This window comes from Coregonus clupeaformis, chromosome 23 (assembly GCF_020615455.1).
Source record: "Coregonus clupeaformis isolate EN_2021a chromosome 23, ASM2061545v1, whole genome shotgun sequence".
In the NCBI taxonomy this organism is placed as follows: Eukaryota; Metazoa; Chordata; class Actinopteri; order Salmoniformes; family Salmonidae; genus Coregonus; species Coregonus clupeaformis.
This window is the reverse complement of record NC_059214.1, coordinates 11,602,337-11,890,694: the sequence shown is the minus strand read 5'-3', so window position 1 is coordinate 11,890,694 and position 288,358 is coordinate 11,602,337.

Sequence of the window (288,358 nt, the reverse complement as noted above, 5' to 3'; positions counted from 1 at the left end):
AGTAATACATCTATTTATAACATAATAGTTACATGTACTTACTATGTAATTACACTGTAATAAGGGTTTAGCGGTATAGGTTATTACACAAGTGGAACAAGGACATGTAATTACAAATCAGCTTGTCTGAGGTTATTCCGCATGTGTAATTACTCATGATATATGTATATGTAATTACAAGATGTCTTGTTCCAAATGTAACTAACATGTTCTGTAATTACACTTTTGCAGTCTCCTGTGTAGCACCATGTTAACAATGCATCCTAATATGTAACCCTGTTACATGTAACTACATAAGTCACAACCACCCATTTGAAATTTGATATCCAGACTTTCTACAAGGGGCTCACGTTCCTTTGTGTCCAGGCTGCATTCCAACTCTGGACACTCAGGACTGCGATCATGTGTAGAGCAAGTGAAGAGCTTAGGAGACGCACACCCTTTGGGGCGACAGGTAGCCTAGTGGTTAAGAGCCTTGGGACAGCTGGGTCTCAATGGGTTGAGTCTGGGGCCTATCGTGGGTTTCATTTCTGAAAAAGATATTTGGGATTCTATTGTCATATACTATTGATCTGATGTGTTAATTTCTTTGTAGTAATATTGCAGATTTGCATAGGGGCTACACTTGAGGCAAGTTGATATGATAGAGGATGGCATTGCACGGAGCTCAAGGACCCTGACAAGAATGCCGAAAATTCTGAGAAAGGTGAGAGGTGCATCATTGTCATTGTTACAATTGTCGATCAACACAGAATTATGAGCAATTTTAACTCTGAAAAAGCCACCAGTACTGTTTACCTATATTCACTCTGAGGACATTTTAGCTCACTTACAAACTGTATGTAAAAGGGTGTTTTTAATAATCAGGCTTTTGGGATATTTCATGTATTATTTACTGGACAGCTTAAAGGGGCACTCCAAGATTTTCAACATTTAGCTTGCTTTAACAACCATCCCGACCAGTGTTTCACACAGGTATTTAGGTTACTTGTCATGGTGGCGGGCCGGGCAGCACGGCACCACTGGGGAGTCTTGCACCACTGCTGCTGCCCTAATATGTTATTCTTGTGAGCCTTTTCAGGCAAATGAAGTAAAAGCTGTTATAAATGTGTTTTGAGTACTGTTTTTAGAGCTGCAACTAACAACTATTTTGATAATCAATCTGTCAATTATTACTTTGATTACTCAATTTGTTTGAATTTAAAAAGCCTATTTTGCTGACTGAATATAGGATGAATGTTTGATCAAATATTTCTATTTTTACAGAACGTTACAGTGCAAATAGCAACAACAGACTCAAACTCAGTTATTTTGTGACAACTTCCATTAAAGTGTATTTCCACATGAAACAGGAGCAGTGTCAGTTTAAGACGATTTGGGACCCTAAGTGAGATTTGATTTCGGTGCCCCTCCTTTAGAAGATCAGTGTCATTCTTCCCTGGGACACTCAAGTCTTCTCATATCAATAACATTTGTCTTACCTCTCATTATTTAAGGTTTACAACAATGCCCTGAGGAGGTTGAAGAGGAGTAAGGGTTTCCAAATTGGGTCAAGTTCTCTACAGAGATTTGTGGTGATAGATGAATCCAAGTTCTCGCAAAAGAGAAAGGTATAGCATTATCCATTTTGATGTAGTAACATTCATTATCTGGGCTTGGGAACTGAGAGATCATTTGTTGATATATGTAACTTATGGTAATCAGTTGCCATTTTAAAGTACTCCTCAGTAGATATACTGATATGGATAAAGAAATAGTGGGCTTGCTCATTTCATATACTGAATTATTTCCAATCGCCTGAAGGTGCCACGTTCATCTGTACAAACAATATTAAGCAATAATAAACACCATGGGACCACGCAGCCGTCATACCGCTCAGTAAGGAGACGCGATCTGTCTCCTAGAGATGAACGTACTTTGGTGCGAACAGTGCAAATCAATCCCAGAACAACAGCAAAGGACCTTGTGAAGATGCTGGAGGAAAGTACAAAAGTATCTATATCCACAGTAAAACGAGTTCTATATCGACATAACCTGAAAGGCCGCTCAGCAAGGAAGAAGCCACTGCTCCAAAACCGCCATAAAAAAGCCAGACTACGGTTTGCAACTGCACATTGGGACAAAGATCGTACTTTTTGGAGAAATGTCCTCTGGACTGATGAAACAAAAATAGAACTGTTCGGCCATAATCACCATTGTTATGTTTGGAGGAAAAAGCTTGCAAGCCGAAGGGTGCTTGCAAGCCGAAGAACACCATCCCAAACGTGAAGCACGGGGGAGGCAGCATCATGCTGTGGGGGTGCTTTGCTGCAGGAGGGACTGGTGCACTTAAAAAAATAGATGGCATCATGAGGAAGGAAAATTATGTGGATATATTGAAGCAACATCTCAAGATATCAGTCAGGAAGTTAAAGCTTGGTCGCAAATGGGTCTTCCAAATGAACAATGACCCCAAGCATACTTCCAAAGTTGTGGCAAAATGACTCAAGGACAACAAAGTCAAGGTATTTGTCACGGCCTGGCTCTGGGGACTCTTAAATGTTGAGCCAGGGTGTGGATTTTCTATGTTTAGTTTTCTATGTTTTTTGTTCTAGATCGTTTAGTTCTATGTTGGCCAGGGTGGTTCCTAATCAGAGGCAGCTGTAGCTCGTTGTCTCTGATTGGGGTCCATACTTAGGCAGCCTGTTGGCACCAGTTAGTTTGTGGGATCTTGTTCCGTAAAGGTTTGTGTTGTTGTAACCTCAGGACTTCACGTATCGTTCGTTTTGTTGTTTTGTTCGTGTGTTGTGTACTAAATAAAATGTACGCTTATCACGCTGCGCCTTGGTTCCACGAGTCATCAGTCAATGTTCGTGACAGAAGATCCCACCAAAAAAGGACCAAGCAGCGTGTCCAGGAACAGACAGCCTGGACTTGGGAGGAGATCCTGGACGGGAAGGGATCCTGGACTTGGGAAGAGATTCAGGCTGGAATGGATCGCCGTCCTTGGGAGGAGACTGTGGAGGCGCGCTACAGAGAGGAGCAGCAGCATCGCAGAGGGTACCGGCCGAGGAGGAAGCCCGAGAGACAGCCCCAAGAAAACAATTTTGGGGGGCTAAAAGGGTGGTTGGCGGAGCCTAGAGTTAGAGCAGAGCCAACTCCCCGTACTCAGGCTAGGAAGCGTGAGACTGGGCAGGATCCGTGTTATGCGGAGCCACGTACTGTGCCGCGAGTGTTCCGGCACAGTCCTGTACGTCCGGTGCTAGCACCACGCACGTGTTGTGCTAAGATGGGCATGCAGCCACGACGGGGTGTGCCGGCTCAACGCTCATGGCCTCCAGTACGCCTCCTCGGTCCCGTATATCCTGCGCCAGTGCCATGTGCTGTAGCGCCAGTACGAGTGCACAGCCCTGTACATCCTGTGCTGATGCCTCACACAAATTGTTTGGAAATAGGCATTCAGCCAGGACGGGTTGTGTCAGCTCTCCGCTCCAGAACTCCAGTCCGCCTCCACAGTCCGGCCCGGCCTGTTCCTGCTCCCCGCACCAAGCCAGTGGTGCGTGTTCCCAGTCCAGCCCGGCCTGTTCCTTCTCCCCGCACCAAGCCAGTGGTGCGTGTTCCCAGTCCAGCCCGGCCTGTTCCTGTCCCTCGCACCAAGCCAGTGGTGCGCGTCACCAGCCCGGTCCGGCCTGTTCCTGTCCCTCGCACCAAGCGAGTGGTGTGCGTCGCCAGCCCGGTCCGGCCTGTTCCTGTCCCTCGCACCAAGCCAGTGGTGCGCGTCGTCAGCCCGGTACGGCCCGTTCCTGCTCCCTGCACCAAGCCAGTGGTGCGCGTCGTCAGCCCGGTCCCGCCCGTTCCTGCTCCCCGCACCAAGCCAGTGGTGCACGTCGTCAGCCCGGTCCGGCCCGTTCCTGCTCCCCGCACCAAGCCAGTGGTGCGTGTGTCCAGTCCGGCACGGCCTGTGCCTGTTCCACCGGTGCCTGGTCCGGTACCGGTCAGCTGCTCCACTCCGGAGTCAGAGCAATCCGCTCTACCGGGGTCCGGTCCAACTCCAGTCAGCGGATCCACTCCGGAGCCAGAGCAATCCGCTCCACCGGTGTCCAGTCCAGCTCCGGCCAGCGGCTCCAGTCCAGAGCCGGTTAGGTCTGGTCCACCGTCGTCGGGTCAAGCTCCAGTCAGCGGGACCAGACCAGGGGCGCAACGGGGATGTGGAGAAAAGGTGGTGGTCACGCCCGGAGCCGGATCCTCCTCCGAGGCGGAATGCCCACCCGGCCCCTACCCTCTTGTGTTTTTGTGGCGCGGTCGCAGTCCGCGCCTTTGGGGGGGGGGGTACTGTCACGCCCTGGCTCTGGGGACTCTTAAATGTTGAGCCAGGGTGTGGATTTTCTATGTTCAGATTTCTATGTTTTTTGTTCTAGATCGTTTAGTTCTATGTTGGCCAGGGTGGTTCCCAATCAGAGGCAGCTGTAGCTCGTTGTCTCTGATTGGGGACCATACTTAGGCAGCCTGTTGGCACCAGTTAGTTTGTGGGATCTTGTTCCGTAAAGGTTTGTGTTGTTGTAACCTCAGGACTTCACGTATCGTTCGTTTTGTTGTTTTGTTTATGTGTTGTGTACTAAATAAAATGTACGCTTATCACGCTGCGCCTTGGTTCCACGAGTCATCAGTCAACGTGCGTGACAGTATTGGAGTGGCCATCACAAAGCCTTGACCTCTATCTTATAGAAAATGTGTGGACAAAACTGAAAAAGCGTGTGCGAGCAAGGAGGCTTACAAACCTGACCTCAGTTACACCACCTCTGTCAGGAGGAATGGGCCAAAATTCACCCAACTTATTGGGGGAAGCTTGTGGAAGGCTACCCAAAACGTTTGACCCAAGTTAAACAATTTAAAGGCAATACTACCAAATACTAATTTAGTGTATGTAAACTTCTGACCCACTGGGAATGTGATGAAAGAAATAAAAGATGAAAATAAGTAATTCTCCCTACAATTATTCTGACATTTCACATTCTTAAAATAAAGTGGTGATCCTAACTGACCTAAGACAGCAAATTTTTACAAGGATTAAATGTCAGGAATTGTGAAAAACTGAGTTTAAATGTATTTGGCTAAGGTGTATGTAAACTTCCGACTTCAACTGTATCTTAAAGAGACAGTGTAGAATTTTCAAAATAATGTGTCTCGATAGGTAGTGCTTTTAGACAATGTAAAAACGGAATATTACACAAATGACTAACTTCAACGACAGGTTTATGTATCAACATTTTAGCTTTTAATAATAAACAAATGTCTTTACAGGGTGAAAATATTAGCTTCTAGGGCAGAAAAGTAGCTAGAAATGAATATAGGACCAATATAGGCTATATCTCAATCAATTTAAAGGCGCACAGACATTGCACCGAATGTGGATCTAGCGTTCGTCTTCTGATCGCTCAGCGTGCTGTGTTTTAGGGACAACCCGCTTTAGACATCCGACTGCCGCCAATTTCATACGATTCTACATCTTTAATTTTATGTTGTGCTCCTACCTTTTTTAAATTGCGAGCACCAGTGCTACAAAAAAAAATCCCATATTTAAGCAAGACCCTTAAGCTTCTTACCAAAGAGCATTCTCTCAAGCATTAATTTTGCTAGGACTGCCTGGGAGTTGTCTGAGTGGGGAGGGGAAAAACTGATATAATGGTTATCAATGTCTGGGCATGTTCACAATCCATAAAGTTTGAAAAGTGGTTTTGAGTTTATTTCATTAATCAAGTCTATGTGAACCCAGAATTTGAGGTTATCAACACTGGTACCATCAGACAATATCCACTTTAACATGTCACCCCCCTTTCTCCCCATTTACATCAATCACCCAGACTCACAACCAGGCTACAGCTACAAGTCCAGACATACCACCCCTTATTTACCAAGGGGTCTAGAGAGGGCCTGTCTTGTCTTAAGGTAACAGTGAATCAACAATGTTTCTGCAGATTTAACCCTTGCAAAAGGTTCTGGGGGTGATCTACTCTATGCCGTGAGTGAAAAGACCTTTCAAAAAAGTACCCCAACCTCCGCTAAACCAATACCTCTTCAACTTTGCCCCACCTCTGTCTGGATAAGTGATCTATTCTCTTGCTGGTTGACAGGGAACCATGTAGGATTAAGACCTGCAAATGGATCACTGGCAGAACAGTGTCCATATCATAAGCTTCACTGAATGCAATGTGACAGATTGTACATTGATGATTGATATATGTCTTTGAACATCAGACATTTTCCATCACCAATGTAACTTCTTGGAAACTGTTGTCTGCAGCATCAGTGGATATAATTATGTTCATATGTGCAATAGATGTTCAGTGATGTGCGTAATTGTGCCGGATCCCAATAGTCGCGTATCCATGGCTTGGACAGGAAAAAGAGAGGAGAGTGGGTATGACGTTATGTTCAGGGAGGAGGCGAGGGCCTGGTTGATGAAATTCCCTGCGTCACCAGAGTCCAATAGAGCTGTAGAGACAACACCTGAGGGACAGCCAGCCAGTGAAATGGGAACCAGAAAGGGTTTGGCGGAAAAGGATGATGATGGAATATTCACACCTACCCTGGGAGACGGAAGATCACAGGGCCGACCCTCTGCTCTAGTGGACCCCGGGTTGGGACGCACCGGACATCACTGAAGCTGGTGCCCCTCCTGGCAGCAATAGGGACAGAGCCCCAGCTGTCTCTGGCGATGCCGCTCTGCGTCGAGGAGTGTGGCCCCTACCTCCATGGGCTCAGGCTCTGCCTCAGGACAGCTAAAGGAGGGAGGCGAGTGGCGAGGTGGGCACCGGTGCTCCCGAAGAAGGTTATCCAGATGGATGTCCATCGCGATGAGTGCGTCCAAGGATAGGTTGTCATCCCAACACGTCAACTCCGTCTGGACCTCTTCGCGCAGTCCTTTCCGGAATAGAGTGCGGAGCACCGGCTCATTCCATCCGCTGGAGGCTGATTCAGTCCGAAAGGTGAGGGCGTACTCTGCAGTGGTCTGGGCACCCTGCTGGAGTTGGAAAAGTTGCTCACCTCCCTTTCTGCCCTCTGGAGGATGGTCGAAGACCGCCCTGAACAGAACCATAAACCTCTCATAGGAACCCAGCTCCTCCTCTCTCCCAGACGGCCGTAGCCCACTCCAACGCCTGCCCGGTCAGCAGGGAAATGACCGTGGCAACCTTGGACCTCTCGGTTGTGGGGGCTCCCGTCTGATAGGCGAAATAGAAGGAGAATTGGAGTAGCAAGCCATGGCATTTCGATGGAGTACCGTCATACTTCTCCGGAAGGTACAGTTGGGCATCGCTGACCTGGGTGGACGGCTGGGTTGGCTGGGGGACTGGCTTACTGTGACGACCCGTGGTAGAAGGCCCTCTATTAGGGGTATGGAGAGCCTCGCTGGTGGTGTCGAGGCGGTGGAGAACGCGTAGGACCTCCTTCATGGCCGTACCCAGTTACACCAGCTGGTCGTGGTCATGGTCGTGGTCGTGGTGTTGGTGGAGTAGGTGACCCTGTTCCTTGACCGTCTGAAAGATGGTGTTATCCTCTGATGCTTCCATTTTTCTGAGGTAGTATTCTGTAACGTAATATGCTGGGAGTCAGGAAGCAGGTGCAGAAGGTGAGTTTAATAATGAAATGATACAGATGAACAAACGTGAGACGCGTACAGAACGTGAGAGAAAACAATACTACCTAATGACTGATTACAACCAGGTGTACATAATGATGGGGAGCAGGTGTGAGTAATCATAGTTGCCAGGGCTGGTGGTTAGTAGACCGGTGACATCGAGCGCCGGTGGGAGGGAGCAGTAGGCGTGACATATACGAACATAATGTAAATGGCTCAGTAGAATAGGATAACATTTTACCATGTTACTATAATAAAGGAAGGCACAATTTATAGTCCAATATTTACACGTTTTTTGGGAAAGGGGGGATTGGGGGCAAGTGTTTAAATTGTACAGTATTTAGCATTCATAATAAGAGTCTGGTAGCAGCAGTTGTGATGTGTGTGTAGCATGAATGTATACAGATTTAGGATCTTAATTTGAGCCAGTTTGCTACAGCAGGAAAATTATCCTAAAGCATCAGGAAATGTGAATTATTCTATAAGCTCTCACAGTCTCATGTGAGAATTAGACGTTCATCCATATTTCTCAAATGTTAAATTTGTAAAGTTTAGGCAACTCTGAATTCTTAAGACATCGCGTTCCATTTCACGTCATCCTGTTGATATAAATAATTTATTTACTGGAACTATTAACACTGGAACTCTTTCAAGTAAAGGTAAGCTTTTGGTTTTACAAAAGTATTGCCACCGGGGCCCACTGGTGTAAACTGCTTACTGACTGTACACTGTACTCCATGATTGTAGCGGGTTTACTAACGCGTTAGTTCTATTAGCTATGTTGACTATGATGTTACATATAGCTAATATGGTGACAACTATGTAGGTTGTGTGTAGCGGTTATGATATGGTTTGGCTTGGAAAGGTTTTTTCACTTGGTCACATACAGCTGATGTATTGTGCATTAAAGTCCACAAGCGAACTGAAAAGTTGAGAGGAGGAAATGGTGAGAGGAGGAGAGTGCGTAGATGCGAGAAGGAATGCAATGTGGCTGTATGAAAGTGAACTGTGTTTAAGTGTGATCAGGGGTGTATTCATTAAGCCAATTCGGTTGAAGGGTAAATCACAGTATACCGAGTTTATTCCGTAATCCAGCGTAACCATTCCAGTGCGCAAAACAGGAGCACTGGAACAAACATGCACATGGGAAAAATACCCCGGCAATACAAAATTCTGAGCTCAACCGAGCTACTAATCCTCACAATGAACAATCACCCACAAGGACAAGGACAAGGGGGGCAGAGGGAACACTTAAATATAATAATATATAATAATATAATATGCCATTTAGCAGACGCTTTTATCCAAAGCGACTTACAGTCATGCGTGCATACATTTTTTTTGTGTATGGGTGGTCCCGAACAAGGAGGGGAGGCAGCTTCGGAGGAAGTCGTGACAAGGAGACCCACCTTGACGCGCAGCTCCAGGAGCGCGCCGACCCCAGCCTCGGGGACGGCCATGAGGACGCAGAGCAGGGCGAGCCGGATGGCGACGGTGGAAATCCTGCAACAGGGAGGGATCGAGGATAACCCTCACCGGGACCCAGCACCGTTCCTCAGGACCATACCCCTCCCACTCCACGAGGTACTGAAGGCCCCCCACCCGACGCCTCGAATCCAGGATGGAACGGACGGAGTACGCCGGGGCCCCCTCGATTTCCAGAGGAGGTGGAGGGACCTCCCCCACCTCAGACTCCTGGAGCGGACCAGCCACCACCGGCCTGAGGAGAGACACATGAAACGAGGGATTAATACGGTAATCATGGGGGAGTAATAACCTATAGTTAACCTTGTTGATTCCCCTCAGGACTTTGAATGGCCCCACAAACCGCGGGCTTAGCTTCCAACAGGGAAGGCGGAGGGGCAGATTCCGGGTCGAGAGCCAGACCCGATCACCCGGTACGAAGACCGGGGCCTCACTGCGGTGGCGGTCAGCTTTGGCCTTCTGACGACGCACGGCGCGTTGCAGATGGATGTGGACAGCATCCCTCGTCTCCTCCGCGTGCCGAAACCAGTCATCCACCGCAGGAACCTCGGTCTGGCTCTGGTGCCATGGCGCCAGAACCAGTTGGTAACCTAAAACACATTGGAATGGCGTTAGGTTAGTGGAGGAGTGACGGAGAGGGTTCTGGGCATATTCGGCCCATGGCAAGAACACCGACCACTCCCCCGGCCAGTCTTGGCAGTAGGACCACAGACACCTACCCACATCCAGATTTACCCGTTCCACCTGCCCATTAGATTCGGGTGGAAACCAGGGGTCAGGCGTTTTGGAAAACCTGTGCGCCAAATCAAGGTATTCGGGGGGAATGCGCACGGTGGAGGTACTGTCTGGACTTTCCACCGTGGTTGCACCAACAGAATCACAGAGACACCTACCCTGACACTCTCGCGATCACCCCGTGAAAACCCTCTGCGGCCATGAGAAAGTGGGGTTGTGGAGTGCTAACCAAGGGATACCTAGTACCACAGGGAAAGCAGGAGACTCAATGATATAAAACGTGACTTGCTCGCAATGAGTCTCTTGGGTAACCATGGTGATTGGTGCAGTAACTTCCCTAACAAACCCGGACCCTAATGGTCGACTGTCAACTGCTCTGATGGGGAGTGGAATGGATAGGGGAATCAATGAAATGCCTAGGCTGTGTGAGAATGCCCTGTCCATAAAGTTCCCAGCTGTGCCTGAATCGACTAGCGCCTTACACTGGGGAACTGCAATGTGATCAGGAAAGTGGAAGGGTAGGGTACTGTGCTCAGCAGAGTGCTCTGAACAAGCGTGGGTGTTCTATACTTGGGGTGATGCGAGAGTGCCCTGCCTGCCGCCTGCAGACCCAAAAGAACGCAGACGACATCGTGCAGTGTAATGTCCCTTCGTGCCACCAGAGTCACACTGGGGCTGTCGTCCTCCGTTCTCTCGGATCGCGGCTCCATCAGCTCATGATCCGAGTCGGCCGGGGTTGGAACGGGCAGACCCCCTCCAAGACGTCCTCTGGCCGCCAGCAGGTTGTCCAAACAGATGGCCATGTCCACCAGTTGCGTGAAGGACAACATGGTGTCCCGGCAGGCTAGCTCCCTTCGGACGTCCTCCCGCAGATGGCACCAGAAGTGGTCGATAAGGGCACACTCGTTCCACCCGGACCCAGCTTCTAGAGTCTGAAACTCCAAGGCGAAGTCCTGCGCAGTCCTCGTCCCCTGCCTCAGTTGGAACAGCCTCTCGCCCGCCTCTCGACCTTCGGGCGGGTGATCGAAGACAGCCCGAAAGAGGCGAGCGAACTCCCCGTAGTTGTCCAAAGTGGCTCCTCCTTTGTTCCAGACTGCGTTGGCCCACTCCAGGGCTTTCCCCGAGAGGCAGGAGACGAGAGCGGACACCTTCTCCTGCTCCGATGGGGCCGGCCTGATGCTGGAGAAGTAGAGCTCCAGTTGGAGGAGGAATCCCTGCCAGAGAGCAGCTGTCCCGTCGAACTCCCATGGTCGGGATATATGGAACCCTCTGGGTGCTGGGGTGTGGGTGGCTGGATCCGGTTGCCCAGCGGGTCTCGACAGATCAGGTCCTCTCCTCCAGGCGTTGGATGACCTGGAGAACCCTGTCCATCGCTTCTCCCAAGCTGGCTAGCATTGTTGAATGCTCCTGGACCCGTGCCACAACTCCAGGCATGCGCTCTTCTCCTGCTGACTCCATTGCGGGTGGGTGATTCTGTGCTGCGCGATTTGAAGGAGTCAGGCGCAGGAAGGTAAATCACAGTATACAGAGTTTATTCCGTAATCCAGCGTAACCACTCCAGTGCACAAAACAGGTGCACTGGAACAAACATGCACACGAGGAAAATACCCCAGCAATACAAAATACTGAGCTCAACCAAGCTGCTAATCCTCACAATGAACAATCACACACAAGGACAAGGGGGGCAAAGGGAACACTTAAACATGTACTAATGAGGGGAATATAAACCAGGTGTGTGTAATTGACAAGACAAGACAAATGGAATGATGAGATATGGAGCGGCAGTGGCTAGTAGGCCGGTGACGACGAACGCCAAAGCCTGCCCAAACAAGGAGGGGAGTCAGCTTCGGAGGAAGTCGTGATAAGGACACCCCCTTTCCTTCCTCTTCTTTGTCGCTGGCGTTGCCATCGGTCATCTTGGTCAGCAGCAACAGGTATGCCCGCTGATGTAGTATTCCAGATCTGGGAGGCTGAGAGATACAGTGGGGAAAAAAAGTATTTAGTCAGCCACCAATTGTGCAAGTTCTCCCACTTAAAAAGATGAGAGAGGCCTGTCATTTTCATCATAGGTACACGTCAACTATGACAGACAAATTGAGAAAAAAAAATCCAGAAAATCACATTGTAGGATTTTTAATGAATTTATTTGCAAATTATGGTGGAAAATAAGTATTTGGTCACCTACAAACAAGCAAGATTTCTGGCTCTCACAGACCTGTAACTTCTTCTTTAAGAGGCTCCTCTGTCCTCCACTCGTTACCTGTATTAATGGCACCTGTTTGAACTTGTTATCAGTATAAAAGACACCTGTCCACAACCTCAAACAGTCACACTCCAAACTCCACTATGGTCAAGACCAAAGAGCTGTCAAAGGACACCAGAAACAAAATTGTAGACCTGCACCAGGCTGGGAAGACTGCATCTGCAATAGGTAAGCAGCTTGGTTTGAAGAAATCAACTGTGGGAGCAATTATTAGGAAATGGAAGACATACAAGACCACTGATAATCTCCCTCGATCTGGGGCTCCACGCAAGATCTCACCCCGTGGGGTCAAAATGATCACAAGAATGGTGAGCAAAAATCCCAGAACCACACGGGGGGACCTAGTGAATGACCTGCAGAGAGCTGGGACCAAAGTAACAAAGCCTAACATCAGTAACACACTACTCCGCCAGGGACTCAAATCCTGCATTGCCAGACGTGTCCCCCTGCTTAAGCCAGTACATGTCCAGGCCCGTCTGAAATTTGCTAGAGTGCATTTGGATGATCCAGAAGAGGATTGGGAGAATGTCATATGGTCAGATGAAACCAAAATATAACTTTTTGGTAAAAACTCAACTCATCGTGTTTGGAGGACAAAGAATGCTGAGTTGCATCCAAAGAACACCATACCTACTGTGAAGCATGGGGGGTGGAAACTTCATGCTTTGGGGCTGTTTTTCTGCAAAGGGACCAGGACGACTGATCCGTGTAAAGGAAAGAATGAATGGGGCCATGTATCGTGAGATTTTGAGTGAAAACCTCCTTCCATCAGCAAGGGCATTGAAGATTAAACGTGGCTGGGTCTTTTAGCATGACAATGATCCCAAACACACACCCCGGGCAACGAAGGAGTGGCTTCGTAAGAAGCATTTCAAGGTCCTGGAGTGGCCTAGCCAGTCTCCAGATCTCAACCCCATAGAAAATCTTTGGAGGGAGTTGAAAGTCCGTGTTGCCCAGCGACAGCCCCAAAACATCACTGCTCTAGAGGAGATCTGCATGGAGGAATGGGCCAAAATACCAGCAACAGTGTGTGAAAACCTTGTGAAGACTTACAGAAAACGTTTGACCTGTGTCATTGCCAACAAGGGGTATATAACAAAGTATTGAGAAACTTTTGTTATTGACCAAATACTTATTTTCCACCATAATTTGCAAATAAATTCATAAAAAATCCTACAATGTGATTTTCTGGATTTTTTTTTCTCATTTTGTCTGTCATAGTTGACATGTACCTATGATGAAAATTACAGGCCTCTCTCATCCTTTTAAGTGGGAGAACTTGCACAATTGGTGGCTGACTAAATACTTTTTTGCCCCACTGTAAGTGTGTAGCTTCCGATTCATGATCCAGAAGTGTTTGCCGGTCATAGGAAAGTATTATCAGATCAGAAATAATTATTTGCAAGGACATGGTTTAAGAATAATTTGCCGAATTGATGGAAGTTGCTGACGTGATCAGATTTGTCAGTAAAGGAGTTTGCCACTTACAGTGACTTCAGAAAGTATTCATACCCCTTGATGTAGTCCACATTTGGTTGTGTTACAGCTTGAATTCAAAATGGATAAAATATATATTTTTAACACCCATATACACAAAATACCCATAATGACAAAGTAAAAAAAAAACGTGTTTAGACATTTTTACAAATTTATTGAAAATGAAATACAGAAAAATCTCATTTACATAAGTATTCACACCACTGACTCAAAAGATGTTAGAATCACACGTGGCAGCGGTTACAGCTGTAAATCTTTTTGGGTAAGTCTCTAAGACGTTTGCACACCTGGATTGTACAATTATTGCCCCATTATTCTTTAACAAATTCTTTAAGGTCTGTAAATTTGGTTCTTGATCATGGCTAGAAACTATTTTCAAGTCTTGCCATAGATTTCCAAGCCAATTTAAGTCAAAACTGTAAATCGGCCACTCATGAACATTCAATGTCGTCTTGGTAAGCAATTCCAGTGTAGGTTTTAGGTTATTGTCCTGCTGAAAGGTGAATTCATCTCCAGATGTCTGTTGGAAAGAAGACTGAACCAGGATTTAGCTGTAGTCCATTTCTATGTATCCCCCGAGAAAACTCCCTAGTCCTTGTCGATGACAAGCATACCCATAACATGATGCAGCCAGCACCATGCTTGAAAATATGAAGAGTGGTACTCAGTGATGTGTTGTGTTGGATTTGCCCCAAACATAACGCTTAGTATTCATTTATTTGCCACATTTTTTGCAGTATTACTTAACCTTTTTTACAAATGAGTTCCAAATATCTCTAACAGCATGAGTTTTTTTGTGCGCATGATGTCAGAATGCACTCAATGTTCCAAAATATGATTGTTACGCAACAGGACAGTTAACCCGCGCTGCCCTTAAACCAAGGCATACTGCATGCTAATTATCTATAGGCTTTGTTTCAACTTGTCAATTTCAAATTATTTTCTAACAAGTATGATTTTCTAACAAGTTTTAATTGAGGTGTGTTCCACCTCCTCATTAATTCACATAAGAAGAAGCCCATATCAGTGATGTGGACAATTTATGTTTAATGCTTTACTGAGCCGGACAAGCTTCTCTCTTCGATGAGAGCCCAAGCACTTCCCCGGTGTTTCCCCAGATCAAGTATGAAGACATTGCACATCTCTAGTCAGAACAGGCCTTGCACAAACTTTTCCCCCTGGCACATTTTCTGGCTGGCGCCCGCATTGCCTTCATTGTTGTTTTCCTTACAGATAATAACTTTGGACATGTGTGCATTCCTATCAAAGTAAGTGCCTTATTTTCTGCATATCGTGTTGTTGTTTCTACTGTAGCATGCCATATGTATGTATGAAGCATAATGTATTTAGTGTTTTATTCACATTTTCAAGTACTGGTGACAAATCATGCATTCCGATTCTTGCATAGATTGTAATGGACACATATGATGTGTGTAAAATACTTTTTAGAAGGTTGTACTGATTATGATAAGCTAATGCTAAGCTATTTGCCAGCTATGTGCGGCACCATGTTTGTTGATGTAATGATGTCATGTCATAGTATCATGGGGACCAGGTTAGAGTTACCAGATAAGTGGTTAAGGGCCACAGAGTCTACAATCCGTTATGTCAAAGGAGATTACTGATGTTTATGATAGCATGATGGATGGACAGGATATACTGACTTGGGGCAAAGGGTTATAACATCAGAGAAAGGGAGTGCCCATGGAGGGTTTCCAGATGTAGGTTAAGGAATGATAACGAAGGTTATATAAGGGAGAGTGGATCTTTGTTAGAGTCAGTTGGAAACAGCAAAAGGCAAAGCTCTGCCCGTACTGTACCTAACCCGGTACCGACTAATAAAACATTTGCATTAACTTTCTACAAAGTGTCTAAATATATTCTTACATCCTTGATTACTTGATAACTGAGAAACTCATCATAAAAAATTGCCGTCTTCACGAACAGAATACAGTCTTCAGCCAAACTAACAGTTAAGCAGACTTTCATTCTATTATTATGTTAAAATCTGCTTATCTGTGGTAAAGCTAAGCGTAAAGAACATTTAAAATTATATATTTTAAAGGGGGACGATGAGTGGTGTTGAGTTATGTAAGGGATGTAAGGAGAATATCAAATTGGACTATTACATGGTGCTATGATTCAAAAATATTTAGATAAATTAGTAGAAGAAGGATGTAGAATATGGTTTGAGGCCATAAATGACCAAGGACATGGTTTGAGGCCATAAATGATCAAGGACATAGTTTAAGGCCATGAATGTTTAAGAATTTGATCAAGGACATGGTTTGAGGCCATGAATGTTTAAGAATTTGATCAAGGATATTGTTTGAGGCCATGAACGTTTAATAGTTTGATCAAAGATATGGTTTGAGGCCATGAATGTTTAAGAATCTGATCAAGGATATGGTTTGAGGCCATGAATGTTTAAGAATACTGTGGGAGAACATCATAAAATGAAGAGATAATAAATATTTGGTGAAATACTCAAAACAGCCAGGAGAGGGAGCCAATGACATGTAACATTTGAATCATGACACCAAACACGAAATAAGGAAACATAATTTTGATAAGATCAAGGTAGAAATTTGATGCAAAACATTTAATTACTAATATTGTATAAACTAATATACACGAGGATGGGGAGTCAATTCAGTATACCGAATACGGGCAAGACAATGACAATAAAGAATAAATCAGAGCTAGATTTGCCTAGAAGGGAAAGAAAGGCTATGACGAAATTGTTACAGACAAATCCGCATCTCAAACAGCCACGTGACTGGATGTTAATTAAATTAGTTTTTTTTTTATGTGGAACCATATCTTAGTGATTTATCAGCATGGACAGATAATGACTATCCTCTTGATGGTAGTTTTAAAAGGGATAAATTACAAGTAGCACGGAAATATACAATTGATAATACAGCGATAAGCAACCTGAAATGGGATTTAGATTACATGAAAGAAGTATACACAGCATGGGATTTAATGAGTGCACAATGACCGGTAAATGTATTGATTTACTTTAAAAAATTCCAGATCAAATTAATAAGTGTCTCGGGGGAAAACATCTGTGAAAATATATAAATAGAGATCAAACAAAGTGCTGCAGCCTGATCGTCACACTGGCATTAATGAGGAAGGAGGAAAAATCTGTTAGGAAGTTATGTAATTTGGCAATGGAGCAACATAATTTAACTTATGAAAAGGCTCAGTCCATAGGGGCTATTAAAGGGTCTGAAAGTATTAAAGGAATTTATCCACAATTAGAAACCTCCAGTTTATAGTATTGTTGTAGAGGACGATAGTGAGATATATGAGTGGTTATTTATAGAATGTTATGGAAGTCAGTCTAAGAAAAAATGTATTCCTAAAATCAGGTCAATATACATGTTTCCCATAGTCAAAATAAAAAATAATTTTGAAATCAAACGGTGGAGAGAGGAATGCAGAGAGTTATGGTTAAAACGATTTGGTAAAGCTTGCGAAACAGCAGAAAGAAGGTTTAAGGGTCAAACAGGACGAATAAACATTGAAAAAATTAGATATACTAGAGAGTGTGTAGAAAGTGAATATAAAATTATATTTACAATACTCAAACAAAACCGTAAGGTTGATTTCAGCGATAGTTTAGCAAATAAAATTATGGAATTCTTTGTTGAAGCAATAGAACAGTACCAAATAGAGAAAAAGATTACACTTGACCCAAACTCAGCCATCAAACAAAATATATAAAAGGAGTTTTGTCTTGTATTTTAAAAAGAGAGATGGAAAATATTTGTCAAAGAGTTGAATTGATGGTGGATGATTTGGCAAGTAGAAATAGGATGAAGAGGATAATATTCAGGAAGAAATGATGGAACCACTTTTAGTAATGGAAGATAGGGTTTTGGATAAGCCACTTACGTTAGCTGAAATTTCTCAAATTATAAAAGATGCGTCGAAGCCATTAATCAACCCATTAGGAAGTATGAATTGGTGGTGCACAGCTTTAATGCATGGGTGGATGAGTGGTAAAGACGTCAGATACATTTTAAATACTCTAATGCCAAATGTTAACATGGAAACATTGATAACTTCATGTGAGACTTTATCATATAATAATGATGGACCAAGAGATGGCAGGACCCCAGAAAATAGGTTTCCATGGTTAAGTAGAGATCATAAGGAAACACACATTGAGGAACTTAACATATTCTTAAAACATGCTAATCAGGAAAGAGATGTTTACAATTGCTAAATTGTAAACGTAAACCAAATGAAACAATGTCTGAATACGCGACACGTTTTCAAAAAACATGGAGAGAGGACGCTAAATTGGAAATAAATGATGCGGAGGACACTTTTTTCGTAAGCATGTTTTTGAATGGCTTGGACCAAGTGTCTGCATATACTCTTAAATTGGCAACACCTGAAATATACACAGTAAGACCTTTACAGTTATTAAAAAAGATTAGGGAATTAGAGGCAGTACGAATATTCAATGAACATAAACCTACAATTCAGGCAATGCATTTTCCCCAATACAATCCACAGGATAAACAGGTACCATATCAGCAGCAGGCGAATGGACAATCCATGCCCTATAATACTCATCAAGGTAGAGGCAGGTCTAATGGTAATTCAAGAGGAGGAAGAAGGAAGTTTAACAGGGACATGAATACTTGCAATTATTGTCAACAATGGGGACATTGGGCTCGAGATTGTATGTGAGATTACAGGATGAGGAGAGACGGCGATATGGTGATAGAGAGAGGGGGAATTGGACTCGAGACAAACCGCAACCTAATTCCCAGAATAAACCTAGAGATGAGATGCCAGGGAATTTATTGTGGGGCCAATGACATATAGCACCGATGGACAGGAAGGAAGTTAAATACATGATAAATGCACCACAATTGCATATTTCGGACAACCCATTAGAAATACCACAGTTAAGTTTATGTGTATCTGGTAAAATAATCCCATTTCTAATTGATACAGGGGCCACTATGTCATGTTTACGACAACAAGATTTAAAAAGTGTCCTTTAAGTACTCAGAAGGTCCAGTCTATCGGCATTAGTGGAACTACGCAAATTGATCCTATATCGTTACCATTGCAATTTGGTTTGGATGATAATAATGTTCAACATTAATTTATAGTCAGCGCTACAACTCCGATGGCGTTAATGGGAAGAGACCTTCTTAGTAAACTTAATGCAACCATTTTTTGCTCACCAGAGGGCATGGAGGTACACATTCCGCCGAGTGCTGCATATCAATTATTTTCTAATAGCACTCAACGTACATACTTGGTGAAAACTACATTGATTAAGGCACAGTTTGTGTCAAAATTATTTACTATGGAAGGGATAAAAATATTAGCTTCTTGCCATGCAGCAGCAGCTGCAATGATATTTTCAATGAAGATTGTAAATATGCCTTTTTCGGATAAAGTAATTGAAGTGGATATAATGCAGGAAATTCCACAAAATCTTTTCATATCACCACACGGGCTGTTATTATTATGGAAAGATACTTCTAATAGTATTGTTACTTTTGTATGTGCAGTAAGAAATGATTTTAGTGACATTTTTTTGTGAAGAATTTACAGAAAGACGTTAAACCATTGATTAATATAGATCAGGAAAATGTCATAACTATATGTCCTCCATGTATGTTAAGTGGGGTACCATCTTCGTTATGGGCCTTACATGCTAATCATGTGGGGTTAATTGATGTTCCGCCTTATGAGGCACAGATTGATCCAAATAAGTATCTAGTCTTTTTATTAAACAATATCCTTTATCTAAGGAAAAAGAAGAGGGTATTAGTCCAATCATTGAACGTCTACTACAACAAGGGGTGGTTTACAAAGGCATGTCACCGAATAATACACCTATAAACCCGATTTTAAAACCAGGCAGTAAGAAATATCGATTTAATTCAATATTAACGGCATTGCCTGCTAATTCTAAATGGTATACTGTTGTTGATTGATGCTCTGCATACTTCTCCATTCCTGTACACGAAAACACACAGCCTTTGTTTGCTTTTACATTCAAAGGGGAACAATATATTTGGCGTCGTCTACCAATGGGATTTATTGATTTAGCAGCAGTCTATAGTTCAGCGGTAAATAGGCACTTGGCTCAATTGTCTCTCACATGCAATTTGACGCTTTTACACTATGTTGATGACATATTGATTGCTTCTTCATGCAAGGAAGAGTGTGTAAAGGATTCAATTGCACTACTGACGCATCTGGCTAATGGGGGCCACAGAGCGTCAATCGCCAAGCTACAGTTTTACATTTACGTCATTTAGCAGATGCTCTTATCCAGAGCGACTTACAAATTGGTGAATTTGAATGGTTTTGTAAGGAGGCTGTCAATTATCTGGGATACATACTACGCAATGGATGTAGATCAAAGACATTGAAAGGCCAAGGAATAAGACTGGAATGTTGTCTCTTTTGGGACTTGTGAATTATTGCAGACCTTGGTTGGCTGAAGACGCAGTGCATGATTCGATACTGCGCTTTGCAACGAAGAAGGATGCTCCTGAGGATATTGTGTGGACTGATGAAATGAAACACTATTTTTGTCACATCAAGTATCTTTTATGCAATTCTCCAGCACTGGGAATACCGGATTAAAATCTGACCTACCATCTATATGTGTCAGAGGATGGCTGTGTTGTGTCAGCTGTTTTAGCTCAAATGCATGGAGAGGGTATGCGACCTGTTGCTTATTATAGTAAGATGTTACCAATGATTGTTAAAGGTATGGCACCTTGTTTGAGGGCAGTGACTGCTGCTGCATTAATGGTAGAAAAATCCCAAACTATTGTGTTAGCACATCCATTGATACTGCACACTTCACACACAGTGAATATCATTTTGCTAAACATAACCACACAACACATGACGAGCCAGAGGTGTAGCAATTACGAACATATTTTGACGGGATCTCAAAATGACTATTTCTACTGCCACACATACGAACCCAGCTTTGAATCTAAAGGCATTATTACATGGAGTTGAAGGTAGTATACAGTGGGAGAACAAGTATTTGATACACTGCCGATTTTGCAGGTTTTCCTACTTACAAAGCATGTAGAAGTCTGTAATTCTTATCATAGGTATACTTCAACTGTGTGAGACGGAATCTAAAAAATCCAGAAAATCACATTGTATGATTTTTAAGTAAGTAATTTGCATTTTATTGCATGACATAAGTATTTGATACATCAGAAAAGCAGAACTTAATAATTGGTACAGAAACCTTTGTTTGCAATTACAGAGATCATACGTTTCCTGTAGGTCTTGACCAGGTATGCACACACTGCAGCAGGGATTTTGGCCCACTCCTCCATACAGACCTTCAGGTTTCGGGGCTGTCGCTGGGCAATACGGACTTTCAGCTCTATATGATGTTTCCACCTCCATGCTTCACGGTTGGGATGGTGTTCTTGGAGTTGTACTCATCCTTCTTTTTCCTCCAAACACGGCGAGTGGAGTTTAGACCAAAAAGCTCTATTTTTGTCTCATCAGACATTACATTTACGTCGTTTAGCAGACGCTCTTATCCAGAGCGACTTACATTATTATAATTTTTTTTCATACCCCCTGTGGGAATCGAACCCACAACCCTGGCGTTGCAAACGCCATGCTCTATCAACTGAGCTACATCCCTGCCGGCCATTCCCTCCCCTACCCTGGACGACGCTGGGCCAATTGCGCGCCGCCCCATGGGTCTCCCGGTCACGGCCGGCTATGACAGAGCCTGGATTCGAACCAGGATCTCTAGTGGCACAGCTAGCACTGCGATGCAGTGCCTTAGACCACTGAGCCACTCAGGAGACTCTGGATCATCCAGATGGTCATTGGCAAACTTCAGACGGGCCTGGACATGCGCTGGCTTGAGCAGGGGGACCTTGCGTGCGCTGCAGGATTTTAATCCATTACGGCGTAGTGTGTTACTCATGGTTTTCTTTGAGACTGTGGTCCCAGCTCTCTTCAGGTCATTGACCAGGTCCTGCCGTGTAGTTCTGGGCTGATTCCTCACCTTCCTCATCATCATTGATGCCCCACGAGGTGAGATCTTGCATGGAGCCCCAGACCGAGGGTGATTGACCGTCATCTTGAACTTCTTCCATTTTCTAATAATTGCGCCAACAGTTGTTGCCTTCTCACCAAGCTGCTTGCCTATTGTCCTGTAGCCCATCCCAGCCTTGTGCAGGTCTACAATTTTACCCCTGATGTCCTTACACAGCTCTCTGGTCTTGGCCATTGTGGAGAGGTTGGAGTCTGTTTGATTGAGTGTGTGGACAGGTGTCTTTTATACAGGTAACAAGTTCAAACAGGTGCAGTTATTACAGGTAATGAGTGGAGAACAGGAGGGCTTCTTAAAGAAAAACTAACAGGTCTGTGGGAGCCGGAATTCTTACTGGTTGGTAGGTGATCAAATACTGATGTCATGCAATACAATGCAAATTAATTACTTAAAAATCATACAATGTGATTTTCTGGATTTTTGTTTTAGATTCCATCTCTCACAGTTGAAGTGTACATATGATAAAAATTACAGACCTCTACATGTTTTGTAAGTAGGAAAATCTGCAAAATCGGCAGTGTTTCAAATACTTGTTCTCCCCACTGTAGATGAAGATTTCATACATGATTGTATGGAACTCATTAATTCCACATCTAGTGTAAGGGCTGATTTACAACAGACTGCATTAGATAATAATGATATTTTTTTTTTTTTATTGTGATGTTTCAGCAATGAGACGAGATGATAGAACTGTATTATCAGGATTTTCTGTTGTGGATAATGAAGGAAAGTGTATTGAAGCATATAAAATACCAGTTTCATCAGCTCAAGCTGCTGAATTAATTACGTTAACAAGAGCATGCATTTATGCTGCGGATAAAACTGTCACCATATACACTGATTCAAAATATGCTTTTTCAGTGGCACATGATTTTAGTAAAATAGGGGAAAATAGGGGTTTTGTGACTAATGCAGGGAAACATATTCAGCATGCCGATTTAGTTAAAAGATTAATTAAGGCTATGATGTTACCTGCTAACATTGCTTTTGTCAAATGTAAAGGTCATTCAAAGGAACATTCGGAGATAGCAAGAGGGAATATTTTAGCAGATAAATATGCTCATGATGCAGCTATGTTTGGATCTTTTCCACCATGGATGGAAAAGGAACTAATAGCCGTACAACTAATTAGTCAAGAGAATCCTCCGTTCACATGTGATAATTTAAGGTATTTTCAGAACCAAGCAATTGATTATGAATTAAGATTATGGGATATGAAGGGTTGTAAGAGGGAAGAAAATGGTTTGTGGAAATGTATCAATGATAGAATTGCGTTACCAAAGTTGTCTTATTATTCTGTTATTGCCTATGTTCATGGAGTAACACATGTAGGGTACAAGGGCGTGACATCTTATATAAATAAGGTGTTTTTTACGATAGGTTTGGAGAAACAAGTTAGACAATTTAAACAAAGATGTTTAATTTGTGCTAGATGTAATCCATGCATCAATCGACCTAAAAGGGAACATTTACCAAAACCTGAGGGTCCATTTCAGCAATTACAAATAGATTTTACGCATATGCCGAAATATAGGGGGTATTCATATCTTTTGGTAATTGTCGATAGATTTTCTAAATGGACAGAAGCTTTTGCGACATGATAAGAGAATGCTCAAACAGTGGTGAAGTGTTTGATGGAACATATTACTCCTAGGTTTGGAATACCGATTGGTATTGATTCCGATAATGGCACGCCCTTTATGTCCAGAATAACTAGACAGTTATCAGCAGTGTTAGGGATTAAGTGGACGTTTCATGTTCCTTATTGTCCGCAGAGTTCGGCTCGGGTTGAACGCACTAATAAAACGATTAAGGATAAACTCATGAAAGTACATCTAGCGAGGAGGATGAATTGGTTGGAAGCATTACCTTTAGTACTCTTATCAATAAGAGCAATGCCTAATGCTGTACTGGATTGTCTCCTCATGAAGTGTTGATGGCTAGACCTTTTCCTCTAGGTGCGCTGATGAAGGAGAATCCAGTGGGGGATATGACACAGCTACAGGAATTGCAACAAAATTATGTTAAACATTTGTTTTCTTTTGTTTCCAAATATTCTCAACAGGTAATCGATTCCCTTCCCTCACCAGGGGAGAAACCGATACACAATTTTCAACCAGGAGATTATGTTCTGGTACGAAGTTTAACACCTGTGGTTATTCAAGGAGAGCCACGTTATGGATGTCCAACACAGGTTCTTCTGGTGATACGTACAGCGGTTAAGGTCAAAGGTCAACCGCAGTGGATACATGCGTCCAGGCTTAAAGGGGCACCCAGGACACAGACACCAACTTCGGAGGAGTTGAGGAAGGAATGAACTATTCAGGGGACATTTGTATAGGATTCGATTATCATTATAGTGTTTTGTTATTCTTATATTCATTATCATTTCTTTATTTTTTTTTGTGTATTTGTTTTTCTTTTATCAGACCTGGAGAGAAAAGTGGGAGTTTCTAGAGAAATCATGGAGAAAACCATGACGAGATGCAAACTCCTTGGAAGGATGAATGGAGATATTGCATCAGTGACATTTATCATAGTCCTTATAACTCTGCCAGAAGTTATCTCTGGGGGGCTAGTGATTGACAATTCTAAGCTGAGGGAGAACATGGTTATTGACAATACCAACTTCAGCAAATCTGACAATGAGAATGGAAGGTTGAATCATGACTATAGGAACACTAATATAGGCATGAGACTTAGCGACAATGAACAGCACCATAAGCGTACACAGAGACAGGTTAGTCAGCCTGACGTCTACATAGAAATGGAGGTGATGGAACACGTTCCTGTATCTGAGAATGACATGCATTGTTTATATTATCCTCTCAGAGCTACAGGGAGTAAGCCTTTTTATATTAATAATGTTACTTTTCTGGTTTTAGGTGAGGAATTGACAAGGGTTAAGGTTGTGTAATACCTTGCTAAAACCAAGTATAGAGTTTATTTGTTATAATTAATTGGTATTAGATTTAAAAGGTGATCGAATAGCTCCTGATTTGTAATGTTGTTAATGCATTTCTTTTGAAGCAATGTTTAAAAAAAAAGTGAATAGGTTGGTTTACTTTTAAGTTTAAGTTTCCCACGTATCTTGTTAAAGTTTGACCAATGAGGTAACTTGTTAAATTGTGGCCAATGGGAGAGTGGACTGGTTGCTGGGAAAAAAAAGAGAGGGAAAGGTTGAAAGAAGGGAGAGGAGAGACGTTAGTGGTGTTGGTGAAGGAAAAAATGACCAAAGGAAACGATAAAGAGAGAACAAAACCATACCTACAGCGTTTTTAAGGGATATCCTGATTTTAGTTCTATAAGAGAGTGTTATTATTTTGTTAAGAAAGACCTAGTGGAGACTGAAGCTGCCGTCGCATTGTGGAGACATTGGACATCCTCGAGGTTAGTCTAGCATCGTGCGAGACTTGGAGAGAATTGCTTGTGACGATCAACGAGTTCGGGTTTCCAACAGATGTCTGTTGCTGCTACCGAGTACTGGCTGCATTGATAGCTGTGTTCGCTGTGGACCTTGTGAGGACACCTGCATAGAACTGCTATACTTTGCTGAGGCATTATCTACAAGTAGTGAGTAACTACAAATGTGGGGTGGACTTCGGGACTTTATGTATGTCGTAATTTTTTTGAGCTCCAACGCGCGCCCATGGTTTAAGCAAGCTTGCAAATAATTTGGACATGGGTTGTGAAAAATCATTGGGGTTTATTATTTTTATTTCTTTTGATGTGATACATTGAAAATGTGATAATATAGATCTTGAACCTTATGTCTGTTGTATTGGTGGAGTCATTTACTGTTTCAGTTTCATTTAATGCATGGGAAAGCATATCCTTATAATAATAACCAAGTCTATAATCATTTTATCTGAAGTTAATACCCTATTTATCATTCACCCTAGCGAGTTTACAATAGGGATTCTTATTGGAGATGTCCTTCTCACCTAATATCCCATGCTGTTCAGATATTCTAAGTAAGGTAATATCGTGAGAGTCAAATTTGAGCCTGGTGAGAGGGTTACAGTTGAATATGAATCTGTTGAAGGAGAGGAAGTCTTAATACTTATATTGTCATTAGCGGCAACAAGTTTTAGCACACCAACCGTAGAATACTGTAATGGGTTATGGAAAGGGTTCACATCAACATTTTTGGTTCAGAGAGATTTGCTAGCTTATGCAAGTATGCAACCAGTAGCAATCAGGACTAAGCAGAAAGTTGTACCTCTAACCTGCGTGACTTCTATAGCTAGTCATACAATTCTATATAAAATGGGGATTACACAGGGATGTCCAGATAAAAATATTTTTTGGGATACCAATTTACCCTGGCCAGCAACTGATTACATGGTATGGTATTGTGGTGATCACTTATATACCTACCTTCCACAATATTGGCAAGGTGTTTGTGCTCCTTATTGGATACCAAGGAAAGTGGTATTTGGGGTATAAACGCTCCAATCACATGGCCAGTGACTTTACCTGAGGATAAGACTGCTGAGTTGGTAGAGAATGAGGAAATTATTATTTATGAGAATATGGATTCACAAGTGAATTCTATTCACCCCATAGCGTCTAATTTGTGGTACAAAACACTTAAGCAGAAAGTTAGAAAATTGACTCAAAATTCATGTTATGTGTGTTCACTGATTCCCAAATCGACTGAGGATGTATTTCCTTATTGGGCGGTTCCTCTGCAGGGGTCAGAAGGATTGCCAACCCTATGCATTCTTGCTTATCAGTATGTATTGAACACTCATCCTGAGATGGGATCACAATCAGTCAGACCGATAATTTTGCCGAATAACATATACATTGGCAAAACCAATCACATTATCATCAAGAATGATGGGATTTTTCACAAGATGTCCCAATATGTTATTTATATTAATATATCGGTAGGACAGGAGAATGGTATGGATTTGCATTAGGTTCATTCAACCATTTTGGCGATTCCGGAACATTTGCCATCCGTTACTAGATGTCCGATCTTTTATGATAAACATATAATTCAAGTACCTAGTGATTTATCAATTATACCCACTAAAGTCTCAGCTATGGTGAATGTGTCTTCTGTATTTGATGTGTGCGTAAAGGGAAGACAGAGAGAAGAGTTATCAGTAATAGATATTGGATTTCGAAGAGCTTCTCAATGTCTCATGATGTTTAAGGATATGGGGGAAAAGTATCGCATTTCAAAAGTGGGAACATTACCGATTCCAGGTTTTTTTTGGTGTTGTGGAAATAATATACAGTGGGGAAAAAACGTATTTAGTCAGCCACCAATTGTGCAAGTTCTCCCACTTAAAAAGATGAGAGAGGCCTGTAATTTTCATCATAGGTACATGTCAACTATGACAGACAAAATGAGAGAAAAAAATCCAGAAAATCACATTGTAGGATTTTTTATGAATTTATTTGCAAATTATGGTGGAAAATAAGTATTTGGTCAATAACAAAAGTTTCTCAATACTTTGTTATATACCCTTTGTTGGCAATGACACAGGTCAAACGTTTTCTGTATGTCTTCACAAGGTTTTCACACACTGTTACTGGTATTTTGGCCCATTCCTCCATGCAGATCTCCTCTAGAGCAATGATGTTTTGGGGCTGTCACTGGGCAACACAGACTTTCAACTCCCTCCAAAGATTTTCTATGGGGTTGAGATCTGGAAACTGGCTAGGCCACTCCAGGACCTTGAAATGCTTCTTACGAAGCCACTCCTTCGTTGCCCGGGCGTTGTGTTTGGGATCATTGTCATGCTGAAAGACCCAGCCACGTTTCATCTTCAATGCCCTTGCTGATGGAAGGAGGTTTTCACTCAAAATCTCACGATACATGGCCCCATTCATTCTTTCCTTTACACGGATCAGTCGTCCTGGTCCCTTTGCAGAAAAAACAGCCCCAAAGCATGATGTTTCCACCCCATGCTTCACAGTAGGTATGGTGTTCTTTGGATGCAACTCAGCATTCTTTGTCCTCCAAACACGACGAGTTGAGTTTTTACCAAAAAGTTCTATTTTGGTTTCATCTGACCATATGACATTCTCCCAATCCTCTTCTGGATCATCCAAATGCACTCTAGCAAACTTCAGACGGGCCTGGACATGTACTGGCTTAAGCAGGGGGACACGTCTTGCACTGCAGGATTTGAGTCCCTGGCGGCGTAGTGTGTTACTGATGGTAGGCTTTGTTACTTTGGTCCCAGCTCTCTGCAGGTCATTCACTAGGTCCCCCCGTGTGGTTCTGGGATTTTTGCTCACCGTTCTTGTGATCATTTTGACCCCACGGGGTGAGATCTTGCGTGGAGCCCCAGATCGAGGGAGATTATCAGTGGTCTTGTATGTCTTCCATTTCCTAATAATTGCTCCCACAGTTGATTTCTTCAAACCAAGCTGCTTACCTATTGCAGATTCAGTCTTCCCAGCCTGGTGCAGGTCTACAATTTTGTTTCTGGTGTCCTTTGGCAGCTCTTTGGTCTTGGCCATAGTGGAGTTTGGAGTGTGACTGTTTGAGGTTGTGGACAGGTGTCTTTTATACTGATAACAAGTTCAAACAGGTGCCATTAACACAGGTAACGAGTGGAGGACAGAGGAGCCTCTTAAAGAAGAAGTTACAGGTCTGTGAGAGCTAGACATCTTGCTTGTTTGTAGGTGACCAAATACTTATTTTCCACCATAATTTGCAAATAAATTCATTAAAAATCCTACAATGTGATTTTCAGGATTTTTTTTCTCAATTTGTCTGTCATAGTTGACGTGTACCTATGATGAAAATTACAGGCCTCTCTCATCTTTTTAAGTGGGAGAACTTGCACAATTGGTGGCTGACTAAATACTTTTTTCCCCCACTGTATGGACTACTCTTCCTCCACTATTCAGGGGAATATGTGGAGTCTGTACTTTAAACGACCTTTTCTATGTTGTTCAGCCTGTTGAATATGTCAATACGAACATTACTGGACATTTTAGGAGGGATACTTCGGAACTTATGGGATATGTACATTTAAAGAATACAAATCCGATTGATTTGGCTACTAGATACAAAGCAATACCTCAAGATTTTAAGATATTTACACGTACTCAGTTAGTTTTTCAGACTATTTTCGGAAATATAGAATTGCAATATTCCAATCATTATCTCATAGCATTGACACGTCATGATGTTGCTAGAGTGGCTAATGCAACTGTCATGGGTTTTCAAGCTATTGGTTCAGAGTCTCATTAGACAATATGCTATTGATAATTGCATAGCTTTGGATGCTATTAAAGCTGCTCAAGGGGGTGTGTGTGCAATTGTTGGAGGAGATATTTGTTGTACATACCTACCATCAGAATCAGAGGGTCTTGGGAATTTAACTACAGCTATGGGTAATATTAGAGACATACAGGATGGCATTAAGCGTACTAATAGGGATGCAAAGATAGGGGGAGGATATGGTCATTTGAATGCTATGGAAGTATTGTCAAGGTTGTTTAGTGGTAATTCAATAGGAACATGAATGGCAACCGTTCTAGGTCCCCTAGTGGCCATTGTACTTATTGTAGCCATAGTTATGGGAGGTTGTTTTCCAAATTTTCGGGGATTGATTTTAAGATCTGTACAAACGATTACTAACATGCCTGTGATTACAGCTAGAGATGTATCAGTTAATGTTAATACAAGGAGGGAGAGGACTAATTCTTCTTCTATGTCGTCTTATTCAAGTTTAGAGTCCATTAATAATGTTGATTGAGGAATGGGAATGTTAAATTGGAAATGTATGCCATGGAATTGAAGGTCTACAGGATCAAAGATGTGGAAAGATGACTATCTCAGTAGATCAGATAGCGCCACAAGTGACCTGTGAAAAGCTTGGGGTTCCTCTGACTGCGCATGGATGACGAAGACGGACGTTTTTGTTATTTCTATAGTCATGTTTTCAGATTATAATATCCATGTAACTTAGTAATGGTTATGTATAATTGTTTTGTATGGATGATGTCATTATGTTAACAATTTATTTATATGTATGTTTTTCTTGGTTGCATGTATCAGAAAAAGGGGTCATTTTAAAATGGGGGATGTCTATGTGGGATTTTTCCTTATATATATAAGTAAGGTTTTGACCAGGTAGGTTATTAGCATGAATATAGTAGTTCATTATGTGTTTATCTTTTACTCAGACTGAGTTTATAGACATTTGAGAGGTTTGATATTGCATAAGATAGATGACTGAGAATGTATACATTTGTTGATTAAATATATTGAGAATCAGGTTGGATTCAGGTAGAAAAGGTAGAAAGGGGTGAATTCTCAGTTATCTAGCAAGGTTTAGGCTCTAGTCAGATATATAGAGTGAAGGAAAAAAGTATTTGATCCCCTGCTGATTTTGTACGTTTGCCCACGGACAAAGAAATTATCAGTCTATAATTTTAATGGTAGGTTTATTTGAACAGTGAGAGACAGAATAACAACAACAAATCCAGAAAAACGCATTACAAAAATGTAATAAATTGATTTGCACTTTAATGAGGGAAATAAGTATTTGACCCCCTCTCAATCAGAATGATTTCTGGCTCCCAGGTGTCTTTTATACAGGTAACGAGCTGAGATTAGGAGCACACAAATGGAGTGCTCCTAATCTCAATTTGTTACCTGTATAAAAGACACCTGTCCACAGAAGCAATCAATCAATCAGATTCCAAACTCTTCACCATGGCCAAGACCAAAGAGCTCTCCAAGGATGTCAGGGACAAGATTGTAGACCTACACAAGGCTGGAATGGGCTACAAGACCATCGCCAAGCAGCTTGGTGAGAAGGTGACAACAGTTGGTGTGATTATTCACAAATGGAAGAAACACAAAATAACTGTCAATCTCCCTCGGCCTGGGGCTCCATGCAAGATCTCACCTCGTGGAGTTGCAATGATCATGAGAATGGTGAGGAATCAGCCAAGAACTACACGGGAGGATCTTGTCAATGATTTCAAGGCAGCTGGGACCATAGTCACCAAGAAAACAATTGGTAACACACTATGCCGTGAAGGACTGAAATCCTGCAGCGCCCGCAAGGTCCCCCTGCTCAAGAAAGCACAAATACATGGCCGTCATGTACCGTCAAATCTTGGGTGAGAACCTCCTTCCCTTAGCCAGGGTATTGAAAGTGGGTCGTGGATGGGTATTCCAGCATGACAATGACCCAAAACACACGGCCAAGGCAACAAAGGAGTGGCTCAAGAAGAAGCACATTAAGGTCCTGGAGTAGCCTAGCCAGTCCCCAGACCTTAATCCCATAGAACATCTGTGGAGGGAGCTGAAGGTTCGAGTTGCCAAACATCAGGCTCGAAACCTTAATGACTTGGAGAAGATCTGCAAAGAGGAGTGGGACAAAATCCCTCCTGAGATGTGTGCAAACCTGGTGGCCAACTACAAGAATCGTCTGACATCTGTGATTACCAACAAGGGTTTTGCCACCAAGTACTAAGTCATGTTTTGCAGAGGGGTCAAATACTTATTAACATCATTAAAAAATTTTGACATGCGTTTTTCTGGATTTTTTTGTTGTTATTCTGTCTCTCACTGTTCAAATAAACCCACCATTTAAATTATAGACTGATCATGTCTTTGTCAGTGGGCAAACGTACAAAATCAGCAGGGGATCAAATACTTTTTTCCCTCACTGTATGTACTACTGATTGGAAATATTGTATTTTATATGAACTTTGAGGGGTTAAGTAATTTTACTTGCCACAAAAAATAAATAAATACAAAAGTGGATTGTAATGATGTCATGTCATAGTATCGTGGGGACCAGTTTAGAGTTACTAGATACGTGGTTAGGGGCCATGGAGTCTACATTCCGTTATGTCAAAGGAGATTACTGATGTTTATGATAGCATGATGGATGGACAGGATATACTGACTTGGGGCAAAGGGTAATAACATCAGACAAAGGGAGTGCCCATGGAGGGTTACCAGATGTAGGTTAAGGAATGATAACCATGGGTATATAAGGGAGAGTGGATCTTTGTTAGAGTCAGTTGGAAACAGCAAAAGGCAAAGCTCTGTCCTTGTTGTATCTAACCTGGTACCAACTAATAAAACATTTGCATGAACTTTCTACAAAGTGTCTAAGTATATTCTTACATCCTTGATTACTTGATAACCGAGAAACTCATCATAACAGTTGACATCATACAATGCATTCTGGTTGTCACGTAAGCATCTGTCAGACCAAAGATGATATAAAAAACGAGTTGAAGAGATAGTTCACTCGACTGACTTAGGGTGCTTTCAAGACAACTGGGAACTTGGAAAAATATGAGGTCAAATCATATCGTCAGTGATCTTCAGGTCGTAAAGTCAGAGCGCTAGAAAGAGGCCCAAGTTCCCGAGTTGGAATTCCGAGTTGGATGGCTGTCAAAAAGATTTTTCCCAGTCGGAGCTAGTTTTTTTCAAAGTTCCCAGTTGTCTTCAACGCACTTAAGTTGGAACTCTGAGATTTCTGAGTTCACAGTTCCCCTATGGTACCTCAGTGTTGCCAGCTCAGACCCCCCTTTTATTTAGCGTATAAACTTCTCCTGTGTTTTCCCCCCATTTATTGATAAAACCCCCATCATAGTAGTATTTCCTACATCATATCCCCCCACGATACCTTCCCTCAATTCTACCCCCCATGGATTTGAAATCCCCCACAAATGAAATTAACCCCCCTAAAATGGTTTCATCCCTGTTTAGCTTTCGCGCTACAGTTAGGCTAGGCAGTAGGCTTGTATTTGGGTTGATGATCTGTGAGGTGATAACATATTATTTGCTTTGTGATTTGTCACAAAAGGTAAACGACTTGTCAAGTCATGTGCTCCGGTTCTTGTATACACTGTAACAAGTAAATCGAAGATTTGTAATATGCTGAAAGTGGCCAAACTATGTTCATATTTTTCAGGCAATGTGCGCAGCCATCTTTGACTTTGTTTATTTGCGTTTTATAGTGAATAGCATTCTGGATTCGGGAGTTCTTGCTTGTCAAACATACACATAAATGTAGCTGCTGTCAGCTTAGCTGTCACGCTCGTTGATAGACGGATCGGACCAAGGTGCAGCGTGGTATGCGTACATATTCCTTTATTAACTGAATACAAATCAAACCAACAAAATACAAACGAACGTGTAGTTCAACAGGCTGCACAAGCCAAAACAGAAACAAGATCCCACAACTAAGGTAGGCAAAATGACTGCCTAAGTATGATCCCCAATCAGAAACAACGCTCGACAGTTGCCTCTGATTGGGAACCACACCCGGCCAACATAGAAATACAAATTTCTAGAATTCACACCCAAATCACACCCTGACCTAACCTACTAGAGAATAACAGGGATCTCCAAGGTCAGGGTGTGACATTAGCTGACACACATCTATTTTCTAAACAATTGTCACACCCTGGCTCTGGGACTCTATATGTTGAGCCAAGGTGTGTTCATTCTATGTGTTGTATTCCTATGTTGGGAGTTCTAGTTTGTTTATTTCTATGTTGGCCTGAGTGACTCCCAATCAGAGGCAACGAGTGTCAGCTGTGGCTGCTTGTCTCTGATTGGGAGCCATATTTAAACTGTCTGTTTTTCCCTTTGTGTTTGTGGGTTCTTGTTCCGTGTTGGTCTATGTTACCTAGGACGTTACGGAGTCGTTTGTTGTTTTGTTGTTTGTCCGTATTTATCACTAAAGATAAATAAACATGTTCGTTCATCACGCTGCGCCTTGGTCTAGTCCATACGACGATCGTGACAGAAGATCCCACCTTACAAGGACCAAGCAGCGTGTCCAGGAGCAGGCAGACTGGACATGGGAGGAAGCGCCGGGAAAGGAGATGGAGAGGTTGGTGATGGCCCAGGTGGGCAAAGTGTGGTCCTGGGAGGACATGCTCGGGGGAAAAGGGCCATGGGCTAGGATTAAGGCCCTGGCGAGAGAGGAGCAGCGGCGTCAGCAGTGTCATCGTCGGACGGACGAGAGGCAACCCCCCAAAAAAATTGGGTGGGGGCACACGGCATGGGCGACTGGGCAGCAGGAGGCTGCCACAGGACGATTTGGATAGGAGGCCACCGGGTTTGGGGGGAAGGAAGGCAGGTTGGCGGAGCCTGGATGGAGAGCGGAACCAACTTCCCGTACTCAGGCATGGCAGCATGGGACGGGGCAGGTTCCGCGGTATGCGGAGCGGCGTACTGTGCCACGAGTGGTCCGGCATAGTCCGGTACGTCCTGTGCGAGCACCCCGCACGTGTCGTGCGAAGGTGGGTATGCAGCCAGGACGGAGTGTGCCGGCTCAACGCTCGTGGTCTCCAATGCCTCTCCGCGGTCCCGGATATCCTGCTCCAGTGTCACGTGCTGTTATGCCAGTACGGGTACACAGCCCTGTATGTCCTGTGCGGATGCCTCACACGGAGTGTGTGAAGGTAGGCATTCAGCCAGGACGGGTTGTGGCCGCTCTTCACTCCAGGTCTCCTATCCGTCTTCACAGCCCGGCCCGGCCTGTTCCTGCCCCTCGCACCAAGCCTACAATGCGCGTTGCCAGCCCGGCCCGGCCTGTTCCTGCCCCTCGCACCAAGCCTACGGTGAGCGTCGCCAGCCCGGCCCGGCCTGTTCCTGCCACTCGCACCAAGCCTACGGTGCGCGTCGCCAGCCCGGCCCGGCCTGTTCCTGCTACTCGCACCAAGCCAGGGGTGCGAGTCGTCAGCCTGGTAAAGCCCGTTGCTGCTCCACGCACCAAGCCAGGAGTGCGAGTCGTCAGCCTGGTCCAGCCCGTTCCTGCTACTCGCACCAAGCCAGGGGTGCGAGTCGTCAGCCTGGTCCAGCCCGTTCCTGCTACTCGCACCAAGCCAGGGGTGCGAGTCTTCAGCCTGGTAAAGCCTGTTGCTGCTCCACGCACCAAGCCAGTGGTGCGAGTCGTCAGTCCGGTGAGGCCCGTTCCGGCTCCACGCACCAAGCCAGGGGTGCGCATCGTCAGCCCGGTCCGGCCCGTTGCTGCTCCACGCACCAAGCCAGGGGTGCGCATTGTCAGCCCGGTCCGGTCCGTTCCTGCCTCACGCACCAAGCCAGAGGTGCGCGTCGTCAGTCCGGCACAACCCGTGCCTGGGTCACCGGTGCCTAATCAGGTACCGGTCAACTGCTCCACAACGGAGCTGAAGCTAACCGCTCCTGCTACGTCCAGTTCAGCTCCAGCCAGCGGGCCAGACCGGACCAGGGGCGCTATGGGGGGTTTATTGGAGGGTGGTGGGCAAGCCCGGAGCCAGAACCGCCGCCGAGGAGGAATGCCCACCCAGCCCTCCCCTGTTTTGTTCAAGTTGAGGCGCGGTCGCAGTCCGCGCCTTTAGGGGGGGGTACTGTCACACCCTGGCTCTGGGACTCTATATGTTGAGCCAGGGTGTGTTCATTCTATGTGTTGTATTTCTATGTTGGGAGTTCTAGTTTGTTTATTTCTATGTTGGCCTGAGTGACTCCCAATCAGAGGCAACGAGTGTCAGCTGTGGCTGGTTGTCTCTGATTGGGAGCCATATTTAAACTGTCTGTTTTTCCCTTTGTGTTTGTGGGTTCTTGTTCCGTGTTGGTCTATGTTACCTAGGACGTTACGGAGTCGTTTGTTGTTTTGTTGTTTGTCCGTATTTATCACTAAAGATAAATAAACATGTTCGTTCATCACGCTGCGCCTTGGTCTATTCCATACGACAATCGTGACAACAATAATACATTTCTACCCTTGTGCTCACCAGAGATGTGGTACATTGTAAACAAGTCTAGCTGTTAGGTCGCTAACTTATGTTTTATTTTTTTGTCAGCACAACCTGTTATTTAGACTGGTTTATGGAATGAGTTTGGCTGTGGATGTGTTTCGTGTGATGTTTGGATGATGATGTTCGCATTTATCTTTTACAGTAAAAGGTGAAATTGAGGAATACAGTTGTGAAGACCTTTATTTCCCATCAGTACAAAAAATTGTTTAGATGTTTTTCAGACAACAATGCTGTTTAGATGCATTTGTTGCATCATATGTTCTGTTGCTACTGTTCCAATCACATATTTGCGATGGTACGCTGCAGGGACCACTCAAGAATGTGGAAAAAGTCAAGGGGTGAGAATACTTCTGAAGGCACTGTATAAAACTCTCACCAACAAACAGTAGTCAAGTCATGCACAAACTAAAATCAGAGTTGGTAACTACTGGTGGGTTTATCTGAGACTTAATCAAGTGCCTTACTCCTCCTCTCCAACCTTCAGTCTGATGGCTCTGGTCAAAGGTAGAAAGGTTGTCGTGTTCATTTTCAATAAGATGCCGATATCTCCATGTATCACTTGTCTTTACTCACCTATCTCATTGTTGATTGCAACCACCTTTCTTTTCTTTCCTTTCTTTCTGTGTCCTGGCACTAGGATCAGGATAAGTACTGCATTCAGCGAAATAAAATATGATAACAAGGCTTTCACTGGCGCAACAGCGTTGATCTCTTTGGTGAAAGGAACCTTTTGGTATTTTTTATTCTCAGCAAGATAGTTTTTAAAAAGTGCACCGGCTCCATGAGCAGCCATCTGTTCAACATAAAGGAAAAAAGAAAATGGTTTTCACTCAGTTAGGGGGTAAATGCCATTCAACATCAGTTATGATCAAAGAGCAGCAAGCCAGTGCTGAACCTCCCGAGGGGTGTATTACGAATGAAGCTAGATCTTCTCAGGCTTTTATAAAGCTAGACAGCTTCAGTTAGCTTTACATTCCAGCTCAGGCTTCACGACGGTGGATATTGTTCGTCCACTGCCGCCAACTCTAGCAGTCTTGTAACGGTGCGTGCATGTTGCACGTGGCTGGTTGAGCACCGAAGTCTTTATTGAGACAATGCTGAAACCATCAATCCATAGGAGAGTCAGTGACACATAATTTATTTTGCCAAAATCAAAATGTAAGATACGTTATCTTGCAAATTCAGCAGGCAATGATGTGAACTAAGCTAGAAGTGCCGTCTTTCTTTTATTACGTATTGTTAATGCCGTCTTTGATGTGCTATATATATTGGGGTCAATGGAGGGATAAGAACTGGGTGTATGGAAAGTTACTGACTGAGAAAGGGGAGTGCAGAAAGTTTACATTCTGTCAGAACATGTTATTGTTAAATCTCATGTATCCTATGGAGAGGGACAAAGGGCAACAGTCTGGTTTCAGTCACTGATAAGTTAGGACAGCCGTGGAGTAGGGAGGAGTGAGGAATTCAGCCCGAGGTCAGGTCAGATGAAGTGAGGAGGAACAGTTAGTCCTGTCACACATATATTTCCACACCCATGAAGTGTCTAGCAGGACGCTACACCAATGAGAGGAACCTGACTAGCAACATAGATGTATTGGCTCTCTAGATGTGCCAGGAGTTGACTCCGCCTAGTAGGAGGGTATAAATAATTTACATGAGAAATGTGTGTGTTTTCATGTGCTGGACCAACAATCACATCACAAGAGAATAACTGTGTTACTATGCATGGTGTTAGATCTACATATGGTTGAATGTGTGGTAGGCCCGTTGGTCTGTCAGTGGTAAACCATCTGATCAGTGCTTATAACCTCTCCCAGCATGTCTACCTTATCATGTTGTTCTGTCAGCTTTACAATGGTGATATCCTTGTTTGGATACATTCATGTAAAGACACCATACAGATCATATCTATATTCACTTTTTATGACAAAGAGTTGTTTAGGGGCAGGCAAATAATGTCTGAGCAAATTCAACACCGGTCAGATCCTTATTTTCACTCTGATCAATGACATGTAAGTACTTGGTACCATCAGGACCTACATGTTTGTCATCTCTCATGACTGACTGTTAACACGTTTCTCATATCATCAAAGTCAGTTGGCCAGACCATGCTCTTAACCTCTTGGGCAGTTAAAACCGTTCTCAATAACTGAACTGAGATGCTGTGATTGTCGGTCTTCTGTTTAGCTATGAAACCATTTCCTCGCTCAAATGGAAAGCACCAGAAACCATATACTGTACCATATACTGGACAATCAGGGTTGTGTCTCTCTCTGGCGGGAGGTAAGCTTGTCTTATATGGCTTATATGGTGTCGAGTAAAGTTTAAACCATGTATTTAGATTGTAGTTAGGTATTGTAGGTAGTTATCGTAGGTTATTGTAGTTATCGTAGGTTATTGTATGTAATTATTGTAGGTAAGTATTGTATTCGGCTGAGCCCGGTGAAGCACGAGGCTAGCTAACCCACTACCTGGACTAGCTAGCGGGTAGCTACTGGTAACTATTAGCAACTGTGGATAGTTGTTTCACGCTTGAGAGTACCTGTAATTACGCCAGCTAGCTGCCTACCATTCAGCTGTTTTTCTAACCTCATTGTCTGAAGCGTTAACGTTAGGTAGTTAGTAGCTACTGTGCTCGAAATGTAGCTAGCTTGTTGCTACCTGGATACTGAGTCTGGCTGAGTCGATTCAGTGGCTAGCTTTGCACTTGGCTAGCTAACAGTAGCTGCTAGGGGTAAGTTATAACCTACATTTGTGTTTTGTTTTTACATACTGGTAACCAGAGTCGTTCAAGGGAATTCGGGACATGGGAGACTAGTTAACGTTAGCTTGGCTCTCTCTGTGTGTTCTTGCCGTGGGAGGAGTTTTTTTTTTTTTGGCAGAAAGCAATGGCTAGCTAGTATGCTAACTATTCTAGCTAACTAACTGGCTGAATAAGTTGACGACGGACTCGCTCAAGCTGTCGGGACTAACCCACAACGTTAGACACGGACACGAATGATCTGCTTGGCGTGTTGACACACTGGTGGTTTGTTGTGGCCGAGTATTGGTGCTAAACCGTGTTGTTGGAGGCTGGCATGCTAGTTGGCTGTGGCGTCATAGGATTAAGTGCCCTGGACGGTTTTCACAGAAGAATAATGTACCAAGTTAGCTAGCTGAATAAACTAAGTTAGTCTATTCCTAGAAAACATTGAACCGCTGCTGTTTACAACAATTATAGTTTCTGAGGTGGAAGTTGGGAGAGTTATATTTGGGTGTTTCAGTGAAATGTAAGTGAGGGAGGCCCCGCTCACTCGCTTTCCCAGATGTTTAGTTCATTTCATTCCGATCTCCTTTGCATTATTGTAGCCATTTTCTGTAGCCTGTCAACTATGCGTCTGTCTATCCCTGTTCTCTCCTCTCCGCACAGGCTATACAAACGCCTCACACCGCGTGGCTGCTGCCACTCTAACCTGGTGGTCCCTGCGCGCACGACCCACGTGGAGTTCCAGGTCTCCGGCAGCCTCTGGAACTGCCGTTCTGCGGCCAACAAGGCAGAGTTCATCTCAGCCTATGCTACCCTCCAGTCCCTCGACTTCTTGGCACTGACGGAAACATGGAATACCACTGAAAACACTGCTACTCCTACTGCTCTCTCCTCGTCTGACCATGTGTTCTCGCATACCCCAAGAGCATCTGGTCAGCGGGGTGGTGGCACAGGAATCCACATCTCTCCCAAGTGGATATTCTCTCTTTTTCCCCTGACCCATCTGTCTATCTCCTCATTTGAATTCCATGCTGTCACAGTCACTAGCCCATTCAAGCTTAACATCCTTATCATTTATCGCCCTCCAGGTTCCCTTGGAGAGTTCATCAATGAGCTTGACACCTTGATAAGTTCCTTTCCTGAGGATGGCTCACCCCTCATAGTTCTGGGTGACTTTAACCTCCATACGTCTACCTTTGACTCATTTCTCTCTGCCTCCTTCTTTCCACTCCTTTCCTCTTTTGACCTCACCCTCTCACCGTCCCCCCCTATTCACAAGGCAGGCAATACGCTTGACCTCATCTTTACTAGATGCTGTTCTTCTACTAATCTCACTGCAACTCCCCTCCATGTCTCTGACCACTACTTTGTATCCTTTTCTCTCTCGCTCTCCTCCAACACTACCTACTCTGCCCCTACTCAGATGGTAATGTGCCGTCGCAACCTTCGCTCTCTCTCCCCCGCTACTCTCTCCTTTTCCATCCTATCATATTTTCCCTCTGCTAAATCCTTCTCCCTTCAATCTCCTGATTCTGCCTCCTCAACCCTCCTCTCCTCCCTTTCTGCATCCTTTGACTCTCTATGTCCCCTATCCTCCCGGCCGGCTCGGTCCTCCCCTCCTGCTCCGTTGCTTGACGACTCATTGCGAGCTCACAGAGCAGGGCAGCCGAGCGGAAATGAAGGAAAACTAGACTCCCTGCGGACCAGGATCTCTAGTGGCACAGCTAGCACTGCGATGCATTACCTTAGACCACTGCGCCACTCGGGAGACTTAGTTGGCCTATGTCTGTAGGTGTATTCAGTGCATCAACTTTAAGGTCAATATGTCTTAGTATTCCACCATCCAGCACACCAATATTGTTCCAGACGGTAAAAACTTTTTTTGCTGTCCCCAGTAAAAGATGATGCATAGGGTCCACTACAGCCATGGCTATGGGCATGAAATATGGCTATTCAAATAGCTCAGAGAATCTGGCCCAGTTTCAGTCTCTATTGTTTTCCTCTACTCGTCTTGGTCTTCGCCTGTGTCCACATACTCCCTTGCATTTTGTGAAACACCGGCACAAACTCATCATCCAACCAAATGCATGGGAATAGAAAGGAGGGCACAGTAATTGAAAGGTATATAATCCAATCAAACGAAAAAAGCCAGAAGTGAGGGCGTAACGGTTGAAAATGACCAATCAAATGAACGCGATTTGAGGTTGCCATACAAATTCAAGGTAGAACAATTCATTGGGGGGTGTTTTCTACTGGCGGTCATTTTAAAATATATATTATTGTAGCTAACAATGAACAACTCCCATAATTTCTACTTGTCGAATCAAGCCATGGAAATGGTTACGGATAACGTTTATAACGATACTCCAAGTCCGTAATACTCTACACCCCACGGCCACAACTTTCTGAATGCGACTCAGCAACAAGGTAAGTAGCAGTCCTATTATTTGTCAACAAAGCAATCTAGCTAGCTAGCTAGCTTGCACTTTAGTAGCTGTAATGTTAGTAATAGCAGAGGTAGCTAGCTAGCTAATTTAAATTACTACAGCCAATATAGTCAATAACTAATGTTACTAGCTAGCTGGATAACAAATGTTGTATTTCACATGATCATGTAACATGGATTTCAATTGTAGGAGTAAGAAATTGCACGTTGCTGTTTTGACTGAAACAAGCTAATGTTAGCTAACTACCAAAGCGTAGTTGGCTAACATTAGCTTTCCAACGTTGGTGGAAGAACAGATAGCTTAGTAGCTAGCGAACCAAGCCTAGTAAAATAGAGCAAAGGAGACAAGCTGCTATTGACAGTTTATTTTTTTCATTGATACAATTTGTTTATGGGACCCGCGGGTCTGCCAGTAGTCTCTTCATGCGAGGGAATGATGCATCACCAAATGAGGGCATGGCCTGGCCATGCAGTCATTAGTGAACAGGGAGTACAGGAGGGGACTGAGCACGCACCCCTGAGGGGCCCCCGTGTTGAGGATCAGCGTGACGGATGTGTTGTTACCTAACCTTACCACCTGGGGGCGGCCCGTCAGGAAGTCCAGGATCCAGTTGCAGAGGGAGGTGTTTAGTCCCAGGGTCCTTAGCTTAGTGATGAGCTTTGAGGGTACTATGGTGTTGAACGCTGAGCTGTAGTCAATGAATAGCATTCTCACATAGGTGTTCCTTTTGTCCAGGTGTGAAAGGGCAGTGTGGAGCACAATAGAGATTGCATTATCTGTGGATCTGTTGGGGCGGTATGCAAATTGGAGTGGGTCTAGGGTTTCTGGGATAATGGTGTTGATACGAGCCATGACCAGCCTTTCAAAGCACTTCATGGCTACTGATGTGAGTGCTACGGGTCGCTAGTCATTTAGGCAGGTTACCTTAGTGTTCTTGGGCACATGGACTATGGTGGTCTGCTTGAAACATGTTGGTATTACAGACTCAGACAGGGAGAGGTTGAACATTTCAGTAAAGACACTTGCCAGTTGGTCAGCGCATGCTCGGAGTACACGTCCTGGTAATCCGTCTGGCCCTGCGGCCTTGTGAATGTTGACCTGTTTAAAGGTCTTACTCACATCGGCTACGGAGAGCGTGATCACACAGTCGTCCGGAACAGCTGATGCTCTCATGTATGTTTAAGTGTTACTTGCCTCGAAGCATGCATAGAAGTAATTTAGCTCGTCTGGTAGGCTCGTGTCACTGGGCAGCTCGCGGCTGAGGTTCCCTTTGTAGTCTGTAATAGTTTGCAAGCCCTGCCACATCCGACGAGCGTCGGGGCCGGTGTAGTACGATTCAATCTTAGTCCTGTATTTACGCTTTGCCTGTTTCATGGTTTGTCGGAGGGCATAGCAGGATTTCTTATAAACTTCCGGGTTAGAGTCCCGCTCCTTGAAAGCGGCAACTCTACCCTTTAGCTCAGTGCAGCTGTTGCCTGTAATCCATGGCTTCTGGTTGGGGTATGTACGTACAGTCACTGTGGGGACGACGTCATCAATGCAATTATTGATGAATCCAGTGACTGATGTGGTGTACTCCTCAATTCCATCAGAGGAATCCCAGAACATATTCCAGTCTGTGCTAGCAAAACAGTCTTGTAGCTTAGCATCTGCTTCATCTGACCACTTTTTTATTGACCGAGTCACTGGCGCTTCCTGCTTTAGTTTTTGCTTGTAAGCAGGAATCAGGAGGATAGAATTATGGCCAGATTTGTCAAATGGATGGCGAGGGAGAGCTTTGTACGTTTCTCTGTGTGTGGAGTAAAGGTGGTCTAGAGTTGTTTTCCCTCTGGTTGCACATTTAGCATGCTGGTAGAAATGAGGTAAAACAGATTTAAGTTTTCCTGCATTAAAGTCCCCGGCCACTAGGAGCGCCGCCTCTGGATGAGCATTTTCCTGTTTGCTTATGGCCGTATACAGTTCATTGTGTGCGGTCTTAGTGCCAGCATCGGTTTGTGGTGGTAAATAGACAGCTACGACGAATATAGATAACTCTCTTGGTGGATAGTGTGGTCTACATCTTATCATGAGATACTCTGCTTCAGGCGAGCAAAACCTCGGTACTTCCTTAGATATCGTGCACCAGCTGTTGTTTACAAATGTACATAGACCGCCACCCCTTGTCTTACCAGAGGCTACCGTTCTATCCTGCCGATACAGTGTATAACCTGCCAGCTGTATGTTATTCATGTCTTTGTTCAGCCACGACTTGGTGACACATAAGATATTGCAGTTTATAATGTCCCGTTGGTAGGATATTCGTGCCTGTAGTTCGTCCACTATATTATCAAGCGATTGTAAATTGGCCAATAGTATCGATGGCAAAGGCAGATTAGCCACTTGTCGCTGGCTCCTTACCAAGCACCCCAATCTCCTTCCGCGATATCTCCTTTTCTTTCTACTGCGAATGACGGGGATGAGGGCCCTGTCGGGTGTCTGGAGCAAATCCCTCTCGTCCGACTCAAGGTGAGTAATCGCTGTTCTGATGTCCAGAAGCTATTTTCAGTCATAAAGACTGTCATTTAGCAGACGCTCTTATCCAGAGCAACTTACTGGAGAAATTAGGGTTAAGTGCCTTGCTCAAGGGCACATCAACAGATTTTTCACCTAGTCGGCGCGGGGATTAGAACCAGCGACCTTTCGGTTACTGGCACAACGCTCTTAACCACTAAGCTACCAGCCACCCCAAAATTATGTACAAAATAAGTTACAAACAATGCAAAAGACTCACAAAATAGCACGGTTGGTTAAGAGTCCATAAAACGGCAGCAATCCCCTTTGGCACCATTCTCAACAAAGAGTTGCAGTTAGTTTCAGAGTGGGTCACAAGGAATAAGTAAGTCCTAAGTATTTAAAAAACTAAAAGCATTGTTTTTGGGACAAATCATTCACTAAACCCTAAACATCAACTAAATCTTGTAATAAATAATGTGGAAATTGAGCAAGTTGAGGTGACAGTAGCTAAGATGGGGAGAAGTATGTCCGTAATAAAGCGCACTATCAACAAGGCAGGTCCTACAGGCCCTAGTTTTGTCGCACCTGGACTACTGTTTAGTCGTGTGGTCAGGTGCCACAAAAAATAACTTTTGCAATTGGCTCAGAACAGGGCAGCACGGCTGGCCTTTGGATGTACACAGAGAGCTAATATTATTAATATGCATGTCAATCTCTCCTGGCTCAAAGTGAGAGATTGACTTCATCACTACTTGTTTTTGTAAGAAGTATTGACATGTTGAATGTTCCGAGCTGTCTGTTTGAACTACTGGCACACAGCTCGGACACCCATGCATACCCCACAAAACATGCCACCAAAGGTCTCTTCATAGTCCCCAAGTCCAGAACAGACTATGGGAGGCGCACAGTACTACATAGAGCCATGACTACATGGAACTCTATTCCACATCAAGTAACTGATGCAAGCAGTAAAATTAGATTTAAAAAACAGATAAAAAACACCTTACGGAACAGCGGGGACTGTGAAGCAACACAAACATAGGCACAGGCACAGGCACATGCATACACACACACACACACACACACAATAACATACGCACTATACACACACGTACACATGGATGTTGTACAGTAGATATGTGGTAGTGGTGGAGTAGGGGCCTGAGGGCAGCATATTAAATACAAATACAAGTAACCATTGCTAATACACCACACTGACTCCTCAGATGCATCTGCAAAATTGGTATTGGACTGAAAAAGAGACATAAGTCGTCAGAAACCCCAGACAGAGAGACAAAAGGAAGGGGACATAAAAAAGAGACGTTAGCTTATAAATGTAAACCAATCCGTACATTTCAAATACTTTACTGAGTTTTGAAAAAACATATTTTTTGTGCTTTTTTTATCTTTGAGATTCCAGTATTGTTTATTGAGATTCCAGTGTTGTTTATTGGACAGAATAACTTATTGTCTCCTGTAATTTCACAGTCTCTGGCAAGTCGGTAAAAAGAGCTCTCTGCTGAAGAGAAGCAGCGATTTGCGGGAGCAACAAAAGACATGACGTTTGATGTGGAGACAGACCAAGAGGACCCGGATGAATTTTTAATAACCTCCCCACCCTGGCGCTTCCCTGAGTTTGAGGACCTGATTGAGTCAGCAGACCGGAACAGGTCCAAGTGCGCTTATGGGGAGAAGGGATGTAGCAACTGCTGATTGCCCCTTTAAGAGCATACTGAATAATATTACATGGGACGGGGGATGGGCACTCCTACCCTGAGATGCTTTATGAATACAGGTCCTGGTCCTGGTCCCCCCCCCCAACTTTGTTGTATTGTGGTATAATCAATATGGAGGGACTGAAATGTATCACAGAATAGTAATTAACCTCACATTACCATGCATAAATCGTCCAAGTAGATCATTGTAATCAGATGCTGTTCTACGCATTACTGTTTATTTATTGTGCCCTTATTGTACCCTTAACTTCTGTAATTAATTTATCATTGTGAAATTACCCCCGATATGGCCTATTTCACTTGCAAATAATTGTCTGGGTGTTGGATGGAGCCACGGCTTTCTCTTTCTCTTTCACAGTTTGTGACTCTCTGTCCTTTATTCTCGACACATCCTCACTTGATATCCATACCATTAATGGTGCTTCATTTGATTTGGGTTTTGGAAATTGTCCCCAACTTGATATGATGTAGGACTATATGGATTTACATGTTCGATAGGTCAGACAGATCGGTTCCGCATGAGACAAACAAACTTGACTGATTTAAATGCCATAAAAAAAATTACCTGTACCAAAACTCTTTCCTCTGAGCATTGTTATTCAGCTCCATGAATCCTCTGGGTTTTAATGAGAGACAAAGTCATTACCCTCGCTGCTCCCAGAATCATTTTAATAAGCGAGTCCAGGGGAACGTTTCCTCTTGCTCCCCTCTATGTCTGTTAGGTTGGGTGGGAGAGAAAAAGACGGTTACGGAAAAGTCACATAGTTTGTGGTCATTTTAATTGGCTGCAAAGAAAATTAATCTGGTGTCCCCTAAATGGGTTTTGTAATTTAAATTATTCCAAGGGTGCAGTGTCACCCGGGATAGGACATGTCCTGTCTGTCTTTAGGAGGATGTGCTATGGTAATAGATCCAGGCTGAATGAGAAAGGGCACTGAAGGGAGGGGACAAGGAGGGTCAAATTTTTATTTTAAATCAGGGATGGATAGCTAGCTAGCTAAAGCTTGGGCTTCAGGGGCATTTTGTAAAGATATTTTACTGTACATGTGCAATGCAGATACAGATACATGATGCTATTTACAAGACCTTCATAGAGGACGCTGTCAACATCTAACACTCAAGCTATTATGAACAACCACACTGCTTTTGAGATATACAGTGCATTCGGAAAGTAGTCAGACCCCTTTACATTTTCCACATTTTGTTACGTTACAGCCTTATTATAAAAGTTTTTCCTCATCAATCTACACACAATAACCCATAACGGCAAAGCAAAAACAGGTTTTTAGAATTTTGTGAACATTTATTTAAAATAAAAAACTGAAATACCTTATTTACATAAGTATTCAGACCCTTTGCTATGAGACTCGAAATTGAGCTCAGGTGCATCCTGTTTCCATTGATCATCCTTGAGATGTTTCTTAAACTTGATTGGAGCCCACCTGTGGTAAATTAAATTGATTGGACATGATTTGAAAGGCACACACCTGTCTATATAACGTCCCACAGTTGACAGTGCATGTCAGAGCAAGCCTTGAGGTCGAAGGAATTGTCCGTAGAGCGCCGAGACAGGATTGTGTCGAGGCACAGTCCATTCTTAAATGGACGAAGTTTGGAACCACCAAGACTCTTCCTAGAGCTGGCCGCCCGGCCAAAGTGAGCAATCAAGGGAGAAGGGCCTTGGTCAGGGAGGTGACCAAGAACCTGATGGTCACTCTGACTGAGCTCTAGAGTTCCTCTGTGGAGATGGGAGAACCTTCCAGAAGGACAACCATCTCTGCAGCACTCCACCAATCAGGCCTTTATGGTAGAGTGGCCAGACCGAAGCCACTCCTCAGTAAAAACGCAGGTGTGGCTTCGGGACAAGTCTCTGAATGTAGAGTGGCCAGAGCCCGGACTTGAACCCGATTGAACTCTGAAGAGACCTGAAAATAGCTGTGCAAATACAGGTGTGCCAAGCTTGTAGCGTCATACCCAAGAAGACTCGAGGCTGTAATCGCTGCCAAAGGTGCTTCAACAAAGTACTGAGTAAAGGGTCTGAATACTTATGTAAATGTAATATTTCATTTTTTTATTTGAAATAAATTATCAAAATTTTATAAAAACCTGTTTTTGCTTTGTCATTAAGGGGTATTGTGTGTAGATTGACAATTTAATCAATTTTAGAATAAGGCTGTAACGTAACAAAATGTGGAAAAAGTCAAGTGGTCTGAATACTTTCTGAATGCATATCTTAGGGACAAAGCAACTCGGTTTCATCTTATAATATAAAAAAGCACCTCACCCACCATTTCATTAATTTGCCAGTATCTTGTGCCTGAAGGACCATTTAGCAAATCCTCTTTTGATTATAAGTAGCTCCTTAATGCATTGGACCTTTTTGTTGCGGCCATTTTCAGTTAGTACCTTTGCATAATGCACGATTACATTAAACAACCCAATGAATTGATATGGAGTCCCTAGATTGGAGAGAACTATGTTAATGGATATAAAATGGAGTTACCACTCCTGGATGAATTTATTATTTCACTTAGTGTTCCTGAGGTAGACTGTGAAGCTGGTCTGGGTGCTATTTGAGAACAGCCATTGTTATTATTTCCTTAGTCACCTGACAGTGTTTCTAACACGTGTGTAACAGGGTGGAACTGTTGCTGTTTTGAACGCAGACTCTTTCTCAGTGCCATGTATAGGTCATTGTAATTAAGGGCGTAGCCTTCTGTATATAACACGGCTGTTTCTGTAGTTTAGGAGATTTCCCATTGTTGTGTGGAGGTTGGCATGTGCAGGGATGACGGGAGCAGTGATCAAGGTCACCTAGCCCAACTTGAGAGAAGTGGCTTTTTGATTGTGTGTATGGTGTTGGTGCCAGTGTGCCATTGACCCGCTATCCTTCTCCCTGGGCATGCCCTCCTGTTATGTGAGTGTTGCGCAATACTTTTTATCTGAGTTACATTTTATTGACGTGACTTAATTTTTTATCGATATGGAAACTGTTTCTAACATTTTAATCTGCCCTGTGATAGGGATGATGTACTAGAGCTGCTTGGGAACTAAGTACCTGGAGCTGAAGACAAACATTGTTGTAAATTGTAACTCTTTTGGAAAATAAATGACTTGATTGCTATACCTCTTTGCCTTTCATTCCCATGCTCCACCCCTGATTTTTAAAGAACCTGTGGGTTAGTTTTAGTCCCGAGGACCTCACCTAGTGTATAAATAAGATGATGTAGGACAGCTACGCGAATTAGATATTTATGTTAAACCCCACACGACTCACAATTATATGCATGCAGAGCTTTATGGTTAGCAGTGGTCCCTCTGATTTTTGTTAACCTTGATGAGTGTCATTATCCTCCATACTTGCTCATTCTGTGCATTCTTCTATGTAGTGCTGAGCGATTTTTGCTTTTTTGAGGTCTGTTTGGTTTTTGTTCGATTATTTAAAAAATCATGGTATTCGGTTAATTATTATAATTTTTTCATTAAATGCGCTATGCATTATTGGTTGAATACTGTAAAGCAGACTAAAACTAAAAGTTCCATGATGGTAGTGACTGCCCATTACTGCTAATAGCTTATTAACCATTTATTCACATGACTTTAAAATATTTAAGTTGTTATTACATTTGTTTTATTTGATGACTTTATTTCATTCCAAGTCATCTCCTCTATAGAGCTGCTGCCTAAGCTATCTGACAATCACTACTTTAGTAGTTCTTCAAAGTAAACGGGACCTACTTTTATGACCGCTGAATACCCACTATCAATCACTTAGATCATGTATTTTCAGGTAGAGATACCTTGCTAAGCAAATGCTCTCCACCCCCCTTGATTGCTCAATCTTCTCTCTTTTACATAGCAGGCATAAAATAAACACAGATGGACAAGTAGAATCTCAATTGATTATGGCCATTGTAGTTAATTACCACGTTTATTGCTGTCACGTCTCCTGCCGTTGCTCCCCTCCGGCGCTCTGATTCGCCGGTCTACTGAGCCACCGGTCTGAGCGCGCCACCTCGGCAACACCGGAATGGAAACCCAACGCACCCTAATCAACTCCAGCGCACCTGCACCTCATCATCTCATCACCCTATATAGCCCTGGACTGTTCAGTGTTGTGTTGTGTGTGTGTGATTGTTAGTGTCTTATCGTGTACTCGCTCTTTGTTGTTCTCTTGCTCAGTGTTAAGTAAACCTTTACATTGTTGATTACTGCGTCTGCGTCCTGCCTCTTCGTATCCTTAGTGCTCATCACAATTCCGCTAAACTATGTTGATGATTGGTCTGTTAGAAACTACAACTCCCTACCACATCGCACAGTTCTGGCTTGATCTGATTTATCTCTAGAGAAACTGTGCAATGTGCGCATTGAGCTCAGAGAAAAAAAGATTGGTCAATTAGTTGTTTAAAAAACTAAAAATAACCGACATTTCGTTTAATCGCTCAGCTCTACTTCTAAGCCAACATGAGTAAAATAATGAGTGTAACAATCACCACAATTTTTGTTTAATGTTGAGAGCTACAATTATCTGTGTTCAGCATTACACTACAGTGGGTATGATATGTACAGTTTTAGTATTGACTTCTCAATGACGTGACTGACCTCATGCTGGCCACTGTGGTGTCTGCTTCCTTGTCGTCTTGGTTACCGTGAGTGGCATCATTAGTATGTATCGGAATTCATCAGCCAATAGAAGACAGTGAAGAAGAGAGAGGGAGTTGAGGGATGCAGAATGAGAGTCTGCGGTGGCCTAGACCACCAAGTCTCTCCTCTAGACCATTAACGTGAGCTCTCTCTCTCCTCTCATTATTTTACCATCTCTCTGTTGACCACTGTCTTCCTCATCTCCTACAAAGGCTATAAGGGGCTATACCTGTCAAGGGACCTGTCACTAGTCTGTCGCACTCGACAGTATGCTAGGCTAACTTAAACACGCCAGTTACTGAATGCTACGGTGGCTCTAGCTCCGTTTGAACTACATTTAAACAATGGGGACTTGAACTAGATTAGCCAAAGGCAAAAATTATTTTAAGTGATTGTATTGATGAAATTGAAAAATGTAGTTTCAATTGTGGCTTGTGGTACTCACATTGTTAGAATGTGGTAAACTTTGATGAAGCCTTTAGTAGAGAGACTAAAACACTGGCGGGATTAGGGCTGTAGTGGTCATGAAATTTTGTCAGCCGGTTATTGTCATGCAAAATACTGCCGGTCTTAACATAAACACGTTAAGCATATCCAGGCCTCCACGCATGCAAGCCGCATACAGGCTTTTGATGCGCACCTTTGGAACATCTACATTTAAAGAAGTCTAATAAATATATTGAGTATACACCATCACAATAAATCCAGTATTTATTTTAGGCTGTAATCGCTGCCAAAGGTGCTTCAACAAAGTACTGAGTGAAGCGTCAGAATACTTATGTAAAAGTGATTTTTCCGTTTTTTATTTTTTTATACATTTGCAAACATTTCTAAAAACCTATTCATGCTTTGTCATTATGGGGTATTGTGTGTAGATTGATGAGGGGAAAAAATATTTTAATTCATTTTAGAATAAGGCTGTAATGTAACAAAATGTGGAAAAGTCTAGGGGTCTGAATATTTTCCAAATGCGCTGTGTGTCAGCTGTTATGGCATCGTATTATCAATCAATCAAATGTATTTATGAAGCCCTTTTCACATCAGCAGATGTCATAAAGTGCTATACAGAAACCCAGCCTAAATCCCCAAACAGCAAGCAATGCAGATGTAGATGCACGGTGGCCAGGAAAAACTCCCTAGAAAGGCAGAAACCTAGGAAGAAACCTAGAGAGGAACCAGGCTCTGAGGGGTGGCCAGTCCCCTTCTGGCTGTGCTGGGTGGAGATTTTAACAGTACATGGCGATTAAGGCCAGATTTTTCTCCAAGATGTTCAAACATTCATAGATGACCAGCTGGGTCAAATAATAATCACAGTGGTTGTAGAGGTTGCAACAGGTCAGTACATCAGGAGTAAATGTCACTTGGCTTTTCATAACCGGGCATTTAGAGGTTGAAATAGCAGGTGTGGTAGAGAGAGACAGTTGAAAACAGCAGGTCTGGGACAAGGTAGCACGTCCGGTAAACAGGTCAGGGTTCCATAGCCCCAGACAGAAGAGTTGGAACTGGAGCAGCAGCACGACCAGGAGGACTGGAGACAGCAAGGAGTCATCAGGCCAGGTAGTCCTGAGGCATGGTCCTAGTGCTCAGGTCCCACACGGGAGGGGAGGGAGAGAGGGAGCGAGAGAGAGAGAGAGAATTAGAGGGAGCATACTTAAATTCACACAGGACACCGGATAAGACAGGAGAATAACAGCAGATATAACAGACTGACCTTAGCCCCCCGGCACATAGACTATTGCAACATAGATACTGGAGGCTGAGACGGGGGGGTCGGGAGACACTGTTGCCCCGTCCGACGATACCCCTGGGCAGGGCCAACCGGGCAGGATATAACCCCACCCACTTTGCCAAAGCACAGCCCCCACACAACCAAAGGGATATCAACAGACCACCAACCTAATACCCTGAGACACTGTGGCCCCGTCCGACGATACCCCCTGGACAGGGCCAACCAGGCAGGATATAACCCCACCCATTTTGCCAAAGCACAGCCCCCACACAACCAGAGGGATATCAACAGACCACCAACCTACTACCCTGAGACAAGGCTGAGTACAGCCCACAAAGATTTCCTCCACTGCACGAGCCCGAGGGGGTGACAAACCGGACAGGAAGAACACGTCAGTGACTCAACACTCCTAGGGACGGCATGGAAAGCACCACTAAGCCAGTGACTCAGCCCCCGTAATAGGGTCAGAGGCAGAGAATCCCAATGGAGAGACGGGAACCGGCTAGGCAGAGACAGCAATAGCGGTTCGTCGCTCCAGTGCCTTTCCGTTCACCTTCGCACCCCTGGGCCAGACTACACTCAATCATAGGACCTACTGAAGAGATGAGTCTTCAGTAAAGACTTAAAGGTCGAGACTGTGTCTGCGTCTCTCACATGGATAGGCAGACCATTCCATAAAAATTGAGCTCTATAGGAGAAAGCCTTGCCTCCAGCTGATTGCTTAGAAATTCTAGGGACAATAAGGAGGCCTGCGTCTTGTGACCGTAGCGTACGTGTCGGTATGCACGGCAGGACCACATCGGAGAGATAGGAAGGAGCAAGTCCATTAATGTAATGCCTTGTAGGTTAGCAGTAAAACCTTGAAATAAGCCCTAGCCTTAACAGGATGCCAGTGTAGAGAGGCTAGCACTGGAGTAATGTGATCAAATTTTTTGGTTCTAGTCAAGATTCTAGCAGCCATGTTTAGCACTAACTGAAGTTTGTTTAGTCTTTATCCGGGTAGCTGGAGAGTAGAGCATTGTAGTCTAATCTAGAAGTGACAAAAGCATGGATTAGCTTTTCTGCATCATTTTTGGACAAAACGTTTTTGATTTGTGAAATGTTATAAAGATGGAAAAAAGTTGTCCTTGAAGTATTCTTGATATGATTGTCGAAAGAGAGATCTGGGTCCAGAGTAACGCTGTGTCATAAACGTGTCATAACGTGTTATGACACTGGGTGTGAAGTAAAGTGTTACCGCCTACGGTATGTTATCTGGCTATGCGCCATGCCATAGGCTGTAGACTTGTTCATTTAGCAAACAAGATATGTTTATAAGTCCCTCGCCAATATTTTATATTATATGATTTTATAGTAAGAAGAATATAATTTAACTTAGTTGAATAAAATAGAAAGGATATTTTTCCCAATTCCCGGAGCGAGAGTGTGCATATGAAGTGGCTTTGTTGAGCGTAAAAGTGATCATTTGAAACAGGTCCTATACACTAGATTGAGAGTTATTTGGCAACTTTAGTTGTGAAAGATACAAACGATACATTGCTTTTGAAATCAAAAGATATATGGGCTGCATGATGCAACTATAGGCTATTGATGCTTTGAGACAAGTCGCAAAAAAAAAGCTTGCGCTCTGTTCCTTGCCTCTGCTGCACACTAAGTTCTCTCATCAAGTGATCATATTTTCACACATCAGACTATTCTCAATTTTATCTTGTCTTTACTAATATGTAAAATATGCACACAAAAAGCGAATGGAGGCAACTTTCCTGTCGGTTCGTTTCACTCATGTCAGGTGGGCTACTCCGGTTATTTCGCCGATATCCCGGCAAAACTCTGAATGCCATAGGCTCTCCAAACCTGTTCCTGCAGCTACCCAGTGCTTAATTTGGGAAACCAAGTGAAATCTGTTTGGGAACATCTATAGTAACATGTTTTCACAGCTAAACATATTTCATTAAACTGTTGACAGAGGGGAGAAGATGGTAACACACGGTGGTGAGATATTCTGTAGCTAAAAGGTAATGTGTCAGCCTATTAATTATGAAAATATAAAAACTGCCCTATAAGTAGGCTAATCAAACTCAAATTCACTATACTTGTATGCTAACTCTGAATTTGTTTAATTTAGGCTAGACCAATTATGAACCAAAGATATCTTAAATCAGTAGTCAATTTTTTATTTATTTTGTTTTTGCCATGTGTAATACAGTGTGGGAAAAAGTATTTAGTCAGCCACCAATTGTGCAAGTTCTCCCACTTAAAAAGATGAGAGAGGCCTGTACTTTTCATCATAGGTACACGTCAACTATGACAGACAAATTGAGATTTTTTTTCCCAGAAAATCACATTGTAGGATTTTTAATGAATTTATTTGCAAATTATGGTGGAAAATAAGTATTTGGTCAACTACAAACAAGCAAGATTTCTGGCTCTCACAGACCTGTAACTTATTCTTTAAGAGGCTCCTCTGTCCACTCCAAACTCCACTATGGCCAAGACCAAAGAGCTGTCAAAGGACACCAGAAACAAAAATGTAGACCTTCACCTGCTGGGAAGACTGAATCTGCAATAGGTAAGCAGCTTGGTTTGAAGAAATCAACTGTGGGAGCAATTATTAGGAAATGGAAGACATACAAGACCACTGATAATCTCCCTCGATCTGGGGCTCCAAGCAAGATCTCACCCGTGGGGTCAAAATGATAACAAGAACGGTGAGCAAAAATCCCAGAACCACACGGGGGGACCTAGTGAATAACCTGCAGAGAGCTGGGACCAAAGTAACAAAGCCTACCATCAGTAACACATTACGCCGCCAGGGACTCAAATCCTGCAGTGCCAGACGTGTCCCCCTGCTTAAGCCAGTACATGTCCAGGCCCGTCTGAAGTTTGCTAGAGTGCATTTGGATGATCCAGAAGAGGATTGGGAGAATGTCATATGGTCAGATGAAACCAAAATAGAACTTTTTGGTAAAAACTCAACTCGTCGTGTTTGGAGGACAAAGAATGCTGAGTTGCATCCAAAGAACACCATACCTACTGTGAAGCATGGGGGTGGAAACATCATGCTTTGGGGCTGTTTTCTGCAAAGGGACCAGGACGACTGATCCATGTAAAGGAAAGAATGAATGGGGCCATGTATCGTGAGATTTTGAGTGAAAACCTCCTTCCTTCAGCAAGGGCATTGAAGACGAAACGTGGCTGGGTCTTTCAGCATGACATTGATCCCAAACACACCGCCCGGGCAACGAAGGAGTGGCTTCGTAAGAAGCATTTCAAGGTCCTGGAGTGGCCTAGCCAGTCTCCAGATCTCAACCCCATAGAAAATCTTTGGAGGGAGTTGAAAGTCCGTGTTGCCCAGCGACAGCCCCAGAACATCACTGCTCTAGAGGAGATCTGCATGGAGGAATGGGCCAAAATACCAGCAACAGTGTGTGAAAACCTTGTGAAGACTTACAGAAAACGTTTGACCTGTGTCATTGCCAAAAAAGGGTATATATATCAAAGTATTGAGAAACGTTTGTTATTGACCAAATACTTATTTTCCACCATAATTTGCAAATAAATTCATCAAAAATCCTACAATGTGATTTTCTGGATTATTTTTTCTCATTTTGTCTGTCATAGTTGACGTGTACCTATGATGAAAATTACAGGCCTCTCTCATCTTTTTAAGTGGGAGAACTTGCACAATTGGTGGCTGACTAAATACTTTTTTCCCCCACTGTATGTGGTAGGCTATGTATTGTATAACAGCAAAATATGCATAAACTCTAATATGCATATGGGATTTTTGAATTAATCATCACCTTAGAAAGCACTGTCCATTTTGTTGTGTTAGTCTTTGAAACAACATCCACAACAACCATGGTTTCCATTCAGTTTCAACCTGTTGTTGAACTTTCTTCAAATTGATCAATAACAGTATGGTGAGTTTTTAAAAGCACATACTGTTTTGATTATAAGTGTTTGTGATTTTTGATTGCATTTGTATTGATGTCAGAGTGGTTAGAGGGACAATAGAGCCCTGAGTTTGTGGCCATTAGCGACCTGATGATAATTACCGAGTTGGGTACTACTAACACATGTCCAGAGTGCATAAAAGGAGATTACCGTGACTCAACGTTCACGTAGAATTTTACTACATGACTCTTGACTGCCTGTGTGGCAGTCACTGCAAAAGCCCTAGGTGAGATTAGTTACTCTGCAGGGCCAAAGTGCCTTGATTTAGATAATTGAGAGTACTGTCTGGGAAAAGTCTTTAAAGAAAGTATCACTGCCTCCTTCTCACAAATGATCCAAAAAATATAAAAATTAAATAAAGTTGGTTCAACACAGTGGCGGGTCATTTTGACCCTAGGACAACGGGAGGGTTAAATCAACTCAATACAGTCAGTGCCCTTGCTAACAGGATATGAAGAGTGGGTGAGAAATACACACACACACACACACACACACACACACACACACTAAAGCCCTGAAGGCAAGGGTTATCAAACTGAATGGAAAATGGTTGATACAAAATGAAAGTTGAGCATAGCCAAGCTTTTTCAGATTTCAGGGACAGAAATACATGCACCACTGCTGTGGCTACAAACCAGGTTCAGAGACTGGTCAACCATGACCGGCAGTTTTTTAGGCCTGCTACAGGAGTTAATAGGAGTTATTAAAAAATCATATAAATTGCATCAGTGCACAGTACTGAACAATATTTTTTTTTTTTACTAGAGACAGCAGCAATGCAGAATAGCACTTTTTGACCTGACTGCAACATTACCTCCAATGCAAAAATGGGTCTCCATCTCCAAAGCTGTGAACTCACACTGAGGTAAAATAGTAGTTTAATTTGTTTGTCTATCTTTCCATCCAATCTCCCATCCATCCATCTATCGCTTCAATGACCTGACCGTTTAGGTTTCTTTATCCATCCATCTGCCCTGATACAAGATGAGTCACTTGTTTATAGGCTGATTGATGACATGGAATATGACTGAGTGTGTCCACATGACTGGATGACTGGCTGATGGAAATAATAGGGCAGCATGCTGGACGTGGCCGCCAAGTGTGTGTGTGTGTGTGTGAGAGAGAGAGAGAGAGAGAGCGAGAGTGAGTAAGTGAGTGTGTGATACATGTGAGTATGTGTGTGTTTCTGTGACTAAGAAAGCATTACGAGTGCTAAATGTGATTACAAACCAAATATAATTGTACTGTGTAATTGTCATGTACTGTTTAATGTCGTATATACACCATGTACATAAGGCATTTACTCCAGTCTGGAACAATCATTTAGCAATTGTGATAATCATGTACAGCATGGTGTCCAACTTCATTATCCTTTACATTTACTCTAATGTCTAGGACTTACTTCCTGTGTCCAATGTCTAGCATCAACTGCCAAAAACTCACAGTCAAGAAACTACTACTATCCCAACATCCATAACAGTGACGAAATAGCAACCGCCAAATGACCGGATTAACGATTGCATATTGTTCAGAGGCACACCTTCATGAGGGCCTTCTGCTAAGCTAAAACGTATTAATAATAATGATAACGTTAAAAATGGAAGTGAATTAAATGGGTCAGGGGGAGCCGGGATTTGATTGTCTGTAATGAACTCTGTGGCGTTAGCTATTGTTCTGGCTAATGAAAGGAGAGATGACAGTCGGGAGGCATAGGCACGGAATAGATGACTAGATCACACTGAATTTATATCAATTTTGGGAGTCTAAATGAGCTGTCAGGTTTACTGTTCCATACCAGCGTGAGTTTAACGTTTTGCATTCAGTCAGGAGGTTTGGAGGCAGCTCGGAGAAATGGGTTGGAGAAAAAATTACAAAAGACAGACGAGAAGTGAAGATAGTTTAAAGAGCGTTACAGATGCAGCGATTAAGATGGCAACCAGTCAAGAAGGTAATTTGTTGTAAGCAGTGTTTTTTTGGGTAACCTGTCAGCTAGGCTAGTCATTACTTTTGTACCTAGCTATACCTTTTACTACAGACAATTTGTAGGGACACCTAAAAAAATGTGGGCTTGATTCTGAGCCAATCATCTCGGTCGAATAAACCATATTGGTGGTCTGACCTTGAGTCTACCATTGTAAACTGCAGTCTGCTTCCAACTGGGTGATGTGTAAAATGAGAAGTCACCTTGGAGAAGGGCATCGGCTAAGAACATAATTTATGTAATGTAATTTATCCCCTTCGAGGGTAGCCGAGGCCTAATTAAACCAAGTAGTCTCTTTACCAGCGGGGTCAAGGTCTAGGATTGCCTCTTCTCATTCCAGAGATAACTGGGAAAATCTGCATGTCCTGTCACGCCCTGGCTCTGGGGACACTGTTATGTTGAGCCAGGGTGTGTAGATCTATGTATTCCATTTCTATGTTGGCCAGTGTGGTTCTCAATCAGAGGCAACGAGTGTCAGCTGTGGCTGGTTGTCTCTGATTAGGAACCACATTTAAACAGGCTGTTTGCCCACAGTGGTTGTGGGATCTTGTTCGTGTTGGTTTGTGTTTGACCATTGACTGTCACGTTATCGTTTTGTTGTTTTTTGATCGTGTATCATAAATAAAGAGTATGTTCGTCTGCAACGCTGCGCCTTGGTCCTCATCTCTTACCGACGATCGTGACAGAAGATCCCACCAAAACTGGACCAAGCAGCGTGTCCAGGAGCCATCGCCAGGGGAGTCGCTAGCAGATCTCCGTGGCAACCTCGACTGGGTCAAGCCTAGTGAGGAGCAGAGAGGGTGGACTTGGGAACAGTGGAGGAAGAGCTTCGACTGGGTCAAGCCAAATGAGGAGCTGAATGGCGGGAGTTGGAAGCAGAAGAGCGAGAGTTGGGCGAGAACTATAGAGGCCTGGCCCACGGGGAAGAGAGACCCCCAGAAAATTTTTAGGGGGGGGGCTCACGACGTCGGGGCAGCAGGAGTCCGCAATAGAGCGGCCCAGCGGGTTGGCAGAGGAGGCCGCCAGGTTACGGGGGCCACTGGTCGAGGAGGGGATGGAAAGTGTAGAGGCACGGCGAGAGGTACTGGGGTGTGTTACCAGTCCGGTCCGGCCCGTTCCAGATCCCGGTGTAGGGCCAGTGGTGTGTGTCCTCAGTACGGTCCGGTCTGTTCCTGCTCCCCGCACCAAGTGTACGGTGCGCGTCGCCAGCCCAGCCCGGCCTGTTCCTGCCCCTCGCACCAAGCCTACGGTGCGCGTCGCCAGCCCGGCCCGGCCTGCTCCTGCCCCTCGCACCAAGTCTACGGTGCGCGTCGCCAGCCCGGCCCGGCCTGCTCCTGCCCCTCGCACCAAGCCTACGGTGCGCGTCGCCAGCTCGGCCCGGCCTGTTCCTGCTCCTCGCACCAAGCCTATGGTGCGCTTCGCCAGCCCGGCCCGGCCTGTTCCTGCTCCCCGCACCAAGCCTATGTTGCGCGTCGCCAGCCCGGTCCGGCCTGTTCCTGCCACTCGCACCAAGCCAGGGGTGCGAGTCGTCAGCCCGGTCCAGCCCGTTCCTGCTCCACGCACCAAGCCAGGGGTGCGTATCGTCAGCCCGGTCCGGCCCGTTGCTGCTCCACGCACTAAGCCAGGGGTGCGCATCGTCAGCCCGGTTCGGCCCGCTCCTGCTCCTCACACCAAGCCAGTGGTGTGCGTCGTCAGTCCAGCACGGCCCGTGCCTGTTCTCCACACCAAGCCAGTGGTGGGCGTCGTCAGTTCGGCACGGCCCGTGCCTGTTCCACTGGTGCCTGGTCCGGCACCGGTCAGATGCGTTACGCCGGAGCTAGAGCAATCCGCTCCATCAGTGTGCAGTCCAGCTCCGGCCAGCGGGGCCAGACCGGACCAGGGGTACTTTGGGGGGTTGGAGAGGGAGTGGGGATCAGGCCTGGAGCCGGATCCGCCGCCAAGGCGGAGTGCCCACCCGGTCCCTCCCCTGTGGTATTTAGTTGGCGCGGTCGGAGTCCGCGCCTTTAGGGGGGGTACTGTCACGCCCTGGCTCTGGGGACACTTATGTTGAGCCAGGGTGTGTAGATCTATGTATTCCATTTCTATGTTGGCCAGTGTGGTTCTCAATCAGAGGCAATGAGTGTCAGCTGTGGCTGGTTGTCTCTGATTGGGAACCACATTTAAACAGGCTGTTTGCCCACAGTGGTTGTGGGATCTTGTTCGTGTTGGTTTGTGTTTTACCATTGACTGTCACGTTATCGTTTTGTTGTTTTTTGATCGTGTATCATAAATAAAGAGTATGTTCGTCTGCAACGCTGCGCCTTGGTCCTCATCTCTTACCGACGATCGTGACATGTCCAATGCACACCTCGCTCAAATACCTTGTCTTGCTAATATTTGGGAGTCCTCCTGTGCTATACCACCACCCTTGCTCATCACCAGGAATTCTATGTGAAGCCTACAAACCTCCTCCCATATGAAATGGTATTAAAATGTATTTATTAGCATTTGTAAAGGAAGAACATACAATTACATCACAATACAATTCCTTGACTGAGGGGAACACAAATAACTTGGTGTTAGTTGTCATTGTCATGATATCTCAACTCTGCCTGTCTCATTTCACTAAAATATCAGTCAAGCGGATGAGGTGTGGCCTGATCAGTGATGTATTCTCAGGCTCAAGTGGGAGAGGGTTTGTGGAGGTTGGTGGCAAATTTCACACATTACTAAGTAAAACTACTGCTGTAACAGTCACAGCCAACGAATGGGCCACATTGTACAACTTTCGCTTACGTAGCACTTAGTAGGAGCAATTAACCATCAGAACATTGTAGACAGTCTATGGTAGGCAATTTATGACATGTGTTACCTTCCGTTGCCCACAGAGCAAGACCTTTAAAGAGCGACTGAACACACAGATTCCACGTGTTTTTCTGTTGCTCATTAAGAAAAAGGAGATTTCAGTCTTGGGGGTGTGGTTCGATGTGTCAGTTACTGATGTTTGTCCCCCATGAGACACCATAGGAACGAAGCCACTATCACTTCCACAAAATAGTCAGAATGAATGAAACTCAGTTTTGGATGATACTGACTTTATGACCAAAATGTATCTACTTGCACTTTTTAGTCACATACTGTACAGTGCCTTCAGAAAGTATTAATTCCCCTTGACTTATTCCACATTTTGAGATGTTACAGCCTGAATTCAAAATGAATTAAAATAATACTAATTCTCACCCATCTACACATAATAACCCATAATGACAAAGTGAATACAGGTTTCTAGTATTCACACCCCTGAGTCAATACTTTGTAGAAGCACATTTAGTGGCGATTACAGCTTTGAGTCGTCTTGGGTATGTCTGTATCAGCTTTTTACATCTGAATTCGGGGATTTTCTCCCATTCTTCCTTGCAGATTTTCTCAATCTCTGTTAAGTTAGATGGGGAGCAGCGGTGAACAGCAATCTTCAAGTCTTTCCACAGATTTTCAGTGGGATTCAAGTCTGGGCTTTGGCTGGGCCACTCAAGGACTTTCCCATTCTTGTCCCTTTTTTGCCCTCAGAACAGTCTCAATTCGTCAGGGCATGGACTCTACAAGGTGTCGAAAGCGTTCCACAGGGATGCAGGCCCATGTTGACTCCAATGCTTCCCACAATTGTGTCAAGTTGGCTGGATGTCCTTTGGGTGGTGGACAATTCTTGACACACACGGGAAACTGTTGAGCGTGAAAAACTCAGCAGCATTGCAGTTGTGGACACAAACCAGTGCGCCTGGCACCTACTACCATACCCCATTCAAAGGCACTTAAATATTTTGTCTTGCCCATTCACCCTCTGAATGGCACACATACACAATCCATGTCTCAATTGTCTCAAAGGCTTAAAAATCCTTCTTTAACCTGTCTCCTCCCCTTCATCTATACTGATTGAAGTGGATTGTATTCGATGACATCAATAAGGCATCATAGCTTTCCCCTGGTCATGGAAAGAACATTCCTAATGTTTTGTACACTCATTGTATAGACAGGTGTGTTTCTTTCTAAATCATGTCCAAACAATTGAATTGGCCACAGGTGGATCCAAATCTGTAACAAAATGGACAATTAACACAGACTGAAGAGGAGATTAGAGTTCTTGGCCCAAGGGATTTCTTGAGCCGATAATTGTGATTTGGCAGAGGAGCTGGGTGGGGGACAAACTGTTTTTGTGAGTCTTTTGGATTATCCGCTCATGAAATGTTCTACATCCACAGCGGATGCCAGGACACAAATTAGGGCATCTCGTTTTCTCTACCCTGACATGGGTTTAACTTGAAGTTAGTTTTTTGTCACCGTAGCACCAGTAACTTGCCGACATTACCTTTCTCACTGTATTGCTCACTCCCCTAACAGTATTTGGTAACACTTAACCATGTCATGACACATTTATTTAGATGTTTTTTGACATATATTGCGTTATTTTATGGCTGGTTATGACACCTACATAAGAGTACAAAAACCCACAAAACCTACCACAGTAGTTTTTATATGGCTGCTTATGACACCTACATAAGAGTGTCAAAACCCGCAAAACTTACCACACAAGAGAAAACATTCCATTACACCATAGCCTACTTGTCAACAGTATGTTTATGTTATATATTTATATATATATATATATATATATATATATATATATATATATATATATATATATATAACATAAACATAATCTTTTTTAATTGACCATATTGAATTGTCATTGGAATTTGCGCAAATATTGATGTCAGACATGCACCTACCCCAACAATATGTTGCTGATGATTGGAATGAATGCAGGAGAAAATTTCGGAAGCAGGACAAGACACCCTCTTTTTGACTGACGACTGATATAAGGGCCTGTACGTGATATGCCTATCTGGCTTATATGATTATGATGGTCATAATGCTTCTTGACAGTGTCATAAAGTTTATTTTCTTAGTCCAAGTAAAGTGACACAGGATGGTCATAATGGTTCATGACAGTGTCATAAAGTGTATTTTCTACAAGTTATTCTACAACAAAGGATTTAAGAAACAAACTTTCAAACTAAAGGAAACTTCTTGGCAGGGAAAAAACTAATTTGAATAAATGTGAGTTTTGACACTTTTATGTAGGTGTTATAACCAGCCATAAAATAACGCAATATATGTCACAACAGGTGTAAATATATGGGTTATGACAGTGTTATGACCATATTATGACAGGTTATGACAAGTTAGGTCAGCTGTCATGACTAATTATGACATGGTTATGACCATAATGGCCTCTCGTACCACCTATCCAACAGTCCTAGACCAGCACCACATGGCTGAATTTCCCATCCTCAAACCATTATTCTGCCATAATAAATCATTTTAATGCCGAATTTGTATTGATGTTTCAATAGCTGAGTATTCTAATTAAAAGTGGAAACATACGTTCAACACAACTATCCCAGGAGATTGGTAGACAGGCGAAGCACCATGCAACTCACAAGCTCTTCTTAAATGCTTATTAACTGGTAATTAGCCAACAATTAACTGCCTAACAAGAGGTAATGAGCAAAAGAAGGTCTGCTAAAGATTAGTTATGAAGACGTTTGGTTAGGCACTTAACAGCCAATTGACTATTGAGTCATTGTGAAAGTGTGCAGGTGTCAGCCACAAATCATCAATGAATCTACCATATCTCTGTTGGCCAGTAGATTAGGGATCATCAACTATATTCAGCCGTGGGACGATTTTATTTTGAGCAGATGGACAGGGGGCCGGGACATAATTACAAAGAATTCGTTGACTGCAAATTGACCACAAGAAGCCCAAGCATATATATATACTGAACAAAAATATAAACACAACATGTAAAGTGTTGGTCCCATGTTTCATGTGCTGAAATAAAAGATCAGAGAAATGTGCCATGATCACTAAAAGCGTATCTCTCTAAAATGTTATGCACAAATTTGTTTATATCCCTGTTAGTGAGTATTTCTCCTTTGCCAAGATAATCCATCCACCTGACAGGTGTGGCATATCAAGAAGCTGATTAAACAGCATGATCATTACACAGGTACACCTTGTGCTTGGGACAAATGAAAGGCCACTCTAAAATGTAAAGTTTTGTCACACAACATAATGCCACAGATGTCTCAACTTTTGAGGGAGTGTGCAATTGGTATGCTGACTGCAGGAATGTCCACCAGAGCTGTTGCCAGAGAATGTAATGTTAATTTCTCTACCATAAGCTGCCTCCAACGTAGTTTTAGAGAATTTGGCAGTATGTCCAACTGGCCTCACAACCTCAGATCATGTGTAACCACGCCAGCCCAGGACCTCCACATCCGGCTTCTTTACCTGCGGGATCGTCTGACACAAGACACACAGACAGCTGATGAAATTGAGGAGTATTTCTTTCTGTAAGAAAGCCCTTTTGTGAGGAAAAACTCATTCTGATTGGCTGGGCCTGGCTCCGCAGTGGGTGGGCCTGGTTCCCAAGTGGGTGGGCCTATGTTCTCTCAGGCCCACCCATGGCTGCACCCCTGCCCAGACATGTGAAATCCATCGATTCAGGCCTAATTTATTTCAATTGACTGATTTCCTTATATGAACTGTAACTCAGTAAAATCATTGAAATTGATGCATGTTGCAATACTTTTTATTGTGAAACAAACAAGAAATAAAAAATAAAACTTCAGCGTGCATAACTATTCAACCCCCCAAAGTCAATACTTTGTAGCGCCACCTTTTGCAGCAATTACAGCTGCAAGTCTCTTGGGGTATGTCTCCATAAGCTTGGCACATCTAGCCAGTGGCATTTCTGCCCATACCTCAAGCCAAAACTGCTCCAGGTCCTTCAAGTTGGATGGGTTCTGCTGGTGTACAGCAATCTTTAAGACATACCATAGATTCTCAATTGGATCGAGGTCTGGGCTTTGAATAGGCCATTCCGAGACATTTAAATGTTTCCCCTTAAACCACTTGAGTGTTGCTTTAGCAGTATGCTTAGGGTCATTGTCTTGTTGGAAGGTGAACCTCCGTCTCAAATCTCTGGAAGTCTGAAACAGGTTTCCCTCATGAATTTCCCTGTATTTAGCGCCATCCATCTTTCCTTCTATTCTGACCATTATCCCAGTCCCTGCCGATGAAAAACATCCCCACAGCATGATGCTGCCACCACCATGCTTCACTGTGGGGATGGTGTTCTCGGGGTGATGAGAGGTGTTGGGTTTGCGCCAGACATAGCATTTTCCTTGATGGCCAAAAAGCTCAATTTTAGTCTCATCTGACCAGAGTACCTTGTTCCATATGTTTGGAGAGTCTCCCACCTGCCTTTTGGCGAACACCAAACGTGTTTGCTTATTTTTTTCTTTAAACAATGGCTTTTTTCTGGCCACTCTTCCGTAAATCCCAGCTCTGTGGAGTGTACGGCATAAAGTGGTCCTATGGACAGATACTCCAATCTCCTCTGTGGAGCTTTGCAGCTCCTTCAGGGTTATCTTTGGTCTCTTTGCTGCCTCTCTGATTAATGCCCTCCTTGCCTGGTCCGTGAGTTTTGGTGGGCGGCCCTCTCTTGGCAGGTTTGTTGTGGTGCCATACTCTTTCCATTTTTTAATAATGGATTTAATGATGCTCCGTGGGATGTTCAAAGTTTCTGATATTTGTTTATAACCCAACCCTGATCTGTACTTCTCCACAACTTTGTCCCTGACCTGTTTGGAGAGCTCCTTGGTCTTCATGGTGCTGCTTGCTTGGTGGTGCCCCTTGCTTAGTGGTGTTGCAGACTCTGGGGCCTTTCAGAACATGTGTATATATACTGAGCTCATGTGACACTTAGATTGCAAACAGGTGGACTTTATTTAACAAATTATGTGACTTCTGAAGGTAAATGTTTGCACCAGAAGTTATTTTTTTCATTTCACTTCACCAATTTGGACTATTTTGTGTATGTCCATTATATGAAATCCAAATAAAAATCCATTTAAATTACAGGCTGTAATGCAATAAAATAGGAAAAATGCCAAGGGGGATGATTACTTTTGCAAGGCACTGTATATCTCTCTATGATGTGTGGGAATACTCTGAAACAGATTTCCCAAATTAAAATTGTATGGTTGAGAGGGATGAGCCTAAAGGAATCGTAAATTTGTATGGCTGCACAACACATAGGCAAATGTACTGCAAATTGAAAAATCTTGTGACCAAACTAAATAAAAAGAAGAAGAAACTATACTATGAAACAAAGATAAATAACATAAAGAATGATAGTAAAAAGCTTTGGAGCACGTTCAATGAAATGATGGGAAAAAAGGCAAACTCAGCTCCATCATTAATTGAATCAGAAGGCTCGTTCATTACAAAACCGACTGATATTGCCAACTACTTTAATGATTTTTTCATTGGCAAGATTATCAAATTTAGGTATGACATGCCAGCAACAAACGCTGACACTACACATCCAAGTATATCAGACCAAATTATGAAAGACAGGAATTGTAATTTTGAATTCCGTAAAGTGAGTGTGGAAGACGTGAAAAAATAATTGTTGTCTATCAACAATGACAACCCACCGGTGTCTGACAGCTTGGATGGAAAATTACTGAGGATAATAGCGGACGATATTGCCACTCCCATTTTATAAATCTTCAATTTAAGCCTACTAGAAAGTGTGTGCCCTCAGAACTGGAGTGAAGCAAAAGTCACTCCGCTATCTAAGAGTAGTAAAGCCCCCTTTACTGGCTCAAATAGCTGACCAATCAGCCTGTTACCATCCCATCGTAAACTTTTGGCAAAAATAGTGTTTGACCAGATACAATGCTATTTTACAGTAAACAAATTGACAACAGACTTTCAGCACGCTTATGGGGAAGGACATTCAACAAGCACAGCACTTACACAAATGACTGATTAGCTGAGAGAAATTGATGAAAAAAAGTTTGTGGGGCTGTTTTGTTAGAATTCAGGGCGGCTTTTGACATTATCGATCACAGTGTACTGCTGGAAAAACTGATGTGTTATGGCTTCACACCCTCTGCTATATTTTGGATAAAGAGTTACCTGTCTAACAGAACATGGAGGGTGTTCTTTAATGGAAGCCTCTCCAACATAATCCAGGTAGAATCAGGAATTCTCCAGTGCAGCTGTCTAGGCCCCTTACTTTTTTCAATCTTTACTAACGACATGCCACTGGCTTTGAGCAAAGCCAGTGTGTCTATGTATGTGGATGACTCAACACTATATACGTCAGCTACTACAGCAACTGAAATGACTGCAACACTTAACAAAGAGCTGCAGTTAGTTTCAGAACGTGTGGCAAGGAATAAGTTAGTCCTAAATATTTCAAAAACTAAAAGCATTGCATTTGGGACAAATCATTCACTAAACCCTAAACCTCAACTAAATCTTGTAATAAATGTGGAAATTGAGCAAGTTGAGGTGACTAAACTGCTTGGAGTAACCCTGGATTGTAAATTGTCATGTTCAAAACATATTGATACAACAGTAGCTAAGATGGGGAGAAATCTGTCCATAAAAAAGCGTTGCTCTACCTTCTTAACAGTACTATCAACAAGGCAGGTCCTACATGCTCTAGTTTTGTCGCACCTGGACTACTGTTCAGTCGTGTGGTCAGGTGCCTTATGAAAATTGCATTTGGCTCAGAACAGGGCAGCACGGCTAAACCTTGGATGTACACAGAGAGCAAACATTCATAATATGCTTGTCAATCTCTCCTGGCTCAAAGTAGAGGAGAGATTGACTTCATCACTACTTGTATTTGTGAGAGGTACTGCTGATTTTGTATGTTTGCCCACTGACAAAAAAAAATATCAGTCTATAATTTTAATGGTAGGTTTATTTGAACAGTGAGAGACAGAATAACCAACTAAAAAATCCAGAAAAACGCATGTCAAAAATGTTATAATGCATTTTAATAAGTATTTGACCCCCTCTCAATCAGAAAGATTTCTGGCTCCCTGGTGTATTTTATACAGGTAACAAACTGAGATTAGGAGCACACTCTTAAATGGAGTGCTCCTAATCTCAGCTTGTTACCTGTATAAAATACACCTGTCCACAGAAGCAATCAATCAATCAGATTCCAAACTCTCCACCATGGCCAAGACCAAAGAGCTCTCCAAGGATGTCAGGGACAAGATTGTAGACCTACACAAGGCTGGAATGGGCTACAAGACCATCACCAAGCAGCTTGGTGTGAAGGTGACAACAGTTGGTGCGATTATTTGCAAATGGAAGAAACACAAAAGTACTGTCAATCTCCCTCGGCCTGGGGCTCCATGCAAAATCTCACCTCGTGGAGTTGCAATGATCATGAGAACGGTGAGGAATCAGCCCAGAACTACACAGGAGGATCTTGTCAATGATCTCAAGGCAGCTGGCACCATAGTCACCAAAAAATATATATTGGTAACACACTACGCCGTGAAGGACTGAAATCCTGCAGCGCACGCAAGGTCCCCCTGCTCAAGAAAGGACATATACAGGCCCGTCTGAAGTTAGTCAATGAACATCTGAATGATTCAGAGGAGAACTGGGTGAAAGTGTTGTGGTCAGATGAGACCAAATTCGAGCTCTTTGGCATCAACTCAACTCGCCATATTTGGAGGAGGAGGAATGCTGCCTATGACCCCAAGAACACCATCCCCATCGTCAAACATGGAGGTGGAAATATTATGCTTTGGGGGTGTTTTTTCTGCTAAGGGGACAGGACAACTTCACCACATCAAAGGGACGATGGACGGGGCCATGTACCGTCAAATCTTGGGTGAGAACCTCCTTCCCTCAACCAGGGCATTGAAAATGTGTCGTGGATGGGTATTCCAGCATGACAATGACCCAAAACACACAGCCAAGGCAACAAAGGAGTGGCTCAAGAAGAAGCACATTAAGGTCCTGGAGTGGCCTAGCCAGTCTCCAGACCTTAATCCTATAGAAAATATGTGGAGGAAGCTAAAGGTTTGAGTTGCCAAACGTCTGCCTCGAAACCTTAATTACTTGGAGAAGATCTGCAAAGAGGAGTGGAACAAAATCCCTCCTGAGATGTGTGCAAACCTGGTGGCCAACTACAAGAAACGTCTGACATCAGTGATTGCCAACAAGGGTTTTGCCACCAAGTACTAAGTCATGTTTTGCAGAGGGGTGAAATACTTATTTCCCTCATTAAAAGGCACATCAATTTATAACATTTTTGACATGCGTTTTTCTGGATTTTGTTGTTGTTATTCTGTATCTCACTGTTCAAATAAACCTACCATTAAAATTATAGACTGATCATTTCTTTGTCAGTGGGCACACGAACAAAATCAGCAGGGGATCAAATACTTTTTTCCCTCACTGTATTGACAGCACAGAGCTGTCTGTTTAAACGACTAGCACAAAGCTCAGACACCATGCATACCCCACAAGACATGCCACCAAAGGTCTCTTCACAGTCCCCAAGTCCAGAACAGACTATGGGAGGCGCACACCTGGTGCCCAAATTCCACGGACACACTTGGTGCCCAAATTCTACACACAATACCCCATAATGACAAAGTGAAAACAAATGTATTGAAAATTAAATACAGAAATATTGAATTTACATAAGTATTCACACCCCTGAGTCAGTCCTTTGTAGAAGCACCGTTGGCAGCGATTACAACTGCGAGTCTTTCTGGGTAAGTCTCTAAGAGCTTTCAACACCTGGATTCTGCAACATTTGCCCATTATCATTTTCAAAATTCTTTAACAATTCTTCAACAATTTTCAGGTCATGCCATAGAATTTCAAATAGCTTTAAATGAAAACTGTAACTCAGCCAATCATGGACATTCACTGTCTTCTTGGTAAGCAACTCCAGGGGGGGGGGGGTTTAACATATACTTGGTTTTACCTGCACAAATTATATATTGTATCAGTAAAACATAAAAGTCCTTTTAGAAGACAAGCTAAGTCTGTGGCTGTAGCAGACAAGCTAAGTCAGTGCCTCTAGTTCCAGTGCTGACATTTTACAACCACTAATTTCAGAGGACACAGGGGTTCGTACGAGTAGCACTTTAAGTGCAAGTGGGTAGAGCAGGATTTCAGAAGTGTCAGGAAAACTTTGCTCTCATTGGGGGTATTGCTGTTTGAATAAAATGAGTGCAAATATAGTTTCAAGTTGTAGCCCTTTCCTGCAGTCAAATTACCTGGTGGCCTCATGGCTGGAATGTTATTAATATTTTTCAGAATTTCATGAATGACGGAGCCAAGTTTGCCTTTTTGCCCAAAATGTCATTTAAGGTGCTCCAAAGCTTTTTACTATCATTCTTTATATCATTTATTTTTGTTTCATAGTATAGTTTCTTCTTCTTTTTATTTAGTTTGCTCACATGATTTTTCAATTTGCAGTACGTTTGCCAATCGGTTGTGCAGCCAGACTTATTTGCCATTCCTTTTGCCTCATCCCTCTCAACCATACCATTTTTCAATTCCTCATCAATCCAATGGGATTTAACAGTATTTACAATCATTTTCGTAATAGGTGCATGCTTATTACTAAATGGAATAAGCAATTTCATAAATGTGTCAAGTGCATCGTCTGGTTTCTCCTCATTACACACATCAGACCAGCAAATATGATTTACATCATCAACATAAGAATCACTACAAAACATATTGTATGCCCTCTTATACACAATATTAGGCCCATCCTTTGGAACTTTCGTTTTCCTAGAAATGGCTACTATATTGTGAGCACTACATCCTATGGATTTGGTTACTGCTTTAAAGCAAATTTCTGCAGCATTAGTAAAGCTGTGATCAATACATGATGATGATTGAATTCCTGTGCTGTTTGTAACTACCCGGGTAGGTTGACTGATAACCTGAACCACGTTACAGGCATTAGTTACAGTTTGAATATTTTTCTTGAGTGGGCAGCTTGATGAAAGCCAGTCAATATTATGGTCACCCAGAAAATATACCTCTCTGTTGATATCGCGTACATTATCAAGCATTTCACACATATTATCCAGATACTGACTGTTAGCACTTGGTGGTCTTTAGCAGCTTCCCACAAGAATGGGCTTTACGTAGCCATATTACTTCAACAGTATTTAACATGAGATCCTCTCTAAACTTTACAGGAATGTGGGTCTGAATATAGACCGCAACACCACCCCCATTGACATTTCTGTATTTTCGGTAGATGTTATAACCATGTATTGCTACCACTGTATCATCAAAGGAATTATCTAAGTGAGTTTCAGAGATAGTCAGAATATGAATGTAATCTGTTACAAGCAAGTTATTGACTTCATGAACCTTGTTTTGTAGGCTACATATGTTAATATGGGCAATTTTTTAGCACTTTTCTGGGTTGCTTGATTGTTTTTAATGCTTTACTGGGAAGCTTATCAGAAGTAGACTTGCTCATGTTATTTATATTGGAGCTGATATTACAGGGTGAGCTGCACACAGTGGGCTTCCTACTAGGGCACACCACCTCAGTGCTAACAGTATAACTATGGTTCATAAATTTTTTACATTTTACGTCATTTAGCAGACGCTCTTATCCAGAGCGACTTACAGTTAGTGAGCGCATACATTTTTATTTATTTTTCATACTGGAATCGAACCGACAACCCTGGCGTTGCAAATGCCATGCTCTACCAACTGAGCTACATCCCTGCCGGCCATTCCCTCCCCTACTCTGGACGACTGCGCCACTCGGGAGGACATAGGAGGTCATAGGCACATGATTACTGTATACAATAGCTGTAGGATCAACAAAGGTATACAGGTGTCACACCCTGGCTCTGGGGACTCTTAATTGTTGAGCCAGGGTGTGGATTTTCTATGTTTTGTTTGCTAGGGTTTTCGTTCTAGATCGGTTAGATCTATGTTGGCCAGGGTGGTTCCCAATCAGAGGCAGCTGTCGCTCGTTGTCTCTGATTGGGAGCCATACTTAGGCAGCCTGTTTTCACTAGTCATTGTGGGATCTTGTTCCGAAAGGGTTGTGTTAACCTAGGACTTCACGTTTCGTTTGTTGTTTTGTTCGTGTGGTGTACTTCAATAAAAGATGTACGTTTATCATGCTGCGCCTTGGTCCGCTTCATCATGTAACGATCGTGACAGAAGATCCCACCACGACTGGATCAACCAGCGTGAAGAGGAGAGAGGATGGACTTGGGAGGAGAGGAGAGAGAGTCTGGCGAGAGGCATGGAGGCCATGTTCACGGGGGAGAGACAAGCCCAAAACATTTTTAGGGGGGGGCTCACGCCGTGGACGACGAGGCAGCAGGAGGCCGCGATAGAGCGGTTCAGCCGGTTAGCAGAGGGGGCCGCCAGGTTACGGGGGCTATTGGTCACGAGGGAGAAGGAGAGTCTGGAGGCACGGCGAGAGGAACTGGTTAGGCAGCAGAGGGAGCGGAGGTTTATGAGGAAACCCAGTCCCGTTCCTCGCACCAAGCAAGTTGTGTGTATCACCAGTCCGGTCCGTTCCTGATTCCCGCACAAGGCCAGTGGTGTGTGTTCCCAGTACGGTCAGGCCCATGCCTGCTCCCCGCACCAAGCCAGTGGTGCGCGTCGTCAGCCCGGTCCGGCCCGTTCCTGCTCCCTGCACCAAGCCAGTGGTGCGCGTCGTCAGCCCGGTCCGGCCCGTTCCTGCTCCCCGCACCAAGCCAGTGGTGCGCGTCGCCAGCCCGGTCCGGCCCTTTCCTGCTCCCCGCACCAAGCCAATGGTGCGCGTCATCAGCCCGGTCCAGCCCGTTCCTGCTCCCCGCACCAAGCCAGTGGTGCGCGTCGTCAGCCCGGTCCGGCCCGTTCCTGCTCCCCGCACCAAGCCAGTGGTGCGCGTCGCCAGCCCGGTCCGGCCTGTTCCTGCTCCCCGCACCAAGCCAGTGGTGCGCGTCGCCAGCCCGGTCCGGCCCGTTCCTGCTCCCCGCACCAAGCCAATGGTGCGCGTCGTCAGCCCGGTCCGGCCCGTTCCTGCTCCCCTGCACCAAGCCAGTGGTGCGCGTCGTCAGCCCGGTCAGGCCCGTTCCTGCTCCCCGCACCAAGCCAGTGGTGCGCGTCGTCAGTCCGGCATGGTCTGTGCCTGGTCCGGCACCGGTCAGCTGCTCCACGCCGGAGCCAGAGCAATCCGCTCCACCGGTGTTCAGTCCAGCTCTGGCCAGCGGGGCCAGACCAGACCAGGGGCGCAACGGGAGGGGAGAGAGAGTGTGGTGGTCACGCCCGGAGCCGGATCCGCCCGGATGCCCACCCGGGCCCCTACCCTCTTGTGTTTGGTTGGCGCGGTCGCAGTCCGCGCCTTTGGGGGGGGGGGGGTACTGTCACGCCCTGGCTCTGGGGACTCTTAATTGTTGAGCCAGGGTGTGGATTTTCTATGTTTTGTTTGCTAGGGTTTTCGTTCTAGATCGGTTAGATCTATGTTGGCCAGGGTGGTTCCCAATCAGAGGCAGCTGTAGCTCGTTGTCTCTGATTGGGAGCCATACTTAGGCAGCCTGTTTTCACTAGTCATTGTGGGATCTTGTTCCGAAAGGGTTGTGTTAACCTAGGACTTCACGTTTCGTTTCTTGTTTTGTTCGTGTGGTGTACTTCAATAAAAGATGTACGTTTATCACGCTGCGCCTTGGTCCGCTTCATCATGTAACGATCGTGACAACAGGGCAATTAGGGGGACATAAATTATGTTACTTACATTGTGTATGCCAACGCCCCTGAGATAATGTACATTTAATGCAACATTATGAAAACTCAGCGACAAAATGGTAGGAATTAACTGAGCTGGTCTTCGGTCATTGATAAGTCATTGTCTCAATGCAGCCTTGAAATGCTGGTCTGTGTCAGGTCCGGGCTTAACATCTCCACGGAGGCCCCGGTTAACAGGGGACACGTTCTTCGACTTCCACGATGCATGACATATCTCCATGGCTGGTTGGTAGGGTCGTGAAAAGAACGTCCCTCAAGTCATCCTGGAGCATCCTACTAGCTCCGTTTGCCAGGGAAGGGGGAGACCCCTTCGGGGAGGGATCCCTGCAGTGTACCGGCCAGTTGGCTGTGGAGAGCCGACATGGCGGCGACACTTCCACTAGACCAGAGTGCCATCCGGCTACTGGGGTAGAAGAAAAATAAAAAGTAGGCTGGCGTGGATTCCCCAGTAGCTTGTGTAGGTTCGCTACTTGTTTGCTCAGAGTAGCCACTTCGCCCCTGTAGTCCTCTGCAAGCAAACAGTTGCTACATTGAATGTCCGGGCGGTCCACATTGTCCCGGAATAAAGCAAAATAAACACAGCTCATGCAGCATTGAAAACGTTCAATAACAACCTCCATTTGAGACTGCCGACCAGCTAGCCTAGCTGGGCTTCCGTGTCTCTCTCTTTACATGGAATTCTCAACTAAGTGAACAACAAGAGCTCACACAAATTGCAAAATCCAAAAAACATAAATATGTGTCCTCCTTAAAATCCTTTCACAGTGGTGAGCACGGAAGCAGTGTCTTTGCATATACTGTTGGTATCAGCATCGGCTAATGTTGGTAGCTATACAATGCAGTTCCAACCAGTTCAGGTTGCAGGGAAAAAAGCAGCAGGGAATACAGCCACAATCAGCGTGGGACACCTCAGCGGTCCCAGCTGCAAGGGCTATCCGCGTCGTGGGCTGCTCTCAAGCTGTTTGTGGAAAACCCTGCTAGTTTGATACTGATAGCTACCAGCTAAGCTAGTAGTAGCTAGCTTTTGTGAACAACTTCAGACTTTTTGGTCTGGCAGGATCCCGGGACAGATAGTAGCAGTCACAGCAACTGAGGCCAACCAAGCCGCGGGATCCAAAATCAAAAAGTGTGCAAGGAAACACTGTCACAACTTTACAAAAACAATCAACCGAGTTCTCTTGTTCTGCACTCTGATGATGAATAAGCCAACTTAGTCACCGGATTTATCAAAGAATGCATAGATGATGTGATACCGATGGTGTCTTTCAAAACTTACCAGAATCAAAAAACGTGGATTAATGGCAGCCTTGTCGGGAAACTGAAGGAGAGAGATGCTGCTTATAAATACGGCAAGGTTTGACCGGGGAAAATTGTATTTATTTATTTTATATTTCACCTTTATTTAACCAGGTAAGCCAGTTGAGAACAAGTTCTCATTTACAACTGCGACCTGGCCAAGATAAAGCAAAGCAGTGCGATAAAACAACAACACAGAGTTACATATGGGGCAAAACAAAACATAAAGTCAAAAATAGAACAGAAAATAGAAAATCTATATATAGTGTGTGCAAATGTAGCAAGTTATGGAGGTAAGGCAATAAATAGGCCATAGTGCAAAATAATTAGAATTAGTATTAACACTGGAATGATAGATGTGCAAGAGATGATGTGCAAATAGAGATACTGGGGTGCAAATGAGCAAAATAAATAACAATATGGGGATGAGGTAGTTGGGTGGGCTAAATTCAGATGGGCTGTGTACAGGTGCAGTGATCGGTAAGGTGCTCTGACAACTGATGCTTAAAGTTAGTGAGGGAGATAAGAGTCTCCAGCTTCAGAGATTTTTGCAGTTCGTTCCAGTCATTGGCAGCAGAGAACTGGAAGGAATGGCGGCCAAAGGAGGTGTTGGCTTTGGGGATGACCAGTGAGATATATCTGCTGAAGCGCATACTACGGGTGGGTGTTGCTATGGTGACCAATGAGCTAAAATAAGGCAGGGATTTGCCTAGCAGTGATTTATAGATGGCCTGGAGCCAGTGGGTTTGGCGACGAATATGTAGTGAGGACCAGCCAACAAGAGCGTACAGGTCACAGTGGTGGGTAGTATATGGGGCTTTGGTGACAAAACGGATGGCACTGTGATAGACTACATCCCATTTGCTGAGTAGAGTATTGGAGGCTATTTTGGAGGCTATTTTGTAAATGACATTGCCGAAGTCAAGGATCGGTAGCATAGTCAGTTTTACGAGGGCATGTTTGGCAGCATGAGTGAAGGAGGCTTTGTTGCGAAATAGGAAGCGGATTCTGGATTTAACTTTGGATTGGAGATGCTTAATGTGAGTCTGGAAGGAGAGTTTACAGTCTAACCAGACACCTAGGTATTTGTAGTTGTCCAGTATGGTTAAACTGTGCAAATATGACCTACGCAGATTGATCAAGATGGCAAGACACAAGTATAAGGACAAAGTGGAGGTGCAATTCAGTGGGTCGGATACGAGGTGTATGTGGCAGGGGCTTCTAACGATTACGGATTACAAAAAGAAAGGCTGTCATGTTGCGGACACCAAAGCCGCCCTACCGGATGAGCTAAACACATTTTTCTCACGCTTCAAGCAAAACGACTCTGATCTGCCGAGGAGAGCCCCTGAGGACAATGAGGGCTACGTGCTTACGGTCTCCACGGAGGACGTATGTAAGTCATTCCAGCGTTGTTAACCCTCGCAATGCTGCCGGCCCAGACGGCATCCCTAGCCGGGCCTTCAGACCATGTACAGACCAGCTAGCTTTGTGTTTTCAGACATTTCTGAATGACTACCGACCCGTAGCACTCACTTCCATCATCATGAAGTGCTTCAAGAGGCTAGTCAAAGACCACTTCACCTCCTCCCTCCCCTCCCCGACACACTCAACCCTCTCCAATTTGCCTACCGCCCCAACAGATCCACGGACGACGCAATTGCCATTGCACTGCACACTGCCCTCACCCACCTGGAGAAGAGGAATGCATACAGTTGAAGTCGGAAGTTTACATACACTTAGGTTGGAGTCATTAAAACTCGTTTTTCAACCACTCCACAACTTTCTTGTTAACAAACTATGCTTTTGGCAAGTCGGTTAGGACATCTACTTGACACAAGTAATGTTTCCAACAATTGTTTACAGACAGATTATTTCACTTATAATTCACTGTATCACAATTCCAGTGGGTCAGAAGTTTACATACACTAAGTTGACTGTGAATTAAAACAGCTTGGAAAATTCCAGAAAATGATGTCTTGGCTTTAGAAGCTTCTGATAGGCTAATTGACATCATTTGAGTCAATTGGAGGTGTACCTGTGGATGTATTTCAAGGCCTACCTTCAAAGTCAGTGCCTCTTTGCTTGACATCATTGGAAAATCAAAAGAAATAAGCCAAAAATATTGTAGACCTCCACAAGTCTGGTTCATCCTTGAGAGCAATTTCCAAACGCCTGAAGGTACCACGTTCATCTATACAAACAATAGTATGCAAGTATAAACACTATGGGACCACGCAGCCGTCATACCGCTCAGGAAGCAGACACGTTCTTTCTCCTAGAGATGAACGTACTTTGGTACAAAAAGTGCAAATCAATCCCAGAACAACAGCAAAGGACCTTGTGAAGATGCTGGAGGAAACTGGTACAAAAGTATCTATATCCACAGTAAAACGAGTCCTATATCGACTTAACCTGAAAGGCCGCTCAGCAAGGAAGAAGCCACTGCTCCAAAACCACCATTAAAAAGCCAGACTATGATTTGCAACTGCACATGGGGACAAAGTTCATACTTTTTGGGGAAATGTCCTCTGGTCTGATTAAACAAAAATAGAACTATTTGGCCATAATGACCATCGTTATGTTTGGAGGAAAAAGGGGGTAACTTGCAAGCCGAAGAACACCATCCCAACCGTGAAGCACTGGGGTGGCAGCATCATGCTGTGGGGGTGCTTTGCTGCAGGAGGGACTGGTGCACTTCACAAAATAATGGAATCATGAGGAAGGAAAATTATGTGGATATATTGAAGCAACATCTCAAGACATCAGTCAGGAAGTTAAAGCTTGGTCGCAAATGGGTCTTCCAAATGGACAATGACCCCAAGCATACTTCCAAAGTTGTGGCAAAATGGCTTAAGGACAACAATGTCAAGGTATTGGAGTGGCCATCGTAAAGCCCTGACCTCAATCAGAAAATGTGTGGGCAGAACTGAAAAAGCGTGTGCGAGCAAGGAGGCCTACAAACCTGACTCAGTTACACCAGCTCTGTCAGGAGGAATGGGCCAAAATTCACCCAACTTATTGACGGAATCTTGTGGAAGGCTACCCAAAACGTTTGACCCAAGTTAAACAATTGAAAGGCAATGCTACCAAATACTAATTGAGTGTATGTAAACTTCTGACCCACTGGAAATGTGATGAAAGAAAGAAAAGCTGAAAGAAATAATTATCTCTACTATTATTCTGATATTTCACTTTCTTAAAATAAATTGGTGATCCTAACTGACCTAAAACAGGGAATTTTTACTACGATTAAATGTGGGGAATTGTGAAAAACTGAGTTTAAATGTATTTGGCAAAGGTGTATGTAAACTTCCGACTTCAAATGTATGTGAGGATGCTCTTCATCGACTACAGCTCGTCCTTCAATACCATAGTGCTCACCACAAAGCTGACGGCCCTGGGACTGAACTCCTCACTATGCAACTGGGTCCTGGACTTCCGGACGGGCTGTCCCCAAGTGCTGAAGGTAGGCAACATTTCCTCCTCAACACTGATCCTCAACTTGTGGGCCCCACAAGGTTGCGTCATCAGTCCCCTCCTGTACTCCCTGTATACCCACGACTGCGTGGTCTCACACAGTTCCAACTCCATCATCAAGTTTGCTGACGTGACAGTAGTAGGCCTGATTATCAACAACGACGAGATGGCCTACAGGGGGGAGGTAGTCACTCTGACAGTGTGGTGCCAGGTAAACAACCTATCCTTCAACATCAGGAAAACAAAGGAGCTGATTGTGGACTTCAGGCTGGGCACGTCCCCATCCTCATCAACGGGAACACCGTGGAGAGGGTCAAAAACGTCAAGTTCCTCAGCATACACATCTCCAAGGAGCTGAAATGGTCAAACAACACGGACAGTGTGAAGAGGGCACCACAGCGACTCTTCAACCTCAGGAGGCTGAAGAAATTTGGCCTGTCCCCGAGGGCCCTCACAGTGTTCTACAGGAGCACCATTGAGAGCATACTGTCGGGATGCATCACAGCCTGGTACGGTAAAACCACTGCTGCTGATCACTACAGAGGGTGGTACGCTCAGCCGAATGCACCATTGGGTGCACATTGCCTGCCCTTCAGGACACCTACAACACCAGGTGTTGCAGGAAGGCCAAGAAGATCGTCAGAGACCTAAGTCACCCGAGCCATGGCCTGTTCTCCCTGCTTCCATCACACATTTCCTCATGCAATACATTTCCCCATCACCACCAAGCTTCCTAAAAACCAGTCCCTAACAGCACTATATTTTCTCTGGAGAAATGTCGACAACTACATCAATAATCAGGATGTAAAACAATATTTGCCTGCTCTCTGCAAAAAGTGTTTCACACTCAGAGTGAGTAATGAGCAAACGTCACGCAGTGACGATCTCACTTCTCTCGCTAGTGTGAAGACATGGAGAGATGTAGACTAGCTCACTGGAGCTCTACAGTGACTGCCCGAATCATAGTCTAAAGAGGATATGGTACATGCACTCCTTTCAAAAACCTGTTTAAAGGTTTTGGTAACAAGTTGTTTTGGAAGTCTCGCCTCTTCTTGATTTCATGACACACTGCTGTGACTGATCAGAACCTGCTGGGGCCATACTTGCCAAACATTAGAAAAAGTTTAAGTTCAAGGTTAAGTTTAAGCATCAGCCAATAAAAATTGTCAATGTAGTGTCAGGTGATAGAATATTACATTGTAGCTGGTCCCATCAGATAACCACACCTCAAGCGCAATTTAATGTATTTTTTTCAGGAGGGGTGTTAGGCTACATGCAGCTATCATGTTGTAGCCTACACAAAAGACATCGACAACATTTGTTGTCTGTTGTAACAGTATTGCAAACATAAGCACAACACAAAGGCAGTCTATTTCATGTTCTTAGATGCTGACTTACATGCAGCTATTTAGGCCAGCATATCAAACACAAGCAAGACACAGACAGGCAGTCAAAATTGTGATTATTTTCTCATCATCATTGCAAACATTGGTTAGTTCTTGTTTCAGCAATTCTCACTACGATATAGCAGCATAACTATGAAGATTATCATCACAAATAGTAGGCAGTCTGGGCATCCCGAGTGGCACAGCGGTCTAAGGCACTGTATCGCAGTGCTAGAGGCTTCACTACAGACCTGATTTAGATCCCAGGCTGAATCACAACTGGCCGAGATCGGGAGTCCCATAGGGCGGCGCACAATTGGCCCAGCATCATCCGGGTTAGGGGAGTTGTTGGCCGGGGGGGGCTTTACTTGACTCATCGCGCTATAGAGACCACATGTGGTGGGCCGGGCGCCTGCAGTCTGACCTTGGTCGTCAATTGAACAGCGTTTCCTCTGACACATTGGTGCGGCTGGCTTCTGGGTTAAGAAGCGCGGTTTGGCGGGTCAGGTTTTGGAGGACGCATGACTCGACCTTCGCCTCCCGAGTCCGTTGGGGAGTTGCAGCGATGAGACAAGATTGAAAAAGGGGGTAAAATATATATATATATATATATATATATATATATACACATACATATACACTACCAGTCAAAAGTTTGGACACACCTACTCAGTCAAGGGTTTTTCTTTATTTTTACTATGTTTTACATTGTAGAATAATAGTGAAGACATCAAAACTATGAAATAACACATATGGAATCATGTAGTAAACAAACAAGTGTTAAACAAATCAAAACATATTTTATATTTGAGATTCTTCAAATAGCCACCCTTTGCCTTGATGACAGCTTTGCACACGCTTGGCATTCTCTCAACCAGCTTCACCTGGAATGCTTTTCCAACAGTCTTGAAGGAGTTCCCACATATGCTGAGCACTTGTTGGCTGCTTTTCCTTCACTCTGCAGTCCGACTCATCCCAAACCATCTCAATTGGGTTGATGTCAGGGGATTGTGGAGGCCAGGTCATCTGATGCAACACTCCATCACTCTCCTTCTTGTTAAAATAGCCCTTACACAGCCTGGAGGTGTGTTGGGTCATTGTCCTGTTGAAAAACAAATGATAGTCCCACTAAGCCCAAACCAGTTGGGATGGTGTACCGCTGTGGAATGCTGTGGTAGCCATGCTGGTTAAGTGTGCCTTGAATTCTAAATAAATCACATACAGTGTCACCAGCATGCTTTACGGTGGGAAATACACATGCGGAGATCATCCGTTCACCTACAACGGGTCTCACAAAGACAAGGCGGTTGGAACCAACAATCTCCAATTTGGACCGGTATAATGTCCATTGCTCGTGTGTCTTGGCCCAAGCAGGTTTCTTCTTCTTATTGGTGTCCTTTAGTAGTGGTTTATTTGCAGAAATTCGACCAGGAAGGCCTGATTCACACAGTACCTTCTGAACAGTTGATGTTGAGATGTGTCTGTTACTTGAACTCTGTGAAGCATTTATTTGGGCTGTAATTTCTGAGGCTGGTATCTCTAATGAACTTATCCTCTGCAGCAGAGGTAACTCTGGGTCTTCCATTCCTATGGTGGTCCTCATGAGAGCCAGTTTCATCATAGCGCATGATGATTTTTGCAACTGTTCTTGAAGAAACTTTCAAAGTTCTTGAAATGTTAATGATTGACTGATCTTCATGTCCTTTGTAGCTCAATTGGTAGAGCATGGTGCTTGTAATGCCAGGGTAGTGGGTTCAATCCCCGGGACCACCCATACGTAAAAATGTATGCACACATGACTGTAAGTCGCTAAAAGCGTCTGCTAAATGGCATATTATTATTATTAAAGTAATGATGGACTGTCATTTCTGTTTGCTAATTTGAGCTTTTCTTCTGTGTACCCCCCCTCCCACCTTGTCACAACACAACTGATTGGCTCAAACGCATTAAGAAAGAAAGACATTCCGCAAAATGTACTTTCAACAAGGCACACCTGTTAATTGAAAAGCATTCCAGGTGACTACCTCATGAAGCTGGTTGAGAGAATGCCAAAGCGTGCAAAGCTGTCATCAAGGCAAAGGGTGGCAATTTGAAGAATCTCAAATATATTTTGATTTGTGTAACACTTTTTTGATTACTACATGATTCCATATGTGTTATTTCATAGTTTTGATGTCTTCACTATTATTCTACAATGTAGAAAATAGTAAACATTGAGAAAAACCCTGGAATGAGTAGGTGAGTCCAAACAGTGGATTGCGAAGGTATTCACCCCCCTGGAATTAAAATGGATTTTTGGGGGGTTTATATCATTTGATTTACACAACATGCCTACCATAACTATTCACCCCCCTCCAAGACATTTAAATGTTTCCACTTAAACCACTCAAGTGTTGCTTTAGCAGTATGCTTAGGGTCATTGTCCTGCTGGAAGGTGAACCTCCGTTCCAGTCTCAAATCTCTGGAAGACTAAAACAGGTTTCCCTCAATAATTTCGCTGTATTTAGCGCCTAAACATTCCAACAGCATGATGCTGCAACCACCATGCTTCACTGTGGGGATGGTGTTCTCAGGGTGATGAGAGGTGTTGGGTTTGCGTTAAACATAGCTTTTTCCTTGATGGCCAATAAGCTCAATTTTAGTCTCATCTGACCAGAGTACCTTTTTCCATATGTTTTGGGAGTCTCCCACATGCCTTTTGCTTATTTTTTTCTCGAAGCAATGGCTTTTTTTCTGGCCACTCTTCCGTAAAGCCCAGCTCTGTTGAGTGTACGGCTTAAAGTGGTCCTATGGACAGATACTCCAATCTCTGCTGTGGAGCTTTGCAGCTCCTTCATGGTTATCTTTGGTCTCTTTGTTGCCTCTCTGATTAATGCCCTCCTTGCCTGGTCCGTGAGTTTTAGTGGGCGGCCCTCTCTTGGCAGGTTTGTTGTGGTGCCATATTCTTTCAATTTTTTTAATAATTGATTTAATGCTGCTCTGTGGGATGTTCAAAGTTTCTGATATTTTTTAATAACCCAACCCTGATCTGTACTTCTCCACAACTTTGTCCCTGACCTGTTTGGAGAGCTCCTTGGTCTTCATGGTGCCGCTTGCTTGGTGGTGCCCCTTTCTTAGTGGTGTTGCAGACTCTGGGGCCTTTCAGAACAGGTGTATATATACTGAGATCATGTGACAGATCATGTGACACTTAGATTGCACACAGGTGGACTTTATTTAACTAATTATATGACTTCTGAAGGTAATTGGTTGCACCATATCTTATTTAGGGGCTTTATTGCAAAGGGGGTGAATACATATGGACGCACAACTTTAAGTTATTTATTTTTTTTGAATTTTTTGAAACAAGTAATTGTTTTCATTTCACTTCACCAATTTTGACTATTTTGTGTATGTCCATTACATGAAATCCAAATAAAAATCAATTTAAATTACAGGTTGTAATGCAACAAAATAGGAAGAACGCCAAGGGGGATGAATACTTTTGCAAGGCACTGTACGTAGTGTGCGTAAAATAACACATGCACAGAACATGATCCGAATCAATAGGTTTGAGAAAATGGTTTCCGGAGGGGCGAGAGGGGGGCGGGTGTGAAAACGTTGTATTCGCAGCCATGGTCTTTAAGAAATGCCATTGGTTTGTGGAGAAAAAGTTTACGATTGACACTATGTCAATTATTTTAATTGGCTTTAATTGGAACTTAAATTATTTCTAATGTTCGCAAGTATGGCCCTGCAGTGTCCAGTCTTGTTATGATCAAATCAGTGCCGTCTCAACTCTTACAAACATAGATAAAATATCACATATACAGTATAAGGCAATGAATAGGTTGATCCAACACAAGGGTCAACGTCTCTAAGTTGAGCCATCACCCACTTTCACAGACGTGCATTTCTCTCAAACTGTGTGCTGCCCACTCTCTCAGCTTCCATGCTATTATGACTCATAGGTGAAAAAATCTGTTGATGTGCCTTTGAGCAAGGCACTTAACCCTAATTGCTCCTGTAAGTCGCTCTGGATAAGAGCGTCTGCTAAATGACAAAAAAAAATATATATATATTAATTATACGTACACTAATAATTCGATATTAAACTGATTGTGGCAGTAGGCCGAGTATGGCAATAGTCATGTAAAAACTTTACTTTGCTTATCTGAAATCGCCATGAGGTCAAAATCACAGTAAGCATATGCAATTAAAATACCTGGTTTTCTGAGCAATCTTTTCTCATTCTTAGGAAATCTTAATCGGCATTCCAGCCGTGATTTTGATCTGCGCATGTGCCATCACCTGTAGCGCAAGTGAAGTGAGTTTGGAAAAACTGAAAGTATGCATCTAAGAAATAGTTTTCAAATATTTTTGCAAAAAACACGTTTATTTTGATGCCAATTATCTGCATTTTTTAAAGTCCCATCAGGTAGCCTGATTTCATATGTGTCCATGTAAACAGGATTATTAGGGACATATTCTTTCTTGCAAAGCATGTAAACATTTTAAACAAACTATTATATTAATCTGACTATCCACAATGTGCATGTAACTGTCACGATCGTCGATAGAAGTGGACCAATGCGCAGCGTGATGAGTGAACATACTTTTAATTTAGATTCACCACACGAAACAAAACAACAAAACGATACGTGAAGTCCTAAGTAACAGACACAACCATACATGGAACAAGATCCCACAAAACACTGTGGAAAACAGGCTGCCTAAGTATGGGTCCCAATCAGAGACAACAAGCAACAGCTGACACTCGTTGCCTCTGATTGAGAACCACCCCGGCCAACACAGAAACACATGAGCTAGATACAGAACCTAGAACACAAACACAATGAAACAACACACCCTGGCTCAACATAACAGAGTCCCAGAGCCAGGGCGTGACAGTAACCATACTCAGTGATTGACACCCACAAGCTCTTTGCCCCCCTCTAGTTTGCCTATACGCCCATATTATGGCTCAATAAGACATGGTTGAGGGTAATTCTCCTCAGTTTGAAACTGTTTGGATATTGCCCAATGCATCAAATGTCTGTTGTTTAACATATGTAGCATGATACAATGCTAGTACCATGAGTAGACAATAAAGCAGTGATGCATCAAAATATTAGGTCCCAAGAAAGATCATAAAATATTTAAATGAACTATGAAAGTAATTAAAGAACATTGTAAACACAATACATTAAATAAACAAAAAAATAACTAATGGGTCATTGCTGCATACTGGAGTTTCCTCATGTGAATGAAGATGGCTGCCTACAACTTTAACATTCAAGTACCTTCCCACTGGCCACACCACGTCATTTCAACGTGGAAATGTGGGTAATATTTGGTTGAGACGTTGATCAATGGGATTTCAACCTTTATTCACCCACTCAGAAAGACAGCCAGAAGTTTTTTGAATTCACAATGTGTTATCACTATGCTTTCAACCATCTAAAGCGCAACCAAATTCCAATGGAAAAACAATGTCTGATTTTTGGTTTAGTTGTCATCTAAATGTGTTATCTGCGCTTTCAACCATTTAAAATCACAATAAAGTTAAAATGGGAATACATTGTCAGATATTTTGTAATTATACAACAACTTAATGTGTTATCATTGTGTTTAATCTAATAGCACAACCAAATGACCTAGAGATTACATTAAAATTACATAGTGCAAGTAATTAATGCGGTTCAAGTTCTGTGCAGATTATTACAGCAATTGTGAAGATCTCCACAGACCTGTGACCTTTGTATGCTATCTTGAACATGCATGCTTTCTATGATTACATAAGAATATATTTATAGTTACAGTAGGCTAACCTCAAAATATGGCCATGGCCATTTTAATGTTGAATACATACTGGTACATTAGTTTGGAAGATAGCCTTAACTTTAGGCTATTTACTGTATTATAGTAAAAAAATATATTATTGAATTGTGTTTGGATAGTTTAATCTGAGCCACTGGCTTAATCCTATGGTTTAACTTTTATTTTTGATTTTCTTTGGAGGCGTGTATCCAACATATAATTTGTTAACTTGTCGACAAGTTAATAGGCTATTTACTGTACTGCAAAAATGATATTGAATTGTGTTTGGTTGTCAACAAATTCCAGTTTGAATACAAATTAAAAATGTATACAGTATGTTGGATTCATGTCTCTATCTCAGCCAATAATTAAAGTTCAAGTGCATTTAAAGTTTTATTTGATTTAGTCCTATTTTTTTGGTTTTGGTTTAGATGGAGATGTGAATCCAACATATCAATTATTAATTTGTAGACAAATGGGAATTAAAATGTAATGTAAATGTAAAGTCAGTGACACCGATGGAAATATCAAGCAGAAGTTACATCTCCTTCATTATCCAGTCTGCAAATTCATAATTGATTTGTAGGATACACATCTCCATCTCAACTAAAAATATAAGTTAAAGAATAGGACTAAATCAAATCTAATCTAATCAAACTTAAAATGCACTTTAAATAAAGTTTGATTTGATTTAGGTTGAGATGGAGACATCTTGAAACCCTAGGCCTTTATGTATTGTCTATTTTTTGTTGAACCCTGGGTTAAATTTAAACAACAGCTGTTGATGACAATGCAAATGCTATATAGGCCTAAATAGTATCACTGATGATATATGACTTATAAAGTATGGTTGCATTTCATTTGCTCTGTTAAACCTACCCTTTGGAATAACTTTGATAGCAACAGTGAATACATTTAGTTATTAAGAGGTCTCTCAATAAACATTGTCACGATAGCACATTGGTAATAGTCAGTGACAAATATAAAAGCTAAGCAGCACATTCATTTCCAATGGAACGCTGCGTTTGCCTTGCAGCATTGCATTGCAGAGACAGTGTTCTGTGTGGTATATCCAACGTATGCATCAAATTGTATGCGTAGACTTGACAGAAATAGTAGCAAAAGGTGAATGTTGAACTTTTGTTGCACAGATAGAGTAAAAAATGTGGATACATAATGAAAAAGTTTCACTGCAGAATGAATTAAGCAGCATTGATGCAATGACGTCAGTCTGATTGAGGCATGTAGTATTGTTTGGCGTACCTCTTGCGACGCATCCTATCCCATCCCTGTGCATTCATTTGGCTGTATTGTTAGTAGTATACCTTTCTTCGACATTGTTCCATATCAGTCATGTTATTTTGAGCTTACCATCCAAAAGGCAATGTTATGAAACTGTGCTTCTAGAAACTGCATCAATTTCCTTGATATGGTTGTTAACCACCTGACCTGTCAACTGATTTGTCTGCCATTTTGCTTAGGCACTTCATTCATGGTTGTACTGGCATTATATTGAGTAATTCAGAACAGTAAAACAATGCTAGATTTTGGGTAATAATAGGGTAATCTTTAGGCCTTTAATGCCCTAATTGACACAATAAAGAGGCATCCACCAATAATGAAATGGTGGCTAGCATTTGGGAGGTTCACACTGTGTATTTTTGGATATACCCTGCTGCCACTGTGTGGAACAGTCAGTTGTAAACAACCACCATCTTTAGTCTGATAATGATTTGCGCAGCTGTGTGAATGTGTCTGTATTTGGGTGGAGAACCTACGCTGTGCTGTGCCATGACTGATATTCGGCTCTCTCTGACTCCGTCATTACCACAACTCCTACATTATGCATTTCCCAAACACATACTTTACCCCCCCAATGCCCCTGTCCCATAAACTCCAGTAGCTCTTTAAATCTGCTGCTACACACACACACACACACCCCAACTCCCCAGGCCCCCTGTGCCTAATGTTCCCGCCAATGCCTTCACTTTTCAAGATACACGGCCTGAGGCCTGTGTGCATTTTAGAAATAAAACAGAAACTTGAGAGGAGATGCCATTAAGCGGAAGCGGCGTGCTGCGCTGTCACGCTCTCCCGAGGAGGTGGCTGGCGACGTGCAGAGTAGGGCGGGACAATGACTAAATGCGAGCATTGCTCTCTCGCCTGCCTGGTTTTTGGACAGGCATTCCCACGGGTTACTGCCATCTCAGTGACGACTGAGTTGGCCTAGTTCCATCTTGCAGTAGAGCTTGCCCTTAGGCCTGTATTGTCTCCACTTTAACGCTTGCAAATAGTACCTGCGAGAGCTGGAGAGGTGGTAGCAGTATCCTCTGATGAGGCTATGAGGCTTACTGCTAGATAGCAGGTGGGTGACAGTGTTTATGTGTGGGTAACAGAGTTAATGTGTCAGATCAAGTCTGATTGCAGAAGCATCTTTAAATGGCATCAGGCCGATCATTATATGCTGGGAGTCCTGCATGAGTCCTGCATCAGAAAAGTATATTTTATTTAATGGCAATATCATATCAAATCAAAAGTGATCACGTGACATGAACACATTTTTATTACAGGTGGTGCATAAAGTTTGCATGACATTGTTTTCTTCTTCCTAGCAACAGTCAGTCACTGCGTTCCTATCACATTAGAACACATCCCCCACCACCAATAAGTGTGAATCCCATGTTAGGTGTCGCAATTATTTAGAAGACTAAAGGCTCTAGTTTTATGTTAGGCTTTCATCTACATTTCCTGTGTCTCTGGGCTTCTATCAATGCATAAACATAGGCACTTTCAACCCCTCCTATGCAAAGTGGCAAAAGCTTACTGACATTTCTGTTGCTGTGGAGAGAGCTGTTCTGGGATCAGATTGAATCAATAACACAGTATGGCTCTTAGCCTGTTCTACAGTGACAAAGGTATGTACAGATCAGTGGAAATCAATAGTGCTGCAGCACAGCTGTCCTCTTGGCTATGGGAGAAAAACTCACTTTGCTCTAGAGGCATCATTTGGATGCAGGTTTGGAGAGGTACTGGTTTCAAGGTGATGTTTTTTGTTTGTTTCATATGGATATGTTTTTTACTGCACTGATGGATAGTGTTGTTAACTAGTTGTGGCCTAGTTTTCTGTCATAATGTCACAAGTAGTATAATTGATCGAGGTTCACCATGTGTCAACGTCCAATTGAGTTTAAGTCTTTGAGAACATGCATTTAATTGTTTGTCAAAGCAGCCGTTGAATAAACTGGCATCGTGTTAGCAAAATGGTCTGTGCAAGTGCATCCCTTCGATTGCTTTTGCCTTTCATTGTAATTCTGTTATGCCAATTTTTTTTGCCAACATTGTCTGAGAGTGGTTTCATCTAACATAACAATTCAACATTTATTTTGAACTCCATTGATATGCACCTCTGCTTATAGTCTACGCAATCAGACTCACACTCAGATTTCGATTGAAGTGGGCAGCTTTAGCTTACCACAGTTATTTTCAATCAGTGACTTGACTTTCTCGAGAACAATTTATTTCTTAAGCTATGTTCTATCACTGCAGGGAAATCTGGCAGGACCCTCTCTTGGACTTCGGCCAACAAGTGAGGCACCAGGAAATGTTATGATAATGCAAGTATTTAAAGTTCCACACTGAAACATTTAGCATTTTTCTTGGCGATCTGTTTTGTCTAGATTTCTTTGCAACTCTGAACCGAATATCCCGAGATGAGTATGTGTAATGTTGGTTTATTTTAGACTCCGATAGTGGTTGAAACTCAATTATTTGATGATTCTAACCAAGCATTGGATAATTATGTCTTGCTTTAACTCGCATTTCTTTGCTCAACTATAAAATTAAATGAAGCTTTATTTATACAGCACATTTCAGACATGGAATGTAACACAATGTGAATCACAGAGGGACATTTTTTATAAAATCAATGAAAATAAAAACTTAAATATTCACAAACATAAGAGGATAAAAAACAAAAGAATAACAATATAAAAACTGAAATACTAAAAAGCACCCTAAGGAAAAGCAATGCTAAAAGGTGTGTTTTAAGATCTCTTTTAAATATGTCCTCAGTTTCGGCCCCCATTAGGTTCTCTGGCAGGCTATTCCAGAGGCTGGGTGCATAGTAAATAAAGGCTGCCTCTCCATGCCTCTTGGCCCTAGGCTCTGCATAGGCATAGACCTCAGTGCACTATTTAATTTGTGAGTCACAGTCAGAGCTTTGTTTAGCTAAAGAGGGACTTAAGGCTATCATACCATCTAAATGAGCCACATTATACAACATCTGCATCAGTGGAGACTGGTGACTTGAGAAATTGAGGATGGGAGACCCACGGTATAGGCGCAGAACGCACAGAGACGACAGTGTGTTTAAAAAATCGTCAAAAACAAATTATTTTAACCTAAAGCATTTAATAAAGACATTTATAGTACAATATTATGGGGAACGGGAATGAGAGGGCTACTTACACCGTTTTGGGATGGGGATCACAGCAGTGATTGCATGAGGGTATGAGGCATGAGTTGAGGTGTTCAGAGGCTTGACCAGTGCAGGACAGGATTTGACTGGGAAGACAAAAAACAACAACACAACACACTACACAGTTAGACAAAATAGCTAAAAATGAGTTAGTCCAAGCAAGGAGTAAAGTCATTGATGTGTAATAATGTGATTGTGTTTGTGTATGTGATTGACTCTACATACAGTAATGAGAGAAAATGTATAGGGGGACTCAGTGCTTGAAGGGGAAACATTAAATGTGCCAGCGGATGTGCGGGCACATGAGACGTGGCTTCAGTTCATGTCAGGAGAAAGTTGACAATAGTAGTGGAGTGGAGTAGTCATCACCTCTTAATCAGGGAACAGGAGGGGACTTAGCTGTAAATACAAATAGCAGATACATTCCATTACAGCTGCACCATCGTAGGTTTGGACAACGAGTTTCTCTATGAAGTTAAACTCAGAAATCTCAAAATTCATAAAGTCAAACACAGACTGGGCATCTCGCCCACTTGGCACATCAAAGTAGCCCAAGAAACGTTCCTGAATAAAGCCCTGATCATCCACATACCTGACGATAACTGTCAACTGCAAGAAGACTGGTGGCACCAATTTTTACCCCCTGGGGCCTGGAGTTTTTCCTTATATGTTAACCTAACTAGGAAAAATCTGGACCCTATAAGGTATGACAGTGATTAGTCAGTTGTATAAAGGTTTTATATGGGTTATGATGGACCAGTTTTTCCTAATCAAGTCACATGGATCTCCTCTACCCAGACACATAGACAACAACTGATAAACAATAGAACTCACAGGGCTGAGCTTGCTTTATGCATGTTTCATCATGCAGGCCTATGCAACTGTAGGTCATCACTATTATGTTGATTGATTAATTCCAGTTAATAATTTTGGATTAAAAACGTATAGGCAGCCTAGCCAGCCCAATTTTCAATATAAACTAAACTTGATCACATTTTTATTTTCCCCTGACACAGAAACGGACTATAAATACATAACGTTACCAATTAGTTTACCCTGACCAGATGCACAGGCTGTATGCAGCTGCTATTATTAGTAGCCTACAGTTGATCAAACTGAAAAATAGTATTGTTATCATGCCATACAGCATGTCAGATCGCTATTGTGTAGATGTAGCTTAGGCTGCTGCAACATTTAAGTCATGAGTTTTTGCTTGTGTCTGTCCGAAGTGATTATGTGTTATCATCTTTGCTAAATAAATACCGGAGGAAGGTGGAAAGCCTACTTGAGAGCACACAAATAAATGCGCTGCGTCAACCGCTCTCTTAAATGTAACATTTAATGGATGATGCGATGGAAACGATCAAATCATTTGGAATTGTTTTTGACATCCCAGAAAAGACAGTTGAAAGTTCGATATGTTCAGCAAGTAAAGCATCGTAACGTGCAATTACCTTTGCAAGCTCCTTGTAGTTGCCCTTGTTGGTGGAACTTTCCCTCTAGTCGTGTCCTCTAAAAGCAAATTATTGCATGCCCAAAAACGCAGTGGTGTTGATAAGCCACTTGAGAACATCCCTGTTTCTTCTTACTTTCTCGTTGTGTTGCGCAGTTTGAATACTCAGACCTTCGTCATGATCGATGCGGCTTTTTCCCAGAAGCTTGAAACTGATATGGGCATTTATATGTTCCCTCCTTTTGTTTTTGCATTTAGCTGAACGATCAATGTTCTTCAGGTCACTGTACCCACCTTTCGACCAAGGTTCAGACCTTTCCAAAAAGCAGGCAAGGCCAGAAATACAGGCGGCTTGATGAAAGGCTCCCTGTTAACCAGCTATACTTTTGATACCAGTTGGTATTGAACGCCCTCACCTCTTCATCCTTCTTAATGAAACTGATCTCAGGCAGAGGTCGACCCTCGATTTTAATTTGCACCTTTTCCGTGTACCCCAGAGAATGAAAGGGATTCTTCAACAAAAACTCCACAACATTTTCGGCAGCGTTGGCCATTCTACCATTCTGGCGGAGAAAACTGCACACTCAAGCTGGTAGCTAGCTAGCTACTGAAGTTAGCAAGAAACATTTAAATAAATTGCACTAACTGCACACAAAAATAAAGTTCTAAATCCAAGAAAACAATTCATAATATACCTCCTCCGTCTCCTGTAATTAAAAAAAAACTGATTTGAATTTAATAATATCCAACAAATGCTCAAGTATCACTCTTCCCTCTTGATCTCTATCCAACAATGTCACCAAGCTTCTCAAAACATAGAACCCCCATAATGCTCTGTGGCACAATCCCAATACAACACACTAGGTTCATGCTCTGATCCTAATGATTGGATGGACAACATGTCCGTTCATACTGCAAAAGATTTGATTGGTTGGAGGACGTCCTCCGGAAGTGGTCATAATTACCATGTATGTCTATGGAATGGGGTGAAGCCTACGAGCCTCCTAGGTTTTGTCTTGAAGTCAATGTAGCCAGAGGAGGACGGAAGCTAGCTGTCCTCCGGCTACACCATGGTGCTACCCCAGACAGTGCTGTTGAAGTTACTGTAGACCTTCATTGCAAAACATAGTATTTTAATCAATTATTTGGTTACATATGAATATATTTAGTATAGTTTCATCTAAAAAGGATAACTTTTTTAATGTTTCACTATTTTTATTTTTATGAAATTTCACTGAGGAGGATGGTCCTCCCCTTCTTCCTCTGAGGAGCCTCCACTGATGTGCATATACAATGCCTTCAGAAGGTATTCATACCCCTTGTCTTATTCCAAATGTTGCTGTGTTAAAGCCTGAATTCAAAATGGATAAAAAATATATATTTTTGGGGCATTCATTTACACACAATACCGCATAATCATGTTTTGTGAAAAAAATAAAAATAAAAAATTGTTTTTATTGAAAATTAAATGCATAAATATTTAATTTAATCATTATTCATACACCTTAGCCAAATGCATTTAAACTCAGTTTTTCACAATTCCTGACATTTAATCCTAGTAAAAATGCCCTGTTTTGGGTCAGTTAGGATCACCACTTTATTTTAAGACTGTGAAATGTCAGAATAATGATATATTTCAGCTTTTATTTCTTTCATCACATTCCCAGTGAGTCAGAAGTTTACAGACACTCAATTAGTATTTGGTAGCATTGCCTTTAAATTGTTTAACTTGGGTCAAACATTTCGGGTGGCCTTCCACAAGCTTCCCACAATAAGTTGGGTGAATTTTGGCCCATTCTGGTGTAAATTAGTCAGTTTGTAGGCCTCCTTTGCTTGCACACACTTTTTCAGTTCTGCCCACACATTTTCTATAGGATTGAGGTCAGGGCTTTGTGATGGCCACTCCAATACCTTGACTTTGTTGTCCTTAAGACATTTTGCCACAACTTTGGAAGTATGCTTGGGGTCATTGTCCATTTAAAAGACCCATTTGCGACCAAGCTTTAACTTCCTGACTGATGTCTTGAGATGTTGCTTCAATATATCCACATAATTTTCCTTCCTCATGATGCCATCTATTTTGTGAAGTGTACCAGTCCCTCCTGCAGCAAAGCACCCCCACAGCATGATGCTGCCACCCCCGTGCTTCACGGTTGGGATGGTGATCTTCGGCTTGCAAGTCATCCCCTTTTTCCTCCAAACATAACGATGGTCATTATGGCCAAACAGTTCTATTTTTGTTTAATTAGACCAGAGGTCATTTCTCCAAAAAGTACGAACTTTTTCCCCATGTATAGCCCGTAGTCTGGCTTTTTTATGGTGGTTTTGGAGCAGTGGCTTCTTCCTTGCTGAGCGGCCTTTCAGGTTATGTCGATATAGGATTTGTTTTACTGTGGATATAGATACTTTTGTACATGTTTCCTCCAGCATCTTCACAAGGTCCTTTGCTGTTGTTCTGGGATTGATTTGCACTTTTCACACCAAAGTACGTTCATCTCTAGGAGACAGAACGCATCTCCTTCCTGAGCGGTATGACGGCTGTGTGGTCCCATGGTGTTTATACTTGCGTAATATTGTTTGTACAGATGAACGTGGTACCTTCAGGCGTTTGGAAATTGCTCCCAAGGATGAACAAGACTTGCGGAGGTCTACAATGTTGTTTCTGTGGTCTTGGCTGATTTCTTTTGATTTTCCCATGATGTCAAGCAATGAGGCATTGAGTTTGAAGGTAGACCTTGAAATACATCCACAGGTACACCTCCAATTGACTCAAATTATGTCAATTAGCTTGTCAGAAGCATTTTCTGGAATTTTCCAAACGGTTTAAAGGCACCGTCAACTTAGTGTATGTAAACTTCTGACCCACTGGAATTGTGATACAGTGAATTATAAGTGAAATAATATGTTAGTAAACAATTGTTGGAAAAATTACTTGTGTCATGCACAAAGTAGATGGCCTAACCGACTTGCCAAAACTATAGTTTGTTAACAAGAAATTTGTGCAGTGGTTGAAAAACAAGTTTTAATGACTCCAACCTAAGTGTATGTAAACCTCCGACTTTAATAAAAAACTGTAACTCGGCCACTCAGGAACATTCACTGTCTTCTTTTTAAGCAACTCCAGTGTATATTTGGCCTTTTAGGTTATTGTCCTGCTGAAAGGTGAATTAATCTCCCAGTTTCTGGTGGAAAGCAGACTGAACCAGGTTTTCCTCTAGGATTTTGCCTGTGCTCCCCAGTCCTTAACGATTACAAGCATAGCCATAACATGATGCAGCCACCACTATGCTTGAAAACATGGAGAGTGGTATTCAGTAATGTGTTGTATTGGATTTGCCCCAAACAATAAACATTGTATTTAGGTCAAAAAGTTAATTGCTTTGCCACATTATTTGCAGTATTACTTTAATGCCTTGTTGCAAATAGGAAACATGTTTTGGAATATTTGCGTTCTGTACAGGCTTCCTTCTTTTCACTCTGTCAATTAGGTTAGTATTGTGAAGAAACTACAATGTTGTTGATCCATCCTCAGTTTTCTCCTATCACAGCCATTAAACTCTGTAACTGTTTTAAAGTCACCATTGGCCTCATGGTGAAATCCCTGAGCGGTTTCCTTCCTCTCCGGCAACTGAGTTAGGAAGGACACCTGTATCTTTGTAGTGACTGGGTGTATTGATATACCAACCAAAGTGTATTTAAAATACTTCAACATGCTCAAAGGGATATTCAATGTCTGCTTTTTATTTTATCCATCTACCAATAGTTCCCCTTCTTTGCGAAGCATTGGAAAACCTCCGTGGTCTTTGTGGTTGAATCTGTAGTCATTAAAAATCATGTTAAACACTATTATTGCACTAAGAGTGAGTCCATGCAACTTATTATGTGACTTGTTAAGCAAATATGTACTCCTGAACTTATTTAGGCTTGCCATAACAAAGGGGTTGAATACTTATTTACTCAAGACATTTCAGCTTTTCATTTTCAATTAATTTGTACAAATTTTGAAAAACATAATTCCACTTTGACATTATGGGGTATTGTGTGTAGGCCAGTGACAAAAAATCTCAATTTAATCCATTTTAAATTCAGTCGGTAACACATCAAAATGTGGAAAAAGTCAAGGGGTGTGAACACTTTTTGAAGGCACTGTAAGTGTATATTGTATACAGTGGATTTTTTCACTTCTACACATTTTCACTTCATGACAATATTGGGCATAGTTTGTTGTTTGTAGTGTGTATCTGTTTGACGTGAGGTGTATATGATTACCTAAATCTTAGCTATAGACTAATAGATAACAATGCTGACATTATAATTGAGAAGCTCAAAAGGTAAGCATTTACAGTAAATGATATGAAGCTGTGTTTCTTATGTGTTGGCAGCTGTAGAAACTACAAGCCTGGAATATTTCATGAGGCTACAGTTCCGGAAAATTGTGTGAATTAATAGTTTCTTATCAAAGGCTCCCATCCTGCTGAGACTCACTGTAACACATGTGTATGATGATACCAGAAAGAGACAAGGAGAACAGGAGGGATAATAAATTGATACATAAATATCCAACCAAGATGGCGGCTTTAATAAAATATAGTGCACCTTGTTGTTGCTCATCATAACTCATAATATCAAAGGGGTAACTCATGGTACTAAATGCTTTAGTAACACTATTATGATTGCTTTACGAGTACATAAGGTGGTAATATACAGAACATCATAATGTTTGGGCATGCCAACAAATAAAATGCTTATATCAGACACCATGGACTTTTAAACCCACCAGCATTTTTGAGACTAAAGTGTTACCAACACTTCTACCCTCCAAGACACTCCCACAAGTCGCAAATAACGTTCAGTACTGGTGTCTTTTGAAGAGCATAAGAGCCAAATGAAGAAGAAAGGGGAGTGCACAGAGACTGGGGAGCAAGGGAAGCCATGACAAATTGATAATGGGATAATACGTAAATAGACCTTGAGTCTTGATTCTGCCATGGCTCCACTCCAGTAAGTAATTTGGACCAGACGAGAATCAATAAATATGACAGATGAATAAATTATGCTTAGTGATGCCCTCCCTACCTGTATTAAAAGTTATATAGGGCCAATCCATTTGTCTCCCTTCTTTTCAAAACTGTGATAAATGCCCGTGCTAGGCAGAGAGACGAGGGACACAATTTGATAGTTTGTCTCATCATATTCAACTATACAAACTCCAAACCGAGTCATCAGTTTGTCTGAGAAATGTGTGTTATAATTGTTTAAGAAAATCCTGTTTATCTAAACCTCTATTGATTGGGTTAGTGAGACAGCAAACTCGTATGTGCTGACATTCTGCCAACCATCATTACAAAACTGTGTCAGTGGTAAAAGTCTTTGATATCAAATAACTATACAGGCTTACAAGGAAATTATGATGCGGTTTTCATTTCCTTTGTGGAATGACCACCAGAAAACTGTCAATATTTTCTGTACTATCCTTCCTTTGGCATTTTGAATTACAATCTTCAAGTACAGTAACTGTAGCTTGATGGAATATGGAACAGCAATTGCCTGCAGCGTGTACCTCAGTTATTGTACATCGTTGATTCTACTGTACCAATTCCAATCAAGTTCGCATAGTAATGCTTCAGCAAACGTTCTGAAGACTAATGTATTTTAAGGATTCATGTGACCATTGCCAGAGTCTGCAAGGTAATTTGCCCTTGACCTGTTCCTTTTTCCAATTTGCTTTTTCTTTGACTTCAACTTGATTACTGTTACTGTAGCTTCTAGATCCATACTATTCACATTAAGGGCCACAGTGATGGCTGGTTATGTACCTCAACTTGAGTTTAAACTTGATTGATCAAGTGAAAAGTAGGCCTAACGCATGGTTTAATCAGTGTGATTTAATCATGTGGGCTCAATGCTGTAACCCAGCTGCCCGATGACAGATAAGAAAACATCAATCTAGAAACTGCAGCCCAATAGGACCAAAATGGCTCACCTCTATTGTGAACGAGCCACGAAAAGCAGTTAGTAATGCGCCCAACTCTAAGGGGGAATTGCCTGGTGGTTTTGCTGTTTAGCAGATTGAACTCTTGCCCGTCACTGCCTGTCGTTCTGCAGCTAACAGAAGCCAACAGCAGGGCTGGGAAGCTGGGACGTTGCCTGGGTCTGAACTCTCACACACTGGCAACACCGAGCGCTGCACCGTCAAGAGTCTCCCTTCAATTAACATCCAGCTGTTTCCTAAAGCAGTAATAGGGCTTCGGGGACAGAGGCAAAAGTTGTCCTCTCACACACACACACACACACACACACACACACACACACACACCCTCAGGCACTCTACCTATACTAACTAGCACTACTACACATTCACCAAAGTTGGGGTCAATTACAGTCCATACATGTCAGTTGACTGGTTGACTACACTCCAATACCACACTCAATTTAAACACACTCCAATTCAGAGCCACAACCATATATCAAAACGGCTGAATAAAAGGAAATTCTAACAACATGCTACTTTAGGGAAACTCAAGATAGAGTCTGAGGCAACATCTTAAAAATCTAATCAAATGCAATTTATAAGTGTTTTGGGAACTCAAAACGTCACAATCAGCAGAAACCAATGTTCTATTTATTTTCCTTTTCTCATGTATTTAAAATGAAGTAGAGAAAACTTTGGTGTAGTAGGACATTCCCTTCATACAGTTCTCTCAGAAAACACGCCCAACTATAATGATCATCCCAACGATGATTTAAGGGGTTTCAAAGGATTTTTTTCTTTCAGCACTACAAGCGACACTGGGCAATCCCACTAAGAATGCCTCCAGGGCATCAACGAGGACAGCCATAGCTGAAAAGAACAGGGCTTTTGAGCAGAAGCCTGTCTGAAATCAAATCACCAGAGTGAATTATTCTCCCTTTCTTCTCTACTTTCTCACTGAGCTCGATTTTCTTTTATTTCACCTCAACGGAGATCAATAAATACTATAACTATCTCCCGAGATACAATGACCAATGACTCGTGACTAATTTATGACACAGCATGAGGATAAATGGCCAATATGTCCCTCATCTGTGTCGTCTGTGCTCTGTTTGGGAAAAATGAATCAGTCTACGTGCTGCCTGGGGTACGTTTGATTGACAGCTGTCCCAACAGGACCAATCATGAGGGCTGGATCTTTAGTGTTTATCTAGGTCAGTTTTTATCTCTTGGTATTAAGCAGAGCAAAGGGAGACATTAATACAAATAATGATGAGAAGGAGAGGAGTGTAAGCAACAAGCAGCAAGTTTAAATCCCAGTTCGCACTCACCTCCCAAATTCTTTGAGGATTATAACTGAGAATTTGGTAATCAGGTTCTTCGTTTACAATCTTCAAAAAATTCTGTGTACGAAATGTGCAGTGAATATAAACTGGGATTTAAACGTAGATTGGAGTTGTCTTTATTCCATCTTGTTCTATGGGCAGCTCTAAGAAATTAGATTTTTTAGGGTTAGGAGTTGGGGTAGGATTTGAACCAGCATCCTTGTGTTTAGCAACCTGCGTGTGGCGATATGGTCTCAACATTAATGTGATGAGGTTATGCTATTTGGCCACCCCCAAAAGCTGAGACACACAGGAAAAATATATCCATAAAAGATTCTAAACATGTCAGCAGGTCTTACTACCGGGCAATCACTGAGGGAACATTTGAAAATGGAGGATCAATGCTGAAATACAGTCACTAAAAGATGAGATCAGAAGCCTTGTGACCGTGACTAAGTCAACAAGGTGCAAAGAGTGATTGTGATTACTGAAAGACACTGGAGTGGAGAGCAATCCGATATAGGTGAAGTTTCTATAAAATAAAGGAGATTATGCGTCTGAAGAGATTTAATCCTGCAAAATGTCAAATAAATAAATATGTTGTCTTACAACAGATTTGTTGGACACATGCCTTTTAAAAACCAAATCAAACTTTATTTGAAGACTATTAATTTCGAGAACAATCAAGAGGTTGCCCAATGTTACGTCCTTCCAAGGTCCATTCAAGTAGAGACACCGCTGTATCCAGTGGTGCAGCGCTAGAATAGACAGCATCTTTCTATAGCCATCATCCATCATCCCTTTTCTTCTACTTTGACCGTGATCATCGTCCTCCATGGTTCCTTTCCTTTAGTCAGTTACACCCCATGGGAGACTCCATTTCCTCTCTCCTACTCTGCTTCTGTTGTTTTCTCTGCCTCTCAGTCTCTTTTTTTGTGCCATTCTTTGTCCTTCCCTACCTCTTTGTCTACGCTTTTCTATTTGCATGTCTCATTTTTTCTCGTTTTACATCTGTCCAATGTTCTTGTTTTTGCATCTGTCCAAATGCTCTCGCTTACCACCTCTCTCCTTTGCTCACTGTCTCTTCTTCACCTTTCAGGTGTCTGTTATTTCCCCCTCTTTAATCTTCCTCTCCATCTCCCTTTTCCATTTTCCCCCCCTTGTTTATCCCCCTTTCCCACCTGCTTGGGGTGATGGAGATGGATTGGGCCTGCTGCCCTGTGGTGGTGCTCTGTGTATCGATGCATCCGTCTTTGCCTTCGGGGGCCGCCAACTGGTGAGGGGCCCGACATGTGCAGAGTCGTCCTCCTAAAAGAGAGAGAGAGAGAGATATCTAAGAAAAGTCGTCAGCAGCAGAAACAGAACGGAAAATGGCAGTAAGAAAACTACTAGTAATGACTAAGCAACTCTGATCGAATATGATTGATTGCATTTACCTTCCATATGGTTTACCTGTAGTTATTTTTTACTCTGAAAGAGAGAAAAGTTACAGTTTGGGTTGGCATAAATACACATGACTATAGGTAGGCCTACTCTGACATTTTCCATTGGTCCAACATGATATCATAGGAAAACGTCATCCTGTCACCTTTTTGCAAAAAGTTATGCTTCAACCAATTGATGGGAATAGATGAGTGTCAACCACATGATGCTTGTCAATATATCAGAGTCAACGGGAAAAGATGATTGTCAACCAATTGACAACGTATGTTAATACACTGAACAAAAATATAAACGCAACATGCAACAATTTCAACTATTTTACTGAGTTACAGTTCATATAAGGAAATCAGTCAATTGAAATACACTGCTCAAAAAAATACAGGGAACACTAAAATAACACATCCTAGATCTGAATGAATGAAATAATCTTATTAAATACTTTTTTCTTTACATAGTTGAATGTGCTGACAACAAAATCACACAAAAATTATCAATGGAAATCAAATTTATCAACCCATGGAGGTCTGGAATTGGAGTCACCCTCAAAATTAAAGTGGAAAACCACACTACAGGCTGATCCAACTTTAATGTAATGTCCTTAAAACAAGTCAAAATGAGGCTCAGTAGTGTGTGTGGCCTCCATGTGCCTGTATGACCTCCCTACAACGCCTGGGCATGCTCCTGATGAGGTGGCGGATGGTCTCCTGAGGGATCTCCTCCCAGACCTGGACTAAAGCATCCGCCAACTCCTGGACAGTCTGTGGTGCAACGTGGCGTTGGTGGATGGAGCGAGACATGATGTCCCAGATGTGCTCAATTGGATTCAGGTCTGGGGAACGGGCGGGCCAGTCCATAGCATCAATGCCTTCCTCTTGCAGGAACTGCTGACACACTCCAGCCACATGAGGTCTAGCATTGTCGTGCATTAGGAGGAACCCAGGGCCAACCGCACCAGCATATGGTCTCACAAGGGGTCTGAGGATCTCATCTCGGTACCTAATGGCAGTCAGGCTACCTCTGGCAAACACATGGAGGGCTGTGCGGCCCCCCAAAGAAATGTCACCCTGCACCATGACTGACCCACCGCCAAACCGGTCATGCTGGAGGATGTTTCAGGCAGCAGAACGTTCTCCACGGCGTCTCCAGACTCTGTCACGTCTGTCACATGTGCTCAGTGTGAACCTGCTTTTATCTGTGAAGAGCACAGGGCGCCAGTGGCGAATTTGCCAATCATGGTGTTCTCTGGCAAATCCCAAACGTCCTGCACTGTGTTGGGCTGTAAGCACAACCCCCACCTGTGGACGTCGGGCCCTCATACCACCCTCATGGAGTCTGTTTCTGACTGTTTGTGCAGACACATGCACATTTGTGGCCTGCTGGAGGTCATTTTGCAGGGCTCTGGCAGTGCTCCTCCTGCTCCTCCTTGCACAAAGGCGGAGGTAGCAGTCCTGCTGCTGGGTTGTTGCCCTCCTACGGCCTCCTCCATGTCTCCTGATGTACTGGCCTGTCTCCTGGTAGCGCCTCCATGCTCTGGACACTACGCTGACAGACACAGCAAACCTTCTTGCCACAGCTCGCATCCTGGATGAGCTGCACTACCTGAGCCACTTGTGTGGGTTGTAGACTCCGTCTCATGCTACCACTAGAGTGAAAGCACCGCCAGCATTGTGACCAAAACATCAGCCAGGAAGCATAGGAACTGAGAAGTGGTCTGTGGTCACCACCTGTAAAACCAGTCCTTTATTGGGGGTGTCTTGCTAATTGCCTATAATTTCCACCTGTTGTCTATTCCATTTGCACAACAGCATGTGAAATTTATTGTCAATCAGTGTTGCTTCCTAAGTGGACAGTTTGATTTCACAGAAGTGTGATTGACTTGGAGTTACATTGTGTTGTTTAAGTGTTCCCTTTATTTTTTTGAGCAGTGTACATTCATTAGGCCCTAATCTATGGATTTTACATGACTGGGAATACAGATATGCATTGGTTGGTCACAAAAAAATGGGGGCGTGGATCAGAAAACCAGTCAGTATCTGGTGTGACCACCATTTGCCTCATTCCAGCGCGACACATCTCACATCTCCTTCCAAATCTCACATTACCTTCAATAAGGTTGATCAGGCTGTTGATTGTGGCCTGTGGAATGTTGTCCCACTCCACTTCAATGGCTGTGCAAAGTTGCTGGATATTGGCGGGAACTGGAAAACGCTGTCATACACGTCGATCCAGAGCATCCCAAACAATCTCAATGGGTGACATGTCTGGTGAGTATGCAGGCCATGGAAGAAATGGGACATTTTCAGCTTCTAGGAATTATGTAAAGATCCTTGTGACATTGGGCTGTTTATTATCATGCTGAAACATGAGGTGATGGCGGCAGATGAATGGCACGACAATGGACCTCAGGATCTCATCACGGTATCTCTGTGCATTCAAACTGCCATCAATAAAATACTATTGTGTTCGTTGTCTGTAGCTTATGCCTGCACATACCATAACCCCACCGCCACCATGGGGCACTCTGTTCACAACAATGACATCAGCAAACCACTCAGCCATCTGCCATGTACAGTTGAAACCGGGATTCATCCGTGAAGAACACACTTCTCCAGTGTGCAAGTGGCCATCGACGGTGAGCATTTGCCCACTGAAGTCAGTTATGATGCCAAACTGCAGTCAGGTCAAGACCCTGTTGAGGAAGACAAGCACGCAGATGAGCTTCCCTGAGACGGTTTCTGACAGTTTGTGCAGAAATTCTTCGGTTGTGTAAACCCACAGTTTCATCAGCTGTCCGAGTGGCTGGTCTCAGATGATCCCGCAGGTGAAGAAGCCGGATGTGGAGGTCCTGGTCTGGCGTGGTTAAACGTGGTCTGCGGTTGTGAGGCCGGTTGGACGTATTGCCAAATTATCTAAAACGACGTTGGAGACGGTGTATGGTAGAGAAATTAGCATTAAATTATCTGGCAACAGCTCTGGTGGACATTCCTGCAGTCAGCATGACAATTGCACGCTCATTCAAAACTTGAGACATCTGTGGCATTGTGTTGTGTGACAAAAGAGGTGTCACAAGGTTGATACTTATGTCAATACATCGCAGTCAATGGGAAAAGATAAGTGTCAACCCATTGAAGCTTATGTCAATGCATTTCATTCAATGGGAAAAGATGAGTGTCAACCAATTGATGATTGTGTCAATGCGTTGCATCAAATGGGAAAAGATGATTGTCACAAGGTTGATGCTTATGGCAATACATTGCATTCAATGGGAAATGATGAGTGGGAACATTGACATGTCAATACATTGCATTCAATGGGAAAAGATGAGTGGCAACGTTGACACTTATGTCAATACAATTCCAGTCAATGTGGAAAAGATGAGTGTCAACCAATTCATGCTTATGTCAATACATTCCAGTCAATGGGAAAAGGGGAAAAGATGACTCACAGACAGAGAGACATGTTTTTCTCTCTATTCTCTAATCACCCCCCCTACCTCCCTCCTTCTCTTTGCCTCATCCCTCTTTCTCTCTACCTCCTCTTTATACCCCTCCTCTTCTCTTTCCTTCCCCTTCATTCACCCCCTCCACCTCACTCTCACTCCCCTCTCTTTCTTGCTCTCTTTCCCTCCTTCTCTTACCCCCTCCTCTCATCTCTTTCCCTCCCCCCTGTCTGTTGACTCGCTCTCTTTCCCCTCCCCGCTCCCCCTCCCTCCTTCACCCTCTCACTTTTTCTCTCACCCTCCCTCACTCTCCCCCTTCTTTCTCTCCCTATTACCCCTCCCTCCTTCTGGTCCTCCCTCCCCCTCTTCTCATCTCTGTCTCCCTCCTCTCTCTCCCACCTCCACAGACAGGATATTGACACACAAATATGCTTCAAGGGCATTGACATAAGTCAATACATTGCATTCAAGGCAAAACAGCTGCAATGGGTATTTAGTATTAAGGATCCCCATTAGCTGTTGCTGAAGCAGCAGCTACTCTTCATGGGGTCCACACAAAACATAAAACATGACAATACAGAACATCAATAGAGAAGAACAGCTTAAGGACTGAACTTCACAAATGTATGATAAGAACATTAGAACCAAAAAAGGTCCTACTGACAGTTACACACATTACTGACAGTTACTCACACATCAGTACATATACATATGCCTAAGAGTTATTTAGGTTGGATAGGGGAGAGGCGTCGTGCTGTGATTTTTGTATTATATAAAAAAAAAACTAATTTAGCTGTTTGCTTGAGTCATTTGAGATGGAAGGGAGTTCCATGTGATCATGACTATATATATATATATATATATATATATATATATATATATATATATATATATATATATATATATATATATATATATCAGTATTACTGTGAGTTGCCTTGAATTCGTTCTGGAATTGGAGACTGTGAAGAGACCCCTGGTGGCATGTCTGTTGGGGGTAAGTATGTCTGTCATAGCTATACAGTGGGGAAAAAAAGTATTTAGTCAGCCACCAATTGTGCAAGTTCTCCCACTTAAAAAGATGAGAGAGGCCTGTAATTTTCATCATAGGTACACGTCAACTATGACAGACAAATTAAGAAAAAAAAATCCAGAAAATCACACTGTAGGATTTTTAATGAATTTATTTGCAAATTATGGTGGAAAATAAGTATTTGGTCACCTACAAACAAGCAAGATTTCTGGCTCTCACAGACCTGTAACTTCTTCTTTAAGAGGCTCCTCTGTCCTCCACTCGTTACCTGTATTAATAGCACCTGTTTGAACTTGTTATCAGTATAAAAGACACCTGTCCACAACCTCAAACAGTCACACTCCAAACTCCACTATGGCCAAGACCAAAGAGCTGTCAAAGGACACCAGAAACAAAATTGTAGACCTGCACCAGGCTGGGAAGACTGAATCTGCAATAGGTGAGCAGCTTGGTTTGAAGAAAACAACTGTGGGAGCAATTATTAGGAAATGGAAGACATACAAGTCCACTGATAATCTCCCTCGATCTGGGGCTCCACGCAAGATCTCACCCTGTGGGGTCAAAATTATCACAAGTACGGTGAGCAAAAATCCCAGAACCACACAGGGGGACCTAGTGAATGACCTGCAGAGAGCTGTGACCAAAGTAACAAAGCCTACCATCAGGAACACACTACGCTGCCAGGGACTCAAATCCTGCAGTTCCAGACGTGTCCCCCTGCTTAAGCCAGTACATGTCCAGGCCCGTCTGAAGTTTGCTAGAGTGCATTTGGATGATCCAGAAGAGGATTGGGAGAATGTCATATGGTCAGATGAAACCAAAATAGAACTTTTTGGTAAAAACTCAACTCGTCGTGTTTGCAGGACAAAGAATGCTGAGTTGCATCCAAAGAACACCATACCTACTGTGAAGCATGGGGGTGGAAACATCATGCTTTGGGGCTGTTTTTCTGCAAAGGGACCAGGACGACTGATCCGTGTAAAGGAAAGAATGAATGGGGCCATGTATCGTGAGATTTTGAGTGAAAACCTCCTTCCATCAGCAAGGGCATTGAAGATGAAACGTGGCTGGGTCTTTCAGCATGACAATGATCCCAAACACACCGCCCGGGCAACGAATGAGTGGCTTCGTAAGAAGCATTTCAAGGTCCTGGAGTGGCCTAGCCAGTCTCCAGATCTCAACCCCATAGAAAATCTTTGGAGGGAGTTGAAAGTCCGAGTTGCCCAGCGACAGCCCCACAACATCACTGCTCTAGAGGAGATCTGCATGGAGGAATGGGCCAAAATACCAGCAACAGTGTGTGAAAACCTTGTGAAGACTTACAGAAAACGTTTGACCTGTGTCATTGCCAACAAAGGGTATATAACAAAGTATTGAGAAACGTTTGTTATTGACCAAATACTTATTTTCCACCATAATTTGCAAATAAATTCATTAAAAATCCTACAATGTGATTTTCTGGATTTTTCTTTCTCCATTTGTCTGGTCATAGTTGACGTGTACCTATGATGAAAATTAAAGGCCTCTCTCATCTTTTTAAGTGGGAGAACTTGCACAATCGATGGCTGACTAAATACTTTTTTTCCCCACTGTATGTAAGTTGATTATACAGACAAGGGTTGCTGGTATCAAATCCTAGAGGCCATTGCATGCCATTGTGCCCTTGAGCAAGGCACTTAACCCCCCACAACAACAGCTCCCCGGGCACACAGTGTGGCAGCCCCCCGCACCTCTTCAAAAACCTGTATATGTCGGTGTATGTATGTGTGTCTTTCGGAGGGGTTGGGTTAAAACCGGAAGTCAGATTTCAGTTGGATAATAAAGTGATCTTGATCTTTTCCATTCAATAACAACAAACAAGGGCGTAACGTTAGTGTAGTGACAGCAAGGTAAGCTAAGCTAGCTTTGCTATGGAGAGAAGTTTTGAAGTTGAGGACTTCTTCCCTCCTGACTGACTCACCATCTTAAGATGGTCTATGGCTAATAAAATTATATGTGTAGGCTAAAGTAGAGAGGAAGAATATAGGCAACTAGATCATCTTTGGCGCTGACCTTGCGTTTAGCCAAGCTGACATCAGCTAAATTGCATAGCTTGGGGGATAGCTGCAGCGGGCTAGCCTATCTAACGTTAGCTAGCTTATAATTCTATGTCAAATCACAATTATACAGAGATGGCAAGAACCAGTGTCTGGAATGTGTTTAATGAGACACTCATTCTACAACACCTTGCCACGAAAGTAGCTTGCAACTTAGTTTAAAAGATTCATCACGTCATGTAAAGACATGTTACCATGGAAACAATCTAAACTACTGTGAGTCTACAGTCAGCTCAGCTGTCCTGTAACACAGTATTCTATAACTGGCTAGTTTTGTCTCATCTCTCCTTATGTCCGCTGTTAGATATTTCCCGGGGGACAAATCCCAGAACTACTAATATCTCTACAGGTGTAGGCTACATGTGGACATTGCACAAACATCGCCCAGCTTGAGTGTAGGTACATCAACTAAAAATCGATGGGTTTGTCCGCGTTACAAAGACAACATTTTCTGCTATAAATACAGTGGGGGAAAAAACTATTTAGTCAGCCACCAATTGTGCAAGTTCTCCCACTTAAAAAGATGAGAGAGGCCTGTAATTTTCTTCATAGGTACACGTCAACTATGACAGACAAAATGAGATTTTTTTTCCCAGAAAATCACAATGTAGGATTTTTAATGAATTTATTTGCAAAATATGGTGGAAAATAAGTATTTGGTCACCTACAAACAAGCAAGATTTCTGGCTCTCATAGACCTGTGTCCTCCACTCGTTACCTGTATTAATGGCACCTGTTTGAACTTGTTATCAGTATAAAAGACACCTGTCCACAACCTCAAACAGTCACACTCCAAACTCCACTATGGCCAAGACCAAAGAGCTGTCAAAGGACACCAAAAACAAAATTGTAGACCTGCACCAGGCTGGGAAGACTGAATATGCAATAGGTAAGCAGCTTGGTTTGAAGAAATCAACTGTGGGAGCAATTATTAGGAAATGGAAGACATACAAGACCACTGATAATCTCCCTCGATCTGGGGCTCCACGCAAGATCTCACCTCGTGGGGTCAAAATGATCACAAGAACAGTGAGCAAAAATCCCAGAACCACACGGGGGGACCTAGTGAATGACCTGCAGAGAGCTGGGACCAAAGTAACAAAGCCTACCATCAGTAACACACTACGCTGCCAGGGACTCAAATCCTGCAGTGCCAGACGTGTCCCCCCTGATTTAGCCAGTACATGTCCAGGCCCGTCTGAAGTTTGCTAGAGTGCATTTGGATGATCCAGAAGAGGATTGGGAGAATGTCAGATGAAACCAAAATATAACTTTTGGTAAAAACTCAACTCGTCGTGTTTGCAGGACAAAGAATGCTGAGTTGCATCCAAAGAACACCATACCTACTGTGAAGCATGGGGGTGGAAACATCATGCTTTGGGGCTGTTTTTCTGCAAAGGGACCAGGACGACTGATCCGTGTAAAGGAAAGAATGAATGGGGCCATGTATCGTGAGATTTTGAGTGAAAACCTCCTTCCATCAGCAAGGGCATTGAAGATGAAACGTGGCTGGGTCTTTCAGCATGACAATGATCCCAAACACACCGCCCGGGCAACGAATGAGTGGCTTCGTAAGAAGCATTTCAAGGTCCTGGAGTGGCCTAGCCAGTCTCCAGATCTCAACCCCCTAGAAAATCTTTGGAGGGAGTTGAAAGTCCGAGTTGCCCAGCGACAGCCCCAAAACATCACTGCTCTAGAGGAGATCTGCATGGAGGAATGGGCCAAAATACCAGCAACAGTGTGTGAAAACCTTGTGAAGACTTACAGAAAACGTTTGACCTGTGTCATTGCCAACAAAGGGTATATAACAAAGTATTGAGAAACATTTGTTATTGACCAAATACTTATTTTCCACCATAATTTGCAAATAAATTCATTAAAAATCCTACAATGTGATTTTCTGGATTTTTCTTTCTCCATTTGTCTGGTCATAGTTGACGTGTACCTATGATGAAAATTACAGGCCTCTCTCATCTTTTTAAGTAGGAGAACTTGCACAATTGGTGGCTGACTAAATACTTTTTTTCCCCCACTGTATCATATTGATGTGCTATTCTAAAGACAGTGTGCCTACACTTTAACAAGCAAATCAATATCAGTTGTCTAGCCAGAACTACAATGGCATTTATTTCAATTTCTATGGTCTATTTGCCCAAATGTAAGGATTTGGCTGTCTAACACACTGACATGCAAAGCTCTCTGGGTCAGGTTCTGTCTTCAAGTATCCAGTTGATGATGAAGTCTCTTCCATCTATGTAATGTATTACAGGTTATTGACAGGTGCAGTCAGGTTGCAGGAGGGGTGGAGTGCATAACACTCCATCCTGGATATGAAAGAGTTTGCGTCATGGGTCCAGCTGGCATAGTAAAATAACTACAGGCAGATGTGAGATGCAGGATCACACTCTTCTCATACCAATTTGCTACTGAGTAGCCTGCAGAGTAATATGAAAATAATGTAATTGCGAACTTATGTACATATTCTAAACATGCAAATGTGGCCATGTGCTAAAGCAGTGAGGTAGTACTTAAAAAACAAAGAAAACATTTCAACAATAAAATACTTACAAATACCAATTTACATTATATATTAATACACTGAACCAAAATTTTTACGCAACATGCAACAATTTCAAAAATTTTACTGAATTACAGTTCATATAAGGACAATCAGTCAAATGAAATAAATTAATTATGCCCTAATCTATGGATTTCACATGACTGGGAATACAGATATGCATCGGTTGGTTAAAACATGAATTAATTAATGTCCTTTAGCTTGTTATTGCCTGCTGACTGCTACAGCTGTACTAAAATACTCTGTACACACTTAATCTGCTTCCAGCCCAACAATGGCAATGCAGACACAAGATAACTAGCAAGATTTAGCAAACATTTAGCTTCATAATTACCAGCTGGCTAGATGTAAATGGTATTCATCTAGCTAGCCAGCTAGTTTAACATGCAAAAAAAAGGATCTCTAAATATATAATCCAATAGCTAGCTAGCTATTTAGCTATCATGTGTCCCTATAACGTAACATGAGGTTTGATTCGCTTGCTAATCGATTAGAATTTGCACTTCAGTGGCTATTTTCGGGAGCTAGGTAGTTAAACATGGCAAACATGAAAACTGGCAAACATGAAAAATATTATTATCATGTCATGCATGCCTTATCACATCAGCAATCAACATTAACAGCAGAATGCAAATGTCCAGCTCACCTAGCAGGTTTACCATTGCTTCGTCCCGCAACAAACCATCTGTAAACAATGGCTTGTTGCGGAACGAAGCAAGCTAACATATAACGGTACCTGTATGCAACTGTCTAGGTAGCTATTTAGCTGACAGTAGCTAGCAATGAAAACATATTTTTTATACAGTTGAGACAATAACTTATGTACATGTAGCTATCTTGGCATTTTAACTGTAGACTCTCACCGCTGTATGGATTATGATGATTCCAGGCAGACTGAAACACTTTCAAATTAATCCTTCCTACTTGGCTTCAACCAGTCCAGACTGCTTTAGCCACAGAAGAAAGAGAGATGTGTCAATAGCAGCAGCTGTATTCAGGACAACACTGGCATTGAAATCTAAAGCTACACTTTGCATGATGAAAATATGAGTAAATCCAATGGATCTTTCAAATACCCGCGGTAGCAGAGAGCAGTATGTGCCATTTGACAGAGAAGCCTTGAGTGACAGAATGGACTCTCTTTCTCGTGAATGTCCCAGCCCCCTCATTATCTCAACCAATCATGGTCAACACTTTGTAGAGCCACCTTTTGCAGCAATTACAGCTGCAAGTCTCTTGGGGTATGTCTCTATGAGCTTGGCACATCGAGCAAAACTGATCCAGCTCCTTCAAGTTGGATGGATTACGCTGGTGTACAGCTATCTTTAGGTCACACCACAGATTTTCAATTGGATTGAGGTCTGGGCTTTGACTAGGCCATTCCAAGACTTTTAAATGTTTCCCCTTAAACAACTCAAGTGTTGCTTTAGCAGTATCCTTAGGGTCATTGTCCTGCTGGAAGGTGAACCTCCTTCCCAGTCTCAAATCTCTGGAAGACTGAAAGAGGTTTCCCTCAAGAATTTCCCTATATTTAGCACCATCCATCATTCCTTCAATTCCAGTTTCCCAGTCCCTGCCGATGAAAAACATCCCCACAGCATGATGCTGCCACCACCATGCTTCACTGTGGGGATGGTGTTCTCGGGGCGATGAGAGGTGTTGCATTTGCACCAGACATAGCGTTTTCCTTGATGGCCAATAAGCTAGATTCTTGTCACATCTGACCAGAATACCTTCTTCCATATGTTTGGGGAGTCTCCCACATGGCTTTCGGCGAGCACCAAACGTGTTTGCTTATTTTTTTCTTCAAGTAATGGCTTTTTTCTGGCCACTCTTCTGTAAAGCCCATCTCTGTGGAGTGTACAGCTTAATGTAGTCCTATGGACAGCTTTGCAGCTCCTTCAGGGTTATCTTTGGTCTAATGCCCTCCTTGCCCTCCTTGCCTGGTCCGTGAGTTTTGGTGGGCGGCCCTCTCTTGGCAGGTTTGTTGTGGTGTCATATTCTTTCCATTTTATAATAATGGATTTAATGGTGCTCCGTGGGATGTTCAATGTTTCTGATATTTTTTTATAACCCAACCCTGATCTGTACTTCTCCACAACCTTGTCCCTGACCTGTTTGGAGAGGTCCTTGGTCTTCATGTTGCCGCTTGCTTGGTGATGCCCCTTGCTTAGTGGTGTTACAGACTCTGGTGCCTTTCAGAACAGGTGTATATATACTGAGATCATGTGACACTTAGATTGCAAACAGGTGGACTTTATTTAACTAATTATTTGACTTCTGAAGATAATTGGTTGCACCAGATCTTATTTAGGGGATTCATAGCAAAGGGGGTGAATACATATGCATGCACCACTTTTCCGTTATTTATTTTCTAGAATTTTTTGAAACAAGTAATTTTTTTCATTTCACTTCACCAATTTGGACTATCTTGTGTATGTCCATTAAATGAAATCCAAATAAAAATCCATTTAAATTACAGGTTGTAATGCAATAAAATAGGAATAACGCCAAGGGGGATGAATACTTTTGCAAGGCACTGTAGGCAACATTCTGTATTTTCTCAGTGTCTGAACAGCTTAATGACTTCACATTTTATTTATATTTACAGATTACATAAGGCTTTGTTATTAAGGCACATGAAAGTTCACATGTTCAAGAAGTCATTTCTGCAAACAAAAGTTTTTTTTAAATGTTCAAATGCCCCTCCTGTGAAGTACTGACTTGTGTCATACACCCAGCTTTATGTAACGGGTCACATACTGTATGTGCGCCGGAAAATAGATAGAGTATAAAGAAGAAAAATACATGTTTAGAACTGATAATTGATCGCATGGTGCAAGAATGGCTGCATTTAATTGCTTATTGAATGTTATGATGACCCATTTTTGTATAACCAAAACATACACAGCCTCTGTTCAATAAACTCGAGCACGAATAGTTTGGGGGCTGACTGCACTTATCACCTTGCCTGGCTACCTAGAGTCCTTGCTCCGGCCAAATGCTATGCCATTCCCATGGACATTAGTTTCTTCTCCGCAATGACAAGTATGTAGCGAACGACAGAGCAGCAGAATAATTGAGTGTGAGTCATCGGGCTACTTACCACCCTCACGGCATTCAAGCAATGCATTCTGCGAAGAGTCGTTCACAATCAATCTAAAAAGAGCCAAACTTCCCATCACTAATTTGGCGAATGAAGGTGATTCTGATATTACTAAACACTTGTGATGTCCTGTGTTATTAGCAATCACCTTTTGTCCCTGCTGAGGTGTTTGCCAGTGCCTGGTGGGCATGGCAGCGTTGATCAGCTCCCCTCTCATCACAGATACTGGTCATGAAGGAGCCTGACTTACAGATCCGACCTAGCTCCTTTCACAAATAAATAGATGGAGGGAGAGAGAGGAACTTACCATACAGTCATGGAGGCCAGCCTTAAATACACGGTTGAACATAGCCAATCAGAGATTATGATTCACAGCTAATTCACAAGGGAAATGTGCCAGCATGGCATTGACACATTTGCATTACTCACCTAGACCCAGGAGTAGTCCCATGGCACTGTGGAAGGGAGTTTACCTCCTTACAACATAAAGACACATAATAACACACACAACACTGATTACATTATCAATAGTGGTTATGATAGCTGAATTCCAGGACAAACAAGTGATAGTATTTATGTAACCAACCTGATTCAAGTGTCCTCCATTACTCTGAAATAGGACTTACTCAGCCTTGTCTGGTGGAACGTCATCATTAATTTTGCCCTAGAAAATACATAACAATGCTGTTGTCATTATGTTTTCTAGCTGCCTAATTTGCAAACCCAACTTGTAATTATGTAGCTAGTTACCTAGCTAGCTAATGTTAGCTAGCAGGGATCTTACAACTAGTCAGTTTGGGTTGAAACATTGAAAGCAAGCTGGCTACATCTTATCAAACCTGAAATGCCAATGAATAGGCTACAGTTAGTAAGCATGACTGCCAATCAAGATCCCTCCATCTTGCAGTTGACAAAGCTCTTTTTAGCAAGGTAGCTAGCTTGCTAACTTTAGCAACGCAAACAGAAGCTTTTTATTTAGCTAACTGTTCTTTACATCATAGTATCATAGCTAGCCTGGCTCGCTAGCATTATCAAAATAATGTAGCTAGCTAACATTGCTAGCTAGCTAGTGTAACCAAATCACCACCAGTCACCAACAACACCAGGCAGTCTCGGGTTTGAGGGTTGACAGCCCACAGAAGTAGTAGCTATCATCGGATGTAACAGTTAATCCATATCCTGCCCTCTGCCTAAGATTGTTGAACAACTTTATGGAAGCCCATTTTCAATAGAGTATTTCCCTAGCAGTATGTGCATTGCACATCAAACTACTGTCAAAGATAATCTGTGGCAGACCACCCGTCTACACTGTGTTGTCTAAGGGAAACAGTGGGCACCACTGGTTGGCGGGGTTTGCTCATTTTCAACCATTCTATTGGTCAATTTTTGACCATTCCATTGGAGAAATCTCCACCTATCAAGGGCACCAGCACATGCAAAACAAACTCGCCCAGTCTTCTCCAAACAATACAGTGCCACCACGTGTTAATGGGCAAAAGGGGGCATGAATTATTGACATAATTGTAATTCAAGCCCAATGTTGTGACGAACTCTTGTCCACAAATTTCACAAAACAGAGTTTTGGACGACAGACTTTATGACCAAAATTATCTTATTTACACTTTATAGTAAATTTTGACCCTAGATTAAATGTTTCTGACTCATATCGATGCTACATAGTCCATTTTCAAAGGAAGAAGTAGTTTTTTCAGTTCAGTTCAGTTGCTCTTTAAACGGTAGAGCAATCATCCAATGGCATTTCTTAAATTTGGTCAACTTGGCCACCAGAGGGAGATTCGAAAACCTCAAACTTCAAGGTTTAGGTTGTGCAAATATTTGCATGATGCATCCTTGACTAGGCTACTGAATTTTAAAGGGATGTTTTCGCATATACTGTATGACCAACTTTCATGTTTTTGCTTATCTGTTTCACACACATCCATGTGCTTTTATGGAATAAATACATGTAAGAGGATAATATGGTTATATTCATAGCTACATCATAAAAAATAAGTTGAAGACAATGGGTGGTCTTGTCAACTATTTTATCCTTACAGCTATCATCGAGTGGTGGCGAAGTCCACTAATGCGGTAAGCTTTTTTTTTTTTTACGGGATGCAACGGCTGTGAATTTGAATCCCACCTGTGGCAAGTTTTTTGTTGTTGTAAATAACACTCCTCAAGTAAATAACGCATACTGTATGCCACAAAGTAGATCCAGGATCCGGTCCACCGTAAAAGGCGGCTGCCCTCCGACGAGGCGCAGAGGGGGAACAGGACGAGGAGCCAGGGGACAGGTGGCAATGGGCTAGAGGAGGGACACATAGAATGTGGGATGCACCTGCATGGTGGGGGGAAGTTGCAGGCGGTAGGTCACTGGGTTGACTCGCCAGACCACTCTGAATGGCCTGACGGGACCGCTGCATCCTTCTCTTGCTCGGGGAATAGGGGCGCTTGGGGATAGGCAGGGGTCGGAGCAGCCCTGCCTCGGGCTGACGTGAGCTCTTCGTGCATGTGCACACCAGGCAATCAGCCACAAAGGCGCGCGTATCCCCCTCAGCAGATGGCCACCAGAACCTCCTACGCAGGAACTCCAACGTCCTGGCACCCCCGGATGGCTGGTGAGGTCGGATGAGCCACCACGTGGACCAGTCTATTCGGGGGTTGTGGACGGCCAGCCAGGGGTGCCCGAGGATGAGGGGACACTCCGGAGAGTCCACAATGAAAAACTGGATATACTCCCAAAGCCCCCCCGCAACCCGGACACGCACGGGGACAGTGTGCCGGGTGATGCAGCCCGACCCCAATGGCCAGCCGTCCAGGCCCATGACCGGAACCAGCTCGGAGAGAGGGAGTAACGGAATGCTCCACCCTTGGGCCAGCCTCGCGTCCATCAGGTTTTCTGTGTCCCCCGAATCCACCAGTGCATGCGCTCGACGCGCAGCGCGGTCCCACTGAACCCTGATGGAGAGAAAAGTCTGGCCCTCTGGAGTTGGGGTTTCGGATCTGGCTCGATAGCACCCCTCCCGATACCAGTGAGCCCTCCCGTTTTCCCGGCTTCACCGGGCATTAGTCGCCGTGGTGACCTGCATGGCCGCAGTACCAGCAATGTCCCTGGGGCCTCTGCCTCTCCATCCGGGACAAGCGCGCTACACCCAGCTGTATAGTCTCCTCCTGAGGCGAGCCTTGCATCATGCCCCTCTCGTATGCCCTCTCACGACGCTGATTGTCCACCCGCACAGAGAGGCCGTCCAGTTGCTCAGGCAGCTCCCTGAAGGAGAGTTCGTCCTTCATCCCCTCCTATAGCCCCTGCGCGTACAGGACGACCAGCGTGGCCTCTTCCCATCCTGCCTCTCAAGCCCGAGTCTGAAACTACACTAGTAGTCCACCACCGAATGGTCACCCTGCCGACAAGCCGTGAGCCGCCTCCCAGCCTCGTGCCCTGACACCACCCGAGAGGTGTCGAACACCTTGCGTAATTCCTGGGTGAATTGGTAGGAGTCTGAGAACGCCGGAGTTTGGCTCTCCCACTCCGCGGTAGCCCAGGAAAGGGCCCGACCAGTCAACAGGGTGATAATGTAGGCCACCCAGCCATGCTCCGTAGGGAAGGAGGAGGGTTGCAGGCTGAACATCAGGGAACACTGGGTGAGGAATTCCCTGCAGCCCTCTGGACATCCGTCGTACCTCTCCGGAGGTGGTAGGCGGGGTTCCCGCGATGTCGCAGGCGAGACTGGATACGCCGCTGCCGCGGCTTCCGCTCCGGCGCCTGCCGGGGCTGGTCAGGTGTCCAGCGGGCTCCGCACGGCGATCGTCAGCTGGTGGAGATTCTCGATGATCTGCTGCAGGCTGTGGTCGTGTTGATCCAGCATGGCTCCCTGCGCTGCCAATGCGTTATGATACTGTGCTGCCGCCGCTGGGTCCATATTGGCTCAGTTTTCTGTAAGGGTTGGTGTGAGGTGTGACCCAGGTGCGGTGCAGGATAGACAGTAGGCAGTAGGCAAGGATGGTGAAACAAGGATCTTTACTGGTGGTCCAAAAGCCAGGATACAACGGACTATACACTAAAACAAATGAGGAGCACATAGGTCTCCAAAAAAACAGGCTGACAACAAACAATACGAAATACTAACTCTGACTGGAAAAACACAATAACAAAAGGAGAACACTTCTCGAGTACCTGTAACTCTGTCACGTGATCCGACACTGATACGTACTGCTTGACATCAAGGAACTAGTAGAGAAAACTGAGCAAGGGAACACAGGGAAGTGAGGGCATAAATACACAGGTGAATCAAATAGCCACAGATGACACCAATAGGCAGATAATTAGTCCCGACTGTGAGTGAGGAGGTGCCTATGGTTGTCGGAGGATGACACCTACAAGAGGTGTAGACCTTACCGTGAAATGCTTGTGTATGAGCCCTTAACCAACACTACACTTTAAAAAGTAAGTAAGAAAAATTAGCTAAATAAACTAAAGGAAAAATAGTAACACAATAAAATAACGATAACGAGGCTATGTATACTGAACAAAAACATAAACGCAACATGCAACAATTTGAACAATTTTACTGAGTTACAGTTCATTTAAGAAAATCAGTCAATTGAAATAAATTCCTTAGGCTCTAATCTATGGATTTCACATGACTGACAGTCATATAAGAAAATCTGTCAATTAAAATAAATTCAATAGGTACTAATCAATGGATTTCACGACTGGTCAGAGATACCTTAAAAAAAGAAAACAGGCCTCACAATGGGCCACAGGATCTCATCACGGTATCTCTGTGCATACAAAATGCCATTGATAAAATGCAAATGTATTTGTTGTCCGTAGCTTATGCCTGCCAATACCGTAACACCACCGCCACCATAGGGCACTCTGTTCACAACGTTGACATCAGAAAACCACTCGCCCACACGACACCATACACGTGGTCTGTGGTTGTGAGGCCAGCTGGACGTACTGCCAGATTCTCTAAAATGACATTGAAGGTGGCTTATGGTAGAGAAATGAACATGCAATTCTCTGGCAACAGCTCTTGTGGATATTCTTGCAGTCAGCATGCCAATTGTACGCTCCCTCAAAACTTGAGACATCTGTGGCATTGGGTTGTGTGACAAAACTGCACATTTTAGAGTGGCATTTTATTGTCCCCAGCACAAGGTGCACCTGTGTAATGATTATGCTGTTTAATCAGATTCTTGATTTGCCACACCTGTCAGGTGGATGGATTATCTTGGCAAAGAAGAAATGCTAACTAACAGGGATGTAAACAAATTTGTGCACAGAATTTGAGAGCTTTTTGTATGTCTGAAAAATATTTAATTTAATTTCAGCTCATGAAACATGGGACAAACACTTTACATATTTTTGGTCAGTGTACAAGGGGTACCGGTACCGAGTAAATGTGCAGGGTATTGGATAGTCAGTAATTGAGGTCAAATGTTCTGTACATGTACGTAGGGGTAAAGTGACTATGCATAGATAATAAATACAGAGTAGCAGCAGCGTGTGTGAAGAGTGTGAAGGAATGTGTGTGTGTGTGTGGCGTCAATTTGTACAGTGGGGAGAACAAGTGTTTGATACACTGCCGATTTTGCAGGTTTTCCTACTTACAAAGCATGTAGAGGTCTGTAATTTGTATCATAGGTACACATCAACTGTGATAGACGGAATCTAAAACAAAAATCCAGAAAATCACATTGTATGATTTTAAAGTAATTAATTTGCATTTTATTGCATGACATAAGTATTTGATCACCTACCAACCAGTAAGAATTCCGGCTCTCAATAGACCTGTTAGTTTTTCTTTAAGAAGCCCTCCTGTTCTACACTCATTACCTGTATTAACTGCACCTGTTTGAACTCGTTACCTGTATAAAAGACACCTGTCCACACACGCAATCAAACAGACTCCAACCTCTCAACAATGGCCAAGACCAGAGAGCTGTGTAAGGACATCAGGGATAAAATGGTAGACCTGCACAAGGCTGGGATGGGCTACAGGACTATAGTCAAGCAGCTTGGTGAGAAGGCAACAACTGTTGGCGCAATTATTAGAAAATGGAAGAAGTTCAAGATGACGGTCAATCACCCTCGGTCTGGGGCTCCATGCAAGATCTCACCTCGTGGGGCATCAATGATCATGAGGAAGGTGTGGGATCAGCCCAGAACTACACGGCAGGACCTGGTCAATGACCTGAAGAGATCTGGGACCACAGTCTCAAAGAAAACCATTAGTAACACACTACGCCATCATGGATTAAAATCCTGCAGCGCACGCAAGGTCTCCCTGCTCAAGCCAGCGCATGTCCAGGCCCGTCTGAAGTTTGCCAATGACCATCTGGATGATCCAGAGGAGGAATGGGAGAAGGTCATGTGGTCTGATGAGACAAAAATATAGCTTTTTGGTCTAAATTCCACTCGCCGTGTTTGAAGGAAGAAGAAGGATGAGTACAACCCCAAGAACACCATCCCAACCGTGAAGCATGGAGGTGGAAACATCATTATTTGGGGATGCTTTTCTGCAAAGGGGACAGGACGACTGCACCGTATTGAGGGGAGGATGGATGGGGCCATCTATCGCGAGATCTTGGCCAACAACCTCCTTCCCTCAGTAAGAGCATTGAAGATGGGTTGTGGCTGGATCTTCCAGCATGACAACAACCCGAAACACACAGCCAGGGCAACTAAGGAGTCGCTCCGTAAGAAGCATCTCAAGGTCCTGGAGTAGCCTAGCCAGTCTCCAGACCTGAACCCAATAGAAAATCTTTGGAGGGAGCTGAAAGTCCGTATTTCCCAGCGACAGCCCCGAAACCTGAAGGATTTGGAGAAGGTCTGTATGGAGGAGTGGGCCAAAATCCCTGCTGCAGTGTGTGCAAACCTGGTCAAGACCTACAGGAAACGTATGATCTCTGTAATTGCAAACAAAGGTTTCTGTACCAAATATTAAGTTCTGCTTTTCTGATGTATCAAATACTTATGTCATGCAATAAAATGCAAATGAATTACTTAAAAATCATACAATGTGATTTTCTGGATTTTTGTTTTAGATTCCGTCTCTCACAGTTGAAGTGTACCCATGATAGAAATTACAGACCTCTACATGCTTTGAAGTAGGAAAACCTGCAAAATCGGCAGTGTATCAAATACTTCTCCCCACTGTATGTGTGTGTGTGTGTGTGTGTGTGTGTGTGTGTGTGTGTGTGTGTGTGTGTGTGTGTGTGTGTGTGTGTGTGTTTTGTTTGTGTGCCCTTATGTGTGCGTGTGTTGGAGTGTCAGTGTAGTATGTGTGAGTGTGTGGTTAGAGGCCAGTAAGTGTACATCAAGCCTGTGCAAGAGTGTTAGTGCAAAACATAAGAATATATAAGATTAAAATAAGGGAGTCAATGCAAATAGTCTGGGTAGCCATTTGATTAACTGTTCAGCAGAAGGGGAGGAGACAAATTAAAGAAGGATTTGTAAGCCTTGAGACATGGATTGTTTATGTGTGGCATTCAGAGGGTGAATGGGCAAGACAAAATATTTACGTGCTTTTGAACGGGGTATGGTAGTAGATGCCAGGCGCACCGGTTTGTGTCAAGAACTGCAACGCTGCTGGGTTTTTCACACTCCACCACCCAAAGGACATCCAGCCAACTTGACACAACTATGGTAAGCATTGGAGTCAACATGGGCCAGCAGTGGAGTCAACATGGTGGGGTGGGGGTGGGGGTTGCAGCTCCATATTAAGAAGGTGTTCCTAATGTTTGGTATACTCAGTGTTATAAATACAGTTGAAATCGGAAGTTTACATACACTTAGGGTGGAGTCATTAAAACTAGTTTTTCAACCACTTCATAGATTTCTTGTTAACAAACTATAGTTTAGGCAAGTTGGTTAGGACATCTACTTTGTGCATGACACAAGTAATTTTTCCAGCAATTGTTTACAGGCAGATTATTTCACTTATAATTCACTGTATCACAATTTCAGTGGGTCAGAAGTTTACATACACTAAGTTGACTATGCTTTAAAAAGCTTGGAAAATTCCAGAAAATGATTTAGAAGCGTCTGATAGGCTAATTGACATCGTTTGAGTCAATTGGAGGAGTACATGTGGATGTATTTCAAGGCCTACCTTAAAACATAGTGCCTCTTAGGTTGACATCATGGGAAAATCAAAATAAATCAGCCAAGACCTCAGAAAAGAATTGTAGACCTCCACAAGTCTGGTTCATCCTTGGGAGCAATTTCCATACGCCTGAAGGTACCACGTTCATCTGTACAAACAATAGTACGGAAGTATAAACACCATGGGACCACGCAGCCGTCATAACGCTCATGAAGGAGACGCCTTCTGAATCCTAGAGATTAAAATACTTTGGTGCGAAAAGTGCAAATCAATCCCAGAACAACAGAAAAGGACCTTGTGAAGATGCTGGAGGAAACAGGTACAAAAGTATCTATATCCACAGTAAAACGAGTCCTATATCAACATAACCTGAAAGGCCGCTCAGCAAGGAAGAAGCCACTGCTCCAAAACCGCCATATAAAAGCCAGACTACAGTTTGCCACTGCACATGGGGACAAAGATCGTACTTTTTGGAGAAATGTCCTCTGGTCTGATGAAACAAAAATAGAACTGTTTGGCCATAATGACCATCATTATGTTTGGAGGAAAAAGCTGGATGCTTGCAAGCCGAAGAACACCATTCCAACCGTGAAACATGGGGGTGGCAGCATCATGCTGTGGGGGTGCTTTGTTGCAGGAGGGACTGCTGCACTTCACAAAATAGATGGCATAATGAGGAAGGAAAATTATGTGGATATATTGAAGCAACATCTCAAGACATCAGTCAGGAAGTTAAAGCTTGGTTGCAAATGGGTTTCCAAATGGACAATGACCCCAAGCATACTTCCAAAGTTGTGGGAAAATGGCTTAAGGACAACAATCCTATAGAACATTTGTGTGCAGAACTGAAAAAGCGTGCGCGAGAAAGGAGGCCAACAAACATGACTCAGTTACACCAGTTCTGTCAGGAGTAATGGGCCAAAATTAACCCAACTTATTGTCACGCCCTGGCTCTGGGACTCTGTTATGTTGAGCCAGGGTGTGTTGTTTATTTGTGTTTTGTGTGCTAGGGTGATATTCTAGTGCTTGTGTTTCTATGTTGGCCGGGTGGTTCTCAATCAGAGGCAACGTGAATCAGCTGTTGCTTGTGTCTCTGATTGGGAACATTTACATTTACATTTACATTTTAGTCATTTAGCAGACGCTCTTATCCAGAGCGACTTACAGTTAGTGAATGCATACATGTTTTTTTTTCTTCTTCATACTGGCCCCCCATGGGAAACGAACCCACATCCCATACTTAGGCAGCCGTTTGGGCATTGTCATGTGTGGGATCTTGTTCGTATGGTTTGTGTTGCAAACAAGGACTTCACGTTTCGTATCGTTTGTTGTTTTGTTCGTGTGGTGAATAATAAATAAAGTATGTTCACATTCCACGCTGCGCATTGGTCCACTTCCTAAGACGATCGTGACACTTATTGTAGGAAGCTTGTGGAAGGCTAACATTTGACCCAAGTTAAACATTTAAAGGCAATTATACCAAATACTAATTGAGTGTATGTAAACTTCTGACCAACTGGGAATGTGATGAGTGCCTTGCAAAAGCATTCATCTCCCTTAGTGTTTTTCCTATTATGTTGCATTACAACCTGTAATTTAAATGGATTTTTATTTGGATTTCATATAATGGACATACACAAAATAGTACAAATTGGTGAAGTGAAATTAAAGAAATAACTTTTTTCAAAAAATTCTAAAAAATAAATTACGGAAAAGTGGTGCATTCATACAGTGAGGGAAAAAAGTATTTGATCCCCTGCTGATTTTGTACATTTGCCCACTGACAAAGAAATTATCAGTCTATAATTTTAATGGTAGGTTTATTTGAACAGTGAGAGACAGAATAACAACAAAAAAATCCAGAAAAACGCATGTCAAAAATGTTATAAATTGATTTGCATTTTAATGAGGGAAATAAGAATTTGACCCTCTCTCAATCAGAAAGATTTCTGGCTCCCAGGTGTCTTTATACAGGTAACGAGCTGAGATTAGGAGCACACTCTTAAAGGGAGTGCTCCTAATCTCAGTTTGTTACCTTTATAAAAGACACCTGTCCACAGAAGCAATCAATCAATCAGATTCCAAACTCTCCACCATGGCCAAGACCAAAGAGCTCTCCAAGGATGTCAGGGACAGGATTGTAGACCTACACAAGGCTGGAATGGGCTACAAGACCATCGCCAAGCAGCTTGATGAGAAGGTGACAACAGTTGGTGCGATTATTCGCAAATGGAAGAAACACAAAATAACTGTCAATCTCCCTCGGCCTGGGGCTCCATGCAAGATCTCACCTCGTGGAGTTGCAATGATAATGAGAACGATGTGGAATCAGCCCAGAACTACACGAGAGGATCTTTTCAATGATCTCAAGGCAGCTGGGACCATAGTCACAAAGAAAACAATTGGTAACACACTACGCCGTGAAGGACTGAAATCCTGCAGCGCCCGCAAGGTCCCCCTGCTCAAGAAAGCACATATACAGGGCCGTCTGAAGTTTGCCAATGAACATCTGAATGATTCAGAGGAGAACTGGCTGAAAGTGTTGTGGTCAGATGAGACCAAAATCGAGCTCTTTGGCATCATCTCAACTCGCCGTGTTTGGAGAAGGAGGAATGCTGCCTATGACCCCAAGAACACCATCCCCACCGTCAAACATGGAGGTGGAAACATTATGCTTTGGGGGTGTTTTTCTGCTAAGGGGACAGGACAACTTCACCGCATCAAAGGGACGATGGACGGGGCCATGTACCGTCAAATCTTGGGTGAGAACCTCCTTCCCTCAGCCAGGGCATTGAAAATGGGTCGTGGATGGGTATTCCAGCATGACAATGACCCAAAACACACGGCCAAGGCAACAAAGGAGTGGCTTAAGAAGAAGCACATTAAGGTCCTGGAGTGGCCTAGCCAGTCTCCAGACCTTAATCCCATTGAAAATCTGTGGAGGGAGCTGAAGGTTTGAGTTGCCAAACGTCAGCCTCGAAACCTTCATGACTTGGAGAAGATCTGCAAAGAGGAGTGGAACAAAATCCCTCCTGAGATGTGTGCAAACCTGGTGGCCAACTACAAGAAACGTCTGACCTCTGTGATTGCCAACAAGGGTTTTGCCACCAAGTACTAAGTCATGTTTTGCAGAGGGGTCAAATACTTATTTCCCTCATTAAAATGCAAATCAATTTATAACATTTTTGACATGCGTTTTTCTGGATTTTTATGTTGTTATTCTGTCTCTCACTGTTCAAATAAACCTACCATTAAAATTATAGACTGATCATGTCTTTGTCAGTGGGCAAACATACAAAATCAGCAGGGGATCAAATACTTTTTTCCCTCACTGTATGTATTCACCCCCTTTGCTATGAACCCCTAAATAAGATTTGGTGCAACCAATTACCTTCAGAAGTCACAAAATTAGTTAAATAAAGTCCACCTGTGTACAATCTAAGTGTCACATGATCTGTCACAAGGAGGTATCCAAACAGGTCAGGGACAAAGTTGTGGAGAAGTACAGATCAGGGTTGGGTTATAAAACAATATCTGAAACTTTGAACATCCCACGGAGCACCATTAAATCCATTATTAAAAAAATGGAAAGAATATGGCACCAAAACAAACCTGCCAAGAGAGGGCCGCCCACCAAAACTCACGGACCAGGCAAGGAGGGCATTCATCAGAGGAAACAAAGAGACAAAAGATAACCCTGAAGGAGCTGCAAAGCTCCACAGCGGAGATTGGAGTATCTGTCCATAGGACCACTTTGAGCTGTACACTCCACAGAGCTGGGCTTTACGGAAGAGTGGCCAGAAAAAAAGCCATTGCTTAAAGAAAGAAATAAGCAAACACGTTTGGTGTTCGCCAAAAGGCATGTGGGAGACCCCACAAACATATGGAAGAAGGTACTCTGGTCAGATGAGTCTAAAATTTAGCTTTTTGGCCATCAAGGAAAACGCTATGTCTGGCACAACCACAACACCTCTCATCACCCCGAGAACACCATCAGTGAAGCATGGTGGTGGCAGCATCATGCTGTGGGGATGTTTTTCATCGGCAGGGACTGGGAAACTGGTCAGAATTGAAGGAATGATGGATGGCGCTAAATAGAGGGAAATTCTTGAGGGAATCCTGTTTCAGTCTACCAGAGATTTGAGACTGGGACAGAGGTTCACCTTCCAGCAGGACTATGACCCTGAGAATAATGCTAAAGCAACACTCAAGTGGTTTAAGGGGAAACATTTAAATGTCTTGGAATGACCTTCTCAAAGCCCAGATTGAGAATCTGTGGTATGACTTAAAGATTGCTGTTCACCAGCGGAACCCATCCAAATTGAAGAAGCTGGAGAATTTTACCTTGAAGAATGGGCAAAAATCCCAGTGGCTAGATGTGCCAAGCTTGTAGAGACATACCCCAAGAGACTTGCAGCTGTAATTGCTGCAAAAGGTGGCTCTACAAAGTATTGACTTTGGGGGGGGTGAATAGTTATGCACGCTCAAGTTCTTTTTTTTTTGTCTTATTTCTTGTTTGTTTCACAAAAAAAATATTTTGCATCATCAAAGCGGTAGGCATGTTGTGTAAATCAAATGATACAAACCCCCCAAAAAATCCATTTTAATTCCAGGTTGTAAGGCAACAAAATAGGAAAAATGCAAAGGGGGGTAAATACTTTCGCAAGCCACTGTAATATAGCGTACATCCTTGGCTGCTATTGCAATTTAGCTAGCCAACTGCTAACTACCAGCTAACGTCAGCTGTATGGACGGAGCATGCACCGGCACAACTCAATGTTGACAATATACTCTAGCTATCCCACAATCTTCCACAAACAAAGCACAGCTAGCTAGCTAGTTAAGTAAAGTTCATAGTCAACACCAATTTTTGGGAAACTGCCACGCTGCTAATGTATAATACATGCAATGGGCATTGCTCATCTAACGTTAACTAACGTTACTCCATGCACTAGTCAATCTGGCTTGCGTTGCAATGTCGCTAGATAGCGTTACAGTCTTTACCTTATGCATTGATTCAGTATGCTCCGTCCTCTGTCAATGCAATTATCTTGTCGTTATAATCCAAATTTGCGCTGACTGATTAACACAGTGTCAAGTTACTTTTCAATGTATTCCCGGAATCCTGAAGTCACCATCCAAGTAAAAAGTAGCCAGGGGGGTGCGGGTGCACCCAAGTTAAACAACACCAACATCATTGCTTGCTTGCGCGACCTTTGCTAACTTGGTTAGCTACAATAGATTTTAATAGAAAGTTAGCAAAAATAGATAAGATCTTGCTACCATGGAAAGATAAATACCTGTCTATTTGTGGAAGAATCACCCTGATTAACTCTTTAGTATTATCCCAGTATTAAAGCATTAGACCTGTCACTAAATTCTTCAGTCATACAAAAGTTATACTTAAGTAAGATTGTTTCACCCTATGTTTAAGTATGGCCTTTTTCCCTTTATTCAGATTACAACCTCTCACTTTCAGTTATTTGAAAAGGAAATAATCTCCCAAATATCACTATTTCTAAAACAAGCAATAGAAAGTTGGTTGCAATTTCAATTTAAGCCTCCAGAAACGACAGAACAAATAATGCAACAAATATTGTGGTTAAACTCAAATATACTAATTGATAAAAAGGTATAATCTTCGTAAAAGATATCATAGGTAGGACTGGTGGAGTTATGTCGCACATGCAGCTAACAAAAACATATGGAAATGTCTGCTGTACCCAAAATTACAACCATATAATTGCAGCATTACCGCAAAAATGGAAGAGGAAAGTGGAAGGGGGAAAAAGTAAGGAACTTGTCTGTCGGCCCTGTATTAAAGAGCATAATTGGTTAAAGAAAATTGTGATAAATAAAAAAGTATACCAGTTTCATTTAAGGACCAAAGGATTGACAGCCATCCCATATAGATTGCAAAATAGTTGGGAAGAGATTTTTGACGTACCAATACCATGGCACATGGTTTATGAACTGATACGCAAAACGACGCCGGATTCAAAACTTAGAATTGTTCAATTTAAATGATTATACAAAATTCTTGCGACCAATAGGATGTTATTTATATGGGGGATACAATCTTCCCAGCTCTGCAGATTTTGCTACGAAGAGACAGAATCATTAGATCATTTGTTTTGGTACTGTCCATTTGTAGCTTGTTTTTGGTCACAGGTCCAGGAATGGCTGAAGAATTGCACTATTTACCTGGAGATAACCCTGCAGATAGCACTACTGGGTGATCTAAAAAGTCATAGTCAATCGATCAATAATGTAATAATACTTTTAGCAAAAAAAAATATTTTCAGTTTACAATCTGTAGAAACAATGAGAATAGAAAGGTTCAGAAATTTTGTGAAACATCACAGTACAGATAGAAATCTAATATGGATGGTGTTAAGAAATAGATGGGAGGGGTTGAATGGAGCTGAAGGTTGGGGCTAATAACAACTAATAACAACAAGATAACTAATGTAAAACATACTGTGTCCATAATATGTACATAAAGGTTATAGGTTAAGGATTTTTGTGAAAGAGCACAGTTAAAAAGATATGGCATATAGAAGCAAACCGGATGGACATCATGAAAATGATCGGAGAGGTTGAGGGTAGAGGAAGTTCAGGAGTAAAAACAAACAAAATAGAACTATTGTAATGTTGACTGTATCCATAAAATGTATAGAGTATGTATAAGCTGGAAGTAGAGGCTTAAGCGTTGTTGTTCACTAGTTTACTCGTATTAGGGGAGGGGTGGTAGAAAGTAATAAAGGAAAATATATATTTTTTAAATTATATCTATATATATATATATGTATATGTATTTATATGTCTGTATGTATGTGTATATGTATGTATTTATATGTGTATTTATGTATATGTGTATGTATACAGTGGGGGATAAAAGTATTTAGTCAGCCACCAATTGTGCAAGTTCTCCAACTTAAAAAGATGAGAGAGGCCTGTAATTTTCATCATAGGTACACGTCAACTATGACAGACAAATTGAGAAAAAAAATCCAGAAAATCACAATGTAGGATTTTTAATGAATTTATTTGCAAATTATGGTGGGAAATAAGTATTTGGTCAATAACAAAAGTTTCTCAATACTTTGTTATATACCCTTTGTTGGCAATGACACAGATCAAACGTTTTCTGTAAGTCTTCACAAGGTTTTCACACACTGTTGCTGGTATTTTGGCCCATTCCTCCATACAGATCTCCTCTAGAGCAGTGATGTTTTGGGGCTGTCGCTGGGCAACACAGACTTTCAACTCCCTCCAAAGATTTTCTATGGGGTTGAGATCTGGAGACTGGCTAGGCCACTCCAGGACCTTGAAATGCTTCTTACGAAGCCACTCCTTCGTAGCCCGGGCGGTGTGTTTGGGATCATTGTCATGCTGAAAGACCCAGTCACGTTTAATCTTCAATGCCCTTGCTGATGGAAGGAGGTTTTCACTCAAAATCTCACGATACATTGCCCCAGTCATTCTTTCCTTTACACAGATCAGTCGTCCTGGTCCCTTTGCAGAAAAACAGCCCGAAAGCATGATGTTTCCATCCCCATGCTTCACAGTAGGTATGGTGTTCTTTGGATGCAACTCAGCATTCTTTGTCCTCCAAACACGACGAGTTGAGTTTTTACCAAAAAGTTTTATTCTGGTTTCATCTGACCATATGACATTCTCCCAATCCTCTTCTGGATCATCCAAATGCACTCTAGCAAACTTCAGACGGGCCTGGACATGTACTGGCTTAAGCAGGGGGACACGTCTGGCACTGCAGGATTTGAGTCCCTGGCGGCGTAGTGTGTTACTGATGGTAGGCTTTGTTACTTTGGTCCCAGCTCTCTGCAGGTCATTCACTAGGTCCCCCTGTGTGGTTCTGGGATTTTTGCTCACCGTTCTTGTGATCATTTTGACCCCAAGGGGTGAGATCTTGCGTGGAGCCCCAGATCGAGGGAGATTATCAGTGGTCTTGTATGTCTTCCATTTCCTAATAATTGCTCCCACAGTTGATTTCTTCAAACCAAGCTGCTTACCTATTGCAGATTCAGTCTTCCCAGCCTGGTGCAGGTCTACAATTTGGCTGACTAAATACTTTTTTCCCCCACTGTATATATTTGCCAAAAAAGAATATATATATGGGGGATTGGAAGTAATGCAAACAATTACATTGATGGAAGTTACAATCTATCTGCAATATTAAAGCTGATCTACCCCCCCCAAAAAAAAAGTTGGTTAGCTACAGTGTGTGACTGTTTTCAACACATCAACTGTTTTAGACCATGTTTTAACCAAGCAATAGAAATAAACATTGAATCAGTATTGAGTGAATGAAAAACAACAAAAGCTTTCTGTCATCACCGGACTGGCCATTTAAATAGAGTGTCGAGATAATGCGTTCATGACAGGGTTCGTAGAATAAGCATTAACGTCACCGCCATGGAATCTGAAGGGTTTCCATATCGTAAAAATTCATGAAAACAAAAATGTATTTTTGGTCTTAATTTAAGGTTAAGGTTGGTTAGGGTTGAGGTTAGGGTTAGGTTTAAAATCGGATTTTAAGATGAGAAATAGGCAGGCTGTATGACTTTGTGGCTGTGGTATCTAGTGACGACCAATCCTGGGTTCGCCTCTCGGAGGAGACATTTTGACCATTCTCTTTAGTGTATAGTTTTGACACCCCCATCCCAGTCCTGACAAACACAAACACACCGGCCCACACATGCACAGTGTGTGCTTATTTTCAATTATTAGGTGGCTCTTAAAAGAATATCGTTGAGTGGTAATGGACAGGGACCGTGGTGTGCGTACTACTGTGCACGTCTTGCCAATAGTGTGTGATTGCGGGTTGCAATTCGAGGCGTTCACCCGCCCTGCACACAGTGTCCTTTGCTAACACCTGCTGAACACCTGCCCTCACCGTCGTTAACAGAACTGCGGTAAAACAGTGCCCGACAGGCGGGGGTGAAGTACACAGTCTACAGGTGTGCGAGCTAGCTACCTAACCCGCCTGCTGTGTACCGGAGTCCTAGTTAGCTAGCTAACTAGCTAGCTAGCACCCAGTGTCCTTCACTAATGCCTGCCGAACACATTACTTTGCCATTGTTAACAGAACGGGGGCGAAGGACACTGTCTGCCATTGTCCTAGCTAGTTAGCTACCGGCGTTGTCACCCCCTCCACTTCTTCTGTGGGGTTTAACGGCGGTTGGCATCCAACGTTATGGTGCATTACCGCCACATACTGTACTGGAGTGCCACCGCCTCCCGTCTGTCTATCGGAGTCATAGCTTAGAAATGGACCAATAGAAGTATAAAGAGGGGTTCCCGCAGATGAAGGAATGCCCCCATTCAGGAACGCCCCGAATTACGGGCCGCAATTGCACCCTTTTCCGTCTTGCTACTATGGAGGCGAGAACGGTGGAGACTGGAGCGACCAACTCTCATGAAATATACGTCATTGCCCTCATCTGTCAGATGCACTCCACCCCTACGGTACATCCCAGGGACACACTGCTTAATGTCAGGGTGGCGGATTGTGTTCCCTAAAATGCGTACACCAGCTGATTGACAGAGCCCTCTCTATATATTTGTTTATCTTCTGGTCCCACTGGAACATCCAGCTCCTCCGCTGCATGATATCAGAGAAGACCACCGTTGTCCCGGAAAACATTCGGATGACCACATCTAAATCTGTGCATATGCCGCACCAGTGCCGTCCCCATAGTGTATCCCAAGTCTAGGATATTAGGGGGAGAAGTTGCACAGGCCGTCTGCTGGCGCAGAACACCGAGCAGTTTGTGCCACTTCATGCCTTGCTCTCCGAGCCACCTAATGTGACAGTCAATAATGTATGTAAATAGTTAATGGGTAGGCTACATTGCTGTGTTATGCTGTATTATAATGTTGTATAATAATGTTGCATGATCACCTTCCGGTGTAAAAACATTGGAAAATTAAAACTAAAAACAGTGTTTTAAGTGAGAAGTAGGCATTAATCTGAAGCTGAAAAATAAAGGAAATTCACTTGAGCACCACAATGCCTATTCCATTCGTGCTCTACGAAGGTTTTACAGCACACAGGTTTCACCTACTACAGTAGATATGTTGGTCTATTGTACTTCAAACAATGTGTATGCAGTTTGCTTAGCATTCAAAACGTAGCATTCATTTTGGCTGGACAGCTGGCAAAAAAGATCATCCCTAATTCCATTGCGTAATCCACAGCAGAGCAAGGCATGAGCTTTTATTTCAATGGAACCATCGTTACACGTTTTTCTAAGGGAGTGTTTGTGTATCAACCAGTCTCTAGCGAGAGAGGGTGTTATGGATACAGGTATCCTGTATGTGTATTTTTTGTTTTTCCAAATGCCCTAATCACAGGTGTCCCTTGTGTTCCTGATTGGTAGTCGTTGGTGTGTCCCCCTGGTCAGTCGTCAGTTCATCTGCTGATTGCTGAAGTGGACCAATCAGTGGACACTCCTCCTGATTGCACCACCTGTTTCTGGTTGTCATTACCCAATCACATCACACATCCCCTGGTTTAAAAACCCAGTCATTTGTGTTTCTCAAGTACTCTTTTTTTTTCTTGCTTTCTCACACATTAGGCTACACCGACCTTTTTGATAGACAGACTACCGTTGTTCCTTCATACACCACATAGTCATAGCCTATTCATCTCACTTTGTCCTGTTCCATGTGAGTATGTATTACTGTGGTGACTTGTTTGCTATTGTCTAATCACTCGTTTGCTGTTTAGTCCCTATTTACCTACAGTGGGGAAAAAAAGTATTTAGTCAGCCACCAATTGTGCAAGTTCTCCCACTTAAAAAGATGAGAGAGGCCTGTAATTTTCATCATAGGTACACGTCAACTATGACAGACAAATTAAGGAAAAAAAATCCAGAAAATCACATTGTAGGATTTTTAATGAATTTATTTGCAAATTATGGTGGAAAATAAGTATTTGGTCACCGACAAACAAGCAAGATTTCTGGCTCTCACAGACCTGTAACTTCTTCTTTAAGAGGCTCCTCTGTCCTCCACTCGTTACCTGTATTAATGGCACCTGTTTGAACTTGTTATCAGTATAAAAGACACCTGTCCACAACCTCAAACAGTCACACTCCAAACTCCACTATGGCCAAGACCAAAGAGCTGTCAAAGGACACCAGAAACAAAATTGTAGACCTGCACCAGGCTGGGAAGACTGAATCTGCAATAGGTAAGCAGCTTGGTTTGAAGAAATCAACTGTGGGAGCAATTATTAGGAAATGGAAGACATACAAGACCACTGATAATCTCCCACGATCTGGGGCTCCACGCAAGATCTCACCCCGTGGGGGTCAAAATGATCACAAGAACGGTGAGCAAAAATCCCGAACCACACAGGGGGACCTAGTGAATGACCTGCAGAGAGCTGGGACCAAAGTAACAAAGCCTACCATTAGTAACACACTACGCCGCCAGGGACTAAAATCCTGCAGTGCCAGACGTGTCCCCCTGCTTAAGCCAGTACATGTCCAGGCCCGTCTGAAGTTTGCTCGAGTGCATTTGGATGATCCAGAAGAGGATTGGGAGAATGTCATATGAAACCAAAATAGAACTTTTTGGTAAAAACTCAACTCGTCGTGTTTGGAGGACAAAGAATGCTGAGTTGCATCCAAAGAACACCATACCTACTGTGAAGCATTGGGGTGGAAACATCATGCTTTGGGGCTGTTTTTCTGCAAATGGACCAGGACGACTGATCCGTGTAAAGGAAAGAATGAATGGGACCATGTATCGTGAGATTTTGAGTGAAAACCTCCTTCCATCAGCAAGGGCATTGAAGATGAAACGTGGCTGGGTCTTTCAGCATGACAATGATCCCAAACACACCGCCCGGGCAACGAAGGAGTGGCTTCGTAAGAAGCATTTCAAGGTCCTGGAGTGGCCTAGCCAGTCTCCAGATCTCAACCCCATAGAACATCTTTGGAGGGAGTTGAAAGTCTGTGTTGCCCAGCGACAGCCCCAAAACATCACTGCTCTAGAGGAGATCTGCATGGAGGAATGGGCCAAAATACCAGCAACAGTGTGTGAAAACCTTGTGAAGACTTACAGAAAACGTTTGACCTGTGTCATTGCCAACAAAGGGTATATAACAAAGTATTGAGAAACTTTTGTTATTGACCAAATACTTATTTTCCACCATAATTTGCAAATAAATTCATAAAAAATCCTACAATGTGATTTTCTGAATTATTTTTTCTCATTTTGTCTGTCATAGTTGACGTGTACCTATGATGAAAATTACAGGCCTCTCTCATCTTTTTAAGTGGGGGAACTTGCACAATTGGTGGCTGACTAAATACTTATTTTCCCCACTGTACGTTGTTTGTTTGTGCCTGGGGAAAAAGGGATTTTTAGCATTTTGGATTTGGGCATACACTACCCATAGGAAACTTTGTCTAAAAACACTAGTTAGACCTGAGCGGACCACCCACTGCATTTTTGTATAGTTAGTAGCAAGCTAGTGGTTCAGTTTAGGGGTTTTTGAATGTCCCTGACATGCCTTGGGTCCAGCTCAGCCCCTTTTCCCCAAACCGTTTACCATGTGTTTAAAATAAACGTTTTGTGTTTGACGGTAGGATTGGTTGTCAGTGTATTTTATTTTCACTGTTCCTTTTCACTATTCTATCTCGCAAGAGTAATGTTACGTGTCTCTGTACCATCCACCCTAGACTTTTAAAGCCACGGGGTTCGTAACAGGGGGCCACACTTGATCCGTTCTTGGATAAAACGGTACGTACCTAGGGTTCTGTCCCAAAAGTTTGTTTAAAAAGGCCATAGGTGCGCAGATTGTTACATTGAGGTTTGTTTATCAGTTGTTACCACTTTAATTAATCGCTTTCTAAAAGTGATTCAAAAGCACTACAGTCATTTCTAGAATTCACTGTCTGTAACAGTGAGGTGAGTCATATGGATGGAGTTAAAGGCTTTGACATGGTATATAAAATGTTTCTTTGCAATTGAAGTTCTTCACAAGCCCTAAAGAATTACATAGACGTTCATTTGGCATACTGCAAAATCTCTGGCAATTTATAAAAAAGACATAGCCACTGGTGAAGCAATATATTTTTCCAGCCCATATCATCTTGCATAGCAGCATTTGGTGTGTATTTACCCTCTCCAAGGTAAAATCTGCAGGCACGGTTAAAAACAGAATAAACAAGTATACAGTTCCTTCAGAAAGTATTCATACCCCTTGACTTATTCCACGTTGAGTTACAGCTTGTATTCAAAATGAATTTCTCTCAACCATCTACACACTAACCCATAATGACAAAGTGAAAACATGTTTTTAGAAATGTTAGCAAATGTATTAAATGAAATACATAAATACCTAATTTACATAAGTACTCACACCCATGAGTCTATACTTTGTAGAAGCACCTTTGGCAGCATTTACAGCTGTGAGTCTTTCTGGGTAAGTCTCTAAGAGCTTTCCACACTTGGATTGTGCAACATTTGCCCATTATTCTTAAAAAAAAAAAAAAAATGGACAACCATTTTCAGGTCTTGCCATAGATTTAAGTCATAACTTTAACTCGGCCACTCAGGAACATTCACTGTCTTCTTGGTAAGCAACTCCATGTAGATTTGGCCTTATGTTTTAGGTCATTGTCTTGCTGAAAGGTGAATGAAAGCAAACAACCATCTTTTTGTCATGGATTTTGCATGTGCTTAGCTCCATTCCGTTTATTTTTTATCCTGAAAAACTCCCCATTACAAGCATACCTATAACATGATGCAGCCATCACTATGCTTGAATATATGGAGAGTGGTACTCAGTAATGTATTGGATTTGCCCCAAACATAACTCGTTGTGTTCAGGGCAGAAAGTTAATTGCTTTGCCACATTTTTTTGCAGTATTACTTTAGTGCCTTGTTGCAAAAAGGATGCATGTTTTGGAATATATTCTGTACAGGCTTCCTTCTTTTCAGTTCTTTAAACTCTGTAACTGTTTTAAAGTCATCATTGGCCTCATAGTGAACGGTTTCCTTCCTCTCCGGCAACTGAGTTAGGAAGGACGCCTGTGTCTTTTTAGTGACTGGGTGTATTGATACACCATCCAAAGTGTAATTAATAACTCCACCATTGTCAAAGGAATATTCAATGACTGCTTTTTATTTTTTACACATCAACCAATAAGTGCCCAATACCTTTGTGAGGTATTGGGAAACTTCCCTGGAGGTTGTGGTTGAATCTGTTTGAAATTCACTGCTCGACTGAGGGACCTTACAGATAATTGTACATGTGGGGTACAGAGATGAGGTAGTCATTCAAAAACCATGTTAAACACTATTATTGCACACATAGTTAGTCCATGCAACTTATTATGTGACTTATTAAGCAAATGTTTACTCCTGAACTTGTTTAGGCTTGCCATGACAAAGGGGTTGAATACTTAGACTCAATACATTTCAGCTTTTCATTTTTAATTAATTTGTAAAGAAGTAATTCCACTTTGACATTATGGGGTATTGTGTGTAGTCCAGTGACAAAACATCTCAATTTAATACAACATTCAGGCTGTAACACAACAAAATGTGGAAAAGGTCAAGGGGTGTGAATACTTTCCATCAATGCATGGCCTTAAACGTTACACAAGTAGCTGTAACGATGTTCAGTCTCAGTTTTTTTTCAGAAGTGGCTTGGATATCTCCCCACAAAGGATTCTACAGACCTCCACTGGCTCACGTTGAAGGCAGCCAATGGCCTACACATCCCCTAAAGTGGCCTGTCCCTGACATGCCTCAAAGAAGCCTCCTGGCAAGTGGAAGTCCGTCCGCAGGACAAGGGAAATAGGGCCTTTGGGGCTGTTCGGGTTCTCTCATATGCCCTTTGGACTCTGCAACGTCCCTGCCACCTTCCAGAGGCTCATGCAGAAGTGTCCAGGAGACAAGGTAAATTACTTTCTTTTGATCTACTTAGATGATGTCATTATCTACTCACCCGACTTTGACACCCATCTAGAACACCTTGACCAGGTGTTCAAGAAGCTTGCCAAGCATGGCCTGAAATTTCAGCCTAAGAAATGTCAGCTCTTGAAGAGGGAGGTCGTCTACTTAGGGCATGTGATGAGTCAAGCAGGGGTGTACACAAACACTGAGAAAATAACCGCTGTCCATGACTGGCCTCAACCAGAAACTACACTTGGGAAGAAGAGTCGCCCAGTGGACTGGACCCCGGCGTGCCACCAAGCCTTTAACCAGCTCAAGGGCACTCAGTATATGCACCAATTCTGGCATATGCTGACTTCAGCAAACCATTCATCATGTACACTGATGCCAGCTTGGGGGGCCTTGGGGCAATGCTGTCTCAAGTTCAAGGTGACAAGGAGAGAGTAATTGCCTATGCCAGCTGGAGCGTGTCTCCTCCGGAGAGGAATGATCAGAACAATAGTTCATTCAAACTTGAGCTACTTGCCCTTGTATGGGCAGTGACTAAATATTTCAGAGACTACCTGTGGGGGGGCAGAGTTTTTTTTTTCACCTTAATTTAACCAGGTAAGTCAGTTGAGAACAAGTTCTCATTCTCAAGTTCACAGTTTACACGGACAGAACCCGCTGGTTCATCTCGACACTGCAAAACTGGGGGCGGTTGAGCAGCGCTTGGAGGCCCAGCTCACCAGCTTCCAGTTTCAGGTGAAGTACCACCCTGGTCGCTTTAGCCAGAATGCTGATCTTCTCTCCAGGTTACCCAGCATGGAACGGCAAGTGTATCTGAGCCAAGAGGTGGAAGAGGAAGGGATCCAACAGGAGGATCCACACCTTCGATCCTTAGCAGAGAGGGTCAACCAAGATGAAAGGCCCAACGGAGTGGCCCGGAAGGATGCCCATCTGGAGGAGAGGTGATGGTGGAGAGAATGGGACTGTCTAGACCTACGGGATGGAATCCTTGGCCGGAGAGTCTGTGATGAAGTTGAGGACACCTGGAGGTGGAAGATCCTGGTGCCTAACAATGCCACCAAAGACTTGTGGGAGAGATGACGCACCTCAATTGGAAACTTGAGTGCCGGCCGAATCTAAGGGGCTTTGAGGCGGGGATTTTACTGGCCCCAGCTAGGAGATGATGTGAGACATTGGATCACTGACTGCCCCCAGTGTGTGCAGAGGAAACCCGGACCAGAGGTAAGGGCACCCCTGGTGCCGATCGCTAGCAGTTACCCATTGGAGATTTTGGCCATTGACTATCTATCCCTGAGTCAGCCTAGTGATACTTACCCTTACCTGCTAATCACGATAAATCTGTTTTCCAGATATGGGTGGGCTGTCCCCACAAAAGTATGAGAAACAGTATGAAAATGTATGCACTCACTACTGTAAGTCACTCTGGATAAGAGTGTCTGCTAAATGACAAAAATGTAAAAAAGACCAGACTGCAGAGACCACTGTAAAATCCCTCTGGTCAGCTGTAGTGCAACACTGGGGTTGTCCTGATCGGATTTTGTCCAATCAGGGCGCAGCTTTTGAAACCGCACTTGTAGCCCAGTTTTGCCAGCTGTATGGGTGTGTCAAGATCTGAACCACTCCCTACCACCATCAGGGCAACGGGGTCTGTGAGCATTTTAATCATCTCTACTTGGGTCCCTGGGGCCAGATGAGCAGATGATTTGGCCAGAGCAGTTACCCATGCTTCTCCAGGCATACAACAACACTGAACATAGCAGCACCGGGCTTACCCCATTCTTTGTAATATGTGGCATGCATGCCTGTCTTCCTGTTGATGTGATTTCAGGTGTGTAAGCCCCGACACTGCGGATGGACCTAGATGGATGGATGAGGCACCATCATGACCAGCTACGACGGGTCATGTCAAGGCAAGGACCCGACATCAGCAGGAGCGAGACAAACAGGAGTACGACAAGGACTTTCCATTGATGGCTGGTGAACGGGTGCTCCTGTGGAACTTCTGATGATGTGATCAGGGTAAACTAGCCCCCCGATGTCAACCGCAGCCTTTTGTCATCCTAAGACACCTTCGGCCTGGACTGCCAGTCCTTCGTATCCGACCAGACGGAGGGGGACCAATACGGACAATTCATCGGAACCATGTACGGCATTGCCACTACCCAACCTTCAGACCGTGCCCAGATGCAACTCCACCGACCCATGCCAACCAGACAATGTTCAGCTGAGCCAGGCCCCTAGGCCGGACTGGCACAACTACACATGGTACCCGGTGAGACTACCTGCTGTTCCTCTGGCCAGAGAAGAGCCCGCTGCTTCCCCAAGGGTTCAGGATGCCAGAGGTGAGTTGGTTGGGCCCCTAGATGGGGAGGGAGGTGAGCCAGTCCATAGATATAATAGGGAGAACCGATGGCCCTCGCTTAGGTACCGGGCGTTGTTGGATAGTTCAGTATAGTCGGGACGACTGTAGAGGAAGGGGGGAGAGCGTCATGAGATGGATTGGTAGATAAGTGGAGTTAGCTAATCAGACAGGTAGCTTGGGATTGGCTGTAATTTTCTTTAAAAGCCCTGTGTTTAGTGATGTTCGGGGCTGGGAGTTGAGCAGAGAATGTCTCTCTGTGGGGATCAGTCCCCTATGCAAATGTCCATGGCTTGTCTGTTTGGGTGTTTCCTGTGATCGCACTGGACCAACCAGTGTTTGCGGGACTAGAAGTCTTACTGGCGAATTCGAGTGAGGAAGTGGGAGGCTGCGCTGACGATGAACTGGGGCTGTGGAGCTGAGTGGTGATCCAAGAGCAGAGGACCGAGAGAGGCATTGGTACAACATACATTTAGGAGCTTTAGCTCCGCCAAGTAAGGGACGTTAATCTTCCTGTGTTCCCCTTACACTACTCTTTCTCTCTCTGGGCTGTTTTGCCACGCCATTCAAAGGCACTATTGTCGATAGGTTTCTCTGCAGTCTGTCTTCCTTTCAAATAGCACCAGAGGCGGGGCCTTCGGTGACAATGCCAAGCAGAGTCTCAGACCCGGTGCGTTCCAGGACAGGGAGCTCTGCGGATCTGTATATCGCCACACAAAGATGTTTATTTTATGGGAATATGGTTCTCGTCAGGCCCTAGAAATCAAGAACCTATCCCCACCCTTTCTATATGTTGTCTTGTCTGTCTTTCCCCCTCCCTATTTTGTTCCATAGCATTACATTTTAGTCATTTAGCAGACGCTCTTATCCAGCGTGACTTACAGGAACAATTAGGGTTAAGTGCCTTGCTCAAGGGCACATCGACAGATTTTTCACCTAGTCGGCTCGGGGATTAGAACCAGCGACCTTTCGGTTACTGGCACAACGCTCTTAACCACAAAGCTACCTGCCGCCCCAGTGTCCGTTAGAGGGTTTGGCAGAGTAGAGTAGAGCCAAGGGTGGGTCCCATATTGTGTGCAGCACCAGTGCGAGATTGTAGTGCCTTTCACCATATTGTTGCAGTGCCTTCCCTTAGAATAACCATGTTGTTGCAGTGCAATATCAGAATAATTCAGTGTGCGGGGTCCGATCAATGTTAACACATTCATTTAAAATAAATGTACCTTGAGCATACTTACCTGTCCTGGTCTTCTGTGTTGGGGTTGTGTGCTGGAGAACATTAAATCCTGTGTTTTGGAGTTAAAATGGGTTCACACTAAACTGGGACTTAGCCTTGCACAAGTCTTGGCTTGTGCGAGCCGGAGCGGCTCTTCGGAGCAGGAGCCTAGTCCTGTTTCTGTAGCGTGAGACAGGTTGCTGTACAAGTACACCCCCTGGACAGGACACTAGTCTAGCACAGGGCCTTCCCTCAATCCATCTCTTTAATTCTGAGTGCCAAGCAGAGGCGCACCAAGTTCCATTTTTACTGTCTTTGACGGGGATGGAACTCCCAACCTTGCAATATCAGGGCAGACACTCAAACCCCAAGAGTTGGTTGACAAGTGTGTGTGTGGATTTGGTTAAGTTCCCATCCATTATGGGCTCTCGGCCTGTAGTTAGGAAACGTTGGACACTGTCAACATAGTTTTGTTGAAAACATATACATGAATAGACACACACACACAATGGATTATTTAAGATTTGGGCTGCTCACTTTACAGTGCCTCCTGGGTCTTTTCATTGCTGCCCCCCCAGCATTGAGGAAATGGCCTATTATGAAGAGGAAATCTGTTTGTCCGTTTTGATTGAGCGCTACGCTATCTCTCTCCTTTTTATGACTAAAGTGTGCCATCTGGCAGGGACCCAAAAACCTCTATTCATTCAACTCCTCTCCATTATAGTACCTAATACCTTTTCTGCCACTCTCCTGGTCCCTTACCTATCAGTGAGAAACGTCACAGAGAAGATGGGATGTCTTATTGTGGCTCTGGGATGCATACCTGGCTTGAAATACTATGGAAACCATTTCAAATACACAAACACTATCTGTGCTTGACTAATCTGTGCCCCCGCACATTAACTCTGTACCGGTAACCACTGTATATAGCCTCCCTACTGTTATTTTATTTGACTAAGGCTCTTTAATTATTTGTTATTTGTATTTTTTACTTATCTATTTCTTTATTTAACACATATTTTTCTTAAAATGGCATTGTTGGTTAAGGTAAGTAAGCATTTCACTGTTGTATTCGGTGCATGTGGCAAATAAAATTTGTTTTGATATGATTGAGCTTGTCTGGCTTAATGTAATCAATAGAATAGTCCCAAAACGGGAAACCTTGCCCATCTGGCACTCCAGGCAGTTGCTCAAAGTATTGAACACATTCTGAATAGTATTTGAAACGAGGTCTGATGGGATGAAAACAGAGACAGCTGGGGGCAGCTGGTCAGAGTCTCTTCCACCTGTAACCATGAGGTCTTGACCTGACTGTATGTCTATGTGACCATATGTCACGACAAGCTGTTGAGTGAAGGAATTGGGGTATGGATACAGACATGGGCACCTGGTTATTGTGTGCGCAGGGGAGATAGATCACTAAAGGCCCAATTCCAAACCAATTTCCTGCATGATTTAGCCAAAGCAACTTGTTGACGCTCCCTCACGGGTGTGGCTTACAGCTATCCAGTCTTCTGTGAGCACAAATGGGCACAAAGCAAATGGATATGGGACCAGGCTTGATTTAGAAGTCAGAAATCCTAGTAAATCCTTTCAAATGACTCATAAGGCTGGTTTCCCAGACTCAGATTATGCCTACTCCTGGATTAACAAGGCAACAGTAAACATGTCGTCCCCCAAGAATGATGCAGCGGCCCCCACCCACAGGCAAATTTAAATTGATTACTACAGTGACGGAAAAAAGTATTTGATCCCCTGTTTATTTTGTACGTTTGCCCACTGACAAAGAAATGATCAGTCTATAATTTTAATGGTAGGTTTATTTGAACAGTGAGAGACAGAATAACAACAAAAAAATCCAGAAAAACACATGTCAAAAATGTTATAAATTGATTTGCATTTTAATGAGGGAAATAAGTATTTGACCCCCTCTCAATCAGAAAGATTTCTGGCTCGCAGGTGTCTTTTATACAGGTACCGAGCTGAGATTTATTCTCAGAGTTCGTACTGCTTGGTGACCTAAATTGGGATATGCTTAATCCCCTAGCCATCCTACAATCCAAACTAGATGCCCTCAACCTCACGCAAATTATCAACGAACCTACCAGGTACAACCCTAAATCCGTAAACATGGGTACCCTCACAGATATCATCCTGACTAACATACCCTCTAAATACACCTCAGCTGTCTTCAACCAGGATCTCAGCGATCACTGCCTTATTGCCTGCGTCCGTAACGGGTCCGCGGTCAAACGACCACCCCTCATCACTGTCAAACGCTCCCTAAAACACTTTAGCGAGAAGGCCTTCCTAATGGACCTGGCCCAGGTATCCTGGATGGATATAGATCTCATTCCGTCAGTAGAGGATGCCTGGTTGTTCCTTAAAAGTAATTTCCTCTCAATCTTAAATAAACATGCCCCATTCAAAAAATACAGAACTAAGAACCGATATAGCCCCTGGTTCTCCTCAGACTTGACTGCCCTTGACCAGCACAAAAACATCCTGTGGCGTACAGCATTAGCATCAAATAGCCCCCGCGATATGCAACTTTTCAGGGAAGTTAGGAACCAATATACACAAGCAGTCAGGAAAGCAAAGGCTAACTTTTTCAAACAGAAATTTGCATCCTGTAGCACTAACTCCAAAAAGTTTTGGGACACTGTAAAGTCCATGGAGAATAAGAGCACTTCCTCCCAGCTGCCCACTGCACTGAGGCTAGGAAACACTATCACCACCGATAAATCTACAATAATCGAGAATTTCAACAAGCATTTTGCTACAGCTGGCCATGCTTTCCATCTGGCTACAACTACCCCGGCCACCAACTCTCCTTCACACAAATTCAGACAGCTGATGTTTTGAAAGCGCTGCAAAATCTGGACCCCTACAAATCAGCTGGGCTAGACAATCTGGACCCTTTCTTTCTAAAACTAGCCGCCGAAATTGTCGCAACCCCTATTACTAGCCTGTTCAACCTCTCTTTCGTAACATCTGAGATCCCCAGAGATTGGAAAGCTGCCGCGGTCATCTCCCCTCTTCAAAGGGGGTGACACTCTAGATCCAAACTGCTACAGACCTATATCCATCCTGCCCTGCCTTTCGAAAGTATTTGAAAGCCAAGTTAACAAACAGATCACCGACCATTTCGAATACCACCGTACCTTCTCCGCTATGCAATCCGGTTTCCGAGCTGGTCATGGGTGCACTTCAGCCACGCTCAAGGTCCTAAACGATATTATAACCGCGATTGATAATAGACAGTACTGTGCAGCCGTCTTCATCGACCTGGCCAAGGCTTTCGACTCTGTCAACCACCGCATTCTTATTGGCAGACTAAATAGCCTTGGTTTCTCAAATTACTGCCTCGCCTGGTTCACCAACTACTTCTCAGATAGAGTTCAGTGTGTCAAATCGGAGGGCCTGTTGTCTGGACCTATGGCAGTCTCTATGGGGGTGCCACAGGGTTCAATTCTTGGGCCGACACTTTTCTCTGTGTATATCAATGATGTCGCTCTTGCTGCTGGTGACTCTCAGATCCACCTCTACGCAGACGACACCATTTTGTATACATCTGGCCCTTCATTGGACACTGTGTTAACAAACCTCCAAACGAGCTTCAATGCCATACAACACTCCTTCAGTAGCCTCCAACTGCTCTTAAACACTAGTAAAACTAAATGCATGCTTTTCAATCAAACGCTGCTGGCACCCGCCCACCAGACTAGAATCACCACTCTCGACGGGTCTGACCTAGAGTATGTGGACAACTACAAATACCTAGGTGTCTGGTTAGACTGTAAACTCAACTTCCAGACTCACATAAAAAATCTCCAATCCAAAGTTAAATCTAGAATCGGCTTCCTATTTCGCAACAAAGCCTCCTTCACTCATGCTGCCAAACATGCCCTCGTAAAACTGACTATCCTACCGATCCTTGACTTCGGCGATGTCATTTACAAAATAGCCTCCAACACTCTACTCAGCAAATTGGATGTAGTCTATCACAGTGCCATCCGTTTTGTCTCCAAAGCCCCATACACTACCCACCACTGTGACCTATACGCTCTTGTTGGCTGGTCCTCACTACATGTTCGTCGTCAAACCCACTGGCTCCAGGCCATCTATAAATCACTGCTAGGCAAATCCCCGCCTTATCTTAGCTCATTGGTCACCATAGCAGCACCCACCCGTAGTCTGCGCTCCAGCAGGTATATCTCACTGGTCATTCCCAAAGCCAACACCTCCTTTGGCCGCCATTCCTTCCAGTTCTCTGCTGCCAATGACTGGAACGAATTGCAAAAATCTCTGAAGCTGGAGACTCTTATCTCCCTCAATAACTTTAAGCATCAGTTGTCAGAGCACCTTACCGATCACTGCACCTGTACACAGCCCATCTGAAATTAGCCCACCCAACTACCTCATCCCTATATTGTTATTTATTTTGCTCTTTTGCACCCCAGTATCTCTCTTTGCACATAATCTCTTGCACATCTAGCATTCCAGTGTTAATACTATTGTAATTATTTTGCACTATAGCCTATTTATTGCCTTACCTCCATAATTTGCTACATTTGCACACACTGTATATATATTTTCTGTTGTATTTTTGACTGTTTTTTACCCCATATGTAACTCTGTGTTGTTTTTATTGCACTGCTATGCTTTATCTTGGCCAGGTCGCAGTTGTAAATGAGAACATGTTCTCAACTGGCTTACCTGGTTAAATAAAGGTAAAAAAAAAAAAAAAAAAAAAAAAAAAGATTAGGAGCACACTCTTAAAGGGAGTGCTCTTAATCTCAGTTTGTTACCTGTATAAAAGACACCTGTCCACAGAAGCAATCAATCAATCAGATTCCAAACTCTCCACCATGGCCAAGACCAAAGAGCTCTCCAAGGATGTCAGAGACAAGATTGTAGACCTACACAAGGCTGGAATGGGCTACAAGACCATCGCCAAGCAGCTTGGTGAGAAGGTGACAACAGTTGGTGCGATTATTCGCAAATGGAATGGGGCTGGGGCTTCATGCAAGATCTCACCTCGTGGAGTTGCAATGATCATGAGAACGGTGAGGAATCAGCCCAGAACTACACGTGAGGATCTTGTCAATGATCTCAAGGCAGCTGGGACCATAGTCACCAAGAAAACAATTGGTAACACACTACGCCATGAAGGACTGAAATCCTGCAGCGCCCGCAAGGTCCCCCTGCTCAAGAAAGCACATATACAGGCCGTCTGAAGTTTGCCAATGGACATCTCAATGATTCAGAGGAGAACTGGGTGAAAGTGTTGTGGTCAGATGAGACCAAAATCGAGCTCTTTGGCATCAACTCAACTCGCCGTGTTTGGAGGAGGAGGAATGCTGCCTATGACCCCAAGAACACCATCCCCACTGTCAAACATGGAGGTGGAAACATTATGCTTTGGGAGTGTTTTTCAGCTAAGGGGACAGGACAACTTCACTGCATCAAAGGGACGATGGACGGGGCCATGTACCGTCAAATCTTGGGTGAGAACCTCCTTCCTTCAGCCAGGGCATTGAAAATGGGTCGTGGATGGGTATTCCAGCATGACAATGACCCAAAACACACGGCCAAGGCAACAAAGGAGTGGCTCAAGAAGAAGCACATGAAGGTCCTGGAGTGGCCTAGCCAGTCTCCAGACCTTAATCCCATAGAAAATCTGTGGAGGGAGCTGAAGGTTCGAGTTGCCAAACGTCAGCCTCAACTTTAATGACTTGGAGAAGATCTGCAAAGAGGAGTGGAACAAAATCCCTCCTGAGATGTGTGCAAACCTGGTGGCCAACTACAAGAAATGTCTGACCTCTGTGATTGCCAACAAGGGTTTTGCAGAGGGGTCAAATACTTATTTCCCTCATTAAAATGCAAATCAATTTATAACATTTTTGACATGTGTTTTTCTGGATTTTTTTGTTGTTATTCTGTCTCTCACTGTTCAAATAAACCTACCATTAAAATTATAGACTGATCATTTCTTTGTCAGTGGGCAAACGTACAAAATAAGCAGGGGATCAAATACTTTTTTCCCTAACTGTATACCGGCCCCTTGGGCCAATCATTGTGTATTTGTAACTGCCTAATCTCTATTGCAAGACGCATCATTCACTCAAGTTAAATAAAAATCGGGCCAGTAGTGTCTGAGATATTGCATGTGACTAACAAATTTAAGGTGATTACTGTAGCGCCCCTCCCAGTCGAATCAGTAGCATTTTGTAAATGCTGGATCTCTATTGCAAGACATATCATCCACCCAAGTTTCGTTAAAATCGGGCCAGTAGTGTCCGAGATATCGCGTGTGACTAACACATTTCAATTGATTAATATAGAACCCCCCTTGGGCCAATCAGTGTAATCTTGTCAATGTCGGATCTCGATGTCAAGATGCATCATTCCCCCAAGTTTCGTCAAAATCAGGCCTGTGGTGTCTGAGATAGCATATGTGATGTACGAGTGAATGGATGGAGACAGATCCATAGTCCCCTCCCCGATTTCATTGTGTGGGCAAAAAGCATGATCAATGGAGAACAGCTTCATACATGGCATGGAGCAGACACCAACGCCACATTGAACCAGGATACTATCCAGCCTGTTAAACTAATTAACAACTATACTGCAGTGCTCTGCTTTAACCCAACTGGCTGGCAGCAATGGGTATGGTGTTTAATGGACCCTGAGGGTGTTAAAATAAGATTAAGCATTGCCGGTCAGGGCACCTAGTCATGTCACATAAAAAAGAACAACATGACATAAATGAGATAGCGGACAGAGCATGCCAGGACCCTGTTAGGCATCCGCCAAGAAGATGCCTGGGCTGGGGATTGGGGGCTGGGTGATGGATTGATTAAAAAGGAACAGAGGTGATGTGTCTGTTGCATAAACATGGGGCCGTGACACACACACACACACACACACAGTATCCTCAGTGACTGAGATAAACACAGTAATAATTGTGTTATTATCAATACAGGGATGATAATAATAACACATTATAATAAGAATGTATTTAATTTGTAAAGCGCATTTCTCGTACCCAAGGCGATATAAAAAATTATTATAATAATAAAGCAATTGCCAAGTGTTTCCATATTTCTATGAAATATGACCTATAATTACTTACAATGTTAGTGAAATAGTTTTTATTCCAATGTATTTCAATTAGGTATGCTAGCTTTTCTGTGTTGCAATGGTTTGGGCGTATACTGGTCATTAAAAATATTAATGCGAGTAGACTGCTGATTGGCCTGCTCATCCTCCTCTAGACCGCTGATTGGCCAGCTCTTCCTCATGAGGAGTATTGCATCATACTCTATGAGGAAATAGCAAGCGTTTTTTTAAACGGTCTGGGCCCGGTTTCCCAAAAGCACCTTAAGGCTAAGTTCAACTTTTGAACCTTCCTAGTAGCATAATAAAATTTCCAAGATGTTTCCCAAAACCATAGTTATTAACATTGCATTTGAACGCCCGTAATCTAACACCTGCTTCAGACCACTCATAGAACAGTACTAGTTTACAGGTTCACGGGAGCTATGTTACCATGCACGGTCTAGCCGAGATTTCTAAAAAATTAGCTACAATGGCTGCTTCTGATAATTTCTCTTTCCAAGAAAAACATAGGATCATGCAGCCCTTTTTTTATTTGAACCGGAATACACTGAAGAGGAGTTCAGACATCGAGAAAAATAATTGTGAGACCAGCAAGCAGCGGTGGCAGCTTAGACCAGCTGGACCAGGACTCAGGAGGGCAAATGACAAACGAGTAAGTTGTTTTGCTGTCGGTAGCTAGTTAGCAATATAAGCTCTCTTTTTACACGAGGCAGTGTTGTTCAGTACAGTACATTTTGGTGATCGTTTCGGCCATAACGAGGCTAGCACCACTACAAGGAAAACTAGCCAAGTTTAGCTAGCTAGCTAGCTGTGTATTTGCTATAACTAAAATGTACTGTAGTCTAAAGTTATAGCGAGCTAGCTAAATAGCCTAGCTAGCCTCAGTGCCTCTGATTAGGAGCAAAGCTGGAGAAATGTTTTGATGATGATGGTGTAGTGTAAAGGAATGACTTTAGCTTTATGACTCATATTAGTCTTGCAGTAACTATACCTGTGTGTTGCAGCTAGCTAGATAGCTAATGTGTGTCTGTGAGATGTATCATATTCTACACCATGCTGCTACAGTAGGAATACAGACAATAGACAACAATTTCCCATGAATGTGAAATAACGTTTGTTTTTCTCTCACAGACAATATCGCTTGTGATACAAAAAAGTTGATGACTTTTAAGAAGAGATGGGAAATATCCGATAACAGCAATATCCCTTGTATCAAAGTGACTCCGAAAACTTCACTGCACCACGCAAACACACCATATGCAACTATGCATGCGCGCCGCACTGTCACATGGCCACTTAGCATCACAGAGTCGTCCGTAGATCGTGTAGACATCAAAATTGGGACCTAGATAGCACACATACGTCTGCCCAATGATGTATACATGATACATTGGGAAGATGAAGTATGGAGAGCGTTAGCACATTGGCAAGGCGTCTTGCAGATGTATTTAGAATGCCTACATTCTAAATTCTACAGTTCTACATCATTTATACGTCGGCCAAGCATCAACATTCTATTCTGATGTCTCGCCGTCGGCCAAAGGTGTGCGTGCTGACTGGGGATGAGTGTCACAATGCTGCCTTCTCTCGATGCATAATCATTCCTCACCCGAGAGGGGCACATTTCACATCTTTTAGGCATAGCCTACCCATGGACATTCAAACATGTTTGGGTCATGGTTGGCAATACTTTTATCAGAAAATATGTATGAAGTCTGTAAGCTTAAATAAATTAATAAAAAAGCATTTTCTGATTACAGTACTTGTCCCATGCGTTCTTTTCACCACATGCCTCAAATGTTACCTTTTTTGTAAATAGATTCATCACATATTCACTGCTCTTAGCCTGTAATAAAACCTTGATTCCATATTTTTTTAACTAACTGCACACCCTCTGCATAAGCTATCTTTTTATTACATTTGATGTTTCTGTTTCTATGTTCCTTGTTTCTCTCTTCTCTGTGCTGGAGTTATTTTAAGAACTTGATGGTATAGCAATAGCCTAATAAATTTGACATTAACTTGAATCTTCTTTCTTCACTTTACCCATACACAAAATCACTTATAGGCTGGTATAGTGTCATTTAGCTCAGTTGGTAGAGCATGGCGCTTGCAACGCTAGGGTTGTGGGTTTGATTCCCATGGTGGACCAGTATGAAAAACACAAATTGTGAATATGTATGCACTCACTACTGTAAGTTGCGTCTGCTAAATTACTAAAATGTGAAGCATGTTGCTTTTTATTATTGCCAGTATAATTTAGCTAATAATCTTTCTCATATTTTCCATTCAAATTCGATGTTTATACTCATTTGGTAAGGATAATTAAAATTGTGTATTGAAACATTATTTGCTGTTGGATCCGACCTCAAATAAAGGTATTCTCAATGTCATCTGTAGAGCGGCTAGGCAGCATGCAACTTTGACATGCATTGTCCAAACAGCGGCTGAAGGGCAAATGCGATCTAATGCTGATGTCTCAGCGACATCTTGCCAATGTGCAAACGTTCTCCATACTACATTGGCCCAAAGAATCATGTATACGTCGGGCCGACGTCGGCAAGATGTATGTGTGCTGTCTGGGCTATCTGCTATATTGACAGACTAATCTACTGTTTTATTTAAACATGTTTACTTGCCAACAAATTCAAGTTGAAATGATACACCAACATCTGCATCATTTGTTTTAGCAGTAAGACCGAAGCTAGTTTATCCAAATACATTTCATGAATATCACAATGAATTTGATGTTGATGTTGATGCCTCTGCAGATGTTGATGGGATTGGACTCTAAATAGAACACAGTCACGTTAGCATCTGCAGTAGTTAGCTAACATAGCCTAATGAAGCTAACGTTAGCTCGCAAAGTTAAATATCACATAGCCAGATAGCAGTTGGCTAATTACATTGATATGCTTTGGAATGTCTAGCCAGTGTATTATGAAAGTTACAGTGCCTTCAGAAAGTCTTCATACCCCTTGACTTATTCCACATTTTGTTGTGTTACAGTCTGAATTCTAAATGGAATAAATATGTTTTTTTTCTCAACCATCTACACTCAATACCCCATAATGACAAACTGAAAACATGTTTGAATAATTTTTTGCAAATGTATTGAAAATAAAATACATAAATATCTAATTTACATAAGTATTCACACCCGTAAGTCAATACATGTTAGAATCACCTTTGGCAGTGATTACAGCCGTGAGCTTTGCAAACCTGGATTGTACAATATTTGTACATTATTATTTTTGTATCTCTTCAAGCTCTGTCAAGTTTATTGTTAATCATTGCTAGACAGCCATTTTCAAGTCTTGCCATATATTTTCAAGCCGATTTAAGTCAAACTGTAATTCAGGAACATTCAATGTCGTCTTGGTAAGCAACTCCAGTTTATATTTGGCCTTGTGTTTTAGGTTATTGTCCAGCTGATGGAAAGCAGACTAAACCAGGTTTTTCTCTAGGATTTTGCCAGTGCTTAGCTCTATTCCGTTTATTTTTATCCCCCAAAAAACGACCTAGTCCTTTTGCAAATTACAGGCATACACATAACAGGATGCAGCCACCACCATGCTTGAAAATTTGAAGAGTTGTACTCAGTGATTTGGATTTGCCCCAAACTTAACGCTTTATATTCAGGACATAAAGTTCATTATTTGCCACATTCTTTGCAGTTTTACTTTAGTACCTTATTGCAAAGAGGAAGCATGTTTTGGAAGAGAACAATTATGTACAGGCTTCCTTCTTTCACTCCATCATTTGGGTTAGTATTGTGGAGTAACTACAATGTTGTTGATCCATGCTCAGTTTTGTCCTATAACGGTTTTAAAGTCAACATTGCCCTCATGGTGAAATCCCTGAACGGTTTCCTTCCTCTCCGGCAACTGAGTTAGGAAGGACGCCTGTATCTTTATAGTGACTGGGTGTATTGAAACACCATCCAAAGTGTAATTAATAACTTCACCATGCTCAAAGGGATATTCAATGTCTGCTTTTTGTTTTTACCCATCTACCAATAGGTGCAATTCTTCGCGAGACATTGGAAAACTTCCCTGGTCTTTGTGGTTGAATCTGTGTTTGAAATTCACTGCTCGACTGAGGGATCTTAGAGATAATTGTATGTGTGGGTACAGAGATGAGGTAGTCATTCAAAACACATGTTAAACACTTATTGCAGACAGAGTAAGTCCATGCAATTTATTATGTGACTTGTTAAGCAATTTATTTATCCTAAACATATTTAGGCTTGCCATAACAAAGAGGTTGAATACTTATTGAGTAAAGACATTTCAGCTTTTCCTTTTTAATTCATTTGTACAAATTCAGAAAATACTTTATGGGGTATTGTTTGTAGGCCAGTGACAAAAAAATCTACATTAAATCCATTTTAAATTCACAAAAAATATGTGGATATAACACAACAACATGTGGAAGAAGTCAAGGAGTGTGCATACTTTCTGAAGGCATTGTAGCTAGCAAGATTTTGGTTTAGATAAACAAATGCAGCTAGCTAGTTAGCTTGGAAACATTAGCTACGTTACCTTAGCTTGACTTATTTTCTGCTGCTCTGATGTTGGCTGATCAGATGCCTTCCTCTTTGAAGTGAAGGGAACAATCGAACATGGCAGCCCCATCAGTTGCGACTTTAGTTCTGTTTAGATATCCTCTGGCTGAAAGTGATGGCTACAAACAGAGACATTTGGATATTTCTCGCATCAACTGAATACACCTCCACGGGACGGTACTACGTCCTGAAGTCGCTATGAATTCTAGATATTATAGTTTGTTACAACCAGGAAATGTAGCTGGCACGTTTCTACTGGTGAGATGCAGAAACTCTTGTATTTGCGTGTAGTGAGGAAATTCACAATTGTTATGACACATATGATACGTTAATAACATATTAATAAACATACAGTATATAGTGAAATAGAGCAGCTGTGAAGTCCCTTTAAAGTACGTTTTGAATGGAGAAAGCTGATCCAAGAGCAGCGCTCCATTTCTTTCAATACTATCAGTATCAAAATTCAAAAGTCACTCACACATCTGAGCTATCTTTGTTGCAGGTGCATGGTAACAGTTGAATAAGATGAGAAAAAAGAAGAAACCCTCACACTGCTCTTGCTAGTATCACTGCTCTTTACTAAGCTTTACGTATTGGCCTCAAAGTCTTCGTCAAAGCTCTGATGAAGGCCTTGAGGCAGAGTGGTCACTAGCTGGCACAACCACAAAGTCATAAAATCTGATTTTAAACCTAACGCTAACCTTAAACCCTAAGCTTAACCACAGTGCTAACTTTAATGCCTAACCTTAAATTAAAACCAAAGCACATTTTTGTTCTCATTAATTTTTACAATATACACAATTTGGATTTTGCAGCTGGCCTATCTAAGGGGAAATCGCTCAGACTCATGACAATAAATGTCAACCTGCATATTTTTCAGCTGTGACTTCATGGATCGGTTTTGATGATTTGGGCGCACTTTTCCAAAATGTATTGACTTTGTTGTTGTTCTTCTATCACATCCACCCACTCTCCCTGCGTTGCTCCTCACATAAGCGTACAAGAAAAAAAGACAAGCGAACCGCTGTTGGCTGCTGGTTCAATGCTTTAGGCCACATCAGCAGGTCATATTTTCATTCACCCATTTCATTGGGTTTTTGTTCTTGTAGGCATTTTCAATGTGATTCATCCCACATCTATTTAAACCAAAGTAGCACGGTGGAAAGCGCTCTGGACGCTGACAGACTGTTCGTTAAAAGATGCAGTGCCATTCCCCGCTCCCGTTCTCTCTGTAGTGCTTAACTGTCTATGGTGGTTGATCTTTTATCAGGAGCGAGAATGAATATTGATGCCGTCTTCCTCTGTGATGTTGTGCCTAAAGAGAAGATTTTCATTTTCATTTTGTCTTTGGTTTCACTCTGTGTGTATGTCTGGTGTTTGTGTGCTTGTCGGTCTAGTGTGTGTGTGTGTATGTGTGTTTGTCACCCTGCTGTGTTTTGTGCATATGTGTGGGTGTTGGCCTGGTGTGTGTGTGACAGTGCGTACATGCTTGTGTAGAACAAGCCAAGTCATCCATTATTAAAGGATTAACCACGCTTTGAGTCTTGACATTTTCTCTCATTCCTCTAGGAAAGAAAAGCTCTTGAAGAAAGAGCACCAAATACATACCAAGCATTGGACTATATACCACAGACTAAGGTTAGAAAACAAAATAAAAACAACCAAAATCAGTAGGTGAAGGTTGGGTAAAAGGGTCATAGAGGACTGGAAGCTTTTCTTCCCCTAAGTACAAATCTAGGATCAGCTTACTCTCTTAGCCATTAGTAGGGGAAATGCAAAACTGACCCCAGATCAGCATCTAAGAGCAACTTTGGTTATTTAGTACGATGTACATTTTAGGACACCCTCAGGGAGTTATGCAGTAGTTTTCTTTAAATTGGACACTGATTTAGACGAGCAAGGTATCAGGTGGCTTGACTTACCACATAATCAATAATGAATAATATTGATATATTATATGCCATATTTAAATTGATTAACCTTTCACCTTAATAAGCTCCATGATCTGATTTTTAGCACCATTAACTGAGCCATCACAGTGAAGTTTTACTACCAACAATGTGAAATGTTCCATAAACTACTGTACTCATAGTAATGTTGGAGGTTTTGTATAATTTCAGACAGTTGTTTTGAAAGTAGAGCTCATGAGCCAAAATGGTCCCCAAAAATGTTATATAATTTCACATACAGTGGGGAAAAAAGTATTTAGTCAGCCACCGATTGTGCAAGTTCTCCCACTTAAAAAGATGAGAGAGGCTTGTAATTTTCATCATAGGTACACGTCAACTATGACAGACAAATTGAGATTTTTTTCCAGAAAATCACATTGTAGGATTTTTTATGAATTTATTTGCAAATTATGGTGGAAAATAAGTATTTGGTCACCTACAAACAAGCAAGATTTCTGTCTCTCACAGACCTGTAACTTCTTCTTTAAGAGGCTCCTCTGTCCTCCACTCGTTACCTGTATTAATGGCACCTGTTTGAACTTGTTATCAGTTTAAAAGACACCTGTCCACAACCTCAAACAGTCACACTCCAAACTCCACTATGGCCAAGACCAAAGAGCTGTCAAAGGACACCAGAAACAAAATTGTAGACCTGCACCAGGCTGGGAAGACTGAATCTGCAATAGGTAAGCAGCTTGGTTTGAAGAAATCAACTGTGGGAGCAATTATTAGGAAATGGAAGACATACAAGACCACTGATAATCTCCCTCGATCTGGGGCTCCACGCAAGATCTCACCCCGTGGGGTCAAAATGATCACAAGAACGGTGAGCAAAAATCCCAGAACCACACCTAGTGAATGACCTGCAGAGAGCTGGGACCAAAGTAACAAAGCCTACCATCAGTAATACATTACGCCCCAGGGACTCCTGCAGTGCCAGACGTGTCCCCCTGCTTAAGCCAGTACATGTCCAGGCCCGTCTGAAGTTTGCTAGAGTGCATTTGGATGATCCAGAAGAGGATTGGGAGAATGTCATATGGTCAGATGAAACCAAAATATAACTTTTTGGTAAATTTTGGTTAAAACTCAACTCGTCGTGTTTGGAGGACAAAGAATGCTGAGTTGCATCCAAAGAACACCATACCTACTGTGAAGCATGGGGGTGGAAACATCATGCTTTGGCGCTGTTTTTCTGCAAAGGGACCAGGACGACTGATCTGTGTAAAGGAAAGAATGAATGGAGCCATGTATCGTGAGATTTTGAGTGAAAACCTCCTTCCATCAGCAAGGGCATTGAAGATGAAATGTGGCTGGGTCTTTCAGCATGACAATGATCCCAAACACACCGCCCGGGCAACGAAGGAGTGGCTTCGTAAGAAGCATTTCAAGGTCCTGGAGTGGCCTAGCCAGTCTCCAGATCTCAACCCCATAGAAAATCTTTGGAGGGAGTTGAAAGTCCGTGTTGCCCAGCGACAGCCCCAAAACATCACTGATCTAGAGGAGATCTGCATGGAGGAATGGGCCAAAACACCAGCAACAGTGTGTGAAAACCTTGTGAAGACTTACAGAAAACGTTTGACCTGTGTCATTGCCAACAAAGGGTATATAACAAAGTATTGTGAAACTTTTGTTATTGACCAAATACTTATTTTCCACCATAATTTGCAAATAAATTCATAAAAAATCCTACAATGTGATTTTCTGGAATTTTTTTTCTCATTTTGTCTGTCATAGTTGACGTGTACCTATGATGAAAATTACAGGCCTCTCTCATCTTTTTAAGTGGGAGAACTTGCACAATTGGTGGCTGACTAAATACTTTTTTTCCCCACTGTAAATACCACACATGTGGCACACCAGGTGCTGCATCTCAAAAGGCTCTTTCTTTGATTTGCTCTTGATTGCAACTCAAACATCTGGCCTCAGGGAGATGACCAAAGCATGTGTGAGGCACAAACACACACACAGAAACACACACACCCTGGTCTTGCGTACAGTTCAGACGGCAAATTTATGGCGAGTCGAACTCAATAGAAATTAAGAGCGGGCTGGCATGGTTAAGAGATATGCTTCACGTACCGATTGGTTTCAGACATCCGCTCTCTACACTGCAGCTGACTTCCTTAAATTCAGGCATAACAGTGACCTCTCACAGGAGTCCTCCACCTGCGAATCCGAGGCCATGATTGTGCTTCCGTTATGGGTGTGGTAGCGAAGCAACCTTTATTATTATGAAATTAGCATATATTAACAAGCATTACCATTTCTCCCAGCTCTGGTGCGCTGCATGAAACAGAGGCGTGCTTCACCCTCACTGAGCCGGAAGAGCTTCAGAGGCTGCCGAACTATCATCAAAAGTCAGACAAGGCGCACTCTATTGTTTCAGATGGCACTCTATCCCCGCTCTTCCAAAGAGAAAGTGACATATGTTTTTGTTTGGTCAAGCGATATACAGTGCCTTGCAAAAGTATTCATCCCCCTTGGCGTTTTTCCTATTTTGTTGCATTACAACCTTTAGATGAAATTGATTTTTATTTGGATTTCATGTGATGGACATACAAAATAGTCCAAATTGGTGAAGTGAAATGAGAAAAATAACTTGTAAAAAAAAATCTAAAAAATAAATAACGGAAAAGTGTTGTGTCCCTCTTTGCTATGAAGCCCCTAAATAAGATCTGGTGTAACCAATTACCTTCAGAAGTCGCATAATTAGTTAAATAAAGTTCACCTGTGTGCAATCTAAGTGTAACATGATCTGTCACATGATCTCAGTATATATACACCTGTTCTGAAAGGCCCCAGAGTCTGCAACACCACTAAGCAAGGGGCACCACTTTTTGGCCATCAAGGAAAACGCTATGTCTGGCGCAAACCCAACACCTCTCATCACCCCAAGAACACCATCATGCTGTGGGGATGTTTTTCATCGACAGGGACTGGGAAACTAGTCAGAATTGAAGGAATGATCGATGGCGCTAAATAAAGGGAAATTCTTGAGGGAAACCTGTTTCAGTCTTCCAGAGATTTGAGACTGGGACAGAGGTTCACCTTCCAGCAGGACAATGACCCTAAGCAGACTGCTAAAGCAACACTCGAGTGGTTTAAGGAGAAACATTTTAAATGTCTTGGAATGGCCTAGTCAAAGCCCAGACATCAATCCAATTAAGAATCTGTGGTATGACTTAAATATTGCTGTACAGCAGCGGAACCCATCCAACTTGAAGGAGCTGGAGCAGTTTTGCCTTGAAGAATGGACAAAAATCCCAGTGGCTAGATATGCCAAGCTTATAGAGAAGTACCCCAAGAGACTTACAGCTGTAATTGCTGCTAAAGGTGGCTCTACAAAGTATTGACTTTTCACAATGAAAAATATTTTGTATCTTCAAAGTGGTAGGCATGTTGTGTAAATCAAATGATACAACCCCCCCGAAAAATCTATTTTCATTCCAGGTTGTAAGGCAACAAAATAGAAAAAATGCCAAGGGGGTTAAACATTTTCACAAGCCACTGTAGCCCTTTTTGAACTAATGCGTACTGATCATCTGGGAGCCCTATAAAATATTATTGTAAAAATAATTATTCCTGATTTATAGGTTTAACTACCTTTCCTCGCATGCGCTGAACGATTAGCTTCCACATTTGGTTTTACACTAGTATGATTGAGTACAAGAATAAACACATTTCATGTATGGTTTTAGCCAGGAGTAATTTCCTTCCTGAGATTCCTGCTCCCCCATTAAAATGAAATGTGTATGCATAGTCAGATAGATTGCATTTCAAACAAAGTAGTGCAAATATAATTTCTCAGAGATTAAAGAGTAAATGAGAAAACATTGAAGAGGAAGCAGGGAAGCTAGGAAATGGCAAATGCAAATCAAAGTCGGGAACAATGGCTGGTTCTTTCTATGGAGGGGTTTCTATGGCTTTATCACGACGGAGAGAGCACCACAGCCTCTGAGCTTTAGTCAGCACCATGGACAGCACCTAAATTCAGCCACAGACATTCAGACACAGTCACATAATGGAACTCACAGTCGGGAATACTGCTGGTTGCTAATAAAACATATTGAACTAATGGCAAATGAGTAAATATTTCAATTCTTAATTACTGCATTCTGTATTGTAAAGTAGTAAAATGAGAAAGGATGCCTTGGAAATGTGTGAATTGTATCTTTCAGCACATCCTTATATTTCTAAACTAATTTGCAATTAAGATGATACATGGTAATCATGTGTTCCTTCAGAAAACACTGCCAATGTTACGTCTCTCAACTCATTCTTTGAGCATTCTATTTTTCTGAGAATTGGTACTGGGAGCTATAGCCTTCCACATATCTCTGCCACTCATCCCTAATCAGGTTTACAGAGGAAAATAAAATCAACAGTAAATGCATTTCGGAAATCATTGTGGGCCCGGGAGCAGGAACAGCGGGGAAGCTTGAAAAACCTCTAACTAAGCGTGCAGTGTGATAGTTTTGGAAGTGAATAACACGTTTGCTTCTGGATTGCTGGACGTCTCCGGTTTCCTATAAAGGGTGGTTTTCTTCGTCGGCCCATGAATGCTTTCATGTCGCGTCAGTGTTGACAAATGGCTAGGAGTCTCTTCATATCTGTGTTGTGTTTATTAGGGTATGCAACGAAAAAACATTATAAAATGTGCTTTTGTTATTGGAAAAGCCATGGTTGTCTCTCCCGGTTTCAGTCCTTTTTTTCCATTTGGTGCCTAATGAACACACTCCTGCCTCATAGTGATGTAAGATGCATGATTGGAGTGGCATCAGTTGTGTACTTTATCCAACACTTTGAAGCGCTCTAGTGTGTTTCTTGGATGGTCCACTGGTACCAGTTATTATATTGTACAAGTTGGTGAATTCATGATATCCTATTTCAGGCTTTTCAATGGACTCTTTATGGGGATTTTCTGTAAAAAGGGGACTTTGGTGTCTGGTTCATAGAGATGTAACCATTATCACATACAAAAAGTAAATCCATTAAAGAATGGGGCTGGAGGGAAAAGCAGCCGTTTTACGGGCTCCTGACCAGTTGTGCTATTTTGTGTATTTTATTTTGCTCTGATCTTAACTTTTGTACATAATGTTTCCACCATCGTTTTCCTATGGCGGGATACCTGACGAGACTACGAGAGAGTGGATAAAACACCTCTCCCCTCTGTTCTATTGGCGAACGTGCAATCACTGAAGAATAAATTGGACTAGCTCCGTTCGAGACTCCTATCAACATGATCTGAAGAACTGTAATATCCAATGTTTCTCAGAGTCGTGGCTGAACAAGGACATGGAAAATATAATTCTAGCTGTTCTTTTCTATCGGCAGGATGGAACGGCAATGGAAGCTCAGGGGAGGGGGTGTGTGTCTCTTTGTTAACAACAGCTGGTGCGCGATCAAAATAAGTCTCGAGGTTCTGTTCACCTGAGTTAGAATACCTCATGATAAACTGTAAAACATACTATTTACCAAGCAAGTTTTCATCTATATTTTTCATAGTTGTCTATTTACCACCACAAACCGATGCTGGCACTAAGACCGCACTCAACGAGCTATATAGGGCCATAAGCAAAGAAGAACATGCTCACCCACAGGTGGTGCTCGTATTGGCCGGGGATTTTAATGCAGGAAACCTGAAATCCATTTTACCTCATTTCTACCAGCATGTCACCTGTGCAACTAGAGGCGAAAAATGTTTTGATCACCTTTACACCACACACAGAGACGCATACAAAGCTCTCCCTCACCCTCCATTTGGAAACTCTATCCTCCTGATTCCTGCTTACAAGCAAAAACTCAAACAGAAAGTACCAGTCATATGCTCAATATGGAAGTTCTCAGATGAAGTGGATGCTAAGCTACAGGACTGTTTTGCAGCACAGACTGGAATATGTTCTGGAATTCATCCAATGGCATGGAGGAATTTACCACATCAGTTACCGGCTTCATTAATAAGTGCATCAACAACGTTGTCCCCACATATCTCAACCAGAAGCCATGGATATCAGGCAACATCCGCACTGAGCTAAAGGCTAGAGGTGCCACTTTCAAGGAGTGGAACACGCTTTTAAGAAATCCCGCTACGCCCTCCAACGAACCATCAAACAGGCAAAGCCTTAATACAGGACCAAGATCGAATCCTACTACACCAGCTTTGACACTCGTCAGATATGGCAGAGCTTGCAAACTATCATGGATTTGGCATGGGACCTCAGATCCTCAAAAGGTTCTACAGCTGCACCATCGAGAGCATCCTGACTGGTTGCATCACTGCCTGGTATTGCAACTGCTCGGCCTCTGACCGCAAGGCACTACAGAGGGTAGTGCATACGGCCCAGTACATCACTTGGGCCAAGCTACCTGCCATCCAGGACCTCTATACCAGGCAGTGTCAGAGGAAGGCCCTAAAAATCGTCAAAGACTCCAGCCACCCTAGTCATAGACTGTTCTCTCTGCTACCACCCGGCAAGCGGTACCGGAGCGCCAAGTCTAGGTCCAAAAGGCTTCTCAACAGCTTCTACCCCCAAGCCATAAGACTCCTGAACAGCTAATCATGGCTACCCGGACTATTTGCACTGCCCCCCCCACCCCATCCTTTTTAGGCTGCTGCTACTCTGTTAATGATTTATGCATAGTCACTTTAACTCTACCCACATGTACATATTACCTCAACTACCTCAACTAGCCGGTGCCCCCGCACATTGACTCTGCAACGGTACCCCCCTGTATATATAGCCTCCCTACTGTTACTTTATTTTACTTCTGCTCTTTTTTTCTCAACACTTTTTTTGTTGTTGTTTTATTTGTACTTTTTTTGTTAAAAATAAATGCACTGTTGGTTAAGGGTAAGCATTTCACTGTAACGTCTGCACCTGTTGTATTCGGCGCATGTGACCAATAAAATTTGATTTGATTTGATTTGAATATATACTGAAATATGATAACTTTAGCTCATATTAGTGTACTGTAATAAAATACCATATGGTTTTCTGTGAATACCTTCCATGTCTAGCTGTAACATTACGTTAGTTCTTAATAATTAACCTTAGCCAAACCGGGTAACTTAATGACCGTTGTGTAAGCTAACATTAGCTACCTAGCATTGCTAATGTTAGCTGGTTAGCTAACGTCAGCTAGCTAACGTAAATGTCCTAACTAGGCAAATAACAAGTTGTAGTTGTAGAAGTTTACATGTACCTTAGCCAAATACATTTAAACTCAGTTTTTCACAATTCCTAACATTTAAACCTAGGAAAAATTCCCTGTCTTAGGTCAGTTAGGATCACCACTTTATTTTAAGAATGTGAAATGTTAGAATAATAGTAGAGATAATTATTTATTTCAGCTTTTATTACTTTCATCACATTCCCAGTGGGTCAGAAGTTTACATACACTCAATTAGTATTTGGTAGCATTGCCTTTCAATTGTTTAACTTGGGTCAAACATTTCGGGTAGCCTTCCACAAGCTTCCCACAATAAGTTGGGTGAATTTTGGCCCATTCCTCCTGACAGAGCTGATGTAACTGAGTCAGGTTTGTAGGCCTCCTTGCTCGCACACACTTTTTCAGTTCTGCCCACAAATTTTCTATAGGATTGAGGTCAAGGCTTTGCGATGGCCTCTCCAATACCTTGACTTTGTTGTCCTTAAGCCATTTTGCCACAATTTTGGGAGTGTGCTTGGGGTCATTGTCTATTTGGAAGACCCATTTGCGACCAAGCTTTAACTTCCTGACTGATGTCTTGAGATGTTGCTTCAATATATCTACATAATTGTCCTTCCATCTATTTTGTGAAATGCACCAGTCCCTCCTGCAGCAAAGCACCCCCAAAGCATGATGCTGCCACCCCCTTGCTTCATGGTTGGGATGGTGTTCTTCGGCTTGCAAGCAACCCTTTTTTCCTCCAAATATAATGATGGTCATTATGGCCAAACAGTTATATTTTTGTTTCATCAGACCAAAGGACATTTCTCCAAAAAGTACAATCATTGTCCCCATGTGCAGTTGCAAACCATACACAGGCTTTTTTATGGTGGTTTTGGAGCAGTGGCTTCTTCCTTGCTAAGCGGCCTTTCAGGTTATGTCGATATAAGACACGTTTTTCTGTGGATATAGATACTTTGTACCTGTTTCCTCCAGCATTTTCACAAGGTCCTTTGCTGTTGTTCTGGGATTGATTTGCACTTTTCGCACCAAAGTACGTTCATCTCTAGGAGACATAATACATCTCCTTCCTGAGCGGTATGACGGCTGCGTGGTTCCATGGTGTTTATACTTACGTACTATTGTTTGTACAGATGAACGTGGTACCTTTAGACGTTTGGAAATTGCTCCCAAGGATGAACCAGACTTGTGGAGGTCTACACATTTTTTTCTGAGGTCTTGGCTGATTATTTTTCATTTTCCCATGATGTCAAGCAAAGAGGCACTGAGTTTGAAGGTATGCCGTGAAATACATGCACAGGTAAACCTCCAATTGACTCAAATTATGTAATTTAGCCTATCAGAAGCTTCTAAAGGCATGACATCATTTGTTGAAAGGCACAGTCAACTTACTGTATGTAAACTTCTGACCCACTGGAATTGTGATACAGTGAATTATAAGTGAAATAATCTGTCTGTAAACAATTGTTGGAAAAATTACTTGTGTCATGCACAAAGTAGATGTCCTAACCGACTTGCCAAAACTATAGTTTGTTAACAAGAAATTTGTGGAGAGGTTGAAAAACGAGTTTTAATGACTCCAACCTAAGTGTATGTAAACTTCCGACTTCAACTGTATATTCTATAACGTTTCCATAAAGCTAACATGGCTTCAACACTTTCATTAGTATCCAGTCTAGAGTTAACTTTTGAGAGACAGCTAAGTTAGCTTAGCTAGCTAACGTAAGAGGACCTGTCCAGACGAGATGCCATGACAAACTAAATATGATAACGGAGGGTTTCATGTTTATATAGCCTGCTACAGCATGCAATACTACCTTGAACTCACAATTGGGCATACAAGAACCATCCCTTCTTTATATGGTACATGTATGCCCCCTTGTGGAGGGACATTAATAGCATAGATGGTAATAGATAGGATTAAAATGCATAATGTCTATAATACAGTGACTAGATGATCTATTTTGTAAATACGCATGCCTTTCAGAATCCAAAAGCATTTTTGCCATGCAGCATATTTCTAGCAAGGCTGATAATATTAATGTGTACAAAGATCAAATAAAATTGTATTTGTCACATGCGCCGAATACAACAGGTGTAGACCTTATTGTGAAATGCTTACTTACAAGCCCTTAACCAACAATGAAGTTCAAGAAATAGAGTTAAGAAAATATTTACTAAATAGACTACAGTCAAAAATAAAAAGTAACACAATAAAATAACAAATACGAGGCTATATTCAGGGGGTACCGGTACCGAGTCAATGTGTGAGGGTACAGGTTAGTCGAGGTAATTTGTGCATGTAGGTAGGGGTAGATGTTGCCTGTAATCCATGGCTTCTGGTTGGGATATGTACTTACGGTCACTGTGGGGACGACGTTGTCGATGCACTTATTGATGAAGCCGGTGACTGAGGTGGTATACTCCTCAATGCCATTGGATGAATCCCGGAACATATTCCAGTCTATGCTAGCAAAACAGTCCTGTAGCGTAGCATCCGCGTCATCTGACCACTTCCGTATTGAGCGAGTCACTGGTACTTCCTGCTTCAGCGTTTGCTTGTAAGCAGGAATCAGGAGGATAGAATTATGATCAGATTTGCCAAATGGAGGGCGAGGGAGAGCTTTATATGCGTCTCTGTGTGTGGAGTAAAGGTGGTCTAGTTTTTCTTCCTCTGGTTGCACATGTGACATGCTGGTAGAAATTAGGTAAAACTGATTTAAGTTTGCCTGCATTAAAGTCCCCGGCCACTAGGAGCGCCACTTATGGATGAGCATTTTCTTGTTTGCTTATGGCCTTATACAGCTCATTGAGTGTGGTCTTTGAGTTGAGTGCCAGAATTGAGTGCCAGCATCGGTTTGCGGTGGTAAGTAGATGGCTACGAAAAATGTAGATGAAAACTTTCTTGGAAGGTAGTGCAGTCTACAGTTTATCATGAGGTACTCTACCTCAGGCGAGCATTACCTCGAGACTTCCTTAACATTAGACTTCACGCAGCAGCTGTTATTGATAAATAGACACACACCCCCACCCCTCGTCTTACCAGAAGTAGCTGATCTGTCCTGCCGATACATGGAAAATGCAGCCAACTGTATATTATCCGTGTCGTCGTTCAGCCACGACTCGGTGAAACACAAGATATTTCCGTTTTTAATGTCCCGTTGGTAGGATAGTCTCGAACGGAGATCATCAAGTTTATTCTCCAGTGACTGAACCTTGGCCAATAGAACGGATGGTAGAGGTGGGTTACCCACTCGCTGACTAATTCTCACAAGGCACCCCGATCTCCGCCTCCTGTTTTTCCGCATTTATGTCACGCGAATGACAGTGATTTGGGCCTGGTCTCGGAGAAGCAGTATATCCTTTCCGTCGGACTCATTAATGAAAACATCTTCGTCCAGTTCGAGGTGAGTAATCACTGTTCTGATATCCAGAAGCTCTTTTCGGTCATAAGAGACGGTAGCAGCAACATTATGTACAAAGTAAGTTACAAACAATGCGAAAACACACACAAAATAGCATAGTTGGTTAGGAGCAGGTAAAACGGCAGCCATCCCCTCCGGCGCCATAGCTAGAACTTAGGACAGAACATGGACACAATTCAATTGGGATGAAGATGGAGGTAAGAATATCTTGTAGGATAGCTGCATTTCAAGTTTAAGTTGAATTACACCCACATAGCAGTCAATGCAAACGGAAATCCATGACCATACAAATGGAAATCAAATGGCATCTAAATTGTCTTTGGTGAGTTAGTTTTGGTCATGGGTGTTCCTGCCCTTTACTTTGTTTCGGTCAGGGGATAGCCAATCTAAGAAGGGGGAGTTGAGGCTTATAGTGAAGTTGGCACATAACTGTGTCCTTCTTTCATGGAGCCGGGGTGGGGACAGGGTATGTAGTGCCTCTGTACAGCCTAACCGGAGTATCCTTCTGTGCCTTTCCAAATCATGTCCAATCAATTTAATTTACCACAGGTGGACTCCAATCAAGTTGTAGAAACCTCTCAGGAATGATCAATGGAAACAGGATGCACCTGAGCTCAATTTTGAGTCTCATAGCGAAGGGTCTGAATACTTATGTAAATAAGGTATCTGTTTTTTATTATTAATACATTTGCAAACATTTCTAAAAACCTGTTTTTGCTTTGTCATTATGGGGTATAGTGTGTAGATTAAATTAATTTAATGCATTTTAGAATGAGGCTGTAACATAACAAAACGTGGAAAAGAAGGGGTCTGAATATTTTCAGAATTAATGTATGTGTATATATACATTACCAGTCAAAAGTTTGAACACACCTACTCTTTCAAGGGTTGTTCTTTATTTTTACTGTAGAATAATAGTTAAGACATCAAAACTATGAAATAACACATATGGAATCACGTAGTAACCAAACAATTTTTAAACAAATCAAAATATATTTTATATTCTTCAAAGTAGCCACCCTTTGCCTTGATGACAGCTTTGCACACTCTTGGCATTCTCTCAACCAGCTTCATGAGCAATGCTTTTCCAACAGTCTTGAAGGAGTTCCCACATATGCTGAGCACTTGTTGGCTGCTTTTCCTTCACTCTGCGGTCCAACTCTTCCCAAACCATCTCAATTGGGTTGAGGTCGGGTGACTGTGGAGGCCAGGTCATCTGATGCAGCACTCCATCACTCTCCTTCTTGGTCAAATAGCCCTTACACAGCCTGGTGTATTTTGGGTCATTGTCCTGTTGAAAAGCAAATTCTAGTCCCACTAAGTGCCAACCAGATGGGATGGCATATCGCGTCAGAATGGTGTGGTAGCCATGCTGTTTAAGTGTGCCTTGAATTCTAAATAAATCATTGACAGTGTCACCAGAAAAGCACCCCCTCACCATCACACCTCCTCCCACCATGCTTCATGGTGGGAACCACACATGTGGAGATCATCCGTTCACCTACTCTAAAGGACAGATTGCTTGTGTTTTTTGGCCCAAGCAAGTCTTTTTTTTTTATTGGTGTCCTTTAGTAGTGGTTTCCTTGCAGAAATTCGACCATGAAGGCCTGATTCACGCTGCCTCCTCTGCACAGTTGATGTTGAGATGTGTCTGTTACTTGAAATCTGTGAAGCATTTATTTGGGCTGCAATCTGAGGTGCAGTTAACTCTAATTAACTTATCCTCTGCAGCAGAGGTAATTCTGTCTTCCTTTCCTGTGGCGGTCCTCATGAGAGCCAGTTTCATCATAGCGCTTGATGGTTTTTGCGACTGCACTTGAACAAACTTTCAAAGGTCTTGACATTTTCCGGATTGACTGACCTTCATGTCTTAAAATAATGATGGACTGTTCTTTCTCTTTGCTTATTTGAGGTGTTCTTGCCATAACATGGACTTAGCCCTATTTGGTAAAAGACCATCTTCTGTATACCACCCGTTCCTTGTCACAACACAACTGATTGGCTCAAACGCATTAAGAAGGAAAGAAATTCCACAAATTAACTTTGAACAAGGCACACCTGTTAATTGAAATGCATTCCAGATGACTACCTCATGAAGCTGGTTGAGAGAATGCTAATAGTGTGCAAAGCTGAAATCAAGGCTAAGGGTGGCTACTTTGAAGAATCTCAAATATAAAATATATTTTTATTTGTTTAACACTTTTTTGGTTACTACATGATTCCATATGTTTTATTTCATAGTTTTGATGTCTTCACTATTATTCTAGTAAAAAATAAAGAAAAACCCTTGAATGAGTAGTTGTGTTCAAACTTTTGACTGGTTTTGTGTATATATATATACTGTGTATATATATATATATATGTCATGATTTGCCCTCATTGACTGAGGATCAAAGATGCCAGCTAGGCAAAGGTTTGAACACCCCCTCTCCTGGGGGCCAGTTTTATGACCGGTTGTAAATTCCTTTCAGAAACGCTCTTTTCCGTGCCATGAAGTATTGGGAGAGGGAATTTCCCTGTGGAACAAATGAAGTCTTCCCGCCAAGACTCCACCATCCAAAAGTGGATAATGAAACAATATTCCTACTTCAAAGAATGTGAGAAATGGTTGGTTGGGACTTAAAGAACAATCATGTCAAATGTGTTACTATGTTGTGATGTCATTATAGATGGTGGAACAACATAACTGTATCTCTGGGGGTGTACACTTCCCAGTTATGAGGTTTGCATCTAATTGTTGTATAAAACGAATGATTAAGTATAATAATACTTTTGTGAAAATAACAATGTGATTTTAGCATTTTAGATGAGATGATTGTTTTCCATATTGATTTGTTCTCAGTCAGTGGCCACGCCCAGATGAGCACAAACATGATGGAATGCTGCTTTTCCCCCGAGGGCATACAAAGTCTTGATAAATAAATTAACATTAGACCAAGCAGACTATGGTATAAGCCGGATGTTGCAAATGGTGGAATTTCTACCGGACCAGGAAGCGTGAAGCTGAAGCTACATGGCTTAAAATGTTTAGACCAAGAAGACCATGGCTTAAAATGGTTGAAACTCTACAGACCAGCCGACATGCAGCGCGAGCTGATTATGGCAAAATTGTGAAAAGCTTAAACTCTCAACCTCTACACGAGGTGAAGAAGAAGACAACGCACTAGACCTTATCATCTCAGTCTGCAGCTGGCATGTATAGTCGTCTAGAGAACTTTCACTAAAGACACGAGTTGAGAAGGACAATCCCTCTCAGACAACCGTTGGTACATCTGAAGTATCTATCTAACAGATCAACTCTACAACTACAGGGTATGCTGAAGTATCCATCTAACCACCACTACAACCAGAAACTCTACCAAGGACATTGGGATCTCTGGTGGGCAAACCAGAGTCCTACATCATCAACTTAACTATCGAGGACAGCTACACGTAAATACATGTTGCATTTCTAATCCGGATGAGCGGTGAGCTGTGATTAGGGTTCTAAGCATTTGTATTTCCGTGAGCGTAGTTTCCAAAGTAACAACGATAGTTGTCTCTTCCTTCCAAGCATTCATGCTATTGTTAGTCCAGTCCACTAGGGACCTGTTTTCATTGTATTACGTTAGCAATCAATAACCTACAGTGGGGAAAAAAAGTATTTAGTCAGCCACCAATTGTGCAAGTTCTCCCACTTAAAAAGATGAGAGAGGCCTGTAATTTTCATCATAGGTATACGTCAACTATGACAGACAAATTGAGATTTTTTTTCTCCAGAAAATCACATTGTAGGATTTTTAATGAATTTATTTGCAAATTATGGTGGAAAATAAGTATTTGGTCACCTACAAACAAGCAAGATTTCTGGCTCTCACAGACCTGTAACTTCTTCAAGAGGCTCCTCTGTCCTCCACTCGTTACCTGTATTAATGGCACCTGTTTGAATTTGTTATCAGTATAAAACACACCTGTCCACAACCTCAAACAGTCACACTCCAAACTCCACTATGGCTAAGACCAAAGAGCTGTCAAAGGACACCAGAAACAAAATTGTAGACCTGCACCAGGCTGGGAAGATTGAATCTGCAATAGGTAAGCAGCTTGGTTTGAAGAAATCAACTGTGGGAGCAATTATTAGGAAACGGAAGACATACAAGACCACTGATAATCTCCCTCGATCTGGGGCTCCATGCAAGATCTCACGCCGTGGGGTCAAAATGATCACAAGAACGGTGAGCAAAAATCCCAGAACCGCATGGGGGGACCTAGTGAATGACCTGCAGAGAGCTGGGACCAAAGTAACAAAGCCTACCATCAGTAACACACTACGCCCCAGCTTAAGCCAGTACATGTCCAGGCCCGTCTGAAGTTTGCTAGAGTGCATTTGGATGATCCAGAAGAGGATTGTGAGAATGTCATATGGTCTGATGAAACCAAAATAGAACTTTTTGGTAAAAACTAAACTCGTCGTGTTTGGAGGACAACGAATACATCATGCTTTGGGGCTGTTTTTCTGCAAAGGGACCAGGCCGACTGATCCGTTGAAAGGAAAGAATGAATGGAGCCATGTATCGTGAGATTTTGAGTGAAAACCTCCTTCCATCAGCAAGGGCATTGAAGATGAAACGTGGCTGGGTCTTTCAGCATGACAATGATCCCAAACACACCGCCCGGGCAACGAAGGAGTGGCTTAGTAAGAAGCATTTCAAGGTCCTGGAGTGGCCTAGCCAGTCTCCAGATCTCAACCCCGTAGAAAATATTTGGAGGGAGTTGAAAGTCCGTGTTGCCCAGCGACAGCCCCAAAACATCACTGCTCTAGAGGAGATCTGCATGGAGGAATGGGCCAAAATACCAGCAACAGTGTGTGAAAACCTTGTGAAGATTTACAGAAAACGTTTGACCTGTGTCATTGCCAACAAAGGGTATATAACAAAGTATTGAGAAACATTTGTTTTTGACCAAATAGTTATTTTCCACCATAATTTGCAAATAAATTCATTAAAAATCCTACAATGTGATTTTCTGGAATTTTGTTTCTCATTTTGTCTGTCATAGTTGACGTGTACCTATGATGAAAATTACAGGACTCTCTCATGTTTTTAAGTGGGAGAACTTGCACAATTGGTGGCTGACTAAATAATTTTTTTCCCCACTGTATGTGTGTGTGTGTGTGTTTGTATTGTGTTAATTATTTATTTACTAACTAATTAAATAATAAGTCAATTTGTGTATTGCTGATTCATCAATAAGGTTAGGGTTCTTGCAGGTTCAAGGATAATGCGACGTTCAGAATGAGATTGATAAGAGGTAATTTTGTAATAAGTGACTGTTATCGATATATAACATATATATATATTTTAAGAGTTTAATTCAGGAGATGGTAACTCGTTAAACAACTTCGTCCGTGGTGCCCCAAATTCCTAATGTGTTAATTGTTACATGATTAATTTAATTGAGTGACAATTAAACATAGTTAGTTGATTCGATAAATAACAGTTGCCATGTTAATGAAAGTCACGTCACAACACACACACACATATATATATATATATATATATATATATATATATATATATATATATATATATATATATATATATATATATATACACAGTGGGGAGAACAAGTATTTGATACACTGCTGATTTAGCAGGTTTTCCTACTTACAAAGCATGTAGAGGTCTGTAATTTTTATCAGAGGTACACTTCAACTGTGAGAGACGGATTCTAAAACAAAAATCCAGAAAATCACATTGTATGATTTTAAAATAATTAATTTGCATTTTATTGCATTGACATAAGTATTTGATCACCTACCAACCAGTAAGAATTCCGGCTCTCACAGACCTGTTAGTTTTTCTTTAAGAAGCCCTCCTGTTCTCCACTCAATACCTGTATTAACTGCACCTGTTTGAACTCGTTACATGTATAAAAGACACCTGTCCACACACTGAATCAAACAGACTCCAACCTCTCCACAATGGCCAAGACCAGAGAGCTGTGTAAGGACATCAGGGAAAAAATTGTAGACCTGCACAAGGTTGGGATGGGCTACAGGACAATAGGCAAGCAGCTTGGTGAGAAGGCAACAACTGCAGCCTTACCGCAAAAGTGGAAGAGGAAAGTGGAAGGGGGAGAAAGTAAGGAACTTGTCTGTCGGCCTTGCATTAAAGAACATAATTGGTTAAGGAAAACTGTGATAAATAAAAAAGTATATCAGTTTCACTTAAGGACCAAAGGATTGACAGCCGTCCCATATAGATTGCAAAATAGTTGGGAAGAGATCTTTGACGTACCGATCCCATGGCATAGTGTTTATGAACTGACACGCAAAACGACACCGGATTCAAAAATGTGATTCTTTCAATTTAAATGATTATATAAAATTCTTGCTACCAATAGAATGTTATTTATATGGGGGATACAATCTTCCCAGCTCTGCAGATTTTGCTGTGAAGAGACAGAATCATTAGATCATTTGTTTTGGTTCTGTTCATTTGTAGCTTGTTTTTGGACACAGGTCCAGGAATGGCTAAAGGATTGCAATATTTAGCTGGAGCTAACCTTGCAGATAGCATTACTGGGTGATCTGAAAAGTCATAGTCAATCAATCAATAATAGAATAATACTTTTAGCAAAAAAAAATATTTTCAATTCACAATCTGTAGAAGCAATGAGAATAGAAAGGTTCAGAACTTTTGTTAAACATCACAGTACGGTTGAAATATATATGGCAAATAGAAATCCTATATGGATGGTGTTAAGAGATAGATCGGAGGTATTGAATAGAGTTGAAGGATGGGACTAATAACAAATAACAACACATAATAACAAAGATAGCTAATAATGTAAGCATACTGTGTCCATAATAAGTATATAGGTTGTATGTTGGGAGCTTTTGGGAAAGAGCACAGTTAGAAAGATATGGCATATAGAAGCAAACCGGATGGACATCATGAAAATGATCGGAGAGGTTGAGAGTAGAAGAAGTTCAGGAGCAAAAAAATAACAATTATATATATATATATATATATATATATATATATATATATATATATATATATATATATATATAATATAATTATTGTAAAATTAACTCTGTCCATAAGGTGTAGATTGTAAGTGTAGACCGGAAGTAGAGGCCTGGGCATTGTTGTTCACTAATTTACTCCAAGTAGGGAAAGGATGGTGGGGTTGAAAAGTCATAAAGGGGAGTATATATATATATAAAAAAAATCATGGGGGATTTGAAGTGATGCAGACATTTACATTGATAGAAGATATAATCTATCTGCAATATTAAGCTGATCCATCCCCCCAAAAAAATGTTGCCGCAATTATTAGAAAATGGAAGAAGTTCAAGATGACGGTCAATCACCCTCGGTCTGGGGCTTCATGCAAGATCTCACCTTGTGGGGCATCAATGATCATGAAGAAGGTGAGGGATCAGCCCAGAACTACACGGCAGGACCTGGTCAATGACCTGAAGAGATCTGGGACCACAGTCTCAAAGAAAACCATTAGTAACACACTACGCCGTCATGGATTAAAATCCTGCAGCGCACGTAAGGTACCCCTGCTCAAGCTAGCGCATGTCCAGGCCCGTCTGAAGTTTGCCAATGACCATCTGGATGATCCAGAGGAGGAATGGGAGAAGGTCATGTGGTCTGATGAGACAAAAATAGAGCTTTTTGGTCTAAACTCCACTCGCCGTGTTTGGAGGAAGAAGAAGGATGAGTACAACCCCAATAACACCATCCCAACCATGAAGCATGGAGGTGGAAACATCATTCTTTGGGGATGCTGTTCTGCAAAGGGGACAGGACGACTGCACCGTATTGAGGGGAGGATGGATGGGCCATGTAACGTGAGATCTTGGCCAACAACCTCCTTCCCTCAGTAAGAGCATTGAAGATGGGTCGTGGCTGGGTCTTCCAGCACGACAATGACCCGAAAAACACAGCCAGGGCAACTAAGGAGTGGCTCCGTAAGAAGCATCTCAAGGTCTTGGAGTGGCCTAGCCAGTCTCCAGACCTGAACCCAATAGAAAATCTTTGGAGGGAGCTGAAAGTCTGTATTGCCCAGCGACAGCCCCGAAACCTGAAGTATCTGGAGAAGGTCTGTATGGAGGAGTGTGCCAAAATCCCTGCTGCAGTGTGTGCAAACATGATCAAGACCTACAGGAAACGTATGATCTCTGTAATTGCAAGCAAAGGTTTCTGTACCAAATATTAAGTTCTGCTTTTCTGATGTATCAAATACTTATGTCATGCAATAAAATGCAAATTAATTACTTAAAAATCATACAATGTGATTTTCTGCATTTTTGTTTTAGATTCCGTCTCTCACAGTTGAAGTGTACCTATGATAAAAATTACAGACCTCTACATGCTTTGTAATTAGGAAAATCTGCAAAATTGGCAGTGTATCAAATACTATATACAGTGGGGAAAAAAAGTATTTTAGTCAGCCACCAATTGTGCAAGTTCTCCAACTTAAAATGATGAGAGAGGCCTGTAATTTTCATCATAGGTACACGTCAACTATGACAGACAAAATGAGAAACAAAATTCCAGAAAATCACATTGTATTATTGGTGTTCTTTGGATGCAACTCAGCATTCGTTGTCCTCCAAACACGACGAGTTGAGTTTTTACCAAAAAGTTATATTTTGGTTTCATCTGACCATATGACATTCTCCCAATCCTCTTCTGGATCATCCAAATGCACTCTAGCAAACTTCAGACGGGCCTGGACATGTACTGGCTTAAGCAGGTTGACACGTCTGGCACTGCAGGATTTGAGTCCCTGGCGGCGTAGTGTGTTACTGATGGTAGGCTTTGTTACTTTGGTCCCAGCTCTCTGCAGGTCATTCACTAGGTCCCCCTGTGTGGTTCTGGGATTTTTGCTCACCGTTCTTGTGATCATTTTGACCCCACGGGGTGAGATCTTGCGTGGAGCCCCAGATCGAGGGAGATTATCAGTGGTCTTGTATGTCTTCCATTTCCTAATAATTGCTCCCACAGTTGATTTCTTCAAACCAAGCTGCTTACCTATTGCAGATTCAGTCTTCCCAGCCTGGTGCAGGTCTACAATTTTGTTTCTGGTGTCCTTTGACAGCTCTTTGGTCTTGGCCATAGTGGAGTTTGGAGTGTGACTGTTTGAGGTTGTGGACAGGTGTCTTTTATACTGATAACAAGTTCAAACAGGTGCCATTAATAGAGGTAACGAGTGGAGGACAGAGGAGCCTCTTAAAGAAGAAGTTACAGGTCTGTGAGAGCCAGAAATCTTGCTTGTTTGTAGATGACCAAATACTTATTTTCCACCATAATTTGCAAATAAATTCATAAAAAATCCTACAATGTGATTTTCTGGATTTTTTTTTCTCAATTTGTCTGTCATAGTTGACGTGTACCTATGATGAAAATTACAGGCCTCTATCATCTTTTTAAGTGGGAGAACTTGCACAATTGGTGGCTGACTAAATACTTTTTTTCCCCACTGTATAATAATAATATATATTTCTTAATTCCATTCTTTTACTTTTTAGATTTGTGTGTATTGTTAGATATTACTGTACTGTAGCATTTTGCTACACCCGCAATAACATCTTGAATCAAATTTGATTTTAACAAATCTGCTTCTTCATACACATACGAATGAGTGTGCATGCTTATATACAGTATGACAGCCTAACATTTTTTCATGTACATTGTTAATTTAATGTGTATTCATCTTTTCTTACTTTTGTTCACATTGATCAAAAATATATTTAATATATATAAAAAAAATATTGTTCACATTCACCATTCCTTACTCCTTTTCTACAAATTGCAGGAAACCCATTCCACCATGAGTTTGAGTTGATGCTGGCCACGGATCGGGAGAACATTCACACCCCAGATTATGTTTCCATGGGACTTGGGGCTCTGCTGAGACTCTATTTTAGATTTTCCGTCAAATATGCAAAGAACATCAGGAGAACACGGACGCTCATAACGTACTGTAGTCTGGGGATCAAAGAGGTTGGAATCCAATTTCCAGAGCCTGTCGTAAAGATGGCAATCTTTGATTTGTAAATCCTACTACTTTTCATGAAGAGAGAATGTGTTATTCATTACTGACCCCTGGGTGATGCTCCAGGGTACTATTGGGGGGCGGCAAGTAGCCTAGCGGTTAGAGCGTTGAGACAGTAACCGAAAGGTTGCTTGTTTAAATCTCCAAGTCGCAAGGTGGAAGAATCTGCCGTTCTGCCCTTTAGCAAGGCAGTTAAAGGGGATCTATTATGTTCTGACAGAAATTGTCATTTTTTATAATGTGTTATGTTGGGACTGTAAATGATGAACATACAGGTTAAAAATCTGTCATCGCTATCCACTACCAGTCCATATTGTTTACCCATTTAAGTGTTACTAACAAGTCTACCTTGTACAACAAATTGTTGTTGTTGTACTTTTAATTATCCCATAAATGTAATCAGTATATAGAACATTACATGTATAAATATAGCCTTGTATATTGCATTTACATTTTAGTCATTTAGCAGACGCTCTTATCCAGAGCGACTTACAGTTAGCGAATACATATATATATTTTTTTATACTGTCCCCCCGTGGGAATCGAACCCACAACCCTGGCGTTGCAAACGCCATGCTCTATCAACTGAGCTACATCCCTGCCGGCCATTCCCTCCCCTACCCTGGACGACGCTGGGCCAATTGTGCGCTGCCCATGAGCCTCGTTATTGTTATTTAATTGTGTTACTATTTCCTTTTTTTTCTTATTTGCATTTTGTAAGTATATATTTTTTTACTCTGCATTGTTGGGAAAGGGCTCATAAGTAAGCATTTCACGGTAGAGTCTACACCTGTTTTATTTGTCGCATGTGACAACATTTGATTTGATTTGATACAAAGATGCAGACATGCAAAAGGAGAATGAAAAGAGACACACACACACATAGACTCTCTCGCTTATTTTCCCTTACTTTAGAAGCAGCATTGCAGCACAGCATGGAAGAAGTTCCTTAACGTCCTTTCAAATTCTGTCCGTTTATTGCTGAAGGTCAATGGAGAGGGGCTGTCCCCATAACTCAAACTGTGATGCTGCATTAAACCTCCCTGCTGGGGAGAAGACTACTCTTTTCTCCCACGCAATATGGCCACCTGGAGCGCTGGGCACACACAAACATCAATTACAGAAAGGTTACCTTGCACAACCGCTGGCTGATTCGCTTGCTGGCTGGCTGGCTCCAAAAATAGGTGATAGAGAAAACACAAGAGGCAAGGACTTTTGTGGGCAATTTAATGTATATATTTTTCTTCTGTCCAAGTGCTTTATTTTAAAAGGTCACTTCTGCTAGTGCTTACACCTGCAGCACTTTGTGGCCCTTTCATTCCTCTCCAGCCAATAAGGGCCCTTACAAATATCCCAGTTTGTGAATAATAACAGAGAATCTGCTTTTATTACTGTGAGTAAATTGTGATGCAAACCGCAACTGTGAAGACAAATAATGCCTGTAGATACTGTACATGCTATTTGACTAAGTATGATTTGGTTTATGTTAGGTTGAATGTTTATGCTACTGGATGTTTACTAGAGCAGCTGAGGTTAAGTTCTTAATCCCCTAAAGTCAATGTCGCGCTCCCGTGTAAATCTAATTAGAATAATAGTAAAAAAAACATACAAATCAGTCAATTTAAACTAGCAATATCGTTTTTTTTTTGCATTGGATGCATCTCAATCCACCGCATTCGCCTATGTCGCACTTCAACATCTGTGGTGAAAGGTGACAGAGCTAGAGTGGTGTTTGTCAGGCCATGAGAAATCCCGAAAATCGGTATTCTCATGTCTGTAGCGTTCGAACAGTTTGGCCTACAAACTATTATGACCCCTTAATGGAAAGGTGAGATCACGTTGGTGTTCTCAGTTTTGCTCTACGACCTCCACAAGCATCTTGGGACTTGTCTGAAGTCTGTACAGCCGATCTGCCAACTTCTCTGTAGTGTCCGGACAGTTTGGGCTACACCCACAGGCCTCACAAGACTCGTCTGAAGGTCCCCCGGTACCAGTTGAAAACATTTATTGAAGCATATATGGATATTGTTAAGTGTAAAAAATAAGGGGTTAAATACATGTAAAAAAAATACTAAAAAAACAACTATCCTGATCTTTCTTATATCTCTCAGATATAGGACAGACACTTCAGAACAAACTTCCTTTAGATTTTTTGGGGGGACTATCTGTTGTTCCATGTAGTGACTCTGTTATTCAAGGCCAAATACAATTTTTCAACTCGAAATGTCTAGCTACTGTAAGATCCCTGCTAAATAATCAAGCACACTATCTAGCTAGCTAGCGTTGGAGGGCTTCAGTTAACCCCAAAAAAAAGATTTGAATAAGCAACAACATTACTGTGTATTTTCTAAGACAAAAATAATGATGACAGATCACCAGATATGGAGGCAGTGGCCAGACACCAGTCCTGTTCCAGAGTAATTGAGGACATAACCACCATTGATACTTTAATCAGTGCTGTGTATGTTTGTGTCTTGTATAGTGTAAGGAGGTGCCCTCCATCCATGGTGCCGCAATGGACTACTCCTTGGCCAGGGTGTGTAATGCCAGCCAGTCAGTGCCATGCTGGCACACCCCTTGTGGATTAGCTGTGAATCATAATCTCAGATTGGCTACAGTGCCTTCAGAAAGTATTCATACCCCTTGACTTATTCCACATTTTGTTGTGTTACAGCCTGAATTCAAAATGAATTAAATAGATGTTTGTTATCACCCATCTAAACACAATACCCCATAATGACATAGTGAAAACATGTTTTTAGAAATGTTGGCAAATGTATTGAAAATGAAATAAAGAAATATATCTTTAACATAAGTATTCAAACCTCTGAGTCAAAAAAACGTTAGAATCACCTTTGGTAGCGCTTACAGCTCTGAGTCTTTCTGGGTAAGTCTCGAAGAGCTTTGCACACCTTGATTGTACAATATATGCAGACTGAACCAGGTTTTCCTCTAGGATTTTGCCTGTGCTTACGTCCATTCCGTTTATTTTTATCATGAAAAACTCCCCAGTCCTTAATGATTACAAGCATACCCATAACATGATGTAGCCACCACTATGCTTGGAAATATGGAGAGTTGTACTCTTATGTTTTGTATTGGATTAGCCCAAAACATAACACTTTGTATTGAGGACAAAAAGTTAATTGCTTTGCCACATTTTTTGCAGTATTTCTTTTGGAATATTTTTTATTCTGTACAGAATAAAAATCACTCTGTCGTTTAGGTTAGTATTGTGGAGTAACTACAATGTTGTTGATCCATCATCAGTTTTCTCCTATCACAGCCATTAAACTGTAACTATTTTAAAGTCCCCATTGGCTTCAAGGGGAAATCCCTGAGCGTTTTCCTTCCTCTCCGGCAACTGAGTTAGGAAAGACACTTGTATCTTTGTAGTGACTGGGTGTATTGATACACTATCCAGAGTGTAATTAATAACTTCACCATGCTTAAAGGTATACTCAATGTCTGCTATTTTTTCTTTTTTTTACCCATCTACAAATAGGTGCCCTTCTTTGCGAGGCATTGGAAAACATCCTTGGTCATTGTGGTTGTATCTGTGTTTGAAATTCACTGCTCGACTGAGAGACCTTACAGATAATTGTAAGAGTGGGGAACAGAGATGAGGTAGTCATTCAAAAAACACTATGATTGCACACAAGTGAGTCCATGCAACTTATTATGTGTCTTGTTAAGCACATTTTTATTCCTGAACTTTAGGCTTGCCATAACAAAGGGGTTAAATACTTATTGACTCAAGACATTTCATCTTTTCATTTATAATTAACTTGTACACATTTTGAAAAACATAATTCCACTTTAACATTGTGGGGTATTGTGTGTAGGCCAGTGACCAAAAAAATCTCAATTTACAGTGGGGGAAAAAAGTATTTAGTCAGCCACCAATTGTGCAAGTTCTCCCACTTAAAAAGATGAGAGAGGCCTGTAATTTTCATCATAGGTACACGTCAACTATGACAGACAAAATGAGGAAAAAAAATCCAGAAAATCACATTGTAGGATTTTTAATGAATTTATTTGCAAATTATGGTGGAAAATAAGTATTTGGTCAATAACAAAAGTTTCTCAATACTTTGTTATATACCCTTTGTTGGCAATGACACAGGTCAAACGTTTTCTCTAAGTCTTCACAAGGTTTTCACACACTGTTGCTGGTATTTTGGCCCATTCCTCCATGCAGATCTCCTTTAGAGCAGTGATGTTTTGGGGCTGTCGCTGGGCAACACGGACTTTCAACTCCCCTCCAAAGATTTTCTATGGGGTTGAGATCTGGAGACTGGCTAGGCCACTCCAGGACCTTGAAATGCTTCTTACGAAGCCACTCCTTCGTTGCCCGGGCGGTGTGTTTGGGATCATTGTCATGCTGAAAGACCCAGCCACGTTTCATCTTCAATGCCCTTGCTGATGGAAGGAGGTTTTCACTCAAAATGTCACGATACATGGCCCCATTCATTCTTTCCTTTACACGGATCAGTCGTCCTGGTCCCTTTGCAGAAAAACAGCCCAAAAGCATGATGTTTCCACCACCATGCTTCACAGTAGGTATGGTGTTCTTTGGATGCAACACAGCATTCTTTGTCCTCCAAACACGACGAGTTGAGTTTTTACCAAAAAGTTATATTTTGGTTTCATCTGACCATATAGGCTTTGTTACTTTGGTCCCAGCTCTCTGCAGGTCATTCACTAGGTCCCTCCGTGTGGTTCTGGGATTTTTGCTCACCGTTCTTGTGATCATTTTGACCCCACGGGGTGAGATCTTAAGTGGAGCCCCAGATCGAGGGAGATTATCAGTGGTCTTGTATGTCTTCCATTTCCTAATAATTGCTCCCACAGTTGATTTCTTCAAACCAAGCTGCTTACCTATTGCTGATTCAGTCTTCCCAGCCTGGTGCAGGTCTACAATTTTGTTTCTGGTGTCCTTTGACAGCTCTTTGGTCTTGGCCATAGTGGAGTTTGGAGTGTGACTGTTTGAGGTTGTGGACAGGTGTCTTTTATACTGATAACAAGTTCAAACATGTGCCATTAATACAGGTAATGAGTGGAGGACAGAGGAGCCTCTTAAAGAAGAAGTTACAGGTCTGTGAGAGCCAGAAATCTTGCTTGTTTGTAGGTGACCAAATACTTATTTTTTTTCTCAATTTGTCTGTCATAGTTGACGTGTACCTATGATGAAAATTACAGGCCTCTCTCATCTTTTTAAGTGGGAGAACTTGCACAATTGGTGGCTGACTAAATAATTTTTCCCCCCACTGTACATGATGAAACGTTGAAACTAAGTTGCAAGCTACTTTCGTAGCAAGGCGTTGTAGAACGAGTGTCGGTAGCACTTTATAATAACTCCATGTAATAAAGCATTTATAATGGATTAGTAAATTGTTTTTTCATAATTAATTAATCATTACTCGCACATTTGTAAATGTTGGTAACCTAGTTATTCACACATTTATAAACAACTTTAAAGTATTTCATTACAATTCATAAGATCATGCATAAGATATTTAATATAGGTCCTTATAAACCATTACGTTTAAAGAGTTACTTACTACCTTTAAAGGCCCAGTAAAGGTGCTGCCAAGCAAAGCCATGTGTGAAAATAGTCTGCGGTTATAAGACTGTAGCACTTGAAGCATTTAAATGTTAATACATGTAACATTTCTACCTGCAAATCATACATTAATCATTTCTACCTCAATCACATATCAGTAATATTGAAGGAATACAAATCCACTAGAGAAAAACTTGCCAGTCCGGCCAGCTGTTGTGTGTATGCCACATTTCCCTGTTTTGTGATTCATTAGCAAAACATTCACATTACAACTATTCCTCAAGTCCTTGCAACAGTTGTTTCACAATAGGTTTTGTGAATAAAGTGTTCGATATACACTCACCAGTCAGTTTATTAGGTACACCCATCGAGTACCGGGTCATGCCTGCCTTTCCCTCCAGAACAGCCTGAATTCTTCGGGGCATGGATTCTACAAGGTGTCGGACACTTTCATTGCTCAATTGGTAGCAAGGGACCGAACGTGTACCAGGAAAACATTCCTCACACCATTACACCAACGCCACCAGCCTGTACGTTGACACCAGGCAGGATGGGTCCATGGACTCATGCTGCTTACACCAAATCCTGACTCTGCCATCAGCATGACACAACAGCATTCGTTGGACCAGGCAATGTTTTTCCACTCCTCAATTGTCTAGTGTTGGTGACCGCATGACCTCTGGAGCCGCTTCTTCTGTTTCTTAGCTGATATGACTGGAACCTGGTGTGGGCATCTGCTGCAATAACCTATCCGTGACAATAACCTATCCGTGGTCCTCTGTAGCTCAGCTGGTAGAGCACGGCGCTTGTAACGCCAAGGTAGTGGGTTCGATCCCCGGGACCACCCATACACGAAAAATGTATGCACGCATGACTGTAAGTCGCTTTGGATAAAAGCGTCTGCTAAATGGCATATTATTATTACAAGGATCGACAAGTTGTGCGTTCCGAGATGCCGTTCTGCACACCACGCTATTATTTGTCTGTTTGTGGCCCGCCTGTTAGCTTCCATGATTCTTGCCATTTTCCTTCGACCTCTCTCATCAACGAGCTGTTTTCGCCCACCGGACTGCCGCTGACTGGATGTTTTTCATTTGTCGCACCATTCTCTGTAAACCCTAGACACTGTCGTGCGTGAAAAGCCCAGGAGGTTGGCCGTTTTTGAGAAACTGGATCCGGCGCCTGGCACCGACGATCATACCACGCTCAAAATTGATTATATCACTCGTTTTGCCCATTCTAACGTTCAATCGAACAGTAACTTAATGCCTCAATGCCTGCTTTATATAGCAAGTCACAGCCACGTGACTCACTGTCTGTAGGAGCAAGACCATTTTTGTGAACGGGGTGTTGTACCTAATAAACTGGCTGGTGAGTGTTTTTCCTTTAACATCCTGTGTTGTGTGCATATTCTTTTACCATTGATATGTTCTAGGCTATTCTGAGGCCTTAAGGAGTATAATGTACTGCTGGAATGTCTACCAATGGCATGTCCATCTTTTTGTGAGATATTACACTGGTCACTCAAAAGATATGGTTGTGCTTCTTTGATAGAGCCATTGGACGTCTTTCAGCGATGTTCCTATCGGTGGATTCATTGCTAAATATACAAGCAGACACAGCTCATGTTGGGCAGTGCTTCATGCTCTAGCCCCTGTTCCTCCCCCAAGGCAGACTTTTTTTTAAAGGAGGCGGACACTAACAACAATCTTTTGGGCAAAACTGAAAGGACCAGACAACAATGGCTTCAAGTGATTCCTCTCATCAACATACATTTGACGATGGAGCATCTCTTAGCTACATGGTGTTAGGCCTACTGCTGCTAGGTAGCTCTCTCTCTGCTCTCCCCCTCCCTTCTGTCTGTCCTTGATTGCAGGAGTGAAGTCTGGTGTGCGGGAGTCAGGGTTCCAGCTGCAGCTCATTCACCATAATCACCTCAGCCTTTAAGACCCGGTCAAACTTGCCACTCATCGTCAGATCATAGTCAAGACGACCATGTTAGTCTCGCTGTCGACTCAACCTGTTTGTTTTCGCTCTTTGTGTTTTTGGCCTGTTCTATTTTATTTTCTCCTGTGCCACAGATTATTGGAACCTGACTCCTGCCTCCGCTTCACTCCTGCCACCACCATCCTGCTTTCCACTACCGGACCTCCCTCTTGGACTCATCACGGACACTAGGACATTACGGTACCACCCCTGCCCTGACCTGGATCTGTTACCCTCCCTATAACCTGGACTTGCTCTTCCCCTGCTATTGGAAACCTGGACTATTGTACATGGTAAATAAACCTGTTAAACCTTCTCTGGCTTGGTGTAGTTGTCTGCATTTGGGTTCTATCCAGTTAAATCATGACACATGGTGACATTCAACCATACATGAATCAACCAGAATATAGCAAAGAGGATTCTCCACAAAAGTTGGATTTAGTTAACGTTAGAAGCTCAGCTGCAGCCGATGCCAGCACCAAGAGGAAAGATGATAAATATGGTGCCCAGCTAAGTAAGTTATTTTTCCTTCAAGTCACCTAGCTGACTTAAGTTATCTACTGAAACCCATATTGTATATTGCTGGCTAACATACTACTGTATTACAGTGGGGGTAATCAAATTATTTTCCTGTTTGCTAACTAGTTAGGTAACTAGCCAACTAAGTTAGCTAGCTAAGCAACTACCGGCAGCCATATCTATTACTAAAAATAGAAGAGGTTTTACAATCAGGGGTCTTTTGTATCTCGATTGTAAAATCTCTTCTCTTTTTAGTCGTAGATATGGCTAGCTACTAAACAGCAACCTATAACATTACAACCAGCCACCTAAAGCTAGGTTTACCACTAAATGTTAGCACATGACTGGAGATGGCTAGCTAGTTAGCCTGGCGCCTGCTATCTTGTTATGCACCACGCCTCATATTTGTGACTTGTTCACAAACATGTGTAACATCAGCAACTGTAATGTCACTAGCTAGCTGTGTAACATAATTGACAAGGGTTGACTTTGGTTAGTGTCAGTCTCACAAAATTATAGGCATGACACAAGATAGGATTCCAAGCAGATGTAAATAACAAGTATTGCATATCCAGCAAGCTAGGTAGCTAAGTTTACTAGCAAACAGTGAGGAGAAACAACAATACAACAACTTACACAGTATGAATTGTTGTGTATGGGAGATTGAGGAGAAATGTGACCGACCGGCTCGATTCGGTCTTATGTAGACACATTTGAAATAGTGTTTTTTACATTGGATAAAAGTAGAGACTCAGAGCTAGAGAATGGTATATCATACACTACAGTTGAGGAACAATGGGAAAGTAATTCTGCTTTGAAAGTTGATAAACTTGTAACCTCACTTTTGAGAAAATTACCCTTGAACGTTTTAGTAAACCTACTGGAGACGTCGTCTTTCTCTACACCCATTCAGCATCGTTCACACCCTCTTAAGCCCCACCCATCTCTTTAAGGATTCACATGTGAGGCCATAAACTGGTTTCTACTACGGGTGTGTCATAAATTCAATCTGGAGTACCAGAGTGTGCTCTGGGCATTCGTAAACTCCGAGCGTTGTCAGATTGTCAGTTCGTAAATTCAGAACGTTTCGCTCTCGGAGCGTTCAGAGCACACACTGGACGCTCTGGCCGAGGAGTAGAGTTGATCTGAGCGTTCTGACCTAACAGCAGTCAAGCACCCAAGCTAACTGGATAGCTACTTCAAGACACAAATGAGAGAACAACTCACTGACCATTTTACTCACCCTAGCAGAGCTGGTTAGGCTGTTTTCATGTTATCCAGAGCGTTATTGACTGTAACTGTGCTGCTGGCAACAATTGAATAATGTTTTATTTGCCAACGTTTCCGGACAACGGCCATATTCAATGGGTGTTGAGCGTTCGTCAATTTTTCAGTTATTCTGTGCTCTGGCACACTGGCGAGAGTGCTCTGAAATCGGAGTAAATAGCCAGAGCAAATTTACCAGCTACGTCTATCGACAGTTGTCGCAGTGACATCATGAACATTCTAATGAAATGGTTACTTGCATAGTGGAGTCTTTTGTTTAGACATGAAGCTAGCTAGCTTGCTAAACAATTAACCATAATCCCAACTCATAACATTACTACCCTGCATGAATCTGCAGGTAACTAACCAACCAGGTTCAATGTTAGCTAGCTAGCTAACATTAGGCTATAAATAGCAATACAAATGGCTCTGAGATACGAATAATATTACAACACAGATCATACACGTAACATTAGCTAGCGAGCCAGCCAGCTAATGTTAGCTAGCTAACAGTACGCTTTAAATTGAAATGAAAACAACTTTTGACAAAATTAGAAATATCTGAAAATGTACCTAGCTAGACTATCTTACCCATATACATGGATGGATGCTTCTTCCTCTCTGTCAGAAATGCCATGGTTGCCCTTAGTTTGAAGGTATAATCCGGAGACAGCTGTTTTATACAACAGCCTTCTGTGTGTTCTCTTTTAGACTCCCTCTGCAGTTTTGCAATCAAATGGCAGAATTTTCTCCATCTCCTTAGCTATCATACTCTAATTCCACTGATTTTAAAACTTGGTCCTCCAGAAAGTGGAGAGCAACCCCTTTGCAGTTCGGCTATGTGATATCTTTAAAAAAAAAAGCCACATTAGAAAGGATTACCTACACATACTGACCAGCTCATGTTATAGACAGAAGCGAGCTACATGGCAGACCAATCCAAACTCATGTCTCGGCATGTCCAACCCAACCATTATCTCAGCCAATCATGGCTAGCCGGAAGGTTTCTGTATTTTCTGTGGCTAAATCAACTAGGCTCGTAATTTTTTTATTATTATTCAAATTTACAGATGGCATACAAGTTTGGCATACAATCATCATCCATAATGGATACTACAGCTGGCTCGAGTCCATCGGGCCACATCACCCTTCGTTCCTAGAGTGGTTTGTGAAACTACTCCAGGGGAAAGAACATCAAAAGAAAGGCTGGACTTCCTCGGCCATTGCACCAGCTGTCGTGATCAGCAGCTCTATGGTAGGAAACATCTCGGTTCCCGGGGCAAAAACCCTGTGCTATCCTGGAGCACGAGTACACGACATAACAAGGCTGCTTCTGACCGTTCTGCGACAGCTGCCGGGAGCTGACGCTGTCGTAGTCCATGTGGGGTCAAACAACATTAGGATGGGTAGCTCGGAACAGCTGAAAATTGATTTTGAAGAACTGATTCTAGCTCTGCAAGATTCCAAAAAGTGGCCTTTAATTCAGAGCAGGTCCATCCAAATCATCTTGGATCCTGGACACTGTCCACACATTTCAAGGCTGCGTTGAGACAATGACTTATAAATGACCCAAGCCCAGCTCAGAAAATCCCTACCATTGTGTCGCTGAATTGTAGTAATACTACAGCAAATGTACATTATCCCAGGGGCATTGGCAGTCACAATCTAAGTAAGCTAATTTATGTCCCTCTAACTCCCTTAAATGCCTCTGTCGATCCTACAGTTATTGTATACAGTAATCATGTGCCTATGAACCAGAGATATACTGTTAGCGCTGAGGTGGTGTGCCCTAATAGGAAGTCCACTGTGTGCAGCTCACCCTGCACTATCAGCTCCAATATACATAACATTATCATGTCTACTTCTGATAAGCTTCCCAGTTAAGGGTGGTCATATGAGTGGTCCTCTGTAGCTCAATTGTTAGAGCATGGCGCTTGTAACGCCAGGGCAGTGGGTTCGATCCCCGGGACCACCCATACGTAAAAATGTATGCACACATGACTGTAAGTCGCTTTGGATAAAAGTGTCTGCTAAATGGCATATTATTATTATTATAAGCAATCAAAACAATCAAGCATCCAAGAACAGTGACTAAACAAAAGCCCACATTAACATATGTAGCCTAAGAAACAAGGTTCATGAAATCAATAACTTGCTAGTAACAGATTACATACATATTCTGACTATCTCTGAAACGCACTTATAAAATACCTTTGATGATACAGTGGTATCAATACATGGCTATAACATCTACAGAAAAGACAGAAATGCCAATGGGGGCGGTGTTGCGGCCTATATACAGAGCCACATTCCTTTAAAGCTTAGAGATGATCTCATGTTAAATACTGTTGAAGTAATATGGCTACAGGTTCACCTGCCTCACCTAAAGTCCATTCTTGTGGGAAGCTGCTATAGACCACCAAGTGTTAACAGTCAGTATCTGGATAATGTGTGAAATGCTTGATAATCTATGTGATATCAACTGAGAGGTATGTTTTCTGGGTGACCTTAATATTGACTGGCTTTCATCAAGCTGCCCACTCAAGAAAAAGCTTCAAACTGTAACCAGTGGCTGCAACCTGGTTCAGTCAACCTACCAGCGTATTTACAAACAGCACAGGAATGTAATCATCACCATGTATTGATCACATCTTTACCAATGCTGCAGAAATCTGCTTTAAAGCTGTATCCAAATCCATCGGATATAGTGATCTTGGAAAACCAAAGTGCCAAAGGCTGGGCCAAATATATAAGAGGTCATACAATATGTTTTGTAGTGATTCCTATGTTGATGATGTAAAGAAAATTAGCTGGTCTGTGGTGTGTAATGAGGAGCAACCAGACGGTGCACCTGACACATTTATGAAATTGCTTTTTCCAGTTACTAATAAGCATGCACCCATTAAGAAAATGACTGTCAAAACCGTTAAATCCCCTTGGATTGATGAGGAATTGAAAAATGGTATGGTTGAGAGGGATGAGGCAAAAGGAATGGCAAATAACTATGGCTTCATGAACGATTGGCAAACGTACTGCAAAAAAAAGAAATCATGTGACTAAACTGAATAAAAAGAAGAAGAAACTATACTATGAAACAAAGATAAATGATATAAAGAATGATAGTAAAACGCTTTGGAGCAAGCACCTTAAATACAATTTTGGGCAAAAAAGCAAACTCAGCTCCATCATTCATTGAATCAGATGGCACATTCATCACAAAACACACTGATATTGTCAACTACTTTAATGATTTTTTCATTGGCAAGATTAGCAAGTTTAGGCATGACAGCATGAAATGCCAACACTACACTTCGAAGTATGACTGATCAAATTATGAAACACAAGCTTTATAATTTTGATTTCCGAGTGTGGTAGAGGTGAAAAAAGTATTGTTGTCTATAAACAATGACAAGCCACCTGGGTCTGACAACTTGGATGGAAAATGCCTAAGGATAATAGTGGACAATATTGCCACTCTAAGAAAGAAAGAAAGTGTGTGCCCTCAGACCTGGAGGGAAGCAAAAGTAATTCTGCTACCCAAGAATAGTAAAGCCCCTTTTACTGGCTCAAATAGCTGACCAATCAGCATGTTAACAACCCTTAGTAGTCGACCAGCATCAATGCTATTTTACAGTAAACAAATTGACAACAGACTTTCAGCACGCTTATAGGGAAGGACATTCAACATGCTTAACAACACTATCAACAAGGCAGGTCCTACAGGCCCTAGTTTTGTCGCACCTGGACTACTGTCCAGTTGTGTGGTCAGGTGCCACAAATGACTGATGATTGGCTGAGAGAAATTGATGATGAAAAGATTGTGGGAGCTGATTTGTTAGACTTCAGTGCAGCTTTTGACATTATCGATCATAGTCTGCTGCTGGAAAAACGTATATGTTATGGCTTTACACCCCCTGATTTCATTTGCTATATTGTGGATAAAGAGTTACCTGTTTAGCAGAACACAGAGGGTGTTTTTAAAAAGGAAGCATCTCCATCATAATCCAGGTAAAATCAGGAATTGTATTTGGGACAAATCATTCACTAAACCCTAAACCTCAACTGATGAATGTGCCATCTGATTCAATGAATGATGGAGCTGAGTTTGCCTTTTTGCCCAATATTTAATTTAAGGTGCTCCAAAGCTTTTTACTATCATTCTTTATATCATTTATCTTGTAATTAATTATGTGGAAATTGAGCAAGTTGAGGAGACTAAACCGCTTGGAGTAACCGTGGATTGTAAATTGTCATGGTCAAAACATGTTGATACAACAGTAGCTAATAAGTCTGTCCATAATAATGTACTGCTTTACCTTCTTAACAACACTATCAACAAGGCAGGTCCTACAGGCCCTAGTTTTGTCGCACCTGGACTACTGTCCAGTCGTGTGGTCAGGTGCCACAAAGAGGGACTTAGGAAAATTACAATTGGCTCAGAACAGGGCAGCATGGCTGGCCCTTAAATGTACACGGAGAGCTAACATTAATAATATGCATGTCAATCTCTCATGGCTCAGGAGAGATTGAATTCATCACTACTTGTTTTTGTAAGAAGTATTGACATGCTCGGACACCCATGCATACCCCACAAGACATGCCACTAGATGTCTCTACACAATCTCAAAGTCCCAAACAGACTATCGGAGTACTATATAGAGCCATGGCTACATGGAACACTGTTCCACATCAGGTAATTGATGCACGGAGTAGAATCAGATTTAAAAAACATAAAAATACACCTCGTGGAACAGCGGGGTCTGTGAAGAGAACACACACACACACACACACACACACACACACACAGGCACAGACACATGCTTACACATACACATGATGAGACACGCACTCTACACACGTACACATGGATTTTATATTGTAGATATGTGGTAGTAGAGTAGTGACCTGAGGGCCCACACTTAACGTGTTGTGAAAAGTGTTATGAAATATAATGTCATGTAATATTTTGAATTGTATATAACTGCCTTAATGTTGCTTGACACCAGGAAGAGTAGCTGCTGCTTGGCAGGAACTAATGGGGATACCATGGCATAAGCTAAATTAATTGACAGTGTGTATACCAAAACATAGCTATGTGATTTAGCTGATGGCTTTCAGAGTTCAATATAGGACTGTAATGTTAGCAAGCTAGCTAGCTAGCTAACTTACCCAGCTAGTCCTCTAATTGAGAATCTTCCGTTTTGTTGTGAAGGAAAGAAATGTATGGTATCATATCACTTCTCAGCTGTCGTCGAAATGTATTACCATCAGTTCAGTCTGAAAATCTCTTTGATAATCTTTGGTCACCGCATCATTCTTGATAGCCGCAAGCCACTAGCAGAATCGGGGTGAATTTATGTTAGGTAGAATGGTAGGTAGAACGGTGAAAGGTAACTTATTTTCGTGCTTGTTTGAAATTAGCACAGCCAGCCAGGCACAGAACACCATGCGGGCATGATGACAAACATAAGTGATAACAAACGTTTTCAAAAAAAATCTTGCCTAGAGAAGTTCTGAGATTATTGTGTGTTGGTCGTTCGACGTAAACAACGCCATTATTAAAGTTTGTGGCCACTCTACCTAACGAGTGGTATCAGCGTTCGCTATAAATGCCGGACTTTGTGGTTCACTATGAGCAGATGAATACACAGGGAGTTGAAACTTCCCGATTCGACCAGTGAAATGAAAAGGTGCAAGTTATTGCTTGTGTCTTGGCTAATTGTGATGTTTATGATAAAAATGCAATGTTGTTAATATAGTCATGTCTGCATGCCGTGGCATAGCCAGGGTGAAATTCCCCTTTAATAAATGATGAAAAAACGATTTACTAATCCATTATAAATGCTTTATTACGTGGAGTTATTATAAAGTGCTACCCGAGTTTCTTATGAAACACATTCCAGACACTGGCTCTTGCTGTCTTCCCATAACTGATTTGACAGAGAAATATCAGCTAGATAGGATAGCCAGCTGCGGTTATCACCAAGCTATGCTAGCTAGCCGCTATAAGCTTGGCTAAACACAAGGTCAGCTTAGGCTTTAGCCTACACATAGAATTGAATTAGCTGACCATCTTGAGATGGTGAGTCGGTAAGGAGGGGAGAAGTCCTCAACTTAAAAACTTTGTCCTCTCCATAGCAAAGCTAGCTTAGTTTACCTCGCTGTACTCACTACTGCACTTGATTGTTGTGAATGAATGGCAAAGACCCACCCAAGAAACACCCACATCAACCCACACCCCAAAGACAACTCTTGTTTGCCTTCAGTCATGGCAACTAGCATTTCTTAATGGGCACCGATGAAAAAACGAGGCCAAATCAGGAAGCCTGTCTCTTCCTTTGTTTATCAGATTAGGCTTCCCATCGACCAGAGGCAATTGCTATAACCGGCACGGTACCAAATAATTTACTATATAGAAATGTCTTGTGTTGAACAGACGGGTGTGCGTATGAGTACAAACACTGTCAAATCCGTTATAAACAGTGGCTTCAGAAAGTATTCAGACCCCTTGACTTTTTCCAAATTGTGTTACATTAGCCTTATTCTAAAATGGATAAAATAAATAAAACACACAATACCCCAGAATTTTTATAAATTGTTGTAATAAATAAATACCTTATTTACATAAGTATTCAGACCCTTTGCTTTGAGATTTGAAATTGAGCTCTGGTGCATCCTGTTTCCATTGATCATCAACTTGATTGGAGTCCACCTGTGGTAAATTAAATAGATTGGCCATGATTTGGAAAGGCACACAACTGTCTATGAAAGGTCCCACAGTTGACAGTGCATGTCAGAGCAAAAACCAAGCCATGAGATCGAAGGAACTGTCCGTAGAGCTCCGAGACAGGATTGTGTCGAGGCACAGGGAAGGGTATCAAAAAATGTCTGCAGCATTGAAGGTCCCTAAGAACACAGTGGCCTTTCCTGATAAAGGAACAAAGCCCCCTGATTATAACCCTGGGTCTCTGGGAGTCCGGTAAGTCTGACAGTGGCTCACAGGTTATTAAAAAATCATCTGGCCTCCTGGGCCTTGAACTTAAATCCTCAAGGTCCATCTGTATTCAACTTTCCAATTAAAGGTGCCTTGCAGTAATCTTCAGAAAAGTTTTGAGCACACGGCACAAGTGTCTCTGGGGCAATGGCTTAAGTAGGTTCACAAGAACCCTTTCACTTGGGTTCCCTCTCTGCAAATACTTCTCAGGCGCAGGCAGTGGCAAAATAAGCAGATGGGGTGGAAAGGAAGGAGGGAAGATACTGTAGAAGAGAGGAATGTGGGAGGAGGATGAGAGGAAAGATAGGACGGTGAAAAGAGGAGTGTGGAAATGCAGGAGAAAATAGGAAGTTATGAAGAAAAAGAAAGAACAGAAGGAAGGAAAGAGGCAGAAATTGGAAAGACAGCGATGAAAAAAGCTTGGAGAAGAAAATATTAGAAGGAAGGGGGGAAAAGACGGAGGGAGCACTGTGTGGTAGGAAAATGAAAAGATACCATATTAAAAGAAGGGAAAAGCAGACTACTGTATGACATGCCAGCAAAAAATAGGAGAAGATGGATAGAAAAAGCTAAAGAAGCAAATGGAGAGATGAGCCATGCACTCTTAGAGAAAAGGGTTCCAAAAGGGTCTTTAGCTGTCCCCTTAGGAGAACCCTTTTTGGTTCCATGTAGAACCCTCTGTTGAAAGGATTTTACATGGAACTCAACATGTTCTACCTGTAACCAAAAGTGTTCTACATGGACCTAAAAAGGGTTCTTCAAAGGGTTCTCCCATGGGGACAGCCGAATAACCCTTTTAGGTTCTAGATAACACCTTTTTTTCTAAGAGTGTCTGGGGAAGAGAGGACAGCAGAGGATGGAGGAGGGGAAAGGAGGTGGTGGCGCCCCATGGGGGGGGGCATCAAGTAGACAGAGAGGGGTTATATCACAAGGTGGGGGACAGAAAAGGACGAGAAGGGGACACATCTGCGACGCCGCAGCCAGCCGTGCATAAATGCCACACCCCGGGGCCGACTGTCAAAGCCGACAATGCTGGGATACGGAGGCAAGGGCAACGCCGTATGAGACAGGTGCTTCCAGACAGTGAAAGAAGGGAGAGAGGAAGGGAGGGAGGGAGAAAGGAAAAATGAAAGAGAGTCCCAGAGAGGAAGGAGGGAGGGAAAAAGGAAGATAGCGAGATAGAGAGATAGAACAGTGTTCGTCATATACTGTACATTAGGCTATAATGTTCCCCTGCTTCCAACTCTCATTCTGCGACTGAGTTCCAATCCTTCACCCTTGACCCAAAGTGTGCTTCCTGTTGCTCCCTTCATGTCTTTGTCAATGTACTGTCTATGTGTATGCTTCTCTGTTTTTCTTATATTGATTTATTTGTTGTTTCTTGTTTATAGTTATTAATTCTATTTTTTTATATTTGTTTTTCAAATATTTTTGTCTGCAAAGTGTTTTGAGACCTGGTGAAATTGTGATTTATTAGCCCAGCAGCCCAAAGTTTTTTTTTAAGGATATGCATATGACAAGCAACCTTTTCTAGAGTGAGGTTCCACCATTGTTTAATCCATGATGGTAGGAGTACAAGTGCACAATGTGGGACATGGGTGGAAAATTAGGACGTGGCCATCATCTCTCCAGCATAACAGCTAAAGTGTGGTGAATGGCTGCTGTGAATTATCCAGGAGGAAGCTAGAAGGGTTGGGGAGTAACTGAGTGCATGTAGTCATTTACATGTAATCTGATAACAAAAACGGTAACTATAATCATTTACGTTCCCAGCAAAAATACTGTAATCAGATTAGAGATACTTTTGAAAAACTAGATGATTACTTCTTGGATTACTTTTAAAGCGAGTCTGACCACAAGTCAGAGAACACTATTATGACACACCAAATGTGTTTGATTGATCCTTTTCTTCTTCTTCTAATGCAGGGGTGTCAAACTCATTCCATGGAAGGCCTTGATGAACACCTGCTCCAGAGCGCTCAGGACCTCAGACTGGGGCCAAGGTTCACCTTCCAACAGGACAACGACCCTAAGCACACAGTCAAGACAACGCAGGAGTGGCTTTGGGACAAGTCTCTGAATGTTCTTGAGTGGCCCAGCCAGAGCCCGGACTTGAACCCGATCAAACATCTCTGTAGAGACCTGAAAATAGCTGTGCAGCGACGCTCCCCATCCAACCTGACAGAGCTTGAGAGGATCTGCAGAGAAGAAGTGGAGAAACTCCCAAAATACAGGTGTGCCAAGCTTGTAGCCTCTTACCCAAGAAGACTCAAGGCTGTAATCGCTGCCAAAGGTGCTTCAACAAAGTACTGAATAAAGGGTCTGAATACTTATGTCCATGTGATATTTCAGTTCTGTATTTGTAATACATGTGCAAACATTTCTAAAAATCTGTTTAACGCAACAAAATGTGGAAAAAGTCAATTGTTCCGAATAATTTCTGAATGCACTGTATACATATATATATATATATATATATATATATATATATATTTACAAAAAAATATGAGGGGGAAAATAGTGCAGACAATTACATTCATGGAAGCTACAATCTATCTGCAATATTCAATCTGATCTACCCCTTAAAATATTAGTGGAAAATAAAAAAGGAAAATATATTGTAAAAAGACATGTATATATACAGTACCAGTCAAAAGTTTAGACACACCTACTCATTCCAGGCTTTTTCTTTCTTTTTACTATTTTCTACATTGTAGAATAATAGTGAAGATATCAAAACTATGGAATTTACATTTACGTCATTTAGCAGACGCTCTTATCCAGAGCGACTTACAGTTAGTGAGTGCATACTTTATTATTTATTTATTTATTTTTCATACTGGCCCCCCGTGGGAATCGAACCCACAACCCTGGCATTGCAAACGCCATGCTCTACCAACTGAGCTACATCCCTGCCGGCCATTCCCTCCCATACTCTGGACGACGCTGGGTCAATGGTGCACCGCCCCATGGGTCTCCCGGTTGCGGCCGGCTACGACAGAGCCTGGATAACACATGTGGAATCATGTAGTAACCAAAAAATGTGTTAAACAAATCAAAATATATTATACCGTTGAAGTCGGAAGTTTACATACACTTACAGTATTTGGTCACAAAAAAAAGATCCACCATATGAGTAATTACATTTAGCAAAGTGATATGTAGCACTGTCCGTATTCCAATAGTATAACAATGAAAAGCACTCATATGTTTTTACTATGCAACTACAAAGACATTAGTATGTGACAAAATGCAATGGCAGTCCTTAACTAAATGGGTATAAATGCAACTTAATGTAAGTTCATACTGAGTGGTCAGTGAGAGCCATTTTAGCAACCGTTTAAGAAAGCTCATATATCGTTGCTAGAAACCCAAGGGCATTGCTGTGTTTTCTAGCTAAAGCAAACAGTGAGTGTGTTGCCTTGTCAGCTTCACAGTTAACAATGCCGTTGCCAGACTCCCTCCTTCCTCATAACTCATATTCAATCACAATTCAAGTATCTGTAAATATAATTTTTGCTCCTCGTGTTGTCCTAATCTTTTAACAAGATTAAAGTTTGTCACGCCACAACGCCAAGATAAAATTCATGAACAAACCCTCCCTCTATCGTCTTCTCTCCCTATCTCTCAGTTATTGTCTTTCTCATTCCCCTTGTGTCCCTTCTTTTCATCCCTCCATCTCTCACTCCATCTCTCTGTCTTTTGAAATATCTGTCATTCTTTCTCTCTTCTTTACTCTTCTTTCCCACCCTCTTCTATCACTCTAGTTCCATAGAGTCCACTGACTCTCTTTCCTGTCTATTTCCTCAGCAATAGTCTCTGCATAACGGTAATTTGGGAAACACTGTCTGTTTTCTAATCTGTCTGTTACGTTATATAAATCCTGTCCTTAGTTCCCCCTGAAGGTTGCACATTTTTGTTCCAGACCAGGACTAGCACACCTGATTCAACTACTCAACTAATTGTCAAGCTAGTGGTGTAACCAACGATTCACTCAATCCACGGTTCGGTTCATACCTCTTAGTCTGATTTGATGTGAAACAGATTAGCGTTCAGTATTCAGAAATGCAATCAAATGTTATTTCAAGGCAACTGTGGTGAGACTTCCAATTGTGGAAAATATACTAATGTTATTCTTTAGAAAAGGGTGGAAATTACTTTTTTCTATGCCATCAGAGTCATCATAAACAAATTAAATGCCCAGAAACCCCCTGAAGACACAGACAAAAGCAGCATTGAATATCACAAGCCAGACATTCTCAGCAAGGAAAACTAACATTTTACACCGTTCATTACACCTCAGAAAGCTGTGAATACACTCCATTGACTACCACAGGCAAAAGTAAATCTTCCCCATTATTACCTTCCAAATGACGTACGCTCCTAGTCAAAAAAGCCAAACATATTTTCCCGCTTTCAACATACATCACAATAGAATTATATTATCTGCACTGGGGGGGTGGGGGGTGGAGCAAGGCAACTAATCCTAATTGCTCCTGTAAGTCGCTCTGGATAAGAGTGTCTGCGAAATAACGTAAATGCAAAATGTGTGTGTATGCGTGCATCTCTGTAGGTACATGTGCACGTGTGTGTTCGCACGCATGTGTAAATACGTGATTTTCTAAATCCCATCAAATTCAACCCACACATTTTCACACATCCTAACAAAGGCCTCTAAACTCTGTAATGTAATGATAATGATGTCATTTGGCATTATCAAAACAAGGACGCACAATGAGGTCCCATAGGCTGTTAAAATAAACAGCTTTTTTTTTCCATCATCTGTCAGACACTGATTCATATTGACTCAGACTTGGACAGTGGAACTGAGGACGTTACATAAGTGCTGCGGGGACATTTGTTGGTTTCAATGTGAGCTAGCTCCCAGTGACAGTCAAGGAGAGAGGCATATTTTGGGGAAAAGTTGGGAGTTGTTGAGTAGGGGGTGGCTGGTAAGTGGTAGGGGGGTTGGTTTTGTGTGGCGGGTGTTGCTGACAGCCTCTTGGAGACGGATGGTGGGTGGGTGGTTGGCGAAGGGGTGGTGGAGGGGGGTGCCATCCCCTGGCAGCCCACCCGACTGGTGGCGTCCCCCATTGAGTGAAGGACAAAAGCGAAGTGTGCCATCGGCGGGAGTTAACAATGATTTATGAGGCACTGTCACAACAGCAGCAGGTAAACACGCACTTCTCGACATCCGGAGCCCGCTGTCGCACTCCACCCTAGGAGACGGAGGGACTGCACTCTTTAGTAGCCCATGGGGGGTGCTAGAGCACCGAACCATCTAGGGCAGTGGTTTTCAAACCTCTCCTCGGGGACCCCCAGACATTTAACTATTTTGTTGTAGCCCTAAACTAGCTCACCTGATTCACCTTGTCAAGGCCCAGGACCGAGTTTGGGAAACCCTGCTGTAGTGTAGTAACTTAGTGCTGATCCTAGTCCGATGGGGTGCATCTCAGTAGTCTAAAATGCCGTCCTCTCCTTTTCTCTTTTATTAACCTGGAATTGATATGCAATAATTCGACAAGCAACAGGATCTCGACACTGTCAAGCTGTCATCAAAATAGAAATGTGTCAAAACAGTGTTTTGGTTAGTGTAATTTGGTCAATACAAACGATTTATTTCACCTAATTTTTACATTCTGCCATAAAGAGCACATGTTCAGCTTCATAAAAAACATGTTTTTGCATCACAAGAGGTTAAATTACAAAATACTATATTAAGTGCCAATGAACACACGTGGGTAAGCGGTGTTTCGGAAATTGTAATTGGCTTTGATACTCTGATTGGTTAGAGACGATCCAATTGCTGATAACTTGTTTTGCCTTACTTCGACGTCAGCAGAAATTAATTTTATGATGGCAATCTCAGACTGAATGTATGTAGCGATAGATAGAGCAGCGTAATTACACTGAACAAAAATATAAACGCAACATGTCAACAATTTTAAAGATTTTACTGAGTTACAGTTCATATGAGGAAATCTGTCAATTTAACCTCTACGGGATCGATGTCCCGTATACGGGACGGTTGAGCTAATGAGCGCTAATGTGATTAGCATGACTGTTGTAAGTAACAGCAAACTTTCCAGGACATAGACATGTCTTATATGGGCAGGGGACGTGGGTCAGAAAACCAGTCAGTATCTGATGTGACCACCATTTGCCTCATGCAGCACGACACACCTCCTTCGCATAGAGTTGATCAGGCTGTTGATTGTGGCCTGTAGAATGTTGTCCCACTCCTCTTCAATGGATGTGCAAAGTTGCTGGATATTGGCAGGAACTGGAATACACTGCCGTACACGTCGATCCAGAGCATCCCAAACATGCTCAATGGGTGACATTTCTGGTGAGTATGCAGGCCATGGAAGAACTGGGAAATTTTCAGCTTCCAAGAATTGGGACAGATCCTTACGACATGGGGCCATGCATTATCATGCTGAAACATTAGGTGATGGCGGCGAATGAATATCACCACAAAGGGCTTCAGGATCTCGTCACGGTATCTCTGTGCATTCAAATTGCCATAGAAAAAATGCAATTGTGTTCATTGTCCGTAGCTTATGCCTGCCCATACTATAACCCCACCGCCACCATGGGGCACTCTGTTCACAACATTGACATCAGCAAACCGCTAGTCTTACATCTGCCCTGTACAGTTGAAACCAGGATTCATCCTTGAAGAGCACACTTCTCCAGCGAGCCAGTGGCCATCAAGGGTGAGCATGTGTCCACTGAAATCGGTTACGATGCCAAACTGCAGTGAGGTCAAGACCCTGGTGCAGTTCTTCAATGGCCTGTACCGCAGCGTGTTCCAGTTCCTGACAATATCCAGCAAGTTCGCACAGCCATTAAAGACGAGTGGGATAACATTTTACAGGCCACAATCAACAGCCTGATCAACTCGATGTGTCACACTGCATGAGGCAAATGGTGGTCATACTGACTGGTTTTCTGATACACGCCCCTACTTAAAAAAAAATAGAAGTTATCTGTGACCAACAAATGCATATCTGTATTCCCATTCATGTGAGGATGATGAGCACAAAGATGAGCTTCCCTGAGAAGGTTTCTGAGAGTTTGTGCAGAAATTCTTCTGTTGTGCAAACCCACAGTTTCATCAGCTGTCCAGGTGGCTGGTCTCAGACGATCCCGCAGGTGAAGAAAATGAATGTGGAGTTCCTGAGCTGGTGTGGTTGCACGTGGTCTGCGGTTGTGAGGCCAGTTGGACGTATTGCCAAATTCTCTAAAACGTAATTGGAGGCAGCTTATGGTAGAGAAATGAACATTCAATTATCTGGCAACAGCTCTGGTGGACATTCCTGCAGTCAGCATGCCAAAGACACGCTTCCTCAAAACTTGAGACGTCTGTGGCATTGTGCTGTGTGACAAAACTGCACATTTTAGAGTGGCCTTTTATTGTCCCCACAACAAGGTGCACCTGTGCAATGATCATGCTGTTTAATCAGCTTCTTGATATGCCACAGCTGTCAGGTGGATGGATTATTTTGGCAAAAGGAGAAATGCACACAACGTTTTAGAGAAATATGCTTTTTCTGGTTATGAAACATTTCTGGGATCTTTTATTTCAGCTCATGAAACATGGGACCAACATTTTACATGTTGCTTTATATTTTTGTTCAGTATATATTAATGTATAATTCATATAGCCTATATACAGCGGCTTGTGAGAGTATTCACCGCCCTTGGCCTTACAACCTGGAATTAAAATATATTTTCTGGGGGTTTGTATCATTTGACTTACACAACATGCCTACCACTTTGAAGATGCAAAATATTTTTTGGGGATATGTCTCTATAAGCTTGGCACATCTAGCCACTGTGATATTTGCCCATTCTTCAAGGCAAAACTGCTGGAGCTCCTTCAAGTTGGATGGGTTCCACTGGTGTACAGCAATTTTTAAGTCATACCACAGATTCTCAATTGGATTGAGGTCTGGGCTTTGACTAGGTCATTCCAAGACATTTAAATGTTTCCCCTTAAACCACTCGAGTGTTGCTTTAGCAGTATGCTTAGGGTCCTGCTGGAAGGTACCTCCGTCCCAGTCTCAAATCTCTGGAAGACTGAAACAGGTTTCCCTCAAGAATGTCCCTGTATTTAGCATCTTCCATCATTCCTTCAATTCTGACCAGTTTCCCAGTCCCTGCCGATGAAAAACATACCCACAGCATGATGCTGCCACCACCATGCTTCACTGTGGGGATGGTGTTCTCGGGGTGATAAGAGGTGTTGGGTTTGCACCAGACATAGCGTTTTCCTTGATGGACAAAAAGCTCAATTTTAGTCTCATCTGACCAGAGTACCTTCTTCCATATGTTTGGGGAGTCTCCCACATGCCTTTTGGCAAACACCAAACGTGTTTGCTTATTATTTTCTTTAAGCAATTGTTTTTTTCTGGCCACTCTTCCGTAAAGCCCAGCTCTGTGGAGTGTATGGCTTAAAGTGGTCCTATGGACAGATACTCCAATCTCCGCTGTGGAGCTTTGCAGCTTCTTCGGGGTTATCTTTGGTCTCTTTATTGCCTCGCTGATTAATGCCCTCCTATACTGCAATCATGGTGTCAACATAACCACCCATTGCTTCACGAAAATTGATAAACGGCTGACCATTAGATTATGGACAGGTTGCGTGCATGTGTTTCTATTTTCTAATGGTTGTGAATTTCATCTTCATATAGCCTATGTCACATCTGTCTCTAGCTCCCCCTTAAAACTTTCCTTGTGAATTCATATGATAGGCTATATTGATTTAGCATTATCCTATAATATAGACTAGTTTTTGATATCCTACAGAAATGATTTGAAGCTAAGGCAAGGTTTTTAATACCTTTTTGGGAAAGGAGAAATGTGATTTGCTTATGTGCCTGAGTGAGATGTGCTGCAGGTGGCTTTGATTGATGGTTCCTTTTAGGTGGGTGGGTGTATGTGTATGAGTTTGCTAATTCTCTATGTCCATTCAGAATGTTTCCTAAAACAGGCCTAGCCTGTCTGGACTTCATCTCTTTAATCAGATAGAAAGAAAGCTGTAAGCAGCAAGTGTCATGATGGTCAGCATATGTGCAAGGAATCACAACAGGTGCCAGTTTTGCATTACCTCTCTTATTAAATTGGGTCGCAACTGAATGCAACGTAGCCAAGCTACTTTCATGGTTCCTCCTATAGGATGAATAGCCTATCCTAATATTTTCAGTAGCATATTATGTTTCCAGTAGTGTATGATTTTTATCTTGCCACTGAGAATGACTGCAGCAGTGTTGGTGAAAAACAAATCGGTCTTGGTGTGAATAGTTTAGTGCATCAAAATCCGAATCTGTATTTTTTTGGAATTTGGATGAAAAGATCTCAATGCAGTTGGTGAGAAAATGCTTTAAGTCATCAGGCAACATAAATCCCCTTGTGACAGGGGGAATGGAAGTTCAACAGGGAGCGGCAATTGAATGCAAGCTTTACAATTTGTGTCGTTGTTGTTAAAACAGTACTAGCCTATCAACAGGGTTGAAGTGTTTTGCTCAACATGCTCTGTTGTCCACAACACAACACCAGAAAATGGCCAAAAAGTGTGAAACCAGCTCACCAGCTTTTACACTATGATTTGACTATTAGATGTTCAATGTTTATTTTGAAAAAATAATTTGAAAAGGAATAGTTTCACCTTAATAAAATGAGAGTTCAGATCATGTAAGAGGGTTGACTTTAAAATGAGGCACAAAGGTAAATTAATCACTAATTACATAAATAATATTCTTCAATCAAATAAGTAGGTCTTTCCAATAATGTTAAAATCTTGGGAAAATTTTGGGCATAAGTGGGTTCAAATCTTCCTAGAAGTCGGAAAAACGTTGTGGAACTTGTCAAAATGCAGATCTTTGGCACTTTAAAAGTCTTTCTTCATATTGAAAATCATATTTATTGAATTTTCAAGGTGGTTTATATTAACGGCACTTCATTTAATGTTACAGGCTTTCGAAATTCAAAATTGGTGCACAATTTATACTTTCACTCCATTCGTGGAACCACCTGCTCAACATTATTGGAACAATCCAACATGTTACCTATTTGTATAGATTTGATTGTTGATCACATAGGTTCAAGTCCTAATGAAGTCATTCCAGAACATACAAAAAAACAAGACAAAGCCATGCTTGAGTGTGCTTCTGACTTTCCTGCAAAAAGACGCATCTTCTCAAGTCACTCCAACGCATTAGCAAGGGTGCTATCGGCCTCTCAATCACGTAAGTGGCTGATACCCAGATTTATATCACGCCAATGGCTAAAATGGATGCCTGTTAATAAGGCCACAGGAAGGGAGAGAGAACGGAGCATTTTGCAATACTGTAACTACATCATGTCAAGGTCAGTCATTTCAGGTCATCCCCAATCGTGCCAGGATAAACTAAGCTAGATCCCCCTCTCCAGACTAGCCATGCTAAATAGCTTATGGTGAAAGCTTGTTAGCTCCTGGATGACCAGCGGTTGTATGGAGATGAGTTGGCATGCAGGGGGTCCCTATTTGTTGAGCGTGATTGCTACTTTTGGTCAGCTTGAAACTGCTCTGGGGGGCTTTTGAGATCTGGTGGATCTGTTTTCATATGCTTAATATGCATCTTAGTACTGTGGAGGGTTTTTTGTATTTTGCATCTGGGAGTAAGTGTGAATTCAACTGAAACATCCCCCTACGGCCAACCAGGGAATCGGTCTCACATTCAAACAACACTCCCGAACAATGCTTACAACTAGCCTACTAAAACTATGGCTGTGATAAGTTGGGGAGACATTACTTCAGGTCTCAGAGCAGGAGACGCCAGCACACGATGCCTATATCCAACTATCTTGCATTTGTTATGTTTACATACAGTAAGATATGGGCTGCATATAGCACACACAGTGCCATGCAAAAGTATTCATCACCCTTGGCGTTTTTCCAATTTTGTTGCATTACAACCTGTAATTTAAATGGATTTTTATTTGGATTTCATGTAATGGACATACACAAAATAGTCGAAATTGGTGAAGTGAAATGAAAAAAATTAAATAATGGAAAGGTGGTGTGTGCATATGTATTCAACCACAAGAGACTTGCAGATGCATTTGCTGCAAAAGGTGGCTCTACAAAGTATTGACTTTGGGTTGGTGAATAGTTATGCACACTCAAGTTGTCTGTTTTTTTGTGTTATTTCTTGTTTGTTTCACACCAAAAAATATTTTGCATTTTCAAAGTGGTAGGCATGTTGTGTAAATCAAATGACTCAAAACCCCCCAAAATCAATTTTAATTCCAGGTTGTAAGGCAACAAAATAGGAAAAATGCCAAGGGGGGTGAATAGTTTTGCAAGCATCTGTATAAGCACAACAATATGTGTGCAAACAGCAGAGGTTCCATGAAAAGTGGTGTTGGACCAGAGCTTATTTGGAAGCGAAATGTACTTTTCTCACACTCACCATCCACTCTCCAACCAGAGAACCCTTTCAACCATTTATAATATTAGTATCTCAATTTTCAGGGGACTCTTTTGAACAGCGATATGAACACTTTTCTTTCAATGTCGGAACGGGTTGTTCTGAGGTAGGACAAATTTGCATTGTAAGAGGCGCAGTGTAACCGTGGCAACAGCAACTCCTGTCAGCTTCCTTGGGATTAGGGAACAGTTAGAGATGGTTTATCTCTTTGCAGCCACAGCCCTGTTGAATGAATGCTCAAGCTCCAACATTAACCACCTAGTCACACAAAGCTAATCGTAACATGAACAATATGGAAGTGTTTAAATGTATTTGATGAACAGGAAGAGTAGGTAAAATGTTGCTGATTGGGGTTGCGTTGATTCGCAAGAGATGTACAGTACATGTCAGTTCATGGGATGAAAGAACTGCAATAAACTGATACTAAACTGACTCATCTGAAATTATTTTATGGAGTAAGTAAACTGTAAAAATACTGTAAGAAAATGTAAATGTTCACAAGTAAGTGGACAATAAAATACTCTGGGCTTTGATGGACTCATTGTTTTACAGTTCATATTGTGGTCATGGTACAAGGTTGCTGACCCTTGCTCCCTGGACATACAGCAAATCTAAGTGGAGTGTGATTTTAAGTGTTTATTGCACGAGAAGCCAAGATAAGAGGAAAGGGTGATGGCAACACAGCTGACACGGGGTATGGAGCTGAGTAGCTGACATTTGCACATGACAAGCATATACATTTGACAGGTGTTGTCTTTCATGTGAGGTGAGTGCTTAATATAAGGAACTGCCATTTTATTGCACATAATATATCATATCTTTCTCTCTGTCTCTTATTCTAAGGATCTGTGGGGATATGCAGTAGTTTATTGTAATTGCACAATAACGAGATGGCAATCAATTTTGTATGGGATTATCCCACACTATAGGGCCAACCCTTAAAAAAATGTAAAATGGTAATACAATGAAAAAATACCACAGTACTATCATGTTTTTTTGCTCACTACCATGGCAGGAAAATACCACGGTACTGTGGCAAATAACATGGTATTTTCCTGCATTGATAGTGACAAAAAAAAACATGATATTTTTTTCATTGTACTAGCTACAGTGCCTTGCAAAAGTATTCATCCCACTTGGTGTTTTAATATTTTGTTGCATTACAACCTGTAATTTAAATTGATTTTTATGTAATAGACATACACAAAATAGTCAAAATTGGTGAAGTGAAAATAAAAAAATAATTTGATTCAAATAATTGCAAAAAATAAATTACGGAAAAGTGGTGCGTGCATATGTACTCACCCCCTTTGCTATGAAGCCCCTAAATAAGAACTGGTGCAACCAATTACCTTCAGAAGTCACATAATTAGGTAAATAAAGTCCACCTGTGTCACATGATCTGTCACATGATCTTAGTATATATACACCTGTTCTGAAAGGCTGCAACACCACTATGCAAGGGGCACCACCAAGCAAGCGGTACCATGAAGACCAAGAAGCTCTCCAAACAGGTCAGGGACAAAGTTGTGGAGAAGTGCAGATCAGGGTTGGGTTATAAAAAAATATCCAAAACTTTGAACATCCCACGGAGCACCATTGAATCCAATATAAAAAAATGGAAAGAATATGGCACCACAACAAACCTGCCAAGAGATGGCCGCCCACCAAAACTCATGGACCAGGCAAGGAGGGCATTAATCAGAGAGGCAAGAAAGAAAACAAAGATAATCCTGAAGGAGCTGCAAAGCTCCACAGCGTAGATCAGAGTATCTGTCCATAGGACCACTTTAAGCCGTACACTCCACAGAGCTGGGCTTTATGGAAGAGTGGCCAGAAAAAAGCCATTGCTTGAAGAAAAAAATAAGCCAACACGTTTGGTGTTCGCCAAAAGGCATGTGGGAGACTCCCCAAACATATGGAAGAAGGTACTCTGGTCAGATGAGACTAAAATTGAGCTTTTTGGCCATCACGGAACGCTATGTCTGGCGCAAACCCAACACCTCTCATCACCCCGAGAACACCATTCCAGCAGTGAAGCATGGTGGTGGCAGCATCATGCTGTGGGGATGTTTGTCATCAGCAGGGACTGGGAAACTGGTCAGAATTGAAGGAATGATGGATGGCGCTATGTACAGGGAAATTCTTGAGGGAAACCTGTTTCAGTCTTCCAGAGATTTGAGACTGGGACGGAGGTTTACCTTCCAGCAGGACAATGACGCTCAAGTTTTCAGTTTTTTTTGTCTTATTTCTTGTTTGTTTCACAATAAAAAATATTTTGCATCTTCAAAGTGGAAGGCATGTTGTGTAAATGAAATGATACAACCCCCCCAAAAATCCATTTTAATTCCAGGTTGTAAGGCAACAAAATAGGAAAAATGCCAATTGCAAGCCATTGTATCATGGTACAAAAATTAACCATGGTAGTACAATGAAAAAACAAACATGGTTTTGGACTGGTAGCATGTAGTGAAACATGAAATCATGGTAGTTGTTTACAATGTATTATGACGGTATGTGCCCACCGTTTTTTAGTTGACCAACAACATAGTAATTTATGGGGTACACATAATGCAACATTGACTACTCGCTCTGCAATGGCAAAGTGTAGGCCTAGTACCCTCTTAAACCGCTTTAGCTCATAGTGAAAAAACACAACACACATGGTCTAGTAGTGTAGTGTACCCTCTTAAACCTGGGGACCTGGATAGGGTATGGTGAGAAGAATGAATGGATCCTTGAGGATTTAAAATAGTTTATCTGCTGCTTCTCTCTTCAATACAGTGTTCAGTTCAAAAAAATATATTTGTAATAAGGTATTTCTTACCATCTTATCTCATATATACATTTTTATTATTTAATTCTCAACATATCCCTAAAAACAGCAAGTTACAATGTATCCCTTTGTTTGCCCCCGCAATATGCAACTTTTCAGGGAAGTTAGGAACCAATATACACAAGCAGTTAGGAAAGCAAAGGCTAACTTTTTCTAACAGAAATTTGCATCCTGTAGCACTAACTCCAAAAAAGTTTTGGGACACTGTAAAGTCCATGGAGAATAAGAGCACTTCCTCCTAGCTGCCCACTGCACTGAGGCTAGGAAACACTATCACCACCGATAAATCTACAATAATCGAGAATTTCAACAAGCATTTTGCTACGGCTGGCCATGCGTTCCACCTGGCTACCACTACCCCGGCCACCAGCTCTGCACCCTCCGCTGCAACTTGCCCATGCCCCCCCCGCTTCTCCTTCACACAAATTCAGACAGCTCATGTTCTGAAAGAGCTGCACAATCAGGACCCCTACAAATCAGCTGGGCTAGACAATCTGGACCCCTATTACTAGCCTGTTCAACCTCTCTTTCGTAACGTCTGAGATCCCCAGAGATTGGAAAGCTGCCGCGGTCATCCCCCTCTTCAAAAGGGGTGACACTCTAGATCCAAACTGTTACAGACCTATATCCATCCTGCCCTGCCTTTCGAAAGTTTTTGAAAGCCAAGTTAACAAACAGTTAACAAACCACCTCTACGCAGACGACACCATTTTGTATACATCTGGCCCTTCATTGGACACTGTGTTAACAAACCTCCAAACGAGCTTAAATGCCACACAACACTCCTTCAGTAGCCTCCAACTGCTCTTAAACACTAGTAAAACTAAATGCATGGTCTTCAATCGAACGCTGCTGGCACCCGCCCACCCGACTAGAATCACTACTCTCGACGGATCTGACCTAGAGTATGTGGACAACTACAAATACCTAGGTGTCTGGTTTGACTGTAAACTCTCATTCCAGACTCACATTAAGAATCTCCAATCCAAAGTTAAATCCAGAATCGGCTTCCTATTTTGCAACAAAGCCTCCTTCACTCGTGCTGCCAAACATGCCCTCGTAAAACTGACTATCCTACCGATCCTTGACTTCGGCGATGTCATTTACAAAATAGCCTCCAACACTCTACTCAGCAAATTGGATGTAGTCTATCACAGTGTCATCCATTTTGTCTCCAAAGCCCCATATACTACCCACCACTGTGACCTGTACGCTCTTGTTGGCTGGTCCTCATTACATGTTCGTCGTCAAACCCACTGGCTCCAGGCCATCTATAAATCACTGCTAGGCAAATCCCCGCCTTATCTTAGCTCATTGGTCACCATAGCAACACCCACCCGTAGTATGCGCTCCAGCAGGTATATCTCACTGGTCATCCCCAAAGCCAACACCTCCTTTGGCCGCCATTCCATCTAGTTCTCTGCTGCCAATGACTGGAACGAATTGCTAAAATCTCTGAAGCTGGAGACTCTTCTCTCCCTCACTAACTTTAAGCATCAGTTGTCAGAGCACCTTACCGATCACTGCACCTGTACACAGCCCATCTGAAATTAGCCCACCCAACTCCCTATATTGTTATTTATTTTGCTCATTTGCACCCCAGTATCTCTATTTGCACATCATCTCTTGCACATCTATCATTCCAGTGTTAATAATAATTGTAATTATTTTGCACTATAGCTTATTTATTGCCTTACCTCCATAACTTGCTACATTTACACACACTGTATATATATTTTGGATATATATTTTGACTTTATGTTTTGTTTTACCCCATATGTAACTCTGTGTTGTTATTTTTATCGCACTGCTTTGCTTTATCTTGGCCAGGTCGCAGTTGTAAATGAGAACTTGTTCTCAACTGGCTTACCTGGTTAAATAAAGGTTAAATAATTTTTTTATTTTTTATTACACTCTGTTCATTGGTCCTGTCGCCATGACTACAACAGGCTAGCTTGAATGCAGCTAACTTTAGCTGACGTTAGCTTCTATGCTAATAAGCTTTGATAAATTAGTTATATTTATCAAAACATCATCAAAAAATAACGATTAACTTGGTGTTTCATATCCTATGCTTTATAACTTGTTCGCCGGGATGATAATGTTTAAATTATTTTGTTTATCTGGTGCTTCTCTCTTCAGTTTTCAGTTGGTTTGGCTCTCTCATTCAACTGACTCACTGATTAGGCAGGCTAGCGCGAGAGCCACTGTAGAGTAAGACCACGTGAAGCAGTTTAGACCATGATTTAGATCTATACCATGGTATAAATTATGCAATACCATGGTAATATTTAGGTACAATTGCAGTAACATGGTAGTACCATCATACTTCAAGGCTAAAACCATGGTACATTTCCATGATTCAGACTATACAAATCAAATCAAATTGTATTGGTCACATACACATATTTAGCAGATGTTATTATGGGTGTAGCGAAATACTTGTGTCCACGGTATAAGTGAAAGTACCATAGTAGTACCATGGTATGAATGATGAAAGTACCATAGTAGTACCATTGTACATTTTTGTAAGGGAATTTAGCATTCAGACAACAATTCATTGCTTATAGCATCACCATAGCTATGGTATGTTATGGCAAAAATCCCATGCTCTTAGTATATGGACAGAATTAATTTTCCCTCGCTGGCAATAACAAGGAAATGTCTTTGTCTTTGCACGCATGACTGTAAGTCGCTTTGGATAAAAGCATCTGCTAAATGGCATATTATTATTATTATTATTATTATTATTATTTGTTGTGTTTTATTCACACACACATTGACTTCTCTCTTCCCCTCAGTAGTTCAGTAACAATCTCTGGAATTGATAACTCTTTTTGGAAGATACGGTACAACCTAACTGTGCAATAATGAGAGTAAAAAATAGCATTTGTTATGAATTCTTAAAAAACTGTGGGAGAGAATCATGGGGTGTAATGTTTTGTAATGAGATACGATTCATTAAAAGCCTCTGACACAAATTACAAAATAATGGCGTGATAGACACCCTACAGCAGGGCTTCTCAAAGTGGGGTCGGCAGACCCCAAGGGGGTATTGGTATCCACAGTGCTCCACCAATTATACATTTTTTGACTCAAAACTATTCCCCCAAATGTTTTTTTGACATAAATGCACTGTAATTTAAGCTCTAAAATAGCAACTTTTTCTCTCTGCCTCATCGCAAAATGTGTAGAATTGCAGGATATTTGTCACGGATCCCCCCTGGTACGGCTGCTCATTCTGTTCACCAGTTCCAGAGGTCTACGTCACCGGCTTTCCAGGCGTCACTGACATGGATCATTACCACCAACCCCGGACTGTCTTGTCTCATTACGCACACCTGGTTCCCATTCCCCCTGATTAGTATGTGTATATAAACTCAGCAAAAAAAGAAACGTCCTCTCACTGTCAACTGTGTTTATTTTCAGCAAACTTAATATGTGTAAATATTTGTATGAACATAACAAGATTCAACAACTGAGACATAAACTGAACAAGTTCCACAGACATGTGACTAACAGAAATGGAATAATGTGTCCCTGAACAAAGGGGGGATCAATATCAAAAGTAACAGTCAGTATCTGGTGTGGCCACCAGCTGCATTAATTACTGCAGTGCATCTCCTCCTCATGGACTGTACCAGATTTGCCAGTTCATGCAGTGAGATGTTACCCCACTCTTCCACAAAGGCACGTGCAAGTTCCCAGACATTTCGGAGGGGAATGGCCCTAGCCCTCACCCTCCGATCCAACAGGTCCCAGACGTTCTCAATGGGATTGAGATCCGAGCTCTTTGCTGGCCATGGTAGAACATTGACATTCCTAGCTTGCAGGAAGTCACGCACAGAACGAGCAGTATGGCTGGTGGCATTGTCATGCTGGAGGGTCATGTCAGGATGAGCCTGCAGGAAGGGTACCACATGAGGGAGGAGGATGTCTTCCCTGTAACGCAAAGCGTTGAGATTGCCTGCAATGACAACCAGCTCAGTCCGATGATGCTGTGACACACTACCCCAGACCATGACAGACCCTCCACCTCCAAATCGAGCCCGCTCCAGAGTACAGGCCTCGGTGTAATGCTCATTCCTTTGACGATAAACGCAAATCCGACCATCACCCCTGGTGAGACAAAACCGTGACTCGTCAGTGAAGAGCACTTTTTGCCAGTCCTGTCTGGTCCAGCGACGCTGGGTTTGTGCCCATAGGCAACGTTGTTGCCGGTGATGTCTGGTGAGGATCTGCTTTACAGCAGGCCTACAAGCCCTTAGTCCATCCTCTATCAGTCTATTGTGGACAGTCTGAGCACTGATGGAGGGATTGTGCGTTCCTGGTGTAACTTGGGCAGTTGTTGTTGCCATCCTGTACCAGTCCCGCAGGTGTGATGTTCGGATGTACCGATGCTGTGCAGGTGTTGTTACACGTGGTCTGCCATTGTGAGTACGATCAGCTGTCTGTCCTGTCTCCCTGTAACGCTTAGGCATCTCACAGTACAGACATTGCAATTTATTGCCCTGGCCACATCTGCAGTCCTCATGCCTCCTTGCAGCATGCCTAAGGCACGTTCACGCAGATGAGCAGGGACCCTGGGCATCTTTCATTTGGTGTTTTTCAGAGTCAGTAGAAAGGCCTCTTTAGTGTCCTAAGTTTTCATAACTGTGACCTTAATTGCCTACCGTCTGTAAGCTGTTAGTGTCTTAACGACCGTTCCACAGGTGCATGTTCATTAATTGTCTATGGTTAATTGAACAAGCATGGAAAACAGTGTTAAAACCCTTTACATTGAAGATCTGTGGTCCTGAAAAAGGGAAACATTTTTGCGTTTATGTGTCCTCTGTTCTCCATTGTCCTTGTCGATAATTGTCTCATGTCCGTTGGTCTCGTGAGTACTGTGTATTGTGCTCTTGTTGTTTACGGGTCTCGTCCCATGTATTGTGTAGAGGTTAAACCTCGCTCTTTGTTTGGGTTACATCCCTTTTGTATATACAGTGGGGAGAACAAGTATTTGATACACTGCCGATTTTCCAGGTTTTCGTACTTACAAAGCATGTAGAGGTCTGTAATTTTTATCATAGGTACACTTCAACTGTGAGAGACGGAATCTAAAACAAAAATCCAGAAAATAACATTGTATGATTTTTAAGTAATTGATTTGCATTTTATTGCATGACATAAGTATTTGATACATCAGTAAAGCAGAACTTAATATTTGGTACAGAAACGTTTGTTTGCAATTACAGAGATCATACGTTTCCTGTAGGTCTTGACCAGTTTTGCACACACTGCAGCAGGGATTTTGGCCCACTCCTCCATACAGACCTTCTCCAGATCCTTCAGGTTTCAGGGCTGTCGCTGGGCAATACGGACTTTCAGCTCCCTCCAAAGATTTTCTATTGGGTTCAGGTCTGGAGTATGGCTAGGCCAATCCAGGACCTTGAGATGCTTCTTACGGAGCCACTCCTTAGTTGCCCTGGCTGTGTGTTCCGGGTCGTTGTCATGCTGGAAGACCCAGCCACGACCCATCTTCAATGCTCTTACTGAGGGAAGGAGGTTGTTGGCCAAGATCTTGCGATACATGGCCCCATCCATCATCCCCTCAATACGGTGCAGTTGTCCTGTCCCCTTTGCAGAAAAGCATCCCCAAAGAATGATGTTTCCACCTCCATGCTTCACGGTTGGGATGGTGTTCTTGGGGTTGTACTCATCCTTCTTCTTCCTCCAAACACGGCGATTGGAGTTTAGACCAAAAAGCAATATTTTTGTCTCATCAGATGGTCATTGGCAAACTTCAGACGGGCCTGGACATGCGCTGGTTTGAGCAGGGGGACCTTGCGTGTGCTGCAGGATTTTAATCCATGACGGCGTAGTGTGTTACTAATGGTTTTCTTTGAGACTGTGGTCCCAGCTCTCTTCAGGTCATTGACCAGGTCCTGCCGTGTAGTTCTGGGCTGATCCCTCACCTTCCTCATGATCAATGATGCCCCACGAGGTGAGATCTTGCATGGAGCCCCAGACCGAGGGTGATTGACCGTCATCTTGACCTTCTTCCATTTCCTAATAATTGCGCCAACAGTTGTTGCCTTCTCACCAAGATGCTTGCCTATTGTCCTGTAGCCCATCCCAGCCTTGTGCAGGTCTACAATTGTATCCCTGATGTCCTTACACAGCTCTCTGGTCTTGGCCATTGTGGAGAGGTTGGAGTCTGTTTGATTGAGTGTGGACAGGTGTCTTTTATACAGGTAACGAGTTCAAACAGTTGCAGTTAATACAGGTAATGAGTGGATAACAGGAGGGCTTCTTAAAGAAAAACTAACAAGTCTGTGAGAGCCAGAATTCTTACTGGTTGGTAGGTGATCATATACTTATGTCATGCAATAAAATGCATATTAATTACTTAAAAATCATACAATGTGATTTTCTGGATTTTTGTTTTAGATTCCGTCTCTCGCAGTTAAAGTGTACCTATGATAAAAATTACAGACCTCTACATGCTTTGTAAGTAGGAAAACCTGCAAAATCGGCAGTGTATCAAATACTTGTTCTCCCCACTGTAGATACGTGTTTGTGTTGGGTGGAGTAATAAAACCCCTAATATGTATTCCTGCGCCTGTCTTTTAATCATTTTACAATGTGACAGAATAGTCAACACATAAAAATGGAGACAGCGGGAAAGGCCGAGCTGGCGACCATCGTAGAGACAGTCCAACATCACAAGGACTGTCTCTCCAGACTTGGCAGCACCATTGGACAGCGTTCTGGCAATCATCCTGCGGTTGGAGGGGAAAGTGCAGTCCCTCCAGTCTCCAGCACTGCTTCCGGCACCAGCCCCCACACCACCACTACCTGCCTCTGTTCCATCTGAGCCTGTCCGCGGAATACCCCTGTCCTTCCCGGAGCGTTTGACGGCGCGCCAGCGAGATGCAATGGATTTCTTCTGCAATGCGACATGTACCTCGCTCGCTACGCCAAGGCTGTCTCCGGGAGATACAGGGTTGCCACAGTCATTTCGGCACTGACCGGATGGGCCCTGAACTGGGGTGCCGCGGTTTGGGAAACAGGTGGACCCGAGGTCGAGTCCTACGAGCACTTCACCCTCCTCTTCCGCTCGGTGTTTGATTATCCTGTGGAAGGCCGAGAGGGGGGTGAGCGTCTATTCCGACTACGCCAGGGATCTGTGACCGCCTCGGAGTTCGCCCTGGAGTTCCGAACCATCATGGCCTCCACTGGACGGAACGAGTCGGCTCTGGTCACCTTCTCCGCAGCGGACTGCAGGAGGAGGTACAGATGGAGTTAGCCTGCCGTGTTGATAACCTGTCACTCGACCAGCTCATCAGCATGGCGATCCAGTTGGAGAACCTCCTGCGGTCCGGACGAAGACCTGCGCAGAATCCGGAGCCTGTGGCTACACCTGCTCCATGACCAGAGCTGATGGAGGTGTGCTCTGCGCGTTTGCCCTCTATCCACTAATAGACAAGGAGGTGACAAGCCAGGGAATTCTCCTGCTCCAACCCAGGCAGAGGAGAGGCAGGAAGAGGAGACCCCCATCATCCCTCCGTTCCGTATCATCGCGCCAGTGGTGTGGGACGTGGACGCCGACATACGGCAGGCCCTACGTACGTAACCCGCACCTGTACAGTGCACGGAGAACCGTGCCTACCTGCCCACGGGTGTGCGGGACAGCTTCCTTTCCTGGGCACACACGGCACCTGTGTCGGGCCCTTAACCAAGCCCTTAACCAACAATGCAGTTTTTTTAAAAGCAAGTAAGAAAATATTTGCTAAAACAATAAATAAATCATAAAATAAACAGAAGTTTAAAAAAAAGTAACACAATGAAATAACAATAACGAGGCTATATACAGGGGGTACCGGTACCGAGTCAATGTGCTGTGGTACAGGTTAGTCGAGCTAATTCAGGTAATATGTACATATAGGTAGGGTTATAGAGACAATGGATAGTTAACAAACAGCGAGTAGCAGCAGTGTAAAAAAGGGGTCAATGCAAATAGTCCAGGTAGCCATTTGATTAAATGTTTAGCAGTCTTATGACTTGGGGGTAGAAGCTGTTAAGGAGCCTTTTGGACCTAGACTTGACACTCCGGTACCGCTTCCCGTGCGGTAGCAGGGAGTATTGGGTGGCTGGAGTCTTTGGCAATTTTTAGGGCCTTCCTCTGACACCTCCTGCTATAGAGGTCCTGGAGTAGACATGACTGGCTGTGGTCGGGAGAGGTTGTGTTTTCTCTAGCAGGAGGTAAGCTTGGCTTCTTATATGGTGTTGAGTAAAGCTTAAACCATGTATTTAGATCGTAGGTAGGTAGTTGTAGTTAGGTATTGTAGGTAGTTTATTTAGGTAGTTATTTAGGTAGTTATTGTAGGTTTCCGTAGGTAATTATTGTAGGTAAGTATTGTTTACGGCGGAGCCCGGCGAAGCACGAGGCTAGCTAGCTAGCGGGTAGCTACTGGTAATGTTTAGCAACGGTGGAGAGTTGTTTCCAATGTTATTTCACGCTTAAGAGTACCTGTAATTAAGCCAGCTATCTACCGACCATTCAGCCGTTTTTCTAACCTCATTATCTGAGCCATCAACGTTAGGTAGTTAGTAGCTACTGTACTTAATTACACCTACTGATTGCAGAAGACAAATGTTAGCTGGCGTCGGGTAAGTTTGGCTTTATACATAGCTTGGGCTTTGTCGAGTAAGGCTTAATTATGTATTTAGATTTTAGCTAGGTATTGTAGATAGGCCCGCAGCACGAAGCTAGCTAGCTAGCCGTTTTTCAAACAAAGTCAACACAGTAGCCATTGCTAGCTAGCCAACACGACCAGCTAACTGTACTGCAGTAGCTAAATACAATATATTTGTGCTAGCAGCCAACGTTTAATTTTTGCTGCGTTATGAAAGGAACTAGACACGGACACGAATTATCTGTTTAGTGTGTTAACACACTATTGGTAGTTTGTTGTAACCAAGTATTGGTGCTAAACTGTGTGTTATTGGATGCTAGCATGCTAGTTAGCTATGGTGTCATAGTTAGGCATCGTGGACTGCTGTGGGTAGTTATTGTAGGTTAGCATTGTTTTCAGCGGTGCCGGGTGTACGAAGCTAGCTAGCTAGCCGTTTTTCGAACAGAGTCAACACAGTAGCCATTGTGTGCTGTACTGTGGCAGCTAAATACAATATATTTGTGCTAGCTAGCCAACGTTTAATTATTGCTGCGTTATGAAAGGAACTAGACACGGACACGAATTATCTGTTTAGTGTGTTAACACACTATTGGTGGTTTGTTGTGACCAAGTGTTGGTGCTAAACTGTGTGTTATTGGATGCTAGCATGCTAGTTAGCTATGGTGTCATAGTTAGCTAGCTGAATAAAGTGGGTTGAGTCTATTCCTTGAAACATTGAACCGCTGTGGTTCACAACAATTCTGATTTCTAAAGGTGGAAGTTGGGAGAGTTTTTGTTCGGGTGGTTCAGTGAAACAATTATAGTTTCTGAGGTGGAAGTTTTGGTGAGGGAGGCCCTGCTCTCTCCTCTCCCAGATGTTTAGTTCATTTCATTCCGATCTCCTCTGCATTATTGTAGCCATTTGCTACAGCCTGTCAACTATGCCTCTGCCTATCCCTGTTCTCTCCTCTCTGCACAGGCTACACAAACGCCTCACACCGCGTGGCTGCTGCCTCTCTAACCTGGTGGTCCCTGCACGCACCCCACACCTGGAGTTCCAGGTCTCAGGCAGCCTCTGGAACTGCCGTTCTGCTGCCAACAAAGCTGACTTCATCCCAGCCTATGCTAACCTCCAGTCCCTCGACTTCCTGGCGCTGACGGAAACATGGATTACCACTGAAAACACTGCTACTCCTACTGCTCTCTCCTCGTCTGACCATGTGTTCTCGCATACCCGAGAGCATCTGGTCAGAGGGGTGGTGGCACAGGAATCCTCATCTCTCCCAAGTGGACATTCTCAATTTTTCCCCTAACCCATCTGTCTATCTCCTCATTTGAATTCCATGCTGTCACAGTCACTAGCCCATTTAAGCTTAATATCCTTGTCATCAATCGCCTCCAGGTTCCCTTGGAGAGTTCATCAATGAGCTTGACGCCTTGATAAGTTCCTTTCTGAGGATGGCTCACCCCTCACAGTTTTGGGGGATTTCAACCTCCCTACGTCCACATTTGACTCATTTCTCTCTGCCTCCTTCTTTCCACTCCTCTCCTCTTTGACCTCACCCTCTCACCGTCCCCCCCTACTCACAAGGCAGGCAATACGCTTGACCTCATCTTTACTAGATGCTGCTCTTCTACTAATCTCACTGCAACTCCCCTCCATGTCTCCGACCACTACTTTGTTTCCTTTTCTCTCTCGCTCTCCTCCAACACTACTCACTCTGCCCCTACACAGATGGTAATGCGCCGCCGCAACCTTCGCTCTCTCTCTCCCACTACTCTCTCCTCTTCCATCCTATCATCTCTTCCCTCTGCTCAATCCTTCTCCCTCCAATCTCCTGATTCTGCCTCCTCAACCCTCCTCTCCTCCCTTTCTGCATCCTTTGACTCTCTGCGTCCCCCTATCCTCCCGGCCGGCTCGGTCCTCCCCTCCAGCTCCGTGGCTTGATGACTCATTGCGAGCTCACAGAACAGAGCTCCGGGCAGCGGAGCGGAAATGGAAGAAAACTAAACTCCCTGCCGACCTGGCATCTTTTCCTCCCTCCCTCTCTACATTTTCTTCATCTGTTTCTGCTGCTAAGGCCACTTTCTACCACTCTGAATTCCAAGCATCTGCCTCTAACCCTAGGAAGCTCTTTGCCACATTTTCCTCCCTGCTGAATCCTCCCCCCCTCCTCTCTCTCTGTGGATGACTTCGTCAACCACTTTGAAAAAGAAGGTTGACGACATCCGATCCTCGTTTGTTAAGTCTAATGACACTGCTGGTCCTACTCACACTGCCCTACCCTATGCTCTGACTTCTTTCTCCCCTCTCTCTCCAGATAAAATCCTGCGACTTGTGACTGCAGGCCGCCCAACAACCTGCCCGCTTGACCCCATCCCCTCCTCTCTTCTCCAGACCATCTCCGGTGACCTTCTCCCCTACCTCACCTCGCTGATCAACTCATCCTTGACCGCTGGCCATGTCCCTTCCGTCTTCAAGAGAGCGAGAGTTGCACCCCTTCTCAAAAAAACAACACTCGATCCCACTGATGTCAACAACTACAGACCAGTATCCCTTCTTTCTTTTCTTTCCAAAACTATTGAGCGTGCCGTCTTTAGCCAACTCTCTTGCTATCTCTCTCAGAATGACCTTCTTGATCCAAACCAGTCAGGTTTCAGGACTGGTCATTCAACTGAGACTGCTCTTCTCTGTGTCACGGAGGCTCTCCGCACTGCTAAAGCTAACTCTCTCTCCTCTGCTCTTGTCCTTCTAGACCTGTCTGCTGCCTTTGATACTGTGAACCATCAGATCCTCCTCTCCACCCTCTCCGAGCTGGGCATCTCCCGGCGCGGCTCACTCCTGGATTGCGTCCTACCTGACCGGTCGCTCCTACCAAGTGGCGTGGCGAGAAGCTGTCTCCGCACCACGTGCTCTCACCACTGGTGTCCCCCAGGGCTCAGTTCTAGGCCCTCTCCTATTCTCCCTATACACCAAGTCACTTGGCTCTGTCATATCCTCACATGGCCTCTCCTATCATTGCTACGCTGACGATACACAACTAATCTTCTCCTTTCCCCCTTCTGATAACCAGGTGGCGAATCGCATCTCTGCATGTCTGGCAGACATATCAGTATGGATGACGGATCACCACCTCAAGCTGAACCCTGGCAAGACGGAGCTGCTCTTCCTCCCGGGGAAGGACTGCCCGTTCCATGATCTCGCCATCACGGTTGACAACTCCGTTATGTCCTCCTCCCAGAGTGCGAAGAGCCTTGGCGTGACCCTGGACAACACCCTGTCGTTCTCCGCTAACATCAAGGCGGTGACCCGATCCTGCAGGTTCATGCTCTACAACATTCGGAGAGTACGACCCTGCCTTACACAGGAAGCGGCACAGGTCCTAATCCAGGCACTTGTCATCTCCCGTCTGGACTACTGCAACTCGCTGTTGGCTGGCCTCCCTGCCTGTGCCATTAAACCCCTACAACTCATCCAGAATGCCGCAGCCCGTCTGGTGTTCAACCTTCCCAAGTTCTCTCACGTCACCCCCCTCCTCCGCACACTCCACTGGCTTCCAGTTGAAGCTCGCATCCGTTACAAGACCATGGTGCTTGCCTATGGAGCAGTGAGGGGAACGGCACCTCCGTACCTTCGGGCTCTGATCAGTCCCTACACCCAAACGAGGGCATTGCGTTCATCCACCTCTGGCCTGCTGGCTCCCCTTCCTCTGCGGAAGCATAGTTCCCGCTCAGCCCAGTCAAAACTGTTCGCTGCTCTGGCACCCCAATGGTGGAACAAGCTCCCTCACGACGCCAGGACAGTGGAGTCACTCACCACCTTCCGGAGACATTTGAAACCCCACCTCTTTAAAGAATACCTGGGATAGGATAAAGTAATCCTTCCACCCCCAAAAAAAAAAAAAAAAAAAAGTGTAAAGTGGTTATCACACTGGCTATAGGGTGAATGCACCAATTTGTAAGTCGCTCTGGATAAGAGCGTCTGCTAAATGACGTAAATGTGCCCTTGAGCAAGGCACTTAACCCTAATTGCTCCTGTAAGTCGCTCTGGATAAGAGCGTCTGCTAAATGACTAAAATGTAAATGTAAATGAGTAAGAACATGTATCAAACTCTGTTATTTTGCTTAGCATCATAAATAAATTATAAACATTTATTGTACAAACCCACTACACAACAGTCCTCTAAATCCACTTCCAAGTCAATTTTACAACTGAGAGGGTGCCACTTTTTGTCTCCAAACCCTTATTTCAAATCTCAGTTTCCCCCTCCAATACACAGCTCCGATATGCCCTGAAACAAGTATGGATGAAACGGTGAGACAGGAGAGAAGAAAGGATAGAACCGTTTGGATAGAACAAGCCGGTGACCAGCTACAGGCTGAGTATCAGCACACAATCACTGAGAGAGCAGACCCTATATCTCAAGCAAAAAACATCAGCAACGCCAGCTTTCGTTGTGTATGTGACATGGACATGCTCTAACATGCCATTGCGTGAAGACGCACACCCTCTAAGCACGAGCAGACAATAATGGACTATTTTTGACTGCTGTCATAACGTCACTTATATTCATCATAATGCCATTATTACATTTATGCTGATTTTCACTCTTTATTAAGCACTTTTCTTTTTTGTCATTATAAAAAGAAGCAGTTACCGTGTTCCAACACATATGCTTTCTGTTTCATAGTTGTAACAAAGGAACTGCTTTATGGTGTTTTGTTTTTACATATAGCTTACAGTAACATAAACTCATACAAATGCTATTGTGTTATTTGAAATCTATATGTTTTGTATTCTAATGTTACCAAAGACCTAACCTTCATAAACACAACCAAGTTATGTATTAATTACACTGTTAGAATGTTGCAGTAAGAAAGACTGCTCATTAGCTTGAAGGAGGGTCCTTCAAGGCCCAGCGGTTTCAGTGCCTTGCTCAAGGGCACATCGACAGATTTTTCACTTTGTTGGCTCAGGTATTTGAACCAATGACCATTCTGTTACTGGCCCAACACTCTAACCGCTAGATTAGCTGCCGCCCAATTAGATAGCTGGTGAGACAAGCACATATCATAGTCATAGTAAGTACATTTTCCCTCAATAATGTAGTTATGAGCAAAGTCAGTGCTTTACACATTGAACTGAACATGGAACATAATTTGACTGAGCGAAAGGGGGTAAGAAATAAAACAGAGCAAGGGTTGGAAGTAAGGAAGAAAGGAAAAGGGGGAAAAAGAGAAAGCAAAACATACGTCACCCTTCAACAGCAGCCGGGTGAGAGAGTGGACATAACTGAATTAAGGCTGCGTACCAAATGGCACCCATATATATTGCACTACTCTTGACCAGTGTACTAAGTGTAAAATAACTTCTCCAAACGTAAAAATCTGCCCGCGGAACAACACAGTGAGGTCACTGGAGTGCAACTCGTGTTTTTTCCTGGGAAGAATTGGATTACATATTCGTCCAACGAGCTCTGACATGTGCTGTTTCCACACTCAGTGAGCTACTTACCATTGATCGCCTGGAGAGGTGGACATGAAAGCTGAGGCTGCCCCGTCATGTGTAGCATGCACAACAAACATCATTAGACTCGCCAAGACTAGCTGTGATATAATCCCTGCTCAGCTACATCACAGAAATTGTGTCGTTTCCACCTTTGGCCACACTTAAGACGACAGAGGACTTAAACCACAGTGACTACCAGTGGAATAAACCAATAACCAATATAATTACCCTGTAATAGACGGGAAGGTATATGCAGTTATGGAGTATTTCATATTTTTGTGTATACTTCTTTTGTATTTGATAGCTAAAGCAGTAGTAAGTACTAGTTACTACCTAGTTACAGTGGCTTCAAAAGTATTCATACCTTCTCTCCCATCTACACACAATACCCCATAATTACAAAGTGAAAACATGTTTTTAGACATATTAGCACCTTTATTGAAAATGAATATAATAATACACTAGTATGTGGACACCTACTCGTCGAACATCTCATTCCATAATCATGGACATTAATATGGAGGTGGTCCCCCCTTTGCTGCTATCACAGCCTCCACTCTTCTGGGAAGGCTTTCCACTAGATGTTGGAACATTGCTGCGGGGACTTGCTTCCATTCAGCCACAAGAGCATTAGTGAGGTCGGGCACTGATGTTGGGCGACTAGGCCTGGCTCGCAGTCGGCATTCCAAATTAATCCCAAAGGTGTTCGATGGAGTTGAGGTCATGGCTCTGTGCAGGCCTGTCAAAATCTTCCACACCCACTTCGACAAACCATTTCTGTATGGACCTCACTTTGCACATGGGGGCATTGTCATGCTGAAACAGGAAAGGGCATTCCCCAAACTGTTGCCACAAATTTGGAAGAACATAATCGTCTAGAATATCATTGTATACTGTAGCGTTAAGATTTCCTGGAACTAAGGGGCCTAGCCCGATCCATGAAAAACAGCCCCAGACCATTATTCCTCCTCCACCAAACTTTACAGTTGGCACTATGTTTTCGGGCAGGTAGCGTTCCCCTGGCATCCGCCAAATTCAGATTCGTCCACCGGACTGCTAGATGGCAAAGAATGAATCATTACTCAAACATAACAATTTGTATTCAGGACAAAAAGTTAATAGCTTTGCCAAATTTTTTGCAGTATTACTTTAGTGCCTTGTTGCAGACAGGATGCATGTTTTGGAATATTTGTTGTTCTTTACAGGTTTCCTTCTTTTCACTTTGTCAATTAGGTTTATATATTGTGAAGTAACTAGAATGTTGTTGATTCATCCTCAGTTTTCTCCTATCACAGCAATTAAACTCTGTAACTGTTTTAAAGTCACCATTTGCCTCATGGTGAAATCCCTGAGTGGCTACCTTCCTCTAAGGCAACTGAGTTAGGAAGGACACCTGTATCTTTGTAGTGACTGGGTGTATAGATACACCATCCAAAGTGTAATTAATAAATTCACCATGCTCAAAGGGATATTCAATGTCTGCTTTTATTTGTATTGTTACCCATCTACCAATAGGTTCCCTTCTTTGCGAGTCATTGTAAAACCTCCCTGGTCTTTGTGGTTGAATCTGTGTTTGAAATTCACTGCTCGACTGAGGGACCTTACAGATAATTGTAGGTGGGGGTACAGAGACGAGGTAGTCATTCAAAAATCATGTTAAACACTATTATTGCACACAGAGTAAGTCCACGCAACTTATTACGTGACACTGTTAAGCACATTTTTACTCCTGAACGTATTTAGGCTTGCCATAACGAAGGGGTTAAATACTTATTGACTCAAGACATTTTTTTTTTTTGGGGAAAAACTTAATTCCACTTTGACATTATGGGGTATTGTGTGTAGGCCAGTGACAAAACACAACTATATGTAATCGATTTTGAATTCAGGCACGACATCTAGCACGACAAAATGTGGAAGAAGTCAAGGGGTGTGAATAATTTCTGAAGGCACTATGTTATATGGTACTAGATATAGTAACATACACCTTTTTTGATATCCTGGTGAATAGCATAGGGCTGAGAAATGACAGAGATGGTCATAGAATCCTATAGATCCATGGATCACAACAGTCTAAATGTCACACTCTGGCTCCGGGACTGTGTGTTAGAGCTAGGGTGTATTTCATTTGGTGGTGTTGGGTTGGGTGAGTTTCATTTGTTTTGTGTCTAGTGGTGATTGGTCTATGACTCCCAATCGGAGGTAACGAGTGTCAGCTGTCGGCTCGTTATCTCTGATTGGGAGCCATATATATTCTGTGTGTTTTCTCCTGTGGGTTGTGGGTTATTGTTCCAAGTTAAGGTATTGTTCCAGGTTCCGTATTTTTGTCTGTTGGACTTCACTATCGTCTTTTGTTGTTTTTCCGTGGTTGCTTTAATTAATAAAGTCATCATGTTCACTCGCAACGCTGCGTATTGGTCCGCTCCTTCAGACGATCGTGACACTAAAGGGAAACATGCGTCATACCTACATTAACGAGACGATACACCATCATCACAACACCACCAGGTCTCCTTTTTTGCACAACCAAATACTTGCACATCCCAAATACCCATACTTTCAACACAGGGTCCAGTCCAGTGTATGTGTGCGTAGAGGCCTATCAATGTGTGTCACCGACTGTCCTCTCTCCCAGCAACTTCATGATGTGCCATTTCTCTGCATCCCGCGTCCGTGAACGAGTTTGGCTTAGGCTTGATTCCCCCCTTGGAAATATGGAAAGGGAAGCTGACAGGGGAGGCTATTGTGTTGAATAGCCTTTTAAAACTATGAAGTACTGTGCCGGCGTAGTTTTCCCCCCGCCGTCCACGTGATGGATTGGTTTTTGGCTGGTGAGCGTCAACGTCATTAGCTGGATGAGCTCTCAAATGCTGGCATGGCATACGTGTGGAGACACACATCAAAAGAACAAAGAGTTTCCGGCCAGGGGCTGCCTGCAACACAAGCGCACCAGTAATGGGTTTCTTGCTTAGACGCCAACTGATGTATCACAGGATCATATGACAAGGAACAGACATTCTTGCGCTCATGTACAGTGCATTCGGAAAGTATTCAGACCCCCTTGACTTTTTCCACATTTTGTTACGTTACAGACTTATTCTAAAATTGATTAAATAAAAATAATTATTTATCAATCTACACACAATACCCAATAAAGACAAAGCGAAAACAGGTTATTAGAAATGTTTGCAAATGTATTCAAAATAAAAAACAGAAATACCTCATTTACATAAGTACTCAGACCCTTTGCTATGAGACTTGAAATTGAGCTCAGGTGCAGCTGATCATCCTTGACATTTTTCTACAACTTGATTGGAGAACACCTGTGGTAAATTCAGTTGATTGGACATGATTTGGAAAGGCACACACCTGTCTATGTAAGGTCCCACAGTTGACAGTGCAAGTCAGAGCAAAAACCAAGCCATGAGACAGGCTCAGAGACAGGATTGAGACAGGATTGTGTCGAGGCACAGATCTGGGGAAGGGTATCAAGAAATGTCTGCGGCATTGAAGGTCCCAAAGAACACAGTGGCCTCCATCATTCTTAAACGGACAAAGTTTGTAACCACGAAGACTCTTCCTAGAGCTGGCCGCCCGGCCAAACTGAGCAATCGGGGGAGAAGGGCCTTGGTCAGGGAGGTGACCAAGAACCCAATGATCACTCTGACAGAGCTCCAGAGTTCCTCTTTGGAGATGGGAGAACCTTCCAGAAGAACAACCAACTCTGCAGCATTCCACCAATCAGACCTTTATCGTAGAGTGGCCAGACGGAAGCCACTCAGTAAAAGGCACATGACAGCCCGCTTGGAGTTTGCCAAAAGGCATCTAAAGGACTCTCAGACCATGAGAAATAAGATTCTCTGGTCTGATGAAACCAGACCTCAGACTGGGGCCAAGGTTCAGCTTCCAACAGGACAACGACCCTAAGCACACAGCCAAGACAACGCAGGAGTGGCTTCGGGACAAGTCTCTGAATGTGCTTGAGTGGCCTTGCCAGAGCCTGACCTTGAACCCGATCGACCATCTCTGGAGAGACCTGAAAATAGCTGTGCAGCAATGCTCCCCATCCAACCTGACAGATCTTGAGAGGATCTGCAGAGAAGAATGGGAGAAACTCCCCAAATACAGGTGTGCCAAGCTTGTAGCATCATACCCAATAAGATTTGAGGCTGTAATCGCTGCCAAAGGTGCTTCAACAAGGTGCTTCAAAATAGTACTGAGTCAAGGGTCTGAATACTTATGTAAATGTGATATCATCTATATATATATATTTTGTAATACATTTGCAAAAATTCTAAAAACCTGTTTTTGCTTTGACATTATGGGGTATTGTGTGTAGATTGATGAGGGGGAAAAAAATATGTAATCCATTTTAGAATAAAGCTGTAACGTGACAAAGTGGAGAAATATCAAGGGGTCTGAATACTTTCCGAATGCACTGTATGCTCCCTACCCTGTACAGGTTAGATCATGCATGCTTGTGTACCGGCAGCCATTAATTGAACCACGCTGCAAGTGTACTCTTTTTTGAAGATTAGTCATTGAAAACATTCATTGTGTTCTGGTTAGCGTAGCAAAATTAGTGTTTCAACTAGTGGTGGGATGACAGAAATAGACAAATTTTTCGAATCCACTTCAATCGTCCTTAAAATAAACATTGCAGTGGATGTTGTACCATCAATCATATTTCTCCTTTCTCTTCCGTTTAGCCATCCTTACTTGAGGATGTTCTGAAAGCAGAGCTACAATAACCTTGTTTGACCCTGAATTCACTAAAAGGACCCACAGGAAAGTATGCCTGAGGCTTATGTGTAATTTATGGGGTAACTCAGCGTTCAAACAGCATTCTCCCTGTTCATTCGGGGAGGTGTTTCAGTCCCACACAACACGGTTTTCAGTAATGTCAAAAGTTGAGCACTGTCTATGGGCTCCCAGTGTTAGCACAGCCTACCACTCAAAACATGTATGATATTTCATTGTCCCCCGATGTGCATTCTATTATTTTGTTTTGCGTTCCATTCTTTTTTAAAGTTGATAGATGTTAAAGCCTCACATCTTATGATTTTACCACAATTCAAGTGTGTCACTCGAGAAACTCCTGGTTATGAGTTTTGATTGAATACCACCCTGTTCTCCACTAACACTAAAAGCTTTGTGTGCACTTAAAAACAATCAATACGTTTGAACATGAGACCCGAAAAGTGCAGTGCATATGTCACAGATATGAATAGCACCCCATCTCTCTTTTTGTTCATGCATTTTTCCTTCATCAATATACTGTTAATGACTTCAGTTTGGCTTGCAGCCAGATAGCTTCTGGCTGATGGATCTATGATCCCTTTGTAATGAGTGTGGGGTGGGAATTGATGGCGGTGGTGGAGGTAAATGGATGGTATAGCCTTGAAGGCATAATTGTGAATGCAAGTTCTGAATACCAGAACAAAACTGAGGACTTAATTATGTTTCACCTTCATTTTATGTGTCCATGCACACGAGTGTGTGTGTGTGTGTATGCATGTGTATACACATAGTATGTAGCACTACATATTATGAGTGTGCATAATGTGTGTGCCAACATGCCAGCATGCCGCAATAGCCACCTGGCTGGAATGCCTCCAGGGTGAGCAGCCCACGTTAGCCCATATCCGCCTCCAAACTCCTGTCTCTTTAAACTTTAATGGCCAATATGAAACTGGATCCCATGGTCGGAGTGGGAGTTAACTGCATCGGCAGGGCAATATGATAGCATAATCAGAGAGAGACAGCCAGCAGGCATCTGACAGCTTCATCTCTGTCGCCTAAAACCCTACTGATCAGGAAAGGGGGAAAGTCATGGAAAGGAGAGGTTGGGAAGAAGTGAGATGTGTGACAAGTGGGTGGGGGGACAACATGATATCATAGGAAAACGTCATCACGTCATATTATGCAAAATGATTACGTCAACCACTTGATACTTATGTCAATACTTCGCAGTCAATGAGAAAAGATGAGTATCATCCACTTGACACTTATGTTAAAACATTGCATTCAATGGTAAAAGATGAGTCTCACAAGGTTGAAGCTTATGTCACTACATCACAGTCAATGAGAAAATATGTGTCAACCACTTTACGCTTATGTGAATACATTGCAGTCAATGGGAAAATATGAGCGTCACAAGGTTGGCGCTTATGTCAATACATTTGCAGTCAATGGGAAAAGATGACTGTCAACCAAATGATGCTTATGTCAATACATTGCATTAATTTGAAACATATGGTGTCACAGTGTTGAAGCTTATGTCAATACATTTGAAGTCAATGAGAAAAGATCAGTGTCAACCACTGGACACTTATGTTAATACATTGCAATCAATGGGAAAATATGAGTGTCACAAGGTTGATGCTTATGTCAATTCATTGCATTAAATGGGAAAAGATGAGTGTCACAGGGTTGAAGCTTACGTCAACACATTTGAAGTCAATGGGGAAAGATGTGTGTCAACCAGTTGTGGCTTACGTCAATACCTTGCAGTCAATGGGAAAAGATGAGTGTCAACCACTTGACTCTTATGTTAATACATTGTATTCAATGGTAACATAGGGTGTGACAAGTGGGTGGAGGACAACATGATATCATAGGAAAACTTCATCATGTCACATTTAGCAAAAAGTTAGCATCAACCACTTGATGCTGATGTCAATACATCGCAGTCAATGAGAAAAGATGAGTGTCAACCACTTGAAGCTTATGTTAATACATTGCAGTCAATGGGAAAATATGAGTGTCACAAGGTTGATACTTATGTCAATACATCGCATTTGATGGGAAAAGATGAGTGTCACAGGGTTGAACCTTATGTCAATACATTTGTAGTCAATGGGGAAAGATGGGTGTCAACCACTTGACTCTTATGTTAGTACATTGCATTCAATGGTAAAAGATGAGTGTCACAAGGTTGGCGGTTATGTCAAAACATTTGCATTTACTGGGAAAGATGAGTGTTAACCAATTGATGCTTATGTTAGTACGTTGCATTAATTTGGAACATATGAGTGTCACAGGGTTGAAGCTTATGTCAATACATTTGCAGTCAATGGGGAAAGATGGGTGTCAACCAATTGCGGCTTACGTCAATACCTTGCAGTCAATGGGAAAAGATGAGTGTCAACCACTTGACTCTAATGTTAATAAATTGCATGCAATGGTAAAAGATGAGTGTCACAAAGTTGCCGCTTATGTCAATACATTTGCAGTCAATGGGAAAAGGTGAGTGTCAACCAATTGATTCTTTTGTCAATATATTGCATTAATTTGGAACATATAAGTGTCACAGGGTTGAAGCTTATGTCAATATACTTGCAGTCAATGTGGAAAGATAAGTGTCAACCAATTGATGCTTACAAAAGTATTCCCCCTTGGCGTTTTTCCTATTTTGTTGCATTACAACCTGTAATTTAAATGGATTTTATTTGGATTTCATGTAATGGACATACACAAAGTAGTCCAAATTGGTGAAGTGAAATGAAAAAAAAGAACTTGTTAAAAGAATTCTACAAAATAAATAACGGAAAAGTGTTGCGTGCGAATGTATTCACCCCCTTTGCTATGAAGCCCCTAAATAAGATCTGGTGCAACCAATTACCTTCAGAAGTCACATAATTAGTTAAATAAAGTCCACCTGTGTGCAATCTAAGTGTCACATGATCTGTCACATGATCTCAGTATACTGTATATACACCTGTTCTGAAAGGCCCCAGAGTCTGCAACACCACTAAACAAGGGCACCACCAAGCAAGCGGCACCATGAAGACCAAGGAGCTCTCCAAACAGGGACAAAGTTGTGGAGAAGTACAGATCAGGGTTATGTTACAAAACAATATCCGAAACTTTGAACATCCCATGGAGCATCATTAAATCCATTATTTAAAAATGGAAAGAATATGGCAGCACAACAATCCTGCTAAGAGAGGGCCGCCACCAAAACTCACGAACCAGGCAAGGAGGGCAGTATTCAGAGAGGCAACAAAGAGACAAAAGATAACCCTGAAGGAGCTGCAAAGCTCCACAGCGGAGATTGGAGAATCTGTCCACAGGACCACTTTAAGCCGTACACTCCACATAGCTGGGCTTTACTGAAGAGTGGCCAGAAAAAAGCCATTGCTTGAAGAAAAAAATAAGCAAACACGTTTGGTGTTCGCCAAAATGCATGTGGGAGACTCCCCAAACATATGGAAGAAGTTACTCTGGTCAGATGAGACTAAAATTGAGCTTTTTGGCCATCAAGGAAAACGCTATGTCTGGCGCAAACCCAACACCTCTCATCACCCCGAGAACACCATCCCCACATGGTGGTGGCAACATCATGCTGTGGGGATGTTTTTCATCGGCAGTGACTGGGAAACTGGTCAGAATTGAAGGAATAATGGATGGCGCTAAATACAGGGAAATCCTTGAGTGAAACCTGTTTCAGTGTTCCAGAGATTTGAGACGGGGACGGAGGTTCACCTTCCAGCAGGACAATGACCCTAAGCATACTGCTAAAGCAACACTTGAGTGGTTTAAGGGGAAACATTTAAATGTCTTGGAATGGCCTAGTCAAAGCCCAGACCTAAATCCAATTAAGAATCTGTGGTATGACTTAAAGATTGCTCTACACCAGCGGAACCCATCCAACTTGAAGTAGCTGGAGCAGTTTTGCCTTGAAGAATGGGCAAAAATACCAGTGGCTAGATGTGCCAAGCTTATAGAGACATGGGTGGCAGGTAGCTTAGTGGTTAAGAGCGTTGTGCCAGTAACCGAAAGGTCTCTGGTTCTAATCCCCAAGCCGACTAGGTGAAAAATCTGTCGATGTGCCCTTGAGCAAGGCACTTAACCCTAATTGCTCATGTAAGTCGCTCTGGATAAGAGCGTCTACTAAAATGTAAATGTAAATACCCCAAGAGACTTGCAGCTGTAATTGCTGCACAAGGTGGCTTTACAAAGTATTGACTTCTGGGGGGGTGAATAGTTATGCACATTCAAGTGTTCTGTTTTTTTGGCTATATTTTGCATCTTCAAAGTGGTAGGCATGTTGTGTAAATCAATCAATCAATTTTAATTCCAGGTTGTAAGGCAACAAAATAGGAAAAATGCCAAAGGGGGTGAATACTTTTGCAAGCCACTGTATGTCAATACATCGCAGTCAATGGTAAAAAAGAAGAGTGTCAACCACTGTCTGTTTGGCTGCCTGCCTGCCTGTCTGTCACCAATTTACCATTGCAGCTGTATCACATACTTTTTTGCCTTGAATGCAATGAAGTATGCATCAATGCCCTTCATGCATATTCATAGTTCAATATCCTGTCTGTGGAGGAGAGAGACAGAGAGAGAGAGAGAGAGAGAGAGAGAGAGAGAGAGAGAGAGAGAGAGAGAGAGAGAGAGAGAGAGAGAGAGAGAGAGAGAGAGAGAGAGAGAGAGAGAGAGCCCATGTGCACTACGTATTTATCTTGACTAGACCTTTTCCCCATGTTCCATAGTTAATTTCAATACTTACTCTGCTGACCATGATGCAAAGCACCTGGAGACCTGTCCTGACTGCCTCCTGTGGACAGACTCCACTGTCATGTCAACCTCTGAGGGAGAGACCAGAGGCAGATACATATTTATATTCAGTAAGTCAAATGACTATCAAATGTTTAAGGCCATATGCTTTGTTAATGTTTTATAATTTTATCATTGCCCATACCAATCCCACCATCAATATATCCAGTGACAAAAAAAAGGCTTTTATTGGTCAGTAAACCCACCATCTCTTTCTCTATCTCGCTCTCTCTCTCTCAGCGAGGACTAGGAAGACTAGAAGCCTCACAACTGGAGACCTCTAAGAAACAGGCAGACTGTCTCAACTTCCTCCCACAATACTACTTTGGAGGCCTGGGTATGATATAGTTACTGTACTTCTCTCATATTTTCCCATCATTGAGTGGAAATGTATTGAGGTAAGCATCAACCCTGTGACACTCATCTTGTCCCATTGAATGCAGTGTATTGACATAAGCATCAATTGGTTGACGCTCATCTTTTCCCATTGACTGCAATGTATTGACATAAGTGTCAACCCTGTGACACAATTATTTTTTTCAGAATGACGTTTTGAGGGCTGGGGGGGGTGAAAGTAAGGGAAATGTAGATATTTGAGTGTGGAAGAAGGAGTATGGAAAGATGGGTGGGGCTGCTTTAGGAAATGTGTGAGAAAGTACAGATAGGTTTGGGTCTGTCTTTGTTGTATTGAGAACGTGTTTGTACTGATGAGAAGGAGACAAAGCTGAAGGGTTTTAATGTAGTAAATGGTAACCCTGAAAAATTTCCGAAACCTTATGTCACACATTTCCCATCTTTTTAAATTACTCTCCAATCTCAGTCATGGCTCAGTGGACTGTATCACGTTAAGATGTAATAAATAAATAAAAATTACATTGAATTCCTCTTGCAAGCCTAAAACTGTATCTGCTCTAAATTATAATGGCATTGGATGTGGTTTGTTGCCCAATAATAAAAAGGCTTTAACGGCAGGCCTGTCAATCCGTTGTGATTTTTATTCAATTGTTGTTATGCAACATGGAACGCCAACTCTTGTTGAATGCCATAATGCCTTTTAGTGCACCACGGACCCATCATATATATGTCCATTCCCAGCAGCCTTCCCATTAGCTCGGTGCATGACCTACACCAAAACAGATGGCGGAAGAGAGTTTGGGGAGAAATAAGTTACAAGGACATTGTTTGTGCATTTGGAACAGGCTGAGGAAAGCCTAGGGACAGCGCATCAATGGAGAAAGGGAAGGGAGGGTAGCGGATATGCATCCCCAGTTTAGAACATCTGTTAGAAGCTCTGTCTTCGGGCATCATGTCTCAGGTGTGGACCCAAACAAAAGCTAGATTTCCTCCATACAGACAGATGGTCGGCAACTCTATTGTCCTGTGTCTTTTATTTTGCCTCTTAGTATGGTTTGACAGCAGAGAGAATAAGGTAGCAAGTTGGTGGTTTAATGGCAGTGTGGAAACAGCCAAATGCTTTGTAATATGCCAAGTCTTAATCTAAACTGTGTTATTCAGCTTGCAGAAAGACTTTGTTCACCAAAGATGTAAGATCAGGTCATTAGGAAAATTAAACTGACATCAAATATAAATGTGAGACTATTTGGCAGTAAAGCTGTATTTTCAGACACATCGATCTTAGACATGTTGGGGTAAACATTTATTATGCATATTTCACAGGCATATTATCTAAATACTGCACCACTGTAACTGAAGGTTTAAAGTCATTATCAATGAACTACAGATGCTGTATCTTGATTTGAACCAGTTTGCTACAACAAGAAAATTATCCTAAAGCAACAGAAAATGTGAATTATTATGTGGATTAGAATTAATGGACATTTGTTTGTAGGGGTTGATACATTTTTCGTTAGGGCAAATCAAGTCTGACATTTTAAAGTGGAAATTACAAACTTTAGAAGCCTTTTTAAACCTCGAATACACTACATGTTTGCATTTTGTGCTGTGCTGGAAGATTCTTAATGCTCACTGGTTACCTCCCTTCCCAGCCAACCAATCAAAATAGCAGGAACTAAGGATAAAATCCCACTCGTTCACACTCCAATCAAACCTGTGGGGAAAGGTATGTTGAGAAACACTGATGAAGGAGGGTTGACGAAAGGATCCATTCGAAGCTATCTTTCCTGTGTGTGTCTGTTTATGTGCACCTAACTGCAGGGCCTTTTTAGACCAAAAACCCACAAGTTATCTTGTGTCTGACATTCAGGCTGAGTTTCCAGCCGAGCATTGACGGCACACTCTGTAGTCGATGCAGTTTTTTGCTGATGCAGGATCGAGCAGCTATCGAATGCTGATGTGCTCACCACTGACTGGAGAAAACATCCCGCACTGTAGCCAAATTCTCCCTTTGATCCAAGCCCCTGACCAACACTTGCCACAAGGGACAGGCAGTTACACGCATGATCTCTTCATGTCTGAGCTTCGTGGGCAAAGCAAGAGGCTGTGTGTGTGTACAGATGTATGATCTTAATTTGATCACCCTGTTGCAGGAGAACTTTCCTGCAATGCAGGACATTAAAAACTTGAAGCATATTTGAGGTTTAAAATGGCTTCTGAAGTTTGTAATTTCCACTTTGATAATTCAGACTTGATTTCCCCTTACGGAACATTTATCAGTGCTGCATCAGATGACCTGGCCTCCACAATCACCCGACCTCAACCCAATTGAGATGGTTTGGGATGAGTTGGACCGCAGCGTGAAGGAAAAGCAGCCAACAAGTGCTCAGCATATGTGGGAACTGTTGGAAAAGCATTCCTCATGAAGCTGGTTGAGAGAATGCCAAGAGTGTGCAAATCTGTCAACAAGGCAAAGGGTGGCTACTTTGAAGAATCTGTTTAACACTTTTTTGGTTACTACATGATTCAATATGTGTTATGTCATAGTTCTGATGTCTTCACATTATTAAAGTGACCAGTGTTCCATGTCTATGTACATAGGGTAGCAGCCTCCAAGGTGCATGGTAGAGTAACCGTATGGCAGTCGGCTAGTGACAGTGACTAAGTTCAGGGCAGGGTAGTGGGTGGAGGCCAGCTAGGGATGGCTATTTAACAGTCTGATGGCTTGAGATAGAAGCTGTTTTTCAGTCTCTCATTCCCAGCTTTGATGCACCTGTACTGACCTCGCCTTCTGGATGATAGCAGGGTGAACAGGCCGTGGCTCGGGTGGTTGATATCCTTGATGATCTTTTTGGCCTTCATGTGACATCGGGTGCTGTAGATGTCCTGGAGGGCAGGCAGTGTGCCCCTGGTGATGCGTTGGGCAGACCGCACCACCCTCTGGAAAGCCCTGCGGTTGCGGATGGTGCAGTTGCCGTACCAGGCGATACAGCCTGACAGGATGCTCTCAAGTGTGCATCTGTAAAAGTTTGTGAGGGTCTTAGGGGCCAAGCCGAATTCCTTCAGCCTCCTGAGGTTGAAGAGGCACTGTTGTGCCTTCTTCACCACACTGTCTGTGTGAGTGGACCATTTCAGATTGTCAGTGATGTGTACACCACCTTCTCCACTGTGGCCCCGTCAATGTAGATGGGGGCGTGCTCCCTCTGCTGTCTCCTAAAGTCCACGATCAGCTCCTTCGTTTTGTTGACGTTGAGGGAGAGGTTTTTTTCCTGGCACCTCTCCGCCAGGGCTCTCACCTCCTCCCTGTAGGCTGTCTCATCATTGTTGGTAATCAGGCCTACCACTGTTGTGTCGTCTGCAAACTTGATGATTGAGTTGGAGGCGTGCGTGGCCACGCAGTCATGGGTGAACAGGGAGTACAGGAGGGGGCTGAGCAAGCACCCTTGTGGGGCACCTGTGTTGAGGATCATCGTAGTGGAGGTGTTGTTTCCTACCTTCACCACCTGGGGGCGGCCTGTCAGGAAGTCCAGGACCCATTTGCACAGTGCGGGGTTCAGACCCAGGGCCCTGAGCTTAATGATGAACTTGGAGGGTACTATGGTGTTAAAGGCTGAGCTGTAGTCAATGAACAGCATTCTTACATAGGTATTCCTCTTGTCCAGATGGGATAGGGCAGAGTGCAGTGCGATGGCGATTGCACCGTCCGTGGATCTTTTGGGGCGGTATGCAAATTGAAGTAGGTCTAGGGTGTCAAGTAAGGTGGAGGTGATATGATCCTTAACTAGCCTCTCAAAGCACTTCATGATGACAGAAGTGAGTGCGAGGGGGCGATAGTCATTTTGTTCAGCTACCTTTGATTTATTGGTTACAGGGACAATGGTGGACATCTTGAAACAAGTGGGGACAGCAGACTGGGATAGTGAGAGATTGAATATCCCCGTAAACAGTCCAGCCAGCTGGTCTGTGCATGCTCTGTGGAAGTGGCTAGGGATGCCGTCTGGGCCTGCAGCCTTGCGAGGGTTAACGCGTTTAAATATCTTACTCTCGTCGGCCACGGAGAATGAGAGCCCACAGTCCTCGGGAGCGGCACGCGTCGGTGGTGTGTGTGTGTGTGTGTGCATGCTGTAAAACACTGTAGGTCTGACTCGGCTGGTGAGAGAAATAGCTATAAATGATCTGACACTGATGGATAGCTGGCCACGGCAAATCCCATATTATTGGGGAAATGGAAGTGGGGAGAGTCAATAAATGAGGTCTGAAGCGATAGAGTCAGTACTCAGTATCATACTGACCTTCCAATTAGCTTTTCATTCTGGGCATTGCACCAGTCAGTAAAGGTGTGTATGTGTTTGCGTGCATCAGGGCCAGCACCAGAACAAATCAGTTGGACAGGCATTTGATTTCTATAGGCGGGCCCATTTTTTTCACAGGACCTCCTGTGCGCATGAACACATTTTGTTAATGGATGGTATCGTAAAGACCATATGCAGCTCGTGAGTTTCAAGTTTGGGGAAGCTTACAATTTATCCTACAATTACTACCGATCTGCGTGCCAGTTATAACGTTATCGTTTCTCAAAATTAATGTCACATGGTTAATCATACAAATCTGAATTTAAATGATAAAAATCTAAAAGTAAAAATGTAACTAATGCAAGAGCAACAGCCTTTGCCATATGGACACATTGATAACCATGAACCATTGGCGGCTAAAGAAATTAGCGCATGGAACTCAGAGAGCCTATAGGCCAATGCAGCAGTAGGCCTATAACTTCCATAGTCAACTAAGTAAAATACATAGGCCTAAAGCAGACAAATAAAAACAGTAGAAAAAATCCTGATGATAATTCAGGTTCTTTCAATCGCATTAATCTATTTACTCCGCCTGTTTGCCTCCATTTCCATCTGTCTTGACTTGAGCTATTGCTAGTGAAGTGCAACATTGTATCAACTCAGCAGGTTTGATTTATTTTTATTTATTTAACTTTTATTTAACTAGGCAAGTCAGTTAAGAACAAATTCTTATTTACAATGACGGCCTACCCCGGCTAAAACCGGACGACGCTGGGCCAATTGTGCACCGCCCTGAGGTTGGCGTGCTCAGGCGCGCGCTCCATCAACGTTATCAGGACAGAGAAACCACACACATGCTCATCGCTCACATGAAGCACTCCAAACATAAGACAATGAAAAAAATAAGAAAACTCCTAAATTGTGGTTATGAATCAATGAAAACTTGTTTCTCACAAGTGTAGCAGGTTGTGAACTCTAAATGACTGTAATACATGCATTAATGTAATTAATGTAACAAAAAGATGGGGATTAACATTACATAGGCCTAATGGTTACATATACAATGGAGAATGTATAAAACATTAACAATCAAAGGGCAAACAATTCACACAATAAAACAATGCATGTGCAAGAATTGTCCTGAGACAATGGAGCACATTCTGCAGAACTGAGTGCATGCATTCTGGAGAGAGACGGCAATAATTTAAATTATACTGAAGAGAGACGCTCAACATTTGAAATTATACTCAAAACACATTATCTTCACACAATTGAGATGCTTTTCCCTGACAGCCGCAACTCAATAATAAGCTAGGCATATTGCAACGCGCACTGCCCAAATTGCTGGCTTCCCAAATAGGCATAGGCCTATGCACTTGTGATTTGATTTTTTTTTTTTAAATAAGCTAATGATCCTCTGTGACTAAATCAAGCTCTCTGGTAAAGTATTTTGAAGGATTTTATTTAGACAGGAGTAAATATATAATTTTGGCAAAACATCAATTTACTTTAGGGCAGGGTTTCCCAAACTCGGTCCTCAGGACTCCAAGGGGTGCACATTTTGGTTTTTTCCCTAGCACTACACAGCTGATTCAAATAATCAATTAATCACCAAGCTTTGATCATTTGAATCAGCTGTGTTGTATAAAAAAAAAAAAAGGACCGAACACTGCTTTAGGGGAAGCCTGCATCCAAACAGTGTACTGTGCACCCGCCAACTTTCCTTTCTAATTCGCAAGTGGCTGAAACCAGAGATATATAATGACGAGATGCTCATGTCTCCGCCCTCACAATGCAAGTCATTGTCCCGAAGGCGGGAATGCAGGAAACAAGCTTAGGTCTGCATATTATGCCCATAGAAACGCATTGAGCTTATTCAGGACAGATTTTGGTGAGTGAGCCCTCTTGTTTCCCCTCTTCCTCTCTGCTGAAACTAGCGAGCGAAACATTTCCCCTCTGTCTTACTATATGTAGCCCATGTATATGATGCCGTTTGGACAGAAAAAGTATGACATGCCATACTTCTTTTGTCCAAACAGCATTAGATACATGGTCTACACATACAGAGACAGAGGGGCACTGTTTTGCTCACTCGGATGCTTTATCTGAGAATGATGCGTCTTTCTGTCAGCGCGTCTCAGTCAAACAAATGATCAATATTTCCATATTTTATTTGGACGGGCAAGGTGGTATGGTATGGCGGCCCAGGCCCCCTAGGGCCCACCCGGGCCCACCCATAACGCCGGCCCTGGCGTGCATGCATTCACATGTGCGTGTGTGTGTGCACAAAATATGGCTGGAAATCAGGTGGCTACTAGGGTTGGGCGGTATCTAGATGATATACCTTTATACTCTTCTTGTGCCATACTGAGGTATACGTTATTACCGGCATTGCCCGCATTGCCCGCAGGGAGCGGTAATGTTCCACTTTCAAAAAATGACTTAATGTGTCTATTGTAGCACCGCACCAAGAGGTATAGCCTACTTTTAAAGTTCATGACAATGAGAAGTTATTATGGGTCTGCAAGCCCCATGAAACTTGAATCAGAAATATCTAATCAAATTGCCATTAGTTCCAAAGGCAGCACTTACAGTATAATCTAAACCTTAATGCATGGTTTTATAATATACGCTTGTTTCCCCAAGCTATTGTTAATACACCTTGCTAATGTAATCACCACTGTCATGGATATGCAAATTTCCCATCTGCTTTGTGTGTCTCCGCGAGTCTCCATTGTGAATGGAGCTAGAGCTGATTGGCTCCATTGTCTGTCTTATCTTATGTCTTCATTGCAGATTGGAGTAGTTTGTTCATCTGCACAGCATTGGATATTCACACACTGGTATTAGTTAGACGTGCAGTGAAGATTTTTGACAGCTGCCATTTTGTCATTGTCAAATTCTGCAAACATGGGGGGGACCTGCGGCAGACATAAACTCCATGGTGTATTGTTGTTTTTATATCAAAGCTGAAGAAATTAAATGTTTAAATATCATTCTAATATCAGTTTACAACTGAAATTAATATATCATTTGAATAATAGATTGTGTTGATGGTGTTATTGTGTTTGCACATCACTTGGCTCTGTAGCCCCATAGCTACCCCCTTGATGACCAGAGGACAAAGTACCTTTTACTAATGATAGGACATGGACTTGTCACGATCGTCGATAGATGAAGCGGACCAAGGCGCAGCGTGATAAGCGTACATACTTTATTGTGTACACACACGAACCAAAACAATAAACAAAACGATACGTGAAGTCCTAGGTTAAATAACACAAACCTTAACGGAACAAGATCCCACAACGTAACATGCCAACAGGCTGCCTAAGTATGGTCCCCAATCAGAGACAACGAGCTACAGCTGTCTCTGATTGGGAACCACCCTGGCCAACATAGAAATACACGATCTAGAACGACAAACCTAGAAAACTAAACAAGGAAAAATCCACACCCTGGCTCAACATTTAAGAGTCCCCAGAGCCAGGGCGTGACAGGACTAAAATGTGCATTAAAATATATGGCAACTTCACCGTGGACAAGAGAGCTCAGGGAACTCACCCCATCCTATTTTCTTGTTTAAAAAATAATTGTATTATAACATTTAATTTTAATCCGGTGTAGGCCCTGTCCCGACCTGTACTTGAACTAAGTACCCTTTTTTTCTTTATTTTCAAAGCAATATCCTAGCCTAAGAGCTGTGACTCACTGGTCTGGACAGGAGGCCAATGTAAATGCAGTATTCACTCAGAAATTGAGCGGACAAATTCATTTGTTCTCTCAAATATATTTTTTTCCTGGGGAGTTGAGAACTCTCGTTGTTTGGATTTGAAAATCAAACAGCTGTAATGGAAGGTGGCGGCATTCTGGGGCTGTGTGTGGCTGTGCGTGTGCATGTTTGAGTGAGAAAGAAACGTAAAACCAACCAGTAAAAGCACAGCCCCCTTCATTATCGAGGCATCGTGCCAACAACATCAAAACAGCCTTTCCAGACACTGAAGTCAGGAGTACTTCGAGCTAGGTGTTAGCCAGACTAGCAATGTCCAGCGGTGAAACCCAAATCCTAGTGCTTTGGCCAGAACCTGCTCCACGTTCTTAATGACATTCTTTGCCATCTCATGGACATAGACATCAGTGGACTGTTGGCCAGCTGCTTATTCTAAGTTACTTTGACCCATGGGAAAGAACACATGGGCATTCCACTCACCTGCCTTGTCTATGGCACTGAAAGGGCCAAAGCCCTGTCAGTGTAGAGGTTGTGCCAAAACTTCAGGGCACCCTTTTTGAAGTCCGAGAAGTACAGCAGGACATCCAGGTACTTCTGAGCTGTTTGCCCCTCATAGTAGTAGCTGGAGCCCGCCTTAGACTGGTCAGGAGGGATGAAGTATGGGAGGGGGACCTCCAACTTCTTTGCTGCTCTGGCTGTCAAATCATGCAGCCTACTCTTTGGGCTCTGAGCTGAGGGCAGCTGCTCCTGCTTTGATGTGGGATACTCCTCCCAGTCTGCACCTTCGTAGCCTTGTATCGAGTCCATGTCCTCCCCGGTTGGTGGGGAAAGTGTGGGGCATGCCCGCTTAGCCTGGGTAGGGATTGAGAGAGAGGATGAGCTTCTTAGGAGACGCCTGTTATTTGTCGCCTCCTCTTTCTTACTGGGCTTGCTCTGCATGGTGGAGTGAGGGCCACCGCCAGCCTTGGTGGAGAATAAGAGGTCTCTGGTCTTTACTGTATAAGAGCGCTCTGGTCTTTAGCAAGGCATGTGACACAGTACTTGTGACCATCAGCCTTGGAGAATGGCACTTCTTGATGGTTGTAGCCATGATGGCAGCGATCCAAAGTTTGAAAGTTGAACGTCCAGCATTTTCCTCAAACTCTGAAAAACAGTACACACTAAAAACAACTCATCAGTTTATTCACAAATGGTTATGGTAACAGTCAAGATCTGATGGAAATAGTTGAAAACCTGGAGAAAAATGTGTTAGTGTTTTAATTAGGCTAGGAACACTACACAGCTAGCTTACCTAGATCATTTTTGGGGGGCCAGTTTCATAGTGAAAAGCAGAAAACACACTCAAACCTCCTAATTTAGTACAAAATGCAGACAACAGACAGGTTTCTGATGCGAAATAGTCGATAATTCGACGTATTACCTTAAGCTAACAGTTCAGTGCCAAGCTGGCTAGCCAGCTAATACAATAGTCGAAAGTGACTCTGGAAGTAAGCTAAGAATGTCACAGGAGCTTGTGGAAAATAAAGGTAAAACATTGTAGACAGTAAAACGTTGTATAGCATGACATGCCTGCACTGGAAGAGGGATACATGTCAGGGGTACATGACAGCGCTTACAGACAGCAAACTGGCATGGTTTTATATTATTCAGGTACATCCCATAGTCCCATAGATGAATGATAGAATAAAACAAAACTACATTCTAGCCCTGTTTATACCTTGTCCATATTCTGAGTGTACCCACATTTCTAGACAGGTGTAGATGATTAAAAGACACATTGTGATCCAGGGCCGGCACCAGAACGAATCCGTTGGACGGGCATTTTATTTCCATAAGGAGGCACATTCCTTTCACAGGACCTCCTATGTGTGCACACGCTGCAATTATTTATGTTTTACTAGAACCACTGGGCCTCAAGGGACCCCCCTTCATGCTAATGAGCAGTCATTTTGACTGCAACATTCTAACAGTGTAATTCATACATTCCATATATGCTATCGCAAAAATAATAATTTGGTTTTGTTTATGAGGGTCTTATGTAACATTATAATATTTAAAATAACACAAAAGCATTTTCATTAGTTTATGTTACTGTAGATTAAATGTCAAAAAAGTGTTCAATAAATTGTGCAAAACAGGTTAAAGGTCATACTTTTTTTCAACGCCCACCATTCCTTTCATTCATTCCAATTTAAAATGCATTACTACCTTTTCCCTTTTGGCATATTTATTCCAAGTTAATCAAGGCTTATGACCTCACAAATGTCAATCTGCTTAAATGCATGATAGCTCTAATACATACACCACAGTGTTTCTTACTTGCAAAATAAAAATGCAGATCTGTAATGGAAGTACAATTATTAAGGTAATTTGAATTATAACGTGGAATCGTTTTAAAGGTAGTCAGACTTCACCGGAATATATCAGTCAGCCATGGGTCAACATGCCTCTAAAATGAAATTCTGTGATGCATATGTTTGGTGAAATAGAACAATAAATCAAGTGTGTGTGTGTGTGTGTTTCCTCAACTAGATTTATGTGCCTTGTTTCTGCTAGAACCTTTGGGGAAGGCCTTGCGCTAGCAGTCGGAGCATTCTTAGATTGAGAGGACACAGTTTGGTCTTGAGGGGAGACTGATAATCTTGTACTTGACCCCGAGCACCAGATTTATATAGGGTAGCTATAAATGTCATACACAACCCTTATTTACTGAATACAAATAGAAGTCTTCAACTTCTTTATCAAGAATTATTGGCAGTGGTAGAATTGGGCGGGACACAATCTCCAAGTTGAGGACTGATCCTGCAGATGGAATGTGATCCAAGGGCCAGATTTACAGTCTTCACCAGTGCAGTTTGCACCTGTTATTCTTTAGAGATTACAAAATGTAAGGAAGAACAAAAAGCAAGAAAAAATGAATAACATCTTCATGAAATGCATAGATATTGCAAAGGCAGTTGGGTGATTTCAGCTTAGAATTGTGCTAATTTTTTACACACCTGTGAAAAAAGTGGGTGCATACTTTACACTGATGCAAATGCTTATTAAATCTTTCTGTAAGACAACACTAAATCACTGATCATTAACCAAGGTAGCCAGTCACTTTCCTTTATGGACTGATCGGTACTTGAAACTGGAACTCCGGGTAAAGTTTATGTCTGTCTATCAATATACAGTCAGGCTGTTTGTATATAGTCAGGCTAGTGAAAACTGGTTTCTACTGAACTCGTATGGAGATAGCCCCCATTGAGTCGTAACAGCCTGCGTTCATACTGTGGGAAATGTATAGCCCAGCTCACAACAGAGGAATCAATAGGCGATTAGCTGGATAGGGGCGGTAGGATGTTATCACCTTTTGGGCATCACTCACACACACACAAACACACTTACTCACACACACAGACCACCACACAGACATACACACAGACACACACACACACACACACACAGAGAGAAAGGAAGAGACAGACACAGATAAGGAGAGGGGAGGGATGTCTCAATAAAAACACAATAACAGTGGATGAATGTGGTGCAGCAGTCGATGCCAGGTGATGGATCCTGCTGCAGTTTGTTACAGACCTGCCTTCTTCTTCCCCTCCAGCCCTCACGGGTGCCATTTTAAAGCCACCAGAAAAACAGCACCCTATTCCTGTCAGCTGAGAATGCTCAGGAATGATAAATCATGCATTCATAGTTTTCATCCTCCTGCATGAGGAGAGGAAGCAGAATGATTGCTGTGGATGGGCTGTTTGGAAAACGAAGATATTTTGGTGTGGTTTATTTTAATAAATATATGGAAACCTATTTTATGCCCCAAGGTACTGCTAATGTTTAAAATCAGCTCTGATTGCAGTATACGCCATCATAAAAATGTGTCCTCCGCTTCGAGATACAGTGAACTCCAAAAGTATTAGGACAGTGACATATGTGTTGTTGTTTTCGCTCTGTACTCCAGCACTTTGAATTTGAAATGATACAATGACAGAGGTTAAAGTGCAGACTATTACCTTTAATTTCAGGGTATTTTCATCAATTTCATCAATTTCGGGTGAACCGTTTACTTTTTGTACATAGTCCCCCCATTTTAGGGGACTAAAAGTATTGGGACAAATTCACTTATATGTGTATTAAATTAGTAAAAAGTTAAGTATTTGGTCCCATATTCTTAGCACACTGTGATGCGTGATTTGAAGGAGTCAGGCGCAGGAGGGTAAATCACAGTATACAGAGTTGATTCCGTAATCCAGCATAACCAGTCTAGTGCACAAAACAGGCGCACTGGAACAAACATGCACACGGGGAAAATACCCCGGCAATACAAAATACTGAGCTCAACCGAGCTACTAATCCTCACAATGAACAATCACCCACAAAGACAAGGGGGCAGAGGGAACACTTAATAATTAGGGGATTAGAACCAGGTGTGTGTGATTGACAAAACAAGACAAATTGAATGGTGAGACATGGAGCGGCAGCGGCTAGAAGGCCGGTGACGACGAACGCCGAAGCCTGCCCGAACAAGGAGGGGAGGCAGCTTTGGAGGAAGTCGTGACACACACAATGACTACATCAAACTTGCGACTCTACAAATTTGTTGGATGCTGTTTGATTTTTTGTTGTGTTTCAGATTATTTTGTGCCCAATAGAAATGAATGGTAAGTAACGTATTGTGTAATTTTGGAGCCACTTTTATTGTAAATAAGAATGGAATATGTTTCTAAACACTTCTACATTCATGTGGATGCTACCATGATTATGGATAGTTCTGGATGAATCGTGAATAATGATGAGTGAGACACACAAATATCATACCCCCAAGACATTTTTTTTTTTTGGGGGTGATATTTGTGGGTCTGTAACTTTCTCACTCATCATTATTCATGATTCATTCATGATGATCCATAATCATGGTAGCATCCACATTAATGTAGAAGTGTTTAGAAACATATTATATTCTTATTTACAATAAAAGTGACTCCAAAATGACAAAATACATTATTTACCATTCATTTCTATTGGGCACAAAATAATCTGAAACACAACAAATTTGTACTCACAAGTTTGATGTACATTTTACATTTTTGCCATTTAGCAGACGCTCTTATCCAGAGCGACTTACAAGAGCAATTAGGGTTAAGTGCCTTGCTCAAGGGCACATCGACAGATTTTTCACCTAGTCGGATAGGGATTAGAGCCAGCGACCTTTCAGTGGCACAACGCTCTTAACCACTAAGCTACCTGCCGCCCCGTTGTGTACTGTGAATATGGGACCAAACACTTAACCTTTGACTACTTCAATACACATATAAGTGAATTGTCCTAATACTTTTGGTCCCCTAAAATGGGGGGACTATGTAAAACAAAAAGTGTTGTAATTTCTAAACGGTTCACCCGGTATGGATGAAAATACCCTTAAATTAAAGCTGACAGTCTGTATTTTAACCTCATAGTCATTGTATAATTTCAAATCCACAGTCCTGGAGTACAGAGCCAAAACAACAGAAAATGAGTGACTGACCCAATACTTTTGGAGCTCACTGTGTGTTAGCCCATGATAGTTCCACCAACCACTTTGTCTGAGGTCAGGGTTTCAGCAAGTATAGACAATCATGTGGCATGACAAATAAATAAAGTGATACAAAATGCACCACTTCCCCTACCCGGCATGCATAGCAGCTGTATCAAGTGCACCTACTACCAACAGCGTGAGACAAAAAATAAAAAATAAGAGCACAATTCTTTATCGTTGGCTTTTTAACAGAAATGTGTAGCAATCGACTAGGAATGCATTGAAGATCGACCAGTCAATTGTGATCGACGGGTTGGTGACCACGGGTGTAAAGCAATCGCACCGGACATGGTGCTGCCAAGATAAGTGAACTTGTCTGTAACTGACAGCTCTTCCTTCACAGAAATGGAGTAGCCTTCAGTGACCGGAATCATTTGTGCCCTGCAGCTCACACCTGCCAGCCCTTGATGACACACCCCGACACAAAAATAAACACAATTAACACTTACAGTATATGATGAAAAGATGGTGGGTGAAAAAATGTAGAGCTGTTTCTATCTTCATTCCCAGCACACAGCTTTTTTAGCAACAGAGACTGAAAAGGGATAGGAGACCCAGATACCGACGATGCCCAGAGGATGACTTCTGGTATCATGGGAGTTCAACAAAGCGTGGGAGGGCCTGGGAGCTAGGGCTTATAAATTGTCTATGTCAGTGTGTGGGGTCTGTGTGTATCTGGGTTTCGGAGTGTGTGTGTTTGTGTGAGGGAGAGAGTGTGTGAGTGTGTTTAATGCATGTGTTTGCGTGTGTGGGGTGTGCACAATCACCAAGGGCTGGCAGGTGTGAGCTGCAGGGCCACAAATGAGGCCGCTGACTGAAGGCTATTCTTTGTGCCCAAGCTTGGCCCAATTTATACACTCTCACTTTCCAAACTCAACCCTTTCACTTTGACAGACACTTCGGCCCACTTTACTTGTCTGCTCTATAATGAAGTGTCATATGACCATCTCCACCATCCTAGAATTTAGGGCAGATGTAGCTCAGAGAAGAAAACACGGAGCCTAACATAAGCTAGCTAGCTGCTAGGTGGATGTCATGTCATGTCATTGGAGGAGTGGGTGAGTGATTGACTATTTCCCCTCATATCGTTTTTTGGTGGCTATACACAGCTAGAGATGCAGGTGCCATTTGGTTAGCTAGCAAGAACTTGAACGACTGCTATCCAGTTAGCATATCTCTTGCGTTCGCAGATTCACTCTGGCTATCTACTCCGATTTCAGAGCACTCTCGTCTGAGTGTGCAAGAGCATAGAATAACTAAGAATTTGCAAACACACAACACCTGCTGAATATGACCGGTGTCAGTAAACGTAGGCAAAAAAAAAAGTAATAGTTAGTCATGAACGCTCTAGATAACATGTAAACAGCCTAGTTAACCAGCTCTGCTAGGGTGAGTAAAGTGGTCAGAGTGAGGTGTTCTCTCATTTGTGTCTGGAAGTAGCTAGCTAGCAAGCTAGCCAACTTTAGCCAGTTAGCTTGAGTGCTTGTTTGCAGGCAACTGCATAAGGACGAGTAGGCTACAATTCCCCATCATTTAACAGTGCCATTTTGACAGCAAACTAGCTGAAAAAGTTTGAGAGGGTTTATCTAATGTTCCTTCATTAGATTTTAGCTCATCTAGCTCTGGCTAGCATTAGTTGTTAATCTTGTTGTTGTTGATGTGCATAACTGAGGGACAGAGAGCCTACCTTTTCATGGTTGTTCGATCAATAGGACTGTAAAGTTCCCATATGTAAGAGGATTCCTGTGGTATTTACATATTTGCAGAAATCCATTCAGGTGTATTTTTTGGCTTTTGGCGAATGAGTTCTAAGAATGTATGAAAACGTGAAAATGACCATATCTAAGTCCTCGCTTCTCAGATTTTTTGAAAGTGTCATATTCTTCCTGGGGGTGTATATGAACAGATTTTAATTCGATTTCATGTTGCTAAAATGCTGTCAGTTACACTTTAAGCTATTCCTTCTCCCTCCTCCCGGGCTCCATAACTCATTTTTAATGGGAAGGTTTTTGGGGCATTACCATATTCCCAAGAGAGAGCATCTTGTGAAATAAACTTGCATTTCAGTTACAAAGTCATTAGAGGCATAATAGCAGGGAGGGGAAAAAATATTTGTAAATGCAAAATATGCATTTTTTATTTTATTTTATGTTTTGTTGTGAGCTAACACTGCTGCCATCCCACAGAAAGCTTTACATTGGTTATGCTATGCATCCTGCATCCTTCCCAGCTATTAAAAGGATCCTCTCTTCTGCAATCCTTCAATTTTCACTCCTGTTGTGGAGAGACATTGTCATTAAAGTGAGAGGCACACTCACATACAGACAGATGTGCACACACACTCACACAAATATTTAACCATTTAGCTTGATAGTCAATGCATGTTTATCTAAAAAGGAACATACACATTGTGTCTGCATACACACATCAATACCACAAACACAATAGCATTCACTGTGCTTTACACACTCTCACACATCCATAGACAAACAACACAACGTAATCAATCAGTCAAAGGAAATGCCAACCAGTATGAGTCTGATTAAGCACAAACAGATGCTTCAGGTGTAAAAAGGCGGAAACCAGAGGAAATTAGATATCAGGTGTGCTAAAGCGTTTAAAGAAAGAGCCCCAGAAGCCCTGTGAAAAATGTGAACAAATCTTCCTTCCGTTATATCAGACACGGGTAGGCCGACATCCAAGAGGGAGCCACCAATCAATACAGAAATTGTAAAAACAAGTCTGGGCCGGGGCACATGAGAGGAAAGAGCGAGCCGGCAAACTGCTGAAATGCAGCCGGCTCACTAAGGCATGACTGTGAGAAGTATGGTCTTGAATAAAGCATCCCCATCCGACAATTATCAGGTTGAACGATTCGAACAGGCAACCATTTTGCTTTGACACATGTAGCATAATGGTGACTAGTCCAATGAGGAAACCTATGGATTGATACAGATGGAGGTACAGTGAAAGAGCAGATAGGAGGGAGAGAGTGAACAATAGCTCTTAGGAGGAGTGTAATAGGGTAAGGGTGAGAGCAAGTAAAGCCTTGTAACCTCTTGGCCAGTGCCTTGTTTACAATATCTGCTAATCAGTGCTTTGATGGTGGACCAGAGTGGACTTTGTCAGAAAGCGTCCATGTAAGGACCACTATGAGAGGTGTCCTACCGGAGACTCAATAAATGATTCAATTGATCAGTATCAAGTGATTTGATTTGATTTATTAGGATCCCCATTAGCCGATGCCAATGGCAACAGCTAGTCTGACTAGGGTCCGACGTATAACGAAAAATACATTACAGACAAAAGACTTTACAGTAACACTTTACCTTAAGTGTACATCAATTAATAAGTAACTAAATAGTAATAAATGCATTTATAACAGACGTTACATGTAATTACTATGTAAATACTATGTAATTATACTGTAATAAGGGTTTAGCGGTATAGGTTATTACACAAGTGGAACAAGGACATGTAATTACAAATCAGCTTGTGGGAAGTTATTCCACATGTGTAATAACTTGTGATTTATGTATATGTAATTACAATATGTCTTGTTCCAACTGTAATTACAATATGTCTTGTTCCAAATGTAACTAACATGTTCTGTAAATACACTTTTGCAGTCTCCTGTGTAGCGCCATGTTAACAATGCATCCTAATATGTAACCTTGTTATATGTAACTACATAAGTCACTACCACCAAAATAAGCCAGGCTAGGACTCAGTCTGCTGTTGTAACAATGCACACCCTATCAATAACTACAGCTTCAGTTATATTATTTCCATATTATTTGGCTTAAAGGATGTACTGCATTAAATGTTAGAGCAAGGTATTTACAATGGATATGCATGTAACTAATGTACCTACCCAGGAGCAAGGAACTTAATGTAAAGTGAAACACATATTGGTGTATCCTTTGTAAATACTATATACCTGCCTTTGAAAAGGGATTTCAGGTTTATTTCCATGGCTTCAAAGCTGTAATGTAAGTGAAATATTTTTCAAAATAATATAATGCATAATGTTATTGTATTAAATAAAGTTTCAATAAAAAATAAAATAAATTGATCAATAAATGTAGGTACTGATGAGCAAGCAGGTTCAAGTAAAGTGAAACACAGGTAGGGTAAACCTTTTTATTACAATCAGTGGAAAAATACACTTCAATGTAGAATAACTGTTGTTACAACACCTATAAGTGTAATTACAATGTACCTTCAATGCAATTACATATTTCACAAGATACATCAAAATGTCAGTTATTACAATGTTGTTATAAAGAAAACTATCGTAACTACAATGTTTCTTACACAGGAACAAGCAACTTGATGTAAAGTGAAACAAATCATGAATTACGCATGTACTGTCATGACAGTACTATGTAGTTACTATGTTACAACAATGGTGTAATTACTATTTACTTTCAATATTATTAAATATTTTGCAGGGTATATCAAAAGTGTAGTTATTACAATATCGTTATAATAAAATATTCTAAATACAAGGTTACCATTCAGGAACAAGCAACTCAATGTGCAAAGCTGTCATCAAGGCAAAGGGTGGCTATTTCAAGAATCTAAAATACAAAAATATATTTTGATTTGTTTAAGACTTTTTTGTTACTATGCCATATGTGTTATTTCATAGTTTTGATGTCTTCACTATTATTCTACAATGTAGAAAATAGTAAGAATAAAGAAAAACCCTTGAATGACTATGTGTTCCAAAACTTTTGACTGGTAGTGTAAATTTGTGCAAAATCATCTTTATAGGGGATATGGAGCAGTTCCTTGCGCCTCATCTCAGAAAACAGGCGAACACATAAAAAAAAAAATATTATGTTAAATTTTTTACAGCGGGAACACACTCTTACACTATCTCTACCCAGTGTGTGTGTGTGTAAATGAGCGTGCATAATCTGTGTTTATTTGAATTTATAAGTGATAGGGAGCAGTTCAGTACGCCTCTTCTCTTTTATAGCAACGCTCACCTCTGCTGTTGCATTTTTGGTGATCCTTCTTGCATATTGGTTGACAGTCTCTTTAGAGCTGTCAAATGCTGGCTGTGAATGAAGGAACTCCGGCACTGCTTGCATGATCTCTGCCAGAGGGGCACTCATCGCGACAGTGTTGCGATCCACACCCACGCTGTGGAAAGCAGCGGACATGCTTCCCAGGACCTTCTTGTACCTTTTTGCTATGTCGTCCAGGGTTTTGGCTGTTAACATATAAAACATAAAGCAATTGATTAATGTGCTTGCTGAAATCTGAACACAATCGCATGTATTTCCATAACTCAAATAAAGCTAGAAAACCAAATCAACTTCAGCATGTACAGAATGATTGAGGATGTTTAATTAGAAAACATGATAACACTTATCCTTAAGTTGATTTTATATAGTAACGCCATTACAGTTTGGTGACACAGGACGTCTCCCCCTGAGTCCTCCCTCCCCCATACCTTGTTTTACATGTGTATCAACCTATGGCTCTAAACAATATTACCACGTAATTACATAGTTACAATTCCAATACAACTATAATGTTGTTAATAACATAATTACTATCTTGAAACTAATACTAAGTAGTTACTATTACTAGTCAGGTAATTGGTTCATTTTATACTTTAAGCAATATAAAGTATGCCATATTGTTTTTGCGAGGGAGCTTTTGGGCACAAAATCATCAGAGTGTAGAATAGAGTAATTAATTAAGTAATAGAGTAACCTTAATTAAGGTGTTGGAAATCCAAGTGGTAGTAGTACGCAGGCGCAGAACAAGCTGTTCAAATGATGTGATAACTCAACGTTGGGGCTGTGTGAACACTGTGTTTATATAATGATTTTGTGGTTAACTCTGGTTTGCGCTATCCTATGCGGGGTGAAGAGCAGTCATGTAACCATCAGGTTGGTTCATTTTAGCCTTAAAGTGACAACTGCCCATGTAAATTATGCCTAAAATGTGCCCTTAAAGACAAGGTTTTAAGCTAAAATATATACAAAAGTAACAACGTTGGTCACTTACAGAACCCTAAGCAGTTGAAATTTCACAAAAGTAAAATTGTATTTTAAAGGTAAAATGTAGATTGTCCCTCATATGTTTCTACTGCATTTGTTTCAGAACTCTACCCATAACGCACTATTTTATGACAGGAGGGTAACCCAAGCAATGAAAGAAATAGGCTAACTCAAGCTAGCTCAAAGTTTACCATCTAATGCCCCTTTGCCGGCTAGCCTGTGCAGGAGTGAGGTAGCTGCACATCAAACTGATTTTAGTAAATTAACAGGAATATGTGTTGACATAAACAGTAGGTAATTAAAAAGTGTCTACTGTTCTTCGATTTCAATGAATATATATTTTTAATTTTGTGCAGTGTCATGACATAACAGTGAAGAGGCGACTCCGGGATACTGACCTTCTAGGCAGAGTTGCAAAGAAAAAGCCATCCCTCAGACTGGCCAATAAAAAGAAAATATTAAGATGGGCAGTCTGAGATATGGCTTTTTCTTTGCAACTCTGCCTAGAAGGTCAGCATCCCGGAGTCGCCTCTTCACTGTTGACGTTGAGACTGGTGTTTTGCGGGTATTATTTAATGTAGCTGCCAGTTGAGGACCTGTGAGGCGCCTGTTTCTCAAACTAGACACTGTAATGTATTTGTCCTCTTGCTCAGTTGTGCACCGGGGCCTCCCACTCCTCTTTCTATTCTGGTTAGAGCCAGTTTGCGCTGTTCCGTGAAGGGAGTGGTACACAGCATTGTACGAGATCTTCAGTTTCTTGGCAATTTCTTGCATGGAATAGCCTTAATTTCTCAGAACAAGAATAGACTGACGAGTTTCAGAAAAAAGTTATTTGTTTCTGCCCATTTTGAGCCTGTAATCGAACCCACAATTGCTAATGCTCCAGATACTCAACTAGTCTCAAGAAGGCCAATTTTATTGCTTCTTTAATCAGCACAACAGTTTTCAGCTGTGCTAACATCATTGCAAAAGGGTTTTCTAATGATCAATTAGCCTTTTAAAATGGTAAACTTGGATTAGCAAACACAACGTGCCATTGGAACACAGGACTGATGGTTGCTGATAATGGGCCTCTGTACATCTATGTAGATATTCCATAAAAAATCAGTTGTTTCCAGCTACAATAGCCATTCACAACATTAACAATATCTACACTGTATTTCTGATCAATTTGATGTTATTTTAATGGACCAAAAAATTGCTTTTCTTTCGAAAAACAAGGACATTTCTAAGTGACCCCAAACTTTTGAAAGGTAGTGTATATCTACAGAAAAGTCTGTTCGAGTGTTTGTTTAATAGCCTACTGATTCCGTGAGCACCATTCGTCATGCAACGACATGTCAAGTAAACACTTTCATAAATTCGGCTGTTTTTAATACACTGCTCAAAAAATAAAGGGAACACTTAAACAACACAATGTAACTCCAAGTCAATCACACTTTTGTGAAATCAAACTGTCCAGGAAGCAACACTGATTGACAATACATTTCACATGCTGTTGTGCAAATGGAATAGACAACAGGTGGAAATTATAGGCAATTAGCAAGACACCCCCAATAAAGAAGTGGTTCTGCAGGTGGTGACCACAGACCACTTATCAGTTCCTATGCTTCCTGGCTGATGTTTTGGTCACTTTTGAATGCTGGCGGTGCTTTCACTCTAGTGGTAGCATGAGACAGAGTCTACAACCCACACAAGTGGCTCAGGTAGTGCAGCTCATCCAGGATGGCACATCAATGCGAGCTGTGGCAAGAAGGTTTGCTGTGTCTGTCAACGTAGTGTCCAGAGCATGGAGGCGCCACCAGGAGACAGGCCAGTACATCAGGAGACGTGGAGGAGGCCATAGGAGGGCAACAACCCAGCAGCAGGACCGCTACCTCCGCCTTTGTGCAAGGAGGAGCAGGAAGAGCACTGCCAGAGCCCTGCAAAATGACCTCCAGCAGGCCACACGTGTGCATGTGTCTGCTCAAACGGTCAGAAACAGACTCCATGAGGGTGGTATGAGGGCCCGACGTCCACAGGTGGGGGTTGTGCTTACAGCCCAACACCGTGCAGGACGTTTGGCATTTGCCAGAGAACACCAAGATTGGCAAATTCGCCACTGGCGCAATGTGCTCTTCACAGATGAAAGCAGGTTCACACTGAGCACATGTGACAGACGTGACAGAGTCTGGAGACGCCGTGGAGAATGTTCTGCTGCCTGCAACATCCTCCTTATGACCGGTTTGGCGGTGGGTCAGTCATGGTGTGGGGTGGCATTTCTTTGGGGGGCCGCACAGCCCTCCGTGTGCTCGCCAGAGGTAGCCTGACTGCCATTAGGTACCGAGATGAGATCCTCAGACCCCTTGTGAGACCATATGCTGGTGCGGTTGGCCCTGGGTTCCTCCTAATGCAAGACAATGCTAGACCTCATGTGGCTGGAGTGTGTCAGCAGTTCCTGCAAGAGGAAGGCATTGATGCTATGGACTGGCCCGCCCGTTCCCCAGACCTGAATCCAATTGAGCACATCTGGGACATCATGTCTCGCTCCATCCACCATTGCCACGTTGCACCACAGACTGTCCAGGAGTTGGGGGATGCTTTAGTCCAGGTCTGGGAGGAGATCCCTCAGGAGACCATCCGCCACCGCATCAGGAGCATGCCCAGGTGTTGTAGGGAGGTCAAACAGGCATGTGGAGGCCACACACACTACTGAGCCTCATTTTGACTTGTTTTAAGGATATTACATCAAAGTTGGATCAGCCTGTAGTGTGGTTTTCCACTTTAATTTTGAGGGTGACTCCAAATCCAGACCACCATTGGTTGATACATTTGATTTCCATTGATAATTTTTGTGTGATTTTGTTGTCAGCACATTCAACTATGTAAAGAAAAAAAGTATTTAATAAGATTATTTCATTCATTCAGATCTAGGATGTGTTGTTTAAGTGTTCCCTTTATTTTTTTGAGCAGTGTATTTGCTTTGCTGTAATAAAGGCTCTACACTTTTATGTTAGAACAGCCTCTTTGGTATTATTCATAATTTATTTAGTATTGGTTACACTGTTCCAAATTGCCTGAAAAATAATATTTATCATAATAATAATAATAATAATAATAATAATAATAATAATAATAATAATAATAACCCTCCTTTTTCTGGATCTCCTTCTTATTGTAATTATTACTATAATTATTATGATCATCATTATAATAATAAGTAATGTCATTATCATTAGTAGGCTTAGTATAGCAGCCTTGTATAACCACCATCGAGCTGTAGTGTCACGCCCTGGCTCTGGGGACTCTAGTATGTTGAGCCAGGGTGTGAGTTTTCATTTGTGTTCGGTCTAGTATTGTGTTTCTATGTTGGCCAGTGTGGTTCTCAATCAGTGGCAACGTGAATCAGCTGTTGCTTGTTGTCTCTGATTGGGAACCATACTTAGTCAGCCTGTTTCCCACAGTATGGTGTGGGATCTTGTTCCTTTTGGTTTGTGTTTGTACCGTAGGACTTCACGTATCATTTGTTGTTTTGTTCGTGTAGCATTAATAAAAAGCATGTTCACCTTCAACGCTGCGCCTTGGTCCTCTGTTCCCGACGAGCGTGACAGAAGATCCCACCAAGACTGGACCAAGCAGCGTGTCCAGGAGCCATCGCCAGGGAGATCTCTAGCGGATCTCCTTCGCCTCCTCGACTGGGTCAAGCCGTGTGAGGAAGAGAGGGGCTTGACTTGGAAGCAGAAGGGCGAAAGGCTGGCGAGAACTATGGAGACCTGGTCCACGGGTAGGAGAGAAGCCCAGAAATTTTTTAGGGGGGGGGCTCACGCCGTGGACGACGGGGCAGCAGGAGGCCGGGATAGAGTGGTTCAGCGGGTTGGCAAAGGAGGCCAAATCCCACTCGAGGCTGTCGATAAAATCCAACTAGAACGTGTACATCGTTTCGGAAAAAGAGGACAGAAATATGAGCGCCCAATCGTTGCCAAATTTGCTTTTTTTAAGGACAAAGCTATGGTGAAAAGCCTGGGAAAAAGACTTGCTGGCACGAAAATAGGCATGAATGATCAGTTCCCGAAGGAGATTGTAGAAAGGCGCAAAGTTCTGTATCCAATCTTCAAGGAAAACAGATTAAAAGGGAAACGTGTTGCACTAGTGGTGGATAAATTATATATTGACAACCAAATGTTCAGAGACACAAAGACTACTCCATGGCTATTCTAAAAGTTGTAATAGAGGAGTCAAATATTGGAGCACCTGATACTAGCAATGATAGGGATTGTAATATTAAATAACATTTATAGTAAGTATAGTATTTTATAAATGGATAAAACGATATAACAAGCAGAATAATACATCTTTATATACAAATAATTAGAACATGGATTTTTTGGCGGGAGATTGTTGTTTTGGCGGATGGTTGTTGTGGTTGGTCCTGTGTTCTCTCTGGCGTCCTTTCCCCCTTGCAGCAGATGTGGATGCGGGTGCGTTTGCACGCTCGGCCCATTTCTTCCGCAGTCAACCATGTGGTGTGCATTTTTGTATTTGAAAAGGTATGGCGTTAAGTGAGTGAGAGGGGAAATGGTTGCATATCCCAGAGCCGACCGGGGGTCTATGAACAGGGGTAGTGAGAGAGAGAGCTTTCAATTTTGTGTAGATGAGGGATATACATTTTTAAATATAGTATACATCTAATCTAATTATTCATTGTCCTATCATGATGGAAAGATCCCTAACCCTATAACCTGGAGACCCACCTGAGCGACCCATACACCAAAGAGAAGTTCCCATCTATTTTATGGACCTGCTGTGAATATGCAGCCTAAACAGAGAAATAAATGCGGTCAGAGACCTACTTGAGCAGCACCGCCCCCTCAAGATTCTGAGCCTGCCTGGCAGGGTTGGTCCTACAAAGCCAGAGCCCCCTGATGGGAGAGCAAAATATACAAGGAAATTCTCAAAGCTGCTAATGAGAACCTTGATGACCTTTTACCTAGCCGGTGGGGATTCCGGTGGGGTACGCCCACCCAGGTAGTGGCAGTGCTGGCAACACTGGCTGCAGTAACCCATGGGGAGGGGGTCACACTCGGACAATCAGAGAGGGGGTTTATCATTGTGGCCCAGGTGGCACAAAACAATCAAAGGTCTGACCGCATGGAGATGCTTGGGAAAATGGTTACAACAGGGGATCAGAGTGTTTGTGTCTCAGGTGAAGAGGGTGGATCTGATCTCCATCACCTAGGACTTGACATAGATTAAGTAGATTAATCAAATCTCACATTGTTATCAATTTCTGCTCAATCTGCATGCTTTCTCAATCAGCTTTAACTGTATGTGCACTCGTAGATCAAGTTATTTCTCGAGTTGGGCTCTGGGATATAACAGCCGTTGAGTATCGGATTTTATGGTGGATTGTGGAGGAGGGGGGTTGAGTGTGTTGGAGTATGTGAGTATGTGCGTGTGTGCTGGTCTGGCATCTGTTGTGGGGGGGGTGGGGATGTTGGGGGGGGTATGGGATGGACCGGGGGGAATTATTTGCTAGGATAATAATTGCTTGTCAATGAATTAAATGTAATACAATGGCAATCCTGGTTATATGTTAGAATCCTATGCGTGAACTGCCGACATTATTACGCATATTAATTGATAATGATGGAAAATAGGATATGCATAATAAAAATAATAATAATAGTTATATAGATATATATATATATAGAGGTAAAAGCATTGGAAATGCTTTTGGCGGTTAACCTGCTTCTGTTTTGTGGGTGGCACTGTGTGCTGTTATCGGGATGCTGATCACTGGGATGACGGCTCAACTTGGGATGGGGAGGGGCTTTAGCGGGGGAATTAGTGGAGAACAATTGAAGGGTTACTCCGTAGCAATGCAAATATCACGGTACAGCTATATGGACACTCAATCATTACGCTATTTTTTATTGATAAATTTACAAACATATATAATGATAAATAGACTTGAAACTTGTATCTCATTATGGTGTATGGTGAAATAAGTATAGCCAGTTATAATTGTAATGGCTTAGCTGATAATAACAAAAGAAGAACAATATTTACATGGCTCAAAGAGAAGGAATATAATATCTATTGTATACAGGAAACTCATTCAACAATTCGAGATGAAGTAGCGTGGAAAAAAGAATGGGGGAAATATACTTCTCCCATGGGCAAAGAAATTCAAAAGGGGTGATTATATTAATTAATAGTAATTTCGATCCAAATGTGCAAATTGTCCAAATAGATACGCAAGGTAGATGGATTATTTTAAATATGGTATTGGACCATAAACAGATATGGCTCATTAACCTTTACGGACCAAATAATGATGATCCACAATTCTTTGACAATATATATAATAAATTATCAAGCCTGCAAGCAACTCAAGACAATATTATTATGGTGGGGGATTATAATACTGTTTTAAATAGTTCAATGGACCGAAAAGGAAATCACACCACAAACAATCACCCACATGCTCTTAAGGAAATTGTGAATGTCATGGATACATTAGAACTAGTAGATATATGGAGGCTTAAATATGCTGATCTAGTGAGATATACATGGCGGAGACTGAATCAAGCTAGTCGTCTTGACTTCTTTCTTATCTCATTCTCGTTGGCACCAAAAGTAAAAAAAGTGTTGATAGGGGACAGAATGCGGTCGGACCATCATATAATAGGCATATACATTACTCTGACTGAATTTCCACGTGGGCGAGGATATTGGAAATTTAATCAAAGCCTATTAGATTATAATTTATTTATAATTAGAACAAAGGAATTTATAACTGACTTTTTCCAACATAACATAGGTACAGCGAATCCCCTTATTGTATGGGACACCTTTAAATGTGCCTTTAGAGGCCATGCAATTCAGTACTCATCTCGAAAACAAAAGCAATTTAGGTCAAAAGAGTTTATACTAAGAAAGGAAATAGAAAGTCTAACAGAACAGATAGATGGCAATAAAAACTGTAACATAGAGGCTCAGAATAAATTAGAGGAAAAACAAAAAGAAATGGAAAAACTTATTCAAGAAAGATCAAGTGTAATATATTATAAAAATAAATCAAACTGGATGGAATATGGGGAAAAATGCACAAAATTCTTTTTTAATCTTCAACATAGGAATGCTACCAAAAAGAACTTAATGAAACTAGTTACAATTGACGGAGTCACCCATAATTCACCTAATGATATTTTGAAGGAAGAAACAAAGTATTTTAAGCATATGTTTTCTTTTCAGTCGCCTCCATCTCCTCTAACTGAAGCTAATTGTAGAGATTTTTTTTCTATTGATAATGTCAAATTAACAGCCACACAGAAAGACTCATGTGAAGGTGAAATTACAGAGGAGGAACTTCTGGATGCAATTAAAGACTTTAAGTCGGGGAAAACTCCAGGGTTGGATGGCATACCAATCGAGGTATACCAAACCTTTTTTGATATACTAAGAGGACCGTTATTAGCATGTTTTAACCACTCCTATGTAAATGGTAGATTATCTGACACTCAAGAAGAAGGTCTGATCTCATTATTACTGAAACAGGATACAAGTGGAAAATATAAAGATCCAGTCCATTTACAAAATTGGAGGCCCCTTACACTTCAGTGTTGTGATGCAAAAATCCTAGCAAAATGTATAGCGCATAGAATTAAAAAGGTATTGTCGGATATTATTCATTCTAATCAGACAGGGTTTTTTACATGGAAGATACATTGGAGATAATATAAGGCAAGTATTGGAAACAATAGAACACTATGGAAAATATGGGAAACCAGGCCTGCTATTCATAGCAGACTTCGAAAAGGCATTTGATAAAGTTCGACTGGAATGTATATATAAATGCCTGGAGCATTTCAATTTTGGAGAATCTCTTATAAAATGGGTCAAAATCATGTATAGTAACCCCAGGTGTAAAATAGTAAATAATGGCTATTTCTCAGAAAGTTTTAAACTATCAAGAGGAGTGAAACAAGGTTGTCCACTATCGGCATATCTATTTATTGTGGCCATCGAGATGTTAGCTATTAAAATCAGATCCAATAATAATATCAGGGGATTAGAAATACAGGGCTTAAAAACGAAGGTGTCATTGTACGCAGATGATTCATGTTTTCTTTTAGATCCACAACTAGAATCCCTCCACAGCCTCATAGAGGATCTAGATACATTTTCTAACCTCTCTGGATTAAAACCAAATTATGACAAATGTACTATATTACGTATTGGATCACTAAAAAATACAATTTTTACATTACCATGTAGTTTACCATTAAAATGGTCTGATGGTGATGTGGATATACTCGGAATACATATCCCAAAGGAAATAAATGATCTCACTTCAATAAATTTTAATAGAAAGTTAGCAAAAATAGATAAGATCTTACTACCATGGAAAGGAAAATACCTGTCAATTTGTGGAAGAATCACCCTGATTAACTCTTTAGTATTATCCCAGTTTACCTATTTGCTTATGGTCTTGCCTACGCCTAGCAAACAGTTTTTTAAAATATATGAGAAAAAAATATTCAATTTTATTTGGAACGGCAAGCCAGACAAAATTAAAAGAGCATATTTATATAATGAATATGAATTCGGAGGACAGAAATTATTAAATATTAAAGCATTAGACCTATCACTAAAATCTTCAGTCATCCAAAAGTTATACTTAAATCCGAACTGGTTCTCAAGCAAATTAGTAAGATTGTCTCACCCACTGTTCAAGAAAGGCCTTTTTCCCTTTATTCAGATTACAATCTCTCACTTTCAGTTATTTGAAAAGGAAATAATCTCCCAAATGTCACTATTTCTAAAACAAGCCATAGAAAGTTGGTTGCAATTTCAATTTAATCCTCCAGAAACGACAGAACAAATAATGCAACAAATATTGTGGTTAAATTCAAATATACTAATTGACAAAAAACCTTTATTTTTTGACAGAATGTTTAAAAAAGGTATAATCTTCGTAAATGATATCATCGGTAGGACTGGTGGAGTTATGTCGCACATGCAGCTAACAAAAACATATGGAAATGTCTGCTCTACCCAAAATTACAACCAAATAATTGCAGCCTTACCGCAAAAGTGGAAGAAGAAAGTTGAAGGGGGAGAAAGTAAGGAACTTGTCTGTCGGCCTTGCATTAAAGAACATAATTGGTTAAGGAAAACTGTGATAAATAAAAAAAGTATATCAGTTTCACTTAAGGACCAAAGGATTGACAGCCGTCCCATATAGATTGCAAAATAGTTGGGAAGAGATCTTTGACGTACCAATCCCATGGCATAGTGTTTATGAACTGACACGCAAAACGACACCGGATTCAAAAATTAGAATCTTTCAATTTAAATTATTATATAAAATTCTTGCTACCAATAGAATGTTATTTATATGGGGGACACAATCTTCACAGCTCTGCAGATTTTGCTGTGAAGAGATAGAATCATTAGATCATTTGTTTTGGTTCTGTCCATTTGTAGCTTGTTTTTGGACACAGGTCCAGGAATGGCTAAAGGATTGCAATATTTACCTGGAACTAACCTTGCAGATAGCATTACTGGGTGATCTGAAAAGTCATAGTCAATCAATCAATAATATAATAATACTTTTAGCAAAAATTTTTATTTTTAATTCACAATCTGTAGAAGCAATGAGAATAGAAAGGTTCAGAACTTTTGTAAAACATCACAGTATGGTTGAAATATATATGGCAAATAGAAATCCTATATGGATGGTGTTAAGAGATAGATGGGAGGTATTGAATAGAGTTGAAGGATGGGACTAATAACAAATAACAACAAATAATAACAAAGATAGCTAATAATGTAAGCATACTGTGTCCATAATAAGTATATAGGTTGTATGTTGGGAGCTTTTGGGAAAGAGCTCAGTTAGAAAGATATGGCATTTAGAAGCAAACCGGATGGACATCATGAAAATGATCGGAGAGGTTGAGAGTAGAAGAAGTTCAGGAGCAAAAAAATAAATAAATATATATATATATATATATATATATATATATATATGGATATATATATATATATATATATGGATATAGAATTATTGTAAAATTAACTCTGTCCATAAGGTGTAGATAGTAATTATAGACCGGAAGTAGAGGCCTGGGCGTTGTTGTTCACTAATTTACTCCAAGTAGGGAAAGGATGGTGGGGTTGAAAAGTAATAAAGGGGAATATATATATATAAAAAATAAAAAAAACATGGGGGATTGGAAGTGATGCAGACAATTACATTGATAGAAGATACAATCTATCAGCAATATTAAGCTGATCCATCCCCCCAGATAAAAAAAAAAAAAAAAAAAGGAGGCCGCCAGGTTACGGGAGTCACTGGTCACCAGGGGGAAGGAGAATGTAGAGGCACGGCGAGAGGTACTGGGGTGTGTTACCAGTCCGGTCCGGCCCGTTCCTGATCTATTAGGTTGGGTGGGGGACTCAGGTGCAGAGACGGACACACGGACAAAGAGGGTGGATTAGGATGTAATTTATTCAGCGTGTCTTGGCAGAGAGAAGCAGTTCAGGGTGGAGTAGCTTCAGGCCGGGGTAGGAGCTGAGTGGGGTGGAGAGCCAGTAGTCCAGAGAGCTGGATGACGAGGATATCAGACAACAGAGGAGCAGGTTGCGGCGTGGGAATGGCAGGCAGGCAGGCAGCAGGAACAGACGGGATCTGGTCGAAGGAGAGACAGGTTACAAATGTGGCAGAAACAACTATAATACTGAGAGAGTACAACTAAACTGAGATTTGCTGTACGGAGCCAAGTTACCACAGGTGGTGTAGGAACGAACTGGCGCTGGAGAGGTGTCCAGCCCGGGTAGATAACTGCTGGTTGATTGATGACAATGAGCCGCAGCTGGAAGTAACGGAGCATGAGAGAGAATGGCCACGCCCCTGACCTAGATCCTCTGACTGGGCTGCACAGCAGGGGGAGACAGACACAGACCACACACACACACAGGGGAAAAAGGAACAGGGAAACAAGCGGGAACCGGACCAACAGTGCCGAACCGTAACAGTACCCCCCCCTCAACGGGCGCCACCCGGCGACCCACCCGGCTTGTCAGGGTGGTCCCTATGGAAGTCAGCCACCAGCTGCGGATCCAGTATAAATCGTCGGGGAATCCAGGACCTCTCCTCGGGACCGTATCCCTCCCAGTCCACCAGGTACTGAAGCCCTCTACCACGCCTCCGGACGTCCAGCAGTCTCCGCACCGTGTAGGCTGGATGGTCGTCAATCATCTGCGGTGGCGGAGGGGGATCCACAGGCGGACACAAAGGGCTGGAGGAGACCAGCTTCAGCTGGGACACGTGAAATGTAGGATGGACTCTCATGGCCTGGGGAAGCTTCAACCGAACAGCCGAAGGGTTGATGATGGAGTCGATCTCGAAAGGACCCAAATACCGGGGCGACAGCTTACGGGAGTCAGTGCGCAGGGGGATGTTGCTGGAGGAGAGCCAGACTCGCTGACCAGGCTGGAACTGGGGAGCGACTACCCTGTGCCTGTCCGCCACCCTCTTGTTACGCTCTGCTGTCCGTAGAAGGGCCTCACGGGTGTCCACCCACACCTTGCGGCAGCGACGAGGTTATCCTGAACTGACGGGACGGCTAACTCCCTTTCTTGAGACGGGAACAATGGCGGTTGATACCCCAAAGCCGCCTCAAAAGGTGAGAGGCCGGTGGCAGATGAGGTGAGGGAATTGTGGGCATATTCGACCCACGGGAGATGTTTGGCCCAGGTGGACGGGTTCTGGGATGTCACACAGCGTAGAGCAGCCTCCAGGTCCTGATTGGTCCTCTCAGTCTGGCCATTGGATTGGGGATGGAAACCTGATGAGAGACTGACAGAGGCACCCAGAGCCGAACAAAACTCCTTCCATACCCGAGAAATGAACTGTGGACCTCTATCGGACACTATGTCCACAGGGATTCCATGGGGACGGAATACATGTAGGACAAAGAGGTCGGCTGTCTCACTGGCAGACGGTAATTTTGGTAATGCAACAAAATGGGCAGATTTAGAGAATCTGTCCACGATGGTGAGTATGGTGTCCTTACCCTCAGACATAGGAAGTCCAGTGACGAAGTCCAAGGCCACGTGAGACCAAGGACGACTCGGGACTGGGAGAGGCCGCAGCAGGCCCGAAGGAGCCCTGTGGGAAGCCTTACTTTGGGCACAGATGGAACAGGCCGCCACGTACTCCCGGACGTCAGCCTCGGCGGATGGCCACCAAAAGTGCCTCTTAAGTAGCGACAGTGTACGGTTCATACCAGGGTGGCAGGAGAATCGTGAGGTGTGGATCCAGTTGAGCACTTGCGGCCGCACGGCTGCGGGAACATAGAGAAGGTCGGGGGGGCCATCGGCCGGTCAGGTTCCAACTCTTGTGCCGATCGGACGAGGGACTCGATTTCCCAGTGAACAGCCGCCACCAAACAGGAAGCGGGCAGAACAGGTTCAGGATTGCTGAAGTCTTCATTGTCTGTAAACTGGCGAGAGAGAGCATCAGGCTTGACATTACGTGTGCCAGGACGATATGTTAAAATAAACTTGAACCTGCTGAAGAACAGAGCCCATCTGGCCTGGCAGGGAGTTCAGCCTCTTGGCTGACTGGATGTAAGCCAGGTTCTTGTGGTCTGTCCAGACTATGAAGGGTTGCTCTGCTCCGTCTAGCCAGTGCCTCCACTCCTCCAACGCCAACTTGACAGCAAGCAACTCCCGGTTACCCACGTCGTAGTTCTTCTCAGCAGGGGTCAATCTCCTGGAGAAAAAGGCCACAGGATGGAGCTTCTGGTCCGTGGGGGAACGTTGTGACAGGACTGCCCCCACCCCCGAATCAGAGGCGTCCACTTCCACAATAAACTGCAACCTAGTGTCTGGATGAATAAGAACAGGTGAGGTGGTGAACAGTTCCTTCAATGTACTCACAGCTGACTCGGCCTCAGGCGTCCACAGGAATGGCACCTTAGGGGAGGTGAGCTTGGTCAGGGGGGCAACCACTCGGCTGAAACCCCTGATGAAGCGGCGGTAGAAGTTGGCGAAGCCCAGGAAGCGTTGTAGCTGCTTCCGAGACGTGGGTGTGGGCCACTCCACAACCGCTCTGATCTTGTCCGGGTCTGGTGACACTTGTCCCCGCTCGATAATAAAGCCCAAAAAGGGGACGGACTGCCGGTGGAACTCACATTTTTCTGCTTTCACATACAGTTTATTTTCCATGAGGCGTTGGAGAACCAGACGGACGTGGGAGACGTGTTCATCCTGTGACTTAGAGAATATTAGAATGTCATCCAAATAGACAAACACAAAACGGTGTAGAAAATCCCTCAACACATCGTTAACCATGGCCTGAAACACTGCTGGGGCGTTAGTGAGACCGAATGGCATGACTAGGTATTCAAAGTGTCCGAGAGGGGTATTGAACCCAGTCTTCCATTCGTCTCCCGGCCTGATCCTAACGAGGTGGTAAGCGTTACGTAGGTCGAGTTTGGTAAACACGGTGGCACCATGAAGGGGTTCGAATGCTGAGTTGATGAGAGGCAGGGGGGGTACGTATTTCTGACTGTGATGTTATTAAGTCCTCTGTAGTCAATGCAGGGGCGTAATGTTTTGTCCTTCTTCTCAACAAAAAAAGAACCCAGCACCAACAGCGGAAGATGAGGGACGAATGATGCCAGAGGTTAGGGAGTCGCCTATGTAGGTTTCCATAGCTTCTCTCTCAGGACGGGACAGATTGAAAAGCCGACTGGACGGCAAAGGGGCTCCAGGCAGTAACTCAATAGCGCAATCGTATGGCCTATGAGGTGGTAGTGAGAGTGCTTTGGATTTACTGAATACCTCGGCCAGGTCCAGGTACTCCTCAGGGACTGAAGAGAGGTCTGGGGTTTTGACAGGGGAAGCAGGGGAACCTACCGAGGGCGGAATAGCCGACCCAAGGCAAACAGAATGGCAGTGAGTGCTCCAACTGTGTATTTTGTGGTTTTGCCAGTCAATATGGGGGTTGTGAATGCTAAGCCAAGGGAAACCGAGGATAAGGGGGGAGGCCGAGGAGGAGACTACTTTAAACTGGATGGTTTCTTTGTGATTGCCGGACAGCATGAGAGAAACGGGGACAGTTTGATGGGTGATGTTGGCAAACTGATGGCCGTCAATAGCGGTTACTGTTATAGGCTTAGGCAGGGGCTTAACAGGGATCTCAGCCTGAGTGACCAGGTTAACGTCAAGGAAACTATCCTCAGCACCAGAGTCGATGAGAGCAGCTAGTGGGAGAGATAGATTCCTGAACTGGACTGTAGCTGGGATAACTAGACGGGGTGCTGTGGGCATTGAGTCAGGTGTAGCACTCGCAAGTATGCCCACTTTTACCTGCGAGCTTGGTCTTTTGGGCGAACCGGACAGTTAACCAGGAAATGAGTGCGGTCCCCACAGTACATGCACTCACCAGCCCGCATGCGCCGTTCCTTTTCGGCAGGGGACAGACGAGCACGGCCCAGCTGCATGGGCTCGTCTAGTTCCGTGGAGGGATCCGCTGCGGTGTGGACCCGACCGCCCCTCTCCTGTCTCCTCTCCCGTAGCCTGTTGTCTATTCGTGTAGCAAGGGAAACGAGAACATGAAGGTTAGCAGGCTCATCACGAACAGCTAGTTCATTCTTAATCGTGTCACTTAGACCGTTAACAAACGCTCCCTGAAGAGCTTCGTCATTCCACTTGGAATCGGCTGCCAAGGTCCAAAAATCAATGGCGTATTCAGCCACGCTACCCGTGCCCTGTCGTAGCTTCAATAGTCTCTTTGTGGCGGTCCCGGCATGGTCCGGGTGATCAAACACAACTTTCAATTGAGAGGAAAAATGCGTCAAACGACAGGCTGGCAATCTGCTGAGTAGAACAAGCCGCTTCTGCCCAAATCAAAGCTTTGCCCCTCATTAACCCCAGTGCGTAATGTACCTTTGAGGATTCCGTGGAGAAAGACAGGGGCTTCTGTTGGAACACCAAGCGGCACTGAAGCAGGAAACCACGGCATTTGTTCAGGTCCCCGGTGAAAGGTTCGGGTGAGGTTGTAGGGGGTTCCCGAAGGGCAGGAGCGGAAGCTCGAGCCTGGAGCCACTGTAGGAGGAACAGGCGGAGGAGAAGCAGAGGGAGGAAGGGTAGTGAGTGTTACCAGGTTAGCTACCTGAGAGGTGAGATGAGATACTTGATCCAACAACTGCTGGTTGTTATCCACAAGAGTCCGGATGAGTTGGTCGTGTTGTCCCAATAACATTCCCTGTGAATGGAGGGCGCGTTGTACGCCATCACCCGTTGTTTCATGTGGCATCTCTGCTGAGTCCATGTTTGGCCAGTTCGTTCTATTAGGTTGGGTGGGGGACTCAGGTGCAGAGACGGACACACGGACAAAGAGGGTGGATTAGGATGTAATTTATTCAGCGTGTCTTGGCAGAGAGAAGCAGTTCAGGGTGGAGTAGCTTCAGGCCGGGGTAGGAGCTGAGTGGGGTGGAGAGCCAGTAGTCCAGAGAGCTGGATGACGAGGATATCAGACAACAGAGGAGCAGGTTGCGGCGTGGGAATGGCAGGCAGGCAGGCAGCAGGAACAGACGGGATCTGGTCGAAGGAGAGACAGGTTACAAATGTGGCAGAAACAACTATAATACTGAGAGAGTACAACTAAACTGAGATTTGCTGTACGGAGCCAAGTTACCACAGGTGGTGTAGGAACGAACTGGCGCTGGAGAGGTGTCCAGCCCGGGTAGATAACTGCTGGTTGATTGATGACAATGAGCCGCAGCTGGAAGTAACGGAGCATGAGAGAGAATGGCCACGCCCCCTGACCTAGATCCTCTGACTGGGCTGCACAGCAGGGGGAGACAGACACAGACCACACACACACACAGGGGAAAAAGGAACAGGGAAACAAGCGGGAACCGGACCAACAGTGCCGAACCGTAACATGATCCCTGCGTAGGGCCAGTGGTGTGTGTCCCCAGTACGGTCCGGTCTGTTCCTGTCCCTTGCACCGAGCCTGTGGTGCGCGTCGCCAGCCCAGTCCGGTCCATTCCTGCTCTCCGCACCAAGTCAGTGGTGCGCCCGTCAGCCCGGTCCGGCCCGCTCCTGCTCCCGCACCAAGCCAATGGTGCGCTTCGCCAGCCCGGCCCGGCCTGTTCCTGCTCCCCGCACCAAGCCAATGGTGCGCATCGCCAGCCCGGCCCGGCCTGTTCCTGCTCCCCGCACCAAGCCTATGGTTCACGTTGCCGGCCCGGCCCGGCCTGTTCCTGCTCCCCGCACCAAGCCAATGGTGCGCGTCGCCAGCCCGACCCGGCCTGTTCCTGCTCCCGGCACCAAGTCAGTGGTGCGCTTCGTCAGCCCGGTCCGGCCCGCTCCTGCTCCCCGCACCAAGCCAATGGTGCGCGTCGCCAGCCCGGCCCGGCCTGTTCCTGCTCCCCGCACCAGGCCAATGGTGCGCGTCGCCAGCCCAGTCCGGCCCGCTCCTGCTCCCCGCACCAAGCCTATGGTGAGCGTCGCCAGCCCGGTCCGGCCCGGCCCGTTCCTGCTCCCCACACCAAGCCAGTGGTGTGCGTCGTCAGTCCGGCACGGCCCGTGCCTGTTCCACCGGTGCCTGGTCCGGCACCGGTCAGCTGCTTCACGCCGGAGCTAGAGCAATCCGCTCCACCAGTGTGCAGTCCAGCTCCGGCCAGCGGGGCCAGACCGGACCAGGGGTACTTTGGGGGGTTGGAGAGGGAGTGGGGATCAGGCCCGGAGCCGGATCCGCCGCCAAGGCGGAGTGCCCACCCAGTCCCTCCCCTGTGGTGTTTGGTTGGCGCGGCCGGAGTCCGTGCCTTTGGGGGGGGGTACTGTCACGCCCTGGCTCTGGGGAATCTAGTATGTTGAGCCAGGGTGTGAGTTTTCATTTGTGTTCGATCTAGTATTGTGTTTCTATGTTGGCCAGTGTGGTTCTCAATCAGAGGCAACGTGAATCAGCTGTTGCTTGTTGTCTCTGATTGGGCACCATACTTAGTCAGCCTGTTTCCCACAGTATGGTGTGGGATCTTGTTCCTTTTGGTTTGTGTTTGTACCGTAGGACTTCACGTATCGTTTGTTGTTTTGTTCGTGTAACATTAATAAAAAGCATGTTCGCATTCCACGCTGCGTCTTGGTCCGCTGTTCCCGACGATCGTGACATGTAGGCCTACGAGCGCATCCTCTTTAGTCTTAATACAGTAACTTACTTAGGCCTATATTTCAATACTTATATCAATCATTCATTTTTTTATGTCATCACACAGCATATGCGTCATTCATGATTTGAAATGCAATCAACCATTTTAGTTTTAAAATAAAATAAAGTGAGCCTTGAATAATTATCTTAAACAATAAATATACTGTTCCATTTCGGAAATTGCGATTCATGAATGAATGCGACTGTTTAGTCTTTGCTGTAATAAAGGCTTAGCAAAAAGTCTTTACAACTGACTCTCTGGTACGCTTATAATTTATTTAGTGTTGTTTACATTGTTCCAAACGGTCAGAATTTTTTTATTGTAATCTAACAGCACCTGTTTGGCACACAGCGCTTACTCCTTACCTTATTTTTCTTGATCCCCAGTATTTTCCACAACTAGTCAAATTTATTCCACACATCTGAGCAACCAGTGGCCTAAACATTCCCCCCTTTCGAGTTTATTTGTCTCGCCCTCTGCATTCATTTTGCTGTTAAGGTGTTCAGAGTTTGTTATAACCAATTTATTGATGTGATTATGATATGCTAATGGTCCTATTGGTCACATGCATGCGATGCATACATGTGTCACGTAAAGAGAGCAAGGGTTGAGGAAATAGGGAATGTTTTTCCTAAACAAATGAGGGATTTCTGTAACATAACTTTTATGCTGCAGCTTCAGCAACACAGACAGTGCGATAAACTCTGTGGTGGTCACTGCAGCAGGAAGAAGAGAAGGACAATGGGTGCTGGACACACAGTCACTCGCTGTCTTTTTTTTAATACAGCGTCGCAAATCTGAGCCAGACCCGGCACAATGAAATCAATTGCTGGTCGGACTCCCTCTATTCATTTGAGTGTCTTAATTATTTAATCAAACAGTGTGCTTAAAGCATCAGACAAGCTCAGTGAATATAGTTGATTGGATGAAATCACATAGGATGTGTTTATATATGGACAAATACACTTTTTAACATTGGTCGAAAGAACAGAAGACTCTTGGTCGACCAAGATTTTTTATAGTTGGGGACAGCCCTAGTACCAATGGTATCAAAGTGGGAGTTGAGCAGCCCTTAAAGTACTCAGGAGCTGTTTTAATTTGAAATTACAAGAGATAGAACTCAGCAGTTTGGAATTTTGAGGGAATAGGAGTCTATGGGAGCTTTTGGGGTATTAAAAGGTCTGTAACATAAAAAGTAGTATCAAGAAGAAAAGTCATAGCTGGAAATAGCATGTAACCCTGGACTGAATACCGTTTATGTGGTGATAGTAGTAAAAAAAATTTTTTAAAGTAGATAGGCAGCACAGAAAGTGGGCTGAAGAGGAATAATAATGTTAAGTATGCAGAATAAGAAGAGTGTTCTTGCATTCAGCAAGCACACCAATAAGTATGCAGAATAACATGAGTGTTCTTTGCTTTACGCAAGCACACTTATTATAATAACTCCATGAGATTACCTAATTTCCTTTCTGAATGAATGCAGCCAAGCTAATCAGTCGGTAGTCTACACAGGCAGCACATTTCTGCCAAAATTTGATCATTAATGAATGCGTTTGCATCCTTGGGCACGCCCATTTTGTGATGTGAAATTACACATTCATGACTAGCTGTATTCGTGTCGCATAAACGTACTTGCCTAATTTGCCATGAACAAAACCAAGACACTTAGGAAGATTTCTTAAACCCTGTCTGAGGAAACAAGGTCAGAGGAATGATTTAACATCTAGTAAGGTTTAGAGTCACAGCTCTAGAGTTGAACTTGTAGCTATCATCATTATCATCATCTTAATTACTATCACTCTTATTGTATGTGAAAGTTCTCAGTCCCTTACTTTCAAATCAAACCTTAAAGATGCCATTAAACAATGCAAATAAACGTACTAACAGAAGAGGCAGGACTTGGTCCTAGGGAGAGAGTCTGAAACCCTTGTCCTACAATAAAAGGAGAAATAAAGAGAACATTCAGGCTAATGTCAGCCAACAGATGATTGGTTACAGTCATTATCAGTGACAGTCTGTGATATAAGCCACCTTCTCTTCTTTAATGACACATTGGGCTGGCTTGAAAGCAATATAGAGGATTATTTGCACAGTGCTGATATTCTCTTGTTCTTAAACAAACCTTAAGCTTTGGAAAATGACACAGACAACAAGTTCTGAGTATATATAAAATATATTTAGTTATGCAATTGCAGGTAGAAGTTAATACAGAGTCACACAGAATTTGGATGGCTCCTCATATGTTCTACAAAGTGTCTTAGAACAATCTCTGCTTTTCATACAAGCACGCCCCTCCCTGGCAAATCATGAGCCACCTTGTTTTCTTCTTATGGCTATGTGTATCGGGTCATAGCTCACAAACAAGTGATAACGTTTTTTTTTGGGGGGATGACAATTCTTAGTGATTCATTGGTCCTATCACTCAAAGTTAAAACCCTCAACTTAGCACACATCGACAATGGCGGAATGTACATTTATATTAACATACAGTATAATTATCCATAATTCTAGTTTTAACTTCCGCATAAGGAGAATAGATCAGATCAGTATCTCAATGCATTCGTAGTCTAAATTACTATACATTTAGCAGTGTGTAGACCTCCTCAATCAACCTGATACCCCAAATAATCAATTATGGGCACAGTTGACCATCCCCTTCCTTCCCCGGCACTCAATCTTCTGGCGTCTCTTCATTTTCTTCTTCAGATAGCTTTATATTTCAAAATGGGTGGCCCTTGATAATGTTCCAATTTCAATGTCTCACCTGAGCTGCCACCACCTCTACCACTCATTCTGTCTTGTCCATTTGCCAACCAGTATACCAGCAACATGACAGATGTTTTGGAATAGATATCTCTCCATGTTCACTCCACGTGGACTCCTGTCACACTCCAGAGAGAAAAGGCATGAGAGAAAAGCAGTTGATAGCTTCGATTGGATGCTGTACACCGGTTGCTGGTAGAATTGGTGCTGGACAGGGCCGTACTGAAAGCCTTTTATGATTTACTTCAGCCCGTTAGAGGGGGTTTTGAGGTTCACACCGTTCTCCACCGAATTATCCCTGCGATGCATCAAGACATCATCTGTAGTAACCTCGAGAGAAGACAGATCATAATAGTTTAGTTGAGTTCATTTCTGATTCTGTCACGAACATTGAGGAATGGGTCGGACCAAGGAGCAGCGTGAAAGCGTACATGTTTATTATATAGAATAAACATACAAAAAACAACGTGACGTGAAAGTCCTATGGGCTATACAACAACCAGCCTACAAGGAACAAGATCCCACAAACAAGGACTGCAACCAGGCTACTTAAGTATGATCCCCAATCAGAGACAACGAGCGACAGCTGCCTCTGATTGGGAATCATACCCGGCCAAACATAGAAGTATAACAACTAGAATCTAAACATAGATATACAACAACATAGAACTAAACATGCACACCCTGACCAAACTAACTAGAGTTCTAGAGGTCAGGGCATGACAGATTCAGGAAATCCAGATAAGCATATGACACATTATGACTAATTATTAATTTTACTAATTATTCTTAATACCAATTTCTAATATACTCCCCTTATCACACTGTCGACTACACTGCAGAGTCACAGGATCAGCAAGTTAGACCTCAATTTCTGTTAGGGGGACTAGTCAAGGGTAGAGAAATCAATGGTGGGGAAGTCAGGTGAGTCTTGAAGGTCTGGAAGATCTTGAAGTTCTTGGAGGTCTTGTAACAGGCCCCCTCTGCACCCCGCCTCCTGCCACAAATACACTTGCACATAAAACATTCCATCTAACCCATAACACATTAATTACTACTGCTCATATTCTTAATGCAATTTGTATATTTACCGAAAGGCCCCAGGGGACTGGTAATTCTCCCTTTGGACATCGTTATTCATGTGCCCAAAAAACAAAACAACACTGTCTGTTAAATCCAAATAACAAATCAAATTAGAATGACAACCCTTGATAACATCTTAACTTAATTGTATCATAAAGTAATTCAAGGAATACTAAAATTGACTAGCGAAAGATGTCCCTCATTCAGGGCTAGCTCTCTCTCTCTGTCCTTGTCATGGTCCGAATCACACATACGACTATTGCTAAATTATAAACTTCTTCCTAATCATTAGCGTTTACATACTACATTTAAATCTCACCCAATGTCTCTAGGCTCTCTAGTGAGGGTGATCAGGCCTCACCAGAAAGTCAGAATAGAGGTCAGAGGTCATTCAACCCCACTAAGTGAGTGTCAAACATTTCAAACATTTTGTGTACCAGGTTTACATTGGGGTTTTCAGTAGACCTCTTATCAAAATAAATGTGTTTATTAAAACTCACTCAGAAAATAAAACCTTCAGAAGATTCCATGTGTGTGCCCCTTTAAGAAATATAATTTCTAACCCGTGAAAAACAAACAAAAAACTAAATAAAAGACCCTACCCAACTAACAAATATTCATAAAATATGGGTTGAGTGTGCTGGTGTGTGTGGTAAAACGTAGGGTAAAAACAAACAAATGGCCAGGCCTTATTTAATTTAGTAGCTCCCCCTTACGGCCTAATTATAAGACTGCAGAATTTTACTAACTGCTCCTCCCAGCCCACAGACTCGGGGAACATTCCAATGAGAGATAATGAAATTCCCATTCTCCTAGAAGAGAAAGTATACATTTCGTTAACATTGAGCAATCCTAGTGAGAACACCTACGTGAGAATGCTATTCATTGGATACAGCTCAGCGTTCAACACCATAGTGCCCTCAAAGCTCATCACTAAGCTAAGGATCCTGGGACTAAACACCTCCCTCTGCAACTGGATCCTGGACTTCCTGACGGGCCGCCCCCCAGGTGGTAAGGGTAGGTAACAACACATCTGCCACGCTGATCCTCAACACGGGGGTCCCCTGCATGCTCAGTCCCCTCCTGTACTCCTTGTTCACCCATGACTGCATGGCCAGGCATGACTCCAACGCCATCATTAAGTTTGCCGACGACAAAACAGTGGTAGGCGTGATCACCGACAACGATGAGACAGCCTATAGGGAGGAGGTCAGAGACCTGGCCGTGTGATGGCAGGATAACAACCTCTCCCTCAACGTGATCAAGACAAAGGTGATTATTGTGGACTAGAGGAAAAAAAAGAGGACTGAGTACACCCCCATTCTCATCGACGGGGCTGTAGTGGAACAGGTTGAGAGCTTCATGTTCTTTGGTGTCCACATCACCAACGAACTATCATGGTCCAAACACACCAAGACAGTCGTGAAGAGGGCACGACAAAGCCTATTCCCCCTCAGGAGACTGAAAAGATTTCCCATTGGTCCACAGATCCTCAAAAAGTTATACAGCTGCACCATCGAGAGCATCCTGACTGGTTGCATCACCGCCAGGTATGGCAACTGCTCGGCCTCCGACCGCAAGGCACTACAGAGGGTAGTGCGTACGGCCCAGTACATCACTGGGGCCAAGCTCCTGCCATCCAGGACCTCTATACCAGGCGGTATCAGAGGAATTCCCTCAAAATTGTCAAAGACTCCAGCCACCCTAGTCATAGACTGTTCTCTCTGCTACCGCAAGGCAAGCGGTACCGGAGCGCCAAGTCAAGGTCCAAAAGGCTTCTCAACAGCTTCTACCCCCAAGCCATAAGACTCCTGAACAGCTGATCATTGCTTCCCGGACTATTTGCACTGCCATGTGCCACATGATCTCAGTATATATACACATGTTCTGAAAGGCCCCAGAGTCTTTAACACCACTTAGCGAGGGGCACCAACTAGCAAGCGGCACCATGAAGACCAAGGAGCTCTCCAAATAGGTCAGTGACAAAGTTATGGAGAAGTACAGATCAGGGTTGGGTTATAAAAAAATATCTGAAACTTTGAACATCCCACAGAGCAGCATTAAATCCATTATTATAAAATGGAAAGAATATGGCACCACAAAAAACCTGCCAAGAGAGGGCCGCCCACCAAAACTCACGGACCAGGCAAGGAGGGCATTAATCAGAGAGGCAACAAAGAGACCAAAGATAACCCTGAAGGAGCTGCAAAGTTCCACAGCAGAGATTGGATTATCTGTCCATAGGACCACTTTAAGCCGTACACTCCACAGAGCTGGGCTTTACAGAAGAGTGGCCAGAAAAAAGCCATTGCTTTAAGAAAAAAATAAGCAAACACGTTTGGTGTTCACCAAAATGTGGGAGACTCTCCAAACATATGGAATAAGGTTATCTGGTCAGATGAGACTAAAATTGAGCTTTTTGGCCATCAAGGAAAATGCTATGTCTGGTATAAACCCAACACCTCTCATCACCCCGAGAACACCATCCAGCATGGTGGTGGCAGCATCATGCTGTGGGGATGTTTTTCATCGGCGCTAAATACTGGGAAATTCTTGAGGGAAACCTGTTTCAGTATTCCAGAGATATGAGACTGGGACAGAGGTTCACCTTCCAGCAGGACAATGACCCTAAGCATACTGCTTTAAAAAAATTAAGAAAAATGCTTAAGCAACTCTCAAGTGGTTTAATGGGAAACATTGAAATGTCTTGGAATGGCCTAGTCAAAGCCCAGACCTCAATCCAATTGTGAATCTGTGGTATGACTTAAAGATTGTTGTACCCCAGCGCAACCCATCCAACTTGAAGTAGCTGGAGCAGTTTTGCCTTGAAGAATGGGCAAAAATCCCAGTGGCTAGATGTGCCAAGCTTATAGAGAGATACCCCGAGAGACTTTCAGCTGTAGTTGCTGCAAAAGGTGGCTTTACAAAGTATTGACTTTGGGGGGGTGAATAGTTCTGTACGCTCAAGTCTTCTGGTTTTATGTCTTATTTCTTGTTTGTTTTACATTAAAAGAATATTTTGCATCTTCAAAGTGATAGGCATGTTGTGTAAATCAAATGATACAAACCCCCAAAAAATCCATTTTAATTCCAGGTTGTAAGGCAACAAAATAGGAAAAATGCCAAGGAGGGTAAATACTTTTGCAAGCCAATGTATAATTATGGATAGGCTCAATAACATGCAACTGATCACCACAGCCTTCAGTGTCAACGTGCTTAAGTCAAAATAACCCCTCGATTCACAGGAAAGCATGAATTTTATTCGATATTCCATTATATAGGCATTTAATCATGGGCAGGCAGCCGTGGTCTGGAAAAATGTGCGCGTCATGACCAATGATCTGCAGTATTCAGTGGTCATGACCCATGGAGTCGGTTTCTAGTTTTGTCTATTTCAGGATCTGGACATTTCTGATGAGCCTATAAACTACATAGATAAATAGATATGATATAAAAACTGAGCTCTACCATGGACCTATGAGCATATGATATGTACTTTGAAACTCTCTGATGCGCAACCAAGAATTTAACTCTCCTGGACTGTGTCAACTTCAGTGACAGTCCCAGGGAAAAGTGCTTCACAGTTCGACAAACAAGTTGGCAATGCTATTAGGCTATGGTTTACAATGGTTATTTATCAAAATATGTAGGCTGCTATGCCTTTACAAACAGGGGAGCAGAACGGCTCGCCATATAGCCAGATGGGGGCGTTGGATAAATTACTTCCAAGCAATTTCACAAGTTGATATTTTTGCAGTAGTCTAGCCTTGATTGTCAGGGAAATGTTTATTTGAAATGTAGGCTACTTTGACTGGACAATTAGCCTATGATACGAAAAAGCTACTATTGAATAGGCCAAAAGTAATGTCTTTCCATTTAGTGAAATTAATGATTGAGGATGGGGTTTATGCAGTAATCCATGGTGTCTTTCTCGATACCAGAGGTGTCGGTCAAGCCGTAATGCATCCATTGGCCTATTGACAACTGTGCATCTGGCCAGCTTGAGGCTGGACTCATATGCTACTTTGATTAAGGGCCTATGCGAGCTTCAGAAGGGTCACATAGGCCTTTATGTAGACTATGTCATCGTTGGATGGGCTAAATATTGTAAAGCTATTTTGTGACAATGTATTTTTGTTGCAAATTGCTATAGGCCTATACTTACACAAAATTGCATTGAAACAAATTCATAGATCCAATGATTTACTGCTCGTAAGCTATAGGACAGGGTGCCGTATATAGTTTGATGTGTCTTCGCAGGATTTGTGGGCTTCCCCACCGATAAATGGAACATTTTGTTAAGTCGGAACAGTGTCAGCTCATACAAACTCAGCAAAAAGAGAAATGTCCTCTCACTGTCAACTGCATTTATTTTCAGCAAACTTAACATGTGTAAATATTTGTATGAACATAACAAGATTCAACAACTGTGACATAAACTGAACAAGTTCCACAGGCATGTGCCTTCTTAAAAGTTCATTTGTGTAATTGAATTCCTTCTTAATGCGTTTCAGCCAATCAGTTGTGTTGTGACAAGGTAGGGGTGGTATACGGAAGATAGCCCTATTTGGTGAAAGACCAAGTCCATATTATGGCAAGAACAGCTCAAATAAGCAAAGGGAAATGACATTCAATCATTACTTTAAGACATGAAGGTCAGTCAATACGGAACCTTTCAAGAACTTTGAAAGTTTATATTGTTTGATAGTAATTAGCCCAGTTATAGATAATAATTGTAGTCAGCAATGTGGGAGTAACTGCTTCCTCCAAGAGCACAACACATGTATATTTCTAGACAAGTCAGGTAAATCGTTTTTTGGGGGGGTCTTAAAGGGGCAATGTTGTATTTTGAGACAGGCTTGAATAAGCTAAGTAGCCAATAGTAGCATAATTTTTCTGATTCTCTGTAATAATGGTATGGGAATAATAATGCATTTTAATTTGTAAAGTGGTTTCTTGCATCAAACAACACAGCAACATTTTCAGTCACCTCCTTGTCTGAAGGACAAGTGGATAAACAGGTTAATGTCAAGCCCAGCATGTTTTTTTTAAAGTCACATGGAATGTAGGCCTACATTGAAAACCACACATTGGCTGCTACTGTATCCCCGAAGACGGGAGGCTACAGGATACAAAGTTCTCCAGCTCTGCTTTTGAGGCATGGTCATTTCCAAACCTACCTACTAATACAGCGGGAGTCATTTATGTCATCCTGTTGACTTTTATACCTGACTTTTCACTGTCCAGCCAGCCTCTGCATTGCCTGCTAGCCTACTGTTAAGGATGTCGACCTACGAACACGCGAACAGGCTGCCTCTCCAACACCCAGACACGGATTTTCACCTCTTCATCTCAGAATGCCACTACTACCCGTGACAGCAGCCTTCCAGACAACGCTCTCTAGCCCTGCTAAAAGGGATGATCTTCCAATTAGGCCTACCTCAAACTTTGCTGTGAGTGAGCTTAAGTAGCCTTTGAGACCAGCGGGACAGATGCACCGTGTCAATAGGTCTATAAACGCAATTAGGCCTACAATTTGACCGAAACTAATTGTAGGCTATAGAGACAGACACCATGGAATACTACATAAACCCCGTCCTCAATATAGGCTACCGTAGGCCTATTAATTTGTAGCTTAATCGAATCGTAGGCTATTGTCCAGTCAAGCAGCCTATATTTCTATGAAACATTTCCCCCACAATACTGCAAAAATACCATAACTTGTGAAATAGTTGGGAAGTAATTTGTCCCACGCCTTTGATCATATAGACCTAATCTCTAGCACCATCTGTGTCACAGATGCGGGCCTATAGCAAAATCGCTGAACATTCGGGAAGCATGGAATTCTAGAAAACAGCTGCTGATTATCAGTGAAAGAGCAGCGCAGAGAGATGCAGAGGAAAGTCCATTTTAGGTTGTTTGATATCCACTTGAAGGCGTAGACTACTTTTTATCCATCATATAAGGCGAGCCACTATGTGCCCCTGCAATGGCATAGTAGCCTACATAATTGGACAAATAAACATTGTAAACCATAGCATAGCCTACCTCATTAACAATTTGGTTTTTGAATTGTGAGGCACTTTTCCCCGGGACAGTCTGGATAACACTGAAGGTGACACAGTCCAGGAGAGACAGACGGATCAGGGCCTAGTTTCCCAGTTGCGGTGTAATTTAAAGGGGCAGTTACTACATAAATGTTTTGGACTTATAAATTAATGACATGTACGCATTGATTCTTGAAGAAAATAACTTATAAATGCATCATGAGCTTAGTCGTACCCTATCAAAACCCAACATATAAGCTTGTTTTACTCCAATGTTTGTAAATATTTTTTTTTTTACAAACACTATATAGCCTCAAAACATGGTTAAAACCATAATTTAGATATCATAGATGGTCAGTCCTTGCATCCATAGCTCTGTCTATGAATTTGAGAGTTGTATCATTTCTTCAGCCCCATCCCTCAGCTGTTTACCAAATCAGGGGTGGGGAGTACGCTTATTCTTTCTACTGCTGATTGCCACTTTAAGCATTAAGATGGTGGTACCAAATGCATAGTTATTTGTGATCCAAGCATTACAGTGTTTACCAAACAAGCATGTAGAGTGAAGCTGTAAGAGTGACAGCTAAGAGCATTGTTGAGGGCATGTTCGGTTTTTCACATGATTCCATTGGGGGAGCAACAATATGCTGAATAGCAACCACATGCTTTATTATTGTTGTTCCACTGACGTCTGACAATGGCTTGGCGTTTATAGTGTTCCAGATAGAGGGCTGCAGTCCCACGGTTGCGGGTCCCGACAGATATCATTGTGATGCGGTCTACCTTTTTCATGCTGCGGGCAGGAGTTGGTGGTCAGACAGACGAATTTGCGATGAAAATATATTTTTGGGTCCTGCAAATTATTTGGAAACGGTCCTCTTTCTGCTTTGTATGTGTTAGCCTAGCTATTTTATTAAAAGCACATATTTTTTGCATTATTCACACACTCAGAATTCGCTGCTTCAACTTTAGTAGCCTCTCTCCTCTCCTAGTTGGGCGTGCGGGTTCAAGTGTGCCTAGTATGTGTGCCCATGTAGGCTGCCTACATGGGCGTAGAATCACGTGGAAGTTAACTTAAATATGAAATTATCTACAATATGATTAAACTGTAGTTCACTACAGTGTCTGTAAATAAATATTGATAATAGAAAGAAATGGAGGGCGCTCAACCAACGTGAGTCGAAGTGCAATAAATGTTTTAAATTAATCCTTATTGAAAAGGAAAAAGCACAACGTTAGGCAGGCTACTATGGTAAGTATGTGTGAGAGTTCAGTGACCAGCCGGAGGAAGACGGCACGACAGCACCCTCCTCAGGGGATAGGTACCCAGTGTAAAGCCAATTAGTGCACAGCTGGAGCCACGAATTGCTTTGTGTCTTCCTCTATATAGGTGTGCCAGGAGAGGAGCTGAGGGGAGAATTGGGAGTAGAGACGTGTTCATGTGAGGACGTCGGAGTGCCTACCTCAGAGAAAGCTTCTTTGACTGGGGCACCTTGTCTCTTTTTTAACCAAGGCAGGCTATAGGTAGAGAGAAGTGTTCCTTCTGTAACTATAATGTGTAGACGATAGTCTAGGCTTAGTTTATGTTTATTTGTTTTGTTACACTGGTGTCTTAGCGTTGGACATTACCCTGCACTGGAGTTATTTTGTCAGGCGAAAGAAGACCCGTTTGGTAAACAATACAAAAAAGAAAAGGAACCACCACCACTGCCTCTGGTCTGTTCATTTTATGCCTCCCGCCTGTGTTCGGGTGCTTCGGACAAGCTGATCCGTTCACATATGATTACCCATTTATTTGTCTCTGCCTGCAAATACTCCTCCTAAAAGATAGGTTATATGCTATTATGCAAAACGTAGCAAGTGGCGCTGTCATCATTCTTGCTGCTTGAAGTTCATACCTGCGCAGAACCTGCGAGATCATGTGCGAGTGTGCTCTCAATTAAATAGAGTAGGCTATAGCCTATGCACGGGGAAGTTACCTTTCCAAGGAAATGTACTTCCTAAATATGATTACTCTATAGTTTACTACATTGCCTAGAAATAAATATTGGTCCCCCATATTTCTCAGTCTGAAAATTGCCTCACTCCTAAAAGTTAGGCTATAAAAATAGTTCAAGAGAAAGTGCAAGTCTCTCCAACTCTGCCCTCTTCAAACCAGTGGCGATTTTAGCATGTAAATCTTGGTGGGGCAAACTCCAAATATTTTTTTAGATGCATGCCAGCAAAGCCATTACACTACACAACACAACACTAAACAATACATTAATTGCACTATAATGGTGACAAGCGGTGCCCACAAACTGTTAGGGCCTACATAAAGATGTCCCAACAGCAGATCTTTCTTTTTAGCACCATGGAGTGAACCATTACCACTGCTACAACTGGCTATCAGTGGAGCCTTGTCTGGCAGCGAAACAGTTCATTCAGCCTCATTTACTGCCTTTAAAATAAACGTAGCTGATATGGCTGACTTGCTTAAACAAATGTGGTTTCTACTGACAATTGAGATGTACAAACTATGGCATAAGGGAACGATGAGCGGATTAATGAGCGAGCTAAGATGGACGTAGTCAATATAACTATTTGTTCAGCACTTTTGAAATGTACAGAGGCAGAATGCAGAACAAGGGCCGTTCTTACAGTATTCTCCCTGTACACCAAGTCAGAACCGTCGGATAAATAAAGGGGTCATCAAGCAGACAATGAAAGCTCTTAAAATATTTGATGATGACAGTTCTCTAAAACATGCTATAGGCTACATGTGCACCACAAAGTCAGAACAGTAGGCTAAGTTATGAGGGGGAAAGAGACCAAATTATTAGGGTGAGGCACATGGGCTACTAACAGCTTACTACACAACATACAGTGAGGGAAAAAAGTATTTGATGCCCAGCTGATTTTGTATGTTTGCCCACTGACAAAGACATGACCAGTCTATAAGTTTAATGGAAGGTTTATTTGTGTCACGGTTTACTAAGCCAGAACCCAGAAGCAGACCAGGACAAGGTAAGTGGTGTCAAAGGTGAGTGTTTATTTAACTGATCCACGGGTGATGTTGAATAATCCAGGGAACAGAGCGGGCGGCGTGGATGAGTTGTAGAGGGTGCAGTGGTTGGTCCAATGATGGCTCGGCAGCCGCCGACCATCAGGCAGAGGTTGGGTGAAGGTTCCGGACGAGTGACTGTAGGGAGAACAAAACGGAGGTAAGCATACAACCAGCAAACAAGGTGCAAAACAACAAAACTAATGCTCTAAGCTCTAGGACTGATCCGCTGATAAACATACTGTTCATGGCTAACGATCCGGCAGGGAATGGATGTCAGGTCAGAGCTTATGAAGGTGATGATCAGGGCCAGGTGTGCAGATTGCTGATGGAATGCAGGTGTGGAAATCAGGAGAGCTCCCGCCTAGCAACGTAGCCCGGCAACCAGGCAGGGAGCGTTCCAGAACCCTCGGGAAACTGGAGATCCCGAGCAGAAAAACTAATACACATACAGGAACCGACTCAGACTGCCGGAATCGTTACAGTACCCCCCTCCGACGAACGCCACCGGGCGGACTCCCGGAGCGCCAGGATGGAGGCGGTAGAAGTCACGAATGAGGTCAGCATCTAGGATCTGTCGCCGCGGAATCCAACTCCTCTCTTCAGGACCATACCCCTCCCAGTCCACGAGATACTGGAAACCCCGGCCCCGCCGTCTGGAATCCATGATGCGTCGCACCGTGTAGGCAGGACCACCTCCGATCATCCGAGGAGGAGGAGGAGGAGGCGGAGGAGGCAACAGAGGACTGAGGAAAACAGGCTTGAGGCAGGAGACATGAAAGGTGGGATGGACTCTGAGCGTCCTCGGTAGTTTGAGTCGAACTGCCACCGGATTGATCACCTTCTCCACCACAAACGGACCAATGAACTTCGGTAACAACTTCCTAGACTCAGTCCGTAAAGGAAGATCCCGTGTGGCCAACCAGACCCTATCTCCGATGGTATAGGTGGGAGCGGGGATCCGGCGACGATTCGCCTGGAGCTGATACCGGTCCGAAACTCTAAGGAGTGCCTTTCTGGCCCGATGCCAGGTCCGGTGGCAACGACGAATATGGGCCTGAACAGAGGGCACTGAGAGCTCCTTCTCCTGAGAAGGGAACAAGGGAGGTTGGTAGCCATACAGGCACTGGAAGGGAGACATCCCAGTGGCAGATGTAGGGAGAGTATTGTGGGCATACTCAACCCAAGGCAACTGAGAGACCCAGGAGGTGGGGTTGGAAGAGACAAGGCAGCGTAGCGTGGATTCCATCTTCTGGTTGGCTCTCTCCGCCTGACCATTAGATTGGGGGTGAAAACCAGATGTGAGACTGACTGTAGCTCCAATGGCCAAACAGAAGGACTTCCAGACAGCAGAGGTAAACTGAGGGCCACGGTCGGAAACGATATCACTGGGCAAACCGTGGACCCTGAAAACCTCCCTAACCAGGATCTCGGACGTCTCCGAGGCAGAGGGAAGCTTGGCAATTGGCACAAAGTGGGCGAACTTGCTGAATCTGTCCACGATAGTCAGAACGACCGTGTTCCCCTCAGAAGAGGGCAACCCAGTGACAAAGTCCAGGGCCAGATGCGACCATGGTCGCGGGGAATAGGAAGGGGGTGAAGTAGTCCAGAGCTGGGCCGATTGGTACTCTTATTCTGCGCACACACTGGACAGGCAGCAACAAAACCCCGAGTATCCTCGGCCATGGCAGGCCACCAAAAACGTCTGCGAAGAAACGCCATCGTCCGAGCCACGCCAGGGTGACAAGCCATCTTGCTGGCGTGGGACCATTTGAGGACAGCAGGACGAACCGACTCAGGCACAAACAACCGACCGGGTGGACCGTTACCGGGACCGGGCTGCGTCCGAAGGGCCGCCATCACCTCCTCCTCAATCTTCCACATAACTGCTCCCACGACGCAGTTCCGGGGGAGAATTGTCTCGGTCTTGGACCCACTCTCTTCCGTCTTGGAGAACATCCGGGACAAGGCGTCCGCCTTGCCGTTCTTAGATCCAGGTCGGAACGTCAGGGAAAAAATTGAATCGTCCGAAAAACAACGCCCACCTGGCCTGACGGGAGTTGAGACGTCTAGCCGATTGCACGTAAGCAAGATTCTTGTGGTCAGTCCAGACAATAAACGGTTGCTCCGCCCCCTCCAACCAGTGGCGCCACTCCTCCAAGGCAAGTTTCACCGCGAGAAGCTCCCGGTTGCCCACATCGTAGTTCCTCTCCGCAGGCGAAAGGCGACGAGAGTAGTAGGCGCAGGGATGGAGTTTACTGTCCGTGGAGCATCGCTGCGACAGGATGGCGCCAACTCCCACATCAGACGCGTCCACTTCAACGACGAACTGACGGGCCGTGTCCGGTTGAGAGAGAATCGGTGCGTTGGTGAATCGTCTCTTCAAATCCAGAAACGCTCGATCCGCCTCCGGATTCCACTTGAAGGTCCTGATACTGGAAGTCAAGGCAGTTAACGGAGCGGCCACACGGCTGTAATCCCGGATGAATCTGCGGTAGAAATTCGCAAACCCCAAAAATCTCTGGAGCTGCAATCTCGTACCGGGCTGGGCCCATTCCAGAACCGCTCTAACCTTCTCCTGGTCCATCCTAATCTCTCCCCTGGAGATGATGTACCCGAGAAAGGATGTCGTGTGGGCGTGAAACTCGCACTTCTCGGCCTTCACGAACAGGCGATTCTCCAACAATCGCTGCAGAACCTGCCGGACATGCTGGACGTGGTCGGAAGGTTCCTTCGAGAAGATCAGAATGTCATCCAGGTAAAACAAACACAAAGAGACCGATCATATCTCTCAGGACGTCGTTCACCATACTCTGGAATACCGCTGGAGCATTGGTCAGTCCAAACGGCATCACCTGATACTCGAAGTGACCCATCGGTGTATTGAAACCCGTCAACCACTCGTCCCCCTCTCTGATCCGGACCATGTGATACGCATTGCGTAGGTCTAGTTTGGTGAACACCGTAGCACCCTGTAAGGAGTCGAAGGCAGAGCTCATCAAGGGCAGGGGATACTTGTTCTTGACCGTGATGTCATTCAACCCCCGATAATCAATACACGGTCGAAGAGAGCCATCCTTCTTACCCACAAAGAAGAATCCTGCCCCCAGGGGTGATGACGAGGGACGAACGAGACCAGCAGCTAGGGACTCCTTGATGTAGGTCTCCAAAGCCTCACGTTCAGGTCGGGAGATACTGTATAACCTTCCCTTGGGGTAGACAGCTCCAGGGAACAGGTTGATGGCACAATCATATGGTCGGTGGGGAGGGAGTGACAGAGCCTTCTGCTTACTGAACACTTCCCCCAAATCGTGATATGTCTCGGGAACCAGGGACAAATCTGGGGGTTTAGCCTCAATCACCTGACTGGGAACCGAATGGGGACAGGCAGTCTTGAGACAGTTAGCATGACAATCAAGGCTCCAACTCGTTACCTTGCCCGTCACCCAATCGAACGTGGGATTGTGTTCCTTCAGCCAGGGGTATCCAAGGACCAGAGGAACATGGGAAGACGGCAGAATGAAGAATGAAATCATCTCAGAATGATTCCCCGACAACAGCATCTTAACCGGTTCAGTCCTCATCGTGATACGTGCCAGACTACTGCCGTTCAGAGTGGTCGCTTCAATGGCTTCCGGCAATTGCTCCTTGGAAAGCCCCAGCTGTTCCACCAACTCGGCATCAAGAAAGCTTCCATCGGCACCTGAATCGATAAAAGCGTTAATCGCTAAGCTCTGATTCCTGTTCATAAGGGTAGCCGGGAAACGGGGTCTGACAGAGGTATTGAGAGGTCGAAACTGGCTCGCTAAAAGTCCTCCCAACTTTAGCGAGCCGCGCAGTTTGACGACCGCCGGGAACAGGTGGCGAGGTAATGTCCCGAACCACCACAGTAGAGGCAACAGTTAGTCCTACGTCTGAGTTGGCGTTCCTCCTTGGTTAACCCGTGCCGCCCTACTTGCATTGGTTCAGAATCGGGAGACAGGACCTCTCCACTAATCCTGTGTGGTGGACGATGATCGACGTATTCTGGTCCAATCACCGACCCGACTGGAACCTGAGAAGCTGATCGATTGGACGGAACCCATTGCTTCTCCCTCCTTCGGCTCTCGGACTCGATTATCCACCCGAATAGACAAGGCTACCAAGCTGTCCAGGTCACTAGGCTCCGGATAGGAGATCAACTCATCCTTGAGCTGCTCCGACAGACCCTGGTAAAAGGCCGCTTGCAGAGACTCCTCATTCCACCCACTCTCCACAGCCAACGTCTTGAACTCGATCACGAAGTCGGCCACGCTGCGAGTTCCTTGGCGAAGCGAAAACAGGCGCCTAGCTGCGTCCCTCCCTCGGACGGGATGGTCGAAGAGCTTCCTCATCTCGGCCGTGAACCCCTGGTATGAAGCCATGCAGGGGTCCTGTCGTTCCCAAACGGCTGAAGCCCACTCCAGCGCTCGACCACGCAGCAACTCAATCACAAAGGCTATCCTAGCCTTGTCTGTGGCATAAGAGTAGGGCTGTAGATCGAACACTAACCCACACTGCATAAGGAAAGAACGGCATCTTCCCAGCTCCCCCTCATATTTATCCGGCGTCGGAACCTTGGGCTCACGAAAGGACACAGCTCCAGAAGCGGCAGGCGAGATGGGTGAAACCGGTAGTGGATCCTCCACCGGAAACTTGCGCTGGTTCTGGACCTCCGTCAGACCGGTAGAAAGGTTCCGAACTGCCAACGCGATCTCCTGTAGCTCCGTGCTATGATGGCCCAACATCTTCTCCTGATGGGAAATGGCATGGCGAACAGAGTCCAGGTCCGCTGGGTTCATACTGGCCGGATCGTTCTGTCACGGTTTACTAAGCCAGAACCCAGAAGCAGACCAGGACAAGGTAAGTGGTGTCAAAGGTGAGTGTTTATTTAACTGATCCACGGGTGATGTTGAATAATCCAGGGAACAGAGCGGGCGGCGTGGATGAGTTGTAGAGGGTGCAGTGGTTGGTCCAATGATGGCTCGGCAGCCGCCGACCATCAGGCAGAGGTTGGGTGAAGGTTCCGGACGAGTGACTGTAGGGAGAACAAAACGGAGGTAAGCATACAACCAGCAAACAAGGTGCAAAACAACAAAACTAATGCTCTAAGCTCTAGGACTGATCCGCTGATAAACATACTGTTCATGGCTAACGATCCGGCAGGGAATGGATGTCAGGTCAGAGCTTATGAAGGTGATGATCAGGGCCAGGTGTGCAGATTGCTGATGGAATGCAGGTGTGGAAATCAGGAGAGCTCCCGCCTAGCAACGTAGCCCGGCAACCAGGCAGGGAGCGTTCCAGAACCCTCGGGAAACTGGAGATCCCGAGCAGAAAAACTAATACACATACAGGAACCGACTCAGACTGCCGGAATCGTTACAATTTGAACACTGAGAGACAGAATAACAACAAAAAAATCCAGAAAAACGCATGTCAAAAATGTTATGAATTGATTTGCATTTTAATGAGGGAAATGAGTATTTGACCCCTCTGCAAAACATGACTTAGTACTTGGTGGCAAAACCCTTGTTGGCAATCACAGAGGTCAGACGTTTCTTGTAGTTGGCCACCTGGTTTGCAAACATCTCAGGAGGGAATTTGTTCAACTCCTCTTTGCAGATCTTCTCCAAGTCATTAAGGTTTCGAGGCTAAAGTTTAGCAACTCTAACCTTCAGCTCCCTCCACAGATGTTCTATGGGATTAAGGTCTGGAGACTGGCTAGGCCACTCCAGGACGTTAATGTGCTTCTTCTTGAGCCACTCCTTTGTTGCCTTGGCCGTGTGTTTTGGGTCATTGTCATGCTGGAATACCCATCCACGACCCATTTGCAATGCCCTGGCTGAGGGAAGGAGGTTCTCACCCAAGATTTGACGGTACATGGCCCCGTCCATCATCCCTTTGATGCAGTGAAGTTGTCCTGTCCCCTTAGCAGAAAAACACCCCCAAAGCATAATGTTTCCACCTCCATGTTTGACGGTGGGGATGGTGTTCTTGGGGTCATAGGCAGCATTCCTCCTCCTCCAAACACGGCGAGTTGATGCCAAAGAGCTCGATTTGTCTCATCTGACCACAACACTTTCACCCAGTTCTCCTCTGAATCATTCAGATGTTCATTGGCAAACTTCAGACGGCCCTGTGTATGTGCTTTCTTGAGCAGGGGCACATTGCGGGCGCTGCAGGATTTCAGTCCTTCACGGCGTAGTGTGTTACCAATTGTTTTCTTAGTGACTATGGTCCCAGCTGCCTTGAGATCATTGACAAGATCCTCCCATGTAGTTCTGGGCTGATTCCTCACCGTTCTCATGATCATTGCAACTGCACGAGGTGAGATCTTGCATGTAGCCCCAGGCTGAGGGAGATTGACAGTTATTTTGTGTTTCTTCCATTTGCGAATAATCGCACCAACTGTTGTCACCTTCTCACCAAGCGATGGTCTTGTATCCCATTCCAGCCTTGTGTAGGTCTACAATCTTGTCCCTGACATCCTTGGAGAGCTCTTTGGTCTTGGCCATGGTGGAGAGTTAGGAATCTGATTGATTGATTGCTTCTGTGGACGTGTCTTTTATATAGGTAACAAACTGAGATTAGGAGCACTCCCTTTAAGAGTGTGCTCCTAATCTGAGCTCGTTACCTGTATAAAATACACCTGGGAGCCAGAAATCTGTCTGATTGAGAGGAGGTCAAATACTTATTTCCCTCATTAAAATGCAAATCAATTTATAACATTTTTGACATGCATTTTTCTGGATTTTTTTGTTTTATTCTGTCTCTCACTGTTCAAATAAACCTACCATTTTAAAATTATAGACTGATCATGTTTTTGTCAGTGGGCAAACGTACAAAATCAGCAGGGGATCAAATACTTTTTTCTCTCACTGTAGTATTACAGTACTTTCTTAGCTACAGTATACATATCTCCCTGGCATATTACATCATTTATGCAGCAGCATACAATCAAGTTTTGGACTCACCGTTGTGCTCACTTGAACAGGAAGGTGGCGTGGCGGTCCTACTTGTGGGCAAATTTTGTTATTCAACTTTTTCATCAAAGTCTGGCATTCTCTGGATTTATGGTGCTTTCAAGACAACTGGGAACTCTGACAAAAACAAGGTTGAATCATGACGTCAGTGATCTTCAGGTTGGAGCTCGAGTTCCTGACTTGGAATTTCGAGTTGGATGACCGTTCAAAATTTATTTTCCCATTTGGAGCTCATATTTTTCAGAAATCACAGTTGTCTTGAACTCACTGAAGTCTGAGATTTCCCAGTTCCAAGTTTCCAGATGTTTTGAACGCGGCAGATGTCATGCTGGACTGACAGCATGGCCAATGTAATCAACCTTTTCTGGCCCATGGTGTTGCCTGTGAATGTTTATTATTTTAAGCTTGGAAAAGAGACCCTTAAAACAAGACTTGGACCACACACCCTCTCCACCGAATGGCAGGCAGGGGAAGCAAATGAATGATTGCTTTGCAACACTTGCAGTTACATTTTTAGTCATTTAGCAGACGCTCTTATCCAGAGCGACTTACAGGAGCAATTAGGGTTAAGTGCCTTGCTCAAGGGCACAGATTTTTCACCTAGTCGGCTCGGGGATTAGAACCAGCGACCTTTCGGTTAATGGCACAACACTCTTAACCACTAAGCTACCTGCCACCTTCCACTAAGACACTGATTCCTTCCAAACCACTCAATGTTGAATTTGCTGACCTTCTAGGCAGAGTTGCAAAGAAAAAGCCTTATCTCAGACTGCTACATCCGAACATCACACCAGCAGGACAGGTACAGGATGGCAACAACAACTGCCCGAGTTACACCAGGAACACACAATCCCTCTATCAGTGCTCAGACTGTCCGCAATAGGCTGAGAGATGATGGACTGAGGGCTTGTAGGCCAGTTGTAAGGCAGGTCCTCACCAGACATCACCGGCAACAACAACATAGCCTATGGGCACAAACCCACCGTCGCTGGTCCAGACAGGACTGGCAAAAACTGCTCTTCACTGACGAGTCACGGTTTTGTATCACCAGGGGTGATGGTCAGATACCCGTTTATCGTCGAAGGAATGAACATTACACTGAGGCCAGTACTCTGGAGTGGGATCGATATGGAGGTGGAGGGTCCGTCATAGTATGTGGCGGTGTGTCACAGCATCATCGGACTGAGCTTCTTGTCATTGCAGGCAATCTCAACGCTGTGCGTTACAGGGAAGACATCCTCCTCACTCATGTGTTACCCTTCCTGCAGGCTCATCCTGACATGACCCTCCAGCATGACAATGCCACCAGCCAAACTGCTCGTTCTGTGCGTGATTTCCTGCAAGTCAGGAATGTCATGTTTCTTTATGGCCAGTGAAGTGTCCAGATCTCAATCCCATTGAGCACGTCTGGGACCTGTTGGATCGGAGGGTGAGGGCTAGGGCCATTCCCCCCCAGAAATGTCCAGGAACTTGCAGGTGCCTTGGTGGAAGAGTGAGGTAACATCTCACAGCAAGAACTGGCAAATCTGGTGAAGTCCATGAGAAGGAGGTGCACTGCAGTACTTAATGCAGCTGGTGGCCACACCAGATACTGACTTACTTTAGATTTTGACCCCCCCTTTGCTCAGGGACACATTATTCCATTTATTCCGTTTCTTTTTTTGCTGAGTTTACATATAGCATATTGGCTGATATAGCCCAGTAATACATTTAGCCTAATATAATGGGCCACGTGAGAATATCTGGTAATTTAACCTATTTCGAAAGTTATTTCTGCGCATTTGATATTGCCTATAGGGCACAAAATTGCTGGGACCATGGCTGGCAAGTGAGCTACGTCACATACACCTAAAATAACATTGCAGGACTGCAGTTGGGTTTGGGACCTGTTTTTGCAGTAGCGGTGGGAGTCGAAAAGGAGGCCAGCAGGTGCGGGCGGGGTGTGGTATGAAAAACTGCGGTTGTGGACAGGAGTGGGATACATATGTATATAAATATACATCGTAAGATGGGTCTAACAATGATTTTAACACCATACGAAGGCTCTGGGGAACTAGGTTCCAACAATGAACCAATATGATTTTGGGAAACCGGGCCCTGGTCTTTACGCACGGTTGCGCATCGGAGAGTTTCAAAGGACGTGTCATATGTTTTAGGTCCGTGGACAGAGCTCTTTTTTTAATATCATACCTTAATATTTATGTATCTTATAGGCTCATCACAAATGGACAGATCCTGACATAGGCAAAACTAAAAACTGTTCTCCATGGGTCATCAATGAATAGATCATTGGTAATGACGCGCGAATTTCACCGGACCAGGGCTGACTGCCCATCAGGGATGTCACTAGACTTTCAGAACATCCGAGGATCAGCCCTGAATACCTGGTTCTTTCTTTCATGGGTTGTGCTCTCCTGTCGCTAAATAATAAACATTTCTTAATATTAATTAAATGGCTTCTGGTCAGTAAACCAATGGAATATGGTGTTAGGTAATTACATAGCTACTGTTAATAATAAAAATCTCCTAGCAATACAAATTACAAGTGCATAACTAGATGGTCATTTTCCATGAAGAAACATTTTTGAAAAGTATTTTTATCATTATTTTGTTGCAATGTTTTAATAAACCATGTACAATATTTGACTGGCAATAATAAAATAATAATAAATAACTAATACTTTTTTGTCACTCTAAACTCTAACAAACAGCTCTAACTTTTAATTAGTAGGAGATACTTATGCTACCCTCTAAGTTTTTGTCTAAAGTCATGCAATTTCAGTTGTTTGGGAAAAGTTGAAAAAAAAATATATATATTTTCATGTGGTTCCTAAAACAGCTGTATCGTTAGATTGGTTACATATATTTTTGTTCCAACATCAGATTTGAATAGTAGACGAAGTTGTCATACCCTCTAACTTTTTGTCTAAATTGGGAAAGTCATCAAAACATCAGTTGTTTCTAAAAAGTTAAAGAAAATGTTGTTGATGTGGTTACCAAAACAGCTGTAACGTACTGTATCGGTACCAGATAATTAGGTTTGGGTTAGAAATCCAAAATGTGCCGGCGATACGGTGGGACTAATTGGGTTAAAAATAATGAGAAGAATGGTAGTTTAAATAGCACTTGCACCATCTGGAATACAGACGCAGGACTCCCATATGAAAACTAAAGTAGGAGAATGTGCAAGGGTAATTAGACAAAGTCCCATTCAAAATGTAATCTTGAATCCCAAATGCTCAGCATATCATGTCCATCTTGTTTGTTAATCAGAGGCTATGAGAAAATTGTTTTTCAATTCATAGTGAATGTAAATAACACCTGCAGAAAACATTTTTGCACTCTCTGTAAAACAGTGCCACACAGTCAGATTAATGTCAAATCTAATTTCAGTTCAGCTCAAGCAGCCTAAATAACCACTCAGAAATTAATCGATGAACTGTTTGGTTAATATTGAGATTACATTAATATTACGTTGAGATTGTATCACCCACAGTGTTGAATTGAACACTTTCTTAGTGTGTATGTGTGACCCAACAAAGTAGTGTTAACACCAACACTTTTCAAAGTGTTGACAAAATAAATTCCTAAGAGTGTTGGGTCCCAAACACGTGGGTGGCAGTTGAAAGGCAGTTTTTAATTTTTAATTTTTTACATTGTAGAGCTGTATTTACATCTTTCCCAGCATGCCTTTCAAGTGAATGTTAGATACCCACCCATGACTGGGTTTGTTAGTGACAGAGACATGGTTTTAGCAGTCAACTATTTCCAGTTCTGAAACCTTCACCACTAAGTTAATGTCTTTGAACAAGGCCTTCAGATATGGCTTAGGTTTCCCCTAATATTGTGGTCTGATGATTCTGGCTCATGAGCTATATCAGATCTGTAAGTCAAAATATACTGGCTTGTGAAGTGATTTGTGATTCCTATTGGAATCCAGCCAGATGGAGGACATTCAATAATTTGAATTTTTTAATCACCCACAACCTGCATTCAGAATGACTACTATGGTTAAGAAATTGTAAAAAAGACTACCTAAACCATCTAAACTGGAACAACCATCTCAGAAACGGGTGCAATCCACTTACAGATTGGGTTAGTTTAGAAAAATGTCAGTTATTTATCTGTATAGTATAATATAAATTAATCAATCAATGTGCAATCATAAACATACAGTGGGGAGAACAAGTATTTGA